At 42.8% G+C, this 288358-nt stretch overlaps 6 protein-coding genes, 3 long non-coding RNA genes, 1 other non-coding gene and 1 pseudogene across 32 annotated transcripts; 4 read left to right on the top strand and 7 right to left on the bottom strand.

The window, feature by feature from the left end:
* Positions 1-2644: 2644 nt before the first annotated feature.
* Positions 2645-4568, bottom strand: LOC112640293 (uncharacterized). The gene is made up of 2 exons (XR_004816714.2): positions 4257-4568; positions 2645-2851 (listed from the first exon to the last, which is right to left on the bottom strand). It is a non-coding gene; the product is annotated as an uncharacterized LOC112640293 (long non-coding RNA).
* A 158-nt stretch (positions 4569-4726) lies between these two features.
* On the bottom strand, positions 4727-22346 carry LOC112640292 (transport and Golgi organization protein 1 homolog). Of its 8 annotated transcripts, none has more exons than XM_049111356.1 (15): positions 19831-20454; positions 16812-17958; positions 15508-15596; positions 15198-15273; positions 14804-14914; positions 14166-14229; positions 13850-13997; positions 11290-11391; positions 10554-10614; positions 10410-10445; positions 10263-10330; positions 10053-10147; positions 8913-8977; positions 7870-7973; positions 4727-4902 (listed from the first exon to the last, which is right to left on the bottom strand). In XM_049111356.1, exons 4-15 carry the CDS (start codon positions 15228-15230, stop codon positions 4752-4754), a joined length of 1038 nt encoding a protein of 345 aa, XP_048967313.1. In that variant the 5' UTR covers positions 15231-15273; positions 15508-15596; positions 16812-17958; positions 19831-20454; the 3' UTR covers positions 4727-4751. The 8 variants fall into 8 exon arrangements, with proteins under 8 accessions (XP_048967313.1, XP_048967314.1, XP_025272125.1 ...); XM_049111357.1 differs by having other exon boundaries at positions 15502-15596; XM_025416340.3 differs by lacking the exons at positions 16812-17958; positions 19831-20454 and adding an exon at positions 22208-22346.
* Positions 22347-23077: 731 nt separating this feature from the next.
* On the bottom strand, positions 23078-51568 carry LOC112679047 (acyl-coenzyme A synthetase ACSM1, mitochondrial-like; annotated as a pseudogene).
* Positions 51569-52013: 445 nt separating this feature from the next.
* Positions 52014-74512, top strand: LOC112640296 (uncharacterized). Of its 3 annotated transcripts, none has more exons than XR_003123960.2 (3): positions 52014-52094; positions 68015-68246; positions 74335-74512. It is a non-coding gene; the product is annotated as an uncharacterized LOC112640296 (long non-coding RNA). The 3 variants fall into 3 exon arrangements; XR_003123959.1 differs by lacking the exon at positions 52014-52094 and adding an exon at positions 66816-66881; XR_003123958.3 differs by lacking the exon at positions 52014-52094 and adding an exon at positions 66841-66978.
* A 4266-nt stretch (positions 74513-78778) lies between these two features.
* On the bottom strand, positions 78779-107785 carry LOC112640294 (acyl-coenzyme A synthetase ACSM2A, mitochondrial-like). 4 transcript variants are annotated; one of them, XM_025416346.3, is made up of 14 exons: positions 107629-107785; positions 106142-106326; positions 97808-98018; positions 94636-94843; positions 93261-93404; positions 91172-91328; positions 89131-89210; positions 88789-88912; positions 87519-87599; positions 85598-85699; positions 84583-84710; positions 84362-84461; positions 83192-83311; positions 78779-80168 (listed from the first exon to the last, which is right to left on the bottom strand). In XM_025416346.3, exons 2-14 carry the CDS (start codon positions 106316-106318, stop codon positions 80064-80066), a joined length of 1737 nt encoding a protein of 578 aa, XP_025272131.3. In that variant the 5' UTR covers positions 106319-106326; positions 107629-107785; the 3' UTR covers positions 78779-80063. The 4 variants fall into 4 exon arrangements, with proteins under 4 accessions (XP_025272131.3, XP_035574006.2, XP_035574005.2 ...); XM_035718113.2 differs by lacking the exon at positions 107629-107785 and adding an exon at positions 107298-107576 and having other exon boundaries at positions 84610-84710; XM_035718112.2 differs by lacking the exon at positions 107629-107785 and adding an exon at positions 107298-107569.
* On the bottom strand, positions 99709-99781 carry TRNAK-UUU (transfer RNA lysine (anticodon UUU)). Its single transcript has one exon. It is a non-coding gene; the product is annotated as a tRNA-Lys (tRNA).
* A 10325-nt stretch (positions 107786-118110) lies between the features above and the next one.
* ACSM5 (acyl-CoA synthetase medium chain family member 5) lies at positions 118111-155097 on the bottom strand. Of its 7 annotated transcripts, XM_025416352.3 has the most exons (16): positions 154948-155097; positions 151817-152102; positions 150410-150584; positions 149248-149464; positions 145781-145991; positions 142966-143173; positions 141938-142081; positions 138650-138803; positions 136172-136251; positions 134317-134440; positions 133661-133741; positions 133414-133515; positions 121987-122114; positions 121802-121901; positions 119847-119966; positions 118111-119426 (listed from the first exon to the last, which is right to left on the bottom strand). In XM_025416352.3, exons 4-16 carry the CDS (start codon positions 149449-149451, stop codon positions 119316-119318), a joined length of 1767 nt encoding a protein of 588 aa, XP_025272137.3. In that variant the 5' UTR covers positions 149452-149464; positions 150410-150584; positions 151817-152102; positions 154948-155097; the 3' UTR covers positions 118111-119315. The 7 variants fall into 7 exon arrangements, 6 of the variants coding, with proteins under 6 accessions (XP_025272137.3, XP_025272140.3, XP_025272136.3 ...); XM_025416355.3 differs by lacking the exon at positions 150410-150584 and having other exon boundaries at positions 118111-119410; XM_025416351.3 differs by lacking the exon at positions 150410-150584 and having other exon boundaries at positions 154948-155096.
* Positions 154330-197215, top strand: PDILT (protein disulfide isomerase like, testis expressed). Of its 5 annotated transcripts, XM_025416356.3 has the most exons (13): positions 156777-157024; positions 157410-157432; positions 162923-163131; positions 174062-174268; positions 180155-180288; positions 181184-181321; positions 184780-184890; positions 184973-185098; positions 188375-188572; positions 191567-191687; positions 193817-193995; positions 195790-195879; positions 196860-197215. In XM_025416356.3, the coding sequence occupies exons 2-13, from the start codon at positions 157422-157424 to the stop codon at positions 197094-197096; spliced, it is 1761 nt and encodes a 586-aa protein (XP_025272141.1). In that variant the 5' UTR covers positions 156777-157024; positions 157410-157421; the 3' UTR covers positions 197097-197215. The 5 variants fall into 5 exon arrangements, with proteins under 5 accessions (XP_025272145.1, XP_025272143.1, XP_025272141.1 ...); XM_025416360.3 differs by lacking the exons at positions 156777-157024; positions 157410-157432 and adding an exon at positions 154330-154608; XM_025416358.3 differs by lacking the exons at positions 156777-157024; positions 157410-157432 and adding an exon at positions 154997-155235.
* Positions 197216-202732: 5517 nt separating this feature from the next.
* Positions 202733-218258, top strand: UMOD (uromodulin). The gene is made up of 11 exons (XM_025416349.3): positions 202733-202950; positions 204612-204810; positions 205979-206755; positions 206864-206971; positions 208568-208776; positions 209733-209881; positions 211930-212175; positions 215230-215392; positions 215953-216034; positions 216758-216799; positions 217935-218258. Exons 2-11 carry the CDS (start codon positions 204717-204719, stop codon positions 217994-217996), a joined length of 1932 nt encoding a protein of 643 aa, XP_025272134.1. The 5' UTR covers positions 202733-202950; positions 204612-204716; the 3' UTR covers positions 217997-218258.
* Positions 218259-222315: 4057 nt separating this feature from the next.
* GP2 (glycoprotein 2) lies at positions 222316-238431 on the top strand. The gene is made up of 11 exons (XM_025416362.3): positions 222316-222476; positions 223691-223820; positions 226520-226906; positions 227774-227884; positions 230034-230245; positions 230727-230875; positions 232053-232298; positions 233173-233335; positions 234179-234263; positions 235505-235549; positions 237898-238431. The coding sequence occupies exons 2-11, from the start codon at positions 223718-223720 to the stop codon at positions 237954-237956; spliced, it is 1560 nt and encodes a 519-aa protein (XP_025272147.3). The 5' UTR covers positions 222316-222476; positions 223691-223717; the 3' UTR covers positions 237957-238431.
* A 31941-nt stretch (positions 238432-270372) lies between these two features.
* Positions 270373-275258, bottom strand: LOC112679071 (uncharacterized). Its single transcript, XR_003148094.3, has 3 exons — positions 274757-275258; positions 271047-271228; positions 270373-270729 (listed from the first exon to the last, which is right to left on the bottom strand). It is a non-coding gene; the product is annotated as an uncharacterized LOC112679071 (long non-coding RNA).
* Positions 275259-288358: the final 13100 nt, after the last annotated feature.

Here is a 288358-nt window from a genome sequence, read left to right on the forward strand (position 1 = left end):
CCATTTCTGGTGCTTTATTTTGTGGTGAATTCTTCCTTCTAGTCATTTTGTCCAGTGCAGAGTGGCTGTATGAGTGGGCTGAGTCAAAAATATGAACCACAACATAAGTAAAACACACCATACATGATTCCTAAGAGGTCAGAGACCAGAAAATAAAAGAAAAAAAAAAGCAGAACAAAATAAAACAAAAGGATCACTAAAGTGTAAAGCAAATTTTAACACAAAGTAGTAATAATAAAAAGGCAAAAACCAAAAACAATGAAGAAAAAGGGGAAAAATGTAAAGAAAAGTGGGAAAAGAGAAGAAATGGGGGTGGACGGGGTGGTGAAGACATCGTAGTGGAGAATGTAGTCTCCCTGAGGGTCCTAGAGGGTGATCCTCTTGTTTCTGAGTGTATTTTGTTCTGTATTTTAGAAGATGCTCAATCCCAAATTTATGTAAGCCAGCAATATTTCTAGAAAGCCTCAACATTCACCACAGAAACATAAACAAGATAAATAGAGGGGCAGAATGGGAAGGGAGAGAGAATATAATCTCACAGAATGAACCAACACAGTATTCCACTTGGTTCTGGGTGTATGCTGGTCATGTTTTAGAAGGTACTAACATCTACCGTTGTAAAACAACGTGAGGCAGAAAAAACAAAAAACAAAAACCTGTATGTCGGATATCTACCAAAATTAAACTGAACACATTGAAGGGGATCCAGAAGTGAAAAATAGATCTAAGACATTTAATTGTAGAAATATGAAAGTCAAAAAGGAAAAAACTTAAAAATGAGGAAGTGGTAAAAACCTGTAGTTAAGGTGGGAAAAGAGAAAAAATATTGGAGATTTTTAGTCTGACATAAAAACAAGTCATAATGGAAAAAGAAAAATAAAAGAATAAAAGGACCCTCTAGCTCTATATACTATTTTCTCTCAGGCCTGGAGCTTTCCAGTGCTGCTTGGTCAGTAAACTTGCTCTTCTTTTGTACTTCCAGCTGCTCTTCTGGGGGAGGGGTCTACTGTGCTGATTGTCAGGTGTCTTTGCCTGGGCAGAAATGCCCTGGCCCTTGCTAGTATGGCCCTTGCCCAGCTCAGTATGAGCTGTTTATCCTGTGAGGCCTTTTTTCCATAGAGGCCCTGCCTCTCCCAGGCACAAGGTGAAATAAAGTGGGAAAACAACAATGGCGGCAGCCAGATTTCCAGCTCTGGAGTCAATCTCCCTGCGAATAACTAACCAAAGTCTCCCAGTCCATGCTGGCCTAAATGCTTATGTGGGCAGGAGCAGGTGCACTGATCTGCACAGCTTGTGGGGCACCCAGCAGCAGGAGAGTTCTTGCTTTCTTGTGACCTCCCCAAAGTATGAAATTTTTGCATATTCAATTCAGAAATGGAAATAATTTGCCTATTAAATTAAGCTTGTTGCTGAGAAAGATGCAAGTGGAGGCTCCTTAGTGGCTAGTCTGTTAAACATCTATCTTTTGGCTCAGGTCATGGTCCCACGGTATGGGATCAAACCTCATGTTCTGGGCTCCCTGCTCAGTGGGGAATTTACTTCTCCCTCTGCTACTCTCCCTCCTAGTGCTGTCTCACTCTCATGCTCTCTCTCAAAATCTAAAAAAAAATTCATACTTAGGAAATATGCTTTTCTTAAAGTCAACTTGAGAGATATTTTCATGTTTTAGATATATACATAAAACATCAAATGAAGAAATACACTATCATGAAATGAAATCATATTGATGCACATACATTACTTTTTTAATCTAATTTTTCAAGGTGGGATGAATTTTCAAATGGGTAGGAAAAGTTAATGATGAGCTACAACAACAAATCCTGAAGTATAGAAAGCTGCATGCTCATCATAAGGTCTTTTTTTTTTTTTTTTTAACAAGGAACAGAAAGAAACCTTGAATGTACAAGTGATGAATATAAAACTCAGGAAGATATATGAATCTGTCTGAATCAGAAATAACAAAGGAAAACTTTGAGGAGGTGGAATTGCATAAATCAGTGGATGTAAGCATCAATTCTAATATATTAAAAAATACCACCACACTTTTTCTTCAAACAGGGATTTATAAAGTTCGTTTTGTACAATCTTTTGCATATGTAGAAGTGGTCTTGACACTTTCTTTGAACAGAAGTAGTCACTGTGGGATTCTGTGAATGAGCTTTTTATAAATTGCAAGAAACTTAAAACAATTGAAGATTGTCATGAGTTCATGAGAAATTATAAAATAAAGCAAATCTCAATTGGAAAGGAGATAACCTGGGGCACCCTGGGTCGCTCAGTAGGTTAAGCATCTGCCTCAGGTCATAATCTCGGGGTCTTGGAATGGAGACCCTTGTGGGGTGTCCGTGCTCAGCAGGGAGGCTGCCCTCCTGTCCCACTGACCCTCCCGGCGTCTCATGGTCACTCTGTCTCGCAAATAATTAAATGAAATCTTAAAAAAAGGAAGAGAAGGATATAAGGTGAAGATTACATTTTAAAGATATTATTGAGTGTAGGATGAAGACACAAAAGGGTAATTACAACAAATTCTCTTTCAAGTGTAAATATTTAACTGTTAAATAATGCAAGGTTTATGACACCAGGTACCTGTCAGGTTTTCAGTTGTTCCGAGTACTACAACGTTGTTTGAAAAAAACAAACAATAAAAAAGTAATACAAGCATGTTTAAGTGGACAGCAGTTTGTGCTTTCACCTCAGGCTCCGGTTCCAGGAGGACACAGAAAGTGGGACCCCAGCTCCCCATTCTCGGAGGAGCTGAGAGTCAGCAGTTCCTGTATTTACGTCGCCGCTGAGTGTGGCTCCAGTTCCTCTGATTTGGGGTCAGGATTTCTCCCCAGAAACAAGCCTGCATCTGTAATAAACCAACCACAGCATCTCTGACGTGGCGTCGAGGGGCCCCCCAATCCACGGATCCCTGAGTAAAATACTTCTTGTTCAAACACCCTCAGGGAAAATGAGGACCAAACGACGGGAACAGCCCAGAAAACACAAGGGATTGTGCTGCTCACTCACTGACCAGCGTGTCCCGGGGGAAGCCCCCCAGAGGCCCCTCCTCAGCACTCGGCCCGGCAAGGCAGCCTCTGTCCCGCTCGTCCCTCAGGAGACGCCAAGTAGCTGCAAAGGCCCCAGGGTCTCCCCGGCGCGGGCGGCAGAACCTGCTGGAAACGCAGCTCTGGCTCTCTGTCCTGAGGCACCTGCAGCGCACTGGGCTGGATCCTCCTGTGGCTGCACAGGCCCTTCCCGCCCTGAGGCGCCCTGGGTCAGCGCAGCCGATGCGCGCCCTCTGCTGGCCGTGGCTGCGCACGCAGAGACCCTGCCCCTCCCTGGGGGTGGCGCGCGCGCGCCCTCTGCTGGCCGTCCTGGGAATCCCGGCAATGCTCAAGGTCCTGGCCCCTCAGCTGGAGGCAGAGAGGGCGCTCTGCTCCAGCCAAGCCATCTCTCTCTATGACAGATCCTGAGGCTGGGCCCCACAAATCCATGCAAAGGAGGTGCTCCCATCTTCCCAAGTGAAATGACCTCTGCAAAGCTCAGCCCCAGGAAGGTGGGGGCAGTGGGCTCAGGGAATCTGATGCCCAGAATTCCTGCCTCTACTGGTCCCAACACTCAGATCCCCTTCATAGACCCCTCCATCCTCGTCCATGGTTCCCCCTCTACACCCCTGGACCAGGAGCCTCCATTCCTCCTTGTAATTCCTCTTTTCTCTGCTTCTCCCTACCCTGTCTTCCTCTCTTTCTTCCTCTCACTTTCTAGGACTTGCCCCCACCACCACCTCCCCATTCACTTACTGTCTCTCTCCCTGACAGTCTCTGTCTCTCCTCAGGCCCTCAGATCTTCTGCTCTGTGTAGCCCTGTCTAGGACAACAGGGAACCACATCTCCTCTCTTTCCTGGTCTCCTGCCATGTTTCAGTCCACAGCCTGCTCCCAGGCTGCTTAGGCTGACCTTGGCTGCAGCAGTGAGGTCACCAGTCACCCCTGGACAGCATGTGGACAGACAGACCTTAACACCTTTGTGGCCCAACCATCACCCCAAAGCTGCTGGAGGATGGCTGCCTCCACAGCCTGGAAAGGAGGGCTCCGCAGGATCATGGAGCTCTGGTGCAGAATGGATTGGCCTGGAGGACCTAAAAAGATCCAGAAGCACACACCCAACTTCCCCATCTTCTCCTGCATGGTGGGGGAACAATGGGTCTCCCATCATTGACCTGTTCCCTGCCCATTACTTCATAGGAAACTGTGGGAAGATTGTGGGTCTTACCAGGAAAACTGCCACTGTCAGCTCCCTCAGAGCTCACCTAGATTTGTTCTGTTGGGCGCAGCTGGTATGGGGAAGCCAGTGCACAAAACTTGCCTTAATGCAGGGCCTCCTCACCGGGTTTCCAGGGCCACTCCTGACCCTTTGTTCAATTCTCACCATCACAATAGACCACTTGCTTGGGGACAGACACTTGTCCTGCTGATCACTTCATACCCACTAAACCAGCAGGAGACATGTGCTCAAGAGCATCTACCAACAGTAAATAAAACAACCAACAGATCTAAATACTAGATGAGTCCACCTCCCCCGAAGTTTTCCTGGGCCTTTTTCAGTAAAGATCCCACAAAGGGTAATCTTGTGGCCATCCCCCATCACCACCATTTCTGCCAGTTTGTTTACTGTGTATGCAGGATTCACATTATGCCCTCAAGGGGAGGGATGGTAGGTCCTGGTGAAAGCAGACGCTGACATGGAGAAGGAACCATGAAAGGTTTATTAGGAGGATAACAGGAGTGACAAAGCACAGGGGACAGGATTGGAAGGGGAAACACTCTGACCCTTAGGCAGATCTGACATCTTTTCTAAATATGCTCTCTGCACAGCCAGGTTGTTACTGTTCCAGGAAGTCTTCAAATCTGAAACAATCCTGTAAGGCAAAGAGGTTTGGGGTTATTTCAATGGGATCTTCTGTTTTGCTATATGCATTTTGCCTTTACAGTATATGTGAGGCCTTAAATGAACAATTGAGGATATGGCTGCCTCTGTGAATCTATATTATAGAAAATAACTTTCATCACAGCTCTGATATAAATCTCTGAATGTACGTATTCTCATGAATACCCTTTACTATCTTCTTGGCTAGGACCTGTAAGTTAATAGAAAAAAAGAGGGTTTTTGCCTTATCTTTGAAATGAGGATTGCCAATCTCTGGGCTGAGGTGTTATACCCTTAGTGGTAGTTTCAGGGACTTAATGAACATTTTTTGATGATTATCTGCATGGATCTATTTTCATGTAAACAGTGAGAAGGGAGAGTGGCCAACAGCCCAATTATTTTGCATAATCTTTTTTTTTTCTTTGAGAGAGAGAGAAAGAAAGAGAAAGGGCGGGCAAACTTGTGAGAAAACAGGGAAGGGGTAGAGAGAGAATCCCAAGCAGGCTCCACACTCAGTGCTGAGCCCAATGTGGGGCTTGATCTCAGAACCTTGAGACCATGACCTAAGCAGAAATCAAGAGTCAGATGCTTAGCTGACTGACCCACCCAGGTGCACATTCTTTATGTACCTCAACCCCTATTCCTCTAATGACCTCAGAAACCAATATGGTCTCCATTTCATAGATAACAATGCTGTGGCTCTGAGTAAGCCCCACTGAGAGCTGGTACTAGGGCCAAGACAGAGGCAGAGCCACAGGATATTGTGATGGAAGTTCAGGGAGATGCAAAGCTGCAGACAGGGTGGTGACAGCCGATGCAGAGGTGCAGTGACAGGGCTCAAGCTAGTGTGGCTCCTGGTCAACCCTGAATCCCCCACTAAGGGTGTGACTCAAGCTGAAGGCCAATCAGTCACTCAGCTGATCTAGGTCCAATCCTCACATTTTCTCACTAGGACACACAAATTAGGGCAGATAAGACTCCCAAAAGACCCAATTCAACTTCCCAAATCTCCATGACATTCCTTCACACAGTTCAGTACCTTCAGAAATTCAGGGCAAACAACAGTCTTTATCGATTATAAATTAGCTATGGCAACAATGACATTTCGATACAAATAATAGCATTATCCACTCTGTGTGATGGAACAGACTGGGTTTGTATCTCATGATGACTTCACACTCACTTCTCAAGATGCTGGCTTGCCAGAAAGGGCTGCTCCTCTAGCTGAAGGCGGCCAATCCACACCCCTGAGCACCTCCATTCTTCTTATCCACAACCTCCTATTTCTGTGGGATCCAGGGCACCCTCACTTGTCCTTCAGATATGTTGCTGATGCTTCCATCATGTGTAACACAACAACTCTGATGTTTAATTAATGTGTACCTCCCTTCTATCAGACACCTTAAATTCCTAAAGTTGAGAGTGGGCCTTGTCCCTCCCAGAGTACAGAATATTGTCTCTGTACAATGTGCACACCCCGACCTGCTGTGCCCAACACTCAGTAAAGAGCAGCTCTCCTTCCCCAGAAAGGCACCTGCCAACCATCTCAGTGTGACTAAAAGACAAAGTCTTCACATACTGTATCTCCTGAGCAATTGAAGAAAGTTGCAATGTCTTTAGCAACATTCCCATAATTCCCATAACACGTGAGGCCAGCATGGGTCCTGCTATTCCTTACAGATGATGCACCTGCATCTATATCTGAACAACACCATAGAAAAGTCGGAAGTTTATCCAATTGGAAGTGACTGAGAAACATTCACACAGGCCCTCCATACTTGCCTCCTGTATGTGCCACTGTTTCTCATTCTCACTTCCCTTGTGGGACAAGTGGGTTTCCCACAAGTACCGACTGACTGCCGAGGACAATGGGGAGACCCCTACTCTAATGATTAATGAGGGGACCACAGCTCTGCTTCAAGGGTTTATAACTAATCAAATGACAGATTAAACTCAACATGCTGAACATGAAGTGAGAGATGTGTTTCATCCATTCTAGAACAACAAATGTGGACTCTGGACATGACTATAATGAATGTGTCTGCCATTCAGCAAGAGAGACACTTCCTGCCTGACCCAGTTCCACCGAACTCTTCAGTGTGTGGAAATAGCTAAGTACAACCCATGAATATCCTGAGAAACTCTAGAATGTTACAATGTCCTCAGCCAGAGTTCTCCTTGCACTGTGAGGCCCTCAGCACAAACTCTGCCTTTGCTCTACCAACCTGATAAGAAAGAAGACAATACAGTTTATAAGTCAACTCATATGTTTCATATCGTCTTATCCTGGGTGTAGATTTGGGTGCAGAATAAGGACCCAGAAGCCAATGGGAGGGTGGAGGGAGATGTGTCCCAGGGCCCCAGGAAGGTGATGAAAGGGGACTTGTGGGGTACAATGTCCACATGGGCCTTATACAGCAGGAAGTGATCTTGTATCCACAAGGTTTCTGCAGAACAGAAATTAGTGGTATGTTGCTATGACAGACAGAAGCAGAACATGAAACCCAATGAAACAAGTATCAGCACCTGGACCCTTGTTCACTCTCAGCTTCAGGAGAGCAGAGCACTAGGGCCACAAAACCCTAGACCTCCACCGAATGCCACCACACAGTCCGGAGCAGCTGAAGGATGCCAAAGGAAGGAAGTTAGTGTCACCACACATCACCAACCATCTCTCAGAGGGTGGGACCTCAAGGTGTCTTGTCCTACCAGTTGAACAGTGGCCACAACAAATGACTCATAAAAAGCATGTCACAGACAGGCAGGCAGGCAAGTGTGGCCAGGCCTACTTCACTCTCTTCATTCCTTGAGGCCTCAGAGGCTTATTATGTATATACTCAGTAAGAATGAATACAATGAGAAGCAATGAGAAGCCCAATGTTCAAATATGGAAATACAGCCCCTTAAGGGTCAAAGCGCTATCCACCAGCCCCTGCCTGACCCCGCTCTGTTTCCCTACCTGACAAGGGGTCTTCTATTGCTACAAGGGCTGTCCATGGCAACAGACACCACTGAGGAGATGGGAGTTTCTGGGGTCCAGCAGGAGATGTGGAAAAGTGCTTTCTGAGAGGAACACGACTACAAGTTAGTGGGAACCAGCTCTATGGATCTACGTCACTGTTGATCAGAATGCTCCTTAGCTTAGGTACAGAGCAAGTGCAGAGTCCTTCAGTGCCAAGGACCACCGAGGAGCTGACTCTACATCACTGGATGCAAACAAATGTGTCTGGAGAGTAGGTGTGAAACTCCCATGGTAGGTCAGGGGAGACCCTGTCAGCCAGCACAGCCACCCAAACCACATGACCACCCGTTCACAGGCACACAACAGAAAACATGGGTGAGGGGTTGAGCCTGCATGTCGTCACTGGTATCCCTTCTTCACGGCTGCTGGTCCTGTGGATGTTTTCTACTACACCTATGTCACCTGGCAGAGTTCATAATAATCTCACCCAGGGGTCACCTGAAGGAATACTGGGTTGTATCCTTACCCAATGGATGGAATGCACATGAGGTAGCAAACCCACCTTCTCTATACACACTCAAATCTGCCCAAAGCACGTAGCACAGAGTGCCAGGGAGGGCATGGTTTTTCCCATTTTCCACCTGTGGGGATTACCCCAGACATTGCCCCACATTAGTCTCCTAACCCCAAAACTAGCAACCTACCACTTCCACATGAAAGCAAACAACAAAGAGACAGCCAGATGGCATATCAGGATAGAGTGAGATGTCATCTACCTTGACTTATTTACACACACACACACACACACACACACACACACACACGGTATGCATCCTGCGGTCATACATCTCTAAGCATCTGTAGCTTTTGGAGGTACCACCTAAGGTGAGGATCTCTAATGGAGAAGCCTATAGGCTCTTTGGTAAACAGCTTGCATTTTGGAAGGCGAACATGCCTTAGACAGATCACAGGACACAACGAACAGACAAGGCCAAGACATCTTTCAGAAATGGCTACAACTGAAAACCAACAGCATTTACCTTAGCCATCTCTGGGTTCTTTTTAGGGATGGTGCTGCTGTTCTTCTCGGGAACTGGTCTAGATTCTGAAATTGACAAAGAATGGAGGCTTATTGTGGTTTGCGTACCCTCTATGCCTTCCTCCCCCATCTTGCTCTCTTTCTTACACTCAGTCCCTTATCAGAATAGACAGCTTCCCACATGACTCAAGTGACTCCTTTTTTTAATAATAAATTTATTTTTCATTGTGTTCAATTTGCCAACATACAGAATAACACCCCGTGCACAAGTGACTCCTTTGCTAAAGGAGATACCATAACCTGATGTGAGAGAGACACTACAGAGCCCTGGTTCCCATGTTTTCATAATGAATCAACCAACAGAGGACAGCACAGGGTACAACTGGCTGGAAATCAACACTGAAATTCGGTGAGCAAGCCACATCAAAGAAAATCATGTTTTCTTCATAGATTATTAATTGAACTGAGAATAGCCATGGGTGGGTGATATCAATGCACCCTCCAAATGAATGGCATGCATTCTCTTCTCAGGCCACAGGTTGATGGTTCAGTATTTCAGTCTACAGATGAGGCCTAGCATATGTGACTGGCCACTATAGAAATACTTGAGGAATGTACTTAGACAATCATATAGTCATGAGCAAAGAAAAAATAGGTGGATTAAGCAGTAAAGCTATCGTATTCTACTGATAACATTAAAGGAATAAAATTATATGAATTGATGAATGAAGTACTGTAGATTCCAAAATGAAATAAACTCCATAAAGAGTGGATAAATGTCTTTTAAAAATATTCCTTTTTTTCCACAAAAAAAGTTTTCATCACTAGGTCAAAGTGGGAAAGAAGCTCAGGACCATCACCCCTCCAGGTACATTTCCTCAGGTTGGGGTGAGGGAGACGGTGGGAGGGTCTTCAGTCAGGGGAGGGGCAGGAGCTCCAACTGTCATGGGGACAGGTGCCCTGCTCCCTGGGGGCACCTGAGGAAAATATTCTCCTGTTACCCCTTCAGATAACCTGCTGTCCTTAGGTAGCGCTTGTGATTCTCTTCAGGACACACAGCGATCACCCACAGAACCTGGAAGGATGCCATGTGGTTTCATAGCAGCAATTGGGCTGCTGCACTTCACAAAGTGCCCCTTACCTCTCCTTTGAGGGATCTGCATCTCAGGTCTTCCCGGAATCAGTTCCTGCCTCCTGTGTCTCTCAGGCAGCATCTTTCCTTCTAGTATGGCTAGTCTTGAACAGATAATGGATATCTATAAGAATCACAACACCACCACCTCTCCTGACACTAAACAGCACAGCTGTCCTCCCGCAAACACCCGTGACAATGTCCATCAATCTCCCCTACCTGTGTTTCAAGTAGGCTTTCTCCCTGCTTTGCTGCGCTATCTCCCACTCCCAAATCTGAGCCTTGACCTGGGGGAGAAAAACGCTTCCACCTTCAATTGTGCCAGACTGTGCACCAAACAAAAAGGATGAAAAAGCAAACACTTACCCAGTTGTCTTGAGCATTCTTCTCATGAATTGCTATCTGAAAAAGCCAGCACACCAAAAGCCCGTGGTTAGGGACTCGATGAGCCACTGCTGTCTCCTGCAGGAGGTGCCAAGGGTTCAGCACAGTGGGCAGAGCTCAGGTTACCTGGAGTCTGAAGGTCAGTTCTGACTCCTGCAGCTGTTCTTGCATTTCTTGGACTTGTTGCCTGTGAGTTACAATAGCTTTCATTAGATAAAGCCCATTATTGGGTAGGATTTTAAATAACTGGCCCATGTGGCCATCCTCCTCTTATCTGTCCCCTCATCCAATTTATCCTGACACAGGAAAACACTTATCACATGATTATAAATGTACAGTTGGATCAAAGCTATTGTTACATCCTTCCCTTACTCACTTTCCCACACCTGCAGGGTTCAGAGTTGATATAATTTCCTTACCTGTCTTCAGTCATTCCCTAATTTATCCTGTGGCAAGTGTCTTTTGTCGTAAAGCTCTTCTCTCCTTTAAGTTCTATCCTTACCATGTTTCCCAGGGTGGCAAAGACCAGGGCCGTCAGATGGCATTACTGTGTTTTGGGTATGATTTAACCTACAACAAACGCTTTCCTAAAATGAGGACAATTTACACCACCCCCAGGGACACTGGTGTGGATGTAGTTTCCACAGCATCAGGCCAGTGCTGGGGATCAGGATATGTTTAGTAACATAATTGTATTGTTCTTTCTAAAACTTCTGTTTTTACGTCTGTTATTCTCTCTGGATATGTCTTCTGAATTTTTGTTTCTATTACTTGTTAATTGAGTCTAAACATTGTACAGAGGTTTAAAACAAAATGGGAACAGAGTCTTCAGGTGGCCCTAGTATTTAATACCTGAACTCACTTGTATCTGTCTATTTCTTCTGTGGCTACTTTAAAAAATTCTTCTTTAGTTGAGAATTGATTCTTCTTTGCCACCAGTTCATAGTGTGTCTTTTCCAGTTTCCTAAGATGGGAAAGGTATTTACATAGTCCAGTAGCCAAGACCCACAAGTTCTGCAGTTTTTCCTCCCAGCACTCTTGATGGCCTAGATTTGAATGTCCCTTCTTCCCTCCCCCATAAAGACACAGACTGACAGCACAATCAGAAATGAATTGAAAGCCCCATTTAGGGTTAAAGAAAACCAAACTCTGGCTGCTGCCAAGTCCCCTGCAATCAGAGCTGTCTTTATATTCTCTATTTCAATTCATTCATCATTAAGTCTTCAAATAAAATTACACTTTGTGCCCTCTCAGAGTTGGTCTTTTGTTTGAGACGGTAAAGGCTCATTTCAATTCAAAGTGAAAAGCCATGTCTGACCAACTATACCCTTTAGGATAAAGCAGGGGATCATCATTAGTCCTATACCTCCTTGGGGAGCCCTGATTCTCAGGCCAAGGATGTGCCTGGACAATCAGCCCAAAAGAAAGCCTTCCAGAATATGGCTTCATTAGTATTGAAGCTCACTCCCAGTCATCTATAGGGTTTAGAAGTACAACATCTGCCTCCTCTTTGAACATCCCAGTGGAGGAAAAAGCCTATCTTAGTGCTGGCAATATGTACTGAAGTATAAAATTATGTGAACTGTCACATGGTCAGGGTGTTAACTCCAGGAAACAGATTTCAGGTAGAAAACTATCAACCACATGGAGTCAACCTACTTTCAGAAGACTGAGTTCATTGATAGTGAAGGTAGCAAAGGGCAATGCTTAGAAAGGCTGATTGGCTGTGTTGTGCTCATATTCTAACACTTGATTGACTCAAGAATCACATGCAAAAAGTCTCTTAGAAACTGAGACTAAAGCTCTAGACACAGAAAGACACTTGAATTTGTGTCTGGTCTCTCAGGCAATCATGCAGCAAATGTTTTCTGGAAGGGCTGTATTGTAACGGCTCAGTTGTAAGGTGTTGAAGAGAGAAAGGTGGTCAAAGCACTGTCTCCCCCCCCCAAAAAAAGAATATTGTGATAGCATATGTACTGAAGTATAAGATTATGTGAGCTGTCATATAGTCAGGGTGTTAATTCCTGGAAACAGATTTCAGGTGGAAAAGTATCAACTGCATGGAGTCAACCTACTTTCAGTAGACTGAGTTCATTAATAGTGAAGGTAGCAAAGGGCATTGCCTAGAAAGCCTGGTTGGCTTGTTGCTCTCACATTCTTTCGTTCATTGTGTTGATTTTTAAAGAGTTTCAACCTAACACTTGATTGACTCAAGAATCACATGCAAAAAGACTCTTAGAAACTCAGACAAAAGCTCTACACAGAAAAATACAAATGCATTTGCGTCTCTCAAGCAATCCTTCAGCCAAAGTTTTATGGGGGGGGCTGTATTGTAGTGGCTCAGTTGTAAGGTGCTGAAGAAAGAAGGTGGTCAAGGCACTGTACCTTCCTCTCAAAAAACTTACCAATGAACAAAAATAAGATGCCAGTGAGTCAGAGCAGCCGCCACCCCAGATGTGTGAAGGAATAACACAAAGCTGAGTCTCCAGTGAAGAGAAGGAATAGTTTTATTTTTCAACAATCATGAGGGACTCTAAGGTCTTGATATCCTTGAGAAAAAAAGGAAACTGGAGGAGAATGGATAAAAGAGGAACCAGACAAGAGAGGACGTTCAGGAGTGAACGCACCAAATTTCTAACTAGCACATGAAGAAACAGGAGAACAAGATGGAGAAGAAGGCAGCCTAAAAGAAAGCCAGCCTGGCAGGTGGAACCAATCTCTCCAGGACTCATCAGTAAATTCTGGGAACAGGCAAGTGAACTGCAAAGAAGCTGAACAACTTTATGGGCACAGGCTTAGGAGGAAACAAGTTAAGTTCAGGGTCAGCCAACAAAGGTAAGCCCTGGTGAAACTGCAGGCTTGGTTGGGACCTAGGAGTGTGACACCTACAAAATCAGGTGGACGGGAATACCCCAGCCTTCTTAGGGATTGAGCCTGCAATGAATGATCTCTACCGTACACTGGATGAAGCAATCCAGTACTGCCGGTGTCCCAACCTACTTTCCGGAAAGAAACCTCCGCTGTTTCTGCAGAGAATTCCATTTTTTTCCAACAGATTCTTGAACCAAGTCTCATACTGAACAAGAAAAATGACTTAATTCACAGTTGATAAGAACTTGTAATGAGACTGAAACCTAAAGGGCAATGTAGACAGACCCAGAGGGGATCCAGGTATCAAAGGGATTAATGCTGATATTTTCCCTCTTCTATCCCAAACAACGTGTGACAAGCAGTTTGAAGAGAAAGGAAAATGCGGGTTCCAGAAATCAAGGTAGGAAGGGCAGACAATTCTACTTAGCAGTAGAATTTGATTTGGCAAAAATACTCTAGATCCTATTCTAAAAGAAAGACAGTTTTCTATATTGGCCACCACACAAATTCATACAACAGTATTTGTGACAATTAGCATAGGAATATCTTACTCTGCTGCAGCCATTCTTTTTTGTTCATAGAATTCAACCATTTCAACCAAGGTATCTACTTTCTTCTTCAGCTGTTTCAATTCTGCTTCCTTCATTGTTTTCACAGAACTCAATGCATTGCACTTGTCTTCCAGGACCTTTTTACTTTCTGTAAATAATGGTATTCTTCTCTGTGTGTGCACATGACCTGAGAACTTGCTTGTGATGGGGAAGAAGAATTCTGGGCAAGGACCTTGAGGGCAGGAAAGTATTCTTTCCCTTCCTAATGCACACTCATTGCCACCACATGGGGATTTCTTCCCACAAAACAACATACCTTCCAGATCACATTTCTTGGACCTCAAAACTCTCAGTTCTGGATCCTCGAATACATCTTGCAACTTTAAGACAGATATAAGAAAAGACATTCAAGCAATCATGATCACAGAACAATATGAGTGCATCTAATAGAAACAGGATCATGCAGTGCAACAAAGTCCTTGAAGCATAAATAGAATATGGAGAAAGTAAGGAAGGTGGAAAATAGTGTAAATCAAAGGACTCACAAATGACTTCCTTAACGGGTGTGTGTCTTCCCCTATTCACTGTGAAAATTCTCTCTTCAGCATTAAGAGAGGAAGCGACCATACAATTGGGCTAGCTGTCGCCCTCATTGCTCAAATATCTTGTGGGATTTTCTACGTATCTCAGAGGGCAGGGCTGAATATGATAATTACCTAGCTGTGAAAATAAACCATACTTCCTAGTCCTTGAAATAGCAAAACTCATCATTGTGGTCTTAAGGGAAATTCCAGCTCACTGTTCAGAGGGAATTTCAGTACCCAGATGTCCACTCTCAACCATGATAAACAGCAAGTGAATATACTGCACTCACCTCACCCAATGAACAAAAAGCTTCCTAAGCCACATTATGATAAGACTCAATAGCTGACTATTAGACTAACAGACTCTTACCTTGTCCTGATTCTTGACATTCTTCTTTTTCTCAGATTGCATGTTAGTATGTGCACACTGATGGGTGTCATTTAAATTTTCACTAAGCTGTTCAACTGTTTTGATGTTCTCCTTCAACAAAACATATTGAATCAGTAATAATAATTCATTACTTGGGGCACCTGGGTGGCACAGTTGTTGAGAGTCTGACTCATTGTTTTGGCTCAAATCCTGATCTCAGGCGCCTGCACACTCAGCCTGGAGTCTGCTTGGGATTCTCTCTCTCTTCTCCCTCTGTCCTCCTCCACTGTTTCTCTCTCATATAAACAAATCTTTAAAATAATATTAGTAATAATAATTTATTACTTTTATTTCTGTTGTTAGAACACAATTCAGGCAAAGAAGGGATTCTTACCTTTAATTTAGGATCTTCATCAGAGAGAAACATATTTCCTCTCAGTTTCTGGAAGATGTTTCTTTGTTTCCCTGATCTGTAAAACATATGAAAAAGGAATCAGAATTCAAAAATAGGTTTGTCTAGCACTATATATTATCTTCAAATGTATGACTCCTTCCACAAATAAAGAGGCAGTGTTCTATATTTTTGAAGCTTATCTTGAATTGGGACTGTTTTTGGATCACCTGAAATAGGTCAATAGGGCAAATATCAGAGGTGGAAGTAACTGAAATGAAATCACAAAAAATATCTGAAAAAATACCTATACCTTCTTTTCCCAAATGGATATTCCTTCAGCAAGTTTCCTGTTTTCTTTCTTAAACCAAATGATCTTCTCAGTTATTTGCTGTAAATTAACTAAATGGAGAGAAAACAATTTTTAAGATTATTAGGAAAACCAGTGTGAGTAATTCTAGTGTATTAGCAGCAGCGATACATTATCTGACACTTGGGTGTAACTAACTTTTTAGCATTCCCATTGTGGCTGAAGAAAGCAAGTTTTTATGGCATTTGAAACTTAAGAAGACCTTATTTCAGTGAGGTTATTACTTAAAATATTTTTTTTAAATGAAGAAATACAAAAAAAAGGCCTTCTAATTTTTCTCCCATCTGTAAACCCATTCTTGGAAAATTTAATCACTGTGAATCCTTATGTCATCACCAGAGATGTAAGAGAAAAATCAAGTATCCTACCAACTTACATTTCTCTCCTCCAATGATTAAGGTACATAAATAGGTTTCTGGAAACAACCCAAAATGAACAAAATCATCCTTGACTCCTGCTTTGTGTCACATCCACTTTCAGGTGCTACTTGGAATTCCACACAAGGATCAAATGCAAAAAACAGAGGTCACCTTGTTAACCATGTGAAACATCCCCAGTCATGGACAAGCTTGGTATATCTGACAGCTGTCTGGATGCTTATATCAGTGGCTGATGTTTAACTAGATTATATACAATGGGGCCAATAACACTAGGCTCTCAGAGACCATGGCCACGTACAGATGGAGGTGGGAAATGCAAGACAAGTTAGTTTGTGCAAGAGCTCAGAGACGAGGGAGGGAGGGAAAACTGAGCTGATCTAGGAGATGCAGCCCAGGGATGGGAATAATTCAGTAAAGTCTACTGAGGAATTTCCTCCATTGAAGACTCAAAAGAGATAGAATAGAGTCTGTTTTGACTGGAGGTATTCATATGGGATGATTCTGCCTCAATACAAGGGTTGTTCCTGACTACTGGGACTTTCCAGAGCCTTCTCTAAGAATCTAGTGGATGCCAATTTATAGAAGTCTACTGATTTCTTTTTTTTTAATTTATTTTTTATTGGTGTTCAATTTACCAACATACAGAATAACCCCCAGTGCCCGTCACCCATTCACTCCCACCCCCGCCCTCCCCCCTTTCTACCACCCCTAGTTCGTTTCCCAGAGTTAGCAGTCTTTATGTTCTGCCTCCCTTTCTGATATTTCCCACACATTTCTTCTCCCTTCCCTTCTATTCCCTTTCACTATTATTTATATTCCCCAAATGAATGAGAACATATAATGTTTGTCCTTCTCCGACTGACTTACTTTACTCAGCATAATACCCTCCAGTTCCATCCACGTTGAAGCAAATGGTGGGTATTTGTCATTTCTAATAGCTGAGTAATATTCCATTGTATATATAAACCACATCTTTATCCATTCATCTTTCGATGGACACCGAGGCTCCTTCCACAGTTTGGCTATTGTGGCCATTGCTGCTATAAACATCGGGGTGCAGGTGTCCCGGCGTTTCATTGCATCTGTATCTTTGGGGTAAATCCCCAACAGTGCAATTGCTGGGTCGTAGGCAGGTCTATTTTTAACTCTTTGAGGAACCTCCACACAGTTTTCCAGAGTGGCTGCACCAGTTTACATTCCCACCAACAGTGTAAGAGGGTTCCCTTTTCTCCGCATCCTCTCCAACATTTGTGGTTTCCTGCCTTGTTAATTTTCCCCATTCTCACTGGTGTGAGGTGGTATCTCATTGTGGTTTGGATTTGTATTTCCCTGATGGCAAGTGATGCGGAGCATTTTCTCATGTGCATGTTGGCCATGTCTATGTCTTCCTCTGTGAGATTTCTGTTCATCTCTTTTGCCCATTTCATGATTGGATTGTTTGTTTCTTGGGTGTTGAGCTTAATAAGTTCTTTATAGATCTTGGAAACTAGCCCTTTATCTGATATGTCATTAGCAAATATCTTCTCCCATTCTGTAGGTTGTCTTTTAGTTTTGTTGACTGTATCCTTTGCTGTGCAAAAGCTTCTTATCTTGATGAAGTCCCAATAGTTCACTTTTGCTTTTGTTTCTTTTGCCTTCGTGGATGTATCTTGCAAGAAGTTACTGTGGCCGAGTTCAAAAAGGGTGTTGCCTGTGTTCTTCTCTAGGATTTTGATGGAATCTTGTCTCACATTTAGATCTTTCATCCATTTTGAGTTTATCTTTGTGTATGGTGAAAGGGAGTGGTCTAGTTTCATTCTTCTGCATGTGGATGTCCAATTTTCCAGCACCATTTATTGAAGAGACTGTCTTTCTTCCAATGTATAGTCTTTCCTCCTTTATCGAATATTAGTTGACCATAAAGCTCAGGGTCCACTTCTGGGTTCTCTATTCTGTTCCATTGATCTATGTGTCTGTTTTTGTGCCAGTACCACACTGTCTTGATGACCACAGCTTTGTACTGGGAGCCTTTCCCCTAAGATCAGGAACAAGACAGGGATGTCCACTCTCACCACTGCTATTCAACATAGTACTGGAAGTCCTAACCTCAGCAATCAGACAACAAAAAGACATTAAAGGCATTCAAATTGGCAAAGAAGAAGTCAAACTCTCCCTCTTCGCCGATGACATGATACTCTACATAGAAAACCCAAAAGGCTCCACCCCAAGATTGCTAGAACTCATACAGCAATTCGGTAGCGTGGCAGGATACAAAATCAATGCCCAGAAGTCAGTGGCATTTCTATACACTAACAATGAGACTGAAGAAAGAGAAATTAAGGAGTCAATCCCATTTACAATTGCACCCAAAAGCATAAGATACCTAGGAATAAACCTAACCAAAGATGTAAAGGATCTATACCCTCAAAACTATAGAACACTTCTGAAAGAAATTGAGGAAGACACAAAGAGATGGAAAAATATTCCATGCTCATGGATTGGCAGAATTAATATTGTGAAAATGTCAATGTTACCCAGGGCAATTTACACGTTTAATGCAATCCCTATCAAAATACCATGGACTTTCTTCAGAGAGTTAGAACAAATTATTTTAAGATTTGTGTGGAATCAGAAAAGACCCCGAATAGCCAGGGGAATTATAAAAAAGAAAACCATATCTGGGGGCATCACAATGCCAGATTTCAGTCTACTGATTTCTATGGGTGTTCCCTGTCTGTCTCTTTCTCTCTCTCCTGGAGGGTACCAGTTTTGCTTTTTAATGACAGAGTGACATATTCACACTGGGAACCAGATATTTCTTCATATTCGGATACTCCTAAGAACAGTCAGGTCCTTTTTGCTTGGGTAAATCAACACTCTGCACACACTTGGCCAAAGAAAGGACAATGCCTCATTCATTTCCTGATCACATAATTCCTACTGATTTTCCTATGACAAGTGTCACAGCAGGATGTGGCCACTTAGTGTCTGCTGGGCTTTCTAGGGCTCCCCATGATCCAGGTGGGACACAGAGTTTCTTGGGGGTAGCCTCCAAGAACAGAAGGAAAGGGCTGAATGCAGAGTTATGAGAAGTCAACCACCCAGGAAGCATAGAGCACAAAGGACATTTCACTTTTTAACTCGAGTACCTACACTGATGCTTAAGTTATCACTGTTCCCCAGGCTGCCAAAGTTCACAAATATGAGCAATGTGCTGATGGGAATGCAAACTACATATAAGATGGACCCTAAACTTACAAGACTTGAAGGAGGATCTTGACTGGGCTTCCAGGAGTCAGTCTAATATCTATAGCTCCTATAAATTAGAGTTCTTGAAATTTTTTAAAGACAATTTTAATGAAATATAATTTACATACCAGACAAGCTCCCTATTTAAGACATAATGGTCAGTGGCTTTTGTATCTTGGCAAATCCTTCCCTCTTGACACAATAAACCTAGTATTTTCAGGTTTGCATTATGCCAACATGGCTCTTTTTGGGCCAAGCAGCACAGACAGGACCCAGAACTTGATGTGGACAGCTGTGGCCACAACCCCTTCAGGCTGACCAGAAAACCTGCCCTTCAATATCTTCAGGAAGAACTAAAGTTCTCCTTAAGTTCCCATCAAGGAGACTGAAAAAGCTGTTATTTAATCAGTGTGAAAGAACCCAGCAGGATGGAAGACATCACCAGCAGCTTCTGGGCAGTTAAGTCTTGGTTTGGATCAAGTCATGATCCCATGGTTCTGAGATTGATCCCCTCTTTGGGTTCTCTGCACATCATGTTTGGGATTCTCTATCTCCTTCCCCCTCTACCCTTCCCCTAGCACCTGTGCCCCGCCCTCCCTCAAATATATAAATCTTAAAAAAAAAAGGAAGACACTACTGATGTGCCATGTTTACTCACATTTGGGTTTGGGCAACTAGGACACAGGAATAAGAGGAGCCAGAGGGCAGCCTCGCGGCGCAGCGGTTTAGCACCGCCTGCAGCCCGGGGTGTGATCCTGGAGACCTGGGATCAAGTCCCAAGTCGGGCTTCCTGCATGGAGCCTGCTTCTTCCTCTGCCTGTGTCTCTGCCCCTCTCTCTCTGAATAAATAAATATTAAAAAAAAAAAAGAAGAGGAACCAGAAAGCAGACTCTACACCTCCATATCCTGGTTCTTTCAAGGGGCACTGGGGCACGGGGGAGGAGGTGGAGATAGGCAGGAGCAGGTGGGGGTGGGATGAGTGCGGAGGAGTGGGAAAGGGGACAAGTTGGTAATTAGGGATGGGAGAGGATGCGAACAGAGGATAGGACTGGGGAAGGTGTTTGTTACAAGAAAGGATGGGACAGTGCCACCGTCAGATTAAATACTTGAGGGGAGGGAGGAGGTTTCAGAAAGGGTAGTAGATCAGCAGGTTAGGAAATCATTAGGTCAGCAGGACACAGTAGCAAGTTAAGTGAACTCTCAGGAATTGGAGTGGAGAAGGATCCATCTTCCTCCAAGCCTTCCCCTGGTTGAACATTTCCTTAGCAACCCAGAGCCCAGAGCCTTTATACTCTCAACCAATCAGCTGCCTTTGCCCTTGGTAGATCAGCATGGAAACCCCTTGTGACCTCATTTTTTAAAAAGCCCCTTTCTACCTGGTGCCCCACCACACACCATCTCAATGACAGGTCCCTCTGCAACCTTGGCAGACCATCCGGCTTCTACTCCCTCCCAACCCAGGTCCTTGTTTCCTCTTCTGGGTGCTCTCTCCTTCCTTTCTCAACTCCGTCCCATGGCCATTGGCTGAACAACATATAAAGAAAAGGAGGACAGAACTGAAGCAACAATCGAATACACAAGCAGAGTGGGAGGTTTCAACCCTCTCTCAGCACCTTAAAGCAGACAAAACACCCATAAATGGTATATCTTGGTATTGAACCATCTGAATCCCACAGCTATATATCTGTGTGTTACATATCTGTCCACATCCACATAACACTGTGCAGGACACATTAACTGTAGGCACATAGGATACACTTACTAAAATTTATTTTGGCCCTAAGGGAAATTTCAATATATTTCAGTGACATGAAATCACACAGAGCTTGTTTTGGTAATATAATGTGCTAGAGATCACTGAGAAAAAGCTAACTAGAAATTCCCATATGTTTAGAAATTGAGAAGTATCTCCATAAGTAAAATATGGGTAAAGAAATCTCAAAGAAAAAGAGCTATAATGGAACTAAAGGCTAAGAGCATTGATAAGATTGAAATAAAAAATGTCTGCTGGGCTGGAATATCCTGGAATACTGGTGTGAGAAGACTGTATGGTCTCAAAATCATCCCTAACCAACGAAGACATTTTACTACTTCAAACAGTGGTAACTCTGTCACAGGTCTATGTGACCCTCCTGCCCATTAGCTTGGGCTTTACTTTGTGAACCTCACAGGGGAAATAATCCAAGCTCACTCTCAGGGGATCTCCTGGGACCTCCAGGAATGAGAGCATTTGAAGAGAGAAAGCTCATCATCTTCTCTCCTTGGGGATCCAGGGACGATCCAGAGAATTGGCAGCGCCAGGTGCGCTGGGCCAGGAGAGCGAAGCAGGTGGGCAGGGGCCAGGGACCCTGGTAATGAGACAACCCCCCTATGATCATCTCTCCTAAACTGTTTCTCTATAAGACTAACAATGTTTCCCCAACACATTCAGCCCCAAGGCAGCTGAAAATCAGTGCTCCACATACCACCACTTTATTATTATGTAGATTTCTTATAAACAGGAACCATTTTAGCACTGCTGAAATAGGGGATAATGTCTTTAACATAAATATATATAAAAAAACATAAAAAGTGAACTAAAACAAAAAAACTAAGTTAACAAAATTGAACAGTGTTCAATTCTGTCTAGATGCTGCTGCCTGCCTCAAGAGTCCCAGAGTGTGGCTGTCCTGGTTAAGGAAGGAGACACCAGCTACAGAAGGGGTGAAGTCAGACTAGCCCAAAAGTGAATGGGAGAGAGGCCCAGTCTATAAGGGAGACTAGGGAAGTCCAGGAAGGGTGGCCAGGGTCACCCTGATTATAACTGGAGCAGGGGCAGGGAAAGAAATAGCAGTGAACAGAGTTTGGGGCCTCCGATCAGGTGAGATCACTCAAGGGTGAGAAGTGTCCCCAAAGCTAGTGTCAGCCTCCCAACTAGGCAACCCTTCATGGCCCTGGAGACAGGACCAGGAGCCTAGAGTTTGAGATCCAGCTGTGCTGCTTACAGCTGTGTGACCCTGGGCTGGTTTCTTTCTGTAAAATGGGAGTGTCCATACCTGTGTCATAGGCAACTGTGCTAAAGACAAGAGGAAGCCACATGCTGAGCACCTATGGACAATAGCATCATCATCTTCATGGGGCAAGTGTCTTCCTAGATCCAGTGCCTTAAAAGTGTCACAGCTGTTAATGACAACACTGGTGCCAAGCCAGGTCACTCCTGTGTCAGGCCTGTGTTAAGCCTTGGCCTTTGTAGAAATCATCTCTTAGGCTCCAGATGGCAGGAGGAGGTCATAAGGTGTGGGGAGGGCTCTGGGCCCCTGGCAAGGCTGAGGCATTCCTGGGCCCTGGGAAGGGTGAGTGAGTGAGGACCCCTAGGGAGTACTGGGGAATGGAGCTCCTGGGCTCCTTGGAAGGAATGGGGGATTGGGCATCCCTGGAAAGGGCTGGAGAAGTCTTGCAGGATTCCTGGGTTCCCAAAGGGCAGATCCTTCCCACACCTATGCTGGTGCAGGCTGGGACCTGGAAGCAGCAGCAACAGTAGCAGCAGCAACAGCAGCATTCAGAGGCAGCAGAGGCAGATCCGTGGGGCGGTGGATGGACCAGTGAAGAATGCTCTGGCAGGCAAGTGGTATCACCAGGCTGGGCTGCCCTTGGCCCCTTTCCCCTTCCCCAGCCACCTCACTAGCTCTGGCCCTGACCTCACCCTCCAGCAGGGCATGAGAAAGCCAGGCAGAGGTGGACCCCTGGGGCCAAGGAAGGGTCCCTCCCCAGACCTCTGTGTCCTGTTGGTTGAATGGGCCCCTGGAATCAGGAGACAGACTCTGGCCCCAGAGTCCTATCTGATGGGGCTCAGGGAGAATCATGGAGGGACAGCACGTAGCACCAGTTCATTCAAAGAATAAAAGCACAACACAAGGTCCCCTTGGATGCTGATGTCAGTTTATTACCCCAGCCACATTCTGAGCACTCCTCGGGGACATGGAAGCAGGAGTGTAGCTGACATCAATTTGAAAGAACAAAGATGCTGGAACGTGGGCACTCCTGATGCTCTTACAAATCAATGCCCAACACTGCCCTCCTCACCGTTCTCAGAGTGGGGAAATTGAGGCAATCAGGGATTTGGCCAAGATGACACAGTGGTTTCTGAGGGTTTTGCTGATTACATCTGACCATATCCCTTTTTTCTGAAGGTCACTTCTTTTAATCTTGCAGTGATGGTTTTGGGCAGCTCTGGGACAAATTCCACCTGGTGAGGATAAAGCAAACCCTTCCTGACTTAGTCCTACTGTCATTTCCTACCGATGCCCCATGCCCCTCCTCTGCCCCTGTGCAGTTCCATGGACGGGCTGGAACCATGTGGTAGCCTCAGTAGGCTCCACCAAGCATGTCAGGGTGTCCTCTGACGAGGGAAGTTGGATGCAGCCCTGTGATGCGCTCTGACCGGTGAAATGTGAGTGCGAGTGAGGTGTGCCACCTGGAACAGAACAATGGAGTCTGGCCACCTCCTTTGGCCATCTCTCCCGGCTCCTGGAAGCTACCTATGGTGGGTTCTCTTTTATCCTGGTCCCAGGAAGACCATGTAGACATGTGGCAGGACAAGAAAGATACCTCCCTTATTAGAAGCTCCTAGGACATGGGACTACTGGTTACTCACTGTAACATCCAGTCCATCCTAACTGGTATGCATCCTCTGTTCTGCTCTCTATGAAGCAGCACAGCTTAACATTCGAGCGTGAACTCTGTTGTCAGATACACATGGGTTTGAGTTCTAGCCCTGCCCTTTGATTCGCTCCAACCTCAGGCAATTTGGTTTGAGTCTTTGAGCCTCCATTTCTACTCTGTAAAATAGGTGGTTGTACGATCTCAGGTTGGGAGGGGATTAAATGAAATAACAATACATGGAGATCTTTGAGTCCAGAGCTTGGAACACACACTAAATGTTCAATAAATATTCGCTGTATACATTTATGTCTCGATTATAAACTTCATAAAACACAGTAATATAGTATTACCAAAGAAGGACATGTTAACTTTTTTTTACAGGTATCCTGTCAAATGTCTTTTTCAGCACATCAAATAATATTATATATATTTATTCACAGTCTGCTTTGTCTCTTAATAAGATATTTTTGTGATGTTTTATGTTACAAATAAAAGATCTGCATCATCTTTTTAAATCATAGGACAGCATTAAATACCATGAATAATTTAATCATTTCTCTATTGTGGAACATTTTCATAGGTCACACGTGGCATTGAAAACAAATGAGGTAGAATAATAACTATCAGAAAGTATTTTATGCTAGAATAAGTATTATTCTGTTAGCTTTTGTTTTTTTATGTATCAACATACGTATTGGGTTGCAATTTAGTATATATTTCTTAATACAAATAGTGTTTTTATTTATTTTTTTAAGCTTTATTTAATCATCCATGAGAGACACAGAGAGAGAGGCAGAGACACAGGCAGAAGGAGAAGAAATCTTCCTGCAGGGAGCCCGATGCAGGACTTGATCCTGGAACCCAGGATCATGCCCTGAACTGAAGGCAGACGTTCAACTGCTGAGCCACCCAGGCGTCCCCAAATAATGTTTTTAAAAAGTGTGGGAGTTGTTGACTTGAATTTCCTTTTCAAATTATGCAAGATTACAAATAACCTTCCCAGATATTTTTAGGCTCTTGACTGATTTTTTTTCTTTAGGTTGACATACCAACCATGGATTCTTTTTGTTTTCTGACACAGAATAGAGGTTCCATCTGATTAACCCCTAACTTGAATCCGGTAGAAAAAATGCTCATTCCTTGGCTACATAAGCTCTGCCCAGCCACCTTATGGATCTGGGACAGCAGAGTCCCAGGGCCCAGTGGAGGGGACCAGATCCCATCCCTCTGCCCTCACTCACCTTCCTGGGGTACTTAATACGGGGCTGTTACTGACTTCACGTGCTGCAGCTCCTTGATGAGCTGGTCCTGGTCATGCAACAGGAAATCTGGCACCAGGACGATAAATGCCTTTACCACCTGCAGTGGAGAACCAGAGTGGAGGCTCAGCAGGAGTGACAACCAAGTGTGTAGTTTAAAAAGTAAATGTTTATGAAATAAATGGAAAAACAACTTGACAGCTGAACCTCTGGAAAATAACAGGACCAGTTTTCCATGCTTCCAATTTCTACTCTTTGCCTTGGAAAATTATTTCACCTCTCTGGCCCTCCATTTCCTTCTCTGTGATGTGGGAACAGACAGCTTCATTCCTCAGAGCATGTATGTCAAGATCCATTGAGATTGGGGCATCTGGGTGGCTCAGTTGGTTAAGCATGTGCCTTCAGCTCAGGTCATGATCCAGGGGTCCTGGGAATGAGTGCCACCCCACCCCACAAGTCGGGCTCCCTGCTCAGTGGGGAGCCTGCACTCCCTCTCCTTGCTTGTGCGCTCTGTCTCTCTCTCTCTCTCTCTCAAATAAATAAATATTTAAAAAAGATTCATTGAGATAATTCATATAAAACATGAAACTAGTTTAAATTTATTTTTATTCCTATCATTATCAGCACCATTTTTACTATTATTGTAGGCAGAATTCTGTGGGCATTAAATAAATGTTGGTAATTATTTTTGTGTTATTTATGTTCCTACTACAGGGCACAGGCCCTTGTAAACAGTAGGAATTCAGCACACAGTAGTTGAATGCATGAGTACATGCTCTGGAGCCAGACAGCTCAGATTCCCATTCCAGCTCCACCACTTAATAGCTTTGTGATCAGGCAAGTTATTTAATCTCCTTATGCTTGTTTATGTCTAAAATAGGGTATCGGAGCCCTTAATTAATTAGGTTACTGTGAGGGAGAGATGAGCTGGCAGGTAAGAAGGGCTCAGTAAACAGGAGGTTGGCAGCAGCAGCCCCAGCAGCAAGCCACATTCTCAAGCATCAGTTTCTGTCATACACAGTTGAGGCCACACTGTCCTCTGGTGACCACACAGTGTAAATGCATATGCACACCGCCTGGGCCCTCCCTCCACCCTAGGTGCAAGGCAGGGGAGATGAGACCTCTTGGAAGGTTCCCCTACACGTGTCCTCCAGGACCCACACACAGACACGATGACCTCTGTGTCCTCCTTCTTACCTCCCTTCGAATCAGGTCCGGGCTGCTCACCACAGCTGATTGAGCCACTGCTGGCTGTTCAGCCAGGGCATTCTCCACCTCTGCGGGCCGGATGCAGTACCTGGAGGGTCAATGGTTCCTTCTGGGTTTCTGAGCAGGTGCCAGGGCCTGGTAACCCATACCCTCAAGTCTCATGTTTTGGAGGGTCACATCCTCCCTTGGCATGCAGGATAAGTGTCACGGGGAGCCAGATATCTGTCGCCTGGCTTTGTCATGGGCCCCACACATGAAGAATGGGCACCCTGCCCTGAGAAATACAACCCTCACCGACTACCCAGAGTTTCTCACCTCACTGCTTTTGGTCAGGTGAATGTTTAGTCCTCTCTGAGCTCAGGGACTTGGCTCAAGCAACCACCCTTGGCATGAAACCTAGTGGAGCCTTAACCTTTATCTTAAACAGTCATGCAAATTCTGCATGCTGTTCCCCATTATTTTAGCATGTTTTAGAAATTTTAAAAGTAAACAAATTCAATTTCCCTGAAATATCCAAGGGAACTTGTTACTCTGGTGCAATGTATAATTTTTAATTTTCTTTCTAAATCACGTAACATTTAGGGACAACTGACATGGAAACAGACAACGTTGGTAAATCTGGGTTGTACCCAGTACTCTTTGAAACTTTAGGGAACTTTCTTCACAGTCAGCATTTCAGCTCCTCATCTATCAATGGGCAAAATTGCATCTATCTTCTAGCATTGAGAAGTGGGTTGTATAAGGCACTGCAGAGCATGCTTTCCCATGGTAAGTGCCCCATAAAGGTTTCTGTGTTGCTATTATTTTTTTCAACGTTGTGTTGTGTCCCATTAGAGGAGCTAAACATAGAGTAAGCTTCCTTAGCCAATGGGGCCTAAGTAAAGTCTTCTGTCTAAATCCTTCAAATTGCATAATGTCTTATTATGGTTCCTCTTGCAGACCATCTTGAGCTACATTTTGATTGATTTTTCTGGATGCAGAGGTGGGGGGAGGTGCACAGATATCCCTAGAAAAGGGCCCTGAGACAGAGCTCTGTTCAGAGTTAGCCTGAGAGTCCCATCACCACGCATGGTTGAATGTTGGGACAAGCTAGATTCTATGAGGCAAATGAGGGTGAATCCTCCTAGTTCAGGTCAGCCACACCTACGTAGAGGCTTTGATGAAGTCATCGTTCCTCCCCAGGAACCACAGGTAGCCCTCTTCTTTTTTTTTTTTTTTTTTTTTTTGGTAGCCCTCTTCATCCATAGTTGCTCTATCTCCAGAGTTATAAAAGTCCCCACACTCTATTTCAGCTGTCTTTACTGGATTTTCCTGCAAAGAGAACACCACTCCTTTGTTGAAGGCAATGAGTTTAGAGATGATGAGCCACAATCTGGTGCTCAGATCTGGGTTTGGATCCTGCCCTTGGCTCCATGTGGCACCTGGGCAAGTTTTGTAATCTCTTTGAGTCTATTTTCATTATATCCAAGTACCCAATTAACACTACTTGTCAATTAGTGGACAATACTGAGCCAATTTTAAGGATAGTTTTCTAAAGCACTAACTCACTTTTGTGTGGTACTCTAGAAGGACAAACATTATATGTTCTCATTCATTTGGGGAATATAAATAATAGTGAAAGGGAATATAAGGGAAGGGAGAAGAAATGTGTGGGAAATATCAGAAAGGGAGACAGAACGTAAAGACTGCTAACTCTGGGAAACGAACTAGGGGTGGTAGAAGGGGAGGAGGGCGGGGGGTGGGAGTGAATGTGTGACGGGCACTGCGGGTTATTCTGTATGTTAGTAAATTGAACACCAATAAAAAATAAATTAAAAAAAAGAATAAACTTTCCATTAGACACAGGCCTTGTTTATTTTATTTATTGTACTCAGCTTAGCATTCACATAGTGCCTGGACAAATGAGAGGTGTCAATAAACTTTTGTTCAATGAATTTCCTTCCCAAAATACTACCTCATCTGATCCTTCTGGAAACCTATAGGGCTTTTATTTGTCTAATTAAACTGTTTATTTTAAGATCATTGTATGTTTGCAGAGTATCTGTGTGGCTCAGTTGGCCGGGCAGATGACTCTTGATTTTGGCTCAGGTCATGATCTCAGGGTTGTGAGATCGAGCCCCGTGTAAGGCTCTACACTCAGCATGGCGTTAGCTAGAATTCAAGAAGAATTGTCTATTTGCATTATAGTTACGGTTATAATTGCCTTCTGTTTTTGGAAAATGATACTGTCCCTCTTGTGATACCAAATCAACTTAAAAAAAAAACAGATGTTTTAAAGTAAAATAATGGTTATTATGTGCACTTGTTTTAACCTATCTGGGAGCTGCTTGAAGGACAGTTATAAGGTACTCATTTTCTATAACTCAGAACACACATGGAAAAAAAGCAGCAGGCGCTGCTTATAGAAGTTACTGGGCAGACTACAAAAGTGAAGGCACCTGAGGTAAGAGATTATGGGTGGAGATATACAATAGACCTTCAAGATCTGAGGGAAGTGCTGGGGTGAGATTTTTCTTTTTTTGAAATTAGGATATTCAAGACAGCTATGTACATGAGGGAATTTAGGCAGCCATGAACCTGCTTGGGCAAGATGCATGCTCAGCAAAGTCCTGAGAAGACCTTAAGCTTTCATCTCAGGCTGATCCCTAGGTTCAGAGCAGGTCCAGCTAAGTGGTGAAGTTGTGTTCCAACCCTGAGCTGGTCTGCACAGTGGTTGTTTTCTCTCTTTTTTGGTTGGTGATGTTTTACTCTGTTCATTTGAGCTCCTGCCACTCAAGGAAATCTCTGTCAAAACATTAACTGAAGATGAACTAAGGGATCATAAACTTCAGTGATCACACATGACAAACAACACTCTTTAAAGAGTTTGCAAAAGTACCACAACAAAGGACTACTATAGCCTTCAACAGTCCAAAACCAAAACCAAAACAATAACAAAATGCCAGCAACCTCAACCCCTAGGAAAGTGGGAGAATCTGATTTCTAGAGTTCAAGAAACAAATGTGGAATTTAAGAAAAAAACCTAAACATGGAGGGAATAAAGAAAGGAAAACTAAGAAATGGACTCTTAACTGTAGAGAACAAAGTGATTGTTACCAGAGAGGAGGGGTGAGGTTGGGGGGTGGTGAAGCCAGCGAACAGGTGAAATAGGTGATGCAGATTAAGGAGGGTACCTGTTATGATGAGCACTGGCTGTTGTATGTAAGTGATGAATCACTAAATTCTACTCCTGAAATTAATATTTCAGCGTATGGTAAATAACTGGAATTTAAATAAAAACTTAGAAGGAAAAATAATAAGTCAAATATGTTTAATGTGATCAAAAACTAATGGAAAAAATGAACAAAGAACTAAAAACCAGAAGATATTATATATAGCCCAAAGAAATTAAGAAAACTCTTCTATTTAGAGTAGCATCAAAAAGAATATAAAACTAAGAATAAATTTAGTCAAGAAAGTGAAAAGCTCCATCCATCAATGAATGGAAAGATTTACTGTATTGCTTGGAAACTTAAAATTATTAAGATGACAATATTACCCAAAGCTATCTACAGATTCAGTACAATACCTATCAAAATCTCAATGTTATAGAAACACTCATCCTAAAAAAAAAAAAAAAAAAAAAGAAACACTCATCCTAAAATTCTTTTTTTAAGTAATAAATTTATTTTTTTAACGGTGTTCAATTTGCCAACATACAGAATAACACCCAGTGCTCATCCCGTCAAGTACTCCCCTCAGTGCCCGTCACCCATTCACCCCCACCCCCCACCCTCCTCCCCTTCCACCACCCCTAGTTCATTTCCCAGAGTTAGGAGTCTTTATGTTTTGTCTCCCTTTCTGATATTTCCTACCCATTTCTTCTCCCTTCCATTCTATTCCCTTTCACTATTATTTATATTCTCCAAATGAATGAGAAATCATATGCAATCTTGAGGGATTCTAAATAGCTAAGACAATCTTTGAAAGGGAGAAGAAAGTTGAAGAGCTTGCATTCTTGATTTTTTTAAAAAATATTTTATTTATTTATTCGATGGGAGACATAATGAGAGAGGCAGAGACATAGGCAGAGGGAGAAGCAGGCTCCCTCTGGGAAGCCTGACGTGTGACTGAATCCTAGGACCTCAGGATCATGACCTGAAGCAAAGGCAGATGCTCAACCACTGAGCTACCCAGGTGCCCCTCATTCCTGGTTTTTAAATTTACTGCAAAATTACAGTAATCAAAACAGTGTGACACTGGCATAAAAAAAAGACACAAAAATGATTGGAATAGAATAGAGAACCCATAAGGAAGCATTCACATATATTGTCAATAGATTTTAGATGAGAATGCCAAGACCATTCAGTAGGAAAACTCAATCTTTTCAACAAATGGTACTGTGAAGCTTGGATGTTCAGATGCAAATGAACATTTGTTACCTTATACTATATACACAAAATGAATAAAAAACCTAAACATGAGAGGTAAAATTCTGAAACTCTTAGAAGAAAACATAGGAGGAAATCTTCATGAATTTGGATTTGGCAATTATTGACTATGACACCCACAGCACAAGAAAGAAAAGGAGAAAATAGATAAAATGTTCCTCATCAAATTTTAAAAATTTCACATGAAAGGACACTTCAAAAGAGTAAAAAGGCAATGTAGTGAATGGGAGAAAATATTTGCAAATCATATATCTGATAAGAGACTCATATCCAGAATATACAAAGAACTCTTACAAATCAATAACAAAACAATCCAATTTAGAAAATAGGCAAAGACTTGAATAGACAATTCTCCAGAGAAGATACACAAATGGCCAATAAGCACATGAAAAGATGCTCAACATCACTAGTCATTAGGGAGATGCAAATCAACCACAATGAGATACCATTTCTCACCCATTAGAATGATTTTTATACACACAAAAAAGAAACAAATCTGAAAATAATAAGGAGTAGCAAGGATATGGAGAAACTAGAATATTTGTGCATTGCTGATAGAAATACGAAATGATGCATCCACTGTAGAAAACATTTGGCAGTTCCTCAAAAAGCTAAATATATAATTATCATATAAGAATTTCATTTTTGGGTATATATTCAATAGAAGTAAAAGCAGAAACTCAAATAGATACTTGCAAACCAGTATTCATTGCAGCATTATTCACAGTAGTGAAAAGGTGGAAATAATCTAAATGTCTATTAAGAAATTAATGGATAGACAAAATATGGTACACCCATATAATACCATTCGGCCTTTAGAAAATGACATTTGGTCACATGCTATAACATGGATGAACCTTGAAAACATGTGCTGAGATAAGCCAGACCCAAAATGACAAATGTACAATTTCGCTTAATAGAGGTACCTAAAATAGGCAAATTCTTAAAGCCAAAAAGTATATTAAAGGTTACCAAATGCTGGGGATACAAGGAGGAGTGGGGCAGTTATTGTTTAACGGGCACAGAGTTTCTGTTGGGGATGGAAAAAATTTCTGTAGATGCATGGTGGTAATGGCATTTACTCAATGCCACCAATCTCTATGCTTAAAAATGGTGAAAAGAGTAGATTTTATATGTTTTACATCAGTAAAAGGAAAAAAGCAAACAAATCTCAGTGGAAGAGGGAGAACATATTATAATCATGAGAGCATGTGAAATGGGATATATATGTATTTAGGTGTGGTGGGCATAGATGAGGACATCTTTGTAAAATAAAATATTTGCAATCTAAAAAAATGCCATTGCTCTGAAACATTCCAGTTTAATTTAACCAGAATCTCTGTGGTTGGAATCAAGAATTATTTGTTTTTAATCTCCTCAAATGATTCTAACATATAGGCAGAGTTGAGAACTACTGATCTATATAAATGTTACTCTGTGTTTATTTTTTCTTTTATCCAAGCTTAAAATTGTGCTACTGTGAATTAAGGCTAGGGCCTGTATATTTGCTTTTGGGCAATAATATCACAAAAGGAGCAGCACCATGACCATAGAGTGAGGACAACAGTGATACCAATGGCTGTTCCTGCGGAGAAAGGAGATGGGTCTGATATCAATTTCAAGATCTGCCCCTGACCAAATTTGGAAGCTGAGAATTTGCTTGGTCAAGAGTTTCAGGTTTCCTTAGAGCCTATCACAGTTTTATGTAATCCCTGGATTTCTTATGTAGGGTTTGGAAATCCTAGACTGCCCACCCCCACACAGGGGAAGACAAACAAAACTTCCAATGGACTCTTTCTTCCTCTGTGAAGTGGGGACAATGGTGCATCCTGGAGGCTCAGCGAGGTTAAGAGATTTGCACACACCCTGTTGGTGAGTGGGACTGTAGGATTTGAAGCCAGTCAAAGGTTCTTGTACACTCAAGCTCAAGAAATCATTGGAAACAAGTCTGGTGCTTCTGAAGCCAGGCTTCTTTCCACCCTATCAGCACTTAAATGCCAGATGGCTTAGGACAGGAAAGGATCTGGGAACACACACACTATGAGCTTACTTAGAGATTAATTAGAAGAGGCTTTGTTGAGTTGGAGTGAACGAAGGGAGGTGTGTAGAAGGCTCATGACACAGAGTTGAATCCACCCCCCTTAGCACCCATATAGCTCCCTGAAGGGATTTGGGGGGCCTGGAGGGGGGAGGTGAGGATTACCACTTACATCATAGCCCATGAAGAGCCCAGTGGGCTTTGTGGGTTTCATACTGATGCCAATGTAGCCTTCAGTGTTGAGTGGCAGGCTATTTCCCTTGTCGTCAATGATCTGGAGCAAGGGGCCTATGAATCCCACCCTGCAGGGCCACCCTAGCACACCTCCCTCACCCAAACATTACCTACTTGTGTGACACCAGTGAGAATAAATGTGGGGAGGAGCCCTATCAGAAAAAAGATTAAAACTGTAGGAAGTCTCTGAAATCAGAAAATGGTGAAACCCAAGTTATGAGTCTATTTGTTTGATGATGTACAGATATGACAAGGTGTGTCTTCAAGCTTCAAGATCAGGAAAATCTAGAAGCACCAGCTGATGGAGAGAGCTGCCAGAGCTCCCTCCAGGTGCTCTGATCCCATCTGTTGTGTGTGAGGCTTCAGGCTTCCCGACTGAGCAGTATTCATGCCCAGGATACTGCAGTTATCAACTGAAGCTGCCTCAAGAAATCCAGGGGAAATAGGAAGAGAGGAGGAAGGACGATGTCTAGGGTTGGGGGTGGGGTGGGTGTCACACAATTGTCCAATCCCAGCTAATCCTTAAATGCTCCCACCAAATGCCTTCAGGACCAGACTTGGATGTCAAAGGGGGGATGGCTTTCTCCAGGGAACCCCGCTTGATCTTCATTCCCTGGGAAGTACCACAACTTATTTCCTATTAACAAAAGAGAATGGGTTTGGTCAAAGAGTCCAGGCTGATTACAAAGCATCAGGAAGCACACACAGCATCCTCACTCATCTATGTCATTTAATGCTGTGCAAAGAGTCCTAGTGGGGAAGTGAGAAGGTCCAGATTCTAGGCTCAGGGCATTGACCCAACTCTGGTCAGCAGATAGTCACTGAACTGGACATGGGCTAAGCCTGGGCAAGTTCCTAGGGGCTACTAGGTCCAGCTGGAGGGGCCAACAAATGGCAGCAAATAGGTGAGCCTGGGGCTGTCGGTATGTAATGTGAGGTGTGGAGTGCCCACTGTATGTAAGACATGTGTTGGTTTGCTTGAGGAAGGCCATGAAGCCATTTAACATTTACTCAGGCTGTTAAACAGTGATAGGAACCCTGTCTCAACTACTTGAAAATGTGTTGAGAGTACTCAGATTGTGTTGTCCCCTCTACTAGGGAACTACCCTACCCTCATTTCTCTTCCTGATGAACTTTATTCCTCCTTTACGGTAGGAATAAGGACGCTAAAATATCATGCTTTCTAAAACTAAGTCAGCCCGGGATTTGAGTCTTGACTCCAGCCATGTGCCAATTAATCCCCCTAGATCTACTCCTCTATAAAAGGGGGGGGGGTAATTATGACACTTATCTTATACTTATCTGTTTCTCTCAGTGGATAACAAGCATCCTGAGAATAAAGATTGCCCCATTCATGTCTACTATCCTAGCATCTAGCACAATACTTACTTGGAAACGAGTAACTGCAAGGTAAGCATATACAAGGAGTTGGGAATTTAGCCAGAGCTTTATATACATCATTTCATTTCTCTTATCACAACCCAGCAAGACTGGATTATATTTTCATTTTGGAAACAGAGAAGCAGAGACTCTGGAAGGTTCAATACTATGCCTGTCGCCTTGAAGCCTATAATGGAGGAGGGAGCAGAGACTGTTATTGGCAATGAAGCCTGTAATTGGCAAGCTGAGATTTGAACCAGGTTCTGAGTTTCTGAGAGGGAAAGCTCTTTCCCCTTTGCTATGTTGCTGCTTACAGTGCAGGCATGTAGGAAATAGAGTGAGTCAGTAGCTATGAAAGTAGCTATGAGGGAGTATAAGGGAGTATCCTGTTGCTGCAAATAGTTGATGCAAAGGGACCTGGGTTATGGGTGTATTATAGTTCACATCCACCCTCCTCCTTGTCCAAATATAAACTATGAACCATACAAGGACAAACCTAGAGTCTTAATATTTCTTAGGCGTGGAAGCCTAAGACCAATTAACTGATTATTTAAAATAATTATTTTTGCACAAGAAGTCAGACAGGTATATGAATTGAGACTAAAATAGCTATTTTTCTATAGCTCCCAAGATGGCAGTCATCCCCCTGTCAGCTACAGGAATAACAGAGTTGGGGTAAGTGGCTCTGTCCAGCAACAGAAATGTCTTGAGAATGTGTTGGAAGAAATGTACTGTCATTGATAACGTTTTTGTGTTTCAAGACATGCATAATACTCTGAATGTCTTGCCACCTGGCTGAGTGATGCCTTTGAGAGCCACACTCGTTTGTGTGTGTTTGTGTGTGTGTGTGTGTGTGTGTGTGTGTGTGTTTGGTATACTCAGAAAGTCTCTGCTCCCTCCTCCACTCCAGCTACTGTTCAACAATCACACCTATGTGCTGTCCATATAAACACCCAGAAATGAACCTCTGGGGCCAGCTCCTGATTGCCTGTGGTTACCACCCTAGGAAGGGATGGGTAAGTGAGCAGGACTTGCAGGTGGCCTTCATGTTACTGGAGAGAGCCTCTCATCCCACCACCCCTCCTGGGCTCCCTAGAGCTAATAATCACAAGGACGGTAGCACCATGTTCTTAGACCTCTTTCAAAGTTTTGTCTAAAAGTTTTCAGTACATTAGTCTCTTGACAAATTGATGAACTATGAATTGTCTTCATGCACACTGATTTGCAGCAAACTAGCCTAAAATTCTGAAACCTTGCATTGGCTTCAGGCAATGCTGTGAGCAGAGTGGGACCTCTGCACACACATGCTTCAGCTCATCTACTGGGCTCAGTGGCTAAGCACATCCTGACTGACCCAGAAAGGACCATTTACCTACTGTCTGTAGCCCTCATAGAGCAGAAGACCTGTCCGTCTTCTCCATTCCTCTTGCTCTTCTGGCAGCAGAGCCTCCCCACCAGTAGTGCAGTACTTCAGGGTAGGAAACTTGAGACTTAAAGGAAAGTGAAGTGACAATAGAACTTGTGGTCAAGCCTTGGGTGCTCTGCCCCAGGCCCAGAGTGCTAAGAACTCAGAGCCTTGTCATCTGGATCATTTGCGCTTCTGCTTACTCACATTCTTACTTGCCTATTGGGCAATTTGCTGGTGGTCAAAGCCAAGCCAAGTGGTCACTCACTTTCTGTCAGTTCATGTTAATTCTTCTGACAAGGGGTGGTGGTGGTGGTGAGGCTAATGGGTTTGGATCAGAGGTTTGGGTCAAAATTGGAAGTTGACATAAAATGTTGGCAAAGACTTTTTTTTTATCAGACCTTGCCTTCACATTCTCTATGGCTAAGAGGGGTATTTAATAAACCATAATGTGGTGGGGGTTAAGGCCTCAAGAGCATGTTGGGATGATAACAGAACTGCACCGTCACCTATGAAGAGTAGGGTCATGTGCTTTGAAGGGCTTTTGTATTTCGGAGAAGAGAATGCAAGTTACAGGGTGGAAATGAATTGCTTAGGACATCAAAGAAGACTGAGATGAGTGTGGGAAAAGAGAGAAGAGTTGCAGACAGTGGCCCCAAGAGAAGAAATTTCAGGGAGAGCAGAAAAGTCAGCCATGAACATTTGTAGTAGGTACATTGTATGATGCAAATCCTCTTCTTCATTTTTCCTCATAACATTTTCTGTAACTAATAAAAAAAAACACAAAATAATGATGGGTTCCCTGAAGGACATGGGAAAAGTGATTAAGGTCTGAGTACCAGGTGGCCTGGGGCTGAGCCAGGTGAGCTCTTGAGGATAAGAGAGGTAGCAGACGTCTGGTTCACCTTCTTATCCTTGTCACCCTGTCCTGTTACATACAGAGTCAGAATCAGGGACGGGAGGGATGGTTTCACTGAGGGTATCTTCCTCATTCTTCTGCTGCTTTATCCAAAGTAGATAAAATGGGGAGAGTCTCTGATGAAGTAATTAGGTATGCTTTGGTCAGATTTTTACTGAGCTTGGAGAGAGATAATCAACTGGGGAATGTTTCAAAAAGTAGCCTAACATGATCTTTGAAATACAGATGGAAACAGAATCCAACCAGCTTGAGGCTTTATGAATAAAATCAAGTTGTGTTTCAGAGTTAGCTTCTTAAGTGTAGTCACAGAATCCTTAATATTTTAATTCTATATTTAAGATATGTTACTCTGAATTTTTTTTTCACTTTTTAAACTTTTTATTTTGAGATTATTGTAGGTACATATGCAATTTTATGCAGTAATTACAGACATTCCATACATTCATCATCTAGTTTCCCTTACTAATGACATTTTGCATAGCTATAGTGTAGTATCACAGGTAGGAAGCTGACAAAGATATAATCCATCAACTTTATTCAGATTTCACCAGTTTTACATTCATGTGTGTGTGTGTGTTTAATTTAAGCATTTATCAATGTAGATTTGTGTGAACACCACTATGGCCAAGTTACAGAATTTCGTCGCAAGGATCCTCCTGCTACCCCTATATATTCACAGCCACCTCTTTCCTCTGCCTCTCCCTAACTCCTGAAAACCACAAATCTGTTCTCCATTTCTGTAATTTTGTCATTTAAAAAAATGTTTTATAAATGGAACCACAGTACGAAGTCTTCCGAAACTGGCTTTTTTCCACTCCATGTAATTTCCTTGAGATCCCTCCAAGTATGTGTCAATGGTCCATTCCTTTCTATTGCTGAGTAATATTCCATGGTGTGGATGACTGAGTTTACTTTTTTTTTTTTTTGACTCATTAATGCCACCATCATTTACTCAGATTTGTTATTATTTTAATGATGGTGATTTTGTTTATTTTGTTTTTTTTTAATTTATTTTTTATTGGTGTTCAATTTACTAACATACAGAATAACACCCAGTGCCCGTCACCCATTCACTCCCACCCCCCGCCCTCCTCCCCTTCTACCACCCCTAGTTCGTTTCCCAGAGTTAGCAGTCTTTACGTTCTGTCTCACTTTCTGATATTTCCCACTCATTTCTTCTCCCTTCCCTTATATTCCCTTTCACTATTATTTATATTCCCCAAATGAATGAGAACATATAATGTTTGTCCTTCTCCGACTGACTTACTTCACTCAGCATAATACCCTTCAGTTCCATCCACGTTGAAGCAAATGGTGGGTATTTGTCATTTCTAATAGCTGAGTAATATTCCATTGTATACATAAACCACATCTTCTTTATCCATTCATCTTTCGTTGGACACCGAGGCTCCTTCCACAGTTTGGCTATTGTGGCCATTGCTGCTATAAACATCGGGGTGCAGGTGTCCCGGCGTTTCATTGCATTTGTATCTTTGGGGTAATTCCCCAACAGTGCAATTGCTGGGTCGTAGGGCAGGTATATTTTTAACTGTTTGAGGAACCTCCACACAGTTTTCCAGAGTGGCTGCACCAGTTCACATTCCCACCAACAGTGTAAGAGGGTTCCCTTTTCTCCGCATCCTCCCCAACATTTGTTGTTTCCTGCCTTGTTAATTTTCCCCATTCTCACTGGTGTGAGGTGGTATCTCATTGTAGTTTTGATTTGTATTTCCCTGATGGCAAGTGATGCAGAGCATTTTCTCATATGCATGTTGGCCATGTCTATGTCTTCCTCTGTGAGATTTCTGTTCATGTCTTTTGCCCATTTCATGATTGGATTGTTTGTTTCTTTGGTGTTGAGTTTAATAAGTTCTTTATAGATCTTGGAAACTAGCCCTTTATCTGATATGTCATTTGCAAATATCTTCTCCCATTCTGTAGGTTGTCTTTGAGTTTTGTTGACTGTATCCTTTGCTGTGCAAAAGCTTCTTATCTTGATGAAGTCCCAATAGTTCATTTTTGCTTTTGTTTCTTTTGCCTTCGTGGATGTATCTTGCAAGAAGTTACTGTGGCCGAGTTCAAAAAGGGTGTTGCCTGTGTTCTTCTCTAGGATTTTGATGGAATCTTGTCTCACATTTAGATCTTTCATCCATTTTGAGTTTATCTTTGTGTATGGTGAAAGAGAGTGGTCTAGTTTCATTCTTCTGCATGTGGATGTCCAATTTTCCCAGCACCATTTATTGAAGAGACTGTCTTTCTTCCAATGGATAGTCTTTCCTCCTTTATCGAATATTAGTTGCCCATAAAGTTCAGGGTCCACTTCTGGATTCTCTATTCTGTTCCACTGATCTATGTGTCTGTTTTTGTGCCAGTACCACACTGTCTTGATGACCACAGCTTTGTAGTACAACCTGAAATCTGGCATTGTGATGCCCCCAGATATGGTTTTATTTTTTAAAATTCCCCTGGCTATTCGGGGTCTTTTCTGATTCCACACAAATCTTAAAATAATTTGTTCTAACTCTCTGAAGAAAGTCCATGGTATTTTGATAGGGATTGCATTAAACGTGTATATTGCCCTGGGTAACATTGACATTTTCACAATATTAATTCTGCCAATCCATGAGCATGGAATATTTTTCCATCTCTTTGTGTCTTCCTCAATTTCTTTCAGAAGTGTTCTATAGTTTTGAGGGTATAGATCCTTTACATCTTTGGTTAGGTTTATTCCTAGGTATCTTATGCTTTTGGGTGAAATTGTAAATGGGATTGACTCCTTAATTTCTCTTTCTTCAGTCTCATTGTTAGTGTATAGAAATGCCACTGACTTCTGGGCATTGATTTTGTATCCTGCCACGCTACCGAATTGCTGTATGAGTTCTAGCAATCTTGGGGTGGAGACTTTTGGGTTTTCTATGTAGAGTATCATGTCATCGGCGAAGAGGGAGAGTTTGACTTCTTCTTTGCCAATTTGAATGCCTTTAATGTCTTTTTGTTGTCTGATTGCTGAGGCTAGGACTTCCAGTACTATGCTGAACAGCAGTGGTGAGAGTGGACATCCCTGTCTTGTTCCTGATCTTAGGGGAAAGGCTCCTAGTGCTTCCCCATTGAGAATGATATTTGCTGTGGGTTTTTCGTAGATGGCTTTTAAGATGTCGAGGAATGTTCCCTCTATCCCTACACTCTGAAGAGTTTTGATCAGGAATGGATGCTGTATTTTGTCAAATGCTTTCTCTGCATCCAATGAGAGGATCATATGGTTCTTGGTTTTTCTCTTGCTGATATGATGAATCACATTGATTGTTTTACAGGTGTTGAACCAGCCTTGTGTCCCGGGAATAAATCCTACTCGGTCATGGTGAATAATTTTCTTAATGTACTGTTGGATTCTATTGGCCAGTATCTTGTTGAGAATTTTTGCATCCATGTTCATCAGGGATATTGGTCTGTAATTCTCCTTTTTGGTGGGGTCTTTGTCTGGCTTTGGAATTAAGGTGATGCTGGCTTCATAGAACGAATTTGGAAGTACTCCATCTCTTTCTATCTTTCCAAACAGCTTTAGGAGAATAGGTATGGTTTCTTCTTTAAACGTTTGATAAAATTCCCCTGGGAAGCCATCTGGCCCTGGACTCTTGTGTCTTGGGAGGTTTTTGATGACTGCTTCAATTTCCTCCCTGGTTATTGGCCTGTTCAGATTTTCTATTTCTTCCTGTTCCAGTTTTGGTAGTTTGTGGCTTTCCAGGAATGCGTCCATTTCTACTAGATTGCCTAATTTATTGGCATATAGCTGTTCATAATATGTTTTTAAAATCGTTTGTATTTCCTTGGTGTTGGTAGTGATCTCTCCTTTCTCATTCATGATTTTATTAATTTGTTACTCTGAATTTTGAAGTACTTATTTTAATCTGAGACTCTTTAAAAGATACATAAATGCCCATAAGTTTCAAAGAGTAGCTATCCATTTGGCTAAAATTAACTCGAAAATATTGGGAAATGTAAAAATAAAACTATATAGTAAGGTAACACTCTGCATCTTTCAGATTGACCAGAATTAAACACTATGACAATAACAAATATTAGCAATGTTTGGAACAATGGGAATTCTCCTACTTTGCTAGTGGGAGCACAGACTGATTCAATACTTTGAGAATCACACGGTAAAATGTAGTGTCAGTGTGAACTAGCAATTCCTCTTCCAGAAAAAATGCTACAGAAATGCATGTTTATATATACCAGAGTACACATGCAAGAATTCAATGCAGCATTAATCACTAAAGTCCCCCAATGAAAACTTTCCAAGTGTCCATTGATGGTAGAACTGATTAAAACATGCCATTTTTTCATACAATGGGATATTACACAGCAATGAAAATTAACTATAGCAACATGTAACAACACAGACATATCTTAAAAACATAATGCTGATACTGCAGAATGGTATATGATTACATATATAAAGTTCAAAGGCAAGTAAAATATAATAGTTTGTATAGGGAAATTTCCTTAAGCTATAAGGGAAAATGAGGAAATAAAACACCATAAAAGTCAAGACAGTAAATTCCTTTAGAGGAGATAGAGAGCCACGAAGAGATCTCTGGGGTGTGGGCAATATTCTACTTTTGTGACTCAGGTGAGTGGTGGCACAGTTTTATTTTCAATAATTCATTAATCTATACATTTACATCTTATGCATTTTCCTGTATATTCATCTTTTCATAAGAAAAGATATTTTAAAAAGAATAAACTGCAATGTTGCAAGGCTCACTGAGTGTTTCATTTGGATCTCAGTCTTGCTTTAATGAGCTAATTACCAACACTTCTCTCTCTCTTTCTCTCTCTTTCTCTCTCTCTCTCACACACACATGCACACAAAGAACCCCAGTTAAAAATCGATGATGGTACATTGGATTCCTTAAATTCCTACCCAAAGATTGTTTTGACCAGCCACCACCACTTTTACTATACCTGGTAGAAGTGTGCTATAGAATCATTCGATATGCGGCTGGTGCAGCAAGGCACTGGGTGATGGGGTATTTGAACAACATCTAGAAAATGAAGGGAAGGAACTTTACTTTTATAGTCAAGATGTAAAATATAACATAGGAGTGCATATATCCTTTTGAAATAGTGTTTTCATGTTATTTGGCTAAATAGGAGTGCAATTACTGAATCATATGGTAGTTTTATTTCTAATTTTTTGCAGAACCGCCATACTGTGTTCCTCAGTGGCTGCACCAGCTTGCATTCCCACCAGACAGTGTACCAGATTTCCTTTTTATCTATATCCTCACCAACACTCGTTGTTTCTTCTGTTCTTGATTTTAGCCATTCTGACAAGGGTGAGGTGATGTCTCATTGTGGTTTTGATTTGTATTTCCCTGATGATGAGTGATAAGCATCTTTTTGTGTGTCTGTTGGCTATCTGTATGTCTTCTTTAGAAAAATGTCTGCTCATGTCTTCTGCCAATTTTCAATTGGATTATTTGGAGGGGTTTTTTTGTGTTGAATTATATGGAGAGTACGTTTTTAATTTAACATTCTTTGTTTTAATCAGTATCTCTCATCCTCAATAAGAGAAATTGAAGCTAAAAGTGTTATTGTTAAAACTTCAGAAAGGTAACAAGTGAAAAATAAATCAAAATAAACTTCCAAATGCTGGTGTGTATGTGTGTAAATTTGTAGAATTAATACTTTGAAATCATTCAAGCTTAAAACACACTGAGACTTTGGGGACACTCATGGAGTGGAGGTGAGGAGGGGAAAGGTGGATTGGATTCAGTGTTCCTTGTGCAGCTTTAACCCTCAGGGACTGGCAGATTGTGTACAGTAAATAATGATGGAGAGGTAGATGTTGACATGAGGCAGGGAAGGAGAAATGGGAAATATAATCTGACATGCTGGAGGGATCATCAGATGGACTTGAGGGAGATAAATGAGGGGAAATTTGCATGGAAGGAGAAGACTAGACTTAAGGCATAGTTTTGAGAGCCCCCCAAATGGATGTGCATGCAGGTGAAATGGAAGTAGAGGAGATTGTTTAGAAGGAAGAGGAAAGGTGAGGGCAGACCCTTGGAGGACTGAAGTATTCAGAAGTAAGCTGGGTGAAGAGGATGTGGCTGCAGTAAGCAGAAAATGTTCTATAGAGGAGTTTGATACTAAGGGAGGAACAATAGGGTTAGTCCAGTGTGCACCAGAGTGCAAGGAAGGTATTTTTTAGGATGGGGAATGTTGAATGTGTTTACAGACTAAGGGAGCAGAGTTAGTGAAGAGTAAGAGGTTGAAAATATGGGAGAAAATATTTAATAGATTAAAGATTAATGAAGAGGGGCAAAGTGAGAGATTAAAAATATGGGAGAAAAGGTTTAATGGATAAAAGATTAATGAGAACAGCTCCTAACAGAAGGACAGAGAAAAAGAATAGGCTCTCCAGACTAAACATTGAAAGGTAGAGGGGCAGGTCTGCCTCTGAGATGGAAAACAAAGGTGTGCATAGAGATCCAAAGAGCATTTTCAGGTGAAGGGAAAGTACAGGAAGGGGGTTCACGTGGGTGACTTATCACCAAGCACCACTGCTTGCTGGATGCCTCCTGTATGCCATCTCAGAGCTAAGATCTTCACACACTTCATCTATACCATCTTATTTTATATTCCAACAACTTTGTGATGTGCTAATTATTAAAACTCCCATTTTACAGATGAAGAACGTGAGGCTCAGAGTAGCAAGGAAACCACAAATAAATGTTAAACATGGGATAAGAAACTAGATGTGTCATTTTCCAAGGGCTCTGTTTTTAAACATTTCATTAAATTGAGCAATATCACCATCACACACACACACACACACACACACACACACACACACACTACACACCAGCTACCTAGCTCTGGCAGATTCAGGATCCAGGGTACGTGACCTTGCTCTGATTTCTTTAATTTCTTAAAATGTGTTGTCAGGGTCCCAAGTCCACAAAATCTGATGCATAGGTGTGGGGAAGGACTTGGAATCTGTATTTTCTTCAAAGTTTCATCCAATGTGATTCTGATACAGTGAAGAATTCAGTGCTCTATACTTTGAGAAAACCAGAACCAGGTTTATATAATGCTTATAGGACCTTTTGTTAAATAAAATATTTCTCAGCAGGGCCCAGCTTTTGAGTTTGAAACACGAGTTTCTTCTAAGAGTTTGTTGATACCAGAAGGTTGGTCTTCTTACCTGTTCAATGATCTTGGGGTCAAACTGGGACAGATGATGGCTGAAGATTGTAGCCGCTGCTGTCCATGGTTCCAGCACACAACCCCAGACAGCCAAAACCCAGCCTGAGTCCGAAAAGCACCAGAAGATATCAAATGTCTTGAGTTGCAGTAATTTCCTGCTAACTCCAAAATACAGTAGTCTCAGCTATGAGAGGATGTGATCAAGGGCTGGGGACTCTGGTTTTCAGGTGGTGACCCACCGCTCATTCTCAGCACATGTGGTTTGAGTGGGTCTCCAGACACACTCCCATGCTAGGTCCCTAGAGTATGCCAAATCCTATTTCGTGATCATGTGTGCCTTCATCTGGTATAGTTATAATGCTCCTTAAGGCTGGGAATATGGGGACAAAATCTGTAGCTTCTTTCTTGGATTTGACTCTGTTACTGATATAGTCCTAAGTAATGCTGGCAGCCATTTGGGGATAACAAGAGATTAGCCTTTCTGAGAAGAGCATCAAAAGATATCAGAAACAGAGCTGACAGGTGGAGAGACAAAAACTGAATCCAGAGACTCTGTAGCTATGTCTGAAGCCAAACCCTGGAGTTTCCTGCCTCGTGATTCAATAAATTCCTTTATTTACTTTTTAGCTTAAAGAAGTTTAGATTGGGATGTCTGTCATTTGTGATGGAGAAAGAGAAAGAGAAAGAAAGAGAAAATGAAAGAGAAAGGGAGAGACAGGGAGATAGGGAGAGGTAGAGAGAGGGAGAGAGAGGGAGAAGACTTAATTTTTTTGTCAGTTAACATATTTTATTTATTTATTTTTAATAATAAATTTATTTTTGTGTTCAATTTGCAAACATAAGGAATAACATCCAGTGTTCATCCTGTCAAGTGCCTACCTCAGTGCCCACCACCCAGTCACCCCTACCCCCCGCCCTCCTCCCCTTCCACCACCCCTAGTTAGTTTCCCAGAGTTAATTTTTAATTCCCCAACTTGGCAAGGACCAGAAACAAGTAGACAATAGGCAAAAATTGGAAGGTGGAGTGGATAAGGGTTTTCATTTCTCTACCCTACCTTACTGCTTCTGTAGGACCTCTGTGTGTATAACTCCTTAAGAAAACACAACCCTCCCATTAGCAGGCCATGGCTTTAAAGAACTTTACTATTAATACGAAAGGGATTTGAAAAACAACCCAATCTCCCTTATCCCAGCTCTCTTAGGATTGTGGCTCACCCACAAGACATGACTAGCTAGGAGGATCTCAGCTTCAGACCCAACTACCCACTGAACATCTCTTCTGGAGTATCCCTGAGGCACTTCAAACCCAGCAGATCCTAATCTTTCCTAATTCCCGTGGACTAACTCTCCTCCAGTGCTCTTTGTATTTCAGTGAATGCCATTACTGTCCATGAAACTGTCCAAGCCCAAAATCTGAGAGTTGGCCTTGCCCCTCTCTTATCTTCCACATCTAGACAACAGATCCTGTCCATTTTATCTCCTAAAATCTCAAATATTTAAACTTCTTTAATGTTTCTGGCACCTTTTCCAAGCCACCACCATTTTGAATTATTCTAAGACCTTCTAGCTGGCCATTCTATCTTTTTCCAACACATTCTCTATCTTGCAGCCACATAATCTTTTCCTTTTAAAAAATAATTTTTTGAGAGAGAGAGAGAGAGAGAGTGTGTGTGTGTGTGTGTGTGTTTGTATGTGTAGGGGCAGGGGGCGGGAGAAGCAGAGGCTGAGGGACAGAATCTCAAGCAGAATGCTCAATGCAGAGCCCACAATGGGGCTCTATCTCAGGACCCCAGATTGTGACCCGAGCCGAAATCAAGAGTCAGACACAGAACAGACTAAGCCACCCAGGTACCTCCACAGTGATCTTTTCAAAACACAATCTGATTAGGGCTTTCCTTTGCTATTACTCCAATACCTCCCCTCTTTCAAAGATACCCTCCAATCTCTATACCAAGGCCCACAAGATCCTGCATGATCTGGGTCCTGCTCACTTTCCCAACTCTTGTCTATCCCTTACCCTATACCCTGAGAACCAGCTATCCTTGTCTCTATAGTTTGATAAATGCTACTTTTTATGTCTTTGTGCCTTTGCTCTTGCTATTCAGACTGCACAGAAAGCCTCCCTCTTCTTCCCACCCCCATTCCTCCAGGGTCTTGCTATTCAGTTGTTATCATTGTATAACTTTGCATCATCACAGATAACCGTGGTCCACCAAAAACCTTGACTTCCCTCTGGTCTGGTTAATAAGTTAGAAAACTTATTAACAAAACTTGTTCTTGTCTGAATATTACTATCTGGGGATGGGGCAGAGGGGAGAAAATAGGCTTAGTTTAAATTTGATTAAGAGATTAACCCAAGGCTACAGCTTCAGCCTCTAAGATTGTTTTAGGTTAGGGGCAATGGCTTGGTGTGTCTTGGTTCTAGGTATTATTTTCCCTAACAGTTCATGATGGGGTAACTCTAAATTTCACTTGTCCATATTGGGGAGAGGAAAGGATCTGTCACTTCAAGTGAAATTGTTAAAACATTCTGTCTTTCCTCACCAAACTCTGAGTCCACTGACATGGACACAATGACTTTCTTACATACCTCCTGTCAAGGTGCAGGACCTAAATGTCCCCTCTTTGTCATCAGAGCCTCTGTCAGCAAAAAGTAAGGATTCCCAGCATTTAACTCTCAGACTCTCATCAGACTGAACCAAATAGCACAAAAGGGAGAAACAAGATGGAGTCAATTCTGCTTAGAGCTCTTTTCCCAACCCACATGTACACACACACACACACACACACACACACACTGCCCCAGATATGTGTCCCAGCCCATAAATCAATGCTTTCATTCCTACCTTGAAGGGAAAGAGGATTGCAAGGCAAGTCCATGATTGTGTTTCACCATCTTGGGTAAGCCTGTGGTCTCACTGGTGAAGAAGATGGCCCTTAGGTCCAGTGTCTTTGACTTAATACAGGTGTAATTTGGGGATGTTGATATGCCAAGGGATTCAATACAAAAGGAGAGAAGTCATATTTACTGCTTTTCCATCCCCGGAGAAGCAAAAGAAACAATATGGGGCTTGGAGTCAGAAAACTGGAGGTTTCTAATACTGGAGGGAAAACTGGTTCTCCCACAATGAGGAATCAAACAGAGTTTGAAAGTGAGTTGGATAAGTAGATTGACATTTCTTCATTTAAAAAAGGGGTGGAGGAATAAAGTGGGTTATTTTACATGTAACAAGCACTGAAATAGTACTTCCAGGCAATACTCCAAATGATTTACAAATAAGAACTCATTCAACATTCAAAGCAACCCTAATAGGCGAATACTGCTCTTATTGTTCACATTATGTGGATGAGAAAATTGAGGCTCAGAAGACATGTATTCATTAAATGGTCCAGCCAGTATTCAAATTCACTCAGTCTGATCCTCAGACTGTGCTCATAATCACACTGTTAAGCTTTTTTTCTACAGGAACCAGTTTTATAGGAATTTCACCCCATAACCTTGGCAATGAAGGGTAGGGAAGAGAAAATGAGGATGCACATTTGCCCCTGTGTAAGCTTGAGATGGTAGGTAGAATCTGTAGGGTCCCCCAGTGTGCCTAATTCTTGGAGGCTTCTCCTAGACTGGGAGTCTCTCGAGCCTATACCTATTATAAATGCAAGTTCCCTATGGTGTTTGATCAGCAAATGATCCCAAGGCTGCAGGACACACTGGCTCTTGCTGTAAAATGATATCGTATTGACTTTTTGGCAATTTGAGGGAGTTTTAGAGAATACTCTTTATTTACACCATTTTCTTCTAATTGACTTTAAAATCCAGTGTAAGATATGACTTCAGTATGATATTTGCCTTTTGAGGCTGAAGTAAAGGACTTTAAAAACTGAGGGGTTACTTTAAGAAAAGAAACCCGGTGTGGTTTGTGGGTTATATGATTTTCATATATCTGAAGGCTTACCGAATCAGAATTTCGGAGGTGGAAGTGGTCTTTCTTACCTTCAATACTCTAAAGGTATGCAGTCCCTAAAAGATGGAAAGTGTTTTCTCCCCCAAGCTGCCTGCCAGCAACAGGCTCAATTTTCTTGCAGTATCAGGTTTTCCCTTAAAAATTCAACCCTTAATCTTTCATTCAACCTCTTCATATATTTACTTTTTATATAAGCATAATATTTCAGTTTCCCTACCTACAAGAAAGACACAACACAACAACTCTCTGACTTTATACATCTCCTTTGCATAGGGGTGATTATACTTTAGTGACAGAGGTGTGGAAGTTCAGTACCCTCATTTTACAAATAAAGCAATTGCACTCAAGAAAGGGGAAGGAACTGATTTGGAACACACCAAATCAGTAGCATAACTGGGAAAAGGTTTCTGGGACACCTGGGTGGCTCAGTGGTTGAGCAGCTGCTTTTGGCTCAGGGCGTGATCCCATGGTCTCGGGATCGAGTCCCACATTGGGCTCCCTGCAGGGAGCCTGCTTCTCCCTCTGCCTATGTTGCTGCCTGCCTCTCTCTGTGTGTCTCTCATGCATAAATATATAAAATCTTTAAAAAAGGTTTCTGCCATCAGACCTGGTGAGCCGCCTCCCACTAATTGTCTACCAGCACTTGGGAGCAAATGGCCTTCTCCTGCCTTTCCTTGGAAAGCATATTCATCAGAACAGAAACTCACTTCATCTATGATCGTAAGTCCAGCCACCCTTAATGGCTATGGTCAGACCCTGGGAGCTTTGTTTTCAGAGCAGACACTCAGAAGCTAGAGAATCCACCTCTGGGGCAAAGGTATCTATGGTCACAATGCCCTTGGCTTTAGACACTTGTAATTGGTAGAGAATGTCCTTGGCCTTTATCTGGGTGGTTCCTGGTATGAAGATTATTCCTGGGAATGAAAAAGGAACTTTTGGGTTTCAGGCCTGGCTTATCTACATAGAAATCCACTAGCCTCTTGCCGTGCAAAGTATGGTCCATGGACCAGCATCATTAGTACACAAAATCTCATGCCCCATCCCAAGCCTACCAAGTCAGAATCTTCCCTTGAACATGATGGCCAACGGATTCCTATGCACATTGAAATTTGAAAAGCCTGCCCTAATATTTTCTACTCTATATGGATCTAGCCAGTAGACAGGTGGATCCTAGTTTATACAGGATCTGGGACTATGGACAGTGTCCCTGACATCAGGATTAGCTACATCCCTGTCTCCATTTTTCTCCTCTCATTTCCTTCTCTGTCTGGGCCTTATATAATCTTGAATCGTCTCTCTTTCCCTCACTTTTCATATCTAAATTTAACTACATTATCTTTTGAACTTCGTACTACCCCTTCCATTTTCAATCACCTGCTTTCCCTTCTTCCATCTTCTATCACCAACAATTAGTTCAAGTCTTCATATGGCCCTATTAGGTTCTAATCTCTCCACCAGATGCCTTATCCTGAGTCTTCCTCCTACCCAACTTCCATATTATTTTCTGTTCAGGTTCTATAGAACCCGACTTTTCCCCTTCCACTTTTCTTCTCTTTACCAGCACCTTTACCTTCCCAGGAAAACATCATACTTTCCACCCAACACTGAAGGCACTGCCCACCCTCCATCTTTCTCTCCTGAAAATCTATTCTCTTTTTCAAGATAGCTATTCTTCATAAAGCTTCTCCTGACTCTTAAGTCTTTGCGTGTGCTATGCCCATTCTTGCAATTCCCTTCCTTTGCTTCTATCCTTTAATTCTGCCTCTCCCAGAGGGCTCAGCTCATGTCTTGAGTTTCCCATGGGCCATCTCTTAGCTCTAAGAGGACATGGCTTCTCTATACTCTCTATACTTGCCATTGCTGTTAATTCTTGATTCCACATGACCTTGACGGATTAATCTAGTATTTTATTAGTGAGAGAATATATGAACACGCATTACAAAGTAATTCAAAAAACAGCCCATAAGTCCCACACCAATTCTAAATTATACAGATAAATAGATTGGCAATTAAAAAGGGAAGGAAAATATCTATAGGAGGATACTTTTTTTATTTTTTTTATTTTTTTATAGGAGAATACTAATAAATATAGAAAGAATAATAGAAGTAGAAAATTTTTACATAAAACCACCATAATAATATTCAATTCCACCAAGAATCATCAATGGATTCTCAAGTCACAGGGTAAAAGACAGTTGGGGAACAGGATATTCACATAATCTCATAAGTATTACAGCATAGATTACTTACTAATTACAAAGGGAAAAGGTAAAAAAGCAAAACAAAACAAAGGGAAAAGGTGCCTTACAAAGGTAAATATCACTGATGGTAGGACAAACCAACTTGATGTATCTCCTGATATAAAGCATGAGATAAGCAAATTGTCCTTTTAGTACTCCAACTAAAAGTGTTTAACTGAATATAATCCTGAGGAAAGAGTCAGAAATACAAATATTGTGGCACCTTCTGCGAAACAACTGGCTTAGACATTTCCAAAACTTGTTCATGCAGAAAAGTCTAGATTGAACGAGACTGAGGAGGTGTGACAACTTAACACAATGCATGATCCTCTATTGGATTTTGGATTCAAATAAAAAAAGACACTACTGGGACAATTAAAGAATTTTGACTATGGATGTATCAGTGATAGATGTCTTGTATGACAACTCTGTTGTGGTTAGGTCAGGAGAATGTCTTGGATCAATGCAGATGCATACTCCAGTGTTTATGGATGGTTTTCTGGTGTTTATGAATGTCTCAATGTCTGCAACCGATACTTAAATGATTAAGTGTAGGAGAGATTCAAAATGTTAACAACTGATAGATCTTTTTCTTTCTTTCTTTCTTTACTTAAATTCAATTAATTAACATATAATGTATTATTAGTTTCAGAATATAATTATTCTCCTATAAAATTTCAGAGGTAGAATTCAGTGATTCATTAGTCATATATAACACCCAGTGCTCATTACCTGATGGATCTTTAAAAACAAGGAATGAGACTGTGCAGGAGAAAGTGTGTGTGTGTGTGTGGATGAATTAGAGAGTTATGACATTGTGTTTGAAGGTGTGTAAATATGAGAGAGAGAGAGAGAGAGAAGGGGAGAGAGAGAAGGAGTAAAAGAGTATTTGAGAGAATCTGAGAAAGACAAAGACTGTGCAGAATTTAAAAACATGGTAGGGAATATTAATATTTCAGGACCAATGAACTCTAGACCCGACCTAAATCTATTGGGGTCTCTTTGAGTCACTGACCTTCTCAGGTACACCCTATGGTCACTAGCCACCACTCACGCACACGGGGCAGGATCAAGGCTAGATGGTCTCCCTGATGTAGGCCACAGGTCTGGGTAAGAACGTTGGCTGCACAGTGGGATAAGTCTGCTTTCTCTCTGAAACTCCACTTCAGTTTATCCCCTTGGTTATTCACACACCACAGGGCTGGGTTTGGACCTCTCTTGCCCTCCTGGTCAAGATCATATACCAAGTGTTACTTTCTACTTTAAAGAAAAGGGCCACTTACCTCACCAATCTACTACCATAGACACATTTCAGTGAAAGTGTAGCTCAAGGACTGAGATCCCATTTTAATGCATTTATAGAACCATAAGAAGTTGGGGATAGAGTGTATGATCCAGTCAACTTCTTCTGGTCTACCGTCACCACCTCCTCTTAAGTCACATAAAATCATGAATAGCCTTCATGGTACCTATTAACGCCTTAAAATTTCATTCCCCCATGTGTCTGTCTCAGTTTCATATGGACAATAGGTTCTCCTCTGTGCCTGTTTTCTCATCTATGAAATGGGTACATCTCTCACCTATGAAATGGGTGCAATACTTCTTAGAAAGCAGTAAAGTTTAAATTCATTATTTAAAGAGATAAAGTGTACATATACATACACATATCACATACACTTTACCTCTTTAAATAATGAATGCCTGGCACATAGTAGGTACTCAATAAAATTACCATTATTGTTAGTATTATTATTATTACAACAAAACAAGAGACTAATTCTTGAATATTTGAGGAAATTTATTTTTAAAATTATGGTATATCTAGAGGTGAAATAAGCAAGAAGGCAGACCTGGAAGTTCCAAGGTAACCTTTGTTCCCTCACAGAAATGTAAACAATAGACTAAAATAGCTTTGTAGGAACTTTAGGAGCAGTCAAGGATCTGCAGCAACCAACAAATGTCCAAACATTAAAAATCCATACTCAAAATGGTAAGAAATTTTATGTTGTTTTTGCTTACCCTTGCCCCATCCCCTCTCTGGTGTTGTGTGAAATAGGAGGAAGCCATCCAATTCCTAGCCTCTCCCTTGGGACAGAGGAAAAGACTGGAATTTGTTTCAATATTCTGGCTTATCATGACTGGTTTCTGCTTTATCCAACTTGGAGCTCAGATAAGAATGGTGCCATACAGGATGGCTGGGTGGCTCAGCGGTTGAGCATCTGCCTTTGGCTCAGGACATGATGCCAGAGTTCCGGGATCGAGTCCCACATTGGGATCCCTGTGGGGAACCTGCTTCTCCCTCTGCCTTTGTCTCTGCCTCTCTCTCTCTGTGGGTGTGTCTCTCATGAATAAATAAATAAAATCTTTAAAAAATCATATCTTTATTTTAAAAAAAGATTGGTGCCATGGTTTGAGTATCAGGTTGGAGGTATCTAAAAGCAGTGGCAGATGCCACAGTGAGTGGAAACTGTAGACCGTGGCCACCTTGGGGGAAGACTACAGACAGAAGAAGAACAATAAAACATCTAGAGCCCCAAGACGAGGTAGGTGTGAGACTTTTAAAGAAATTAAAACATGCAAAAGCAGCAACATATTTGGGAAAGTTGAGGAAAAAAGCATGTGCACAGGCCTAGGAAGGACACATGCCCAAGACCTTAAGTTTTCATATTGGTCAGATTACTGAAGGCCTTTCTTTGCAAGGATCCAGCTGCAAAGACAGAGTCTGGCTGCATTTTTTTTCAAATATCCAATATTCAACAACAGATCACAAGGCCATGTTCCCCTTTAGAAGGAACAAAATGAATTTCCAGAAACTGACCCTAAAGAGACACAGGTTTCCATTACTAGACAAAGACTTCATTCTTTTTAAAAGATTTTATTTACTTATTTGACAGAGAGAGAGAGAGAAAGACATAGGCAGAAGGAGAAGCAGGCTCCATGCAGGGAGCCTGAGGTGAGACTCGATCCCAGGTCCCTGGCAGGTGCTAAACCACTGAGCCACCCAGGCTGCCCACCATGGCCTCTAGTCTCCTGGAGTCATTAATAGGGCAAACGTTAGGCTGATCTCAGTAAAGGGTGGGAGTGCACACCCTACGGGGCATCTGGGAGAAGCCGTTCGGTCAGGCAGGCAGCTCTGGTCGGAGGTGTCTGCGCCCTGCTGCCTTCGAGAGGCTCAGCCCCAGGAGCGCGATTCCAGCAGAGTGGACACAACCCAGGATCCTGCACTCCCCCCAGGACAGGCGGAGATGGGGAGGGCACAAGACAGTGAGGACTCTTCTGCCGCTGGGCACCCCCAAGCTGTGCAGATCAGGGCCCCTGCCAACCTGGGAGCATCTAGGCCAGTGCAGACTGTGAGACTGCATTACTTACTGCGGGGAGCTGACTCCAGAGCTGGAGACCTGGCGCCACCAGTGTGGTTGTTCCTCCTTGTGTCACCGTGTGCCTGGGAGAGGCGGGGCCACCAGGGAGCAGGGGCCTCATGGGGTAAACAGCTCCCACTGAGCCCCACACGTGGTGAGGGGGCGCATCACACCAGGTACACACACCTGAGCATCAGCACAGCAGACCCTCCCCCAGAAGAACTGCTGGAAGAACAGGGAAGAGCAAGATCTTGACCAAGCTGCGGGATTTATAGTATACAGAACTAAAGGGTGCTCCTCCTATACTTTTCCTTCCTTTTTCCAGTACAACTCATTTTTATATCAGACTGTAAATTTCCAATATTTTTTTCTCTTTTCCCACCTTAACTACAATATTTTACCACCTCTTCATTTTTAAGTTTCTGTCTTTTTGACTTTCATATTTCTACAATTACAGATCCTAGATATATTTTCCACTTCTAGATTCCCTTCAACATACTCAATTTAATTTTGGGAGATACACAAGATTTGTTTTTTTGGGTTGTTTTGTGTTTTTTTTGTTTTCACTGCCTCATTTTGTTCTACAATTATGGAAGTTAATACCTTCTAAAACATGACCAGAATGCACCCAGAACCAAGTGGTATACAGTGCTGGTTCATTCTGTGAGATTCCCTTTTTTCTAAGATTTTATTTATTTATTCATGAGAGACACAGAGAGAGAAAGAGGCAGAGACACAGGCAGAGGGAGAAGCAGGCTCCAAGCAGGGATCCCAATGTGGGACTCCATCCCAGAATTCCAGGATAACGCCCTGGGCCAAAGGCAGGCACTAAACTACTGAGCCACCCAGGGATCCCCTGTGAGATTCCTCATTCCCATTCTGCCCCCCTCTTTAATCTCATTGATGTTTTGATGTTCAATGGTGGGGGTCCCTAAAACTATTCCTGGTTTAAATAAATTTGGGACTGAGAATCTTCTAACATACAAAACTTAATACACTCAGGACCAAGAGGATCATGCTCTAGGACCCCTCAAGTAGACTACATTCTCCCTCCACTACAACTTAATTACCACCACCATTTCCCAGTTACCCACCCTTTTTTTTCCTCCTTTTTTTTCTTTTTTCTTTCTGTTCTCTCTTTTGTTTTTTTCCCTCTTCTTTGTTTTTCCTTTTCTTTTTCTCTTCTTCTTTGGGAGTTTTGGCCTTTTATTTTTTACAACTTTGTTTTAAAATTTGTTTTCCACTCTAGTGATCCTCTTGTTTTATTTCGTCCCAATCATTGTTTTCATTTTTGGGTCTCTGACCATGTCAGAATCATATAGGGTGAAATTTACTTAGGTCATGGTTTATAATTTTGACTCAGCCCACTCATACACCACTCCTTGCTGAGCAAAATGACTAGAAGGAAGAATTCACCACAAAAGAAAGAAGCAGAAACAGTACTACTGTCACAGAATTATAGAATATGGATTACAATTCAATGTCAGAAAGCCAAATCAGAAGCACAATTATAAAGCTACTGGTGGTTCTGGAAAAAAGCATAAAGTATTCTAGAGACTTCATGACTGCATGATTTGGATCTAATCAGGCTGAAATTAAAAATCAATGAAAAGAGATGCAATCCAAACTGGAGGTCCTAACCACAAGGGTTAATGAGGTGGAAGAAAGAGTGAGTGGCATAGAAGACAAGTTGATTGCAAGGAAGGAAGCTGAGGAAAAAAGAGACAAACAATTATAAGACACCATGAGGAATGTTTAAGGGAAATAAATGAAGCCTCAGAAGGAAAAATCTATGTATAATTGGGGTTCCAGAAAACGCAGAGAGGGACAGAGGAACAGAGTATATTTGAACAATCATAGCTGAGAATTTCCCTAATTTGGTGAGGGAAACAGGCATTCAGATTCAGGAATAGAGAGGAATCCCCCCCAGAATCAATAAAAACCATTTAACACCTCGACATTTTATAGTGAAACTTGCAAATTCCAAAGAAAAAGAAAAAATCCTTAAAGCAATAAGAGAAAAGAGATTCCTAACTTATATGGGGAGAAATATTAGATTAACAGCAGACCTCTCCACAGAGACCTGGCAGGCCAGAAAGGGCTGGCAGGATATATTCAGGGTCCTAAATGAGAAGAACATGCAGCCAAGAATACTTTATCCAGCAAGGCTCTCATTCAGAATAGAAGGAGAGATAAAGAGCTTCCAAAATAGGCAGAAACTGAAAGAATATGTGACCACCAAACTGGAGCTCCAAGAAATATTAAGGGGGACTCTGTAAAAGAAAGAGGAAGTCCAAGGAAACAACCCACAAAAACAGGGACTGGATAGGTATCATGATGAGACTCAATTCATATCTTTCAATAGTAACTCTGAATGTGAATGGGCTAAATGATCCCATCAAAAGATGCAGGGATTCAGACTGGATAAAAAAAAAACAAGATCCATCTATTTGCTGTCTACAGGAGACTCATTTTAGATCTAGAGGCATCTCCAGCCTGAAAATGAAAGGTTGGAGAAACATTTACCATTCAAATGGTCCTAAAAAAAAAAAAACTGGCATAACAATCCTCGTATCAGATAAATTAACGTTTATGTCAAAGACTGTGGTAAGACATGAAGAGGGACACTATATCATACTTCAAGGGTCTATCCAACAAGAAGACCTAACAATCATGAATATTTATGTCCCTAATGTGGTGACTGCCAAGTATATCAATCAATTAATAACCAAAATAAAGACATACCTACATAATAATACACTAATAGGAGGAGAGTTCAACATGGCACTTTCAGCAAATGACAGATTTCCTCACCACAACATCACTAAAGAAACCAGAGCCTTAAATGATACACAGGACCAAATGGATTTCATAGATATATACAGAACTTTACATCTGAAAACAGCTGAATACACATTCTTCTCAAGTGCACATGGAACTTTCTTCAGAATAGACCACATACTGGGTCACAAATCAGGTCTCAAGTGATACCAAAAGATTGGGATTATGCCCTGCATATCTTCAGACCACAAAGCTTTGAAACTAGAACTCAATCACAAGAGAAAAATTGGAAGAAACTCAAACACGTGGGGGTAAAAGAGCATCCTGCTAAAAGATGAATGGGTCAACCAGTAAATTAGAGTAGAATTTAAAAGATTCATGGAAATTAATGAAAATGAGGGTACAGCAGTTCAAAATCCTTGGGATACAGCAAAAGCAGTACTGAGAAGGAAACACATCACAATACAATCCTCCCTCAAAAAAATGGAAAAAACTCAAATACACAAGCTAACTCACACCTAAAGAAAATGGAGAAAGAACAGCAAATAAAACCTACACCAGAAGAAAGGAGAGTTAATAAAGATTGGAGCAGAACTCAATGAAATAGAGACCAGAAGAACTGTAGAAAAGAACAACAAAACTAGGAGTTGGTTTTTTGAAAGAAACTTTTGCACAGCAAAAGAAACAGTCAACAAAACTCAAAGACAAACTACAGAATGGGTGAAGATATTTGCAAATGACATATTAGATAAAGGGCTAGTATCCAAGATCTATAAAGAACTTATGAAAATCAACAGCAAAGAAACAAACAATCCAATCATGAAGTGGGCAACAGACCTGACCAGAAATCTCACAGAGGAAGACATAGACATGGCCAACATGCACATGAGAAAATGCTCCGCATCACTTGCCATCAGGGAAATACAAATCAAAACCACAATGAGATACCACCTCACACCAGTGAGAATGGGGAAAGTTAACAAGGCAGGAAACAATAAATGTTGGAAAGGATGTGGAGAAAGAGGAACCCTCTTACACTGTTGGTGGGAGTGTGAACTGGTGCAGCCATTCTGGAAAACTGTGTGGAGGTTCCTCAAAGAGTTAAAAATAGACCTGCCCTACGACCCAGCAATTGCCCTGCTGGGGATTTACCCAAAAGATACAGATGCAGTGAAATGCCAGGACACCTGCTCCCCAATGTTTATAGCAGCGATGTCCAAACTGTGGAAGGAGCCTCGGTGTCCATCGAAAGATGAATGGATAAAGATGATGTGGTCTATGTATACAATGGAATATAACTCAGCCATTAGAAATGACAAATACCCACCATTTGTTTCTATGTGTATGGAACTGGAGATGATAATACCTTATGCTGAGTGAAATAAGTCAATCAGAGAAGGACAAACATTATATGGTCTCATTCATTTGGGGTATATAAAAAATAGTGAAAGGGAATAAACGGGAAAGGAGAAAAAATGAGTGGGAAATAGCAGAAAGGGAGACAGAACATGAAAGACTCCTAACTCTGGGAAACGAACTAGGGGTGGTAGAAAGGGAGGTGGGCGGGGGTGGGGGTGACTGGGTGATGGGCACTGAGAGGGGCACTTGATGTTATGCTATATGTTGGCAAATTGAACCCCAAATTAAAAATATGTAAAAAAAACCATTAGCCAGCCTTATTAAAAAGAAAAGACTCAAATTAATAAAGTCATGAATGAAAGAGGAGACATCACAACCAATACTAAGGAAATACAAAAGATTTTAAAAGCGTATTGTGAGCAGCAGCTCTATGCCAATAAATTAGGCAATCTAGAAGAAATGGACACATTTCTGGAAAATCACAAATTATCAAAACTGAAACAGGAAGAAATAAAAAACCTGAACAGGCCAATAACCAGGGAGGAAATTGAAGCTGTCATCAAAATCCTCCCAAGACACAAAAGTCCAGGGCCAGATGGCTTTCCCGGGGAATTCTATCAGACGTTTAAAGCAGAAACAATGCTTATTCTACTAAAGCTGTTCTGAAAGAAAGGGAAAGAATACTTCCAAACTCATTTTATGAGGCCAGCATCATCTTAATTCCAAAACCAAAGACCCCACCAAAATGGAGAATTATAGACCAATATCCCTGATAAACAGAGATGCAAAAATTCTCAACAAGATACTAGCCAATAAGATCCAACAGTACATAAAGAAGATTATTCACTATGACCAAGTGGGATTTATCCCCGGGATGCAAGGCTGGTTCAACACTTATAAAACAATCAATGTGATAGGTCATATCAACAAGAGAAAAAACAAGAACCATATAATCCTCTCAATAGATGAAGAGGAATCATTTGAAAAATACAGCATCCATTCCTGATCAAAACTCTTCAGAGTGTAGGGATAGAGGGACCATTTCTCAGCATCTTAAAAGCCATCTATGAAAAGCCCACAGCAAATATCATTCTCAATGGGTAAACACTGAGAACCTTTCTCTTAAGATCAGGAACACGATAGGGATGTCCAGTCTCACCACTGCTATTCAACATAGTACTAGAAGTCCTGGCCTCAGCAATCAGGCAACAAAAAGAAAAAGAAATGAAAGGCATTCAAAATGGCAAATAAGTCAAACTCTCCCTCTTCACAGATTATATGATACTGTACATAGAAACCCCAATAGACTCTATCCCTAGATTGTTGGAATTCATACAACAATTGGGAAATGTGGCAGGATACAAAATCAATGCCCAGAAGTCAGTGGCATTTCAATACACTAAGAGTGAAGAAAAAGAAATTAAGGAGTCAATCCCATTTTCGACTGCACCCAAAAGCATAAGATACCTAGGAATAAACCTAACCAAAGAGTTAAATGATCTGTACCCTAAAAACTCTAGAACACCCCTGAAAGAAATTGAAGGAGACACAAAGAGATGGAAAGACATTCCATGCTCATGGATTGGAAGAATTAATATTGTGAAAATGTCTATGCTACCCAGGGCAATTTACACATTCAATGCAATCCCTATCAAAACACCATGGGCCTTCTTCACAGAGTTGGAACAAATCATCTTAAGATTTCTGTGGAATCAGAAAAGACCCCGAATACCCAGAGGAACATTGAAAAAGAAAACCAGAGCCAGGGACATCACAATGACAGATTTCAAGTTGTACTACAAAACTGTGATCATCAAGACAGTGTGATACTGGCACAAAAACAGACACACAGATCAATGGAACAGAATAGAGAACCCAGAAATGAGTCCTCAGCTGTATGGTCAACTAATATTCGACGAAGCGGGAAAGAGTATCCACTGGGAAAAAGACAGTCTCTTCAATAAATGGTGCTGGGAAAATTGGACAGTCACATGCAGAAGAATAAAACTAGGCCATTCTCTTACACCATACACAAAGATAAACTCAAAACAGATGAAAGATCTAAATGTGAGACAAGAATCCATCAAAATCCTAGAGTAGAACATAAGCAACTCCCTTTTTGAACTTGGGCACAGCAACTTCTTGCAAGATACATCTATGAAGGCAAGGGAAACCTAAGCAAAAATGAATTATTGGGACTTAAGATAAAAAGCTTCTGCACAGCAAAGGAAACAGTCAAAAAAACTAAAAGACAGCCTACAGAATGGGAGAAGATATTTGCAAATGACCAATGAAGACATAGACATGGCCAACAAATACATGAGAAAATGCTCTACATCACTTGCCATCAAGGACATAAAAATCAAATCCACAATGAGATACCACGTCAAACCAGTGAGAATGGGCAAAATTAACAAGACAGGCAAAAAATGTTGGAGAGGATGTGGACTGCACTGTTGGTGGGAATGTGAACTGCTATAGGCGCTGTGGAAAACTCTGGAGTTTCCTCAAAATGCTAAAAATAGATCTACCGTATGACCCAGCAATTGCACTACTGGGGATTTACCCCAAAGATCCAGATGCAGTGAAAAACTGAGACACCAGCACCCCGATGTTTATAGCAGCAATGTCCACAATAGTCAAACTGTGGAAGGAGCCTTGGTGTCCATCGAAAGATGAATGGATAAAGAAGATGTGGTCTATGTATACAGTGGAATATTACTCAGCCATTAAAAACAAGGAATACCCACCATTTGCTTCAACGTGGATGGAACTGGAATATATTGTGCTGAGTGAAGTAAGTCAATCGGAGGAGGACAATCATTATATGGTTTCATTTATTTGGGGAACATAAAGGATGGTGTAAGGGATTGGAGGGAAAGGGAGAGAAAATGAGTGGGAAATATCAGAGAGGATAACAGAACATGAGAGACTCCTAACTCTGGGAAACGAACAAGGGGTAGTGGAAGGGGAGGTGGGCAGGGGGATGGGGTGTCTGGGTGTTGGGCACTAAGGGGGGCACTTAATGGGTGATCAATGAGTGTTATACTATATTTTGGCAAATCGAACTCCAATTTAAAAAAATATAAAAAAAAAAAAGATTCCTGCAACAGAGCTCTGATTTCATAAGTCTTTGAACTGAAACAGCTATTTATTTTATGAAACAACATATTTAGGGGATATTGGAGTTACACAGTCAAACTTGGTTCCACTGCCTACAGGCTGAGGGATCGTGGCCTCTGTTTATGTCTCTGAACCTGAAAACACACCAGTAATATCTACCACCTAGCTTCCCATGGGATTAGTGAGATAATCTATATAAATTATGTTGCCAGCAGTTGTGTCTAATATACAAAAAGAGCTCAATAAATATTGAAGTGCTCTCGAACTCCCAGCAAATTCTGAAGCCAAACCCCTCCAGTTAGATACCTTTTTTAAAAAGCATTTAAAAAAAAATGAAAGCCATTCACTTTATATAATATGAACCAACTTCTGCATTGCAGAATTTTCTTTCAAGTATTAACTTTCTGGGTCTTTCTTACTCCCCTCTGTAACCTCCTCCACAGCCTACCACATTAAATAGATCGGCTTCTATATGCCTTCTATGTGCTAGCATATCACATATGTATTCTCATTTATTCTTCTCATTCAATATCACCATCCTCATTTTGTATTGTGGAAGTGAAGTGTCGACCAAATTACCTAGATAACTTTCAAATCATCCTGAAAACCTACGAATTTGGCCTGAGATTTGAAGAGAGAACAGCTGGAACGCTACAGTGAGAAGAGTTCGCACTTCTATGAAGGTAGGAAGATGGAAAAAAATTGAAATAAAAAAGCATCCAAAGGGGAGGGGCCCCCACCAGGAGCCTGGCTAAGGCCGCAGGGCGAGTGCCTCCAGGACAGGAAAGCCCAGGCCCGGAGAAGCAGGAGCTTCACCAATCTTCCTGGAGGGAAAGGCGCTCGCAGGAGCACGGGCAGGACCCCAGGATGGGCAGTGATGCCCTCAGGCTCCCAGGGTCACTAACAGAGCACCTGCGCTCCAGGGAGAGCGGCGCCACACCCCGCCATCGAGCTCCCTAAGGGTCTGCAGCGCTGCCCGGCTGGACCCGGGAGCAGCTGGGAGGCAGCTCTGGCGGTGGCCCCGGGAGGAGGGGGCTGCGCAGCCCGGGAGAGTGATTCCAGCAGCGCAGGCCCTGGAGCCAAGGGCACCGCGGAACACAGCCGAGGATCCGGCGCTACCCCCCAGGACAGGCAGAGGCCCGGGGGACACTGGACAGCGAGGACGCTCCTGCCACCGGGCACCCCTGAGCTGTGCAGATCAGCGCCCCCCCGCCCCCGGAGCATCCAGATCCCTGCAGACTGGGAGCTGCAGTAGTGACTGCAGGAGCTGAATCCAGGGCTGGAGTGCTGGCCGCTGCCACTGTTGTTGTTCCTCCTCGTGTCACCTTGTGCCTGGGACTGAGCAGGGCCGCCAGCGAGCAGGGGCCTCACAGGATAAACAGCTCCCACTGAGCCGTGCACCTGGCAGGGGGGTGGGGCAGCTCCCCCAGATGCACTCACCTGAGAGCACAGCAGGCCCCTCCCCCAGAAGGCCAGCTGGAAGGACAGGGGAAGAGCAAATTATTGACCAAGCAGCGCTGGAAAGTGCCAGGGGAAGTCGAGGGATTTACAGTATATAGAATCAGAGGATACTCCCCCTTGTTTTTTGGTTTCTGTTTGTCCCCGCCCCCCCCCCCCGATTTTTTTCGTTTTTCTCTCTTTTTCTCCTTTTTCCAGTACAACTTGCTGTTGGCCACTCTGCACCGAAGAAAATGACTAGAAGGAAAAACTCACCACAAAAGAATCAGAAACAGTCCTCTCTCCCACAGAGTTACAAAATTTGGATTACAATTCAATGTCAGAAAGCCAGTTCAGAAGCACAATTATAAAGCTACTGGTGGCTCTAGGAAAAAGCATAAAGGATTCAAGAGACTTCATGATTGCAGAATTTAGATCTAATCAGGTTGAAATTAAAAATCAATGAAATGAGATGCAATCCAACCTGGAGGTCCTAACGACGAAGGTTAATGACGTAGAAGAATGAGTGAGGGACAAGAACAACTTGTCATAGAAGACAAGTTGATGGCAAGGAAGGAAGCTGAGGAAAAAAGGACAAACCATTAAAAGATCATGAGGATAGGTTAAAGGAAATAAATGACAGCCTCAGAAGGAAAAATCTACATTTCATTGGGGTTCCAGAGGGCGCCAAAAGGGACAGAGGCCCAGAAAGTGTATTTGAACAAATCATAGCTGAGAACTTCCCTAACTTGGGAAGGGAAACAGGCATCCAGATCCAGGAGATAGAGAAATACCCCCACTAAAATCAATAAAAACCGCTCAACACCTCGACATTTAATAGTGAAACTTGCAAATTCCAAAGATAAAGAGAACATCCTTAAAGCAGCAAGAGACAAGAGATCCCTAACATTTATGGGGAGAAGTATTAGGTTAACAGCAGACCTGTCCACAGAGACCTGGCAGGCCAGAAAGGGCTGGCAGGATATATTTAGGGTCCTAAATGAGAAGAACCTGCAGCAAAGAATACTTTATCCAGCAAGGCTCTCATTCAGAATAGAAGGAGAGATAAAGAGCTTCCAAGATAGGCAGAAGCTGAAAGACTATGTGACCACCAAACCAGCTCTGCAAGAAATATGAAGGGGGACTCTGTAAAAGAAAGAGGAAGCCCAAAGAAATAATACACAAAAACAGAGACTGAAAAGGTATCATGATGACACTCAATTCACATCTTTCAATAGTAACTCTGAACGTGAATGGGCTTAATGACCCCATCAAAGGCGCAGGGTTTCAGAGTGGATAAAAAAGCAAGACCCATCTATTTGCTGTCTACAAGAGACTCATTTTAGATGTAAGTACACCTGCAGCCTGAAAATAAGAGGTTGGAGAACCATTTACCATTCAAATGGTCCTCAAAGGAAAGCAGGGGTAGCCATCCTTATATCAGATAAAATAAAGTTTATCCCAAACACTGTAGTAAGAGATGAAGAGAGACACTATATCATACTTATACGATCTATCCAACAAGAGGACCTAACAATAATGAATATTTATGCCCCTAATGTGGTGACTGCCAAGTATTTCAATGAATTAATAACCAAAGTTAAGACATACTTAGACAATAATACACTTATTTTTTTAAATTTTTATTTATTTATGATAGTCACAGAGAGAGAAAGAGAGGCAGAGACACAGGCAGAGGGAGAAGCAGGCTCCATGCACCAGGAGCCCGATGTGGGACTCGATCCCGGGTCTCCAGGATCACGCCCTGAGCCAAAGGCAGGTGCCAAACCGCTGCGCCACCCAGGGATCCCCAATAATACACTTATACTTGGAGACTTGAACACAACGCTTTCTACAATCGATAGATATTCTAAGCACAACATCTCCAAAGAAACGAGAGCTTTAAATGATACACTGGACCAGATGGATTTCACAGATATTTACAGAACTTTACATCCAAATGCAACTGAATACACATTCTTCTTAAGTGCACATGGAACTTTCTCCAGAATAGACCACATACTGGGTCACAAATCAGGTCTTAACCGATACCAAAAGATTTGGATCGTACCCTGCATATTTTCAGACCAGAATGCTTTGAAACTAGAACTAAACCATAAGAAGTTTGGAAGGATTTAAAACACATGGAGGTTAAGGACCATCCTGCTAAAAGATGAAAGGGGTCTATCATAAATAAATAAGTAAATAAATAAATAAATATTTAAAAGATGAAAGGGGCAACCAGGAAATTACTGAAGAATTAAAAAGATTCATGGAAACTAATGAGAATGAAGATACAACTGTTCAAAATCTTTGGGATACAGCAAAAGCAGTCCTGAGGGGATACATCACAAAACAAGTATCTATCAAAAAACTGGAAAGAACTCAAATACAAAAGCTAACCTTGCAGGAACTGGAGAAAAAAAAACAAATAGATCCTACACCCAGTAGAAGAAGAGAGTTAATAAAGATTCGAGCAGAACTCAATGAAATAGAGACGAGAATAACTGTGGAACAGATCAACAAAACCAGGAGTTGGTTCTTTGAAAGATTAATAAGTTAGATAAACCATTAGCCAGCCTTAATAAAAAGAAGAGAGAAAAACTCAAATTAATAAAATCATGAATGAGAAAGGAGAGATCACCACCAATACCAAGGAAGTGAAGTGTCAAAAGTAGTTAACAGCCTTGCCCAAAGTCAACCAGTTTTTAAGTGACATTGTCAGAACTTGAAATTGAGCCTTTGGATTTTAAGTTCAGGGCTCTGTAAATATTTCACTGCCCTATGACAGATGGGTGCATTGACACACACACACACTCACACACCTCACCAAGAAGCTGTCATTTACCTCTGTCTTACCTAGTATTGTCTAGGAAACAGCTGGGCTTCATCTTGGAGTGGTATAGAAATGGGGACTTTATATATTCAGTTGTCTCTGATCAGGAAAGTTCCTAGGACTGTGCAAGCAAAAAGAACTGCCCATCTCTATGGAGGAGAACTTGGCACGAATTGGATGATCCTGAAGTGGGAGTAGATGCCCAGATAGAACAACACAGAAAACAATCACACCCCTCTATGGACAGACAGTTGGAAAAATAAACTATATGAAGTCATTCCAGTTCTTGTGGGATGGTATATGATGTGAATGAACAAATAAAGTGAAATGGAGGATTCTCACTAACTCTGGCTAACCTGCTCTCTTTCCCAGCCCCATACTTCCAATGTTCACATTTAAATGACAGCCAGTCAAGTGGCAGAATAGCCTAGTGGTTAAAGCCTGTGTTCTGGAAGCAGAAAGATCTGAGTTTAAGATTACAGTCTGCCACCTACAATCTTGTTGACTTTCACTCACCTCCTTTCTCTACCCTTGCTCCCTTACATGTTAAAATGAGAATGATAATAGTGACACCTGTTTCTTATGATTGTCTTGTTCACTACTGCATTCTTAGGATTAGATGGAATAATTCATGATGATCACATAACACAGTGCTTGGCCTGCATAATCAATATTGGCTGTTTTTATAAATTTGGGATTTGGGGAAGTCTGGGTGGCTCAGTAGGTTAAGCATCTGCCTTTGGCTCAGGGTGCTGGAATCAAGCTCCCTGCTTCTCCCTCTCTCCTGCTTGTGCTTATGTGTGCTCTCTCTCTCTCAAATAAAATAAAACCTTAAAAAATTGGGACTTTGAGAAACAATTTGGTGTACTAACAAAATTCAGGGTTTTTTGAATCCCCAGGTCTTGGGCTTAAATCCAGGCTCACCAACTTACAAAATGGCTTACAAACTATTTGCCTCTTCTAACAAAAAAAAAAAGATTGTTAATAAGATTTGTTCCTTGAGACCTTTGAAAGAGTTGCACCAGATAAAGTCTGTACAGCACTTGGCTCATGCATGTAAGTGTTGAGTTGATATTGATGTTGCCGTGAGTAAGTCTGGATTGCTGCATGAAGTGGCTTGTATTGTTAGTTTTCTACTAGAGGCATTTGGGGGTGTTTTTGGGGTATGGGGATATTTAGGACTCTGGCCCAACTTTCCCAGCACCTTTACACTCCCACCTCCCAATGAACCAGGGACAAAAGTACCTCTACTTGAAGTCACCACAAAGATTGCTGGAAACATCTAGAACATTCCCACTGGGGCTGAGGGGGAAGCCTCACTTCTGAGAGATAGATTGTCCTCCTCCCGGACAATTCATTCATGATCTGTTTTCAGCTCAAGACAGGCTTTTTGTGGAGAGGAGCGAGTGAGAAGGCAATGGTAGTTGACCAGCCATAGTAAGTAAAGATTAAACAGCCAAAGTGTCAAAGTATAAAAGACCCTGCTACTCAAGCAGAAGAGGCAGTCACTTTGGGGAGGGAAATGGGGATAGGTGGAAAAGTCTACAAGACACACTGTGGATCTCAGTGGATCTCCTGTATGGTACTGTAACACTGGTGCTGTGGGCAAAGAAGACCAACTCTGGGGAAGGCAGTCTGGATTCAGTCTAGCTTTCACCAGTTACCAGCTCTGTAACATTGAACAGGTTTCTTATCTCCTTGTGCCTTAGTTTGGTCATCTGTAACAACTGGTCTATGGTAAAGATGGTGGAATTCTCTGAAGATTCCATTCTCTTTTCATTTTCATGACTCTCTTTAGTTAGAATGAGGTCACTGAATTCCAGGTCTGGACAGTGAACACTAGGCAAACAAGTCATATCTGGTCTAAGGCATTTAAGATCAGGTATGAGTCCTCGATCTCTCTTCCCCTGACTCAGTAGTCCTGGAAACTGTGTGGAGATAGTAACATCAAAATATGTCAGAGACCTGCATGTATGCAGGTGGGCTAAAGAAAATTATTTGTGAGACTAGTGCTATATAAGTGACCTTGGAACATGGTTAGTTGACATTAGCTGGCCTCACAGATCAGAATTGGCCCTTCTGGTGTGAAATGCAAAGAGCTATAAATTTTTCCTTGCATGTCTTCTGGCTCCAGGCTAGCCTTCCCCCACTCCCTGCCCACGAGAATGGAATCTGGAGGGGAGGGGAGGGGAGGCAAGTACACCTAGCCCAGTCTCCTTGAATATGTAAAGACATGATGATATAGAAATTCAGATTACTCCAAAGTGCCCATAGGCAAACAAATATTAAACTTCAGCCCCCATCATTTACCCTATAAATATGGCCATTATGGAGATGGTCTCTCAGAAGTCTCACCTGAAGGGAGAATGCTCTGCCCTGGCCTCTCAATCCAGATTCCACCCTGGATCTCTCCATGGGGCTTTCCAACCTAATGAGGTTGGATGTTTTAAGTACCTGATTTGATTTAACTTTGATATAACTTTGTCTTATTCTTTTTTTAAAAAAAGATTTAATTTGAGAGGAGAGAGAGAGAAAGAGAGAGAGAAAGAGAGAAAGGGAGGATCTGAAGCAGACTCTGCACTGAGCAGGGCCTGACACAGGGCAGGATCCCATAGCCCTGAGATCATGATCTGAGCTAAAAACAAGAGTTGGATACTCAGCCTACTGAGCCTCCTAGTTGCCTTGCGTTCATCTTATTCTCCTTTACTGCTTACTATTGCCTTCATCTATGCATAGATTTTCCCTTCTCTTTTTTTCTATTTCCATTCGATTTTTATTATATCAATAAAGCATTTTCCCCCTTTGAAACAGAGTAGGGCTGCTGTGAATCTTTCGTTTAGAACATCTGTAAGGCCCATTCTGCATTATAGCTGTCAGATACCATATTGTCTCATATCTCTGCACGGTTTGCTTGGATATCTGGATCTCCCAAACTAATTGTGGGATAGGCTCCTTATCCAGATCACAGCCTCAGGGGTGTCTGTTTCTATTAATCAAGGATGCTTTTCTTTTCAGAGTACCTAGACCATAGAGGGACATAGGAGATGGAATGACACCCATGAGCAGATAGAAAAGAATGGCCAGACAAACAACAACAACAACCATGACTGCATCCACAAGCTGGATCTTAGTTTCTGCAAATACTCCTGCTCTTCTGAGCCAATGCCCCCTTCCTGCTCACTCTTCCCCTCTATCCCTCCTTCTGTAGCGGACTGGATCTCTTGGAAGACTAAATGTTTAGTGAAAGGTAAATAACATTAAGAGGTTACTTCTTTCTTTTTTCCCAAAATTTGGCTGAGCTTTACATTTCTTTTTTTTATTCTATTTATTTTTTTATTGGAGTTCAATTTGCCAATATATAGCATAACACTCAGTGCTCATCCCATCAAGTGCTCCCCCTCAGTGCCCGTCACCCAGTCACCCCTACCCCCCGCCCACCTCCCCTTCCACCACCCCTAGTTCGTTTCCCAGAGTTAGGAGTCTCTCATGTTCTGTCTCCCTCTCTGATATTTCCCACTCATTTTTTCTCCTTTCCCCTTTATTCCCTTTCACTATTTTTTATATTCCCCAAATGAATGAGACCATATAATGTTTGTCCTTCTCTGTTGACTTATTTCACTCAGCATGATACCCTCCAGTTCCATCCACGTTGAAGCAAATGGTGGGTATTTGTCATTTCTAATAGCTGAGTAATATTCCATTGTATACATAGACCACATCTTCTTTATCCATTCATCTTTCGATGGACACCGAGGCTCGTTCCACAGTTTGGCTATTGTGGACATTGCTGCTAGAAACATCAGGGTGCAGGTGTCCGAAATTTCACTGCATCTGTATCTTTGGGGTAAATCCCCAGCAGTGCAATTGCTGGGTCATAGGGCAGGTCTATTTTTAACTCTTTGAGGACCCTCCACACAGTTTTCCAGAGTGGCTGCACCAGTTTACATTCCCACTAATAGTGCAAGAGGGTTCCCCTTTCTCCACATCCTCTCCAACATTTGTTGTTTCCTGCTTTGTTAATTTTCCCCTTTCTCACTGGTGTGAGGTGGTATCTCATTGTGGTTTGGATTTGTATTTCCCTGATGGCAAGTGATGCGGAGCATTTTCTCATGTGCTTGCTGGCCATGTCTATGTCTTCCTCTATGAGATTTCTGGTCATGTCTTTTGCCCATTTCATGATTGGAATTTTTGTTTTTTTGCTGTTGAGTTTCATAAGTTCTTTATATATCTTGGGTACTAGCCCTTTATCTGATAGGTAATTTGCAAATATCTTCTCCCATTCTGTAGGTTGTATTTGAGTTTTGTTGACTGTTTCTTTTGCTGTGCAAAAGCTTCTTATCTTGATGAAGTCTCAATAGTTCATTTTTGCTTTTGTTTTTCTTGCCTTCATGGATGTATCTTGCAAGAAGTTACTGTGGCCAAGTTCAAAAAGGGTGTTGCCTGTGTTCTCCTCTAGGATTTTGATGGAATCTTGTCTCACATTAAGAACATTCATCCATTTGGAATTTATCTTTGTGTATGGTGTAAGAGAATGGTCTAGTTTCATTCTTCTGCATGTGGCTGTCCAATTTTCCCATCACCATTTATTGAAGAGATTGTCCTTTTCCAGTGGATAGTCTCACCTGCTTTGTCGAATATTAGTTGACCATAAAGTTGAGGATCCATTTCGGGACTCTGGATTCTGTTCCATTGATCTATGTGTCTGTTTTTGTGCCAGCACCACACTGTCTTGATGACCACACTTTGTCATACAACCTGAAATCTGGCATTGTGATGCCCCCAGCTATGGTTTTCTTTTTTAATATTCCCCTGACTAGCCCATAGGATCCAACAATACGTTAAGAAGATTATTCACCACGACCAAGTGGGATTTATCCCCGGGATGCAAGGCTGGTTCAACACTCATAAAGCAATCATTGTGATTGATCATATCAGCAAGAGAAAAAAACAAGAACCATATGATCCTCTCAATAGATGCAGAGAAAGCATTTGACAAAATACAGCACCCATTCCTGATCAAAACTCTTCAGAGTGTAGGGATAGAGGGAACATTCCTCATCATCTTAAAAGCCATCTACAAAAATCCCACAGCAAATATCTTTCTCAATGAGGAAACACTGGAATCGTTTCCCCTAAGATCAGGAACAAGACAGGGATGTCCACTCTCACCACTGCTATTCAGCATATTACTAGAAGTCCTAGCCTCAACAATCAGACAACAAAAGGAAATAAAAGGCATTCATATTGGCAAAGAAGAATTCAAACTCTCCCTCTTTGCAGATGACATGATACTGTACATAGAAAACCCAAAAACTCCACCCCAAGATTGCTAGAACTCATACAGCAATTGGGCAGTGTGGCAGGATACAAAATCAATGCCCAGAAGTCAGTGGCATTTCTATACACTAACAATGAGACTGAAGAAAGAGAAATTAAGGAGTCAATCCCATTTACAATTGCACCCAAAAGTAGAAGATACCTAGAAATAACCTAACCAAAGTAGCAAAGGATCTATAACCTAAAAACTACAGAACACTTCTGGAAGAAATTGAGGAAAACACAAAGAGATGGAAAAATATTCCATGCTCATGGATTGGCAGAATTAATATTGTGAAAATGTCCATGTTACCCAGGGCAATTTACACATTTAATGCAATCCCTATCAAAATACCAAGGACTTTCTTCAGAGAGTTGGAACAAATTATCTTAAGATTTGTGTGAAATCAGTATATTCTTTAAGTAGGAAAAAAAAAAATTGGCTCCTTTCACCATGGATCCTCTTAGATACTTTCTTTTGGGTTATGATGACACTACTTGCCTTTTCTTTTAGGTTTCCAATCTGGTTCCATCTGGAATTTTGTCCTCTTCTTACTGTTTCTCAAACTTAGCCATACCTCACCTTCTTTTCTTTTCCCTTCTTTCATTCTTTCTTGCTTTGTTTCTTTCCTTCTTTTCCGCCCTCCCTTCCTTCTCTCCTTTCTTTTTTGTTATAACCATGCATGATTACCTCTATTGTTATTTATTCAATATTCTCTTTTACATGAATTTCCTTTAAATATTAAATAAACAGGAAAACCCCCCATAGCAATCCAAATGAAACTCTGTACCACTACTATAATTAAGTAATTATTTTACTTACTACAGGGAAGAAACTAAAAATGAATACAGTGAAAGCAAAAATTGTTTCTGTTATTAAACCCTGTTTCCAGTAGAGTACCCTGCCAAATATGTGAGACCAGCCTTGTTATCTTTTTGTTAAAAAAGGAAATTAAGGTTCCTCAGTTATTTATTGCTATGATAATATTGCATAACAAACAGTGTGCACATTTATTTAACACACAATTCCTTCTCACAAATCTCAGACTAGTGGCTCTTTCCACAGTAGACATAAAATCAAGACAAACACCATAAAGACATTTAAAACTTCTATTTGCATCATGTCTATTAACATTCTATTGGCCAAAGCAAGCCACAGACCAAGTGCAACTCAACAAACAGAGAACCATATTCCTCCCTGCATCAGATGTGTAAGGGGGAAGGGGTGAGTAGAGGATGAGTATTTGCTGGAAAACAAATCTATCATACCACAAAGGAGCAGAAGACATAGAAGTCACAAACTGAGACTTTCTAATTGACTTAATGGAAGAGAAATGGAAAGGGTGAGCTCACTCTGGTTTTGGACAAAATCAGGGTTCTTTTAGCAGAACCTGGTAAAAAAGCTGGTATAGAGGTGATTGTGGGGAAGGTCATTGAATGGGTGTATTAGTCTGCTAGGGCTGTGCAACAAAACTGTACACACTGGGTGTTTTAAACAACAGACATTTATTTTCTTATAGTTCTGGAGGCTGGAAGTCCAAGATTATGGTGCTGGCAGGGTTGGTATCCTCTTCGCTTGCAGATAACCATTCTCTTGCTGCCTCTTCACTTGGTCATCTGTCTCTGCATGCACCCCTGGTATTTTTCTGTGTGTCCTAATCTGTTCTCGTTTTAATGATGCCAGTCAGATTGGATGAGGATGCCACTCTAATAACCTCATTTTAACTTAATTTCCTCTTTAAACACCTTATCTCCAAATACAGTCACATTCTGAGGTACTGGAGGTTAGGGTGTCAACATATGAAATTTGGGGGACACAATTCAGGCCATAACAACAGGAGAAAAGCAATATTCACCACACTGGCTCAAGTCCTTCCTTCCTTGAAAGTTGCTTCTTTGATTATGTATCTTTTCTTTTGTTTCTTCCCCTTCCAATTAATGTTTATTGGACAGAGTAGACTGCGTTAGCTGTTATCATCTTTTTTATTTGTCATAATCCACAGCTAATTTTTCTTCCCTTATTTACTCATTGAAACTGTTGTTTCTTTGTTTCTGGAAACAAGTTCTCTAATGTTCTTGCTGTCAGATAAATGGATCCTTTTCAGTTCTCACTCTTGGTCATTCTGGGCAATGTCAATGAACTCTTTAATTGCTCTCTTCTTTCTGTTATCACATCCTGCCTTTTCTGAGTCTTCTCTCTCAATATTGTCCATGAGATCCTCTTTCTTCTCTTTAGATAGCCTTGTTCTCCAAGGACCTATCTTCAGTGAATAGTTCCTCTTGTTCTCTAGGAACTTTCTATTTCATTCTTTCTCTTTCTCTGGATAATTTCCTAAACTACATTTAAAATCATGACCTCTCCCTTGAGTTCAAAATTAAATATCCAACTGATTACTAAATACATACCAGCCCTGTATTAACATGACCATGACAGAATTCAATGTTCCCACCTCAAACCTGTTTCTCTCAGAAAGTATTATAATCACCTACTAATTGTAACTAATCAAAAACCTAGACATAATACTTAAGTGCCTCTTTTACCTTAACCCCACTTGCCTTATTTAGTCACTAAGTCACCAAGTTCCAAGAAGAAATTCTTCTAAGAATTTCTCAAATTTGGGGCACTTGGCTGGCTTCATCACAAGAGCATATGACTCTCGATCTTGGGGGAATGAGTTTGATCCCCATGTTAGGTATAAAGATTATGTAAATAAATAAATATTAAAGGGAAAAACAATTTCTCAAATTTACCTCTAATGTATTCACTTTTCAGCTACCAAGATAATAATTTAGAAATGCATTGTTGACTGAGCTCATTACCATCCAGATGAAGTCCAAACCATTTATGCATGTATTATAATGATCTTCCTTTTATCATTCAGAACTTGAACTTGATGTTGAAATACTGAGTGTACTTTCCCTAAGCTAAGTTCCTCCTTATATCTACAAATAATGGCAATAAGCCTAGGACACCTTATGCCATCAACACACACACACACACACACACACACACACAAACAAACACACAGATTGGTTAGTCTGGGATCCCCCTAGAGCTAATAATTGCCCAGGGAAGTTATATACATCTCATATCGGACCGCTGGGACTTGGAAACCCTTACCTCTTTGTTCTTAGAGTTACTGGGATATCTTACAGGCTTTTATTAAATAAGAATAGGAAGGATGAGGTGGTCTATCTTTATCTCATCCTGAAAAAGACTATATTCAGTGATTTCATTATAGTCACAGGAAGCCAATCTTTGTGAAAAGGACTGGAGAAATATTATGATTACTTTATACAAGCTGTATAACCTTCCCATCATCAATCATTTATGAACCTAGAGAAGATAAGGAGACTGTGAGTGTGTGGTCAGTGGGAGACATGATTAAAAATGATAAATAGTACTGAAAATGTCAAAATGAGCAATTTGTTAGATTTTAAATTTTTGGAAGCTGTCAATTAAATGATGCTCCTCTAAATGTAGATAAATTCAGACAGAGAAAGACATAGTTTTGCTATTTGGTTAGCAGACTGTGTTTCTCTGCTAGGATGAACATAAAACTCTGGTGTCATCCAGAGCCCCATATACTACCCAGGAGAAGTATATCACAGGATGTACACATTCTAGTGGGCATTTTAAGATGGCTTCAAGAGAAGTGCTTTGTCAGGGGCTGGAAGAGAAGGCAAGCAAGAGGAAAGGATACATAGGTGTTGTAGGCAAATGGGTCTAGATTTTGAACCTGTAAATGTCATTTACCAGCTACATGGCTTTGGGTAGTATCACTTAATGTCTCCAAGTCTTTGCGTTCTCTTCTGGAAAATGGAAAAAAATAATACTACCAGAATCAAGGGGTGACTATGAACATTAACCACCATATGTATTTGTTTGGCATAGTGCCTGACACTTGGTAAGGACTTGATAAGTGATTGATATTCTTAATACTGTTGTTGCTATTATTACAAAGTATTCTGACAGAGAAGAGCCTAGACCCTCAGAGATCCTTTGCTTTCTTCTCCAGCTCACTTGTACCTGCTAGGAAGGTTCATCCTCCATCCCTTCATTGGAAATGAAGCCCAAAGCCCTCAGGAACGGATTCTGTGATTCATCATTCAATGCCACTCCCCACTTCTTTACTTTCTCCAAACACAATCCCCATGCTCTTGACTTAAAAATGATTTTATTACTGTCAGGTTTAATCCGATTGGTAGTGAAATGAAATAGGCCAAGCAAACGTTGGTTGAGGCAAGCTATTAATGGGACGCGCTCTTGGGGGAGGTTCTGTGGCCCACAGGGGAGGGAGAGAGCGGGGAGTCGTGGGCCAGGGAATTCATACCCAAAGGGAGTACATGTGAGCTTTTAAGGGGGAGGGGTAAGGGGTTGTGTCTGTATGGGGTGATAACTGCTTATGCCCTTATATGGGGTTTGGGTAAGGTGTGGTTCAGGTTTCTTGCATAGGTCCTGTCTCCACCTGATGATGTGTCCTTGGGCGGTCTGCTGGTGGTGGGAAAGTTCTGAGGGGAGGGTAACAAGATGGAGGGTCTGCCGCCATTTTGTTGGTGCCTTCTGATCTCCCTTGATCCCACCGGTCCAACATTCCAATCCTTTTGTGGTTATAGGGCATTGGTTCAGATCTGGCTACTTCCTGCTGAGTAGGGGGCATCCTGGGGTCCCTCAGAAGTGGGCAAGTGGGAGTACGGGTGTAGGAGGAGTTGATTGACAGATACTCGAGACATTTCTCAAACTCGTTCCTGGATAAATCGGAGAACACAAGGGGCCACTGTTAATAATATGCTGATGATTAGGAATGGGCTTAGGAGGGGGAGGAGCCATGCAGTTAGTGGGGTCTGCCACCATTGGGGTGTAGTTGGACCGCCCCGGTGGTACCGGGTTTGAGAGACTCACGAACTTTGGCAAGGGTGTGGAGATTGGCCTCAATTACACCTGTTTCACTGATGTAGTAACAGCATTCTTCGTTGAGAAACATGCAGGTTCCGCCCTTGTCTGTGGTGAGGAGGTCCAAGGCTGTCAGTTTTGGAGCTCAACTTGAGCCACTGATGTTACCTGGTGTTGTAGGGAAGCCGGAGACTCTGCCGAGGCCTCGATGGCCATTTGAAGCCTTTCAGATAGGTCCCTGGTGGAATATACAGAGTGGAGTAAGGCCCTCGTCCCCAGTCCGTGGCCACCAGGGTTTAGGCCAGGGAGACCCCGATAACTAGTGGGAAAAAGACCACTCGTTTCTGCTTTTGGGGGCCCTGGCAAGGAGGGCTAATTCTGCCTGACTATAGATAGTTAATCATGGAACCAAGGAGACAGGCAAACAGAGAGAGGCAGAGGTATTGAGAGACTTAGAAAGGGTGCCATTGCACCTAAGCAACTGCCAATAGGGGCGTGATGAGAGGTAACATTTGAAAGGGTGACATTGCAGAGGGAAGAGTTAGGGGTGGAATAACAGAAAGGAAATTGGTGGTTGAGAGGGTCGGTGAATAAGGAAATGTTGTGGAGAGAGGGAGAAGGTCCCGGAGGTGTGGGTGTGGGGTTGGTGCAGTTAAATGATTAGGGAGCAGAACAGCTACCGGGGGCTTTGCCCAAGGCAGCACAGCTAAAGCAGTGGGACAAATTAATAGGTTTAAGACCCCGTTGGTGAGTTTCCAAAATTGGAAATTGGGGATGAGAAGGAAAGGAGGTTTGATCTTTTTTTTTTTAATTTATTTATTTATGATAGTCACACACAGAGCGAGAGAGAGGCAGATACATAGGCAGAGGGAGAAGCAGGCTCCATGCACCGGAAGCCCGACGAGGGATTCGATCCCGGGTCTCCAGGATCGCACCCTGGGCCAAAGGCAGGCGCCAAACCGCTGCGCCACCCAGGGATTCCGGAGGTTTGATCTTTTAACTGGATTTTTACTGGGGGGGGGGTCATGAGTGGCCACAATTGGTTTAGAGGTTTCCCAGACTTGGGGGTTAACGTGTAAAGGGAGATGGGGTGGTGGGGAGGGATCAGGAGAGATTAAGGGTAAGATGAGGTGAGCAGAAACGGTGAGGGAGAAAGATGAATGGTGGACTTGAGTTTGTGTAGGATATCCTGGCTGGCCGAGGAGAGGAGCGGGGCAGGAAGGAATTATAAGGAAGGAATGTGAGAAGGGGAACTCATCCAGGCTGCAAGAGAGGAGTGGGGTAGTTTGTGGAACGGAGGAGGTGCCATCAATTCCCACCGCCGCTATTGGAGAGGGGAAACTGGCACCCGAGTAGGAAGGCAAGATAGAGTAGGTCACCCCGTGTCCAACAGGAAAAAGATGGACTTACCCACTACCTGGAGCATGACCCTGGGCTTAGCCTGGGTTAGGGGAGGTGTCCGAGTCTGGGCCCCGTCAGTCATCATCCAATCTGAGTAGTTGGAAGACTGGACTTACCGGCTCAGGGTTTCCACCTCGTGGAGGTGCCGAGGATCCTCCAAGACTGGGGCAGTCGGATTTCCAGTGGCCCATCATCTTGCATTGAGGGCATGGCCATGTTGGCTCCTTGGGATTGGGAGATTGATGGGCCCAGTGTCCCTCAGTTCCGCATTTGAAGCAAGCCCCAGGCGGGGTGTAGTTGATTTCCCCTTTCTGTTGGCTTCCAGAGCCCAAGGGCTGGGCTGCTACCAAGGCGGCTTGGGTTTGGAGTTGGACCTTTTGCTGGAGTCTAGCCTGCCTCTTAAGTTCAACAGCTTCCTCTCGGGTGTTAAAGACTTTAAATGTGTGGGAAATATCAGAAAGGGAGACAGAACGTAAAGACTGCTAACTCTGGGAAACGAACTAGGGGTGGTGGAAGGGGAGGAGGGCGGGGGGTGGGAGTGAATGGGTGACGGGCACTGGGGGTTATTCTGTATGTTAGTAAATTGGACACCAATAAAAAATAAATTAAAAAAAATAAATGCCATTTTCACCAGGTCAGAAATGGGAGTTCGAGGACCCTCCTTGACCTTTAAAATTTTTTTATGATATCAGGGGAGGACTGAGAGATAAAAATGGGTCGCCAAGACAGTAGCCCCAGCTAGGGAGGAAAAAGACTGCTCATTTCTGCTTTTCTGGGGAGGCTGGGTCCAGGCCAGTGTACTGGGTTGAGGCCTCAGTGAGCTTATTAAGGAAAACTGCAGGGTTTTCATCTGGGTTCTGAGCAACTTCCCAGAGTTTATCATAGTTGATAGCCTTGTTAGAGGCCGCCCACATGCCAGCAATAAGAAAATGGATCATGCGGTGGCGGCGGCAGTGGTCATCTTGGCCAGTCTGATAATCCCATCCAGGATCCCCAGCAGGAACTGCCTGAGCACCCACCGGCTAGTGGCATTGGTCAAATGGACCTGGTCTGAGTGTTCTTGGACAACAGCCTGAATATGTTCCCTCTCCTCTGTTGTAAGGCTGGTGGTCTGGACAACATGCAAATCATGCCAAGTCAAGCCATATGCCTGGGCCAAATATTGGAATTCCTTGATATAGTTTCCTGGGTTAACAGAGTAAGAACCCAGCTGTTTCTAGATTTGGGAAAGATCTTGGAGTGAAAATGGGACGTGAACACGTACAATGCCCTCTGCACCCGCCACCTCTGGTAAGGGACAGAGTAGGTCAGGGGAGGAAGAGACCCTGTGAGATCTTGTATGGGTAGAGCCTGGAGGGGAGGCAAGAAGTGAAGGTTGAGGGTCAGGGATAGGTAAGGGTGTTTGGGATGCAGAGGGAAAGGGAGGGGGGGCAGAAGGTTTCGAGTAGGGAGGAGGAGGGGTAGGGATTCCCCTGACTGGGGGACGAGTGAGACCCTTAAGAGGTTCCAAGAGGGGGGAAGGAAGATAGGAATCAGGGGCTTTTGTTTTGGGGGTAGAAGAAGGTGGCGCCCATGCCAGAAGGATTTGTGCAGTGGAACAGAGGGAAGGGCGAGAGCAGAGGTTCCAAAAAGCCTGAATGTAAGGGACCTGAGGCCATTTACCCTGGCGTTGACAAAGGTTGTTCAGATCTGTAAGGGTCTGGTAAGTCAGCATTTTCTGAGTTCCTGTGAGAACTCCAGAGTTTCAAAATTGGCCAGTAGACAACCCAAGGTAGTTTTGGGGGTCAAATTTGGATTGGGCAGTTCCCACGATTCCTGCCAGTTAACCCAGACACTGAAAACAGGTGTCCCCATTTGCAGCTCAGGGTCACGGATAGAAACAGGTCACTGTGAGGATGTCTCCTGATCTCTAGGGACCAATGGAAAGCCACCCGGTGGCTCAGTGGAGTTGCCCTGGTGTGGCTGTGGCTTCAGGCAGTACCACCTGGACAGGGGCACAGAATTGGGGGAACGGCCCAATCCAAGGCATTGGGTTCAGACAAGGTCCTGGTGAGAGAGGAGAGAGGTTCCCCACCAGAGTGCGGCCTTGATCTCCTCCTGGGTTTCGGCACCAAATGTCAGGTTTAATCCAATTGGTAGTGAAATGAAATAGAGAGGCCAGGCAAAAGTTGGTTGAGGCAAGCTTTTAATGAGACGTGCTCTCAGGCAAGGTTCCATGGCCCACAGGAGAGGGAGAGAGTGGGGAGTCATGGGCCAGGGAAGGCGCGCCCAAAGGGAGTACATGTGAGCTTTTAAGGGGAGAGGGGTAGGGAGTTGTGTCTGTATGGGGTGATAACTGCTTATGCCCTTATATGGGGTTTGGGTAAGGTGTGGTTCAGGTTTCCTGCATAGGTCCTGTCTCCACCTGATGATGTGTCCTTGGGCGGTCTGCCGGTGGTGGGAAAGTTCTGAGGGGAGGGTAACAAGATGGAGGGTCTGCCGCCATTTAGTTGGTGCCTCCTGATCCCCCTTGATCCCACTGGCCCAACAATTACTTGATTCTAGGAAGAGTAGATACTACCACAAACATGAGCCATGGGGAAGGGACACTTTTTTGAGGTTCCTATAGTGTTCTCACACCTATGTGCCAAAGTTTGTAGATGCCACACAGAGGTAAAACATGATAGTATTTATAAAATGCTTAGGACAGTGTCTGGCATATGGAAATTACTCAATAGTGGATATTCCCCTCCTCTGGTCATGTGTGTCCTGAGGTTTGAGGTGACCTGAGGAGGCCTCCAATGTCCTAACCACAGGCGCAAGCCTGTCTGTAAGGAGGTCTGTCCAGGGGTAAGATGAAGTGCGTTGACTTTTCATTTTCTTCCTAAGATCTAGGATTCTGCTGGACTCTGCCACTGTCCATCTACCTGTGAGAATAATTATTAGTTGCCCTCACTTCTCCGTGAGATAAATCATTTTTATCAGTCTCTTACTATTTTTTTTAGCCAATCTTGAGTTATATTTCAGCATTATATAAAGGACACTAGGTTATTTGTCAAAATCTTGGGGTTTTTTTCTCTCTCTTACTATTTTTATCAAGCTTTTTTATTTCCTCCCTTCTTCCCTCCCTTCCTTCTTCTCTTTCTCTGCCTTCCTCCAATTCTCTTTCCTCTATCCCACCATCCCCCTCTTCCTGCCTTCCCTCTTTTTCTTTCCTAATTGCTTTCTTTTGCTGTTTCATTCTTTCTCTAATTTTTCTTTCCTTTTTCTCTCTTCCTCTCTTTTTTCCTCTCTTTTATTCCCCCTCCCCTTTCTTCTTTCAACATCTAATACAGTAAGATTTTGTGCTTTCCAGGGAAAGACAGAAATAAGTTGTCTTGTCATAAGGAATCTTCTATCCCTAGAGGAAAACAGAAAGTCCAAAGGGAAATGGAAGTAAGAAGTGTAGGGCCCAAAGGGATGCCCATGTAGGTCTCACTGGGCCTCAGGTTGCCTGGATGTCTTCCACTCTTTGTCTCGAAGCTTCTTCCGCTGGATTTTCCCTGTGTTAGTCTTGGGCAGCTCAGAAACAAACTCCACCTGTTGGGAAAAGTTAGCCTAGTGTGGGCCATCTGTGACCCGAGTAGGGGTAGATTTTTCAGAAGAACTGCTATAGGGTGAGAAGAAGCTCTTGAGGCTGGAGGCTCCAGGTGAGTGAAGACTGAGATTGGAACACTCCCAGGGCAGCCCCTGAGCAATAAGAAGCTTCAGAAAGTGTTCTGGGACAAAGGCAAGAAGACAATGGCTGGAATGGTACATAAAGGTCCAGCCAATGGTGTCTAACATACCCTAGGACAGAAGAGAAGCAGCACAGCAAATGTGACACTATGCAGTCCTCAAACACCTGAGCTTTGACATCACCATAGGAAAGGCCTATGGTCTTTCCTCTACTGCCTCCCTGGCTTTGGACAGGTCACTTGACTTTCCTGAGACAATTTTCCCACTGAGTTAACTGTAGGATAGTAACAACTTTGTTGGGTTATTGTGAGGAAAAAATGAAATTAGGCAAGCTAAGTTTTTGGCATGGGTAAACACTCAAAATATTAGCTGTGGTTATTAACCTGGACTACAGACAGTAAATATTTAAGAGCTAGGAGACTTGACTTTGAATTCCAGCTCAGTCATTTCCTGTTGGCAGAACTATAAGATCTCTCCAATCTCATTTTTTATATCTGTGGGGAAAAAATGTTTGAAGTCGAGGACCCCTCCATCTCTAATATTCCTGAATCCTAAGATATGGATGATGAAGACAGTTCACAGAGACTTCCTTATTACAAGGCTCAGCTTGCCAGGGCATTGGTCCAGGAGTCAGATGGTTGTGAGTTTGATAAAAGTAATAAAAATAGGGATACCAATACTAATATGGAAAAAGTTATCTTCTTAAAAGTTGATGTGGGGGTCTTACATAGGCAAGACTGACTTTGTTGAGGGAGGGGTTTGGTAAAATCACAATGGGATGGAGCAGGGATTCATAGACTATAGCCTGAGGGCAAAATCCAGCCCTCCTCCTATGTTTGTAAATGAGGTTTTATTGAAACACAGCTACACCTATTCATTTCTTGTGGTCTCTGGATGCTTTAGCACTATAAGGCAGAACTGGGTAGAAGGTAAAGGCTATAGATGCAGGGTAAAGAGAAGCCACAGGGGAGATCTAGGAAGGGTTTGGTCCTAGGAAGGAGGGAAGAGATCAAAGAATCCTGCCCAAAGCATTTTAGAGAAGAGACTTTTAAAAAGAGACACATCTACTGAGTAATATAACATTATATTGTGGATCCACTGGATCCTCCAAAATATTCAGTTACAATTCAAAATTCATAATATATTGGGTGTTATTAGATTTCTAATTCCCCTTAAAAATACTTATTAAATGCTTATTATGCGCTAATTTTCTGAGTGCCTATGTCTTACAAATATTAATTCTTCTTATTAACAACCTGGAAAGGAGTAACACTATTGTCCCCATTTCACAGACAAGGAAAACGAAGCATAGAGAGATTGTTGAGTAAGTAAGTGATAGAGATCAATTTTGAATGCAACTGCCTTATTCTATAGATTGTGCTGTACTGACTGCCTTACTATGAGTTTGAGGCTGAAAGTCTATGTGGTGGAATCTTTGATGGGCTGCTAGATTCCCCTGCAAGAATGATTTAACCCTCCCAGCTCTCACTGCCAGATCTCCCTGGGGACTGCTGCAGCCAAAGGAGAGCTGCCTCTCCCAGGGCCACATCCCCATTCCAGCACAGCCTACATCCACTCCTGATCTACATGGAACTATACAGCACTCTCCCAACCTCACCTGCAGCTCCGGATCTCAGAAAGGTTGTTCTGCCTGCAGAACTCCCCATGGGGTTGCCTGAGGCCCTCAGTGACATAATAATATCACAGTGCATCTTCACCTTCTGCCCAATCCTGCACCCTTCTCTTCCCTTCTCTTTCTTTCTCCAGACATTGATCCAGAAGAACTCCCTAACAAACCTCTTATATGTTAATCTAGTCTGTTTCTTGGAAAATCCACTTGCAACAATTAACCTATGCTGACAAAGCATTGGTGAGCTTCTACGTTAGGTATACATCTCAGTAGCTTTAAATTTAATATAGTTGCTCTCATCTCTACCAGAGACTCAAAAACATTTTTTTCTCTTTTCCCTGGGGCAAGCTCCTACCTACCTCCAAAAACTGGGTCCCCCTTCAGTGTCCACTCCCATGCCTTAGTTCCCTGTCTCAGAATGAAAACAGGTACAGTGGATTATATACTTTCTGCCTTTTCTGGTAAGAGCACTTCCATATTCCTATGGGAAGCCACCCTTCTCTCCCTCCATCCATATCATGGGTATAGCAGTTTTCTCTCCATCATTCCTGAACTTGTTTCAGAGGTGATCACATGACCCAGAACTGGCCAATCAAAGTGTTCCCTCACCCTAGTTATAGGGATTATTTAATGATGGGCCCATGACCTAAATTGGTCCAATGAGCATCAACCTGAAGACTTGCTGATGCCTTGCGGGGAAAGATGCTCTTTTATAACTGTGATTTGCTAAACTGCTAAAAACCTATGTTTGGAGCTGCTGGTAGCCAGTACAAAGGAGGAAAATTTTAAGAAATGAAGCCAGTACAGAAAGAAAGAGAGTCAAGAGGTGAAAGAACCATCCCTGATTATATCATTTGAATGTCTGGTACCAGCCACAACTAAAGATGCCCCCGTCCCTGCACTTTTCAATTGTGTGAGCGATACAGTTCATGTTGGATTTCTGTTTCTGACAAGTGAAAGAATCCTGAACAAACAGCAAGACCCCAGTGCAGAGAGTAGGAATTTGATGGGGTATTGGCCAGAACTTGTTCCCATGGGAGCCCTCAACTTTCAATTCAAAGCAAGCTCAGCAAGCCTGAGGCCAATTTTCACGCATCTAAACAGCTATTGGATGGTCTTTTGGGACTTGCTTGGTTACAGTCAGGCAGAACTTTGGCATTATAGGCATTACCCACAGCCTGAAAAAGATAAATACAAGAAGAGAAATATCTCTTGTTCCTCAAGTGAGGGGAGCATGGGAGCTCGGAGGCCTCACCTTCCTTGGGTACTTGTATGGGGCTGTTACTGACTTCACATGCTGCTGTAGCTCCTTGGTGAGCTGGTCCAGGTTGTGGAACAGAAACTGTGGGGCCAGAACTACAAATGCCTTCACCACCTACCGGGAGGATGAGGGCCAAGAGAGAAAGGATCAGTGTGTTGCCATATCCTGGAATAATACAGAAGTAGAGTTAAGGCTTCCTACCAAATCTACCACCTTTATATCCCCTCAACTGTGCCTCCAGATATTTGAGCAAAGGAAAGGGAACAAATAGGGTTAACAATACCTAAGGTTCCAGTTCTCTTTCAAGTGGCTTATTGGATGGATAGGCAGGACTATAAATTAAAAAGTACCCTCACTTCATAACCTAGGGATAACAGAGTGACAGGGAGAAACTTCTTAGAAGAGCAAAAAACAAAGACTGTAGTTTGTACCTCTATTAAAGGATAACCCAATTGTCATAATTAATTCATGGGAAATAAAATGAAATCATATATAGCAAGCCATAGCTCAGTGCTTGGCACAGAGGGATTTTCAGTAGAGGATCCCGTTTGGGCTTCCCTTGTCTAGTGGCTCCTATGATTTCCATGGGTGATATGACACATATCTGCCAGAGATATGATGTTCAACTTGTACCCTATCAAAATGGACTTGGACATTGACCCCCCCCACCTCTGTACCTTACTTTTCTCTACACATATACCAAGTCTGTTAGACTCCATCTGGGCCTGTTTCTATAACCGTAACATCAAAGGGGTCTTCTTCCTTATGTTCTCGTAAACCCCATGGCTTAGGGGCTCTATCCCTTGGCTCAAATCCCTCCTCTGTTCTAGTCAGGAATAAAATTGGGATTCAAATGGCAACCAGCAGAATGAAATAGCTGTGGCCTCATAATAATAGTCCTTATATGGTGCGCCAGGCTTTGTTGCAAGCACTTTACAAATATTAACACATTTCATTCTCACAATAACACTTCATCTTACAGATGGAAACTGAGGCTCAAAAAGGCTGAGTAACTTGCCCAAGGTCACACAGGTAGTAAGTGGTAGGGCTTTCCAGCCCATAGATTTCATCAAATCTTAACCACCAAGCCATGTGCCCACGTCTCCAAAAGTTGCACACCCCACCTCCTACCCCTGCAGCCATAGGCTAGTGCTCCCATGTCACCTCTTTTCGGACAGGGTCTGGGCTGCTGATTACAGCTGTCTCAATTACAGCAGGATGCTCCATCAGTGCATTCTCCACCTCTGAGGGCCCAATCCGATACCTGTAGAAGAGCCTGTCTTTCAGAGAACACTAGACACTCAACTTCTTGGCCAGCCCAAAAGTTCAGAACCATCCAGAATAAAGATCCAGATTACCCTTTCCAGCCCAGAAACAAAGCTCACCCACTGGAGTTAATGATATCATCTGACCGGCCTATGAACCGGAAATAGCCGTCTTGATCCTTGATTGCCCGATCTCCAAGTATCCAAAAATCCCCTCGAATGCTGGCTGCTGTCTTCTCAGGACTGTCCTGGTAACCACAGAGAGCCATAGTCACTATAACTGCAAAGCCTAAATCCTCTGCCCCAGGGCTGGCATGAACAGATTTGTAGATTGAACAACTACACATGACGGTCTTGCCCTCAGCCCTCAGATGGACCTGGAACTTTCCCTTTTATTTCAATTATTGTACTTAGTGTCTCTTAACTACTCTCCAGGGTCCAGTCTGATGGATACTATTGATTCATTTATTCATCTATGCTCTTGGGCATTATGTTGTAGTGAGCACACAATAAATGGCAGCAACTATTAGCATTGGATTTATTTAAGTGATTATTTCATCATCTTGGTATCAGAAGGTGTGTGTTTGAGGTCTCCGCTGCCCATTTTTTCAATAGCAGTGGTCTTGGTTGACTCTTGTAATCTCTGACTTCACTATCCATCCTCATCTGTATAGCAAGCCAGTCAGGCTTGAGGATCATCTATTTCTAATGTTCCAAAGTCTGAAGATAGGGAAGTTTCCATCTATATGGTAAGGTCTCAGTGTCATGTCTAGGATGGCTCTAAAGTATATCAATGGGGGACAGATACTTGGAGAGGGGCAGGGTTGCCTTGGGAGAGTACTGCTTTATGTAGTTTGGGGATAATAAACTTTTTGACATGGAACATTTTTTGGGGGGTGGAAAAGGGTAATAGGAGAAAGATAATTCTTCAAGAATAGAATTTGGGGTAGGTTAAGGATGGCAGGGGTGAATACCCAGTTTTTTTTCTCTCCACAAAGTTCCTATTCTTGGACACTGGACCTGTCCCATGTCCTGTCATGGTTTACCTCTTGGGAGGTACATAACTTTGCCCCCCCCATCCCTCTCAGAGTCCACTATCTTCATAGAGAACAGAGGGGAGGAGTTGGTTCCTCACCACATAACCAGAGAAGATGCCTATAGGCCTGATAGGCTTTACTCTGATGCCAATGTCTCCCTCGATGCCAGGGGGCAAGACATTGCCCTTGTCATCCAAGACCTGAAGGAGGAAGCAGATAGAAAGTAGATTCTATGTGGCTGGAGCAGCACCATGGAAGAGCTGATCTGGTCTGATGGAAGACCCTCTTGCTCTAGTGGTGATTGAAAACAAGAACCAGAAACAAAGAGGAGCAAAGAATTTTACATCCCAACCTCTAATCCATCTACCTGGTATGGTTGAGGTAAACCCCCTTATTGAGACTGCACCAGATGACCTTGGGAAGAGAACCTCCTGTCTGTGGGAGCTTAGTAAATAGAATAGCTTCCCATGATCTTTGTAGGCCATGAACTTGGACATCAGACAGATCAAAACTCAAATTATGGCTCTTTACTACTTGACTTTGAGCTGCCTAAGTTCTATGTTTCACTGCCTTCATTTGTATGACAGAGATAATAACAGCTTATGTCACAGGATTATATGAGAATGAAGAAAAATATTTTTAAAAGGATATTAAAAATGATTATCAGGGCACCTGGGTGTCTCAGTCAGTTAAGCATATGCCTTCAGCTCAGTTCATGATCCCAGGTTCCTGGGATGGAGCCTCATGTCGGGCTTCCTGCTCAGCGGAGAGCCTGCTTTCCCCTCTCCTTTTCTCCTCCCTCTCCCCTACTGATGCTCTGTCTCTTTCATAAATAAATAAATAAATAAACAAAATCTTTAAGAAATGATTACACACCGAGTGTCATACACAATTGATGATTATTGAAATCTATACCTGAAACTAATGATGTACTACTATATGTTGGATAATTGGATTTAAAATTTAAAACTTATGATCATAGTCAGGGGGAGGGAGAAGTAGGCAATTACAAATAACACTGAATAGAGTGTAAGTTGTTATACATTTTAGATACATATATCTATGCATGTAACCATAGACACAAATTCTATTTCTTGGAATTTAGCCCAAAGAAATAATAAGGGAAAAGAGCAAAATTTTAGGTAAAGCACCTTGTTTAATGTTTTTACTAGTGAAAATTTTGGAAATCATCCATTGACCAACGAAAGGCATAAAGAGTAGTGGAACCATACTATCTACTACTAGGTAGTCATTAAAACCCATGCTATAAGTAGATATTATTTGACCTGGAAAGATGGTCACTCAAGTTTGCTCAAGGATAAAAGTGAGTTACAAAATGATATTAAAGTCTATTTTAAACTTAGGAGTGAATTTTAAGTTTTATAGATAAGTAGTATCTAGCAAATATATTTGTATCAGAGTGCATATTTTTGCTAGCTTTGACAAAAAATATCTACATTTGAACTGGATAAAAATGCTTCCCTTTTAAAAAAAATGATATGTCAAGACTGACTCTTATTTTTTTAAAAAGTGTGTATATTTATGTAAATAGCTAGTTACTTAATTTGCTATTCAAAGTGGTTTTCTCTGGATTATATAAATATGATTAATTTTCTTTTGTCTTTCCTTTCTCCCTTCCTCCCTTTCTTTCTTCTTCCCTCCCTTCCTTCTTTTCTTTTTTTTTAATTTTTATTTATTATTTATGATAGTCACACACAGAGAGAGAGAGAGAGGCAGAGACACAGGCAGAGGGAGAAGCAGGCTCCATGCACCGGGAGCCCGACGTGGGATTCGATCCCGGGTCTCCAGGATTGCGCCCTGGGCCAAAGGCAGGCGCTAAACCGCTGCGCCACCCAGGGATCCCCCTTCCTTCTTTTCATTGTTACTCTTCCTTTTTAAATATGATTTAAATATGTTTAATTTCAATTATTTTTCCTCAGTGAACAATGTAATAAATAAATTACTGAAAAATTAGTGCATTCCCTATTTTTCCCTCCCTTCTTAGAGCCCCTAACAAACCTGCACATCGTAATGAGGAATAGCAGTTCCCAGGTAACCAGGTTTGATTTTCATGTTCTTGGAAACTCTGCAAGTTATTCCCTGCAGAAAGTGGTAGATGGATTGGCAAACCTCAGGAGGAGTCATGTGGTCACAGAAAAAAACAAAGATTTAGTAGAACAGAGCAGATCCTAACACAGTCATGAAGTGGCCTTTTCTTTGGTAGCTCCCTCTGTCCCTTTTCTTGGTTCCTCCCCCAACCCTTGACTGGAACCCCCATCCTCAGGGGTTGCACTACATTGTTGGGAAAGCAATCTGACTGATCCCTCCCCAGGGAAAAGGAACTGCCAGCCACATCATAATCTATTTAGAGGGAACTATACTATAATAAGGATGATGGACAACAAAAATCCTTTAAAACAGTATGGGATTAAATTACCTCTCATAAGAGAGCTAGCCCTGCTTGAATCCTAAAATGAATCTGACAGAGATGCTGGTATTGAAAGGAACATTCCCTAAACATTTCAGCTGGAAGTCCTTGCCACATAGCCATTGTCCTCACCCACATTTGCAAAGTTCTTCTACATCATATCACTCTCTTCCACAAGCTATCTCAGGAATCCTGCCAGGGAAACCTATTAGCCACAGAGGGGTGTGGGATAAAAGAGTGGAGAGGAGGAGGCCAGAGGTACTGAGAGTCACAAGAGGCATTGGAAAAGTTGCTGGGGAAACTATGCCTCAGGGTTTTTTTGATAAGCGGTGTGGTACAGAGCAATATGAATTCACCTCATGCTCAAGGGGCCCAAGAGTTCCAAGAAGACATCTCAGCAGGTAAGGTGGGGGTCTTAGCGGGTTCTTCTCCCCATTCCTCACTTTAGTCTGAGCAGCTTAGTACAGAGGATAACATGCTTGATAAATTCAGGTCTCTGCTGAAATGTTACCTCATTAAAGAGGACTTCCCTGATATCCATATTTGAAATACCAGTTCCTCAGCCTATCTCACCCCATCTCACCTGCTTTACTTTTTTCCATAAAATGTCTCACTGTCTGCCATGTTATATATCTATTAGTTTATGTCTCAACACCCCCATTTCCACTGGAATGTAATGTCCAGGACAGTAGGAGCTTTGGCTGCTTTGTTGATGCTAAAACAGTACCTATTCCATAGTAGTTGCAAAATAAATATTTATTGAATAAGTGCATGATAAGTAGTGGCTCATATTTTTATTATCATAGAGCCTTTGGAAGCCCACCAGGTTCACCAGCACATGGTTCCCCTAGGAGTAGGTACCGTTTCAGTCTGGCCATACAATTCTCGGATGTCCAATCCTGTCCGGGCCCTCCAGTTCTCCAAAATGTCTGGAAGGAGAGCGTCCCCTCCACTGTAGCAGTTCTGTAGATGTGGGAACTTGTAGCTGAAGGAGAGAAGAGAGGTAAATATTCACCCTGAGCCTCCCTAGAACCAACTCTGTCCAGGCCTAGAGAGGATTCTAGGTACTTTAATGATGAGGTAGGCTTCACAGGGCAACCCATGCTTAACAAGTCAGAGAGATGAGCATATGTGTATGTGGTGGACACAGGAGGATGGGCCAATAAACCCACAGGCTCTTACCAACCCCCAAAGCCTCATCACCTAGGAAAATCCTGTTGTATCAACATCTGGTAAATGATGGGTGCTCCTACAAAGTTGTTGATTGGGTAGCTGGACAGCACCTGGAGGGAGAGAGCCGACTGACACTAAGCACCAGGTTAGGTACAGAACTTACCAGCATGCATAGTGGTTGCAAGCATGGGTCCTGGAGTTGGGCTCTGGAAATCTTACTTTCTTTATTCTATTTCAGACCAAATTCTTAAGTCAAAAATAATAGAAAAATAACCACCTAACATTTTAAAGGAAGGGTCCAGGACTAATTTGGAATATTTTTGTCAAATTCTGGCTCACTATTCCTGCCAATTTAATGACCAGCCCCCATTAACACACCCCCTAGTCACCAAGGGAAGGAGCTCAGTTACTGTTGCAAATCAGACATATTGTCTTGGTTAAGTTACTTAACCTTACAGGACTAGCTTTGTTAACAGATGAATTCCAGCCCTATTTTCCTGAAGATATTTTTGGGACATAATTCAGGTAGAAAAGTGTTTTGAAAAGTTAAAAGCACTGGGGTGCCTTGGCGGCTTAGTCAGTCAAGCGGCCAACTCTTGGTTTTGGCCTGGGTCATAATCTAGCCTCTTGTTGGGCTCTATGCTCAACAAGGAATCTGGTTGAGGATTCTCTCTCCCTCTCCCTCTCCCTCTCCCTCTCCCTCTCCCTCTCCCTCTCCCTCTCCCTCTCCCTCTCCCTCTCCCTCTCCCTCTCCCTCTCCCCTCCCCCTTCTCATGCTCTCTATCTAAAGTAAATAAATATTTTTTTTAAAAAAGAAAAATTATAAGTGCCTATAGACAATTCAGTAGAAATGTTACTAAAAATAGCTAGAACTGAATACTTGCCAGCCCCTGTGCTATCTCATTGAATTCTCACAATAACCTCATGGAGTATGTATTATCAGTCCCATTTTAAGAAGGGAAAACTAGGAGGTTTAATTAAGTAATTTGCCCAAGGTCATACAACCAGCAGTGAGTGGAACCAGCATTACTGGCCTGTACTTTTAACTGTTATGCAACACCAACTCCATCCCATGTTTTGCTTCACACATACTTTATTACAGAGTGGTTCAGGCAAAAATGTCTAGAAAAAAAATACTAACATTAGCACCTCACACAGTTATTTCCTCTGAGTGTTCTTGATGAACTGGTATAAGTGATGAAAATTTTCTCATTTTCCTTATTGCTTTGCCTTGCAGGAAGCCCAACATGCAATCAGCTACTTATTTGCTATACTTCTCCTTACTTTTCTTAATTCCACCCTCTCAACCCACTGAAATCCCCATCCTATATTTTCCTAATATGCTTTACAACTTTACATCTGTTTTCTATTTTTGACACTTAACACAAGCCACTTCAAATCCTTTCAGAAGGAGGCAGTTACTGTTTAAATTTGTTTAAAATAGAGAGTAATGGAACCATCTGTAAAGAATCTCTTGAGAGAACCTAGACCATGCTTGACCTTTGATCTTTAAGTATGCCATCCATGTCTCAGTTTGCTCCCAGGGTCTCTATTGCTGGCCAAACAGAAATCTGAGTGAGCCATTAATCACTTCAGAGACCCGAAGGCCTCAGAACATCAAGGGTCCAATTCTCCATCACAAGTAGAATCTAAAATAGTGTATGACTTTGCAAGCAAAATAAACCCATTTCCATGGCTTTGATGGTACAGGGTCATGTAATATATAAATATTATTTAATGGCTGACCCATGAATTTCCATAGGAAAAACTCTACCTAATATTCAACACCAAAAAGCAAGAGCCCATTAAATATGTTTTGGGTAATGAATGGCCTATGATGACTGCCTCCTAAACATATTTCTTTTATCTGTGTATGGGTCTCTCTGCTTTCTTGGATCAGGAGCTCAATGAGGGCAGGGACCTTTCCATCTCACTTACTGAATACTGTCCATCCATGTGGCAAGACTTAGTAAAAAAAAAAAATGCCGAGTTGAAAGAAACCATAATAAATTGGAATGTGCAAACCTTGAACTTCTTCTGACCATCTGGTGCAAACTGGATCCTATCTTACCTTTAGAATGATGACTGGGTCAAACTTTGGCAAGAGATGGATAAATGAGCATGCTCCTACTGCCCAAGGTTCCAGAAATGAAGCCAAGATATTCAATATCCAAGCTGTGTCTGATATGACCCATATTATGTCAGAAGGCTGCATGTCTGTCCATACACTGAGAATATAGAAGAAATACATTTGTATATACATGAGTGCATGATGGGATAGGTGGAGAATGAGTGTGTGGTGGGGGGAGGGGAAGGTGTGTTTGCATAAGTGTATGGATATCTAAGTGTCTGTGTGTGTGTGTGTTTGTGTATTTGTAGCACTGTGCATAACTATAAGGAGGCAGGCAGAAGGGGATTTGTTCTATCCACACACCCCTATTTCAAGAAGAAGCGAGTATTCAGAAGGTGTGATCCCAGTAGACTTGACTTAACAGATAACTAGGTCTCATTCTCATTTTATCCCCAGAACTTAGTAATTTGGGGCATGAGGTAACTACCCAGAAAATGTTTACTAACAAAAGACATAGAAGTGAATATTCTAAAAAAAGTGGCCTTGCTAAGTTCAAGTTTGACCAGATAGACCTTTGGTTTTCTTAAAGAATCATGAATTGCCTATCACAGTGGAAGGTATTATACAGGATGAAATGTGTCTCTCTCTTCAGACCAGAATAAAAGTTGTTAGCCCTGTCTTAGAGCAAAATGATTCAGGCTAGACACAAAGAACTTCCCTGTGCCTGGGAATCATCACAGTCTCTTACTGAAGATGATTAATATTTTCAGCTCTGTAGGGGAAATTGTGTCCTATTGGGACCAAATTTTGAGGTGAGGGGTGGAAATTTAATATCTTACATTTAAGTGATTTATCACTCCACCTTTTGGAAACTGCATTTTTACTATAGCTCTTCTATTAACTAATTTAATCTTCTGGCACTACAGGTTCATAGATGGGACATTTAAGTTTTTGAGATTTTTTTTTGCATTAAAATATTTTTCCAGTTCTAATAATAGACTTAACATGATAAGCAGGATATCCTGAAAAAAGAAAAGAAGACTCTTAATATCTCTTAGTATTATTGCATGACAACCTTGGCACAATATTTTCTGATTCCTTTGATGAGGTTGATATATAGCAAAAGGTAATTTTGAATTATAGAATCTCACATCACCTCATTACAGTTGATGCTTGAACAGTGTGGGTTTCAACTGCATGGGTCCACTTACATGCAGATTTTTTTCAATAGAGTACATGTACAATAGTGTAAATGTATTTTCTCTACCTTATGACTTTCTTAATAAAATGTTCGTTTCTCATGCTTACTTTATTGTAAGAATAGAGTATATAATGCATATAACATACAAAATATGTTTACTATTTATGTTATTAATAAGGCTTCTGGTCAACAGTAGCCTATTAGTAGTTAAGTTTTGGACTCCTAACTCTGGGAAATGAACTAGGGGTGGTGGAAGGGGAGGAGGGCGGGGGGTGGGGGTGACTGGTTGGCGGGCACTGAGGGGGGCACTTGGCAGGATGAACACTGGGTGTTATTCTGTATGTTAGCAAATTGAACACCAATAAAAAATAAATTTATTATTAAAAAAAAAGTTTTGGAGTAGTCAAAAGTTATCCCTGGATTTTCAGCTACACAGGGGCCAATGCCCCTAACCCTTGTATTACTCAAGGGTATACTATAATCCAATTATAGCTTCTACCTCAACAGATTTGAAAAGTAATTTGATGCTGATATCCAAAATGCCCTCCTGGAATGTGGGTGGCATCAAAACGAAACCAGCATTCCAAGAACAAGATATAGATTGGACTGGAGGGGGGAAATGCATATACCCTGTGGTAATCCCATTAGACATATGGCTTAAAGTACTCAAAGCACTGAGTACTTGGAGATATCAAGTTATCCAAAACAAAAATGTCCCACCAAAGGTCACTAGATACTCAGCTTGCTAAGTTATGCTCCCTCTTGCCCCACTTCTCGACTGTCTTTCTCAGAAGCACCAGATGGTAGCCCATTCAAAGAGAACTGTATTTGAGCTTGGTTAATTCTCAAGCCCTGTAGTTCTCTGTAGAGAGAAAGGTTTTCTCTTACCCAATATCCATTTTGGCCTTCATGCCCAGGCTTGAGTGGGAATGTTCTGCCATCTTGGGAAGGCCAGTAGTCCCACTGGTGAAGTAGATGGCAGCTGCTTCTTGGCTTCCAGTCTCTACACAGCAATGAGTGGTAGATGCTTCTCTGACAAAGACACAGATTGTCACATTCTCAGATGCTCTCTGGACACCAGATGTCCTGGCAACTCATCTCTTCTCACATTCCCCCATACTGGCAAGGGCAAGTCAGCCAACGCACTTCAGAAGGTGTGCTTATGAATGGTTAAGATCAAGGGATTCTGAGTCAGTCACACTTGGACTCAAATGCCACTGAAATGTGGCACTTTAACTATGTGACTTTGGACTATTTCACTTCTCTGAGTTTCACTTTCTATATCTGTGAAATATCATCAATAATACCCATCTCATAGAGTTACTGAGAAAACTAACTCTAACACAAAGAAAATGTGTTATTCAGCAAAAACTCAATAAATGTTAATCTGATTGTTGTTAGGAGCGCTTGCATGATACCAGGTAAATAGTAGGTGCTCATTTAGTTTTAGCTTTTGCAATACAACCTCTTCTGTTCCCTTGACCTCCCTCTCCTCTAGTGTCCCAATTTCAAGTCATTAAAAGCTGGTTGCATGTTGTCTCCTTCTCTGACAGTTATCGTTAAAATAATGATGTTAGAAAAAGCTTTTGTTCTCCCTAAGGGTTTCCTAAGATCTATGTCTCTAATGGAGGGAGTCCAGACATGTAACAGGGAAACTCATTCTTCCAGCCAAGCTTGCCATACGCTGTTGGAAGGACTCAGAGTTCTCTGCTTTAGAAACCTAGCTGAGATATGCAGAGGGTGAGAGAGGATATTCAGTATATCAGCCTCCTTTCTATTTTACCTCATATGCTATTGGCCTCACCTCTGATTCCTGCCAGGTTTGCAGTAAACAGCGCTGAACATTTCAATCCACTTGCTGGTGCTTCTGGTGTGGACTATGGGTGATTCACTTTGTGCCCTAGGATTTCTGTGTTGCCATCATGGCATGAGACTCCAGGCCTGCTCTGTATGCATGCATGTGGGATGATACCCCCATCCCCTGTACAACTCTCTACCAATGGGGTTAGGTGCTAATGGCTCAATTTTTGTCAGCCCTTCATTGGATAATCCTGGGAGGCATTCTGTGAGGTTCCTGCAGATCAAGCCCACTTATCCCATGCAGTGACTTGATAATAAACTCTTAAATTAGCTTTTCCTTCTTCACTGCTTCACACTCCCCAGTCCCATGGTCTGTTCCCTGGACCTCCCAAATAAAGCACCTGCTCATAAGTTCAGTTTCTACCTTTGGTGAAAAGGTAGGCTGAGACATATAAATACTCACCGTAGTAGTGTCCTAAAGTCTAGCCACCCATCTCGGCTTTTCTCAGACACCAGAAGCTTCGTTTTCAGAGAAGGGCAGTCAGAGGCTATGGTGTCCACTAACTGGGCCACTTCATCCCCAGCCACGATGGCCCTGGCTTTAGACACCTGCAGTCTATAGAGAATGTCCTTGGTTCTCATTTGGATAGTCCCGGGAATGAAGACGAGGCCTAGAGAAGCCAAATGTCTTAGAGAGAACTGGAAAGGAGGGTTATTTTCTGCCCTAGAAAAGCCTGATGTAAACAACCAGTGGGGAACAAATGGGGAAAGAGAGGTTGGAGAAGGGGTGACCAATGGGTGATATCAATAACAAGGCATCCAAGGTCAGAGAGATTTGAACACATATTTCCGGGGGTGTTAGAACTATAAGGGGTCTACCAGGATTACAGAAACTGAGTTGCCCGATATGCAACACACACACGTACACACACAATGCCCTAAAGGAGTTTCCTGTTTCAAAAGACTTTCACACAGTAATTAAACTAAGGAAAGGCACTTGAAATTTCTCTATCCTGCAATGCAGGTCCTGTTCTAGGGCCTGCTTACTTCTCCAAAACCTGGAACCCACTGAATTTTCTTGGGGAAGACAGCTCTTGGTTTTCTGTTTTTGTTACCTATCTTGATGAGACTCAGGTAATTTTGTTTATTCTTTGGACAATAACTAGACTTACAGTTCACCATTCACAGAGCTGATTTCACACGTTCCTCCTGATGGAACAGCTTTTACCCCTGGTTCACTTTCTTCCCATTCTTAACACTTCAGGATCCATATTGCAGATCTGTTAACCATCTCTGGTGTATCTCCAGCATGATGACCATGTTGAGTCAGGGACACAGAATAACCTCTCCCTCACTGACTTCTCCTTCCCATAATCTCTTAGTGCATCATCTTCCTTGTGGGGCCTCAAAGGCCTAAAAGGCCTACAGTTGTTTCTACTTCCTCTGATTACTCCTACGTCTTGATCATACTTACATCTTCCACCTTATTGATGAGAATACCTGTTATGTGTGAGGGAGGCCAGGATGGGTAGGGTGAGAATGAGGGTAGGTTGTAGAGGAGTTTCTGTGACTCTTGCTTACACCTCCTCTCTTTCATATCTAAAGGTTGATGATTCTTGAATTACTGGCTCCATCTCAGATGTTGTGCCCTTCAATGCAACTTCTCACTTCCCATCCCTTTTCTTTTTGTCATACATATTTTTGATTGAGATATAATTGAAATATAACAGTGTACTAGTTTAGGGGTACCATAATAATAATTTGATATAATTGATATATGGATATATTAATGAAATGATTACCATTCTAAGTTAACATCTATCACCACACATAATTACATTTTTTTTTTCTGGCGACAACAACTTTTAAGATCTACTCTCTTATGGGGAAAATTAACAAGGCAGGAAACCACAAATGTTGGAGAGGATGCAGAGAAAAGGGAACCCTCTTACACTGAGTTAAAAATAGACCTGCCCTACGACCCAGCAATTGCACTGGAGAAGGACAACCATTATATGGTCTTATTCATTTGGGGAATATAAATGATAGTGAAAGGAATAGAAGGGAAGGGAGAAGAAATGGGTGGGAAATATCAGAAAGGGAGACAGAACATGAAGACTCCTAACTCTGGGAAACGAACTAGGGGTGGTGGAAGGGGAGGAGGGCGGGGGGTGGGGGTGAATGGGTGACGGGCGCTGAGGGGTCACTTGACGGGATGAGCACTGGGTGTTATTCTGTATGTTGGCAAATTGAACACCAATAAAAAATAAATTTATTATTTAAAAAACTACTCTCTTAGCGACTTTCGAATACACAATACAGTTCCCATGCTGTACATTACATTCTCCGGATGTTATGTTATAACTGGAACTTCTCATCCCTTCTTGAAAACCACATGGATACCTCATAACTCAATAGTTACCAAACTGAACCTTCCATCTTACCCTGACAGCCCCATACCTACTTTTCCCTGTGGTTCTCACTTCAGTGAAGCCCACGTCACCCACCCAGTACCAGAGTATCTATGACTTCCCCATCTCTCTGGCTTTATTCCTCTATCATATGCCATTCATCAAAAAATGGTGTTCTCAGTTTCCTCCTAATTACCTCTTAAATCCATCCAATTACCTCCATCTCCAAAACCCTATCCAAGGTTGAAGCCATCATCATTCCTTATTTCCTGTCTGGGTTTCCCACACCTGCTCTTGCCCTCCTTCATCCTATCAATATGCACCATCCAGAGTGACCCCTAAGGAACAAAGTATGATCATGTCACTCAATCCATCCATGCTTTTCCATTCCTCACTAGATAAGGATGCAAACCCCTCACCATGGCCCCCAGGACACTGCCCATCTTTCCAGGGTCACTTGCCACTACTTTATCCTTGCTGCCTCTAAACACGCAGATACCCTTTAAGTTTTTTGCATAACTTGCAAGGTTTCTTCCTCTCTGTGCTGTTCTCTCTGCTTGGGGCATTCCTCTCCGCATCTTCTTCTGGCTGAATCCCACTTATCCTTCAGATCCTAGCCCAAATATCACTCCACTGAGACTTCAGTGGCCCCCTCAGATTTTATAATAGCGGTTGGCAAAATTTTTCTGCAAAGAGTCGAACAGTAGGTATTTTAGGCCTTGTGGGCCAGATGCTCTCTGTCCTAACCACTCAATCTTCCATTGTAGGGCAAAATCAGCTACAGACAATACATAAACAGGACATGGCTGTGTTAAAAAAAAACAACCCTCTATTTGCAAAAACAAGCTGCAGACCAGATTTGGTCTATAGGTCATAGTTTGCCAACTTTTTTCTTCTAATAGCTTCTTATGAAATTCTTGTGCCACTTATCAAAATTGTGATTAAATAATTATGTGTGCAATTAATAGTTTAAAGTTATCTCTCTCCAAATCTCTTTAAGCCCCATGAATTTATATTCCATGTTTTGTTTACTGTATTAGCAACCTCTAGCACAGTGCTTGGTGCAGTTTACTTAAATAATTGGAAGAAGGGTGGTATTTCCATATGAGGAGAGACAGCATGCTAAGTAGAGGGGGCATCTTTTGGGAGGGGCAGGTGGTGGAATTTCTTTGCCATCAGCTTCACCAGGGAAATAGTAATCAGGCCAGGTGGTCATTTACCAACCTGCTCGCATGCAGCCCAGGGTCACTAGCCACCACTCAGGCACTCGGGGCAGCACCATCATCACACGGTCCCCACGCTGCAGGCTACATGCCCCTGAAAGGACATTGGCTGCCTGCTGGCTGAGTTCACTCAGTTGGCTGAAGTTCCACACTAGTTCATTTCCATCACCACTCACCCACCATAGGGCTGGGCCTGGAGGTCGCTTGCCCGCCTGAAGAAAGAGAACACCTGCTGATCAGGGTGGGCTGGCTCACAGGCATGTAGAATAAATCCTGTCTTGGAATTGTCACATCAATGCTTAGTAAACTTTTTGATCTCAGGACCGTTATACACTCCAAAGAGCTTTTATTTATATGGCTTTTATCTATCCATATTTACTATATTAGAAATTGAGAAATTTTACAAATGTGTACTTTTACAAATAACAGTAACAAGCCATTATATCTTACCACAAATATGTTTCAATGAAGAGTGTGTACTTTCTAAAACAAAAGAAAGTGACTTTGTTTCACATTTTTTCAAGCCTCTTTAACACTTTTAGCACCTTCCTTAATAGAAGACAGTTGGATTCTGGTATCTGTTTCTATCACTTTCTTTCTTTCTTTTCACCTGCTATGTATATATTCTCTGGAAAATACCACTGTGTACTTGTCAGAGTATGACAGCAAAAAAGGCAAATGTTATTTATCTTAGATTTATTTGCTTGCTATCCTCCCTCTATTTACGTATATATTTTTGTTTTTCAATTATGGTCAAATATACATACCATAAAATCTACCATTTCAATCATTTTTAAGTGTACTGTTCAGTGGTAATAAGTGTATTTGTATTACTGTGCAATTATCACCACCATCCATCTTTCTCATCTTTCTGGATGGAAACTCTGTCCCTATTATACAAGAAATCCCCAGTTCACCCTCCTCCCAGCCCCTGGCAACCAGCATTCTACTTTCTGTCTCTATGAATTTGACTGTTCTAGGAACCTCATATAAATGGAACCATACTTTTGTCCTCTGACTGGTTTATTTCACTTAACCTAAAATCTTCAAGGTTCATCCTTGTAGCATACAATGGAAATTTAATTTTTTAAAAGACTGAACAATATTTCATTATATGGATGTGCCACATTCTGTTGAATGGACAAATTCATTCATTTACTGACCCTACCTTTTGGCTATTGTGAATAATCCTGCTATGAACATAGGTGTACAAATATCTTTCCAAGACCTTTTCAAGACCCTGCTTTTCATTTTCATCCATTTCCATGTATTTTTTTGTTTCTTCTTTGATCTCCTGGTTGACCCATTCATTGTTTAGTAGCATATTGTTTAACATCCATGTATTTGTGGTCTTTCCCATTTTTTTTCTCGTGGTTGAATTCAAGTTTCACAGTGTTGTGGTGAGAACATAGGCATGGTATGATCTGTCTTCTTGAGGAGCTGCCCCACTGTTTTACATGGAAACCATACCATTTTACAAACCCACTGGTAATGCACAAGGATTCCAATTTATCTTAGCTTTGTTCTGAAATAGTTTTGATTTCACAGATTACCCTGAAAGAATCTCAGGTATCCTCTGGGATTCCATACCATAGTTTGAGGTCAGAACTACAAAGTCAAAGATAAAATTTAATAGTAATCGTGTTAGATATTTCAAAATTCCTCATAGTTGCATCATTTTGCACTTTGACAAGTAAGTGTAAAAGTGTCATTTTTCTCATAGTCCTGTCAACAGAGCATGTTGTCAAATTTCTGTATTTAACTAAATGGTAGGTAAAAATATTATTTCAGTAAAATTTTATATCACTCTTATTATGAGTGGGGTTAATTATTTTTTCTTATATTTAAGGGCCATTTGAGTTCACATTTTTTATAAAGATTTTATTTTTAAATTAATCTCTATGCCCAATATGGGGCTTGAACTCACAACCCCAAGATCAAAAGTCACATGCTCTACCAACTGAGCCAGCCAGGCACCCCTGGATTCACTTTTCTGTAAACTGTCCATTCATACACCTTGCCCACTTGTACATTTGGTTGTATCTCTTTATTTTGATTTCTAGGAGCTCTTTTTGTGTTGGGAATATTAACTCTTATGGTGTCATAGGAGTTGAATATCTTCCCCTGATTGTCAATCATTTATTTTATTTATGGTATTGCTTGTCAATGTAGTGGTTTTTTTATATTTATGTAGCTAATTTATTAAATCATTTCTTTTATGGATTCAGAATTCTGAATCATGGTAGCAAAGACCTTCTTCATTATTCTAAGGAGATATAACTTTTAAAGAAAAGCCAGAAACCAAGATTTTTATCTGAAAAATTTCAATTTTAAAATGTTGACTTAGGGGGCAGGGCACGATGGCAGAGGAGTAGGGTCCTCAACTCACCTGGTCCCACCAACTTACCTAGATAACTTTCAAAACATCCTGAACACCTACGAATTCGACCTGATATTTAAAGAGAGAACAGCTGGAACGTTACAGAGAGAAGGGTTTTCACGTCTAGCAAGGTAGGAGGGCGGAAAAAAATAAAATAAAGAAGAATCAAGTGGGGGAAGGGCACTGCGAGATGCCCAGCTAAGGCCAGGTAGTGAGAGCCTCTGGGACAGGAAAGCCCAGCCCCGGAGAAGCAGAAACTTAAAAATCCACACCGATTCTTCCCAGAAGGAAAAGTGCTCAGCAGGGAAATTGGGCAGAATCACAGGGGGGCAGTGAAGCCTACAGTTTCCCAGAGTCGCTAATAGAGGAAGTGCGCCCAGGGGAGCGCGCACCACAAACCATGGGCTGATTTTGGTAAAGGGCTGGAGTGCACCTGGCGGGGTATCTGGGAGAAGTCCATCGGTTAGGCGGGCTGCTCTGGATGGAGGGGTCTGCGCTCTGATGCCTTCGGGAGATGCGGGCCCCAAAAGCGCTTTTCCAGCAGCGCAGGGTCCTGGATTCCAGGGCGCTGGGGGACACAGCCCACGATTCCTCACCCCGCAGGACAGGCGGAGATGGGGAAGGCACAGGACAGTGAGGACTCTCCTGCTGGGCGCCCCCAAGCTGTGCAGATCAAGGCCCCCCACCAGCCCGGGAGCTTCTAGGCCAGTGCGGACTGGGAGACTGCCTTAGTTACTGTAGGGGGCGGACTCCAGAGCTGGAGACCTGGCTGCAGCCACTGTCGTTGCTCCTCCTTATTTCACCATGTGCCTGGGAGAGGCGGGGCCACCAGAGAGCAGGGGCCTCACAGGATAAACAGCTCCCACTGAGCCCAGCACCAGAAGGGGGGGCATCTCCCCCAGGTACACACACCTGAGAATCAGCACAGCAGTCCCCTCCCCCAGGAGAACTGCTGGAAGAACAGGGGAAGAGCAAGTTCTTGACCAAGCAGTGCTGGAAAGCTCCCGGGAAAGTCAAGGGATTTAGTATATAGAACTAGAGGGCACCCTCCCTGACCCTCCTTTTACCAGTACAACTCATTTTTATATCAGACTAAAAATTTTCAATATATTTTCTCTTTTCCCACCTTAACTACAATATTTTACCACCTCTTCATTTTTAAGTTTCTGTCTTTTTGACTTTCATATTTCTACAATTACACGTCCTAGATATATTTTCCACTACTAGATTTCCTTCAACATAATCAATTCAATTTGGGGAGAGAAAGGAGATTTGTGTGTGTGTGTGTGTGTGTGTGTGTGTGTGTGTGTTTTGTTTTTTCTGCCTCATTTTGTCCTACAATGGCAAAAGTTAATGCCTTCTAAAACATAACCAGCATGCACCCAGCACCAAGTGATATACCATACTGGTTCATTCTGTGAGATTATATTCTCTCTTCATTCCCATTTTGCCCCCCTCTTTTGTCTCATTTATCTTTTGGTGGTCAATGTTGGGGATTTCTACCGTATTGCTGGTTTATATAAATTTAGGACAGAGCCTCTTCTAACCCACAGAATGTAATACACTCCAAACCAAGAGATAACCTTCTAGAATCCCTCAGGTAGACTACATTCTCCCTCCACTACAACTTCTTCACCATCTCCCAGTTCCCCACCCTTTTTTCTTTCTTCTCTTTTTTTCCCTCTTTACTTTTGCTTTTTTATCTTCTTTTTTTTTCTTTTTCTTTGGGATTCTTGGCCTTGTATATTTTACTACTTTGCTTTAAAATTTGTTTTTCACTTTAGTGGTCCTTTTGTTGTATTTCTTTCTGATCTTTGTTTTCATTTTCTGGTCTCTGACCTCATCAGAATCATCTAAGGTGAAATTTGCTTAGGGTAATACATGTGCTTAGGCTGTGGTTGATATTCTAGACTCAGCCCACTCATAGACCACTCCTCACTGAACAAAATGACTAGAAGGAAGAATTCACCACAAAAGAAAGCAGAAACAGTACTACTGTCACAGAATTAAGAATATGGATTACAATTTGATGTCAGAAAGCCAATTCAGAAGCACAATTATAAAGCTACTGATGGTTCTGGAAAAAAGCATAAAGGATTCTAGAGACTTCATGACTGCAGAATTTAGATCTAATCAGGCTGAAATAAAAAAATCAATGAAATGAGATGCAATCCAAACTGGAGGTTCTAACCACGAGGGTTAATGAGGTGGAAGAAAGAGTGAGTGGCATAGAAGTCAAGTAGATTGCAAGGAAGGAAGCTGAGGAAAAAGGAGAAAAACAATTCTGAGACACCATGAGGAAAGGTTAAGGGAAATAAATGATAGCTTCAAAAGAAAGAATCTACGTATAATTGGGAAAATGCAGAGAGGGACAGAGGGACAGAAAGCATATTTGAACAAATCATAGCTGAGAATTTCCCTAATTTGGGGAGGGAAACAGGCATTCAGATTCAGGAGATAGAGAGTCTCCCCCCCCCCCCCCGCCCAGAATCAGTAAAACCGTTCAACACCTCAACATATAATAGTGAAACTTGCAAATTCCAAAGATAAAGAGAAAATCCATAAAGCAATGAGAGACTAGAGATCCCTAACTTATATGGGGAGAAATATTAGATTAACAGCAGAGCTCTCCACAGAGACCTGGCAGGCCAGAAAGGGCTGGCAGGATATATTCAGGGTCCTAAATGAGAAGAACCTGCAGCCAAGAATACTTTATCCAGCAAAGCTCTCATTCAGAATAGACGGAGAGATAAAGAGCTTCCAAGATAGGGAGAAACTGAAAGAATATGTGACGAGCAAATCAGCTCTGCAAAAAATATTAAAAGGGACCCTGAAAGAGAAAGAGGAAGCCCAAAGAAATAATCCACAAAAACAGGGACTGAATAGGTATTATGATTAAACTAAATTCATATCTTTTTTGGGGGAGGGGGAGTTACATTTAAAAAAACCCAAAGTTACATGATTTCATGCTCCATAAGCACAAAGAGGTAACACTGCTATAATTATAAACTGAGAATATACTTACACTTAACTTTCAGGGCAAGTTTTGCAGGGTATTACCCATACATGTCCATGGGATGAATCATAATTAGAAGTCTGATGTGGGTGAATGGTGGCATAAAACTGAACTTGTTGGCTTTCTCACCACTACTTATTGACCTAATTATTCACAAAAGCTCCCAAACTTATGAAAATTTAATAGGAAAAATCCTACTCATCCTGCCTCTATAAGCTTAACTGTCATTTGCCACTTTTTAAATCCACAATAATTTAAAATATACCCTGGCCTCACACCCTTGATATATGACTTAATTAAATTAAGCATACTTAAGTAGTGATATTCTTTTTTTATTGGAGTTCAATTTGCCAACATATAGCATATAACCCAGTGCTCATCCTGTCAAGTGCCCCCCTCAGTGCCTGTCACCCAGTCACCCCAACCCCCTGCCCACCTTCCTTTCCACTACCCCTTGTTCATCTCCTAGAGTTAGGTATCTCTCATGTTCTGTCACCCTCACTGATATTTTCACTCATTTCTCTCTTTTCCCCTTTATTCCTCTTTGAATAGTAACTGTGAATGTGAATGGACTAAATGATCCCATCAAAAGATGCAGGGTTTCAAACTGGATAAAAAAGAAAGATCCATCTATTTGCTGTCTACAAGAGACTCATTTTAGATCAAGGACATCTCCATCCTGAAAATGAAAGGTTGGAGAACCATTTACCACTCAAATGGTCCTCAAAAGAGTATTATACTGAGTGAAATAAATCAATCAGAGAAGGACAAACATTATATGGTCTCATTCATTTGGGGGAATATAAAAAATAGTGAAAGGGAATAAAGGGGAAAGGAGAAAAGAACAGTGGGAAATATCAGAAAGGGAGACAGAACATGAGAGACTCCTAACTCTGGGAAATGAACAAGAGGTGGGTGAAAGGGAGGAGGGCAGGGGGTGGGGGTGACCTGGTGATGGGCACTGAGGGGGGCACTTGGCAGGATGAGCACTGGGTGTTATGCTATATGTTGGCAAATTGAACTCCAATAAAAATTTTTAAAAAGAACAAATGGTCCTCAAAAGAAAGCTGGGGTAGCCATCCTCATATCAGATAAATTAACATTTATGCCAAAGACTATGGTAATTTTTGTGGTAATATTTGCAAATGACATATCAGATAAAGGGCTAGTTTCCAAGATCTATAAAGAACTTATTAAACTTATTAAACTTATTAAACTCAACACCCAAGAAACAAACAATCCAATCATGAAATGGGCAAAAGACATGAACAGAAATCTCACAGAGGAAGACATAGACATGGCCAACAAGCACATGATAAAATGCTCTGCATCACTTGTCATCAGGGAAATACAAATCCAAACCACAATGAGATACCACCTCACACCAGTGAAAATGGGGAAAATTAACAAGGCAAGAAACCACAAATGTTGGAGAGGATGTGGAGAAAGGGGAACCCTCTTGCACTGTTGGTGGGAATGTGAACTGGTGCAGCCACTCTGGAAAACTGTGTGGAGGTTCCTCAAAGAGTTAAAAATAGATCTGCCCTACCACGCAGCAATTGCCCTGCTGGGGATTTACCCCAAAGATACAGATGCAGTGAAAAACTGAGACACCAGCACCCCAATGTTTATAGCAGCAATGTCCACAATAGCCAAACTGTGGAGGGAGCCTCGGTGTCCATCGAAAGATGAATGGATAAAGAAGATGTGGTCTATATATACAATGGAATATTACTCAGCCATTAGAAACAAGGAATACCCACCATTTGCTTCAACATGGATGGAACTGGAATGTATTTTGCTGAGTGAAGTAAGTCAATCGGAGAAGGATAATCATTATACGGTTTCACTCATACAGAGAACATAAAAAATAGTGAAAGGGATTATAGGGGAAGGAGAGAAAATGAGTGGGAAAAGTCAGAGAGGGCAACAAAATGTGAGATACTCTTAAATCTGGGAAATGACCACGGCGTAGGGGTCGGGTAGGTGGGTGGGGGGATGGGTTGACTGGGTGTCGGGCACTGAGGGGGGCATATGATGGGATGAGCATTGGTTGTTATATATTGGCAAATTGAACTCCAATAAAAATATACAAAAACAAATGAAAAGGAAAAAAAATGTTGACTTATTACTACTAATTTTTTCAGCGTTCCCTGCACCATGGGCCATCTTCCTCTAGAGGTCCAGCATTTGTGATCTGCACATCAAGGCTATGTCATGGGACCTCAAGCCAACATCATGGTATGACTTCCTTTGAGTGCCATGTTCCACCTCTTCCCTTATAATAGCCAGGAATTCATCTTCCATGCTCCAGAAAGGTGCACAGAATGTCAGGTGAAGGCAGTAGCAGGATTGGCAATGAATGGGGTGGAATTCTAGAAGTCCAGGGAGGGAAAGGAAACAAAAATTTCCACATTGCTTTGTTTCTCTGATATCTCGTGATGGAGCCCTTTGAACAATCTCTGCCTATTGGCCACCCTGCTTACACACCCCTAATGACAAGAACCCATACTTTTCTGAGAAGACTGACTCAACCTTTGGTCAGTGCTGATTTTGTCTTACTAAACTCAAATCTACTTTCTCTATGATGACAGCCCCCTTCTCCTGTTTTACCCTGGGAGGTTACAACAGATCATGTATGTACTGGCAAACTGTGTGTTGGCTGTCCGGGGCAGGGTGGGGATGTGTTCCAGATTGATCTACTCAGGCCAAGGTGGGGACGTGTTCCAGATTGATCTACCTGGTACCAGCCCCCAGGAGCTCTTTTCTGCCAACCCCATACTCTCTTGCTCCTACTTATGCTGCCTTCATGTAAAATGGACAAATTGTTCATAGCTCATCATAGTACTTGACATATAAGTACTCAATGAATATTTATGGAATGGGTAGATGAATCAATGAACTTTGTTCAGTTTTGTGCCCTTTTTCTACCCCATTACCTTCTCCATGCTAGCCCAGTGATCGATCATATCACTAGCAAAGTTAAACTTGGGAGGGACCTCCTGGTGACCCCACTGCAGGGATGCCAGTTGCTTGGTATGGAGGCGGACAGTACGACTAGAGATCTGGGTCCTCCATAGGATACAGAGCCCCTGGAGTTTCCGCAGCCAATACATGGTCACACCTGTGAAGCAAAAAGGTCACAGTGGTGAATCTTTCTGGTATAGACTGCTCTAGGTCAGCTGCTTAATGAGATTCATCACAACCTTACAGGCTTCTTCCAGAAAAGATTTTGTGTTGATTATGAGTAAATTGGCACTCAGCATTCAGTTCTGTTTCCCTCTGGTGTGCCATTCTCCAAAAGCACAATGCCCAGTCCAAATCCTGCCTCTTTAACCCATCTGATAATTCTATAAACACCTAATTTCATGCAATAAATACCTCTGTGTTTAAAATAGTGTGGTGTGGTGGAATGAATTTTTTCCCCAACAATTGCCTGTTCCCTACAGTAGGATTTCATGTCCCCATTCATTTTTATATGACTTGCACAGTGCATGCTGGGAAAGAGATTGTATCTACCTCTCATTGACTTTGGCTTATTCATGGGATGTGCTTTGGTCAATGAGATGTGAGTAGATGAGACTGTGCAGCTGGTCAGGAACTCTTGCATTTCTGTTTTCTATTATAAGAATAGCATATCCCAGTAGCATATCTGGATGATAGCGCATGTAGAGCTGAACTGAAACCTAACAGCCACAGCTAACACACAAGCCCATGCAAAATAATATGTATGAGTATAAGCTCCTGGATGTTTTTTACTACAGTAAATACTAATACAGGTAGCATCTATTTCCTTCAACTGAATCTTGACTGAGATAGCTCCTTTTTTCCAGGCATACCTCAAAGCAATAAAAAAACTTTATTAATAGTGTAAAAGATCTGTTATTTATTCTACTTATTAACAATAAGCAATTCTCTATGATCCATTAGTCTCTCAGGTAGTGATCTAAACCACCAATGGCTGGATCCATCCTTCATTGTCTAGGCAGCAGGAGCCAGAATGTTCAGGTCTCTGAACATTTGTGTCTCCTCTCCTATTTTCTACACAAACATGTAAAGATATTCTACCAGCTCCTAGGTGGGCATATTTGTTACCTTTGTACCTTCTGGTTCCTCTCTCTTTCCATGGGTGTCTCTTGCTCATTCTTCTGGCCTCACCTCCTCAGGCAGGCTTCCTTCCCTGACTACTATACAATTCTCACCCCCTTTGACTGTCCTTCTCCCAGCCACTCCAGTCCTTCTCTTTGCTATGCTAAAGATACTTTTCCTTTGCCCAGTGCTGCATCCTCACTAAGACTTGACCCTTTCAAGGTCCCTAGGGTTGCAGATTGCTTTTTCCTGGAGATTTTTACTCTCCTCCCTAGCCCTGACATCTAGAGATCATTTAGTGACCCATTAGGTCACCATTACTGACAATGGTGCTCACCTGCAAAGTCCTTTGGGCAGTTTCTCCATGGATTTCTTGGTCCACCCTCCTCCTGAGCAGATAGCTCCCGGAATCCCCGGAATCCCCGCAGTCTTCATGGAGAGCACAGCTAATCATTAACTATGGATAACCCAAGACTTAGTTGGGGTGATGGCAGTCCTCCTGCTGTGCTTATGCAATGCACAACCCCAGAGCTTGGGGATCAGCAGGGACAGTTCTTTTAATCCAGGGGACAAAGAGCAGATTTATGCCCAGGACTGACAGCAAGTTCTAGCTCCAACCAGGAAGAGAGAAACAGAGTTCCCATAGGCTTGATGTACTTTCTTTCACCTCCTTTCTTCACTTTCTCTTTTGATGATTCTGACGCATCTCCTATGTCCACACTCACTCCATACAAGCTCTCACTCGATATGGTAGCTTGAACCCCAACTTCCTTGCTGATGACCCTCACACATGTCTCCAGCCTGGATCTCTCTGTTGCAACCCAATCTGCTTGACTTCTTCTCTTGGATATCTATCATGCATGTCAAACATACTTTGCCCAGATATTAAGAGAACTTAATATTCTCTGTCTCTGCAAATTATCCCACTCAACCTGCTGTCCTGTCCAACTCAATTAGTATTAGCTCTTCTGTAGCTCTGTTTGAGTCATTGGGTCAGAAAAACAAAGACCTTCCCAGGTCATTGAGGGGATAAGATGAAAACCCTGAGTGGAACAATACTTCCTTAAAGTCACACAGCAAGTCAATCTCAGACTCAGGCCTAGAACACTAACTTCCCAGTAGAATGGATCTCACCTGCCCACGCTGCTGACTGGCAGTGGATCCTCAGACCCCAAGATAAGAGCTGAAAAGCAGGGATGCCTGGGTGGCTCAGCAGTTGAGCACCTGCCTTCAGCCCAGGGAGTGATCCTGGAGTCCTGGGATCGAGTTCCGCATTGGGATCCTTGTGGGGAGCCTGCTTCTCTCTCTGCCTCTCTCTCTGTGTGTGTCTCTCATGAATAAATAAATACAAATCTTAAAGAAAAAAAGCTGAAAAGCAGAGGGCTCTCAGCTTCTGAGACAAGCTGTTTTCCAGAAATACTCACCAAAGAGAAAAATTTTGCAGTTGAATAAGGGATTTTTGACATTACAGGTCACCACAGATCCTATGTCCTCCCAGATGGAAAAAGTGCCCCAATGCATAGAGATTGCCTGTCTGCTCTCACTCTAGCTATTCCTCACCCCAAAGGTCCACTCTTCAAGAGTTAGTCTGTTGGGATGCTGACCAGCCATGGTTAATACACTAAAAGTGCCCTCATGACCAGCAGGGATTGGGGCTCCCTAAATGCAGAGGTCTCTGTTGGAGACATGAACTTTGGAAATGGAGATTCACAAGCCAGGGACAAAATAAGCGTGCCAGTTACTTGTCAATGAAGGCATGGTGACAGAGACCCACATCAGAAGACTTTTGAGGAAGCCAGAGGGCTTACAGACTGTAGAAGCCAGGATCCAAGGTGGGAGTCTGGGGAGACACACTTAGACAGAATACTAGAAGCAATTTGGTTCCTTTTTATGCTTTTCTCTGGGCAACCTAGAAACAGTATGGCTTGAAAAACCTGCTTATGTTGAGCAGCAGTCCTGTCCTGGGAAGAATTCCTCACCTACCCTGGGAAAATTCATAGGCTTCTACCAACCACCTAGCCCCTCTGTCCCTGAAGGTATCTGTCCTTTCTTAAATATCCCTGAAATAAGTAGTGCTAAATACCTCAGAATCACACAGTCATAAGTCTCTTGATTCTCTGCCAAGAAGTTCTCCCTAGTGTCTGCCCTAAATGCCTCTTGCTGTTGCTATTCTGTGCCCTCTTGTCACCTACCTACAATGGGGCTTCAGAGTACCGGGAACAGGAAATCACCTGGACAACTCTCTCCCTTCTGTCCAGTGATTTCTTTTATCTTGATCACTTTGCCACAGAGGGGAGGGAAAACAGGACCCCAGCACATAGAAGCCTAAATCCTGCAGAATTAGGTAACGAGTTGCTGTCCCTTTCTAAGACTCTGTTAAAGGACTTTAAGAAATAGTTGTATCTACTTGGGAAAGGGAGATGATATTTTCTGAAGGAATTTGGTGGCATGAAATAAGAAGTTACCTCCTGGTGGGTTCCTAGGAATCTCAGGCTCTCTCCTGGTCTATGAGGAGTCCCAGAGGATCAGCTATTCTTCCTGTTGTGTTCTTTATTGGGTGCCTAGTTGAGACATCCAAGCTGTTTACCTCTGCCTCATTTACTTCCCTGTCCTGGGGAGGGGCTACTGATTTTACCCCATCCCATCCATTTTTGCACAGCGCTAGTCTCCTTGCCTTACATATCTCTCTTCTGATGTCTGGATTTGTGCTTTCTCCTGCACCAGTAACCCCCTCTTCCCTGTTTAAAGACCCTCGGGTTCTTTAGCTCCAGTGTTTAGCTACCTCTTTATCCATTATACAGTACAGCTATATAGAAGCTATAGAAGTTCGTGAGGACCAATAACCCAAAGTCTATTTGGATTTGAATTTGGCTTCCTCTGGTACTGAGCTGTGTGCTTTTAAAGTTGTTACTCCTGTCCCAAATCTCAGTCTTCTAATTTGAAAATGGGGGATGGTCCTAGGAGACCATTTAGACATGTGAGGATTAAACTTGATAGTAGGCATCAAGCTGTTTAGGATACTTCCCGTAGGAGGCACTAGAAACTGCTCGTCTCAGCTGCTTCTGGAGAGAGGAAGTAGTTGGACTTTGAAACAGATCAAAGTGGGCTTTTCTATTAAGTCACTCCAATTAAATTTTTATTTATGAAAGAGGACTTCAACCACTTACCTCTACTTTAACCTCCAACTGTACCTTCTAATGTCTAAATTCTTCGTTCCAGCTTACTTTTTAACTCAGGCAAAAGACCTTGTGGGCAAAGTATCCCCTGACTCAACTGAAGCTACTCCCTCAAGCACTAAGGACTGCCCTGGTTTAGCAGGACCCACAGGACTGACTCCAAGGCAATGATCCACCTGACCTTTACCTCCCCCTTGCCCAAACCCACCGACCTTTGGCCCACATTTTCCATATTTAAGCCTGGAAATATTTTCCACTTTGGAGATGGCCTTTAAGATGATAGTCTGCTGTCTTCCTGGTGTTGGCCTCACTGAAATAAATTCTTTCACATTCACCACCATTCCTCTCTCTGCCTTTGGAATGTGTCAGCAGTGAGTGGCCAAACACCAGTGGTCTGTTTGAGACCCTTGGGGCCATGAGCTCTTGTACCCCTTAATCTCAGCTACATTTACTTGTTCAAAAAGAAATTAAAAGTTTTTTCTTAAAAAAATGCATTCTCATATAGTAAAACATTCAGCAAATTATAGCAAGACGAGAATGGGAGACTTGGAAAATAGGCTCTGGACTCCACACACCTGGGATTCACTGACCATTCCTATTGAAAGAGGAGTGTGGTTCTGGAATTGTAATTAGGATCCCACAGGTGGAAGGAAGCTCAAGAAAAAGTAATTTATCCTCTTAGAAATAGGGGCTAAAGAACCAACAGACCTGGTTGGTTTAGAAGTTCTGGAGCCAAGTACTACCCTTAGATAAGCCATGGAATATCATCTCCCCTGGAAATAGCTGGTTTTGCCAATTAGTCAACAGACACTTATTGACTGCTGCTTTCAGCTGGACACAAAGGTGACTGAAACAGATCTCTCCCAGTTTAGAGGTGAGATAGCTACTAACACAGAAGACGATTATGTTCATTTTAGATGCTGCTAAGGTTAGGTCACAGGTGAAATCATGTCAAACCTCTTCTCAGTACTCACCAACGAATTCCAGTTTCATGCCCAAGTGTTCACCACATTATCCAAGTTCCTGCATGGTCTTCACACAGGCTCCTGTCCTCTCTGGCTTGATGTTCTGTCCATTTACCGTGCCCTCCCAGACCCACTGGCACACCCTGCCTCAGTATTATTGCACCTGCTGTTTCTCCTCAGACCACTCTCTCCCAGGTATCTATAGATAACCCTCTCTCCTCCTTCAAATCTTTGCCAAAGATTTTTCTCACCTTCTCAGCGAAGCTAACCTTCACCACCTACTTCAAATGGCAATCTGTCTCTGAAGTGGTTCTCCCTCCCCCACCCTTATGCAGTATTACTTTTTCTGGAATACTCATCACTTTTTAACATATTATAAAATTTACTTATTCATTATTTCTTGCCTCTGTCTCCTCCCATTAGAATATAAAATGCACGAGGAAGGAGATCTTTGCCTGTTTTGGAAGTGATTTAGCTCGAGAACTTAGAACTGTTTCTAGCATACAGTAGGTACTCAGGAAGCATTACAGTGAATGAGTAATGGCTACAAAGAAAAACATAGACTGCAGGTGTATGAAAAAAAAAACCCACACCCTGAGTGAGTCTGGGCTGCAGAAGAGGAGCCATGTCTAAGCTGGATTTAAGTTTGGACTAAACATTTTAATGCCTGAAAACGAGGCATGAGAAGGAATAAAGAGATAAGGGATCTGTCCAAGGGTATACAGTCCTTTAGGTGAAGAAGAGAGAGAGTGGACATAGTGGTCTGAATATCAGTGGCTTGTAGGAAAAAAACAGAAAGCTATTGTCAACTATAGGCCATGAATCCCAGCCTACTCAGCATCTCCATTATTTCTGCCACCAAATGGTTAAGTAGGGTAAACTGGGATCCCCAAAAAGATCCCTAAAATGGATGGCAGGGAAAGATTTGCAAGTGACTTAAAAGCTGAGCCTTAGTACCATTGAGACCTCAGGCCCACAAGGCAAAGTGGGTGAACAAAGGAAACACTTCCTTACCCTACACACAAAAATAAAATTAATTAAGACCTAAATGTGAAACCTGAAGCCATAAAAATCCTAGAAGAGGAAACAGGTAGTAACCTCTTTGATATCAGCTGTTGCAACTTTTTCTACATATATCACTGAAGGCAAGGGAAACAAAATCAAAAGTAACCTATTGGGATTACATCAAAATAAAAAGCTTCTGGACAGCAAAGGAAAAAATCAACGAAACTAAAAAAGAACCTACTGAATGGGAGAAGATATTTGCGAATGACATGCCAAAAAAGGGTTATTATAAAAAATATATAAAGGACTTTTAAAAATCAATACCTAAAATCAAATAATCCAATTGAAAATAGGCAGAAGACATGAGCAGATGTTTCTCCAAAGAAGACACCTAGTGGCCAACAGACACATGAAAAGATGCTCATCATCACTTACCATCAGGGAAAGACAAATCAAAACTACAATGAGATATCCCTCACACCTGTCAGAATGGCTAAAATCAACAACACAAGAAACAGCAGGTGTTGGCAAGGATGTGGAGAAAAAGGAAGCGGAACCCTCCTGCACTGTTGGTGGGAAAGCAAATTGGTGCAGCCACCACTATGGAAAACAGTATGAAGTTTCCTCAAAAAATTAAAAATAGGGGGCAGCTCCGGTGGTGCAGTGGTTTAGTGCCACCTGCAGCCGGGGCTGTGATCCTGGAGACCCGGGATCGAGTCCCACGTCGGGCTCCCTGCATAGAGCCTCCTTCTCCCCCTGCCTGTGTCTCTGACTCTCTCTCAGTCTCTGAATAAATAAATAAAATCTTTTAAAAGAAATAAAAAATAGGACTACCTTAGGAACAAACAGTTGCACTACTGGGTATTACCTAAAGAATAAAACAACACTAATTCAAAGGGATACATGCACCCCTATGTTTATAGCTTCATTATTTACAATAGCCAAGATGTGGAAGCAGCCCTAGTGTCCACAGCTAGATGAATGGATAAAGAAGATGTGGTGTGTGTGTGTGTGTGTGTGTGTGTATTACTCTTTTATATATACATACATATAAAAAGGATGAATTTTGCCATTTGCAATGACATAGATAGAGCCAGATGAAATGGTAAGTGAAATAAGTCAATCAGAGAAAGACCAATACCACATGATTTCACTTAGATGTGGAATTTAAGAAACAAGCCAAAGAAGTAAAGGAAAAAAGAGAGGGGTGGGAGAGAGAGAAACTGAGAAACACATTCTTTTTTATATGTATATTTTTATTTTTTTAGTTTATTTTTTTGTAATAATAAATTTATTTTTTATTGGTGTTCAATTTGCCAACATACAGAATAACACCCAGTGCTCATCCCGTCACGTGCCCCCCTCAGTGCCTGCCACCCAGTCACCCCCACCTCCCGCCCTCCTCCCCGTCCACCACCCCTAGTTCATTTCCCAGAGTTAGGAGTCTTCCATGTTCTGTCTCCCTTTCTGATGTTTCCTACCCATTTCTTCTCCCTTCCCCTCTATTCCCTTTCACTATTATTTATATTCCCCAAATAAATGAGACCATATAGTGTTTGTCCTTCTCCGATTGACTTATTTCACTCAGCATAATACCCTCCAGTTCCATCCACGTCGAAGCAAATGGTGGGTATTTGTCATTTCTAATGGCTGAGTAATATTCCATTGTATACATAAACCACATCTTCCTTATCCATTCATCTTTTGATGGACACCGAGGCTCCCTCCACAGTTTGGCTATTGTGGACATTGCTGCTATAAACATTGGGGTGCTGGTGTCTCAGTTTTTCACTGCATCTGTATCTTTGGGGTAAATCGCCGGCAGGGCAATTGCTGCGTGGTAGGGCACGTCTATCTTTAACTCTTTGAGGAACCTCCACAGAGTTTTCCAGAGTGGCTGTACCTGTTCACATTCCCACCAACAGTGCAAGAAGGTTCCCTTTTCTCCGCATCCTCTCCAACACTTGTGGTTTCCTGCCTTGTAAATTTTCCCCTTTCTCACTGGTGTGAGGTGGTATCTCATTGTGGTTTGGATTTGTATTTCCCTGATGGCAAGTGATGCAGAGCATTTTCTCATGTGCTTGTTGGCCATGTCTATGTCTTCCTCTGTGAGATTTCTGTTCATGTCTTTTGCGCGTTTCATGATTGGATTGTTTGTTTCTTGGGTGTTGAGTTTAATAAGTTCTTTATAGATCTTGGAAACTAGCCCTTTATCTGATACGTCATTTGCAAATATCTTCTCCCATTCTGTAGGTTGTCTTTTAGCTTTGTTGACTGTATCCTTTGCTGTGCAAAAGCTTCTTATCTTGATGAAGTCCCAATAGTTCACTTTTGCTTTTGTTTCTTTCGCCTTCGTGGAAGTATCTTGCAAGTTACTGTGGCCGAGTTCAAAAAGGGTGTTGCCTGTGTTCTCCTCTAGGATTTTGATGGAATCTTGTCTCACATTTAAATTGGAATTCGATTTGCCAACATATAGTATAACACCCAGTGCTTACCCCGTCAAGGGCCCCCCTCCGTGCCCAAAACCCAGGCACCCCATCCCCCCGCCCATCTCCCCTTCCACACTACCCCTTGTTCATTTCCCAGAGTTGGGAGTCTGTCATGTTTTGTCACCCTCTCTGATTTTTCCCACTCATTTTTCTCTCCTTTCCCCTATAATCCCTTTCACTATTTGAAAAACACATTCCTAACTACAGAGAACAAACTGATGGTTGCCAGATGGGAGGTGGGGGTGGGGTGGGGATGAGTGAAGCTGGTGATGGGCATTAAGGAGTGCACTTGTGGTGATGAACACCGGGTGTCATATGCAAGTGTTGAATCACTATATTGTACACCTAAAATGAATACAACACTAAAAAGGAAAAGGAATGGGGTAAAGAGTGTGAGAAGGAGGAAGAGGTGGGAATCTGAAGAAGATGGGCAGGGGTCTTGGAGAGGGATGGAGACCCAGGGAGGGACTGCTAGGCAAAATGTCCCCAGCTTCAGTCTTTCCATCTGTTAAATGGAGATTCTAATGCTTTCTTTTCAGGATTTGAGTGAAAAATTGATTGGATCCATTTTTCCCCAAAATGAGTTTTGCAAGGTGATTTTCATTGGACAGCATTCTCGTTCATGGTTCTTTTGGTGTGCATTAGGAAAAAAATGAACAGAACTCCAGACTCATCCTCTAATGCATATATATATATATTGCTTAGGGTGAAGATGCTTTCTTTTAAAAGTGAGTTGATTTATAGCACAGATAGTATGTGGGAAGTGAGTGAAAGTGCAGAATAACGGAGTCAGAGGATCTAGGCAGAGCATGTAGCACAATGCCGGGTGTGGAATACAGTGTCAATAACGGGAAGGTAGCAGTTCTTGTCACTGCTAAGATTACTGATGACTTCTAGGGCTGGGGCTGCTGGTGGGGAAGTGTGGGGTGGTGGCACCTGGCTCCTGATGGTGCAGCTGGGATTTCTGTCTTTTTCCTTTCCGAGGTGAGCTGGGCTGAAGCAACGGTGGGAGAGCTGGCTGGGGTGAGGGTGTGTCAAATGCATCAGCAGGGTGAAAGGAGGAGTGGGAAGCGGGTAGGAAGAGGCTGTGGGGGGGGTGAATGGGTGGGCCTTCCATGCCCCCACCCCCACCCTTCATCATCCTTGGCTTATGCCAACTGAAGACTGTACGGAGGCCACTGGGTGGGAAGCTCTTGATTACAGCTGGGAAAGAACAGACTGGGTCAGCCCAGGGGCTTAGAGGAGGAGAGTCTGGGGTCCATCTTCCCTGCATCTGAGTCTGAGTCTGAGAGAAAGCAGCAATGTAACCACAGTGACACAGTGATGTCAGGAGCCACTTCTCCTGGGGTGGCATTTCCATCCAAGCCCCTGGCTTTCAATGTCCTGACATTTTAGGGGGCTCATTAGGAATTCCAGCAGTGTCTGATGCACGACTCCAAACCCCAGCCCAAGAGCACTAATGAACTGGCAAAGTCAGACCTGTTGGGTCTGGGGTGAATCACCAAAGCCCTCTGAATTCCCACCTTTAACATAAAGCAAATTTACCCAGCCTAGGAATGCCAAAAAAACTAAAGACTTAGAGAACAAGTAAATCACTTTGATAAGTTTTTGTTTTTGTTTTCATTTAAGGGCTATTGAAACTTCAAGAGGATCATTTCTTTGCCATAAACCTTCAGTGGCTCCCTTGTACTCTTTGAAGGCTAAAATTCTGAAACCCAGCTGTCCTGAACTGCAAATTGCTTAACCTCCTCATTCTCCCTATAAAATGAGAATGTTATCAGTACTTGTTCAATAAGAGAGTTGAGAATTAAATATTTAGAACTGTACCTGGACATAACTGGTGATGAGTGTGAGCTGTTCTTAGAAACTCCCCCTCAGGGCCTATGCACACACTATATCCTTTGTTCAGAATGTTGGGCCCCAATCTCTTTACTTAGTTTACTTCCACTTTTCTTTCAATTCCAGTTCACCAGGTACTTCCTTGTGGAAGGCTGTCCTGGTACCCTGAGCCTCCCACAGTCTTGATCATTCCCCCCATCTGTTTTCACTAAACTCTTCCTTCATGGCATTTATCATAATTGTGCATTGTCTTACTCTTTGACAAATAACATCAACCGCCCCACTCAACTTTAACTCCACAAGAGTAGTGTCATGGGCTGAATCATGTCCTTCCAAATTCATATGCTGAAGTCCTAATCCCCAGTACTGCAAAATATGGTTGTATTTGGAGATGGGGCCTTTAAAGAGGTGATTAAGTTACAAGGAGTTCATCGGGCTCTCATCCAGTCTGACTGGTGTTTTTATAAGATGAGATCAGGAATCAGGACACAGACACATATAGAAGGAAGACCATGTGAGGACACAGGAGAAGACCACCACCTACAAACCTAGGAGAAAAGCCTCAGAGTTAAACTAACCCCACTGACACCTCAATCTTGGACTTCCAGCCCCCAGAACCGAGGAAATAAATTTCTGTTGGTAAAGCCACCCAGTCTGTGGTACTTTGTCATGGCAGCACAAACAGACTAATACAGGTACTGACTGGGTTGGCTTTTGCTTATCATTGTATTCCCAGAGCTTGGCACTAAGTAGGTGCTCAATAAATACTGATTGGTGGGTGAATGGAGGTCCTGGAGTTGGGTGAGCAGCACTGAAGATGATGGTGAGTTTCCATCTGCTTCATCACCACGTGGCTGGTCTCAGAGGCCCAGAGTCACCTCTTCCTGTTTCTGCTCCTGGGGTGTAACTTCAGGTCCTAGTGTCTTTCGGGCACAACATAATACACTAATTTTTGAGGAATGATGTGTTGGAGGCAGAATGTGGTTTGGGGAGATTGTTTCTTTAAAATAATTTTTTCATTACAGTAGTTATACATGCTCACTGTGGAGGCTTGGAAAATAGAGAAATGTAGAAGAAAGGAGAAAATAAGCTTTTAACATATTGCTTTTAACAACTGTATTTCCTTTCAGGCTTTTCCCCATAGTTTTCCCTTTACCTTTCAAAGTTGTGGTTCTCCACTACACATATATTATTTTAACATATTGCTTTTAACATCTGTATTTCCTTTCAGGCTTTTCCCCATAGTTTTCCCTTTACCTTTCAAAGTTGTGGTTCTCCACTACACATATATTATTTTTATTTTGATTTAAAATGAATTTAGCTCAAGTTTGCCCCAAGACATATATATATTTTTTAAAGATTTTATTTATTTGTTTATGAGAGACACAGAGAGAGGTGGGGGGGGAGGCAGAGACACAGGCAGAGGGAGAAGCAGGCTCCATGCACAGAACCCGACGTGGGACTCAATCCCGGGTCTCCAGGATCACACTCTGGGTTGAAGGCAGCGCTAAACTGCTGAGCCACCCAGGGTGCCCCAAGACATATTTTTAAATGTCACATAATATGTTACTAAGTTAATTTACTACAATTTAGTTAATCACTGTCTTTGGACATTGGTCCCCCCTGCCTTTTTTTACACTTTTAAATAATGCTCCAGTAAATATCCTTGAATTCTTTTTTTTTTTTTTGTAGTGATTGGCAAAGATGGAATTTCTTTTTTTTTTAATTTATTTTTTATTGGTGTTCAATTTACTAACATACAGAATAACCCCCAGTGCCTGTCACCCATTCACTCCCACCCCCCGCCCTCCTCCCCTTCTACCACCCCTAGTTCGTTTCCCAGAGTTAGCAGTCTTTACGTTCTGTCTCCCTTTCTGATATTTCCCACACATTTCTTCTCTCTTCCCTTATATTCCCTTTCACTATTATTTATATTCCCCAAATGAATGAGAACATATAATGTTTGTCCTTCTCCGACTGACTTACTTCACTCAGCATAATACCCTCCAGTTCCATCCACGTTAAAGCAAATGGTGGGTATTTGTCATTTCTAATAGCTGAGTAATATTCCATTGTATACATAAACCACATCTTCTTTATCCATTCAAAAGATGGAATTTCTGAGCTAAAACGTAGAACCAATTTTTCATGGCCCTGGATATAATTACCAAATGGCTTTATCAAAAGGGTCAAGAGGTTACACCCCCACTGGCAGTGAATAAGAACACAGTGAATGAAATCATGTACTGACTTTATGGTGACCTGACCTTCAGGATGCCAGCTGGAGTAAGACCAGTGCAGTGGGCAGTTGCTGAAGATGCCTTCAGACAGGGGAGGGGGAAGTCAAGCCATGAAACATATGCTAGACTGGCAAGGACTGTGCACTCTGGGTTAGTGACATTCTTCTGCTCTCTTCCGGGGTCCTCCAATGATTCTGGAGATGCCCATTTGGAACTGAAAGCCTTTTGATGTCTGAAGGGTTGAAAGGATGATGCACCAAACAAGGACTAACCAGTGATCCGACCAGTTCCTCTTAGAAGCTTCAGAGGCTTATGGGGCTTTTTGGGGGGTGCCTCTCATCTCTCCCCACTCTTGTCTTCTCAATATATTCCTTTGGATCTTTCCAGAAGTTGTCTTGGGCAGTTCTGAAACAAAGGCCATCTAGTGACCATAAAACAAAAACATTTTGAAATCTCATTTCCTAGAAACACGTTTAACTTGAAAGTTATTACCCTCTACCACTTTATTGGAAAGCTTCCCAGATTTATAGTTTTCTCTAAATGGCAATGACCAAAACGGATAGAGCCTGGGGCACATGACCTTGGCCTATGTGATCCAGCACCACCCTGCCCCCCTCCAATCTGGTTTACATCAATTCTTAGAGTAGGAACAAAATGTGGTTTGGGGCAGGGCCAGTGAGGAAACGGAGAAAAGGCTGAAGGAGTAGCTCGGTTATTTGTGCCTTCATCCACCCCCCTCCCCCGGCACCATGTGCTTGGCTCTGAGTGAGAGCCCATGTAGTGTGTGCTCAGGTGATTTCTCAGTTCATCAAGTCCTAGAAGCCCTTCCTGGGGTGCTCACCTTCCTGGGGTATTTGTATGGAGCTGTCTCCCTTTTCACGTGCTCCTGGAGCTCCTGAGTTAGTTTCTTAGGATCTTGAGAGGAGTAAGCTGGAGAAAGGACTATAAATGCCTTTACAACCTACCAAAAGAAAACAAAAAACCCTCAAAACTTCTATAACAATATTTTTCTCCTTAACCTAGCCTTGTGAATAAGTGCTCACATTTGCCAGCCAAGCATGAAAGTCCTACCAGTGCCTTGGGCTCAGCCAGCAAAATGGGCAACACCAGATTTTTTCCTATTGCCTCCATTCCAGGACCAACTATTGGATGCACTGGCTTTTGTGGAATGATCCTAGGATCCTACCTATTTCCCAAACTGTTCCTCTTTCCTGAAATAACAGGGTGAGCAGCCAATGAGCTTCTCTTCTGACGCAAAAACTTTGGAGAAAGGATCCTCATAAATTCCTCAGGGTCCATTACTTCTAGTCTTTCTAGCCAGAAAGATAGCTGGCAGAGGCTTGGATAGGCAGGATTGGGAATAATGCAGACCACTTCCAAGGGGTGGTGAGTCTTTCTGAGTCTGCATTTGCAACCAGCAAACATTTTGCTCACCTCTTCCGTGCCAGATGTCCCAAGGGACATTCTGAACCTTGGTTGTTTCTGCCTTAGCCTTTCTTTGCAGGCTGCCTCCCACCAAGGAGGAGGAGTCTTGAACTCAGGCACAACAGAACATGGTTTCTGACAGGAATGGAAGAGTCCAAAGGCCAATAGGTTGCTTACTCACCCAAGCATATAGCTCTCTCAACAACATCCTGTTAGGTAGGGGTTCACCATCCTTGCATGCTTCCCAAAGGTGGGCATCTCACTACATTTCATGTTCAGACAGATCTGGTTATTATGAAAGGCTCTCTCTGTTAAAGCTACTAAACATTTATTGAGTACTTTCTATGTGCCAGGCTCTATTCTGAGTACTATACGCAGATTAACAGCACACACAGCCATCTGTCACAGCCCTAGCTAATTTGTCATATACAAAACTAGGTATTGTTTTCCAGGTATGATTTCTTTAGCACATACATGGGGCTCCCACCTCTCTTATTCTAAATCATTGGCCTCAAAGTTTAATGGGCATCAGAAACACTTAGACAAGGGCTTCTGGTCAAAATGAAGAAGGCTTGGTCTGCATCCTCAATCACTCTGATTCAGCAAGGCTAACCTGAGGTCTAGAAATATGTATTTTAAACAAGAATCCCAGTGATGCAGCCACCAGTAGTCCAGGGTCCAGACCTTGAGAACCACTCCACTGGCCCTTGTGCTTCTGAGAACACAGCTTGATGCTTTACTAACTTTCATAAGTTAACTACACTATACTGTAGGATTATGTTGGATTTATAGCCAGTGAAAAGCACATAGGTCTCCCTATGAGCTTAATTTTTCTGATTCTATCTATTCCTCTGGGACCCATGGGAAGGAATTTGCATTTCTCATGAGAAAGCTCAGCTTATTAAATCCAGCCCATCTTTCTGATATATCAGGGTCACTTTGGATACTTATCCTGTCATCCCTTAAGTTGGATATTCCTCCCAGTTTAGAACCATCAGCAGCCATGTCTGGTGTGCTTGCTATATATTCATCTGCAAATGGGAAAGGACTCTTTATTGGCCAGGATGGATAACAGAGCCTGCACCCACTGCCAAGATCTTCTGTCCAACAGTCCATCTCTTTTGGACTCAGTTCTGTGTCCACTTGACATGAAAGTGTTGGTATCTCCTCATTGTATTCCTCTCCAGAGTATGTCTCTAAAGACATGAGGGTAATGCTTAACCAAAAGGAATGTGTGCCTCATGGTGGTATTTCAGACTTTGTAGTACCTGGGTGGAGTGAAATATGGGATAATCTGGGTCTTTCAGCTTACTCTGCTTGGTGCTAACAGGTACAGAACCAGGAGGCAATGTTCTGGGCTGGACTAGTTACCTCCCCTCTGATGGGGTCTGGGCTGCTGACCACAGCAGCTTCCAGGACAGCAGGGTGTTCAGCAAGGGCATTTTCCACTTCAACAGGCCCAATCCGGTAGCTGGAAGAGAAAAACAAACTCTTCCAAGTGACCTCCCCTCCCCCAGGAGGCTTCAAAGGGAGAAGGACAGAGTAGACAACTTGACCTTGAAGAATTGATCACATCGTCATTTCTTCCTGTGAACCAAAAGTAGCCATCTTTGTCCTTGTGGGCTTGGTCTCCTGTGATGTAAAAGTCCCCTCGTTCTGTTGCCTTTGTCTTCTCAGGATTGTCCTGGAAGATAAAGTAAGCCCATGAAAGGCCATCCTGGCACATCAACTCAAGAAAGCTATGGTCTTCAAAGGCCCATACAGGAGGCTGGGGACCCCTAATTGGAAGTCCAGGAGTTCTCAAAGACCATCTGGGCCAGACTTTCTCACTGGACAAAGAGCTGTAAAGCTGTGCATTTTCTCTCTTTTAAATGGAAGGAAATGCCAGGGAATGATTAAGGACAGCCACTCACAACCATCCCTTGGAAGGGTCCAAGGAAGCATAGTTAATGTAGGAGAGTGGACAAAGGCCATTGGCTCTGTTTTTTTTTTTTTTTAGGATAAAAGAGCACACTGATACTCTGTGTGCTCAGGAATCACTGAAGGTAGAAAGTGAGCAGTTGGCCAAAAGGCAAGGGTAGAAGAAAGGGGAAAAATGAATCAAACTCTGATTCTCGCTTTCCTTCCACGTGATTGTTGAGAACTCTGAAGCAAACAAGTGGTGAATACAATTTGGAGAGGACTTGGGGGAGAATATGTAACGAATTTTCTCAACCTATAATAGCATCTGATTCAGCTGTAGAAATTGACAATGAAAGTGATAATTCTTCTGGTAGCAGCTTATTTAAGACTCAGTGTGTCCCTTACTCACCAAAACAGGGGCAAAGAAACCCTATTAGAAAGTTTGTTCATTCATCTGGAGATGTTGAAGCAAGGGATTCATCTAGTGACTCCTCTTTTGAACCAAGACCACTGACTTTAAAAGCTATTTTTGAAAGATTAAAAAAAAAAAAAAAAGAAAGAAAGAAACGTAAAAAGAGGAAATATAAGCCAAAAGGAAGACTAAGGGGAAGACCAAAAGGAAGAAAAACCACTAGATGCTCCCAAATAAATAAGAAACAAGTTAGGGATCCCTGGGTGGTGCAGCGGTTTAGCGCCTGCCTTTGGCCCAGGGCGCGATCCTGGAGTCTCGGGATCAAATCCCACATCGGGCTCCTGGTGCATGGAGCCTGCTTCTCCCTCTGCCTATGTCTCTGCCTCTCTCTCTCTCTCTCTCTCTGTGTGACTATCATACATAAATAAAAATTTAAAAAAAAAGAAACAAGTTAAAGACAAAGGATCTGGGTTCCCATTTTTAGAATCTGAGAATGTAAAAAAGCCATTACCATGGAGAAAGATTTTAACCTTTGAGCAAGCAGTGGCATGAGGATTTTTCAACTACCTTGAAAAATTGAAGTATTAATACTATCTCAAGGAATCCTTGAAACAAATGAATGTTGGTGAAGATTTAGAAGGGGAAGATTTTGACAGTCGTAGATACAAATACTTGGATGATGATGGATCTCTCTCTCCTATCGAAGAGTCAGAAACAGTGGAAGAGGCTGTAACAACTTTAACATGATGATGGATGTGATATCAAATTGGTGGACAATAATTATTTCATAGTAAGTTCTGAAATACCAAAGAAAATGAATCTGTATTTAGGACAAGAGGAATATCCTGAAGAAGCTGCTTCATCTAAAAAGAGAGCATCAAAATCCAAAAACATGGGACAGAGGATAGAATGGTCCGAAAAGGAAGATAGGAATATGAATATTAAGGCTTTTTCACTTGAAAACAGTGTCTGGACTTAAAGGATGTTTGAGAACCAGGGAGATCATTTATCTAATTAGACCCTAAATGGGGCTCTAAAGAAATTGGACCTCAAAGATTACAGGACAGTGACAGCTATGGATTGAACAAAAGTTTGTTTTAAAAGTGCTATTTTTAAGATCATCACTCTGGCTTTGGTGGAACTATGGTGATTGGCGGCAGACGGAATCACATGTCAAATATCTTAAATAAAAATTTATTAACCTTGTCAAAAATCTTAAATAAAAATTTATTAACTTTAAAAAAAATTCTGTTTCTCAAAGCTTTCAAGAAGCTGCTACTCAACAAGAAGCAAATTACTGCACTGTGCAACTATCTCGGTGCATCTCAAAACCATTATGCTGAGTAAATGAAACCAGATGGGGAGTTAAGATGGCGGATAATTCGAGGAACCCTAAGCTTGTCTCATCCCTTCAATACAGCTAGTTATTAAATCATTCTGAACACCTGAGACATCAATATGAGCTCTGAGAGAACAAAAGCTGCAAGTCTACAAGTAGAAAAGTGACTACCTTTTGGAAGGTAGGAGGTGCAGAGACATGAATTTGGAGAGATACAGCTGCGGATAAAGCATTAGGGAGAGAGCCCGGGGGGTGGAGACTACAGCAAAGTATTATAAACAGCAGAGCACAGAATTGGAACTTTTAGAGGTCTGCTACCATAGGTATGTGCCTGGCTTAAAGGTGCTCAGGTGGTGAAACAGGTAAGAACCTAAGTGTGACACCATGGTCTCAGGATCCCCTGGGCCACAAAAGAATGGATGGTACCTAAATGCTGCATTGTTCCCAGGCATAGGAGGGTGGGAGGTAGTTGAGAACAGCCAGTCTAGGTGCTGGCTTTCTGCTCTTTTTTGCCATAAATTGTGAATCATTCCTAGGTCCAGTGACTGCTTTCCTGGGACAGGTCTGGCAAAGAGCAGAAGCTAGGGAGAACCCTCCCAACAACCTATGCCCCCAAACCTGGGAAGAACAGCACATTCTGACCACAAATTTTAGGACTTCCTAAAATTTGGAGTTTTGAAATTCAGTTGTGTGCCTGAGATAAAAATCTCAGACACAGGCAGGGTGAATACAGGGTTGTGATGGAAACTGGGGACAGAAGAATGATTGACTGCTCTTCTGTGAGGGCTTACTGAAGAGTGGGTGGCATGAACTTTCAACTGCGGGAGTTGGGGGGCTGCCATATTCACCTCCTGCCCCACCACCATCAGCACTGAAAGCCTTCAGGGAGCAGAACAGTACCACCTTAGTGGAGGCTGGAGCAGCTTACACCAAGCCCTGCCAACTGAGACCCATTTCCACTAAGCCAATTTCACCAATTCACCTGAGAATTAGTGCAACAGGCCCTTCCCCCAGAAAACCAGTACAAACAACTCACTCACACCGTCTACTGACATAGAGGGCTGCAAAGCTTCAGCTCTAGGGGAAAATAGCATCTAGCCTCCTTGGTACTTTTATTCTTTATTTTTATTTTTGTCATTTATTTTCTTATTTTTCTCAATTCTTTAAAAAATTTATTAATTAAAAATTTTTTAGATATATTTTAAATTTTTTGGTGTACTTTCACTGTATTTTCTTTTTTAAAGATTTTATTTGTTTATTGATGAGAGACACACAGAGAGAGGCAAAGACACAGGCAGAGGGAGAAGCAGACTCCCTGTGGGGAGCCTGATGTGGGAATGGATCTCAGAACCCCAACATCACAACCTGAGCCAAAGGCAGATGCTCAACCACTGAGCCACCCAGGAGGCTATTTTTATTTTTATTTTTTCTGTTTTTGGGATCTAGATCCTTTTAATAAGCAGATTAAGATGCATCCAGGATCTAGTTTTTGTTTTGTTTTGTTGCTGTTGTTTTGTTTTTTTTCTTTCTTTTCTTTTCTGGACAAAATGATGAGATGGAGAAATTTCCCCCAAAAGAAAGAGTAGGAAGTAGAATTCATGGCCAGGGATTTAATCCATACAGAAATAAGTAAGATGTCTGAACTAGAATTTAAAACAATTAAAAGGGTACTAGCTGGGTATGAAAAAAGCATGCGAGACACTAGAGAATCTCTTACTGCAGAGACAAAAAAATTAAAATCTAGTCAGGCCAAAATTTTGAATGTTATAATTGAGATGCACTTCCAGATGGAGGCCATCAAAATGTGGATGGATGAATCAGAGTAGTGAATCAGTGATACTGAAGATAAAATTATGGAAAATAATGAAGTTAAAAAGAAGAGGGAAAGAAAGGTGATGAACCATGATGATAGAGTTAGAGAACTCAGCAACTTATTAAAACATAGTAACATTCATATCATGGGAGTCCCAGAAGATGAAGAGAGAGAAAAAGCGGCAGAATGTTTATTCAAATAAATTAGAGCTGAAAATTTCCCTAAGCTGGGGAAGGACACAGGCATTAAAATCCAAGAAGCACAGAAAACTCCCATTCAATTCAAAAAGTTGACCATTGCCAAGGCACTTCACAGTCAGATTCACAAAATATAAAGATGAGGAAAGAGTCCTGACAGCAGCAAGGGGAAAGGGATTCTTAACCTACAAGGGAAGACAGATCAGTTCGCAGCAGATCTGACCACCAAAACATGGCAGGCCAAAAGAAGTGGAAGGAAATATTCACTGTGCTGAATGGGAAAAATATGCAGCCAGCAATTCTTTATCCAACAAAGCTGTCATTCATAATAGAAGGTGAGATAGAGTATCCCAGACAAACAAAAACTAAAGGAGTTTGTGACCACTAAGCCAACCCTGCAAGAGATTTTGAGGAGGACTCTGCATAGAGAAAAAAAGACCAAAAGCAACAAAGACTAGAAAAAATCAGAACATCACCAGAAACACAACTCTACAAGTAACACAGTGGAACTAAGTTGATATCTTTTAATAATCACTCTGAATATAAATGGAGTAAATGTTCTAATCAAAAGACATAGGGTATCAGAAAGGCTTTAAAAACAAGATCTAGAGGGATCCCTGGTTGGCTCAGCAGTTTAGCGCTGCCTTCAGCCCAGGGCTGATTCTGGAGTCCCAGGATTGAGTCCGCAATGGGCTCCCTGCGTGAAGCCTGCTTCTCCCTCTGCCTGTGTCTCTGCCTCTCTCTCTCTCTGTGTCTCTCATGAATAAATAATAAAATCTTAAAAAACAAAACAAAACAATATCCATCTGTATGCTGCCTATAAGAGATTCATTTTAGACCTAAGGACCTGCAGATTGAAAGTGAAGGAATAGAGAACTATTTATCATGCTAATGTATGCTAAAAGAAAGCCAGAGTAGCCATACTTCTATCAGACAAACTAGATTTTTAAAAAAGATTTTATTTATTTGAGAGAGAGAACACAAGCAAGGAGGAGAGACAGAGAGAGAAGCAGACTCCCCACTGAGCAGAGAGCCCAATGCAGGGCTTGATCCAAGGACCCTGGGATCATGACCTGAGCTGAAGGCAGCTGCTTAACTAAGACATCCAGGCACCCTAGCAAACTAGATTTTAAAGAAAGACTATAATAAGAGATAAATAAGGGCATTATATCATAATTGAGGGGTCTATCCCACAGGATGATTTAACAAATGTGAATATTTGTGTCCCCAACTTGGGAGAACCCAAATATATAAGTCAAATAATATCAAACATAAAAACGCTCATTAATAATAATACAGTAATAGCAGGGGACTTTAAACACCCCAATTACAGCAGTGGACAACAGATCATCAAAGCAGAAAACCAAAAAGGAAACAAAGGCTTTGAATTACACACTGGACCAAATGGACTTAACACATATATTCAGAACATCTCATCCTAAAGCAGCAGAATACACATTTTTTTGAGGGCACATGGGACATTCTCCAGAATAGATCATATACTATGTCACAAATCAGCCGTCAACAAATACAAAAAGACTGAGATAATACTATGCATATTTTCAGAGTATAATGCTTTGAAACTTGAAATCAACCACAAGAAAAAATTTGGAAAGACCACAAGTACATGAAGGTTAAAGAACATCGTACTAAAGAATGAATGCATTAACCAGGAAATTAAAGAAGAACTAAAAAAAGACATGGAAGCAATAAAACGAAAACATGATAATCCAAAATCTTTGGGATGCAGCAAAGGCAATCCAAGAGGGAAGCATATTACAACACAGGCCCACCTCAAGAAGCAAGAAAAGTCTCAAATACACAACCTAAACTTACACCTAAAAGAGCTAGAAAGGGAATAGTAAATAAAGCCTAAAACCAGCAGGAAAAGGGAAATAATAAAGATTAGAGCAGAAATAAGTGATATAGAAACAAACAAAAAACCCCAATAGAATGGATTAATAAAACTAAGCTGGTTTATCAAATAAATTAATAAAATTGATAAGCCCCTACCCAGGCTTATCAAAAAGAAAAGAGAAAGGACCCAAATAGATAAAACCACAAATAAAAGAGAAGAGATCACAACCAACACTACAGAAATACAAACAATTATATGTGAATACTATGAAAAATTATATGCCAACAAACTGGGCAACCCGAAAGAAATGTACAAATTCCTACAAACCTACAAACTATCAAAACTGAAACAGGAAGAAATAGAAAATTTGAATGGATCCATAACCAGCAAAGAAACTGAATCAATAATAAAAAATCTCAACAACCAAAAGTCTAGGGCCAGATGGCTTTCCTGGGAGAATTCTACCAGACACTTAAAGAAGAGTTAGTAAATATTCTCCTCAAACTGTTCCAAAAAAAAAAAAAAAGAAAGAAAGAAATGGAAAGAAAACGTTTGAATTCATTCTACAAAGCCAGCATTCCAAAACCAGACAAATACCTCACTCAAAAGGAGAATTACAGGCCAGTATCCCTGATGAACACGGATGCAAAAATTATCAATAAAATACTAGCAAATCAAATTCTACAGTACATTAAAATAACTATTCACCATGATCCAGTGGCATTTATTCCTGAGTTGCAGGGTGGTTCAATAATCACAAATCAATCAACATGATACACCACGTTAATAAAACAAAGAATAGAAGCCATATGATAATCTTGGTAGATGCAGAAAAAGCATTTGATCAAATACAGAATCTTTTCGTGATAAAAACCCTTAACAAAGTAGGGATAGATGGAATAGACCTCAGCATCATACAGGCCATAACTGAAATACCCACAAGCTAATATCATCCTCAGTGAAGAAAAATGGACAACCTTTCCCCTATGGTCAAGAACAAGACAAGGATGTCTACTCTCACCATTACTACTTAACATAGTACTGGAAGTCTTAGCCTCAGAAATCAGACAACAAAAAGATATAAAAAGCATCCAAATTAGCAAGGATAAAGTGAAACTTTCACTATTTGCAGATGACATGATACAATAAGTAGAAAACATGAAAGACTCCACCAAAAAAATTACTAGAACTCATACATGAATTCAGCAAAGTTGCAGGATATAAAATCAACGTCCAGAAAATTTGCATTTCTATATACCAATAATGCAGGAGCAGAAAAATAAATCAAGGAATCAACCCCATTTACAATTTTTTAAATTTTATTTATTTATTCATGAGAGAGAGAGAGAGAGAGAAAGGCAGAGACACAGGCAGAGGGAGAAGCAGGCTCCATGCAGGGAGTGGGATGTGGGACTCGATCCTGGATCTCCAGGATCATGCCCTGGGCTGAAGGCGGCGCTAAACTGCTGAGCTACCGGGGCTGCTCCCCATTTACAATTGTACCAAAAATAAGATACCTAGGAATAAACCTAACTAAAGGGGGGGGGGGAGAAATCTGTACTCTGAAAATTCTAGGACACTTATGAAAGAAATTGAAGAGGACACACAGAAATGGAAACAGCATTCCATGCTCATGGATTAGAAGAACATTGTTAAAATGTCTATTTTATCCAAAGCAATCTACATACTTAATGCATACGCTATCAAAATACCAACAGTATTTGTCACAGAGCTAGAACAAACAATCCTAAAATTTGTATGAACCCACGAAACACTGTACATAGACAAAGTAACCTGAAAAAGAAAAAAAAAAACTGGAGACATCATGATTCCAGATTAGAAGCTATACTAGAAAGCTGTAGTCATCAAGACAGTATGGTACTGGCACAAAAACAGACACATAGATCAATGGAACAGAATAGAGAGCCCAGAAATGGACCCTCCACCGTATGGTCAACCAATCTTTGACAAAGCAGGAACGAATTTCCAAAATGGATGAAAGACCTCAATGTGACACAGGAAACCATCAAAATCCTAGAAAAGAACATAAGCAGAAACCTCTTTGACTTGGCCATAACAACTTCTTATTAGACATGTCACCAGGAAGGGAAACAAAAGAAAAAATGAACTACTGGGACTTCATCAAGATAAAATGTTTCTGTACAACAAAGGAAACAATCAACAAAACTAAAAGCTAGCCTACAGAATGGGAGAAGGTAATGGCAAATGACATATCTGATAAAGGGTTAGTATCCAAAGTCTATAAAGAACTTACCAAACTCAACATCCCAAAAACAAATAATCCAGTTAAGAAATGGGCAGAAGACATGAACAGACACTTTTCCAAAGAAGCATTCAGTTGGGTAACAGACACATGAAAAGATGTTCAACATCACTTGTCATCAGGGAAATACAAATCAAAATCACAAGGAGATACCACACATCTGTCAGAATGGCCAAAATTAACAACACAGCACAGGTGTTGGTGAGAATGTGGAGAAAGGGGAATCTTCTTGCACTGTTGGTGGGAATGCAAACTGGTACAACCACCCTGGAGAACAATATGGAGATTCCTCAAAAAATTAAAAATAGAACTACCCTATGATCCAGCAATTGCACTACTAAGTATTTACCCAAAGGATCAAAAATACAGATTCAAAGGGTTACAAGTACCCTGTTGTTTATAGCAGCATTATCTACAATAGCCAAACTATGGTAAGAGCCCAAGTGTCTATCAACTGATGGATAGATAAAGAAGAAGTGATATAGATATAGAAAAATAAAAAGAATATTACTCAGACATCAAAAAATGAAATCTTGCCATTGACCATGATGTTGGTGGCACTAGTGTGTATTATGCTAAGTGAAGTAAGTCAGTCAGAGAAAGGCAAATAACATATGATCTCACTTAATTTAAGACAGAAACCAGATGGATATAAGGGAAGGGGGAAGGCAAAGGGAAAAAGGGAGAAAAGAAAAAAAGGAGAAAGGCAAACAAGCCATTTAAGTGACTTTTAAGGATACAGAACAAACTGAGGGTTGATGGAGGGAGGTGGGTGGGAGATGGGCTAGAGGGTGATAGGGATTAAGGAGGGCACTTGTTGCAATGAGCACTTAGTATTGAACAGAAGTGATGAATCACTGTATTCTACTCCAGAAACCAATGTTGCACTGTATGTTAACTAAGTAAAATTTAAGTAAAATAAGTGAATTTTTAAAAATCAGCCCATATAAATGAATACTTTATGATTCCATTTATATAAAGTTCTTTTAAAAAGGCAAAAGTATTCTATTAGTAACAACAAACAATTTAGTAATTGCTAATAGCTTGGGAATTGACTGCTAGCAGGCACAAGGGACTTTTTGGGGTGATAAGAATGCTCTAGATCTTGATTGTGGTAGTGGTCACACAAGTGTACACATGGGTCAAATGTCACTGACCTATATACATGTAACATAGGTATGCTTCTTGTATGTAACTTGTGCCCCAATTTAAAAACTGTATTCTAAGAAAAAAGAAAAAAGCTGTCAATACCTGAAAATAAATCTCACACAAAATATGAGAGAAATATAAAGAGAAAACTTAAATCTCCACAAAATGGTAGATATAAATAAATGGAAGGATAGAAAGGCTTACTGTCATAAATATGTTCATTCTCCCCAAATTGATCTATAGACTTAGGGACACTCATTAAAATACTAATAAACACTTCCCATGGAATTTGACAAGTTGATTCTAAAACGTACATGAGAGAATAGAGAGCTGATAGTAGCTAAAACATTTCTAAAGAAGTTGAGGAAGGAGAGGCTTGCTCTAGTAGATATTAAGACTTAGGAGAATGTTTTCCTGGATGAGGCTCTATGTTATCAGTACAGGGATAAAATAAATGACCAACTAAATAGAAGAAACTGCCGAAACTTAGCTACGTATGAATATATCAAACTTTTATTTCGGACCAAACTGACGTGACAGATGGCTTTTATCTCACTGAGGTTTAATGGTTTTTTTTCTTAGTTAAAAATGACCCAAGAAAAAAACTAACAGCTAGTGCTAGAATGAAAAAGTTGAAACAAGTAAAGGTTCTTGTCCAGGAAATAACTCTACAAATTATTGGACTTGCCCATCGGAATGATCACAGACCCAGAAAGGTCCTGTATGTGAGCTCTGTGAGAACCAGGGTTTTGTCTTTTCTGCCCATTGCTGTAGACTTGTGGCATCAAGTAGCGACTCGATAAATAATGAATGAATACATTATTCAGAAAAGTCAAGGATTTGCTATTGCTTGCAAAAATGATTAGAAAGAAATGCATTAAAATTTTAAAATGATCTCTTCTTGGTGTATTACTATGTTGTTGTTTGGTTTTGGTTTTTGTTTTTGGCTTTTTCTGGTAGGTAAGCTTTTGTGACTTTAAATGAAATATCATGAAAGACTGTCTCTCTTATAGTCACAGAGAAGCCACTAAAATACATATCCATCATTCTAAAAACAAATGGACTGATTTTTATCTGTTCCTTCCAGTGTTATAGCTGATTGATGGCATCATATGCACAACAGATGGAGTTCCTAATAAAGCCATGGTTCTCAACCTTGGCTGTACTTTTGAATCACCAGAGGAACTGATCCACATCATTAGGAAGGTTGATCTCATCAGGCAGAACTTTAGTATCCATCATATTTTGAAGCTTCCAAGGTATTTCTAATGTGCAACCAAAACCAGGTCAGTAGAGCTTTATAGAGAAGAGTCTGCCAAAAAGAAAGTCTACAGCAAACACCAGCCAAAGTGGGCCCAAGGGAGAGGTCATTACTGGATAATCACAGAAACTTAAGACTAGAATCCTTTGGACACAAGCCCTCCCAGCAGACCCCTCTCCACACAAGACTCAAGACAAAAAAGAATTCTGAAAACTAGACTCTGATACAAATTGCATTTGACTTTTGTGAAGTCCCTTCTCTTCTCTGAGCTGCATTTTTCCCATCATTAAAACGATGGGCTGACCCCTACATTATAAATTTGCACTCTCAGACATACCCATGCTTAAATCCATGTCCTGCACATACTACTTGCTTGACATTGGATAAGTCAATCTTTCTCACTTCCTTATCGATTATAGCACCTTATCAATAATAGTGCTGGGTCAGCATGACTGTGCAACTTTCTGCGTATCCCATTGGCCACTGGCCCCTATAAAGTTGCTAAGCCTCTTAGTCTCGGGGTCCAAGTCCCTGCTCCGCTGCGTCAGGTACACTTGGACCCAGGCTCGAACTTGTAAATAAACCCTTGTGTGTTTGCATCGGTGTAGGCCCCCTGGCGGTATCTCGGATTTGCCATCTTGGGCACAACAGTGCCAACCTAACTCATGCAGTAATTACAAGGGTTAAACAAAGAAGTATTTATAAATTGCAGAAGGCAAAGCTCATCACACAGAAATCACTGTGAAAATGGCCATTCCTTCCACTTACCAAATAGCAACTGAAGAAACAGAAGGGCTGGGTGGGCTTGACTCGGACAGCAATATTCCCTTGTTCTCCTGGAGGCAGGATGTTGCCCTCATCATCCACGACCTGGCAGGGAGATCATAGAGCCACGTCTGGATATCTACACAGCCAGACCACTCCACAAGTTGAGCCTGCTGTTGCTAACCTAGGACATGCACTTTGTTCTCCTCTTTAAACTGAGCCTCAATAGCAGTTGGGGCAGGCTGCCTACCTGCACATCATAAGGTGGGAATGCTTTCCCCATGGATCCAGCCTTGATTTTCATGCCTTTTAGATTGGCACAGATTAAAACCTGGAGAGAAAGCAGATCCGGTAAGGTGGAGATGTATCCCCATAGCCTCCTTCCTGGTGCCTGTCTTTTCTCTTACTCAGCCTTCTACCTCTCCATCCCTCTCTCCTCTCCTATCCTCTCTTGCTGTCTTCTTCCTTCTTTCCATAGTCAACAAACATTTATTGAATACCCTACTGGACACTGACACATAAAGAACCTAATGTGTTGCTAAGCCAAAAGACTTGGTTGACCACCAAATTTCTGCTGCCCAGATGGCTGTGGGGAATACTGTGTAAGATCTTGTGCTCTGACCAGAGACAGATACAGGCTGTTCTGGTGGAGATAAGCAGCACCCGTGGCCATAAGAGTTGGTTTGCTGGCTATGGTGTCTTAGTGAAATCACTTTATCTTTAAACCAAAAAAGAGAAAAGCTGATGGGTTTTTGTTATCAGTTTTCCCCAGGGGGCAGGGTAGTCCCTGACAGGTGTCACAGCTGGAAAGGCAAGAAGCTCTGTGGAACGGCCATCTCCACCAAGTGGCTGAGGGCTCAGGTGGAGGTGACCTGTGGCAGGGACCCGGGACCCAGTAGCACTCACTGTTTCAGACTGGCCATAGCCTTCATGCAGCTCCAGGCCCACCTGGCTCTTCCACTTCTCTCTCACATCAGGATTCAGTGCCTCTCCTCCTGTCACACAGTGTCTCAGGCTCTGAAATTGGTACCTTTCTCCATTGGAAGACAAGGTCACCTGGTCAGGATCTCTCCATCCCCCACCTCACCCTCCAGCACTGTTGCTCAGGTCTAAACATCTAAAGCCACTGGAGGCTAAAGTCCAGGTTCTATAATCTGTTCCAAGTGCCCTGTCCTCTGGCTTTGCAGGCATATTCCTCATGGGCAGATACATTTTTTAAAAAATCAATCCTATCTGATTTTGAAATAAAATCAGAACATCACAGAGTAGGTTTGGGCATAACGTAGTGAATTCCAGGTAAATTGGCCAAAATAACTTGGTTGAAAACAAACTCCTAATCAATTGGTTAGGACAGCTACCTGTTTAAAAAAGATAAATCGAGGGCAGCCCTGGTGGCTCAGTGGTTTAGCGCTGCCTTCAGTCCAGGGTGTGATCCTGAAGATCGAGTCCCATGTCAGGCTCCCTGCATGGAGCCTGCTTTTCCCTCTGCCTGTGTCTCTGCCTCTCTCCCCCTCTCTCTGTGTCTCTCATGAATAAATAAGCAAAATCTTAAAAAAAAAAAAGATAAATTGATTACAAATTAAAATGTGAAAAGTAGCCCTCTAGAAATCTGACAATTCTGATGAATAGGCCAAAAATTCCTACAGATATTAAATATGTTGTAAAACTACTCCCCTATGCAACAAATTACTCAAAATGTAAAAAATGGGTGGTTGCAAATACATTTCAACCATTTTTTTCCCTTTGGATAAACTTGGTTTGACTATTAATTAGTGTTACCTAATGCCTTTTAGCCAAATTGTTTTTGAGCAAATTATTCAAAGTCTGCTTGCTGTTAAAATCATGAGTTCATTTTTGTGAGGCATCTGCAAAGGATATAGATGTATATGTGTATGGTTGAATATGTGTGAGGTATACACAACAGATCAATGAATGAGATAAATTCTTACACTAGAGAGGAATTCACCAGGAGAATCATGTAAGAACTCTCTCTTAGGTGCTTCATGGACAGATACATGGAATGAGAGGAGAGAATAGAATAGAATAGACAAAGATAAGAGTCAGGAAGTTACTGAAGGGTCACAGGTCTCCAAACACTCCAGCAACTAGACTTGTCCTGCTAGCAGATGTTGCTTTGGGTTCACCCTGGATGGGAGCCATGCACACACAGTGTCTTGTTGTCTTCTGTGGGATGCCCAATGGCATTCACTCAGCATGGCTGAATGGAGTTAGTCTTCAGATGAAGGATGGCACATCTATTGTGGTAGGCTTGCTAGTCCCACCAGACCTAAGGCTCTGACCACAAATCCCATTACAAAGGTGGCCAACAATTTCTCCAACCTCACAGAAGTAGCCGACACTGCTGAGAGAATGGCCTATGGGTAGACAGTCTACTTCAAGTGCTAAATTTCAGGCTATCTTAAATCTATCCAATTCCATCTGAATGGAAATTCCTGGGCAGGGGGTGGTGGTGCAGTTTATTTTTGTGAGGCATCTGCAAAGGAATAGGTGTATATGTGTATGGTTGAATGTGTGTGTGTGTGTGTGTGTACGTGTGTGAGATAGAGAAACACAGATATATCTATATTCCAAATATGTATTCTATACATAAAGAATCACAGACGTGTGTGTATACACAGAGAGAGAGAGAGAGAGAGAGAGACTGAGACAGAGTTGATATGAGAGGGTGAGTGTCAATGTGTATATATACTGCTGTATATTTACATATTAGGTCCCCAAATCACCAACAGATGGGCTGTACCTGGTCAGATCCTCTTGTACCAGCAGCCGGAAGATGGTAGGAACACAACAGAAGGTGGTAATCGGGAACCTGGAGAGAGTCTAAACAAAAACAAAGGGTAGAAGATCTTCTTAGAGGTACTGGGGTGGGACTTTGTGAAGATGGAGCAGTGAACTGGGTCTTCATATTCTCATTAACAGAGAGTGGGTAAAAACTGTGTGTGGCATCCAGCCTCCAAGATGGCCCTGAATGATGTCATTTCCTGATATTTGCATTCTTGTGGGATCCATTCCCATATTGAACCAAGTTTGGTCTGTGTGACCAATAGCATACCTCAGAGGTGACAGATGCCACTTTCAAGATTATATAAAGTTTATATAAAGGTTATATAAAGACTAGAGCTTCTGTCTTCTGTTTTGTCCCTCTCTCTCCCTATCTTGAGTCACTTGCTCTGGGGAAAAGAGGCCACCATGATGTGAATATACTGGAATGTATATAGCAAAAAACTGAAACCCTTGGCCAATAGTCCATGAGAAACTAAAGTCTTTTAAAAATCACATGAGTGGGTTTTTAAAATATTCTGTAGTCCCAGTCAAGCCTTAAGATAATTGTGATCCTGACAGGCATCTTTTTTTTTATTATTATGGTAAAACACACACCACATAGGGGTACCTGGGTGGCTCAGTGGTTGAGCATCAACTTTGGCTCAGGTCATGATTTCAGTGTCCTGGGATCAAGTCCTGCATCAGGCTCCCCACAGGAAGCCCACTTCTCCCTCTACCTATGTCTCTGCCTCTCTGTGTCTCTCATGAGTAAATAAATAAAATCCTACAAAAAATACACACCACATAAAATTTACCATTTTAACCATTTAAAAATTTACAGTCTAATGGTATTAAATACATTTACATTGTTGTGATCATTGAATGGTTACCATCACCACTATCCATCTCCAGAACTTTAAAAAAATCTTCCCAAAATGAAACTCTGTGCTCATTACATGCTGACACCCCATTTCCTCTTTCCCTCAGCTCCTGACCATTCTACTGTCTGTCTCTATTATTTTAACCTGTCTAGATACATCATATAAATGAACTATATACTATCTGCCCTTTTGTGGCTGTTTTGGTTCACTTAATGTAATGTCTTCAAGATTCATCCATGATATAGCATGTGCCATTTCTTCTTTTTAAAGGCTGAATAACATTCCATTGTATGTATGTATCATATTTTTTTTAAAAATTTTTATTTATTTATGATAGTCACACAGAGAGAGGGAGAGAGAGGCAGAGACACAGGCAGAGGGAGAAGCAGGCTCCACGCAGGGAGCCCGACGTGGGATTCGATCCTGAGTCTCCAGGATCGTGCCCTGGGCCAAAGGCAGGCGCCAAACCACTGTGCCACCCAGGGATCCCTGTATGTATCATATTTTGTTTATTTGTTTATCGCCCATAAGACTTGCATTGCTTCCACACCTTTGGGCCATTAGGCATAATGCTGCTCTAAACATGGACATACCGGGCTGAAATCTCATGATTCAGAACTAGCTGTTAGGCTTCTCCCAGACTCCTGACCACCAGAAACTGAGATTAAAAATGTTTGTTTTAAGCTGCTAAGTTTTGGGCTAACTCACTACAGTAGATAACTAACACTATGGAAGTAAGGGCTATGGGCAGTAGAGGGACAAGGCACACATTGGCTGGTCAAGCCCATAGTGAATAATGATGATGGTAAGCTTGATCGTGGCAATAATAATCAATATGTGCTGGGCCCTATGCCTAGTTTCATTCTCCATAGAACATAGAATTATCCCTTTCTTCCTACAGATGATGATGAGGAAATTGAGGCTCAGGGAAATTCAGTGACTTCCCCAAGGACACACAGCTAGCAAATGGAAGACGCAGGATCAGAAACCAGGTCTGAGTGATGGTACAGCCTATGCTATTAGCCACCAGGTGACAGCTTACCTCCATGCAAAGGGCACAGGCAGATGGTGCCTCAGATGTTTTAAGGAATGGCGATTAGAATGTGGAGGGCAGAAGAAAGGTGCCCCATGTCTTCACTGGGCTCAATAATTATGAGAAAATCCTGGGAGGTTGGAGTCCAGAGTCACCAGGACTCCAGTGTTGGATAAAACACACTAAGCCCCAGGGATGGTAGCACATGGAATTGAGAAGTAGACTATGATTTTTCTCAAAGTGTTGGAAAATAATTAGGGTTTTAACAGGAGCATAAAGAAGAAGGTGATGGAGGGAGAGCTACCTCATGCAGATAAAATAGAATATGCAAATGTTTAGAGACATGAAATGGTCTTATGACTAGGGATCTAGTTAGAGGATAGGCAATAATTGAAGATAGGCAAATGAGCAGAAATCAGATATGGAAGGAGGCCACCAAAGAAGCCTTACTGTCACTTATTCATGCCTTTTCTCCTGCAAATTCAAAACCTATATTCCACTCATTTACATGCAACTCATAAGTCATGTTTTTGTTCCTTACATTCAGAATAACCTTGACATCAACTCGGGGCAGCTCATGTACAAAAATACAAGATCCATTAGACCAGGCAGAGAAGAGGGTCCAAGCTGCCTTTACCCAGCCAGTGTCAGACGTGTTCCAGAAGATGTCCGATTTGGTCAAATCCACCCACTGCCTGCCAAAAATTAAAGAAAGTCAGAACTCTCAGCAATGATTCTACCTTTAAAAAGGATTATATTATCCATGTAACCTTATGTGGAGCCTTGCCCACAGTGGATACTCACTTATAGTTATCAAATCTGTACAAGAACCATAAAGTCAATCTTTGTCTCAACAAGCTTTTATTGAGTATATTCTATGTATTTATTCCCTAGGTGAAGGATATAGAATTAAAAAGACAGATCCCTGGGTGGCGCAGCGGTTTGGCGCCTGCCTTTGGCCCAGGGCGCGATCCTGGAGACCCGGGATCGAGTCCCACGTCGGGCTCTCGGTGCATGGAGCCTGCTTCTCCCTCTGCCTGTGTCTCTGCCTCTCTCTCTCTCCTCTCTGTGTATTCTCATGAATAAATAAATAAAATCTTAAAAAAAAAAAAAAGATCCCATGTCTTTAAGAGCTCACTGTCTAGTGGAGTGATATATAAGGGAACACATAATCTCAGTACAATGTGATGAGGGCATTTTCTTTAACACTTACTCAGGACTTGGCATTAGCGTGTAGGAAAGAATGATTAGTCTTGCTTTGAGGGATGATAGGTCCCTCCGGGAGGCCCCTGTAGAGTGAGCTTTCATAGAGTTAAACACAGAGCCTTATGCAATTACAGAGAATGGGCACCCAACCCAGATAAAGGATGGAGATGGAATCTGAGAAATGTTTCCCCAAGAGGTGAGACCTGAGTGAGATGCAAATGATGCATAGGAGCTACACAGGGGAGTCAGAGAAGGAAGCACAACCAAGAAGGGAAAGCAGTGCCTGCGAGCAAAGAAAAGTGATCATGTTCAGCACTTGATTCTGGAATACATGGTCTCCTGGTCCTCAACCTACTCAATGGCTGCTCCTGATTTATTATTTATTTATTTATTTATTTATTTATTTATTTATTTATTTAATTTTAATAATAAATTTATTTTTTATTGGTGTTCAATTTGCCAACATACAGAATAACACCCAGTGCTCATCCCGTCAAGTGCCCCGCTCAGTGCCCACCAACCAGTCACCCCCACCCACTACCCTCCTCCCCTTCCACCACCCCTAGTTCGTTTCCCAGAGTTAGGAGTCTTCCATGTTCTGTCCCCCTTTCTGATATTTCCTACTCATTTCTTCTCCCTTCCCCTCTATTCCCTTTCACTATTATTTATATTCCCCAAATGAATGAGAGAGACCATATAATGTTTGTCCTTCTCCGATTGACTTATTTCACTCAGCATAATTCCCTCTAGTTCCAGCCACGTCGAAGCAAATGGTGGGTAGTTGTCATTTCTAATGGCTGAGTAATATTCCATTGTATACATAAACCACATCTTCTTTATCCATTCATCTTTCCATGGACACTGAGGCTCCTTCCACAGTTTGGCTATTGTAGACATTGCTGCTAGAAACACCGGGGTGCAGGTGTCCCGGCGTTTCATTGCATCTGTATCTTTGGGGTAAATCCCCAGCAGTGCAATTGCTGGGTCGTAGGGCAGATCTATTTTTAACTCTTTGAGGAACCTCCACAGAGTTTTCCAGAGTGGCTGCACCATTTCACATTCCCACCAACAGTGTAAGAGGGTTCCCTTTTCTCCGCATCTTCTCCAACATTTGTGGATTTCCTGCCTTGTTAATTTTCCTCATTCTCACTGGTGTGAGGTGGTATCTCATTGTGGTTTTGATTTGTATTTCCCTGATGGCAAGTGATCCTTCTTAGTCTCCTCTGAGTTTTCCTTGCTTATCCCTTCATTGTGGAAAGGCCTCAGACATTTGGTGCTCATTCACTGACAATGAACTGACATTCTCAGTGTTCATTACTCTTTGCTGATCTCATCCAATCTCAAGGCATTAAGTACCACTTTCTTGATAATTCCAGCATGAATCTTTCCTACTAACTCTACACATGTATCCTCAGTGTCTCCATCCTTAACTCAGGATATGGAGATGTCTACTAAGCATCTCAAACTTAGAATGCTGAAAACGGACTGCTCACGTTCTTCCCACCAGACAGCTCATCCTAGTCTTCCCACTATCAGTTAATGCTTCTGGTTGCTAGGCCATAAAACTTGGCATCATCCCTGACTCATCTCTCTCACTTCATGTCAAACCTGTCAAGTAATCTTATTAGGCTTATGCTCAAAATACATTCAGAATCTTAGTTCTTCTCACTCCCTCTGGAAAGCCTCTACTTTTGCCTCTTTATGCACTGGTCTCTGAAGTGGACCTCTGCTTCACCCCTTGTCCCTCTTATGGTTTATTCTCAACCCAAACTCCTGAGAGATCCTTTAAAAAAACAAATCAGATCCACATCACTCTTCTGCTCAGAATACTCCAATGTTCCTCAGAAAATTAAACATAGAATCACTATATCATTCAGCAATTCCACTTCTGGGTATAAACCCCAAGGAATTAAAGGCAGAGTTTTGAATAGATGCTATGTACCCATGTTAAAAGCAGCACTAGTCACAACAGCCAAAAAGTTGGGAAGCAACCTGTGTCCATCCATGGGTGACTGGATAAGCAACATTGGGATGTTATTTATATATATCGGAATATTATTGAGCCTTAATAAGGAAGGAAATTCTGACACATGCTACAACATGGATGAAACTTGAGGATGTTATGCCAAATGCAATGAGTCAGACATGAAAGGAAAAATACTGTATGATTACTTACAGGCAGTTTCCAGAGAAGTCAAATTCATAGAGATAGAAAGTAGAATGGTGGTTGTCAGAGCAGAGGGGAGAGGGAATAGGGAATTATTGTGTAACATGTCTTGTGTAATGTGAATTCAGATTTGCAGAATGGAGAAGTTCCAGAGATAGATGGTGGGGATGATTGCACAACAATGTGAATGTCCTTAATGACACTGAAGTCTATACTTTAAAAAATGGTTAAAATGGTAAATTTTATGTTAAGTATCTTTTACCACAATTCAAAAATGAAAACAAAATCCTCTGATGGCTTCTCACTTTGCTCAAAGTTAAAGCAAGCCAAAAGCCTTCAGATTCTACCCAATTTGCCACTGTTAGCTCTCTTGTCACTATGCCTCTTACTCATATTCCTCCAGCTCACTCCCTACTTTCTGTTCCCAGGACCCAGCAAATGAACTTTCCCTGGTACCTTCCACTGGCCACAAAACCCAGTCCATAGCTAGCCTGGGAGTGCTCGACCATCTTGGGAGCTCCAGTAGTGCCACTTGTAAAGTAGATAGCCATAGGGTTTTGACTCTTGGTCCTCACACAGTTGTGCTCTGTCGATGCCTCACTGTAAAATATAAAAATCTTAGGTAATATTATAAGTAGTAAAAATTAGTCCTAACAACAGTAATATTTATAACAACAATATTGACCACCATTTTAATAAATGTTACATGAGGGGCACCTGGGTGGCCCAGTTGGTTAAGCATCTGCCTTCTGCTCAGGTCATGATCCTGGAATCCAGGGATGGAGCCCCCTGTCAGGCTCCCTGCTCAGTGGGGAGTATGCTTCTCCTTCTGCCTCTCATCCCGCTCCTGCACTTTCTCATACTCTCTCTCTCAAATAGATAAATAAAACCCTTAAAAATACATACTTTTATACTGTGCTGGAAGCTCCAGCTTGCATACCTGAGTCCTACAATGACCTCCTGGGGTAGGTACTATCATTAGAACCCTTTGTAAATAAGGAAATGGAGGTTCAAAAATGATGCTGTGACTCACTTAAACACAATGCTTATCACAAAACAGATGTTCCTTACACCTTTGGTGTATGAATGAAATGTAGGTAAATGCTTGCCTAGTATACACTAAGCACTCATTGCATGGTAGCTATTATTATATTGCTAATTGATCACCTACTATGTCCTAAATGCATCATATGGGTTATCTTGTTTACTCTGGTGAATAGCTCTGTAACCACTACCACCACTGCAGAAGCAAATGGCACCCAAAAAGGCTAATGACAATTCTAGTACTGCTTAAGCAAGTGACTTTGAAGGATCTTAAGGTGGTCACCAGGATTTGGTCTTAGCCCATGTGGCCTCCACAGTGAGTGCTCCTTTCTGGTTCGCTTTCTTCCTGTATAATCAGCACTGTATTCCGTCTCCTAGTACTTAAAGGAGAAAAGCCTTGGCCTTATCTTTATCCTGTTCTCTAGAGAACCCCAACTTACCGAAGGAGTTCCCTGAAGTTCATCCAGCCTGGCCGACTGCTGTTGGACACCAGTAGCTTGGACTGGAGGGAGGGACAGTCAGCACTAATGGCATCCACCCGCGGAGCCAGAGAGTCACTAGTGATAATGGACTTGGCTCTGGATGCCTGCAGCCGATATTTGAGGTCCTTCTCCGTCAGCTGAGAGACACCTGGTATCATAACAGCCCCTGGTACCACACAGAGAGGGGATATTGATTGGGCAGCTGGGGAAGACCCCTGCGAAGAGGTCCAGACCAGATAGCCCCAAGAGATAGGAAAGGAAGGGACTAGTAAGGGTTGGAATGCTTGAACTGGGAAAGGTAACAATAATGATAATAATGAAATCTAGAATATGTTTATGGAGCACTTACATGTTCTAAGACCTATATATGCATTATTTCATTTAATTCTCACAACCCTGGAGAGTAGGTGCTATTATGCATTTTGCAGATTAAACAACAATAACTAAGACTCAGACCCTTATACCTTAATTAAATGGAATAACTTGCCCAGGATCACGTGGCTAACACATTATAGAGCTGGGATAGTGAATCCAGGAGGTAGTAAACCTAGGAGTCCATGATCTTGAATGTTATATTATACTACCTTAGAGATAACCTAGCTCAATGATTTTCCATGCCTGCAAACAAAAAGCTACAACAAATCCTAGTGTTGAGGGTGGATCTCTTGGGGTGGGTGGTGGGAGGGCAGGTTTAGTAGGTGGGAGCTCCAGGACTCATATAAGACCAAAGCCATTCTGAAGGTAGCTGAGTCTGTCTCTTCCCAAGGGGAAGGGATGAGGAAGCAGAAAGCAGGGACAAATTTTAATCAGACACCTGAAAAGACACCTGAGTATCTCAGAACAGGTTGTAAACACTCCATTGAAGCCAGCACTCTCATTTCACAGATGAGGAGGGGGGGAGAGAGAGCTCCTAAAGGAACTGGTTATCCTGCCATGGCCAGTGAGTATGGACAGTAGACAGAAGAAGTGGTCAATCCCAAATGCTATGGGAGCCACACCAGAGTTCCCGTTACACTTTGCTTTATCTCCTGAACTTTTATTGGATTTAAACCCTAACCTGAACACTTTTGAAGCTGAACAGTGTTTCCTCAGTTCATCTCTCTGTTTTAGCGATTCCCAGAATAAGTCTGTCCCACCTTGAGTTGTGTGTGGTGTGCTTTGGGGGCCCAGTCAGAGAGTGGACAGCTGGGCTGTCAGCAAGAGAAATGAGTCCAACACCACAGGCTGGAAGAGAGGTGATCAGTGCACATCAGGAAAACATGGGAATGTGAGAATGTGAGGGCATCCACCTTGGATATCCTCTAAGATGTTGGAGAGGATGTTGGGCTTGACATAGTCATGTGTGATGTCGCCTTGAGTTATTTTATTTGGACATCAAAGAAATGGATGAATTTGCATGATTGGAGAAACTGGAGACATTTAGGTAACAGGGAAAATAATTAAAATCATACCCCAAAAGGAAGTTTTGATCTATCAAAGTACGCAACACAGTGCATGGCACATAGTAGGTCCTTAAGAAAAGTCCAAGGGCTCCCTTACCTTGGCCTTCGTTTAAATAAGCCTTATATGTCATGGCTGAATATGGAGAACTCCTCAAACCTGTGTGCCTGTTTCTTTTCCTCTAGCTGTAGACATTAGAATGGTGTTCATTTCTATATACTGTGCAAAAATATATAAAAATAAAATGAAAGTTCCTGCCTCCTTTTTTTTTTTTTTTTGACAATCCATTCAAAAAATGGTTGACTCAACTTGTTCATATAGCAACCTAATTGTTTGGTGTGAGTTTATATCCCTCTATTTTGCAAACATTATTTGTAAAAGCATCTGTATTTCAGGCAGATTGTTCTATGGACAGGATTGGGAGGGGGTCGGAAACATTCTAAGTGATGGAAAGTTTCCAGAGGATGGAGGAATCAGCTCTCCATTAAAAGTAGTTCTCTTGCTTTTGTAAAATCAGCAAAAAACAAAAACAAAAACAAAAAACCCTCCAGTCCTTTCAATAAGACAGGATCAGCAGAGGCCCTGTGAGTTCTATGGACTGTGTCCTTTTGCCTCCTCTGCTCCTCTGCTGGAGGAATCATCTCAGGAAGATCAATGGTCCACTGCTTTGGCCATTCATTACAGCAGGAGGAGGAACCCTCAGGGGCTTATCTTATTGCTTTGATTATTTTGTCCCCTCTTCTTCCCCTTGGAAGCTGGTAGATGCTGTGGTGGTGAGAGCCATAAAGTCTAAGAGTGAAACTAATGTGGATTGATTATGAAGGTCTCTTATCTGTAATTGCATTACTCTCCACACACTAGCACCTCCCAAGCTACAACCAGCCAAAGATATGTTTGGTTTGTCCCACTCAGAATTTTTTAAAAGTTTATTTAGTTCTCAACATTAAAAGATAAGAAGCTTTTTTTTTTCTTCCTCATAAAAATCCAGAGTTTTCTATTACAAAGTCTAAAGTGCTGGAAACATTGGCCCTCCTTCACACATGGAAACATCTGGTTGGAGGGAGAGAAGCACTTGTCCCTGTGTGATGAGGCATGTGACGTCCAGTTTAGTAAAGCCCCCAGGGCTTCTAATTGCCTCACACTGACCCACTTTCATCAATTACATTACTATCTGACCCCTGGGCTCAGTCAAGTGCGTGATTGTGGAGCAAAGGGGAAGTAAACAAAACCCCACATAGGGTTCACTTTGCTGCATCTCCCAAAACATGTGGATTCTGCAAAGTTCTGGCAGGTGTGTCCACCCCAACTGGTAGCCTCAGCCCTGCTCACTGACCTGTCCGTATACATGCCACACTGACCAGCCACCACTCTGGGAGCCGTGGGAGCACCAGCATTATCCTGTCCCCAGGCTGAAGGCCACACATGCCTTGGAGCACATTAGCTGCCTTCCTGGATTGCTTCCCCAGCTCCTCAAAGCTCCATTTGATCTCTTCTCCCATGCCATTGACCCACCAGAATGCAGGGATCTGTTGCCGGTGCCCAGCCTAGACAGCAGCATAGGCAGAAAAGAAATAGAAAACATTTGTTTAGGAATTTTGTTTGCTTGATTTTTTAAATTTAATTTTATTTTTTATAGTGTTATAGTCACAGGGTTCAAATTCAAAACAATGAAAAGATGCATTGAGAAGGCTTACTCCCATCTTGTGCCCATCTACCCTGTTCCCCATTTCACCTGCTTCAATGTGTAACAAATATTACTAGTTTCTTGCATATCTGTTCAGTGTTTCTTTAGGGAAATGTTAAGTATATTCTGTTTTCTGTACCATCTTTTTAATGCAATAGGTAGCATATGATTCACACTGTTCTGTGTCTTCTTCTTTTTTTTAAGATATAATTCTCATACCATAAAATTTACTATTCTGGAGTGCACAATTCAATGGTTTTTGGTATATTCATGAAACGGTGTAATCATTGCCACTATCTAATTCCAGAACATTTTCATTATCCTAAAAAGAAATACGGTACAGATTAGCAGGCACTCCCTAATCCCCCTTTTTCCCCAGCCCTTGGCAACCACTCACTAATCTACATTTTCTCTATGGATTTGGCTATTCTGGATATTTCATATGAATGGAATCATACAATATGTGCCAGCACTACAAGTTGGGAAGACAATTCTTTCCCCCTTGAATTTATTAGCAACTTTGTTTAAAATCAACTGACCATAGATTTATGGGTTTATTTCTGGACTCTCAATTCTATCCTATTCATCCATATCTATCTTTTTACCAGCGCCACACTGTCTTTCTTTTTTTCACACAGTTTATTACTGTCACTTAGTAATAGGTTTTGAAATAGGGAAGTGTGAATCCTGTTCTGTTTCTTTATCAAGACTGTTGTGGTAGGATGCCTGGGTGGCTCAGTGGTTGAGTATCTGCCTTTGGCTCAGGTTGTGATCCTGGGGTCCTGGGATGGAGTCGGGGAGCCTGCTTCTCTCTCTGCCTATGTCTCTGCCTCTCTCTGTGTCTCTCATGAATTAAAAAAAATCTTAAAAAAAGAGAGACTGTTTTGGTTATTATGGGTCCCTTGCCTTTCTACATAAATTTTTGGACAAGATCATTTATTTCTGCAAAGAAGTCTACTGGGATTTTAATAAAGATTATATTGAGTGTCTAGATCAATTTGGGATGTGTTATCATTGTTTTGCAACTTTATAATTTCTGCTTTGATGGCAATCAAGTTTAAAAAATGTACAGTTCAACTTTATCAAAGGCAGACTTCAGCATACAAAATGTTGAGACTAATATTTTCTGGTGGTCCTTGTTTCTGAAAGTTGAAATTCATCAGATGTGTTTTAAACTTTTCCCAAAATTGTTATGAGGGATATGTTATTTTTGCATAATGAGGCAATATCTCAGGGGCATTCTGAGATTCACCCAAATCTTTAATGAGTGCTTAATAAACACTCCCTGAGCTATTCCAGCCTTTGGTTAGTTTCCAGTTTTAAGAAGTAGATTCTGGCAATTTTTCCAAGTTTTTTTTTTTTAATTTTTGTTGTTTTTATAGAGGATAACATTTTAGAAAGCCCTTATTCCACCATTTTTGCAGATGTAACCCTGTTTGTATTTATCATTATGAGAAACTCTCTAAGAACGATCTCAGTGTGGAAAAAGAGCTCAGACTTTGTAGACAGGAATGGGGTGTCTCAGCTCCATCTCCTATATGCTTCTTATTTTATTCTCACAACAACTCTAGGTTGTGAGCAGATGGTATGGCTTCCAATTTATAGATGAGAAAACTGAGATCCAAAGAGCTTAGGGCATTTGTCCAAGGTCACATTTCAAGTGGATGAACCATTTCTTTTTTTTTTTTTTTAAGATTTTATTTATTTATTCATGAGAGACACAGAGAGAGAGAGAGGTACAGACATAGGCAAAGGGAGAAGCTGTCCTCCAGGGGCACCCATATTGCGACAGAATTTCAGTGTTTATGACTGAGATAATATGCCACTGCATGTAAATGCCATATTTTCTCTATCTATTCATCCATCAGTGAATACTCAGGTTGCTCCCCTGACCTTGGCTATTATGAGTAATGGCCCAACAAGCACAGGAGTGCGGACTGCTCTTCAGGATGGTGGTTTTCTTTCCTTTGCATGTATAGCCAGAAGTGGGATAGCGGGATCATACGGTAGTTCTATTTTTATTTTTTTAAGATTTTATTTATTTATTCATGAGAGACACGGAGAGGCAGAGGGAGAAGCAGGCCCCATGCAGGGAGCCCGATGTGGGACTCGATCCCTGTACTCCAGGATCACGCCCTGAGCCAAAGGCAGACGCTCAACCGCTGAGCCACCCAGGTGTCCCAGGGATGCACCATTTCTAGCTGACTGCAAAGCTGCCTTCATACTTCACTATATCCACTAACAGCATACTTCTATTGAGTCTACTATTAGTATTAGTTTCCTCACCATTTTTCCTTACACAAGCTCTTCTTAAAATTAACATAAGTAAATTGCTTTGAGATAAAGTTTATACTCTCCTACTATAAAATAAAAAGCATCTTTAGCATAAATAAAAAGTGACTATAAAATACAGCAAGAGACACAACAGACAGCTAAGGAAGAGAAAATTAAAGAAGGAAGTACATGCTCAGACACACACAAAGAAATCAAGATAATCTTAATTTAATCCTACATATCTGCTGTGATCTGTGAAAAGCTTTGAGCCTCAACCATGCTTTCTCCTTATTTAAAAGGAAGTAAGTTCAGGAAGCATCCAACTCTTTATTTTGGCTCAGGTCGTGATCTCAGTGTCATGAGATCGAGCCCCCTGTGGACTCCACACAGAGTGTGGAGCCTGCGTAAGATTCTCTCTCCCTCTCCCTCTGCTCCTCCACCTCTGCACTCTCTCTCTCAAAAGAGAGAGAGAGAGAGAGAAAGTAGGGGGGAGAACGCAATAGTGAGAGAAATACTAACAACAGAAAAGAATCAAAACCAAACTTTCTCTTTCACTTGATCAGAATGATGGGAAGAGAATCAAAGTGGGCACAACTGTCTCAACTATGTGATTTGTGTTCAAGAATATGAGATGCATCAGGGATTGGGCTAAGTGTCTAAAGCTCATGAAACTTGGTCATAATTCTTTTTCCCTTAAGGCTTAAATGCTAACAGTTTAAGTTTTAGGACTTGCAAAATTACCAGGTCAAATGTCCACCTGTGTTATAGCCTTGAGTCACATTGGGGTAATTGAGAGCAGCCTCTGAGGCCCAAGACAGACACTAGGACACAGCGGGCCTCACCTTTTCCAGCTGACTCCACATGTCCAGCACATCATGGGCAAAGTTGAAGTACTCAGGTACTGGCTGCCTCCCCAGGCTGATGGCTTCCCAGGTGGCCACAAGCTTCTGAGGGTCTGGTAGAGGGGCTTGTTGCCCACGAAGCCCACAGAATCCCCGGGCATTCCTCAGCACCCAGAGTACCCGTCCTCTTAGCCATGGCATCATGTTATTGTGTAGCCTGTCACCAAAGGGAAGAGAAATAACACAATCCTGAATTCTGGGCTTTGTGGAGAAATCTGTGGCAGCCATGATGGTGACTATAGTACACACTGATTTGTAAACACAGTCTTGGGCATTAGTCTTAATTCTATCATGTGATTTTAGTCATTCCATCTCCCTGAGCCTGAGATCCATCACTTCAACCTCTCACTCCCTGTGGATCTCTGTGGGTCTGAGGTCAGTAACTCAAGAGCCAACTTCTCAAGTCTTCCCAATAATATAATGTAAGCCACACCCATAATGTACAATTTTTCTAGTAGCTTCATTCAAAAAAAAAAAGGTGAAATGAATTATAATATTATTTTACTTAACTAGTATGAAAGGTGAAATAAAATGGGGTCATGCATGTCAAGGGGTTTTAAAATGAGCCTGGAGGGGGCGCCTGGGTGGCTCAGTCCGTTAAACACCTGCCTTCAGCTCAAGTCATGATCCCAGGACCCTGAGATCCAGTCTCACGTTGGGTTCCCCACTTATTGGGGAGTCTGTTTCTCTCTCTTCCTCTCCCTCTACCCCTAACCCTGTTCATGCTGTTTCAACCTCTCTCTCTCTCTCAAATAAATAAAATCTAAAAATATAAAATATTAAATTTTAAAATGAACCTGGAGGCCATCCATGAAGGTGGTGGGCCTTATGCACGTCCTCACTGGTAGAACCATGAGCTTTTAAACTGAGCCAAACCACAAATATTCCAAGGATTCAGCCTGAGTACCTGCAACTTTCTACAGTATGATTTCAGCTCAGGTCATGATCTTAGGGTCGTGAGATCGAGCCCTGCCTTGAGCCCTGCCTTTGGCCCCACAGTGGCCCTGCAGTGGCTCTGTGCTGAACATAGAGCCTCGTAAAGATTCTCCCTCTCTTTCTCCCACTGCCCACCTCCCTTCTCTCTTAAAAAAGAAAAACTTACCAAAAAAAACTTGGTTTTTGTTCCCTGGAGTAGGGGTGGTGGTGGTGGGTGGTAGTGGCATTATTTGGATTGCTGCCCAAATCTGTGTTTTCTGAATCACAATTCTGAGACCCCAAATAAATGTTTCCTTTTTATTTCAGCTTTGCCTTTCTTCTCGGTTAGCACTGGCTAACTCCTATAATTTCAACATATTATCAAGGTAAAAAGAAATTACCTAAGAGATATTTTACATTCTTTTTATTTTTTATCTTTTTGGTTCTAAGTCCCCACAATCCAACATGTATTTTACCCTTATAAGCATACCTCAGTTTGGACTAGCCACATTTCAAAGGCTCAACAGGTGGCTGGTGGCTACCATATTGGACAGGGCAGTTTCAATGTCTTGCTATTCAAAGTCAGGTCTATGGTACAGCAAGCAGCATTAGCATCACTTGGGAGCTTGTGTTGACTGCAGAACCTCAAACCCCGCCCTAGACCTGTGGAATTAGACCTTGCACTTCCACAGGAGCCAAGAGAAGCAGTCTACAGGCTGCACCCATAGATGCAAGTTCTTTCTACCAAATTCCTCTTGGTCATAATAATAACAACAGAATATGGTAATGTAACTGCCAGAGATTAAAGACTTTGAACTTCCCTCGGATTCTTTTTAAATCCTAACCCCCGCTGTGATTATAGCAGGAGGTGGGGGCCTTTGGGAGGTAATCAGATCCTGAGACCTCAGAGAGCTCCCTTGCCCCTTCCGCCTGGTGAGGACAAAGCAAAAAGACGGACATCTGTGAACCAGAAGCGGGTTCTCAGCAAACACAGAATCTGCCTGCTGCAATTTGACCTTGGACTTTGCAATCTCTGGAACTGTGAGATATAAATGTTGTTTAAACCACAGCTGCCCAAACGGACTAAGACAATAACCAACAATAAGAATGTGTCACAATAACAAGATAAACAATAATAATTGCCATTCACAGAAGGCTTAATACTGTGTACCAAGCATTTGGAAGGTACCTTGCAGATGTTATTTCCTTTAATCCTTATGACAACTCTATGATATAACTGCTATTGTTTCTGTTTTACAGATACACAAAAAGTCAGGTTTGAAGAGGACAAATGACTTAAGGACTCACCTACCAGAAAGGCCTAGGCCCCAGCCTCTGTCGTAGCTCCCAGCCCTGTGGCCTCAGACTCCCCTTCTCTGACCCTCTCCCTACTCTCCCCTCCCCCCTTCTGCTCTGCCCCAAGCCTTTTCCTCTGCCTCCCTCCCTTGGATTCCTCTACCCCTTGACAGCTGATAATTAGAATCCCCTGGCATCCCTTCCAAACCCAGGCCATTTTAGGCATGCCCCTTCTTGGTTGAAGTAGCAAGGGCCTCAGAGGCAGCTGACACCTGTCCTTGAAAGATTTCTGTCTTACCTTGTTCTTGAACCCAAGAAATGTGAAAGGGCTCCAACGTTGTTTCAACTAAACACAGGGCTTAAACCTTTAGGTACCTCCAGGACACTGGAGAAGGCAATTTGCTGATTCAGCCTCCCACAGGGAGCTTTGACCCAAAATGCAACTAAGAGAGAGCAGAGCCCGAAGCCAGCAGCGGACACAGCGGTTTCAACTGGCCAGCTCATTTTGAGCCAGTGAGAGTGGCCCTCTCACAGCTCCCAGTGGCTCTGGATGTCTTCCCAGAAAATTCAGGTCGCCACCTCATCTAAAAAGAAAACAGGAACTTCATTATGTTTTAGCAGATAGGATACAATAGTAACAATAATATTAGTTAACCATGTTCCTTTTCTGCACCAAACCCTCCAATGCATAGAGATCTAAAGTAGATTAGAAGTTAGTTGCCTGGAGCTGGGTATGTAAACAAGGAATGGCTGCATATGGGCACAACGGATCTCTTTGAGGGGATAGAAATGTTTTAAATCTGGACTGTGATCATGGCTGCACAAATCTGTAAATGCATTACTACTACTACTGTTGCTACTAATAATAATGACATACTCGAATGAATTTGTGGTATGTAAAATTAAAACTAAATACAGCTTTTTTTTGAGAGGCGAGGTAAGCCTGCTATGGCTCCCTGCATGGCTCAGAATCCAAGCCAAAGCTCCAAGAGCAATCTGCAAGGCCCCACATGATTTCCTGGCTCTCTACTCCTACCCCTCGCTAGCTCTGCTCCAGCCACACTGGTCCACCTGCTGTTTGTTCTCTCTGCCACTTGGCAAGCTGAATCCCTGAGAACAATAGCTTTTTAAAAAAGATCCTGTTTCGCAGTATTTGCCAATATCTGCGGTTAAATGTTCCCATGGTGGCATGGCCAATTTCAAGCAACCAGAGTTTTAACACTGATTTGTTATTATTATTGGTTTTCACCTGATTATGAATTGTCCTTGGTGCCCATGTGCGCTGGCCCCAGTCAGTGCCGCTTCAAGCCTTTGTGCTCCTTGGTTTCTCTGCCAAGAAGTTGCTGCAACTTAGGCAGTTCACTGCCTTACATCACCACTCACACACAGGCCCTGCTCACTGCGCCTTGGGCCACAGCGCTAACCCCAACTAGAATCCTCTCTCATCTGACACTTCCCACCCTCCCTTCTCTACTTGATTTTCCTCCTTAGAGTTCATCACTTCCTAACATTCAATGTATTTTGTAAATATATATTTTTATCCAATATTATTGTGGTATGATTGGCAGATAAAATTCAATACATTTGGGGCACCTGGGTGGCTCACTCGGTTAAGCATCTGCCTTTGGCTCAGGTCATGATCTCAGGGTCCTGGGATTGAGCCCCTCATTGGACTCCCTGCCCAGAGGGGAGCCTGCTTCTCCCTCTCCCTCTGCCTGCCGCTCCCCCTGCTTATGCTCTCTCTGTCAAATAAATAAAAATAAAATCTTAAAAAAAAATAAAATCCTATATATTTAAGGTATACAATTTGTATATTACATAAATGGCTACGGCAGTTAATTAATACAACCATCACCTCTCAAACTTGTGGTTCAATATTTTCTATTTATTCACTGTGTCACCTGTCACCTCCCTTACGACACACGTACACTAGAAAATAAACTCCACAAGGATAGAGACTTTAGATTTTTCGGTACAGCTGTATAAAACAGTACCCTGCCATGTAGTAAGAGTTCAGTAAATATTTGTTAAGCCAAGGACGAGTAAATGAGAACTAATATTTAGTGAACATTTTCTATCTGCCAGATGTTGCTATGTGTAGCAAGTAAAAATTAACCGCAGGCGTTTTTGGTAAAAGTTTGTTTTTTTTGTTTTTTTCCCAGAATCACATCCAAGCTGGTATAAGTTCCCAGTATCTACGGGAACTCCAGGCTCACTTACTCTTCAGAGCACCTTCCTTACCCACCCCTGGAACTGGATTCTAGGGATGGAGGAAGTGCTCTGGGTGCCTCTGGGAGTAGGTGCTGACATGCCAGCTACCTGGCTTTGCGGTAGCTAGCATCACACAGGGTGTTGATCCTCCACTGTGTTTTATTCTCCTGTGGCTCAGGCTCATTTTCTGACCAGGCCAGGGTGGCCTATTTCCGTGGAGGCAGCTCCTCTCCCTCCCTGCCAAGCGTGGCCAGAGAATCATCTCCTTGGCCTTCAAATACCATTTCCTCAGACCTCTACTGGGTCGCGGGCAATCATTCTCATCTGTAAATCTGCAGCCAAATCCAAAGATACAATCTCTACTCTGAGGGAGGCGGATGGACAGAGGGCCTGCTCTTCAGGCAACCTGATCTCAACATCACTGCTATCCATCAATGATAAGAATCAGGCAGCACAAAACTGGGGGGCTGCAACCTGACAAAAATGATGATGATGCAAATAATGACAATAACTGCCTTTTATTTAGTCATTCAACAAATGTTTTGGAGTACCTGTTACCTGCTATGCAAAGTAAATTATAGGAAATTTAGAAGGTGATTAGTCCTGGGAAGAAAAGAAGGCCTAGAAAGAGTACCTGAGAGTGGGTTGGGGGAAGTTAATGAATGGTTTTAAACAGAGTGATCTGAAAGACCCAGGTTGAGGAGGAGGTGTTTGAGCAAAGACTTGCAGGAGATAAGAGAGAACCTGAATACAGCCGAGTGAAGTGCTGTCAGCAGAAGAAACTACAAATGCCCCTGAGATGAGAATGTGATTGTCATATTGGAGGAATGACAAGAAGGCCAGTGTGGCTAGAACAGGAAGTGGGACAGACGCTAGGAGGTAGGATGAGGACCAGCTTTCTGCCCTCCGGGTACCTTGCAGCTCACTTTGCTCAGGTCAGCTTATCTAACCCTTTAATAGCCCTGCGAGTTCTATGACATTTTACATGTGAGAAAACCGAGCCTCAGAAACGGTGAGTGACATGCCCAAGGCCACACAGCTATTTAGGGATAGAGCTGGGATTCAAATTCCAATGTTTAGGCACTGAGTTCAGGCCCCCCATGTGCCACTCTTGGCATCCCAGGGTGTGTTTTATTTCTGGTGCTCCCTGTGAACCCCAACCCCGCCCCTGTCCATGGGCATGCTCCTCTCAGCAAGGGCAGGGCAAGGTCTTCTTACCCAACAATGGCCATTCTTCTCCAAGGTCATCCTGGTCCTCCAGAACCCCAGAACTTGGAACACTGCTGCTCAGGCTGGTACAGTCCCAGTGTGTCCAGGAAGGGACTTTATTTCTGCCTCTGGATTTCTTTAGAACACTCAGCAGCCTGCAAGTCATAAACTACTCTGTCACAAAGGGAAGCCAGGAGCCTGTTCTCCAGGCCACAACCTGACTTCCTGCCACAAGTGCCCTGGAGTTTGCTGCCCAGCTTGGCCCCAGCAGGCTGAGCATAACCAGGCTTCCTGCAGGTATGGGCTTGAAACTGGCAATTCTGACCACCGGGCCCTGCCCTGGCCACCTTCCTTCTGCCAAGGCTGTTACAAATTTAAGTGTGCTTCACTGCGTAGATGGCTACACATTAGTGTTATTACCAAAGGGGCCTCAAAAAAAAGATGCCCAGACTCAGACAGATGAATGAAATTAGAATCTAGTGTGTTTGGGTTTCAGCGTCAATTTTTCTGAGGTTCCCCAAGAGATCTTAATGTGCAGTCACAGTTGAGAATCACTGAAATGGATTAGGGGGTTTGTGTGAGAATTAAATTCAGCTGTTTGTTCATTCATTAATTCAAAAACATTCACTGAGCTCTAGATCCGGACCATGTACTGTTCTAGGAGTCGGGGAAACAGCTGTGAACAAAGGCAGGTGCATGAAGAAGTTTAGAAATAGAAACAACGTACACTCAGAAATAATAATACAGGATTTGAAGCAAACAAGAGTGATGGGGCCAAGAGTGCTGGAGGCAGAGGTGGTAGTGGGGAGACAAAGCAGCCTGGGAAGACACTTCCTTGGAGGAGCTGGTGTTTATGCCAGGACCTGAATGACCAAGAAAGGCTGCATATCAGGGTCAGGGTGTTCCAGACAGAAGCAGAGGTCCCAGGCAGGGTGTGCCTGATGAAAGGGAAGGAACCAGCATGGATGACATGCTGTGAATGGGAGGGAGAGCAGAGAGCTAAGGTCAGAAGATGAGGATGAGGGGGTGTGGAGCTGCCAGTGCACTATATGTGATGGCAGGCCCCTGGACTTTCCCACAAGAGAGTGATGTGATCTAAGCTATGTTTCAGAAGGAAATCTCTAAATTATGTGTGAAGAATGAACTGGAGGAAGGAAAAAATAAGCAGAGAGGAGGGGCACCTGGGTGGCTCAGTCAGTTAAGTGTCCACCTTTGGCTCAGGTCCTGGGATCCAACGCCTTTCTCTGCTGTTCCTCCTGCCTGTACTCTGTGGCTCTCTCTGTTAAACAAATAAATGCAACCTTTAAAAATAAATAAATAAAAAAGAATAAGCAGAGAGGAGGCTAATGCTCCTCTGACCAGACCAGAGACAACAGTGGCTGGGACCTGAGGCTCTGGGTTGTGGAAACCCAGGGCATTTAGTGCTCAGAGCAGTGGCAGCTGGTAGCAAGCCCATCTGTATTGGCTGCTCTTATTCTTATTTATTCTTATTCATAGAAGTTTCCTATCATGGCACTCCTACCTATGTGGGGATTGGGAATAGAGAGACTGGAACCAGGCTTGAAATTTGTGTGGAAGGGCTGACAGTTCCCCAGAGGGACACAGAGGGGTCGCTGAGGTTGTGAGGCCAGAGGGGTGGGTGCTGGGAGAAGTGGGATCCCTGGGCAGGGGGCTGAGGGCACAATGTCAGGGATTGAATCAGAAGGGGGTCCAGAGTTTGAGGGGGAGCGCTGTGATGAAATAAGGCTGAGCTGTGGCCAGTGAGGGTCTCAGAGGAGAGAACAAGGATTTGCATGTCAAAAGGGGGAGCTGGAGGGAGAGAGAGGGGGGTGGGCAGAGAGAGAACAACTTGTGCCCTGCTACCCTTTTCCTGGAAATGCATATAGTTCACGTTTTTGCTCCCTCAGTCTGTTAAACAAAATAAATGTTAAAGACCTTATTGGCTTTATTCAATGATTCATGAATCAGGCGACATCCTATCCAGCAGATAGAAAGGAGCTCTGAGATGCTCTACAAGTGAAAGACCTTCATAGGCTGAAGGGAGCAAGAACAAGGCAACAAGGAAATTCTACTACACAAAAAGCTGGTTGGTAATTACAGGGTTGCTTTCCTTTAGCGGGTGGCAGATAATCTATCTAATGCTGATCAGGTTAACTACTGATTGAGTGGCTTAATATTCCATTTCTGGGAGAGCCAAAGACTGTAATTAAGTTACGCCTCCATTTGGTGACACGGGACCTGCCACAAGTGACTCCATTTGGAGCCTGTTGTCTTGTTTTTAACAAGTCAAACAGAAACTTCTGAGTGAAGCTTCTCATGGTTACCCTATTTAAAAATGTCAGTGTGCCTCCCTTCACCTTCTTCCTTTCAAATCTTTCCTGATGGACATTTCTCCTTAGCACTCATCAGCGTCTGACATACAGTCATAGAATCTATTTCTTGATCTCATTCACTGTATCCCTCTCTTGTAGAGGGTAAGCTCCATGAACACAAGGTATGTTGTCTATTTTGTTCGGTTCTCTATCTCCAGTACCTCGAATGGTACTCGGCATATATTTATTAAGACCTCAAGACATATTTGAGCTTGTTATATATATGAATGAATGAATGAATGAATGAATGAATGAATGAGTGAATGAATGGGAGTTATTACCAGGGTCCACAGAAGTCTGACCATGGAGGGATTTGTCCACCAGTTGCTGGGGCTTGGTCTCTATCTTGTGAAGCCTAAGCACTAGAAACCTTTTAGGCTTATACTCAAACCTGCCCCAGGTTAGCAGGAAACCTCCTACCTCCCTCTCTGGGTCTCCCATTGCCCCATCTCCATAAATTGATCAGGAACTTCTGAGAATGCTTTTTGTTTGTTTTTTAAATAAGTATTCCTCAGCTTTGGTATTTATACATTATTTTTATTAAAGTATAATTAACACAGTATTATATTGGTTTCTGGTATACAATATGATTCAACATTTCTATACCTTACTCAGTGCTCATCATGATAAGTGTACTGCTAATCCCTGTTTCACTCATCCTCCCACCAACTTCCCCTCTGGGAACTATCTGTTTGATCTCTGTCTGGTTTTTTTGTTTGTTTGTTTGTTTTTTGTCTGTTCTTTTTCTTTGTTTATTCATTTGTTTTTTCTCTTAGATTGCACCTATGAATGAAATCATATGGTATTTGTCTTTGTCTGATTTATTTCACTTAGCATTATATCCTCTAGGTCCATCCATGTTTGTTGCAAATGGCAAGATTTCATTCTTTTTATGGCTAATATTCCATGCAAATATATACCCCACATCATCTTTATCCATTCCTCTCTGGATGGACACTTGGGCTGCTTCCAGATCTTGGCTATCATAAATAATGTTTCAATAAACATAGGGTTGCATTATCTTTTCAAATTAGTGTTTTCATTTTCTTTGGGTAAACACCCAGTAGTGGAATTACTGGATCATAGAATGATTCTGGTTTTAACTTTTTGAGAAACCTCCATAGTGTTTTCCATAGTGGCTATACCAGTTTGCACTCCCACCAACAGTGCATGAGGGTTCTTTTTGTTCCACATCCTCACCAACATCTGTTTTTTCTTGTCTTTTTTAGCACATTTTCCTATGTCTGTTGGCCATTTGTGTATGGGAATACTCTTGTCAAAGGCGTATGAGGGGAGAATGGGAAGGGGAGCCACAATAGCCCTGACTGGCCTGGCTAGTACTCAGATGCTTTACTGTCCATTCCAGCTGGATGACTTGCCTTGGTTGATTTCATTTGTATGGTTCTCAGCCTACAGACTGCAAGACAGGGTTAATTAACTAAGGTTTTCAATGACAATACATGGATCTCATTTGGATCCTGATTCAAACAAACTTTAAATTCTGAGATAACTAGAGTAATTCTCACACTGTCTGAATATTTGATAAGAAGTTATCTTTCATTTTGTTAAGTAGGACAATAGTATTGTGGTTATGTTTTATTTAAAAAGAAACCTCTATCTTTTAGAAATTCATAATGGATTATTTATGGATGAGCTAATGTAATACATGGGACTGGCTTCACAGGGCAGGGAGTGGTGAGAGTAAGATTGGTGGTGACAAGTACTCAAGTTGAGTGACAGGTACATTGGGGCACACAAGCCATTTTCTCTGTTTTTGCATTCAAAATTTTTCAAATAGAAAGTTTAAAAAATAGAATCATTTGGGGAGCTTTTAAAACATACACATATCTGGACTGCACCCTGAGTGATTCTGAATTCATTGATCTGGGTTGAGTCTAGCATCAGTACTGTTAAAAAACTCCCAATGGAATTTTAATGTGTAACCTGGGATAAGAAATGCTAATGGAGTACAAGTTCTTTATCATATCCTTGAAACTACCCTGGGATGGGCACTATTCACCCATTCTACAGATGAAGACACTAAGCTCTAATAGTGGACTCACAAATTTGAGGAATCCAAGATTTGAGGGGTGAGCGAGGGCTCGTGGGCAGTGTGGTATGGCCATTTAGACCTGAGGTTTGCAAACTTTTCCTGTAGAGGGCCAGATAATAAATATTTTTGTCATTGCTGGCCACATATGGTCTCTGTTGCAACTATTTAACTTGGCCATTATAGTAAAAGTCGCCAGACAATAGCAAAAGAACGGGCGTGACTATGAGCCAGTAACACTGTATTTGTGAGAACAGGCAATGGGCCAGTTTCCTGAACCCCAGTTTAGACCACAGACATTGGGCTTAGGTGTACCCGAGCCCATGTGCTCCTTCATCTACCTGCTAGCTGGTCTTATAGCAGTCTCCACCTTCATGAAGGCGGCATCATAATTGTACCTAGGAAATGTAGGAAATGTTGGGGTTTGGAACCAACAGCCAAGAAAGAATTCTTGAGATGTCTTTGATGCAAAAAGGTGTTTTTATTAAAGCATGGGGACATGACCTGTGGGGCAGAAAGAGCTGCACTGGGGTCAGGAGGGATGGTCAATTATATACTTTTTAAGTTGGGAGAAGGTTAGGGACAACCTATGTCTCTAAGGAATCTTGGAAGCAAGGTCCCCAGGACCTTGAGGGGGCTAGCTACTGTTAGGAAAAGATCATTTATTACTGTCTAGTAAAGCCTCAGTCATGAGACCCTTTAGATGTATATTGGTAACTCATATGCTAGGGAGATGATTGCTAATATATGCTAAGATATATCTTGGTGGGGGTAGAGATAAAAGAAGTTTCCAAAGGAAACAGGAGTGCCTGGTCCCTGCTATCAGTTTCAAAAACCTGTTTTGCAACCCCTAATCAAAAATCTGATTCTGTTCTCTGTTGCAGCCTCACCCGACCCCTCCTGAGGCAGGACTCAATTGGACGATGGAGAGTAGAGGGTATCAGGGTGGAGGGTGGGGAGGAGCTCTGCTAATGTCTCAAAATATTGTTCACAGCATCCATTTTTTAAAAGAATGTTTTATTTATTTATTTTAGAGAGCTCTCACATGAGAGCAGGGGGAGGGGTTGGGGGTAGGGGCAAAGGGAAAGAGAAAGGGACAAGCAGACTCTGCACTGAGTTTGGAGCCCATGTGGGACTCAGTCTCCTGACACATGAGATCATGACCTGAGCTAAAACCAACACTCAGACGCTTAACCGATTTTGCAACCCAGGCGCCCCTGTTCACTGCATCCGTTTTGCAGTGGGCACTAGATAGGCACTACATCATTGTGGTTAGGGGCATGGATTCTGTAACTAGGTTGCTTGTCCCCAAATGTGGGGCGATGATCGGGTGGAAGCTGGTGGCCCAGGCGTTGAAAGGATTCACCCAAGGCAGAACAAAGGAGACACTGAACTCTAGGAAACAAACTGAGGGTTGCTAGAGGGAAGAGAAGTGAGGGATGGGATAACTGGGTGATGGGCATAAAGAGGGCATGTGATGCAATGAGCATTGGGTGTTATATGCAACTGATGAATCACTAAATTCTACCTCCAAAACTATAAAACACTATATGTTAACTAAATTGAGCTCAAATAAAGAGTTTTATAAATAAATAAATAAATAAATAAAGCCTCTATACCTATTAGCTGTGTGACGCTGGGCATATGATTTAACCTCTCAGTGCCTTATTTTATACTCATTAAATGAGGGGTACAATAGTACTATTCCTACCTCATAATTTGTCATAAGAGATGTGATGGTATGAAAAACACTAGACCAGTGCCTGGCACATGAGAAGCACGTTTAGCTATAAGTACTTATAAATTTTAGTGCCAGAATTGGTCACAATTCTCTATATTTTAGGCAAAAAAAATTTACATTAGGTCAATTTTTAGAAACTTCAGGTAGTTTGACAAACATATTTGGCAAATACCAAGTGTTTATTCATTCCTTCATGTATTTATTTGTGTCACTCATTCATTTTCTTACCATAAATGCCAAGTGCTAGGACTACAGCAGTCAACAAAGAAGTTAAGATCCCTATAAATTTAATCTGAAGGTGTGACCTAGAATATACTGCTATTGGTCTTCTTATTTAAGACACTCATATAGTCTATGCCACACAGAGAAACAGCTCTATGCCTCAGGAGTACTTATGAAGATCTGAGGATGTGATTCTATGCTCTAAATTGTTAAAGAAGGCATAATTAGGGAAAGTGGAGCTTACAGAAGGGCAGCTTCTGACCCAGACCATTCTAACAATTAAAAATAGTAAAAAAAAAAAAAAAAAAAAAAAGAAAAGAAAAGAAAAAGAAAGAGAGAAAGAAAGAAAGACAAAAAAGAGAGAAAGGAAGGAAGAAAAAAAGGAAAGAATTAGGAAAGGAAATCATGCCATAGATCTAAAATATATTTTTATATTTTTATAGGATATATGTGATATATTTCATATTATTAAGAAAATCAGGGATCCCTGGGTGGCGCAGCGGTTTGGCGCCTGCCTTTGGCCCAGGGCGCGATCCTGGAGACCCAGGATCGAATCCCACATCGGGCTCCCAGTGCATGGAGCCTGCTTCTCCCTCTGCCTGTGTCTCTGCCTCTCTCTCTCTCTCTCTCTCTGTGACTATCATAAATAAATAAAAAAATAAAAAAAATAAAAAAAATAAAAAATTTGTTAAAAAAAAAGAAAATCAGAACACTGAACAGTATGCATTAGCTGACTCCATTTATGCTTAAAATTGTACGTTTGAATGTGCATATATAGGAATTTTCAATATGTATAAGAATTCATTTCAAACTGTTAATAGTAGCTTCTTCAGAAAGAGGATTATGAGAGATTTTATTTTGTACTTAACATATTTTTATTATATTGTTTGGAATTTTTACAAATGTTACTTATAAGTTTTTTTGTTTTGTTTTTTTTTTTATGATAGTCACAGAGAGAGAGAGGCAGAGACATAGGCAGAGGGAGAAGCAGGCTCCATGCACTGGGAGCCCGATGTGGGATTCGATCCCGGGTCTCCAGGATCGTGCCCTGGGCCAAAGGCAGGCGTCAAATCGCTGCGCCACCCAGGGATCCCTACTTATAAGTTTTAAAAGAAATATTTACTGTTGAGAAAATTTTTTCAAGTATCAAATGGGGATGTGAATGGGAAGTGAGTGTCCCATCATAAGGGGCATTCAAGCAGGAGCTGGAGGACCATGAAGCAGAGGCTGTGATGGAGAAGTGGACCAGTTATCTCTGAGGCCCAAAGGCTCACCCTAGGACTTTGGATTGGGACTCATCTCTGCAAAAGTCTCACCTATTGTCTGGGGGAGCCCGTGGGCTCAAGTGGCTGGCCTGTGAATAGGATTCTTGTTGCTCTGAGTGGGGCCCTGCTTTGAGCTATCCCTGTGCAGTTTACACAGGGGCTGAGGGTAAGCTAACACTTTGCCTCTTCCAGTGCCCTGCCAAGCTGTGGGCACTGCTCAGGCCATGTTCTCTGTACATAAACTGGCTGGGCAGGGAAGGGTGGGGAATGGAGTAATAACATGGTGCCCTGCCACCGGTGTTGATAAGGGCTCCTGTTCTTTGTACCCCTGAAGGACAGCCATGAAGCTGCTATGGATGGCCCTGCTGCTAGTGGCCATTTGCGTCTCCACTGTCCAGGGCTTGCCAGAGGAGGATTTTAGGGAAGCCAGCATCAACATATCCCAGCCCTTGCATATCGTGGAGGAAGGCAACCTGTTAGTGCTAACACCTCCTGGCCTAATCCAGATGCTGAACCAGACTCGTTTCCTCATGGTGCTTTTCCGTGAGTATCCCTGACTCCTGGGTGGCGGCTGATGGGGAGGGGACAATATCTGCCTCCTTGCTCCTGGTAGCCAGAAGAGTTTTATATATTGCTAACCACACAAGAACACATGTTATTAAGATACTTAAAAATAATATGTATATACTATCATTCCCAATTTCCAGATGAGAATCCTGAGGTTCAGGGAGGTTAAACAATTTGCAAGATACTACGTTTCCACTTTAGTCTTGATTTATATGTTGCTCCTCAATCTCACTGAAGGTAAAAAGCCAAGATTTATTCTTTGGTATCTTTACATTCTGAAACTCAACTTTCCTCTTTGTAAAATGGGCATGAGCATCATGACCATACTGGATTGTTGTAAAGGTTAGATGAGATATTATGTCAAGCAGCTGGAACACAACCAGAGAACAATAAATGATGGCAGGTACAGGCAAGCTCTTGGGCAAAGATTTACAGATCACCATGTGTATCTGAAACCTCTCACAAGTGGGAACCACAGACCCTGTGCTATACCTGCTCCCACTTGGAAGGATTGCAAGGGTGCAGAAGGCAGATGAGAACACCAGATTCTAGAATCCTGTGGAGCCTTTTCTGGGAAGTGTCTGGCTATGTCAGTCCCCAAGACCTGCTTCCAGGATGTACCTGACCTGACTAGCAGGCCTGGAGGCCAAGCAAGGCCTGAGCTTCCAGAGCTAGGCAAGGCAGGGCAGGGTGGGTGCGGCCCCTTCTTGGTTTCTGCCCCTTTCCATGCACCCCTCCCCTCGCATTCTCCTCCCTTCTTCTTGGTTGCTGCTCTGGTGGCCTTTTCTCCCCTCTGTCAGTTTTCTCTCCTTGAACCCTGACCCCTCACGGGCTTCCTATTCTCTCCAGTCTGACCAATGCATTTACTGGGATGAAGTTCAGCTTTAGAGGTTCATGGCCCTTGGCTCAAATGCTGGGCTCTGTCACTTATTGGCCATGTGGCCTTGAGCAGGTGACCTTGATCACTCTGAGCTTCTCTTTACTTGGATGTGAAATGGAGAATTTGATAATACGATATAATTCCTGGGGTGCTTAGAACAGTGCCTGGTGCATGATAAGAGCTTAAGAAAGTATTGGCTGTCATTCTCTTTATCATCATCATTAGATTCCCCCCATCTGCACAAAAGCATTAATGATTTTTCCCTTGCAGGTTGTTGTGATGATGAAAATGGGCTCAAATATGCAGTCATTAGTGCCTAGGGAGCATTCATTGGGCTGAAACTGTTATGATTGCATCCTGATTCACCCCACTTTTACTCAGCTCTGCTCAGTGCCAGGCCTTGGACGGACCCTATGGGAGCCCCAGAAAACAGGGGCTTTGGTTTCCGTTCTCAAAGACTTTGTAGTGAAAGCCAGGAATGTCACAAAATATGAGAAACTCTTTACAACAATATTCATGCCATTAGGATAGTCTAAATTGTATACATTGGGGGCCTTATGGAAAGTGATAGCTTGGACTTGTCCTTAGAAATGGTTCTTCTGGCGGCAAACCAGCTGAGAAGCCTCCTCGGGCTTGGATCCTGCATCTTTGTATCCAAGAATGCGCACAGGTCTCCATGCCAATGCAAATGCATCTTGAACCTTGAAGTTTGGCCTGAATTGAGAGAAATCTTTGCTATTTGGCCACCCAGTGACACCCAGTGATGGGCAATCTTTAGCCAGAGCAGTGGAGTAAGCACTCTGGAAATCTATCATTGTTGATATCAATAATTATCAAAGACCACATGCCAAGTGCTGGTAAATCCTAAAGTATTTTTTTAAATTTGAATCACCCACACACTTTTAAAGTCTGTAAATGATGTCAAAGTTTGGGGTAAAGTCCATGGGTTTGGGAGCCAGGCAAGCCTGAGTGTGACACCCAATACTGCTATGACCTAGACTTGTGGCTTTGGGTCTTTGTGTCTCACTTTCATCTCCAGAGTAGGAATAAGATAAGTGGTGGAGTCATAATGGGGATTGACTGAGAGTATCTATGAAGGATCTGGCACTTGGACTGAGTAAATGAGTCCTGATCCTCCTGTGGCCCTGGGGCACAAAACCGATCATAAACTTTCTATCAATTAGGACTGAGTTCAACTTTAAGGAATAAAGAATCTGCTAATCATGACTTAAATCCAAGATTTATCTCCTGTACTCATATGTAGACCAGGGATAGGCAGTCAATGGCTGTCCAAGCAGCTTTATGGTGTCAAGGACACAGGCTCCTTCTGTCTTCTTGCTTCATAACACCTGACATGTTGTAGCTCATGGTCACAAGATGGCTGGGCACCTCTTGCATTGTATTGTACATTTTTCTAGGGAAAAGGAGGGACAGGCAAATAGTAAAAGGACAAAATATGTGTCAGCCAAGTATATATCCCTTGAAAAAAACCAAAACTTTTCCAGAAGCCCCACCAGTGACTTCTGTTCTGTGTTAGAGAACATTCCATGGCTAGAATGAGGCCATGGCTGTTCCCAACGGAGGCATCTGAAATGGTGAATGTTTCAGATCTCTATCTCTATGGTCCAGGGGGCAAAGAGGTTGAGAATGGTTGATTCATAGCATTTGCCACAAGATTCAAGGTTGTAGGCTAACTTAAAGGTGCCAAATATCTTATTGGTTTTTTGCATATTATAGTTCTATTTTTAATGGTAGATGAATGAAGTCCCATAATGAAATAAATTCAAAGATTGATTGTCCACTTTTGCACCCAAATGCTTTCATTGTTCTGATTTTTAAAAAAAATATATGTAGGGCAGCCCCGGTGGCGCAGCGGTTCGGCGCCGCCTGCAGCCTGGGGTGTGATCCTGGAGGCCCCGGGATCGAGTCCCGCGTCGGGCTCCCTGCATGGAGCCTGCTTCTCCCTCTCCCTCTGTCTCTCTCTCTCTCTGTCTATAAATAAATAAAATCTTTAAAATATATATATATATATATATATATAAATTATATATATATATATATATATATAGAGAGAGAGAGAGAGAGAGAGAGAGAGAGAGCATGAGCAAGCAGGAGGAGGGGCAGAAGGAGATAGAAAATCCTAGGCAGATTCCATGCCCAGCATGTAGCTCAAGGTGGGGCTTAGCCTCAGGATTCTGAGATCATGACCTGAACCGAAATCAAGAGTCAGACATTTAACCAACTGAGCCACCTGGGTGCCCTTCATCATTCTGATTTTGATTATATATATTTTTTTATTTTTTTATTACATATTTTAAAGATCACTGTGTTAGGGGAAGTAAGTGCTATACAAACTCCCCAATCTAAGTTTGTAAAGGTTGATTTCTTAAATCTTAGTCTCAGGCAGGTCTGCAGAGGAGCTTTGCTCCTTATAGTCATTCAGGCACCCAGTCTCCTTTCATCAAGTGATTCAAGCATTCCTTAAGGCCTAGAGTACTCCACTGAGTCCTCTGCCTCCAGCCAGCAAATAGATTGAAAGATAGAGGGCATGCTTCTGGGCCAGGCCAGCCCTGGGAATGGTGCAATCACATCAGTGTTACCTGAAGTGTGGTCTGTGGACCAGCAGTGCCAGCATCACTTAAAAGCTCATTGGGATTGCAAAATACCAGGCCTTGCTCTAGACCTACTGGGTAAGAGTCACAGTTGAGTCACATGGACATTATAGGGTGAGAAGCATGTGTGACACCACTTCTGCCCATGTTTCATTGGCCACAGCTCTATAAGAGAGGCTGGGAAATGAAGTACAGCAGTGTAAATGAAGAGGAAAAAGAAACAGGGTTTGGGGAACACATGGCATTATCTGCCTTAATCACACTGTACCTCATAGAAGCCTTGAAACAGCCTTTGATTCTAACACAACCTGAAGCTGAGGTGGCTGAGAGGCAGCCAGGTGGTGTGAGCTCTTCCAGACACTGAGCCAACAGAAATAGGTTTCTTTTCTGGGCAGGAATGTCAACAATTGTTTCCTGCAATGGGTTGACTTTATGGACTATTTGCTAAGGTTAATGTTCCAAGGACACTAGGTTCCCAAATCCAATAGGCACTTGTCAGTCCTCACCTTCCTTGATCTCTCTGCACGCCCAACCTGAGACCCTCTGCCCATTCTCGTCTGGTTTCCTTTGATCTCTCTGGCTCACTTCTCAGTTCTTTATGCTTCCTCTTCTTTCCCATAACACTGAAATCAAGGATGTAATAGGCAGTCCATGGATTGAAGATGGCCAGCAGGTGGGTTATGTTTGGGCCACACAGTGTTTTAAAAATGGAAACATTTCACAGTTAAAGGGGAATTTACATCTGCTTTTGAAGAAACAGAAGATCTAGAGGCACAGGCCCACATTCTTGCAACGTAACAACTGGCTGGAACTGAGTCATGATTTTCCCTTTTGACCTGAAAACATTCTGTCAGTTTGTCACATCCCTGCCCAGCCAACCCCACACAGTCACACTCCTTGCCTCACCACTGCAGCATGAGTCTGTGTCCCCTTGTCTGAAAATCAGGTCTTCAACAATGTGGTTGCCCTGGGTCCCAGAGCCTCCTCAGCTGGCTTGTACAGTCACTTCATACAACATGAAACAAAAACATTCTTTTTGTGCCTTTAACCTTGATAGTTCCCAGAAGGGAAAATCCGATTGGGTCATTTTTGCTTCCATCCAATATAGAGCATGCCTGATACATAAAACTCCATCAAAATAGTTCCAAGCTTCTGATCTCCATCTAGCCCAGTCTGTTAATGGTTTCTTTCATTGTACCAGGGTGCATGCTGGATTTGCCTTCAAGCCTATGAAACAAGACCTTGTGTGTGTGTGTGGGGGGGTGATCTGGTTTGGGACATTCTCTTTACATAAGCCTGTGAGCAGGGCAGGTGTTTCTACTTTGCTGATTGACTCCTCTAGCTGATTCTACATGTCCCTCATCCACGCTAGGACAGGGGCCACCACTTACGAATCTGTTTCATGGTTTCTTCGGGGAAGAGCTGAGAATCCTGCAGCTCTACTCTGCCTGCTATAGAATCTTAAGATAGGACAGCCCAGGTGGCAGTGCGGTTTAGTGCTGCCTGTAGCCCAGGGTGTGATCCTGGAGACTCGCGATCAAGTCCCACATCAGGCTCCCTGCATGGAGCCTGCTTCTCCGCCTGCCTGTGTCTCTGCCTCTCTCTCTCTCTCTCTCTCTCTCTCCTTCTCTCTCTCTCTCTCAAGTGTGTGTGTGTCTCTCATGAATAAATAAATAAAATCTTTTAAAAAATTAAAAACAAAAAAAAAGAATAGTAAGCTAATGGTTTGCCCAGGTCAGACATCCAAGAAGGATATCCATCTTCTCTTTTTTGCTGTGGTCCTAATCTCTGATCCTGGACCCTCAATGTTGAAGGAATTAGAGCCACACACTTTGCATGACACAACGCACATTTACCCTTCCAAAAATGATGCAGCAGGTAGACAAGAAGGAAGAACCTATCCTCCCCACATGAGAATGCAAATCTCTGCCCAGTGACTGCTCTGTTTTAATTAGGGCAAAAGGGGGGAAATCCATGGCTCTTTGGGGCTTTAACTGACATCTTATAACTCAGGGATTGACACTGAACCTGGGGCTACAGAGAGATCCAATCAATTTTACATTCTTTTTTTTTTTCAAGATTTTATTTATTTATTTATTTATTTATTTATTTATTTATTTATTTGAGAGAGAGAGGGAGAGAGAGAGACACACACACACACACAGAGACAGAGACACTGGCAGAGAGAGAAGCAGGCTCCATGCAGGGAGCCTGACATGGGACTTGATGCTGGAGCTCCAGGATCAGGCCCTGGGCTGGAGGCGGCGCTAAACCACTGAGCCATCAGGGCTGCCCTCAATTTTACATTCTTTAATGACATTCAATGACAACCAATTTGAATACTTAAAATTTAAAGCATTCCCACTAGCCCGTATTTCAACACTAAGCACCAACAGAGATTTTGTTATCTAAAGGAGACACTCAGGCTCATTACATTTGAATATCTGATTTCTTCTAATACACAACTGAAATCAAAATGAGTTCTCAAAAACTGGCAGGCCTTCTAAAGTGACCTTTGGAAAAACTAATCAGTTGGGGAAAGCGTTATAAACATTTTTCTCCCCCCTCCCCCCAGGAATAAATAGGCTCTTTACAAAAAACTATTTTTCCAATATTGTCCCAAGGACATGCTGCATAGTACCTCTCTCAAATCCTTAGCTGCTGCCCACTTTCTTAGCTCTCTGAGGGCTCCAGGCTCAAGAGTCAATGACCAGTAGGACTTTTCTCTTGCATGTTCCTGACTTGGCATGTCTCAAATGCCACATGTATTTTAAACAGCACTCAGCACTTTTAGTTTGCTCCCTACAACTTGCTTTTTCTCATGCCCTGCCTTAGCTGACAGCACTTCTCTCTACCCAGTGTCAAAATCAGAAATCTCAAGATCATTCTTGACTCTCTGTTCTCCCATCCAACTCATCACCAGGTTCTGTTGACACCACCTCCTTAAGCCCTCTGCAATCCTCAGTTTTCCCACCCCCTTACCACTACCTTTGTTCTGGCCAGTGTTCCCTACCTGAAATACTATAGCACCCCCTAGAGCATCTGCCCACTTCCTCTGATGCTGTCCCTATAGTGCACCCAGAGATATTTTTTTCTAAAATGCCAAGTCTGATCAGGTTACTTCCTGATTAAAAATCCTCAGTGATTCTCTAAGACCCCAAACTCCTTAACATGGCTACAGTGTCCTCCACTGGGTCTAGCTTCAGCCAACTTCCCCACTTTATTTGAGAGCTATGCTTTAGCTCCTGAGTAGTTTGTGGTTGTGATAGGCCACACTGGCTTCAGCCTCAGGGCCTTTGCTCTTAAAATTTCCTCTGCCCATAGTGTCCTTCCTACACTTCCTCACCTGGATTGTGAGGTTTAAACTTATGAAGCCACTTTGTCAGGAGGCTGTGTCCACCCTTACTCCCACTTGCACTAGCTAGCAGGTCCTCCCATGCTAACGCAACCCTCTGTACACTTCCGTTCATCAGTTCATCACACTGTATTGAAACTGCTTTCAAATTTGTGGGCTCCATGGAGGGGGACCAGGGCCAAATCTCATTCATCTCTTGATTACTAATATCTGGCATTGTGCTTAGTAGGCCTGCATGAGATGCTGAAAGAATGAATGACTGAAATGAGCCCATAATGTTGTGCATGAGTGAGGCAAGGAGAAAAGGGTAAGCTACCTTTAATGGGGAGAAGTCAAAGTGAGGTTTATCAAGAGCTGTCTCTAGGGTCATTTAAGAAGTACCTCTAAAGCAGAGAGGCAAGAATTCTGGGAGCAGGTTAGATGACGATTTCAGGGCAAGATTAAGGGTTCTCCACCTATATCATCATAATGGTTAATATTTTGGGGGCACTTCTGTGCCAGAACTTTGCACATCTTAGGACCCACAGATGGCTGTCCTCGCAGGAGCTCTCAGCCTCCCAGAAGAGGACTCCCTGCCCATCCACAGCCCACTGGGCTCCACTCTGCCCAAGCAACAATGTACATCAGAATTGTTCCCATACCCCAATCAAGCTGGCATTTCCAGTTGGCCAGAGCAGGACGTAGGTACCAAGACCTCAGAGGTGTATACATTCATTCCACCTTTACAGACTTGGTTTGCAGAGCCCCAGAGTTAAAACCGATTTGTAAGTTTTAAAAAGAAACCAGAAAGCAGGACTGAAAATCATAAAGAATGGATTTGTCTCTACAGATTCTCCCGATTCTGATGGAAACCACCCAGAGCAGGGGAGATGGAAAACCCACCCCATCTCTCCCCTCCAGGAAAAAAGGAAACTTTTTTAGACCAACTTACCCACATGGTCCATCAGAGCCTGAATCTGGGGGTCAGACAGCCTTGGAATTGAGTCTTAGCCTAACCACATACTAGCTGTAAGACCTCTGGCTTCTGTTTCTTTTTCTTTAAGATTTTATTTATTTATTTGAGAGAGAGATAGCAAGAGAGCATGAGTGGGGGGCGGAGAGAGGGAGAAGCAGATTCCCCACTGAGCAGAGAACCCAACATGGGGCTCAATCCCAGGACCCCGGCATCGTGACCTGAGCCAAAGGCAAATGCTTAACGACTGAGCCACCCAGGTGTCCTGGGCTTCTGTTTCTTGTCTGTAACATTCCTCACCTGGAATGATAGGTAACTCAGAGGTTGTTTCAAGGATTAACCAGGATAATACAGGTAACACTTCACAACATGGTTGGCACAGTAAGTGCTCAATAAGTTGTCATTGTTGTTACCTTGTATCATTACTGTCACCATCACCATCATCACCTTCATCATCATCATCAGCCAACTGGCTGCTTTGGTCAAAATCTCAGTCATCCTTGACTCCTCTCATTCACTCATACTTCACATCTAATCTATCATCTCCTCCCATCTATCCAATCTATCACCTTTCATCTCCTCCAAAATCCCTCAGACTCTGACCACTTCCCACTCCTTCCACTGCCAGTACCCCGGCTGAAGGCAGTACTGTCTATCACCTGGATTATTACAGAGGCCTCCAACTGGTCTCCCTGGATCCACTCTTTTTCCCTTTTACTCTAGTGTTCATATAACATTAAGTACAGTCCAGGTACAAAGTAAGTAGGGTCATATCTAATTCTGCCCCAAACCCTCCAGTATCTTTTCACAACCCTCAGAGAGAGGAGCCAAAATCTATTAGTGGCCAGTAAGGCCCTATATTGTCTGACCCCCAGGTCCCTCATTCTGCTTGAGGCCAAATGGACTTCTTGTCATTCCTCAAACATGCTGCACATACTCCCACCTCAGGGCCTTTACACTTATGGGAACCGTAAGTGCCTGGAAACTCTCTCCCCCCAGATATCCACATAGCCTCTGTCCCTCCATCTCCCTCACCTCCTTCAGTCTTTATTAAAATGTTTCTTCTCCGTGAGGCCTCCTTTGGCCTCCCTACTTAAACTCAATCCTCCTAACACTCCTAACCTCCAGCTCTGCTTCTTTTGTCTCCATAGCACTTAGCATCTTATATAGTATATATTTTACTTATTTATTTTCTGCCTTCTCCAACAATAGCAGGGATGTTGATCTGTTGATTGTTAAATCCCCAGTACCTAGAATAGTGTCTGGCACATGGTAGATTCCAGAAAAGATTTGTTGAATGAATTATGAATGATTGGATGGATGGATGGATGGATGGATGGATAAATCTCAATTCCTGTTATTGTTAGATCCTATCCAGCTAGCTTTAGGATCCCAGCATTCCCGTTATCACAGCCTATTTCTCTCACTTTCATTCTAGCTACTCAGGAGCACTGGATTGTGTGTGGAAGCTCTAAAAGTTCCACCATTTGGACGATTATTCCATGTGTTTTTCTTGCTCTCAGCTGCTTGCCTTAGGGACTCTGCTTTGGACACACTGTCAACCAGCAACCCTGAGCCAGGCAGGACTAAATCCACAAGGAAGCCAAGGGATGAGGCCTGAGGGCTAGAGCAGCTGGCAATAGGCCAGCGCCTGCTGGTGATGATGGATGGGGGGTATCAAAGACAATGATGGTGACAAAGCAGGCAGTGGAGAGGCAAAAGTAGCATTCCCTATGCATTGATTGGGAATTTAATGAAAACAATCATTCACTTTCGTGTTCCATCGCAGGAACAGGTGTGCTGACTGACTGGTGGGGCATGTGCCAGTTGTCCTGGAGCTGGCTCTCTGGGTTTTGCTTTACAAAAGCCCTCTCTGTTGGACTTGGAAGTTGCCCAGGCAGTGGAGGTGATTTGCACTTTCTCCAAGTGTGCTCCAGATGGACAGAGGAGAAGGGTGGGGACTGACACAATGCATTCTGGCTTGAGAGGGAATCAATGACCCCTTGCCCTGGCTCAGTCCACCTGCCGCAGACATCAAGGCAGGGAGGGTCCTGCAATCTCTCAGGGTTATCAGGAGAAAGGAAGGCAAACGTAAGCACCTTTTAGTGCTCTCTCATTTAGGCCAGGAAGGCCTGCTTGGGGCCAGAATTCCATGCCAGCTCCCTAAGGTTTTCCAGAAAGAGGCTCCCTACTCCTAACCCCCACCCTGCAGCCCAGGAATAGGAGGGGCCAAGGAATCCTAATCCAGAGTGTGAGGTCTCTTAGACACCACTTACCCCAAGAGGAAGACTCTGAGAAGGTGGGGGAGCATTGTAACCTCTTCTCACACCTGACTTCCTTATTTGAGACTAAGAGTCCCTGATGTATTACAAGCAACCACAGGGCAATTGGAAGGGCTCAATGTGGCCTGTAACTCCAGGACTTTCCACCAGATGGCACGCATGCTCCCTCATTCTTTTCTCCTCTAACTTCTGACCACAGAAATTGTACAATAATAATAATAACAGCGGCCCTTATCATGTGCCAGGCACTATGCTGAGGGTTTGACACACCCAGTGTTGGTTAGAGAGGCGATTGAGTACTTCCAGATCCTGGCTATATGTCTCACTGCCACATAGCCCTGGGCAAGTAGGACATTTTACTTCCCATCAGTTTTCTCATCTATGGAATTGAGATAATAACCACACCTACCCTATAGGAATGCTGAGAAGATTAGATGGCTCAATGCACGGAAAGCTCTTAGAAATTGATAAGCACTGTATAACTGATTGTTAAGTACGTCTTACTTGGCTGAGAACTCTATGGGGTAGTTGATAAAATTTTTCTCATTTTACCCATGAAGAAAGTGAGACTCGCAGATTTGGAACGAGTTCCCCAAAGTTGTATTACTTCCAGTGTTGCTGAGCCCAGAGTTCCCTGAAGTGCCTCCAAAATGGCCAATTTCATGAAATATGTGCCTTGCATCCTGTCACATTGCTGAAAAATTACCTACTGTAGCAGGGCCTGAGGAAGGCCCAGGAGCTAAGTGGGAGAAACCCAGCCTCCTCCTTGGGAGATGGGGAGTGGGAGAGGCTCTAGCAAGTTCTGATTTATACTGACTCTTTCAGACAACCCATCCTCCAAACAATCCAGGAACCTGGCTAAGGAGTTGGGCAAAGCCGTGGAAGTCATGGGCAAAGGCAAGAATGGGCTCGGCTTTGGCAAAGTGGACATTACAGTCGAGAAGGAACTTCAGAAGGAGTTTGATGTTAAGAAGGCCCCAGAGTTGAAGCTGTTCTTTGAAGGCAACAGGTCGGAACCCATCAGTTGCAAAGGTAATTAATGCTTGTGTGTCAATCAAGGTAGTGCTAGCTATGGAAACACAAACACCAGCATTTCAGTGGCATAATATCAAGGACCCAGGTTCCTTCCAGCTTGCAGCTTTGACTTCCCTTAGGGCTTCTGAGCTCCCTGCCATTTTCTGTATCTAGCCAGTAGCTGGGGCAGGAAGGCAGAGGGTTGCCACTGATGTTCATGACCCAGGCTTGGGAGTGGCAAACCTCACATCTCTTTCCATTGACCAAAATTCTAAGTGGACCCACTCAACTGAATGGCTGAGCAATATGGCCCTGATCTGTGTCCATAAGGAAAAATTTAGTGAATACATAGCTGCCTCCACCACAGCTTGCATCTTAGTTGATGAGCCGTAGAAGCACCATGAGGTGGGAGATAGTGAGATGCATGGTTCGTAAGCTGCCAGAGACCAGAGAGTGAGTTCCTAACCCCACATCCCATCTCCCACCCCAATCTTCTACTTTAGAATGATTTTAGCAGGGTCCTAGGCCAAGAAAGGAGAGAGTAGGAGATGATGAAACAAGACAGATTTGGGACAGGGTGACTACCAAACACTTTAGCTTCTATCATCCACTTCATTCGTTAACTTGTTCATTCATTTATTCAACACTCTTTTATTGAGAAACTACCATGCCTCAAGCCCTACCTTGGTGTCAAGGATGCTTGAAGAATTATGTGACTCAGTGCGGCACATGGTAGTCCTAGTTTTTAAAAATGCTAAATACATAAATGCATAAATGTGTACAAAATTGATGGATGGATAAAATGAAACTGACAAATGCCAATGTGCCCAGCACAGCCTGTACTATGCTAGTAGAAAGTTCCTAATACATGTGTGAATGATTGAATCAGGAAACTGAGATAGTTTTTTGCAGGGTCTGACATTTAGCAAGTCTGAAATAAGCCTGTTGCAGAAACCAAGAGTGCCACCATCTGCAGGTGCCACAGGATGCCTTGCAGTTCCCTGAGCGGACACAAGGGGGCATGAGACACAGGCCAGACTTGCCAGCGAAAAGCGCCAGCCTCAGGGTGGATTACAAACAAGACCAGGCAGTGCAATGGCTCCCTGGAGGTTTGTGGGACAATGGGGGAGGGGGGTTGACAGTAGTGAAGAGGGGGCCCCTCCGAGGTGAGGTCGGGCTCCTCTTGAATAAAGGTGACAATGTGGCAACTTCCAGACTGTCTGAGCCCCTTTAGGTAGGAGCTGGTGCCTGGGACCTCCTCTATTCATGCAAGAAGCTGCAACACTGCCTCCCCTAAGAAGTCTCCTTTGACTGCCCAGATCAGGGTGCCTGCCCTCCTCTGGAGTCCCAAAGCACCTGTGCTTCCACCTCAAGGCCCTCATTTCACAGAACCATATCTGTTCTTCAATGTCTAGAAAGAGCACAAGGGCAAGAGTTGATCTCATTTCTTTTCCTGGGTGCTCTAAAGAGGTTGCCACAACTGGCAGACCCCAGCTGGCTTTAAATCCTTGCCGTGTGCCTGAAGAACAGTTCCTCCCTCTTGTCACATTGTATTTTCCTCGTCTGTAAAATGGGGATGGTGGCAGTATCTACCTCCTAGGGTCACAGATTAGGTGAAACAAATTTGTAAGGGACAAGCCCCGACACATATCTGAACCCTTTACTGTGCTCTAGCACTATTCTGGCCCCTTTTACCTATGTCACAACTACTCAGTGTAGCAGGTACTTTTACAGATCGGGAATTGGAGGCATAGAGAAGTAGAACAACTTCCTCCAGGATCCCCAGCTAATAAGCATTGCAGCCCACAAATGTTTTCTGCAAAGGACCAGATAATATTTTAGGCCTTTCAAGCCAGACTATCTCTTTTAGCAGCTACTAAACTCTGCTGATGCAATAGAAAAGCAGTCCTACGTAAACAAATGGGTGTGACTGGGTTCCAATAAAACTTTATTTATAAAGTCAACTACAGGTCAGATTTGGCCCTTGGGCTGTCATTTTTTTTTTTTAGATGTTTATTTATTTATGATAGTCACAGAGAGAGAAAGAGAGAGAGGCAGAGACACAGGCAGAGGGAGAAGCAGGCTCCATGCACCAGAAGCCCGATGTGGGATTCGATCCCGGGTCTCCAGGATCGCGCCCTGGGCCAAAGGCAGGCGCCAAACCGCTGCGCCACCCAGGGATCCCTTTTTTTTTTTTTTTTTTTAAATGCCTTGGGCTGTCATTGACCAATCTCTGCTCTACGTTGTGCTGCACTCAAAGTAAATGGCAGATGTGGTTCTTATTGTTATCAAACTGTTAGTTTCCAGACCCTTGTGCAGTGCCTGGAACACTTCCTGAGTAGTTTTTGAGTTTGAGTGGGATAGAATTGCAAGGGCTCACTGCAGGCAGTCTTGGGGTAAGGAGTCAGCCCATATTTCTATCTTGCTCATCCCTCTTTGTCTTCAGTATTATCCCCAACCAGGGAAAGAGGCAGTGGGATGCTGGGAGGGAGCCAGGGCCTGGATTTAGAACAAACACTAGTTATAAGAATTTGAGCCATGGCAGCCCAGGTGGCTCAGCGATTTAGCACCTGCCTTCAGCCCAGGGCCTGATCCTAGAGACCCGGGATCGATTCCCATATCAGGCTCTCTGCATGGAGCCTGCTTCTTCCTCTGCCTGTGTCTCTGCCTCTCTCTCTCTGTGTCTCTCATGAATAAATAAATAAATAATCTTGAAAAAAAGAAAAAAAGAATTTGAGCCAGTCTTCCAATTTCTCATTTCCTAAAGAGTTCTGCCAACTTGACAGGGCTTCCCTGAGCTAAGAGGGGCAACAGAGCTTTACTAGTCTCCTGTACGAGCTTTTCTGAAAATTTTTCCAGGAGACATGTGGGGCTTAGTCCTTGCTGGGTCAAAGCCATAGTTCTGGTTCTCCTCTAGTCTCCCAAGGATTGATGGTGGGAGATTCCCTGGAGGGAGGGGAACTCAGTTTAGCTTCAGGGCCTCAGTTAATGATGCATTCACAGCTTGTGTCTGGAAATATGCAGTGGGGCCACAGCCCCAGTCAATCATTGACATAGTGTTCACACCTCAGTTATTACCATGTCCTCTGGTTCAGAGCCAAGTGCCAGGGAGACACCTGCCCAATAGAGGCAGTGACTGATCTGCAAGTAAACAAACTATTTGCCAGATTCAAACCTACCTTGGTCCCATGGGTTCAGAGGGGCAAACAGAGCTCAGATATCCCAGAGAAGATGGCTCAAGATCAAGTTCCTTCAAGCCAGCTTATGTTATGATTTATTCACCTCATTTATTCATCCTATAATTATTTCCTGAGCACCTAGTACGAGCCAGACATTACAGGAGCTAGTGAGCAAGCTAACCAAAAATCACAATTTCAGAAAAAGACTGACTCGATGAATTAAATGCAACAGGTCATAAACTAGAGAATGATATGATTGATGGGGTTGGGGGTGGTAAGAAACACCCAAACCTCAAACTAAATAAGCCAGAAGAGTTACCCTGACTGCTGAGGAGAAAGCGGCCCAGGCAGAGGGACTGGCAGATGGCAAAGTCTGGTGTGCTGGAGGATAGGGTACGAATGCCGTGTGGACCACAGGAGACAGTGGCACAAAATGAGATAGGAGCGATGGTTCTGATGACCTGAAAATCAAATGCATTTGGAGGGTTTTTGCTCACCTTTTTTCAGTATCCTCACAACTTTGAAACCTGTCCCTTCCAGAGCACTTAAAACATAATTTTTTTCAGACAAATGCTTATAAGGGAAACTTTCCATGATATGTGCCTGTTCCTGAAAGATCGCTTGGAATGTTGAAAATAGAAATTCAGCTTTGGGGCTGAATCCAGGAGAGAGAGGGGCACTGCAGCAGGGTGGAGTGCTGTGGTCTGAGGGTGGCACGGAGTGTCCCCCACAACCCTTCTCTGTCCCTTGAGGCCAGCACATCGTCCTTCTATGAACTTCTATTGGCCTGACTCACTGTGGCTTTTAAAATGGCCTAATCGGTATCTGCTAATGCTGAACACGGCATCCCCTATGACCAGAAGTTCTACTCCTGGGCATGTACTCAACAGAAGTGCATGCAACGTGCCCCCAGAGACATGCACGAAAATTAATTCTTAATAGTCCCAAACTGGAAACAACCCAAATGTGCACCAATAGAGGATGGATAAATAAATTATAGAACATTCACGCAACAGAATGCTACACAGAACATGCAACAATATGGATGAATCTCAGGTAACAAAGCCAGATTCCAAAACAGGCACTGTGTGATTCCATTTGTGTGAAGTTCAAGAGTAGGCAGACTAACTCATGCTATTAGAGTAGCAGTTACCCTCAGGTAGGGGTGGGTTAGGGGCTGGGAGAAGGCACAAGTGGTCTTTGGAGGGCCTGGTAATGGTCTATCTCTTGATCTGAGTGGTATTCAGGTGTGTTCATTTTGTAAAAATTCATCAAACTATACATTATAATTTGTACACCTTTCTGCATGGAAATATATGTCCTTGTAAGTTTTTAAAATGGCCTTATGTTCTCAGGAAATGTAAGCAAAGATGCTGAAAATAGAGTCCTTTCCAGTCGATTTACCAATTCAACATGCATTCATCAAGCCCCATGTTGCAATTTGTCCTGCACAGGCTGCTTGCTCTGCCCAAAAGCTTTTCCCTCTCCTTCCTTGTCCAGTTCTGTTCTTCTTGTTCCTACTTCCTTATTAACTCCTAATGTGTCCTTCAGTTTTCAGTTCATAAGTGATCTCCTCTGGGAAGCCCCCCTTGACTTCACAGTCTAGGACATGTATCCTTGCTACAGGCTCATAGAACTTTGTTTGTGAATACCTACTTAGGCTCTGATTATATACTTGTGTAATTATTTGACAATTGTCCTACTCAACAGAATGAGAGCTGCAAAGCAGTGAATGTGTTTGTTTCTGCTCACCATTATATCCCTGGGACCAAGCACAACACAATAATAGGTACTCAGCACATATTTGTCAAATGAATGAATGAGTGAAGGAATGAATGGTGAGTAAAAGAATAAAGGCCTATAGATAATAGTCCAAAGCTACTCACAGCAAACATTGCATTATCTCAAAAACTCAGTTTAAATGTTCCATTTTATAGCAGTCTTTGATAGAAAATAATACTCTATATTATCTACTATCATGTAGAATTGATGATCCTAAAAAACGCATGTCCACCTGTAGCCTAACGTACTTTCTAGCACAATGTTTCATCTCCCCAGATATGGTATATGTGTCTCAATTTTAGAAGCTAAGATTTTTGTGTGCTTGGCAACCCCCTCTATGATAGCTGAGAAATAGAAGTCAGGCTCTATGACCTTAGGGGACATCTGTGCTTCCGCTAAGGAAGTGGAAGCACAGACAATAATGGAGTTTTCCCAGAGTCATAGAGCTAACTGGTATTTTTATTACATTTCATTCATTTACATTTTTTTTAAAGTAAATTAATTTTCTTGTCACTTTGGAAGGTAGGTAAGAAAAGAAGACTGGGCATGCTTCCTCCTGGGTTTGATTCTCAGGTTCACTAGTAATAGGTAGCCACTGGCATGTCTAACCTCAATTTCCTCATCTTTAAAACGGGGAGAGGAAGAATATCTATCCCATAGGGTAGGGTGGTTGTGGGGATGTAATACATGCAAATTGCTCAGCTCAGTGCCTTGTCCTTAGAAAGTGCTCCATGAAGTTTAACTGCTGCTATAAATGTTCATGCTTTGAGGCTGAGGCTGGAAGGAGTGAAAGGACTGACCTTGGCCTTCAGTGGGTGGGAGCTCAAGACCAGATATTTCTGTTCATTGAACTTGAAGAAAATAGGCCTTGCTCCAGTTCAGGAGGAAAGTGCTATGGGATCCATTTCACGCTCTCTCTCTCTCTCTCTCTCTCTCTCTCTAGGAGTGGTTGAATCTGCTGCCTTGGTCGTTTGGTTGAGAAGACAAATTAGCCAGAAAGCATTTTTGTTCAATAACACCCAGCAAGTGTTAGAGTTTGTGAAATCTAGGCCCTTGGTCATTGTTGGCTTCTTCCAGGTACTGGGGTCAAGGGGTGGGAGGCGGCTTTTCAATTGGTGAGGATTCCTGTGTCTGGGAGGGGATGAGGGTGGGGAGAGGTCTTTCATTTGGATTAATGCCATACCCATTCTTCCTTTTCCAATGAGCTGGTTTTCTGGGTAACTGCAGTGTTAAAATGAAGAAGGAAAGAACAGAGGCTGACCAGAAAGGTGGATAGGAATGCAGAGAGAGGGGAGATTAACATTTTTAAAAATGGTTTTGATATCATAACTGATCTTGTGGAGGTCTATTTAGAATATCACTGGATAACGAATAATTTGCAAATTGCTTTTCCTTGTGGAGAATGAGTTTCTTATATGTCTTTACTCATTTCCTGGAACTTGGATTGCTCCTCCCTTCCCCCCAGTGGAAGTCAGAACTTTGGCATTATATTTTTACTTGGGGAGAGTATGTACCTTTCTGTCTCATCTCACTTTTTGACAGTGTTTCTAGCCCTGATTTTCTTGAAGTTCTAGAATGAAGGTTGTGACTACAGCCATATCTTGATTTCAAGTTTATATTTGGTGATCTATGTGGTCAAATCATTTGCCGCCTCTGAAAGCAATTAAAGGAATAAAATGCTTAAAAGTTTCAACCTGTGTGTTAGAACAGCCTCACTCCAAGAACTTGGAAAAAGTTGAACTTCTCTGTTCTTTTCATTAATTTCTGTGGATTTGCCTATTTTGGCCTTAGTCATAGCCATAGAAGTATCCTGAGTATGAAACATTCATGAAAGGGGACTTAGGGAACCCAAGAAAACCCCAGAACTTGGAAAGGTGAGGAGATGAATTGGTCACCATTTCCACCTTGACCTTAAATAAGCCAGATGTTTTGCTTTCTACCAAAGCCTCACCAACCATCCTTTCCCAAACAGGATTTAGAGGAAGAAGTGGCAGAGTTGTTCTTTGATATGATCAAAGACTTCCCAGAACTAACATTTGGAGTAATATCAATTAGCAATGCCATTGGGCGTTTCCATGTCACCCTTGACAGTCTTCTGGTATTCAAAAAGGTAAGACTTGCATTCTTTTGCTAGTTAAGGGTCTCCAGCTCAAAATAGTGGACTATGAATGTATCTATAGGCTTTGAGTACAAATTCTGGTTCTGCCACTTGTGAGCTAAGTGGCATTGGACTAGGCAGCTTTTGTGAGATCACAGTCTCCCAGAGTTTCTCTGGCCTTTCTAGACATCTTCCATTGTAAGTTCCTCCTCCTTTTTTTAACCAGTAAATGCCATTCATGAAGGCTCAGTCCTTTGCCCTGTGTTTTCTTGTAGTCCATGCTCTCCCACCCACCCTCCATCAGCAATTGCCACCCATACACCCATGACTTACAAATCTCCATTTCCAGCCAGACTTCTCTATCTCCAGACTTTCATATCCAACACCAGATTTCTCAACATGACCAAGCCTAACTTCATAATCTCCCCTCCAAATCCTCTTTCAGTGTTTTTTTTTTCCTCTCTCAATGAATTGCATCACCATTTCTCCAATCTCCCATCTGAGCAAAGCTGTAATACCCAGGCATTATTCTAACCCTTCCCTCTTCTCCACTCTTCATAACCAGTCCATCACCCCAAACCGACCAATTTTAAGTTCAAAATATCCCTTGAGCACTGAGGGGGGCACTTGACGGGATGAGCACTGGGTGTTATTCTGTATGTTGGCAAATTGAACACCAATAAAAAATAAACTTTTTATTAAAAAAAATATCCCTTGAGTTTATCTATTTCTCTCTATTGCTACCGTCCTAAGTCAAGTGACCATCATATCCCATAGCCTAATGCAATATCCACCCCACTGGCCTGCCACATTCTCTTTTATCCTCTGAAGAGTAATCTTTCCATAACTCAGTGTGATGGCCACCTGCCTGCTTCCCACCAAAAGCACTTTAAGGCTTCCTATTATTCTTAGGATAAAGACTCAAGTCCCTAATAAGGCCCACAAGGCTTTCCATAGTCTAGCCTCTTTACACATCTTCCTCTTTTCCCTCCCTGATCTGAGATTAGATCATCTGAGCTGTCTGATATGGCAGCTGCTAGTCCCATGTGACTATTTACATTAAAATTAATTAATATTTTAGTTCCTCTATCAAAATAGCTACATGTGGATAGTGGCATCTATTGGACAACATAGATATACAGAGCATTTCTGTCATCACAGAAAGTTTATTGAACTGTGTTACTCTAGACACTGTAGTCTGGTTCCTGGAACATGCCTTACTCCCTCCCCACAGAAAGCCAAATCCTTAAAATAATCATGTTATTTATAGATATGGCTTAGATTGGGTTACTTGCCCAAAGCCACATAGGAGATAGGTAAACTGATCTGCTTAAGACTGTGAGTCACTACATTTTCATTTGGGCTCTTAAAAGTTATTACAAGGTTTTAAGTTGGAGAATAAAATAACGTGATTTGTGTCTTTGAATGAGAAAACAGAATCCAAAAATAGATCCAAATATATATGGAAATCTAGTATATGATAAAGATATTTTAGATCAATAGGGAAAATATATTATTTAATGACTAGAGTTGAGAGAATTGGGTAGCCATTTAGAAAAAAAAATAAAGCTAAATCTATATATCCTCCTTCCACTGAATTAAATTGCAGATTGATTTCTGATTTAAAAATATAACAAAGAAACCATGGAAAGACTAGAAGATGCCATGGCGGGGCGGGGGGTTGCTTTCTAAACTTGGAGTTGGAAAGCCCTTTTATAAAGCATGATAGAAACCCCAGAAACTATGAAAAGAAATACTGATAAGTTTGGACCACATAGGGATCCCTGGGTGGCGCAGCGGTTTGGCGCCTGCCTTTGGCCCAGGGCGCGATCCTGGAGACCCAGGATCGAATCCCACATCGGGCTTCCGGTGCATGGAGCCTGCTTCTCCCTCTGCCTATGTCTCTGCCTCTCTCTTTCTCTCTCTGTGACTATCATAAATAAATAAAAATTAAAAAAAAAAAAAAAAAAAAGGTTTGGACCACATAAAATTTTTAAAATTCCACAGAATAAACCTCAGCACAATATCAAAAGCCAAAGATCAAATTTGAAAAATGCACTTAGGACAGAGTCAGTCTATTTTAATGGATAAAAGCATGAGCTCTAGAGTCAGACTGCTGGTTGGGATCACTAGGTAAGCAACCTTGGGCAAGTCACTTCACTTTTCACCATATGTTCTCAACTGTACAATGGGAGAAATAATGATTCATAGCTCAGTGAGATGTTATGAGGATTAAATGAATTCTTGCATATAATGTATTTAGGATTATGGCTGGGACAATATGAGCTCTCAATAATTCTGATTAGCATTATCAGACTATTGTCATGACCAGAAAAGAGTTTCAGCTTTGTTCAAAAGACAGCAGGGGTGTACCTCATTGTGGTTTTGATGGCAAATGATGAGGAACATGTTCTCATGTGCTTGTTGGCCATGTGTATGTCTTCTTTGGTGAAATTTCTGTTCAGGGGTAATGGAAGGGGAGGTGGGCGGGGGGATGGGGTGACTAGGTGATGGGCACTGAGGGGGGCACTTGATGGGATGAGCACTGGGTGTTATACTATATGTTGGCAAATCAAATTCCAGTAAAAAAAAAAAAAAAAAAAGGACAACGGGCTGTGACGTATTTGAAAAAGAGAATGACATGAGTTGTTTTTCTAAGAGCATCACTCTGGCTAAAGGTGAGGGGAGAAAAACAAGGGGAGAAATTGGAAGATTATTAGGTAGCTTTAGTAGGAATTCAGGAAAGAGGTTTGGACTAGAGAGTAGGCTCAGTGAAGGCAAAGAGTTGGGAAGAGACAGAGTTGGGAGAAATCAGCCAGAGAGAGCCAAGTCTTTGTTCTCCATCCCCCAAAGATTTTGATCTCGGGCCACAGAGAATTATTTCTTTCCTTGTGTTAATCCTGGTCCTTCTGAGAAGCAGTCGTCAAGCAGGATTAGGCATGCAAAATATTGGAGAAAATGCCTATGAAGGGAAACGGAGGGAGCTGGAGGAGACACATCAGGCCATGATGTTGGTGTGACCCTTTGGAAAGAAGGAAGGTCCCCTGACTGTAGTGAAGTTCTAAGAAAGCTGGTCAATGTCACCTACCAGAGAAGTCCCGCATCTCCCAGAAATGAGCTTGCCTTAGTATCCCTGACACAGTGTCATTGGTTAGGAGCAGTGGGTAAGAAACTGCTCAGCATTAGCACAGCTATTTGGATGGATTTCAAAATGAAACAACTCACTGACCATTGACTATACTCCCTGCTTTGTAGATTGGAAATTTTAACAACCGCCACAGACCCATATTCCACTCACAGGTTAATAATCTGCCAGGCCGTTCATATTTACCAAATACCTAGATTATGGATTACACTTGTCATTATGGTGTTCTCCTTTTGTCCATGGGAAAAATTATGCTATTTATATTTATTAAGTGTCTACATTATGGAAGCTACTGCCCTCCAATGCTTTCTTCTTTTTGTCCAAGGGAAAAATTGTGAAACGCGAGGAGCTTATTAATGACATTACCAACAAACAAGTCATCAATCAAGTCATAAAACAGCACCTCACAGATTTTGTTATTGAATACAACACTGAGGTTAGTAAGCCAAAGGGTCCCTGGGAGAAGGGTGGGTGGGGCAGCTGTGTGCATGGATGAACTGTTTTCCTGGTAATTTCAGAACAAGGACCTGATTTATGAATTGCATATCCTGAATCACATGCTGCTCTTCGCCTCCAAAAGCTCAGAATCATTTGGTATGATAATGAAGCATTATAAGTTGGCATCAAAGGAATTTACAAACAAGGTTTGTGGAAAGTACTATTGCCCTTGTTGGATGAGTATCCAGGACCCATAGACACTAATGCCCTTTGCCTGCCCTTCTTATTGTAAATTTTAAGAGTGATTTGCATATCCATCTGCATACAACTGTCCTTATTTACATATGGATACTACATATTATTTCCTACTTAAACCAGCTTCCTACCTTCTTCCTGCCCAGTATCTCTTCCTTTCTTGCCATACCTATGCTTCTTCTTCCCTCATCTTTATGAAAGTCTACTTGGGAACATGATGGTTTGGCTGCTTTTTCGATGAACCAAGCTCTAGCAAAAGAGAGTGCAGGTGGTCTTTGACCTAGAAGTGAGGGGGAGGAGAGATTACTTCTGCCTGAGGTCAGGGATTAGGAACAGGCTGAAGGTGTGAAGCAGCACAGATTGTCTGATAAGTGACTGCTGAGACTCAAAGCTTTAGCATTGCAGACCTGGGTTCAAATTCTCTTCCTCTTAGAAGCAATTTTGTCATGAGTTTCTTAGCCACTTAGTTTCAGTCACCTTATGTAAAATGGAGAACTGCATGAAAGAATTAGAGGTGCCACAGGTAAAGCAATGAGCAAATGTTCAGTGATGGTGCTATTATTATTATTGCTATCATTGTTAGAAACAAATCTGTTTTTCTCAAGCACTATACCTATATGTACCACCACTTGAACTATGGGGGCCATTTACTTCACTTATCTCTTATTTTTTATAAGAAGTATGGTAATGGGGATCCCTGGGTGGCTCAGCGGTTTGGCGCCTGCCTTTGGCCCAGGGCGTGATCCTGGAGTCCCGGGATCGAGTCCCGCGTCGGGCTCCCTGCATGGAGCCTGCTTCTCCCTCTGCCTGTGTCTCTGCCTCTGCCTCTGTCTCTCTGTGTCTATCATAAATAAATAAATCTTAAAAAAAAATAAAGTATGGTAATGGCAGATTATTTTCCTTTTGAGGAAAATTACTCTAAAATTCAAATGAAATAATTAAACACACAGTAAAGCCATTAGGGCATGAACATATTTAATGTTCATGCTACATCCTGCCACACTATTCTCCAGGAAGTTTATTCCAATTACAGAAATACTTCTTGTAAATATATTTCCTGGTGTATTCAATTATAAATTTTTGAAGTAATTCAGCTGATCACAATCTGATTGCTTCCCTGTACTTATGTTATACTAGTCAATATGTAGCCATATTTCTTCCAGATTTTTTTTAACTCTTTAATCTAGGTGAAGTTTGTGTTGGCATATATTGTGAGATAAGTTTCTAAATGGCCTTTACACTCCACCTATCTAGCTTCCTGAATGCCCTTTACTGATAGTGATCCATTTTAGAGTCAAAAATAAATGGATGATATTATAAGAGGTCATTCCCCCATATCTTATCTTGTTCACAGCTAGTCAATATTTGTTGAAAGTATGCCAGGATGGTTTTAATCTGTTGCTTTGTTTTCAACTCCTCAGCAGAGAGAAGGGTGTCAGGCACATAATAGGGCTCTTAGTACTTTGATGGATGAATGACCTGAGCGTATCAGCATTTGCTGTGGTGTCCCTGCTTCCACTCTTGCTATTTACTTCTCTGCAACCAGAGTCATCTTTTAAAAATTATTAACATGGTACTTTCTGGTTCTCACTATTCTTTAGTAGCCTTCTATCTTATTCAGATAAAAGCCAGTGTCTTTACTGGAGCTCTGATCTCATCTCTGATACATCTCTAACTTTGTCTCCTGTGACTCTCTTCCCTCATAGTGCCAAAGCCACACTGGCTTTTCCTTTCTATTCTAGAACATTCTAAGCTGCTCCCTGACCCCAGGCCTTTCCACTAACAGTGGTTTCCAGTGCCTGATTCAATGTTCCTCTGACTTGTTATCTCATCACCCAGGTTCCAGTTAGAATGTCACCTTCTCAGATACTCCTCCTGACCTTCCTACCTAACACTGAGCTCTGACCTCACTCCACCTGTATGGTCATTCTCTATCATGGTGCTCTGTTTTACTGTCTAACTGGCACTCATTGCTATCTGAATTTGTTAATTTGTTTATTCCTTTGTTGTCTGTCTTTTTCATTAGAACATAAATGCCATAAACACAGATCTTGTCTGCCTTGGGCTGTTTATAACCCTAATGCTTAGCAAAATACCTATTAGGCACTCCGTGAATATTTGTTGAATGATGAGTGCATGAAGTCATGAATTTCCTTGACAGAAGAATAATCTAGAATAATAATGAGTGGACATGTATTGAGCATTTTTACCTCCCAGTTATTGAACCAAGTCTTTATACACATTGTCCTTTTCTTTTTTTATTATTTTCTTTTTTATTTTTTTTAAGTTTTTTTCTGTCACATTTTATTTTATTATTATTATTTTTTAATAATAAATTTATTTTTTATTGGTGTTCAATTTGCCAACATACAGAATAACACCCAGTGCTCATCCCGTCAAGTGCCCCCCTCAGTGTCTGCCAACCAGTCACCCCCACCCCCTGCCCTCCTCCCCTTCCACCACCCCTAGTTTGTTTCCCAGAGTTAGGAGTCTTCCATGTTCTGTCTCCCTTTCTGATGTTTCCTACCCATTTCTTCTCCCTTCCCCTCTATTCCCTTTCACTATTATTTATATTCCCCAAATGAATGAGAACATATAATGTTTGTCCTTCTCCGATTGACTTATTTCACTCAGCATAATACCCTCCAGTTCCAGCCACATTGAAGCAAATGGTGGGTATTTGTCATTTCTAATGGCTGAGTAATATTCCATTGTATACATAAACCACATCATCTTTATCTATTCATCTTTCGATGGACATGGAGGCTCCTTCCACAGTTTGGTTATTATACACATTGTCCTATCTAATTCTCTCAACAACCCTATAAGGTGGGTACTCTTTTAATCACCACTTTATAGGTAAGGAAACCAAAGCACAGAGAGGGTTAGTTACTGTATTGCCCAAGGACCTGGATGAAAGCTCAGGACCTCCTGACTTCCTATGATTGTGTGGGTAGTATCCTATATAAGGACTGTGAAACCAGGCTGGTGGCCAGAAGCCTGTCTGAGCCCTGAAGCCCAGAGCTGCCCTTGCCAGTTGGAAGGGAGCTTTGTTCTGTCTTTCAGGTGGAAATAGCCAGAAATCCTACTATTTATACTCTCTTAGTGCTCTCTCAAGGCTTCCCAATTTTCTCTCCCTTAGTAAGGGATTCCTTAGCCAATTTCAATTTTTACCCTTTTCATGACCTCCAATCCCAGAAAGATTCAGGTTTTATTTGATTTGGCAGATCCTTTTCATCCTTGTGGATGCAGATGAACCCAGAAACGGACACATCTTCAAATATTTCAGGATCACAGAGGTTAATATCCCATGTGTCCAAATCTTAAACTTAAGTTCTGATGCGAGGTACAAAATGCCTTCTGAGGAGATAACCTATGAAAATCTCAAGAAATTTGGCCGCAGCTTCCTGAATAGAAGTGCCAAGGTAAGTTTGTTCTTTGACAAGGTTTACTCAAAATTTCATAATTTGCTGGCTTTGGTCATCTGAATAGAGAGAAGCAGGATCTCATGGTTCATTGTTGGGAAATAACTATATCTCTCCATCTTCAATCTTTTCAACTTTGACCTATCTGACCCTATGATTCCACATTAATTCTTTATTTTTGAAAGGCATTTCCTTTGTAGGAACTCCCAACTGAAGTGCAGGGAGCTCCCATGGCCAACATTCTCTGTGAGGTGACCCTTTTCCTCTCAGACTCTTATGGGAAAGATTTAAGGATAGATGGATTTTTTGGATGAGGAGACAGGATGGGGATGTATTAAGCAATTAGGATTTATCCTCAAATGTTAGAAAGGAGTCTGTTTTGCTAAAAGGAAGGAGAGACCGTAAAAGGATCATACACAACACATATCTCTGATGTTTATGTAGCACTTGAAATGTCCCCCAGCCACCCTGCTGAAATAGATGACCATATTTTTTTATTTTTCAAATGGGAACACTATTGAGAGTAATGCAGGAGTTGAGAGGTACAGAATACTTTTAAATATTTCTTTAAAAGTATCCTGGAATAAAAGGAATAAATTGGAACTTTCCAGAAAACCAGAATGTTTGGTCACCTTCCCTCTGAGGGTTCCCATTACCTTTCTGTCAATTCCTGCACAGACACTTCTTCTCAAATGAAAGCCATTTTTTCTCTGACACAAATAATCACAGGCCAAGCGGTGAGGCTCCTCATCTCCTCCATGCCATTTCTCCTCCTTCTACCTTCAAAACCCCAGAGCCCATGCATTTGGACTTTAGATTGCCTGCTTCCACCCTCCACTGCTGTCCCCTGGGCATGTCCCTTTCACTGTCTGAGGACTTAAGCTCCTTATTTCAGACTTCCCTCTCTCCCTTCTCTGCTATCATTTCCAGAGATGCCAGTATCCAAAATCCCGATCTCTCTTTTCTCTCATAATTGGTGTGTCTGTGCCATCCCAGACATCTACTCTGTAGCCACACTCTAGAGATGGCAGCCCTTCCAAAAACCTGATTTCAAGCTTCTCGTCCTATTATACTTCCATTTCTAGTATCCATGTTGCTATAATTCCTTACCTTTCTCATGGTCTCCAATTTCCTGATTCCATTTCACGATCTGTTTACTGTCTTTCCTCATGAATTTGGTTGGATTTGATGGTTCATAGCGATGATTCCCTTAAAGGGATAAAGATCTCTTTATTCTTTTATCCACCTTCTACCTTCTTTATACCCTATAGAATTTATGAGGCAAAAATCACAACCCTGGTTCAACCCACTTAATATCTCTATTTCTTCCAGACCAATGCTGGAGAAAAAAATACCGCCATGAGTCAGGGTGGCCTCATGGAATCACAAACCTCTTATAAGCTCTGGAATGTCCTGACATCTCTATATAAATTTCTCTTAGTGTGTTCACTCTCTGAATCTCTGAGTCTCTTTGTCTCCATATTCCTACTTCCAATATCAGCTGAGTACAAGCCCATATATCATTAAGACAGGGGCCCCTCATTTTCTATCACCATATCTACAAACCTATCTGGAGCTCTACTCACTCTCTCTCTCTTCCCTCCAGTTTACCTTAGTAGGTGTCTGTCTCCTCCTCAAGGGCCAATATATCCTCTCATGCTCTTACAATAGAGATGAGTATCCTTCACATGACTTATGAGATGTCATATGCCTGATCTGGCCCATTTCTAATTTCCATCTTTTTCATCATTTCCCATTTTCCACACCCAGCCTCTACCCCCTTTATGCTCCCTTGGAAGGAATCTTCAATCCTTTCCAGAGACTGATATAGAGATGAGAGAAGTATTGTAGGAATTGGAGAGCCAGGCAAAAGCCAGACAGCTACACATATTAAGGATTTGAGTATTAAGAGAAATGGAAAGCCAAATTTGTATGGTGAAAATAGAACCCTGTTGGTAGAATCAAGAGGTGGAGAAGGCTAGGAGATGCAGAGAGAATTATGTGAGGCCATTACAGTGATGAAGGTAAAAGATGAATGTTATTTGGGCGAGGGTAGCAGCAGTGCTGATGGAGAGAGGTGCATGGATTCAAGAAATTGCAGGAACCAATGGTTGTAGAGAAAAGCATATGTTCTGAGATTTCTATTACATCCTTCAAAAAGAAGCAGAGCTAGGTCCATTCCTTCACAAAATATTTACTGAGGACCTACAACGTACCAGGCTGTGGAAACTCAGTGATAAAGAAAGAAAAATCCCTTGTGACATTCTGTCTAGTGTTGTAGAGACACCATTAATCAAATAACCAGAAAAGTAAGATATAAATGATAAACTTGAATAAGTGATACAAGGAAAAATACCAAACATTATGAAAATTTATGGTAGCACAATCTGACCTAGTCTGGGGAGAGTTAGGGAAGCCTTCCCTTGAGATCACTTTGAAGGATAAATCTGAGTTGATTGGATGAAGAACAGAGAGCAGTAATGAGGAGTAGGGAAGGCCCTGCAGGCAGAGGAATGGCATGAACAAAGGTCTGAGGTGGAAGAAGGATAGCCCTTTGGGTAAATAGAAGACCAATATGGTTGAAGAAAGCAAAGAAAGAATGGTAATGAGCTTGATGAGGCTGGCAGGAGTATAGGTCATGTAAATTATCTTGGTTTTGATTCTGGGAGTAATTGGAAACAGCTGAATTTTGCGGGGAGGGAGGGACAAACTAGTTAAGATGTTGAAGACATGAACCCTATTCACATCTAAGAATCTCAAGAATCATATATTTGGTGCTAGAATTCATCCCAGTTTGAAGACCTGCCTCCTCCCCAGCCCTCTGATCTCACTTTGCCCTGCATAATCTAGTCTAGACATCAGGCATTTCAAATTCTTTCCCAAGGCGGTTGTAAGAACAAGAGAAAACTTTCTGTTGTTTCCCATCAGGGGAGGGAGCCCCAACTACCAACCCCTTTCTGGAGACTGTTAGACCATTTCAAATTTGCTTCCTAGAAACATCAATCCAGTGAAGACATTCCAAAATATTGGGACCAGGGGCCAGTTAAGCAGCTCGTTGGGAAGAACTTCAACGTGGTGGTCTTTGACAAGGAAAGGGATGTATTTGTGATGTTCTGTAAGTATCTCTGCAGAAGCCATAGAAGGCAATGGCCCAGACATTACTTTTCAAGTGTTGCTCCTGAATTCTTGAGCCCCCAAATCCCCAAAATCTATCAAAGCACCATGCCAAGGATGTTCTTCAAACAACCAAAGAGTTTGGATCAAGATGCTATCTCCACTGCAATGCAACTATCCTCGAAAATCTAATTCTTGGAACATGTGGAGTATCTTCCATATAATCCAGTCCTGTGGCTTTTATAGCAATAATAATGCTGATGGCTAACATTGATTTGATGCTATGGCATGCCAGGCCTTTTGCTATATGTTATCTCACTTAATCCTCACAAGGAGCTACTATTATTGCTCCCACTTTGCATAGGACTAAACAGAGTCTTGGGGAGGTGAAGCAAGTGCTGGAACTGGGATTGGAGCCTGGGCATTCTGACCCCAGTGGCTGGTCACTGCTATACAGAATGGCAGTTCTGGAATTATGTAACTTAACAGATGGCCTGTATTTAACCTACCTGAGTTGGTATGACCAAACTGGAGACTCAAATCATGCAGGTAAGGGGCTTAGCAGTGTGTGGCATATTGCAAATCCTTGGTAAAGGACAGCTATTGTTATTCCTATTGTTGTAATTATTTCCTTGCCTACCTAAAGACTATTGCTCTCTCTCTCTCTGCTCTTTCTGATTTGCACATGAGAGCCATAAGCCAGGGATCTCCCTCCCACCCTGAGACACAGAGAAGGATGACACTGAAGTTACATCAGACGTCTCTTGTATTTTACCATTTATTGAGCACCTACAATGAGCCTGGCATGAGTTGGCTATCTACACACCTGCTTTTATTTCCTCCTCAAAACAAGCCTCTTAGAAAGGTCCAGTGGATTTCCTCATGATACAAATGAGGGAACTAAGCCTCAGAAAGATTAATTACCTTACCTCAAATTGCACAGTAAATATATTGCAGGGCAAAAAGTTCAAATCAAACTCTGATGCCATTCTTTCCTGAAGGCTGCATTGCATCATGCAAGCCTTTTAAAATCACACTGAAATGGACTCTCATCCACAGGGCTAGAAGTTTAAGGTCCATGTGGTTGAATAACCATGATCTGTTGCCTTTATGTGAGAGGTGGGCAGCTTTTGTATACTTAACTGACACCAGAGTTAGGAGAATGCCCATTTGGTTCTGGTAAAAGGTAAAAGCAGCCTCATTTTCTTGGAAGCAGGCCTATCAGATTGGCCCCCTGGGACTGCAACCATTATGCTCTCCTCCTCTTCCAATCCAGGTCCATCCGGCTCCAGGGGAGATGCGGGGAGAACAGATGGTCAGGGAGCACTTGGTTTGTAAATGGAGGGATAATCATCCAAATGTAGAGTGTCGGGGCCCTTGAGGCCACCCCTCCCACAGAGCCAGAAACTTTAATGGGATGATGAGCAGAGAAGGTTAGAGCTGGTCTCTGATTCTCTTCAGAGGGCTAGGTGCCCGGGCCAGACTCAGAGCTAAAGGAACTGTCCCTAAGGAAGTCTGCTGTCCCCTTTTCAGGGGTCATTGTCCTTGTCATAACCTCCTGTTCACTTCTTGGATGTATTATCCTCCACGGGACTAAAAGTCACTGTGGTATAATGGTCACAAGTTAAAGCAACCTGACTTCAAATCCCACTTCCTCTGCTTAATTACCTGGGTGACCTTGGGCCGTGACTTAACCTCTGTTGGAAAACTCTTGTGCTTTCTCTTCTCTCTCTCTCACTCTCTCTCTCTCTCACACACACACACACACACACACATACATACACGATTTCTAGCAGAACATGAGTAATCGTCTGGTATAAATATTTTTCTTTTTTTTTTCTTCTTCAACTGGAGTGGAAAGCAATGTTGAACGAAAAACAAAGAATAGGAGAAAATGTCCCAGCATGCTCAAAATGGTAACATCTGGGTAGAGGGGACTAGATCAACTTTTTTCTAGTTTATTTTGCAGTGACCAAGCACTGTGGTTGAAATGTAAAATAAGGTAATATGCTATTCAAAGACATTTGCATAATAGCAGAACGACTAGTAGAACACGGTGACGTTTCTGGGGCAGTGTTGGATTTCCATCTTTATTATGTGTGAGCTTGCACAACAGCTCTTCTCTTCCAGATGCACCCTGGTCAGAAAAGTGTAAGGCGTTGTTCCCAGTGTTGGAGGAGTTGGGCAGAAAGTATCAAAACCACTCGACAGTCACCATTGCCAAGATTGACATCACGGCAAATGAAATTCAGCTAATGTACCTAGACCGGTACCCCTTTTTCAACCTGTTCCCCACCGACACTCAACAAGTAAGGGGCTCTTGGGACCCACATATGTGATTATCACAGACCTAGTTTCTCCTGATCGCCAGCTCTGCCTTCTACCAAATCAGCTACATTCTCAGCTCCATCTCTCATTATCCTCTCATGTTCAATTTGAAGAGTGTTCTCCATTAGCTTCCCCAGAAGTCCCAAGACTTGCTAAAATTGTATCCACCTTGAGTCAGCTGTTCTGTCTTGACCCAGTCAATGACCCCAATGATGTGGGGTCTTGATTAGCCAGGCCCACTTCCTTCTGGTATTGGGGCAGAGCTCTACTCAGATGATAAGGAACATGGTAGGGGTAATCTCCATGTGAATATTGGGGCTAGGGTACTACAAGAAGAAGGAAGAACACATGATAGAAAAACAGTCAATGTCTTTTACACACCAATATCACAATCACCAAGCATTGTCAGTGTCATGGAACATACCCTCCATGCTGCTTTAGCACATGGGCAAAGGTGCCCATCAAAGCACTGCAAGTGAAGGTTCCTGCCCATTGAGTGTGGGAAAGAGGTCATGATATGGATCTACCTCCACATGCAATTGGAATTAAGGGGACAGATTCTGGAGGGCAGTTATTCCATGCAGACATGGGATTTTAAAGAATGCTGAGGATTTTTTTTTTAAGATTTTATTTGTTTATTTGACAGAGAGAGAAAATATAAGCAGGGAGAGCAGATGGCAGAGGAAGAAGGAGAAGCAATCTCCTCAATGAATAGGGAGCCCAATGTGGGGCTTGACCCCAGGACCCCAAGATCATGACCTGAGCCAAAGGCAGATGCTTTACCAACTGAGCCACCTAGGTGCCCTAAGAATGCTGAGGATTTAAGTCAGATTAGAAGAGGGGTGTGAACTATTGGCAGGAAGTATAATAGGCATGAGGAAGTAGGCAGAAGTGTGGCCACAGTGCTGAAGGAGAAGCCATCTTGGTACAGAACATGCATTTGGGGCAGTTGTGGGAAATGAGGCTGGGTTGAGAGGGTGGAGCTGTCCCAGATCTTCCATTATCCAAAAAAGAGTGTAGATAACCAGTGGGCAGTAAGCAGCTTCATAATCTTCTTAAAGACTGAAAGAGGAAAGGGACGTAGGGGTGGCCGAGCAACAATCATGCATCAGATGCTTTGTAAAATGATAACTAATCTTATTCTCCTTCTTATAATAATAGCAACCATCTACCATGCTCACTATGAGGCAGGTATTGTTATTTTTTAAAGATTTATTTATTTTAGAGAGAGAGAGAGAGCAAGCAGTGGGGAGGAGCAGAGGGAAGGGGAGAGAGAATATCTCAAGCAGACTATACACTGAGCATGGAGCCCAATGTGGGTTTCAATCTCATAACCCTGAGATCATGACCTGAGCCAAAACCAAGAGTCAGCTGCTTAACCAAATAAGCCACCCAGATGCCCCAAGTCAGGTACTGTTTTAAGTGCTTTTCATCTAGTAACTCATTAAATTCTCCTAACAACTTATGTGGTAGATACTGTTATCATCATCACATTACAGAGAGGGAAACTGAGTCATAGTAAGGTTACACAGGGTTTGAGCCCTGAGAGGGTGGCTTCGAGGTCCATGCTCTGAAGCATCACATTATAGCATATGATGGAGGAATTTTTATTACCCCTATCTTAGAGCCATGATAACAGGCTCAGAAAGGCTAAGGAACAAGCTCACTGTACTCAGATTGTTAGGAATTTGGCCTTGGATTTATTTTATGTAGCAATCCCTGACTATTTTGCAGGAAGAGGCTACCATTTTAACCTTGTTCTGTTTTCTTTCTAGGCTATAATGTATACAGGAGAACATACCATGAAGGGCTTTTCTGACTTCCTGGAAAGTCAAATCAAGACCAGGATTGAGGATGAGGATGAGGTAAGGCAAAACGGTAGTACCTGCAATTATTCTGTTCCATACAGAATCATCAAGAACTCAAACAACTAGGAAGGAGTGTGCCAAAAGTCCCATAATCTTGTGCTCTCTAGAGAGTGTTGGCAACGGGAGAACAACTACCTAGACTGGATGACTTTATTTCAAGGGCACTTACTACAAGGAAGCAGAGATGGCAGGCTTTAGAAGCAGAGAGAAAGGTTGTGACGTCTCCTAAGGCTGCTTCCCTGGGTCCACTGTTCCTGAGTTGGTAACCAGATGTCTTGACAGGATCCAGTGCTCTGGCATTATTTTCTTGATGGGTGGAATAACCATCCCCATTCTCTCCAAATCTCAAATTCCATTTACACCTCAATGAGGCCAGCTGCAGGAAAGTGCCCTCTGTACTAGTTAGGACCCTTTCAGTTAGAAATGTCAGAAATACTACTCTTTAGTTGAAGCAACAATGGGAGTTTAATCTATATAACTGGTAGGACATTAGGCATAGGTGGATTCAGGAGTCCAAACTCATTTTCTGTCTCCCCATCTCTGCTTTCCTCTATGTTAGCTTTATTCCCAAGCAGTCATTTCCCCATGGAAGGTCAAAGATTGCCCCACAGCTTTAAGCTAATATCCTCCCAGCTTAGAAAGTAAGCACCTAATTCTTAGTAGTCCTAGCAAAGTCCTGGATAGGAATTTCATGATTGGCCTGGGTCATGTGCCCAGCCCTGGGCAGCCAAGCCTGTGGCCTTTGAGTAGAGGAATGGGATTCCCCAAAGGCCCTATTTCTGGAGGGCAAACCATGTTGGGAATTTCCTCACCTAAGCCAAATGGGCCTTTGTATCTATGAGGATCCTCCAAGAGCCTCTCTCTGGGCATTACCAGCAAAAGAAGGCTTGGTAATTACAATCACAATTATCACATATTTGTTGCCTTTTTATTTCTTTATCCTATTTCTTCCCTCCTTCTTCTCTTTTCTTGATTAGCTGTTGTCTATTGAGGAAAGTGAATTGACAGAAGAGGAGGCATTAGCTGAAGAAAAGAAGTTACCTTTTATCAAGGAAGAGTTAACTGAACAGAAGGTGCTTGAGCTGGAGAATGTGACAAAGCTGGAAGAGCCAGCTGGGCAGAAGGAAACAGCCAAGGAGGAGAAAGAAAAGGTGGCTAAGCCAAAGGGACCTCCAAAACAAGAGAAGAAACCAAAAGTGAAGGAAGAACTGTAGTTTCTCCAAAGCCAAGAGCCATTTCCCAGGTCCTGGCATCATTTTCTAAATGGATATAGTCCAAAAAAATTATATATAATGGTGGGAGTGGAGGCTGGACAATTAAAAAGTGCTGAATATCTTTGGCTCTGTTCTACTTATTGCCTCTTTTTCCTGGTTGTTGCTGTCTTAGAAAAGCTGTTTGGCCCAGAATTCAGACAGCATTGCAAGCCAAGCCATAACTGCAACATTTAATGAGCATTTACAACATGCTGCTCAGTCATGCAATTCTCACAATGTCCCTTTCATTATCCCCATTTTACACATGGGGAAACTGAGGCAAAGAGAGGTTAAACAACCAGTCAGGATCACACAGTTAGGAAGCCCTTGAGATATGATCCCAGGCACTCTCACTCCAGGTATTGCATTTAATTACTATGCAGACACTGCTTCCACTAGGTTGGAGTCCCCAGAGTGGGGATTGATTTGCTTATGCTGCATTTTGACAGAAAGAGATTTGGCCCCAAACGTGTCTCCAGTCTTCTATATCTCAGTAAGTGATCCACTTTCTTAAGCAGCAACGTGTTAGAATAATGCTCAACTCCCTTTGTTTACTACCCTAAAAATAATTCCACCAGTCTGTGTGACTCCACCCACTTGCACTGACCCGCACCTACTTCTATCCACTGACACAGGCCTCACTTATCTTTACAGGACTCTACCCACTTCCCTCCATGTGACTCCACCCACTTTGCTCCACTTCCTCCCACCATTCTCAGCCCTGGAAGTGTCCTGAATGGTGTGCTTCTACTGCCATTCTGTACCTCTGTGCTCACTCCCCCATCCATATTCCATAAAATTGCTGAAATGATCTTTTAAAAAGCCATTGTCTTGAAGGCTTACAACACTACCTTGTTCCAACTCAGAATCCTTATCACCTTTAGAATAAGATCCAGTCTGCTTACCACACCTTTAAGGCCTAGAAAGTTCTGGCCTCACAGATCTCTTCTGCTTTTTCCACCCTCCCTCTCATTTTCTAGCCTCCAGCCATGCTTCCAGTCTATTCTTTAGTTCAAGTTCTCTCTCTCCTCATGGCTATTTCTTCTGCCTAAAAGCACACACGATACACTCCCAAGGATCTTCATGCAGATGTGTCTTTTTCATCCTTCAAACCTCAGTTCAGATGTTACCACCTCAAAGAGGCCTTTCTAGATACCAATATTTGACTGCATCTTAATTTGCTGTGCACTAATATATTGCTTGCTTCCCCCACTGCAAACTCTGTATTAGTTTCCTATTATTGCTCTGACAAATTCCCACAAATTTAGTGGCTTGAAAAAGTACCAACTTACTATCTACAGATTTGAAGGCCAGAAATCAGAAGTCAATTACACTTAACTGAAGTCAGGGTGTCATCAGGGTTTGTCCCCTCTGGAGGAGTACCCTGACTTGTCTTTTTTAGCTTCTGGAGACAGCCTGCATTCCTTAGCTGGTAGGCCTGCCCAGGTAAGGTCACATTAAGATCCTGAACTTCCCTTTTGCCATGTAAGGTACCATTGACAGCTGCTGGGGATTAGGACATAGATGTATTGGGAAGTCATCACTCAGCTGACTACTGATTCATGCTGCTGATTCATGATAATCCTTTTGGCCAAGTGATAAGAGAGCTCCTCTTAGAAAAAGGAGGCATATTATCTTACAGACCAAGGTCTTTACAAATCCTCTGGGCCTTTCCACTTCTCACCTGTCATGTAAGAGAAAGGCTGTTTGTACTCTTTCAGGCCTCCTGATCCAGTTCCTAAGCCTACCTCTCCCACCTCTAAATCTGGCCTGTCCACATCCAGATGGAGCAGGGAACAGCCTGAGGCCCTAAAACTCACCTGAGCCAGACTGCCCTGACAGGAGCAGGTGTTAGTATTCAGGACGTGGTGTAAGGTTCACCTGCCTCAGCCCTAAGGCTATATGGCTCCTGGTCATAGGAGGGGTTCATGGAGGCTGCTAGGAGTAAATCATGCAGAATGGAGTCCCCAATTGGCCAGCAGCCAGAGAATGCATGTACTACCTGCAGGTCCACCAAATGCAAATGCATCTGGGGCTTTAGGAAGTGGGGGCTCAGGTTGGGATAAGCAGTTATAGGTAAGTAAGGCTGGTGATGACCCTCTGTTGGGAGGATCTTCTCCCTTGGTTCAGTTTCTACCCCGTATAACACACACTACTCTCACATAAATCCTTTCTATTCTGTTTGATCCGTTTTTCAAATCTCTCCACACCTTAGCTTCATTCTTTCAAAAAAAGACCTGAAACCACTTATCCCTCATGACTGAGCATGGAATATTTTTTTATCTCAAGGAGTGCAATGCATCATATGAGTAATCTGAATAAGATAAGGACTGTAGGGACAGCTGGGTGGCTTAGTGGTTGAGCATCTGCCTTTGGCTCAGGTTGTGACCCTAGGATTCTGGGATCGAGTCCCACATTGGGCTCCCTGCAGGGAACCTGCTTCTACCCCTGCCCGTGTCTCTGCCCTCCCCCCGTGTCTCTCATGAATAAATAAAGTATTTTCTAAAAAAAAAAGATACAGGCTGTAGTATGGATTTAACATGGGCTAGTTGCATAATCTCAGGGAAGCAACTCAATATTTCTGAACTACAGTCTTCTTGGTAATGTGTTGCTGCACCTCATTGTATGAGACACTAAATGTGAAAGCATTCAATATAGTCTCTGACCCGAGAGAGAGACTCTCAGTAAGGTGACAGCTGTCAAGAGTATTAAGATCAAATTTCTTACCCATGTTTAAAAGTTCAGAGAAGAGCATTCCAAGAAGATGGGAACTTCTGATAAGCTGAATAAGGTTTGTTCAGAGATTTTTATTACTTTTCTGGAAGTAAGATAAAGGATAAAAAGGTCAAATTTGGTGATCTTGATGAGCAATGTCAATGAGCTGGCAGTTCAGGAAGTGTATCAGTGTGAATTTGAGTGGAAAGTGTGCAGATAAATCTTTTGTGAAGTTTGGCTATGATAGGATGGAAAGTAGGATGGTGGTTGGAGGGAGTGTGGGGTCAAAGGAAAGTTTCTATAGAAGGGACTAGCAGAAAGAATAAATAAATAAAAATTAAAAAAAAAAAGAAGGAACTAGCAGATGAGAATACTCCAAGAAGCTATGAGAAGAGAAAGTCACAGGAGGTAGGGATAAATGAAGGTAAGTCAGAAAGGCTATGAGCCCAGGAAGAAGGATGATGCCCCCATCATGGCAGGAGAGGAGATATGAAAGATGAGTCCAGAGACAGGAAGATGAGAAGATGAGGGAAGCAATGCTTAGTGACTCCAATAGAGAAGATCATGATGTCATTAAATGTGTGGGGATGGGAGACAGTAGGAATTTCGAAGAGTGGAAAAACAACCAACTAGAAAAATACCACAGGACGATCCAGCTGTGTTGAGTGTGGGGGAGGCACAAATGTAGGTTTTATTATTTAGGTAGGTTTTTATTATTATTTTCTCAGATATAGCAAGGCTCACAGATGAGAAGGTGAATGCCATTGAGAACACGGTTGATTATATTCACAGATCCTAAGGAGGGGGTGCACAGGAAGAGGCACCAGGGTCAATCAGGAGGCCAAGGGAGAGGGGAGATATGAGCAACAGCCTTTCTTGTGGTTGCCATGGGAAGGAACAGGAGAGACAGGGTAAGCAGGTTTAGGATTGGATAGTGTGAATAATTTCCACAGGCCCTGGGATGAGGGAACTGTCCCAGGTTGTCTGGTGCCTGGCCCTGGGGTGATTAGGGTAGGGGAATAGTGGCCCAGAGTGTGAGAGTCCCCAGCAAAGGAGGGCTCTGGGTAGTTGGTTTGCATATGAAAGGCAGATCTCAGGTCATCTGTTTGCTATCACTATTTCTAGGAATTAGTTAGACTGGGAGGGGCAGTCCCTATAGAGTCACCAAAGCCCCAAGATGTACAAGCAACAAATATAGAAACTAGAAAAATGAAAAATGTGGTTATTAGACTGATGAATAATCTCCAACACAAATGCCCCACTTTCCTGTCTGTAGCCTTTGCCCAGACAATTCCAGGAGCTACCTGGAGCCTCCATTTAATCTTTTAAGGACACCCTGACTCGGGTTTAGACAGGGCCTCATAGGCACCAACCAGAAATGATATTCACCATCCAAAATGGAGAAAAAGAATATTAAGAACACTTATTTTCTTCTCAAGCAGTAGGGCGGGGAGGAGGAGGAAGGACACATTCCTATAGGAGGGAAAAAAGGACATGGCCAGTTGAGAAAAAAATAACACACAAATGGAGAGATAATGATTTCTCTTTTCATTGAAGAACTGAAAAAGTAAACAATGAGATTTCTCACTTATTTTTTTGAGAAAGGTGAAGGACAAAGATGAAGCAAAAATGCTCAGGCTTGGTACTATGGTGGGATTATAAACTATTTATTTTTTAAAGATTTTATTTATTTATTTGAGAGAGCAAGCTAGCGCACAAACAGGGGGAGGGGGAAAGGGAGAGGGAGAAGCATCGCTGAGCAGGGGGCCCAATGCAGGGCTCAATCCCAGAACCTCAAGATCACAACCCAAGCCAGTCAGATGCTTAACCAGTTGAGGCAACCAGGTGCCCCTAAACTAGTTTATTTTGAAAAACCTCTCTCTGGAGTGCTGTTTGGGAAGTATCAAAATTCTTAAAATGGCATCATTCTTTGACCCAGAAGTTTCACTCCTACAAAATTATCCTGAGGAGTATATTGCACAGTGCTTGATGGTTACCCTACCACTAAATGAGGCAGGATAAGAAAGATGCTGAAAAAATAAATGCAGTGGGTCATTGTTCTATTTCCTGCTCAGCCCAAGTCTACACACATTCAGTTTTTCTCAGTGGGATTGACTCTTAGACTGGACTGCCATCTGGGAATAGGTCAGGAGCCATGGGATTGAACCCATGCTCTACCATTTCAACTCCTGTGACTGTACATCAGCAAAGCAGCATTGAAGTGACTTCCACAGATAGAGTCATTACTATACCTCTGTCCTCACATCCTCTCCTTTAACCACCATAACAACTCTAAGAGATGGATACTTTCCATTTACAGACAATAAAAATGACCTCAGGAAGATTAAGAAATGAGCCATCTGGCACACAATAAATGGCTGATCTGGAGCCAGGCACACTGACTCAAAAGCCAGTCTACTAGGTCAAGAAAGTTATCCACCTCCCAAAGGGGCCTATCCTCCTTTTTTTACAAACTGGGTCTGGTCCGGTAATGTCTGAATTATTTTCTCACTTTGACCTTCAACTATTTTCACTTCCTCTCCTGCTCATGTTTGGATGGTAGAGGAGTTTGCTGAGCCCATGAGGACAGAGTATGCTTCAGCAGAGTGCCCACCCCAGGACAGGGAACCCAAATGGCCACAGGTGCATGTCTTAATGGTGCTAACAAATACCGCTTTTTCCCCAGCACAGCCTGGCTTCAGATACTGGCCTCTGCCTGGCTCCTTGGGTCTACCTTGTCCTTCTCAGTAACCAAGAAAAAGCCTAGTACCCTGGCACTGCTTTTTCAGTTAATTTCTAACTAAGGAATCTCTTTATGCCAAAAGGTGCAAAACAGAGGCCTTATATTTGCAGGCACAAGTTTGACCCCCCAATGTCAGTCCCTTGGGGTGTCCACATATTAGGAAAAAGAACAACAACAATCTGACAGCCTAGGAAAGGAAAACACTGTGCCCAAAGGGGAAAATATTCCACCCTCAAGAAAACAATCTCAAGAAACAAAACCAGAGAATAATTGGAGGAGAGATTGCCAGCCAGGGGTAGATGTATATATAGGAGGCACACACCTGTAAACAGACTAATTCTACTTTTCTGGCTTCAGGTAAGGCTATCAATGGCTCTCTCTTCTCCTAGCCACTTCTCCCCCCACCTAGTTGCCTACTAATTCCCATTCCATTTGGGAGAGGCAGAAAGGAAATGAAGAGATTGGACACTTGGGTCAGACCTAGATTGGGTCATTCTTCTGTTGACTATTGGCTTCATTATCTTTGTTGGTCAATCTCCCTATCTTTGAGGCTATGCTTTTCTAATAATAATGACTACTATTTCTTCACTTATTCGACAAATATTAGTAAAGTGCCTACTATGTACCAGGCACTGGGGTACGGCAGTGAACAATAGCATTTGCTATGTGTCAGATCCTGCTTTGCTTATATCATCTTAGTTAATCTCCATGACAACATGGAGTCAGTTATCATCTGCCACAGTGTTTTCAAAGTATAGGTCATGACCCATTAGTAAATCATGAAATCACTTGTGGATTATATCCAAAATTTTCTTTTCTTTCTTTCTTTCTTTCTTTCTTTCTTTCTTTCTTTCTTTCTTTCTTTCTTTCTTTCTTTCTTTCTTTCTTCTTTCTTTCTTTCTTTCTTTCTTTCTTTCTTTCTTTCTTTCTTTCTTTCTTTCTTTCTTTCTTTCTTTTTATGATAGTCGCACAGAGAGAGAGAGAGAGGCAGAGACACAGGCAGAGGGAGAAGCAGGCTTCATGCACCGGGAGCCTGACGTGGGATTCGATCGCAGGTCTCCAGGACCGCGCCCTGGGCCAAAGGCAGGCGCTAAACTGCTGTGCCACCCAGGGATCCCCCAAAATTTTCTTTTAATTAAATTTTATAGACTCTGTCAGCAAGCAATGCAAACAGTAATGATAAGGGTTTTTTGTTTTTTTTTTTTTTTTTAGAAAACGTATTATATTGTGTGTGTGTGTGTGTGTGTGTGTACCCATGTACATACACAAGCAACAGCACCAGGTTATGGCAAAAAATATTTTCCTTATAGCAGATTGTGGTTACAAAGGCTTGGAAAACACAGCTCCAGAACACAAGTTCTTTGATCACAGGGATTTCAAACTGAGCCTGGCACATCACAGCCACTCAGTTTGTAAAAACAATAATCCCTATTCATAGATGAGGAAACTAATTCTTAGCGAATTGAAATACCTTTCCCAGTGTTACATTGTTAGCAATTAGTGAAATACAGATTTGGATCCTGGTTGCAGGCTCCAGGTCCCACACATTTAACCACTATACTACTCTAGTTTGCAGCTATAAAAATTGAGGCAATAGTAATACTCACCTAGGATTATTTCACCAACTGAGTGAAATAATAAGTGACCGCTCTGGAAACACTAAAACCTTTTGTGAAGGTTCATCATCTCTTGAGTTACTTATCTTAAGCAAAGCTACCTCCAAAAAAGATGGTGAGTCCAGAACGTGCTACCCTACCTTGCTGCTTCCTGTTTCAAAAGAGACTCACTTCTTCCAGATGCACTGAGATTGGGGAAGCAGAGGCTAATATGCGGGTGGGAGTAAGAGTTGGGTAACAGATGGGAAAACTACCAAAGCAAGGGTCACAATACTGCACATATTTTGTCATTCATATAAATGGCATCTTCTGGAGTTGTGCAGTGCACAACCAAAGCACTCCTCTCAACTGTGGAGAAGTGAGTTCAATCATGTATTTATCCCACCCATCTCTGTTCCACAGGACTCCAGGCATCACAGACAGGGAGGAAACGCCAAGGGGTCAACCTGTCCTTGCCTTTGGGCAGGTCTTCTCCAGACCAGAAGTAACTGTGAAGAGCAGAAAAAAATGGGGCAGCTTTCCTCTCTGACCTCGGTGTGGATGGTAGTGGTGGTAACCTCTTGGGTCATCATAGCTGCAAACATTGATACTGTGGAAGCAAGTAAGTGGTGTGTGTGTGTGTGTGTGTAGGGAACAATGCTGCTGTTAACAGAGCAGGTCTGGCTCCATCTCCTATAATGCTTAGAATTTGATTTATTCAAAATCCATTTTTTACACTTTAATGTATATAGGACTCAGATGAGAATTTTGCTGAAATGCAGATTCCGATTCAGTAGGCCTTAGGTAGGGTCTGAAATTCTGCATTTCTGACAAGCTCTCAGGTAATTCTGATGCTGTCTATGGTCCTTGGATCATACATTGAGAGGCAAGAGTCTAGAATACCACTAAGATCCCCTGGCACTTTACTGGAAGGTCAGGAACATATTCAACCACACAGGAGATTGGAACACACCTAAGTGGTTTCCAAACACCTTCCCTTGCACTCTTAAGGGGTCATTCCATTGGATTTTGCATTATCCTCATCTAGCTTTCAGCTTCTCCTGGAGAAGGGAGCCGAATATCTCCCCTGAGCTGGAGCACTTTGGGGAACAGTAAATGCCATTTCAGGGTCATAGTTAAGAGGTTAAGAGCGTATACTCTGTGGTCCTGCCGCCTGTGTTTGTGTCTTGGTTCTGCTGCTTACTAACAGAGTAAGTGGCTTAAACCCTCTGAATCTCAGTTTGCTCAGGGTAAATACAAAAGCAATCCCACAGGGCCACTAGGGAGGATTCAATGAGATAATGAGTGAAAAGCCTAGTGTCCGGCATATAGTAAGTGCTTAATAAACGATAGCTCAATATCTTTATTGTTTTCATTGTCGTGGAGGATGTCAAAGTGTGACTTTGACACACAAAGTGTGACTGCCCCTATCAGGGAGAGTTGGGGAAGTCTTCAGAGGAAAGGCAGGGAAGATCTGTTAAATGTTCAAAGGGTGTGTGTGTGTGTGTGTGACATGGACACCTAAATCTTACCAAAGTGTCAAGAACTCTGCATTATTCCTCTGCATGTGGAAACATGGATATTTTAAAAGAAGACACAGTTTGAAAGTAATGCTTAACAGAGAAGAATGCACAGTGGAATCATCAGGGGAGTTCTGTTTAGTTGTTTTGGAGGGAGTCATCCAGGGACCACATCTTAAAAAAAACATGGTACCCTAAGGGATGCGGAGGACTCTGGGTGACCACTGGCCCAGCTGCTCCCACTCTGAGGCTGGGCTCTTTTGTCCACAGGAAGCTGCTCTGAATGTCACAGCAATGCCACCTGCATGGAGGATGGGATGGTCACAACATGTTCCTGCCTGGTGGGTTTCACTGGCAACGGCTTTGAGTGCGTGGACCTGGATGAATGTGCCATTCCTGGTGCCCACAACTGCTCGGAGGGGAGCAGCTGTATGAATACGCTGGGCTCCTACCTCTGCACCTGCCCCGACGGCTTCCGTCTGACACCGGGGCTGGGCTGCATCGACGTGGATGAGTGCTCGGAGCCGGGGCTCAGCCGCTGCCATGCCCTGGCCACCTGCATCAACAACAAGGGCAATTACTCGTGCGTGTGCCCAGCGGGCTACCGAGGGGACGGGCAGCACTGTGAGTGCTCCCCGGGCTCCTGCGGCCCGGGCTTGGACTGCGTGCCCGTGGGCGACGCGCTGGTGTGCGCGGACCCGTGCCAGGAGCATCGCATCCTGGATGAGTACTGGCGCAGCACCGAGTACGGGGCAGGTTACACCTGCGACGTGGGCCTGAACGGCTGGTACCGCTTCACAGGGCCAGGTGGGGTGCGCCTGGCGGAGACCTGCGTGCCAGTCCTGCACTGCAACACGGCCGCGCCCATGTGGCTCAATGGCACACACCCGACCAGAGACCAGGGCATCGTGAACCGCACAGCCTGTGCGCACTGGAGGGGCCACTGCTGCCTGTGGGATGCGTCCATCCAGGTGAAGGCCTGCGCCGGCGGCTACTATGTCTACAACCTCACGGAGACCCCTGAGTGCTACCTGGCCTACTGCACAGGTGAGCGGGCGCCTCCCCCCCCCCTCCACCCCCTATTCCGGGCCTGGGTGGGCACCACGGGAGACCCCGGAGCATCCCTGTTGACTGTCTGTGTCTGTGATCCTGCAGACCCCACCTCTGTGTTGGGGACATGTGAGGAGTGCAGTGTAGAAGAGGACTGCAAATCCCATGATGGCATGTGGAGCTGCCAGTGCAAACAGGACTTCAATGTCACTGGTGAGGCCAGTGGGAGGAGGGTGATGCGTTGAGAAATGGCAGCAACTGGGGGAGGGATACATGGCTGTGTGTGAGTTGGGGACATGTGGGGATGATGCAGGGATGCATATCATCCCATGTGAATGAAAAGTGGATCCAGTAATATCTGTCAAAACCAGGAGAAGCTTGAGGTGCCTGGATGGCTTGGTGGTTGAGCATCTGCCTTCGGCTCAGGGCATAATCCTGGGGTACTGGGATCAAGTTCCACATCCAGCTCCCTGTGAGGAGCCTGCTTCTCCCACTGCCTATGTCTCTGCCTCTCTCTCTATGTGTGTCTTCATGGATAAATAAAATCTTTTTTAAAAACTCAAAACAAAAAAGAACCCCCCAAACAGGAGAAGCTCTCTGGGCTCCTAGGCTCCCTTTAGTTGACCCCAAAGCTCCGAGAGCTTGGGGGACCCCATTACCCCCAGCCTCCTTTCTGAGGCTCCCACATCACAGCACAGGTGGCTGCCACATGTTGTCCAAAGGCTGCCTAGGCCATATTTCTGCAGCTCAAGAACAGAGGAGTAGTGACCAGCCTGTGGTTTGGAGGGCTGGGTCCTCCACTGACCAGCAGAGGATCCTAAGCAGACCTCCGTGGGCCTCAGTTTCCCCATATGTACAATGATTGAAGCAGGAGAGTATCTCCCAAACTTTAGTCATGATTTTAGTCACATCCAAGTACCAATTTTATAATTTTGTATTATCCAAGTACTACCTAGACTATGATTTTTATTATTAACTTGTTCTTTAAATTGATTGAATCCTTCTTTTATATAAACTTGGGACATTTATGGCCACTGCTACATCTATCTGTGGCAAGTAACACCTTAGAAGGTAACAGTAAAAATAAATACAGTGAAAGAGAATTCTTAAATTCCAGCAGCAATTTAATTGAAGTATTACAGCTGGAATACTTCAAAAAAATCCAGCTGGATGTCATTGTGTGCCCCAAACACTTAGCCTGATGTCTGCACTCTGTTGTTTTAAAAGAGAAATTAGCAAATGTATACTTTAAAAACTTCAGTAGCTAGTGTGGACTACCTCTCTGATATAGAAAGGATGGAAAGATAATTGTAATTAATATGTTAGTTTGTTGTTTTGTTTTACTGAGATTAAGTGTATTTTTTTAAAGATTTTATTTATTTAATCATGAGAGACAGAGAGTGAGGCAGAGACAAAAGGCGTAGGCAGAGGGAGAAGCAGGCTCCCTGCAGGGAGCCCAATGTGGGACTTGATTCTGAGACTCCAGGATCATGACCTGAGTCAAAGGCAGACGCTCAACCACCAAGCTACTCGGGTGCCCCAAGATTCAATGTATTTAGTTCTGGGGGGTGGATTACACAAAAATAATATTGCTTTTTGTATACAATGCACACTTAGGGCAACATGGAGCTGATGGTTGGCCACCTGGATCCATCTAGTGGTGTTCAGAATCCAATCTTGTGTCTCTGTCTCTCTGAGAGGAGACCACAAAAAGAGACAGAAACTAATCTGAATGCTTTCAGCTGGTGGCCAGCTGGGCCCTGAATTGTGGTCACAGGTTTCCAATCCTGCCTTCTCTGCCTATTTCAGATCTCTCCCTCCTGGACCGCAGGCTGGAGTGTAGGCCCAATGATATCAAGGTGTCCCTGAGCAAGTGTCAGCTGAAGAGCCTGGGCTTTGAGAAGGTTTTCATGTACCTGCGTGACAGCCAGTGCTCAGGCTTCAATGAGAGGGGCGACCGGGACTGGGTATCTGTGGTGACCCCAGCCAGGGATGGTCCCTGTGGAACAGTGATGATGGTATGTCCTGGCCATTGTGGGACAGGGTTGGAGCACTGCCTGGTCCAAGTCCCGGCTTTATCATTTCCTAGTTGTATAAGCCTGCCTGTGCCTCAGTTTCCTCAATGTAAAATGGAGTATGGTAATAGTACCTACTTCACAGGGTTGTTAAGAGGATTAAATGAGCTAATATGTAGGAATTGATTGGGACAGTGACTGGCACAGTGTAAGTGCTCAATAAATGCTAGCTTTAAATAAAGAGAATGATCCATGGTGACAGCTCCCCATCTTACAGATGGGAACAGAAAGGCCCAGAGAGGGCAGTGATTCTTCTCAGCCAGAGGTATTAGCACAGGGCTAGGAAGCAGGTCTGTCTGTCTTGGGTGGTGCTGAGAGGGGCAAGGTCTGCATCACTGGTGTTCAGAACCAGGCCTTCACCTCCAGAAACCTCCTCAAAAGTGACCCAGAGGTCAATGTTTGAGTGGAACACAGGCTTCTCCAACTCCATCATCCCCCCAAAAGAAAAGGAAAGAAGTCAAAAGAAAGGAAGAAAAGAATTGTTATTTGCTTAGCACAGTGTTTGAAATTCCAGCATTAATAATGAGTCTGGACATAGTTTTTAGTGTTTTTACTGTTTGAGAGGAAGTGTGGCCTAATTCGAAGAGCCCAGGCTTATTAGATCCCATGTACTGTGAGAGAGTTACTCAAGAGTTACTCCAATTCTATGAACCCCCGTCTCCACATCATGAGGCAGGAGGCTAGTAGCCCTGCCTCTTAGGGTCATTGGAGGGGTTAATGCAGTGGTGCAGCAGGAGGAGTGGTTAGCCCAGGGCCCAGCTCATAAATGGCTGCTGTCATTGTAACTTTGGATCATGACAGCTGGGAGGGTAGCTCACAGGTGGCCAGAGAAACCCGTTTGGTTTTGAATCCTACTCAGATTCTCATGGCCCTTTCCTCTCTCCAACCCCTCAATACAGAGGAATGAAACTCATGCCACATACAGCAACACTCTTTACCTGGCAGATGAGATCATCATCCGTGACCGCAACATCAAAATCAACTTTGAGTGTTCCTACCCCCTGGATATGAAAGTGAGCTTGGAGACCTCCCTGCAGCCGATAGTCAGGTACGGCCAGAAAGGGTCTCCAGTACCCCTGACCATCTCTACACTGCAACCCCTTACTCACCAGGTCCTCAGCTTTCCTGTTAACTATCAGCCATTAAGAGCTGGGTGGGGGGACTGGGAGGCAGTATTTCCAGTGGAGGAGCCCAACTAGGAAGCCTGGAGTCCAGACTCCAGTCTAGGCTCATACTAACCAGACGGCTTTGGAAATTGATATAGCCCCACTCTGGGTGTCAGTATTCTCACCTGTGAAATTGATTTAGTGGTACTTGTACTACCTTTCTTAGAAGCACAACAGTGCTTGGCATATGTGGATTAAATATTAGGGCCTCTGGCTTATAAGAGGGACAGGGTGGTTGGACCAGATGGAAGAAGGGAGGGCTCTTGGTCCAGACCTGCTATGTATGATATATCCATCATATGCCATATTTGGAGCTTAGTTTCCTTCCTTATCTATAAATAGGAATTTGATTAAAGAGATGTTTATAAATTATGCCTCTTAGAGTTGAGGGTCTTTAAGGAAGTATGCTTGGGGATGCCTGCAGGGTGAACCAGAGAAGTTTCACCCATATTAGTGCTACAAGAAGTTTTATTATTACAATAAATAAATAAACAAATAGACAGTGTTGCTAAATAAAATTGAAAATCTCTGAGTGGGATGAATCATAGGCCAATGATGCTGATGTTGGAAAAAAATTACAGTTGTAATTATAACAAGTATTTATGAAGAATTGACTATGTGTCAGGCATTGTGTTAAGTGCTCTATAGGAAACATCTTATTGAAATCTTAGAACACTAGGGCACCCGGGTGGCTCAGCAGTCGAGCATCTGCATTTGGCTCAGGTCATGATCCTGGGGTCCCGGAATGGAGTCCTGCATTGGGCTCTCTGCAGAGAGCCTGCTTCTCCCTCTGCTTATGTCTCTGCCCCTCTCTCTGTGTCTCTCATGAATAAATAAATAAATAAAATCTTTAAAAAAAGAAATTTTAGAACACCTTAAGAGGTGTAGCCATTACTATTATTCTTATTCCCATTATACAGGTGTGGAAAATGAGGCTCAGAGAAGATTGAGTAACTTGTTCAAAGTTAGAGTCTAATAAATGGCAGAGCTAGGATTTAAATCAAGGCCTCCAAGCCCAGAGCCCCGACTCTACCATGACCTTCACTATGAAGCTCATCCATGGTTACACGTTCTTTGGGAAGGGCACTAGGCACTGATGAGTGTGCATGGCTGACTTGAGGGAAGAAGGTTGCTCATTGTCGGCCTTTGGCCAGAGCATCGTCTGGCCAAGTAGTGTCCTGGAGCAATGGGGCCATGTCACAGGACTGATGGACTTCAGGGAGCAACACATCTGTATGCAGATGTCTTTCTGGTTTGAGCTAGATATCTTGCCCTAGTCCAAACCAATAGCGCAACTCTCACCTGCAAAATGGACTTCCACATTACTGAGTTTTTATCATGTGCCTTATTTCCCAGCATATCAGTCCTATGATGTCCTTTTTTGGCTCATCCTGTGAAATCTAAACCAGTGTAGCTGTTTTCAATGTGGTTAAAAACAATCTATTTACAAAATCTCTATCTTCTACTGTAGGTGGAACCAGAACTCTGACTTAGGCCTGTAGGACTCATAGCCATCCCTTTTAACTGTTCCAGGTTGAGACCAAAGAAGGAATGTGTGTGTGACTCCCTTGAGAATTTGTTTATTGGACTTCTTAAAGGCAAGGGCCACCAAGTGAGGGGGGCGGACATGTTACAAATATGTGGTCTATGGATCAGCAGCATCAGCATCACATGGGAGCTTGTTGAAAATGCAGAACATGAGCTCCACCTGAACCTACCAAACCAGAACCTGCATTTCAACAAGATCCTGAGGTGACCCATGTCTGTCCATTGCAGTTTGCAACCATTACAGTGGTTGGTGGGTTCCAGTCCTACTGCTAGATAAACAGGCAGAGAGCTGCCAGGGACTGCCTAGGACTACAGACAAGAAAGCGTGGCCTATCTGTTGTTCTCAGCTCTGGTTTTCTCACCAACCCCTTTCCCCCTGCAGCTCTCTAAACATCAGCGTGGGCGGGACAGGCATGTTCACCGTGCGGATGGCACTCTTCCAGACTCCTGACTACACACAGCCCTACCAAGGCTCCTCTGTGACCCTGACCACAGAGGCCTTTCTCTATGTGGGCACCATGCTGGATGGGGGTGATTTGTCCCGGTTTGCACTGCTGATGACTAACTGTTATGCCACACCCAGCAGCAACGCCACAGACCCCTTGAAGTACTTCATCATCCAGGACAGGTAAGGCCCATGGAAGGAATTCTGGGGCAGGAGAGGGCAGCCTTTGGATTTGGATTTGGGGGAAAAAGTACATCTTTATATTCATTAACCTCTAGCTGAAATTTAGCATCACCATCCATTATGAACATAGGCAACAAACCACAGAAGTATTAGCAGGACAGGTAAAAACATTTACCTATGTCAGTACTTTTTAGTTACTAGAGTATTAGAGTTTCTACTAGAAATTATTATTAATGCATTATAAAATATATCCTTGTAAATACATGTATTTATATATAATACATAAGTAAATATATAATGCATACATCAAATGCTGTAATATTTTGAGAACTGTACTTCAATTGAGCTGGTTTCCTTTATAAGCTTAGGTACTTTATGCACTTAAAATAGTATTTTGGGGGATCCCTGGGTGGCGCAGCAGTTTAGCGCCTGCCTTTGGCCCAGGGCATGATCCTGGAGACCCGGGATCGAATCCCATGTTGGGCTCCCAGTGCATGGAGCCTGTTTCTCCCTCTGCCTGTGTCTCTGCCTCTCTCTCTCTCTCTCTGTGTGTGACTATCATAAATAAATAAAAATTTAAAAAAGAATAGTATTTTGGAAGAGGGATGCACAGGCTTCACCAGAAAGCTGGAGGTATCCAGGACTCAAGAAAAGGTTAAGAAACCTGACTGAAAGGTGCGCCCATCCAGGGTAGGAGGCAAGCTGACACTTGGGTGGGAGGAGTGAGATGGAGACACAGTTAACCAAGGACCAATTGTAAAAGGGAAGACACAAGCGTGCTGCTTTTGGAGAACACTGGACCACACTGTGAGGAGATAATGCACACTGTCATTCAAAACAGAATAGGTGTTTTTGGAAACTTACTGTGTGCCAGGCTCTGTGGATGGCACAGTGAATAGAGGGGACAAAACTCTCTGCCCCTACATACAGCTGATATTCTAAGAGGGCGAGACCAATAATTAAACAAGATGGAATCAATAGCATGTTAGTGGTGATGGGGCTAAAGGAAAAATCCAAAGCAGGAAAAGGGGAGGGGCATATGCTATTTCATAGCATAGGCAGAAAAAGCATCTGTGAGACACAGTGACCTATTCTGTTTCGGTTCTTAGAATCTGCTTGGTTCCATCAAAGGAAAAGCATCAGTTGGGTGCTCATCTGACGTTTATACCTCTCTGTTATTGCCTAATCCCTTTTGCAACAGAAAGTAGGCAGAAGTCTGTTTTAGAGCTTTTTGCTGTGACAGGAGCTAACTAAAATTTAATGGCAACTGGGCAGCCCCGGTGGCTCAGCGGTTTAGCGCCGCCTGCAGCCCAGGGCATGATCCTGGAGTCCGGGGATCGAGTCCCACGTCAGGCTCTCTGCATGGAGCCTGCTTCTCCCTCTGCCTGTGTCTCTGCCTCTCTCTCTCTTTCTCTGAATCTCTATGAATAAATAAATAAAATTAAAAAAAAAAATTTAATGGCAACTGTTTTACTTTATATTTATCTATAAATGATCGTGTTTTGCTTATGACAAGTAATGCTGGTTTGCTGTTTGTGGTCAGGATCTAAAGATTCTCCTAAAAAATAGCTGTATTCCAATAAAAAGATACATATACTTAGGGCAAATAGCCAGTAAATAAAAATAAAACAGGTGTTGGGAAACACAGGAAAACACACATGAAGGTGGTTTCTAGGTAAGGCAAAGATTTGCAAAGAGGCATTGATGGAGATTGGAGATTCATGGAGATTTGGGTTCACATCTTGGCTTTGTTATTTCTTAGTCCAGAGACACAAGTCATCTCATCTCTTTGAGATTCATGTTTTCATATGTGAAATGGGCATAAATAATACCTACAGTGCAGGGATTTGTAAACTTTTTTTTCCCCAGAGTAAAACGATTGAGCATGTACATCATGGAACACTTAGAAGTTTTGCAAAAGAAGCAGAAAGAAATGCGGGGTGTGCCTGTGTTTTCCTGTCTAGGCATGTGTGGGAGCTGGGTCAGGGAGTGCCAGTTCAGGGGGGCTGCCAAACATCTCAGAACATATAAGGAAGAGCCAGTTGGGGAGAGAGTAGGAGGGGTGGGAGGGGACCCTTGGATGCCCTGTTCAGGTTATGTCCATGGGGCTTTCAGGGGGTGGTCCCATTAACCTCAAGGCATTTATTTGGTCAAGTGGAGTTTGCACTTTTGCAAACAGATCTGAATTGTTTGAACAAAGCATAGTTCCCTTTTTGGTTCTTCCTCTTTGCAGTCAGCATTCAGCCCCTCTCCTAAATCAATTTCAAGCAAGTCATGTAAAATAACTGAGAAAATACCCAATTTGCCTACCCTTGTATCCTGATCCAGCCCAGCACACACATGAGTCTCTGCAGGTGCAGTTTTGAGTTTTGGTGCAATTGTGTATGTCTATGCATGGGAGCATGTGTGCGCGCGCACACATACACAAACACACACACTCTCTCTCATCTGGTCACTGCCCCTCAGGACTTAGAAGCATCCACTGTTATAATTAGAAGCTGGAACATAGGAGATAGCTGACAAATGGTAGCTAATGAACCTGAATGCCATTTCCTGGGGAACCAAAGTACTGACTTTATAGCATAATTTCAACCCTGTGCTGATGACATTTTTATGTCAGCAGATTTTATATATATCAGAAAAGTTAACTCGTTTAATCTTCACAGCTACCTGGGATGCCTAGGTAGTTCAGTGGTTGAGCGCCTGCCTTCGGCCCAGGACATAATCCCGGGGTCCTGGGATCGAGTCCCAGTCGGGCTCCTTGCATGGAGCCTGCTTCTCCCTCTGCCTGTGTCTTTGCCTCTCTGTCTCTGCCTTGTCTCTGTGTCTCTCATGAATAAATAAATATAATCTTTAAAAAGAATCTTCACAGCTATCTTATGATATGGATCACCAATAATAATTGCTGTATACAGATGGGGAAACTGAGGCACAAAGAAATTAAGTTGCTCAAGGACACACAGCTGATAGGTGGTGGAGTGAGATTTGAACCCAGGAAGTTTGGCTCCAGAGCACTTGCTTCACCACCCGCATTATGTGACTTAACCCCCTCAGATGTCCACGCACTACGGACTCAACCATCCAGGTGGTGGAGAATGGGGAGTCCCCTCAGGGCCGATTTTCTGTACAGATGTTCCGTTTTGCCGGGAACTACGACCTGGTCTACCTGCACTGTGAAGTGTATCTCTGCGACATCATTAATGAAAAATGCAAACCTGTGAGTTGCCTCTTCTCCCTCAGGCTCCTCCCCATCTCCCATAACCAAAGACATTTGGCCACAAGGTCCAGAAGAAAACAAACATTTCTGCTGTTTCCCTTTTAGTCCAGGAAGAGAATGAGCAGTAGGAGGGGTTGGACATAGCCATGTGAGAGACCAAAACTGTTGGGAAATCAGGCAGGATCAGTGCAGTGTGACAGGCTGGTAAATGCTCTGGCTTATCTGCAAGCTTGTGTTCTGATAACAGACACGGATATTTTAAAGCAGCAGGTGCACCTTATCTATGTTAACTTTTTAATGCTTCACAAGTAACTAGAGATGAGGCATGTTATTAGTTCTCTATATGGCAAGAGCAGCTCAGAGAACTTAAGTGACTTTCCTAAGATCATGTGGGGCATAAACCCAAATGTACAGATCTCCTGACAACTCCTGCCTCGACCATCCTCAAGCCCCAGCCTGAGGCAGGAGGATGCCCCTGAGGGAGGGCAGCCCATTCCCCATGGCAGGACCACATCTAGTCTCCCTCATGCAATGATTTCTTTGTTGCCCTCTTCCTGCAGACCTGCTCTGGGACCAGATTCCGCAGTGGAGGCATCATAGACCAAAGCCGCGTCCTGAACTTGGGTCCCATCACACGGAAAAGTAAGAGAACCACTCCCTCCCCCATGTTTCTGGTGGGGAATATTCTCTGGAGATGAGGAAGGATGCCAGAACCTGGCACGTGGATGTTACTGGATTCTGAAGAACTGGAGAAAGTGGATTCTGTGGACTTCAAGCTGCCTTCCTTTTACCGGTTCCTCGTCATTGATTCATTCCATTGCACAAATTTATTCTTGTACCTCTTCTGTGCTAGATCCTGTGCTAGTAGTTGGGGATCTTGTAAGCAGACACAGACCCGGATCACATGGAGCTTAGAGACCAGTGGAGAAGGCATTATTCAGATTGAGGAGGGATTAACCAAGAGAGGTCAGGGAAAGTGGGTGAGGGGAAGGGAATCCCAGGCAGAGGGCACAGCATGGGCAAAGGGCCTGTGGTGGTAGGGGGATGGTGGAGGCAGTGGGTAGCCCAACCTGCTAGAGGAACTGAGTAAAGGGCAGGCTGGTAAGAGGACATTGGTATGGGATGAGCTGATACAGGTGGCTCAGACCATGTGGGGACTTAAAGTTGCTAAGGTTTTGGGTCTTTCTCTCAAAAGTAGTGGGGAACCCCTGAAGGGTCCAAAGCAGGGAAGTGACATGATCAGATCCGGGTTTCAAAAAGACCACTCTAACTGCAAGGAGAAGGGCAAATTGAAGGGATATCTCTCAGGTTTCTTGCCAACTGCATGCCTTCTCTTTGCACTGATCCTTCTCTTTCCCTTTATAGATGTCCAGGCAGTGGTCTCAAGGGCTGCTTCCAGCAGCTTGGGTAAGTTCAGGTCCTCTTTTCAGGGGGACCTCCACTAGAACCTTCCTCTGGGGCTTTTATCTGTGGCCCAGGATGTGCTGGAGTGCCTGGCCTGCTTGGCTTGAGCTCTAAAGAGGGGACTGCATCTGTGGAAATGCCTGGTACTGGGGCTGCACATATACCTGTGCTGTCTCACAGTAGTGCATATGTGCACACAGACACAGGGGTGCATAGACAGGCACACAGAGTGTTCATCACCCAGACATGTTTGTGTGCACACACACACTAGATCATATGCATGTGTTCATATTTACACACACAGATGCAGAGATGGCTAGAGTTGCATGCATGTATATTTACAGGTACAGACATACACATACTTCCACAAATTTATACCCAGTAGACCTGCATACACTAGATCTAGACCTTGGGCACTTCCTGAAGCTTTGTGATTCATCTCTAACACCTTTTGCAGGGTTCACTCAACAGGTGACAAATATATGTGGAGTGCTACTACATGCCAAGGACCATGCTTAGTTCCGGGATGAACACGTTAGATAAACAAGAAACCCTCTTTCTCTGCCTCTCTGACCACAAAGGCCAGGGACAGGTGGCATTTTATGGCCTTTGATTTCAGACACACTGATTTGTCTGAAAATCTGGATGAAAAATGAATTGATGTAACTTGTTGCCCTTCTTGGCTTCTGACACCTCAATCTGAAAGAAGTGTTACACCAACCTAGTGTTTTATCTGATCTAGACCAACCCTGCACCAGGAAGCTTGGAGCTGAAGATTCAAGGTGTTCCTAAAAGGCTTGTCCTCTGTGAATATCAGAGGTCACTAAGGATGGTTGAGTAGTTTGGGCACTGCACATGAGTGTCCTTTTGAGGAGCTACCAATCCCAGTGCTAGAGGAAAGGCTGTCTTCTCCAATTTGGTTCATCTGGGAGGGCCCCTTTTTCTATTTTTCCACCCCAACTAGCACCTTTTTCTAACTGGTTTTCAGGGCAGATAAGAGAAAGCTTCCTTTCTCTAACTGACCAGCCCAGAGAGGGTGTTCTTTCCTAATCGATCAGTCTAAAGGGGGCATCTTACATTAGTTTTGCACAAAGGCACGTCAGTGCTTGCAGCAGCCCTGTAATTGCTTTCTTTTCAGGGTTCCTGAAGGTCTGCCTGCCTCTGCTTCTATCGGCCACCCTGACCCTGATGTTTCAGTGATTGGCAGCTGGAAACCCTGTGCTCTGTGGCTTCATTTCCTGCTGGCTGGGGATGATGCCGCTTAGTGCTCCAGCCACAGAAAAGGGAACTCACACTTCAGTCACCTGCTCCTCTTTCCCCACCTTTAATCCTCATTATCACAAAATATCTTAATATCTTTAAATTCTGCCTTCTTTCAAAATGGGACTTGTGACATGTGTGCACATGAGGCCCCATGTCTCCTTAAAGATTGTGGCAAAATAATAATAATTTTAAAAGCTCAGTCGTTGAAGTCATTCATTCATTCAATAAGTATTTATTGAGCACCAACTATCCAAGGTAGGAACTTATCATAGTGCTGAGGATCCTGTGGTGAGAACAACCAGGCAATGTCCCCACATTCATGGAGTTCACATTCTAGTCGGAGAGACTGGGTTCAATTAGTTCTGCTGTGTAACCTTAGATAAAAACCACAATGTCTCCATGTCAGCTGGATGTCGAGCTTCATCCACCCATGCTTTCATTCATCCACTCATCCATTTATTCAAGAAGTATTTCCATCTCCTATATGTCAGGCACTGTGTTAGGGAATACAGAAGAAAACAAGCCAAACGCAAAGCCTTCTCTCCTGGAGCTTATAGTATGGCAGGAAAGGGAGAACTTGAATGGTGATGACAAGTGTGGCAGGCATGGCAGAAATGGAAGGTGTAACTGGAGGCCACTGGTGCTGTATAATGGGGATAATAAGGATGCTTTCACAGGATCCATTGAACTTTGCAGAAACATTTATGTGAGCACCTAGTACATGCCAGGTACTGTGATAGGTGCTGGAGAGACACTAGTGAAATAGACAGATGCACTCCCTGTTTTCAGAAGTCTCACAATCTTTAGAGGGGATATACTGACACATCCTAAGGACCTCCTCCCTCCATTGCACCCGTCCCTCTGCATCCAGAAGATGTAGGCCTGTGTACAGAGCCACAGCAGCAGCAGCAGTGGAGAGCAGACCCACTACCCTCTTTGGGCAGGGTTGCTTCAAAGGGTCCTCCAGGAGGCTCACTGAAGGCACAATCAGAAACTAAGATATTCCAGGTTGCCAGACATCTGTGTCAAGGCCAGTGGAAGCCAACACTGATGGGAAATTTCTGCCCTGACACCAGCTGCTTTCCAGGACTCCAGCTGTGGCTTTCCAGGACAGACCAAGGCCCTGTTGCATTATTAGAGCCTTCTGACCTCAGGGAAAACCACACGTGTGTATCAGCAAACAGGGATTATGGGGATGTGTATCTTGAGTTAAGGGACCTCACATGCAGACATATGGACATGCACCAAATCCCTATACCTGCTGCCTTTACATAAGAGCTTTATATAGGAGGACTTTGGGGTAGAGCCCAGGCCTGTCTATGGTCAATCCATGGTCAGTGGAGACTGGCTGAATTGTGTGCAGATTCACTTTGACTCAGGTACAACAGAACATGAAGAAAAAGAAAAGAAAAGAAAAATAAAAACGGGGCCAAAGGCAAGAGCCAGGGAAAAGAAAACACATTAGAATTAATCCCTTTATTCCTCTGTTCTTTTTCCTTTTCTTTAGTTTCTTGGTTTTTTATCAGGTATTAAGCTCAATATTCAATAGATATTTTAAGCATAAATTCAATGCTGAATAGGCACCAGGGAAATAGCAAGTAATCAAAACAGTGTCCTTGCTGGTAAAGAGCTTATGTTTAAAAGGGGGAAAACATTTAAACAATAATTATGTGAAATGTCAGGCACAAGCACTTTGGGGGGAAAAAATAAGGAACAGAGAATAGAGCTATGGGGATGTTATTTTATATAGGACAGTCAGGAAAAGTCTTTCTGATAAAAAGAAACTGAGAGAAGTAAGAGAACAAAGCAGGAGGATATCTGAGGAAGAGCATTACAGTTAAGTGTAAAGGCTCTGAGGCAGGATCTTGTGTCTTCCCCAAAAGGTTTCATTAAGACTTGGACAGCCATAAGTTTTGAAGCATTACTCACAGGAGAGGCTCTGAAGCATGTATGTTATGTTTTTTCCTCCTTTGATTTACCCAACAAGCACTTACTAGGTGCTGGTTAGAACTGCAAAGACAGGATCCCTGTCCATAAAGGTCTTACAGCCTTCAGAGGGAGACAGATAATAGTGGTAATTGAGTGGGATTGGAATCAGCCCATAGAGGCATAGGAGAAGAGAAAAGAAGCACCAGAAAGCCTACAGTGCTCAGGAAAGTCTTCCTGGGAGAGATGGACCTAAATATGTAGGAGGCCAGGCATAGTATGATTTAGGCAGAAGGAATAGCAAACATGTAAAAGTCAGGAGGTGGGGAAGAGTTCAGAGAGCCACAGATTGGCTGGAATATAGAATCTGGTGGGGAGAATCTATAGATGACGTAGGAGCTGTGGCCAGTGGTCAGATCCCAGGAGTGGGGGGTAATGCTGAGAGGTGATGTTATGGCATCTGGCTGCAGGAGAGGTAACAGAATCAAAGGAGGCAAGAATGAAAGCAAGGAGCTCCACTAGGCACCCGTTAAAGCCACCCTCATAAGGTGAAGGTGGCCTGAACTAGGGTTTGGGAAATGGGGCTAAAGAAGGAAAGATAGATTCAAGAAATATTTGAAAAGTGAGTAACAAGTTGTGGTGATTACTGGAAGTGTGAGGGAAGAAGGAGCCACATTTCCAGCTTGGGCGACCAGGTACATACCAGTACCATAGGTTAAGATAGACGATGCTATTTAAAGGGGAGAGATTTAGGGAATGGATGAGTTCAGATTTGGGTCTGCTGCATCTTGGCCCAAGAAGACAGGTCCAGCAGGCAGTCGGGCAGATGGATCTGATATTCAAGGGGGGTGGTCAGGGATAAAGATACAGATTTGAAACTCACCAGCCTGTAAAGGATACTAGAAACCAGGAGATAACTTGACACCTTCCAGTGACAGTATATGGAATGATAAGAAAAATAGGACCTACTAGCATTCTTAAGGACATCTGAAAGAAGAGGATAATGACAGAGCAAGAGTGTCCAAATCAAGGAAACATTGGCACAGCAGAGACAGGGAGATGCAGAGTGCCTGGAGGACGTAGCAAAAAATGTACTAAGGGGCCAGAAAAAAATACCTTAAGATCTGGCCTTAACAGGGCAGCTCTAGTGGCATGGTTCAGATTGGAATGGAGTAGTTGGAAGAGGGATGGAGGAACTGTTTTGTGGGACCAGATGAATTATGGAATCCTGCATTTTCGGTGGTTATAAGTTCCACATTTAGGGGATTTTTCTCCAAATGTACTAGGAGTAGAGAAGGTGGCTTGTAGCACCTTTTCTTTGCCCGGGTTGGGGTTTTGCTGGGAGGTGTGACCAATGCCAAGACCTCTGTGCTCCCTGCCTTCAGTAGCCTCAGCTCCTTAAAGAGTCTCACAGAAACACAGAACAGGCAGTGACCACTTGTTCTGCAAAAGCTTCGACTTCTTTATTGATGTCCAGATACCATGCTACGGAAGCCAGGTCTAAGCCTGACAGTTCTTTTTTTTTTTTTTTTTTTTTTATTTATTTTTTTATTGGTGTTCAATTTACTAACATACAGAATAACACCCAGTGCCCGTCACCCATTCACTCCCACCCCCCGCCCTCCTCCCCTTCTACCACCCCTAGTTCGTTTCCCAGAGTTAGCAGGCTTTACGTTCTGTCTCCCTTTCTGATATTTCCCACACATTTCTTCTCCCTTCCCTTATTTTCCCTTTCACTATTATTTATATTCCCCAAATGAATGAGAACATATAATGTTTGTCCTTCTCCGACTGACTTACTTCACTCAGCATAAGCCTGACAGTTCTAAGTCCAAGATTTATGGCTTCCTCTCTGTTCCATACCTTCCAATCTCTAGGGTAGCCCACATATTAGGAGGGATTGGAGGAGAGGTGATGCTGACTCTTAGTTTGTCTGTCCTCTGGTATAACTCCATGATTCACCAAGCTGGCCCTTCCCAGACTCCTCAACACTGAGTATCTGAAGGTGGGTAGAGTCTATGGGTCAAATATAGGAAACACCATCCCCCGCTTCTTTATTTATTCCCTTGCTCTAACTAGCCGCAAGTGGAGTGGCATCCAGACAGAAGCAGAAGTGTTCTAAGGTGATTAGCTAAGAACACAAGGTACAATTGGAAATCTATTGTGCAAACAAGTGCCTGTTTGATTTCTTTCACTTCCCTTTGGGTATTAAGCTCCCTTTTGATCAGTGTTTGGTTTCTGGTAATAAATATGGCACCAGTTTCATTGGTTTGTGGAAGGAGACATTCTTCTGCTATTTTCTGTAGTAAATCACTTATCTTACCTACGCCCAACAAGACCAATGTATACCTACCTGGAAGATTAATTCCAGTCCTACCTGGGCACCAATCATGGAGAGCCACGTAGGTGGGAAATTGCAATAAAAGTATGGTACACAGCAGGCTTTCCCATGGCTGACCAGAGGAGGACAGCTCTGTGTTTGTACCCCCAGGTAAGTCCTACTTCAAGCCCCAGCAGACTTTCTTCCGATCTTGGGGGGCTCCCCCACCACCCTTGACTCACTGGATGTGCTAGGGTTGTTTGTTTCTGGAAACTTTCAGAAGAGCTTTCAGCCCGGTCAGGTGCTCTAGATGTCGTCTGTGCCCAGCTTAACCATGGTTCCAACTACCTGCTGGCTATTCCAGGTCTAAAGATCCCCCCTCAGCCTGTCCCTCCTCCAGGAACGTAGGCCCCTACTTGGGATCTCATCCCTAGGAATTACCAGTCCTGGGTGCTCTCTAGTAACATATTCATGATATCCGCTCCAGAAACATATAGATCTCTAGCTTCAACCTGAGTCTTCCAGAGGCTTTAAGAAGTCATCAAAGATCTGCTCATTGGAGGAAAGTTTCCCTGAAGAGGGAGTGTTACTAATTAGTGTTGACAGGCTCTTCATAGCTCCTTGTTTCTGTCTACCCCACCTCCCATGTACTTACTCATTTATTGCTCAGACCTTTATTGAGCACCCCATATGTGCCAAACGCCATGCTAGGAGCAAGCAATGTGGACTAGCCTGACATGGTCCTACCCTTACAGGAAATCTGTATGCATTATAGGCATTTCAGGAGTCTCTTAAGGCAGTGCCCAAGACACCGGAACTAAGAAAGCAGCTGTTACTTTTGTCTGTAGATACTCATAGCATTCCATCCAGTCTCCCAGAGCCTCTACCTATGCTTGAGTAGGAGCCAACCTGAGGCCTTCTAGGATGTTCTTCAGTACCAACTTTGCCTTTGGTTTTCTTGCTATCAACCTCATCCCCTTGGCAAGCCTCCTACTGTCGTTATCCCACCTCCTCTCTGCAAGTCACACCTGCTTTAAAACTATATGGCCCTTCATGGAAGAAGTCATGGGTCTGCTTCTGGGAACATGGGCTTGTGGCCTTAAGCAAGCTGTTTCACTTCCAGCATAGTGCCTGCATGTAGGAGGAGCTCAGTAAATATTTCTGGGATTAATATGCTCTGAGTCCAATATCCTTCTTCATCCATAAATGGGAGCAAGAATGGTACCTTCCCTGGTGGGTGGTTCAGAGCCTTAAATGAGCTAACATATGCGAGGGGTTGAGTATAAATCATGGTGCTGAATTGATGTGAATTCCCATCTTAGCCTTATACCCAGAGAAATAACCTCTGTCACCCTGATGGTATTTGAGTCTTTCTCTTCCCCTAGCTGCATGGAGAATCTGCACGCTGCTGAATGACCTGCATGCCTCAACTTATGGAAAAGATGGTGGGCTCTTATGTCTTGTGGCTGGCCTTGGCTTCCTGCATTCTGACCCTGGCATCTCCAGAACAGCAAGGTGTGTGCTCTGCTCACCTGGCATCTCAGATGCTCTGTAATACCTGGGGAGAGGGGGAGCACAGGGAAGGTAGTTCAGGGTCAGTGAAGGGGACAGGGACATGTCTAAAGCAAAGACTCAGCAGCTAGAAGTCAAGAGGAGCAAGATGAGGGAAAATAGAATGCAGCCATAATCTCTTAAAGAACCAAATCAGAAATCTCCCCCCTCAAGGACCATGGAACCAGTTAACATAACTTCCCATGCCCAGATATGTGGAGCTCAGAGAGCCCAGATTCATGGAGACATGAATCACCTAGTCACTCTGTGCCCTTGCTTTGTCAAGCACCTTCTCCTTCCTCTGAATGTTTGCTTATCTATAAAAAGAAAGGACTAGAGGTAGTGATCTCTTGGTGGTCCTTTCAAAGATCTGTGGACAGGGCATCTCAGATGCTTGTAGAAAGGGTCTTCAGGCTCAACACCAGGCTGAAATTTCTGCCTAAGTCACCTGTGGAGGGGGTGGTGGGGCGGGGAAGGATGGTATGTGGGAAGTAATCCAAGAACAGCAGTGACTCCTTTTCTTAAAACAAGCATATAGATAAGCAAGGCTTGAAAATCTCCTTTTCTAAAAAGTCCCTCTGACGTGTATTACAAGAATGTGATCCTGTGTCTATATTTGTCCATAATTCAGGCTCTTACACTGAGAGCCTGAATTCAGTAAATCAAAACTGGAGAAGAGAATCAGCCCGAACTCCTACTAGGCCTCAGATGCTGTGTTTTGCATTTTACACTTATTATCTCATTTAATCCTCTAGCAATGCCTTAGGACTTTATGTCCCCAAAATGTGGGACACCTCCTGAGAGGACTACAGTGGTGTATGACAAGCTCTTAAAGAATTTTTTGATGGCTGTGCATATTTTTTTCATGTATATTAAGAGTATCTAACTAGTACATCGTACCTATGGTATCACAGATATTATTCCATAAGATGAAACAAATTTATAGAGAATCATTGAAAGAAACATATTAAGTAGATAATTGGAGAGGGGGACACAGATATGGCAAACATTGTGACTCAAGGCATAGGAAAGGAGTTTAGAAACCACCAGCCTGCAGGTGTTATGTTGCAGATGAATCTCAGGGGAGTTGAACCACCTGTCAAGGTCATCCAGCCAGCAGGTGTGGAGCTGGATTTAAACTCTGACTGGCCAGCCCACCCCTTGACCTCTCAGCCTCCTCACACAACATAGTTCCTGAATCTGTTAGAAACCATGAGATCAGGACACCTGAATGGCTCAGTTGGTTGCACATCTGCCTTCCCAGGTCCTGGGATCAAGGCCTGAGCTGGGCTCTCTGCTCAGCGGAGAGTCTGCTTCTCCCTCTCCCTCTATCCTCCCCTTAACTCATGCCCTCTATTTCTCTTCCAAATAAATAAATAAAATCTTAAAAAAGAAAGAAAGAAAGAAAAAAAGCCCATGAGATCAAGGGCTCCTAGGTGGCTTAGTCAGTTAAGGTTGAATTCTTTATTTCAGCTCAGGTCATGATCTCAGAGTGGTGGGACTGAACCCCACATCAGGCTCTGTGCTCAGCAGGGAGTCTGCTTGGGATTCTCTCCTTTTCTCTCTCCCTCTGTCCCTCTCCTCTCTCTGTCTAAAAAATAAATAAATAAACCTAAAAAACAAAAACATGAGATCAGCAAATTAGAAATTGTCCTGTTAGAGCAGTGGTTCTCCATTGGAGGTGATTTGGACAATGTCTGGAGACAACTTCCAGGAGGAAGGAACTACTGGAATCTAGCAAGAAGAGTCCAGGAAAGCTACATCCAACAATGCACAGGACAGTCCCCCATAACACAGAATCATCCAACGCCAAACATCAGTAGTGCTGAGCTTGAGGAATCTTGTGTTAGATCTATATCTATTAATAATGGAAAAATGTCTATGATATAGTAAGTAAAATATGTAAATGGGGAAAAAAGCTGTACAGCTTTAAACCCACTTTAAAAACCCTATATTTTAAACATATGCATAGAAAGTCTGAAGACTGTACAGCAAATTTATGGTTACTTCTGGAAATAGAATGGGCTTATGACAACTTTCATTTCTACTTTATTCATTTTAATGACATTTGAAGTTTTTCCAGTGAGCCCATATTACATTTATAATACATTGGTCAGAGAGGACCACAGTGTACAGTTGCACAGGGGAGCACCGCACAACTCTAGAGCCAGGGAGAGGGCACCAAGCTCAATAAGGATGCCCCTTGGAATTGTGCAGCGTGAAGACCTTGGTGTTCTTAATGCCTATAAAATACCATAAAAAGTCCTCATATTATTCTGACTCTAAGGTGATGAAGGCTGGTGATGGTTAATGAATAGGTTGTTTGCCTCATGTCCTCATTAGGGTCCTTAAGCACATTCAAAATTCAAAACAGAGAGTGTGTGTCGGTGCCTCATTGTCTCAGTCGGTTAAGTGTCTGACTCTTGATTTGGGCTCAGGTCATGATCTCAGGGTCATGAGATTGAGCCCCATGTTGGGCTCCATACTAAGCATAGAGACTGCTTGAGATTCTCTCTCCTGCCTGCTCTCCCTCTCTAAAACAAAACAAAACAAAACAAAACAAAACAAAACAAAACAAAAACAATAGAGTGTGTGTGTGGAGGGGGGGGGGATTGAAATCCCATGGACTTTGAGGATGCTCAGTAAACACTGTTGCTTTCCAGGTAACAGAAACCTCATCAACACTCGTTCCTATGACCCCTGCCAGAATTACACCCTCCTGGATGAACCCTCACGAAGCACAGAGAACACAGAAGGGAGCCAAGTGTGTGACAAGGACAAGCATGGCTGGTACCGCTTTGTGGGAGATGGAGGAGTGAGGATGCCCGAGACCTGCGTCCCAATGTACCGATGCCAGACAGATGCTCCCCTGTGGCTGAACGGGACCCACCCCACCCTTGCGGAGGGCATTGTTAACCGTACTGCTTGTGCCCACTGGAGCGGCAACTGCTGTCTCTGGAAGACTGTGGTGCAGGTGAAGGCCTGCCCGGGCGAGTTCCACGTGTACCGGCTGGAGGGCACCCCCAAGTGTAGTCTGAGGTACTGCACAGGTGAGCTGCAGAGAGCTGGAGGCAGCTGTGGGGTGGGGCTACCTGTAGTTGGGCCCAGACATCAGCAGTGAGTGGAGAGCAGACCAGGAGACTAAGCAGGACAGTCTCGATTCAGCTCCTGCCTGTTAGGGCCCAGTGGGGATGTCACCCAAGGTTGCCAGGCTTTCCAGCATTTCAAGGAAAGCCAGAAACTCAGAGTTGAGGGCCAAATCTCCTGAAAGATAGATCTTCTATGTGTAGCCTAATATGAAGAACTGAGGCTCATTCAGATTTATATTTCATTTGGGCAGCTTAATTTACCTCTCTGAGCTTTTTCTGATCTGTAAAAATGGATGACGGCAAAAGTAACAGCCAAAGCACAGTGTCCTCACTCCCATCCAAAGTGCTTTAGATTATAACTCACTTAATCTTCTCACCAGCCTCATGAGATATAGGTACAAAATAACTACACCTGATGAGAGGTCTAGCGCACCGAGAGGTTAAGCAGCTCTCCCAGTGTCACAGAGCAAGAACATGATAGAGCTGGGATTTGAACCCAGACACTCTAGTTCCACAATCTATATACTTAACCATTATGCTACCCAGTTTCATACTATTACCATGAAAATTGAATGAGCTAATTTGTGAAAGGTACTCATAATAGTGTCTGCCACATTGTAACCATTAGGATGGCAGCCTCTGGGTTCTCATTTCACTGGATTGGGAATCAGAAAATCTGAGTTTGAGGTTTGACCCTTCCATTACATACTTATTGTACATCCTTGGGCAGGACTTCTGTACCCTGGTAGAATGACAGAGTTGGCCTTAGTGGCCTCAGATCACACTGCTCTGCATTCTGATCTTCTTCCTCTGTGCTTTACTCCCCAGACGCCTCCACTGCTACAGACAAGTGTAAGAACCTCTGCCGCCCGGAAGAGGCCTGTAGCTTTCTCAATGGCACCTGGGACTGTTTCTGCAGATCGGACCTCAACAGCTCTGGTGAGTGGCTCAGTGGGACTGGACAGTAGGAACAATGCTGGTCTGAGTGGGCAAGACAGCAGAGAGGGAGTTTCAGAGGGTGAGGACAAGAGGTGGACTAGAGTCATTGGGGATAGAACTGAGGTCAGGGAATAAAGGTTCTCAAAGCCATTTGCAAGGATAGGAGAGCAGGAATGGGAAAAATTTCCAGGTCAGTCTTTGGATCACAGGTTCAGGAAGCAGCTCTGGCACGGATGAGCTTGACCATGAGGGCCAGGTGAGTACTCTGCAAATGTGGGAGCTTCATTCAAATAGCTGCAGAATCTACATGTGATGGACACGGGCAGACTCCTGTGCCAGTTCTGGATTTGTGACATAGTAGCTCTCTGGGGCCTGGGAAGACGCCTATACTCTCTGAGCCTTAATGTCCTCATCTGCAAAATGGGAATAAGATAATAGTAAAAATAACCACCATAAAGAGCAATTACAAAAATTAAATCAGAGTTGTCCAATTGGGTGGGCTGGGAAGATGATGAGGTTCTTGTTCCAGGAGGTAAGCAAGGAGTCAGGAGGCAGATGACTCATGGGTAGAGATGCCATAAACAAGCCCTAAGCCCTGGATGGGGGTTGGATGAGTTTCCCATTAAGATTATTTCATTCCCTCCTAGGAGTCTAATGAGGGCCTTTGACTCTTGTCATTGGCATAAGCATGCACAGCACACTCCCAGTCCCTGTGGAAGAGAAGGTGTCCTAGATAGTGAGCCAAGAACAAGCATATGCTTGGAAAACTGGGCTGTAGTGTCGACCAGGTAGTGCTTGGGTGTGCCTGGCAAGAGTGGAGTGGGGCAAGAAACTATAAGGAAACAACCTTGCTCTCCATGAAGGCTCTCTCTGCTCACTGAGTGAGCAAGCCCCCAGACACTCTGTTGTTTCCAAGATTTTGGGCCATCACAGAATCAGATGTTGGACTTCAAGGATGCCCTCCTTATACCTGGAGACTCCAAGGGTGTCCTTAGCAGGTCCTCTCAGCTGATTGAGTGGGCAGGTGATCTGCCTCAAGTCTTCATTGGTGGCTACTCAGCAAGTCTCCATTGCTTCTGGGCACAACCCCATTGAGATCTGGCTTTTGCTTACTTCTCCATCTCTCACACTCCACCCCCACCCATTCTAAGTTCCTATACACCTGAGCTCTGCATCTCTGTAAACACACATCCTCTCTCCCATCACCATGCTTTTGCCTCTGCTGTTCCCTTAGGCAGGGGTGCCCTCTCTTGCACCTGCAAAACTCCTTCCACTGAACCAAGTTCCAGCCCTCCGTGAATTCTTCCCTGACTTAGCTGACAGACTTAGATATGCCTTCTTGTGTTTCCCTCTGCACCTAGAATATACTTCAGTTAGTACTTTAATCATATAGCATCTTAATAAGCTACTGATATGTTGGTTCCTACACAAGACCAAGGACTCCTCATGGGTTGGGCCCATGTTTTCTTTATTTTTGTGTTGAATGTGCATTGCACATCCAGAAGGTGGTTACTAAAAGTATTTGAATGAAAGCATTCATGAATCCAATCAAATTGATATTTCTCTTAGTTTACTTAATCTCCCCTATGAGAATTTTAGCTCCATAAATAAGGGTAGGGATTGTGTCAGTTTTGACAAACACTGTATTCCCAGTACCTAGAGCAGTGAAAATTGTAAATGCCCAAGAAGTATCTGTTGAATAAATGTTGAATGAATGAATGAATGAATGAATGGAATGAATTAGTGAATGAATGAACAAATGAAATACAATGGCCCTGAACCTGGTCATATGTGCTGACTTCACAAAGCCAGAGAGTCAGAGTAGTATATATCTACCTTTGATTCTAGTCTGGAATACAGGATAGTCCTACTTCTCTAGAGACCCCAATCCCCAAAGACCCTAATCCCGGGTTCCCAAGACCTCCCCACGCCTAAACACAGGATGCTTAGAAATCTTGAACTAGGGGATTTTTTTTGCCAACCTCATCTACCACAAGCCTAAGTGTGAATCTTACATGGGTCCCAGGCCCCAACTAGTCTATCCAACTCCCCAGTGGGTATGATGGCATTTGTAAAGGGCGGAATGTGGGCTCTGCCCACTGCTTCCAAAGCCCTGTCCACTCCACCTATCTCCTTCTCAACTTTCCAGATGTCCACAGTTTGCAGCCTCGGCTGAACTGCGGGGCCAAGGAGATCCAGGTGTCACTGGACAAGTGTCAGCTGGGAGGCCTGGGTTTTGGGGACGAGGTCATCGCCTACCTGCGAGACTGGAACTGCAGCAATATGATGCAAAGAGAGGAGAGAAACTGGATATCTGTGACCAGCCCTACCCAGGCGAGGGCCTGTGGAAACATTCTGGAGGTGAATGGTGTTTATACCATTGTTGCCAAAGGGTGGGAGTTGGGCTATGAAACTCATTTAAGTAGCTGTGAGAACTTAGACAAGTCACTGACCCTCTCTGGGCTTCTAGTAGTATCTGAGATTACACATGCTGGTTCATGTAAAGAGCTTAGAACAGGTTTGCTACTTGAGCTCAATAAATGTAAGCTACCATTATGATTATTTTAATTAGGGGTGATGTGGGAGAGGTCGACATGGGAGCAAGCATGGTGGTTGCTGATTCTCTCCAAAGGCCAAAAATTATTGTTTTAATTTTTGATCTGGGATTCTCACTCCCCTTCCCATAAAGCATCAGAGCCTGACGGGTGGGGGTGCTTCCTGGAGATCAGAAGGCAGGGTGGCAGCATAATTGAGAGCATTAACCTTGCTGTCAGGCAAGCCTGAGTTCTAGATACATCTACACACACATAAACATATATGTGGTCTTGTTTTCATGCCAAAGAGAAATGGAACCCATGCCATCTACAAAAACACCCTCTCCTTGGCCAATGAATTCATCATCAGAGACACCATCCTCAACATCAATTTCCAGTGTGCCTACCCACTGGACATGAAAGTCAGCCTCCAAACTGCCCTGCATCCCATTGTAAGGTATGGCACTGATCCTTAACCTTTGATCCATAACCTTGGCACTGATCACATTCACTTCAAGCACAACTTAAGATGTCCTCAGAATGCTGCCTACCTCCTTCAGGAACTCGCACTCTTCCCATTATTCATTCTGCAAATATTTGTTGATCATAGATTAATGTTCAGCATGCGCAAGGCAGACATAGAATATTTTGTGGCTATTAAAGATTATTGTTATGAAGCAATGCAGCAACATGAAATAATGTTAATTAAATATGCTAAGGAACAAAAACATACCACGGTTTCATTTATCTTGAGGAAGAAAGGAATTAAGGAACTAATTACAACAATAATTATTTACAAGTGAGGTGAATGCAATGTGGGAGAAGCACTGGGTGCTATGGGATCGGGGAGCAAGGGTCCCTGATCTAATCTTGGTGGTGTGGGGATGGTGGGACAGGAAGGCATCCCTGCACATGGGTGATTGAAGCTGGGATCAGCTTTGACTGGATAAACAGCAGCCCCAATTCACTAGAAATAGAACCAAGTAGCAATTTGGTTGGGAGTCCACTTGGGAAGATGCTTGGTCACTGCTATCTCACTGTGCCTGGAATGAGGCCCCTGTGGAATGGGTTCCTCAGCATTCCTAGACTTGCTGGGGGACATTCTGAGGGTGTCAGAACTCCAGGGTGCCCTTCCCATCCCCTCATTGCCTCCTGGGCTCACAGAGAGGCAGGATTCTTAGGACTAGAAATTTTCTAGTTCAATGGTTTTCAGACTGTATTGTGTTCGGGCCCCAAGTTTCATAATAGATAAAAATTAAAGCCATTCCTCTTTTAAAATGGATATTTCACTGGATGATTCACTGGTGGAGTTCTGCTGCTAAAATGATGAACCCACAAGACTGATCCCATTGTACAGAGGGGAAGACAAAGGCAAGCACTAGGCAGTTATTTTTGAGTGAAGGAGATAGCAGTCCCTGTGAGGCAGGGAGAACTGGTGGAGATCCAGAGACACACTCATCTACTTATCAAGTTTAGTGCCTAAGAGATACTAAATGCTTGATTTAACTGAGTGTTTGAAGACTTCCTTTAGGAATCAAAGATATGCATGCCTTCACTTCATAGCCTCACACAAGTGCAGGGATGGATTTATTTTGTTCTCACTGGTAACACTCTTATGGCTTTCCTGTTCTCAGTTCTCTGAACATCAGTGTGGATGGGGAAGGAGAGTTCACTGTCAGGATGGCCTTGTTCCAAGACCAGAGCTACATATCTCCTTATGAAGGGGCTGCAGCTGTGCTGGCTGTCGAATCCATGCTCTATGTGGGTGCCATCTTGGAGAAAGGGGACACCTCCCGGTTTAACCTATTGTTGAGGAACTGCTATGCCACACCTACTAAAGACAAGACTGACCCTGTGAAATATTTCATCATCAGAAACAGGTAAGGGGCAACCCTGTGTTATCTTTTGGCCTGAATAAGGTTTTGCAGGGGAGAATGTTCCCTTGGCCCTGCCTGGAAGTTATGTAAATTGGCTTACCTCTTTTGGAAAATAATCTGGAATTACATATCATGACTGTACCTTTGACCTAGGAATATCACTCCTGAAATTTTAGCCTAAAGCTTTAAAGTAGGTCAGCAAGATAAAGAAATGCCAATTATTTTTCATTTCAGTATGCTTTAAAACTTTGGCAATAGGTTCATAGTTCAAAAATAGGAATCCATTAAGTAATGATGGGCTATTATATAGATATTAACAGTGACTAATCAATGTGAAAATGGCATGGCAGGTGTTATGGGACAAAATATCATTGAAATGATTAACTGGCAAAAATAAAGGAAACATACATATGTATAGATCATGATTCAAACCATGGTAACAATACTAGCTAATATTTATCATTGAGTTTAGCTATGTGTCAAGCACTGTGTCACTAAATGCTCACATCAACCCCAGGAAGTATGGATTACTGTCTGTATAGACAAGAAAAGTAATGCTCAGGCAGGTTAAGTCATCTGCTCATGATCACTTAGCTAGAAAGTGGGTCTGGCTCGAAGCAGTCAGTTTGAAGCAGTCAGTTTCACCTCAGAGTCTGTGCCCCACAAAACTGAAACCACGTGAGCTGATAAATAAATGTCTTGAATGAAACCCAGAGGAATAAAAGTCTATCTATGTCAGGATGGAGGGAATTGGGGGAACTCTTTAATTCTCTGTGATAATGTTTTTATACTGGATACAGATTAAAGATATAGCCAAGGGCCTCAGGTCCCTTGAGCTGTTCTCAAAGTTAGCCCCTTGCCCCTGTCACCTTCCCAGCTGCCCAAATCAATATGATTCCACCATCCATGTGGAGGAGAATGGGGTGTCCTCAGAAAGCCGGTTCTCAGTTCAGATGTTCATGTTTGCTGGAAATTATGACCTAGTGTTCCTGCATTGTGAGATTCATCTCTGCGATTCCCTTAATGAACAGTGCCAGCCGGTGAGTATCTCTTTGGAGTGAACTATTCAGAGCTTCACTTGGGGCCTGTTACCTGGTAGGCTCTTCATATATATTTACTGGAATTAGAGACAGATGGAAAGAAGGAACGAAGGGGAGGAAGGAGGGAAGGGTGAATGGATGGACACTCAACCTCCGAAAAGCCTGTGTGTATGCAATTGTTGTGTCCCCAGGAAGCAGATCAGATGAAGAAGCCTGCCCACTAGGTTTCCTTGGCATAAGATATATTTTGTATGATTTCATGATAGTTGACTTTTTAAGTGCTATTCCATGTCAGGAATTGCACTAAAACTTTCATATTCTTTATTTAATTAAATTCTCACAACAACCCTTTAAGTAGATTCTTTTATGACCTCATTGTACAGATGAGGAAACTGAACTTCAGAGAGATCTTTTGCCCAGGGCCAGCACAGCTAGAAAGCATCAGAGCTGAAAGGGAACTCCAGTATCCATGTTCTTAACCTCTGTTAGGTACTTCCTGCTAGTACTGGGCATTTGTTGAGTGCTTACTATGTGCCTGGGTATTGCAGACATGCACATTTTAACAGGAAGGTACCGTTTAATAGTAATAGAGAGGTTAAGTCATTAGCTCCAAATTGGACAGCTAGAAGAGGGTGGAGATGAGATTCAAACCCATGTTTGCTTGACATGATAGTGAGAATTCTCTAGATTGAGAAAACCACAGCCTCAGAGTCAAGGCCACACGGTGGGTAGGATCCCATTCTTGGGCCAGATTCTTGTCCCATTGCAGGGACAGCTGGGATAGGAACATCCCAGGGATAGGACTCTAAATTTTGATATAATGAGATTTCTCTGTCTTCACAGTCTTGCTCGAGAAGTCAACAGCGTAGTGAAATAGTGGCTATCAACCCAGCTCGGGTTCTAGATTTGGGACCCATCACTCGGAGAAGTAAGTGGCCAACTTCTGGTGAGAGGACAAGCTGGCCGGTTAAGTGCTGACAATTAACCACAGATGCCTGGGGTCACCATTGTAACAACCTAGAGCCTTTTCTGCCTCCTCACTGCAGCCCCTACAAGTGAATCTATCTTTCCATGAGGTGCTTTGGGTAATAATAATAGCATTTGCCATTTTTGCTGAGCCTCCTATGTGCTGGAGACCAGGCTAAGCTCTAAGTATCCATCAACTCACTTCATTTTGCTGACTGAGTCTGTTTTCCAGGCAAGAAACTAAAGCTCAGAGAGATTAAGTGGCTCACCCCAAAATCACTCAGCTCATGAGCAGCTGGAGTTAGAACTGAACCCAGCTCAGATTGATTCCACAGCATATGTCCTTTCCCTTACTCCTCCTGCCAGGTCTCCTTACCTCAGCCTCTTTTGGGTAAAGGGGTAAAGTCTAGGTCCTAACTCAACTTTGTTTTCTAGCGAATGACTATGTTTTTCAAAATCTAGTTACAATATTCTGGGGCATGATGTAAAGGAAACTTTCTAACTGTCCCACAATTTTTTACCCATCCTACCCATGGGCCAGCATTACTTTCTGGTTTTTGTTCCTGCTGGAATGGAGGAGTCAAAAAACCCAGAGGAATTAAAGCAATTTTTTTGTCCTAAAGAAACTGGGATGCAGTAATGTTAGTAACAACAACGACAGTAATAGTAATAACACATGTGGCTGGCACGGTACAAAAATTTATATACATCATCACATGGAATGCTCACAACATCCTAGGGAGGTAAGAACTATTTCCCAGGTGAGTAAACTGAGGCTGTCTTGTAAAGAAGGCTCTGCCTTCAGTTGTCCTACCTCTTTACTAAGCCTTCAACTTGGAGCTTCATGTGGTATCACGGGGTAATTGGAAGGTTAGGAACTTTCATTTGGAATCAGACAGATGAGGGTTCAAATCCCAGCTTTGCTATCTACAACAAGGTCAACTTGGCCTTGGTCAATTGAGCCTCAGTCTTCTCATCTGTTAAATGGACACAAATACTTTCCTCACAAATCTGCTGGAAGGACTAAATTTCAAAAGCATGAAATGTGCTTAGAGAGGAAACTGCTAAGTAACAGATGCCTCAACAGTGTGGGTGGCCAGGTCAATGACTGTGGTGGTCTGGGAGAACTTGGAGTAGCTATGACCACAGTGCCAGTCATGAGCACATGACTGAGGAAACCTTCACCTCTGCTCTTGCCCCCAGGTTCTGCATCTGTTGACATCACAGATGGAACCCCCAGCACTGCAGGTATATCATTTTCTCCTATCTCACTGCCCTCCCTCCCAACTCTCTCTTCTTCCTCAAGTCAGTGCACATTGATTTAGCCTGTGCTAGTGACTGTGGACCCTGAAATTAATCAGTCCCAAGTCTAGCTCTTGAGATGCTAATAGTCTAGTGCAGGGGCCAGTCATTTAACAACACTTATTGGGTGCCTACTGTGTGCTAGGCATTGTTTTAGATGCTGAAGATATAATAGTTAACAGGATATGCCAGGTGCCTGCCCTCATGGGGTTTATGTTATAGTGTGGGAAATAGGCAATAAAAAGCTAACAAGAAAATTTAGAAAGAAGAGTGTGATGTGATAGAAAGTTACCAGCATGAGTAATTGTGTCTAAAAACAGATAGTCATTTATTTTACTCACACATAAATGAAGTCCAGAGGCAAGAAATCCAGGTACCACAGGGTTGTCAAGAATCCAAGTTTTTTTAAGCTCTCTCCTCCACCTTCTTCATCTTCATGATCCAAGATGGCAGCCAGAGCTCCATTCTTCATATCTAGTCACCAGGTTGGAAGGAATATAGAAGAAGTTATAGAGTGTTAAGGAACATTCCTAGAAGATGACACCTTATACTTCCACTTACATCTCATTGGTCAGTGCTTAGTTACACCTGGCTACAAAGGAAGCTGGGAAATGTAATCTTTATTCTGGGTGGCCATGTCCTGAACCAATGTTTGATGGTTCTATTAATAAGATAGGAAGAAGGGCAGCCCCGGTGGCTTAGCGGTTTAGAGCTGCCTTTGGCCCAGGGTGTGATCCTGGAGACCTGGGATCGGGTCCCACGTTGGGCTCCCTGCATGGAGCCTGCTTCTCCCTCTGTCTGTGTCTCTGCCTCTGTGTGTGTGTGTGTGTGTGTGTCTTTCATGAATAAATAAATAGAATCTTAAAAAAAATAATATAGGAAGGAAAAATAAATATCAGAATGGGTCAATGGCAAGAAAAGTGTTCAGAGGAGGTGATATTTGAAAACAAAGAGAAAAAGGAGCCTATGTTTCATAATTACAAACTGATTGTCATACACTAATATTTCAGAAAATTATGATATTCTTCACTCCCTTCTAGGACATTAGCAAGTTCCTTTGAAGTTTGTGGGATGGAGAGATGTTATAACTTTGTAGTAGGGTGTGGAGGGGTGTATATACCTCTCCCAAACCCCCCTGGTACAAGGCAACTATCATTCAGAATCCACCCTTTACTATCACTGAGTATATGGTCATTTTCAGAGGAAATATGATTCCAACCCTCCCAGATCTTAGAGTCTAATTTTTCAAAACCAACATTTATATTGTGTTTACCATGTGCCAGGCACTGTTCTAAGTGCTTGATATGAATTTACTCACTTAAGCCTTACAAAAGTCCCATGAGGTAATAGCTACTTATGATATTTTAATTTTGCATACAGATAAACTCAGCCATAGTGAGGCTCAGTAACTTGTCTAGGCCTGCACAACTAGTTGTAGAGCTGGGATTCTTTTCTTCCTTTCTTTAAAATATTTATTTCAGAGAGACAGCATGAGCAAGGGGGAGGGGCAAAGGGAAAGGGAGAAGCAGACTCCCCACTGAGCAGGGAGCCAAACACTGGGCTCAATCCCAGGATCCCAGGATCATAACCTGAGGTGAAGGCAGACACTTAACCAACTGAGCCACCCAGAGGCCCCTAGAACTGGAATTCTAAACTAAGAAATCAGGACTCAGATTCTTTTTAACCTCTGTGTCGTTCTGCCTCTTTAGTATTAGTCAGCATAAGTAATGTTGGCTGCTGTGACAAACAATCCTCAACTTTCTGTGTTTTTACACAATAGTTTATTTCCCACTAAATCACTGGGGGATACAGTTCTGTGCTTTGCAGTCATTAGGAACTCAGGTTCTTACCTTCTGGTAACTTCTGGCAATTCCACTGTCCCCAGAAATTCCTCTGCTGGATCCTTGGCATCTGGTCCCTAGATGGTGGATGAAAGATCATGGAAAATCATGTAGGAGGTTTTAAGGACCAGGTCTAGAAATGGTATATGTGATTTTTTACCCACATTCCACTGGCCAGATTCAATCACATGATCTCACCTACCTGCAAAGGATGCTAGGGAAAAAATTGGTTTCCAGTGTGCCCAAAGGAATATGAAAAAGTGTTTGATGGTTAGATAGCTTTGCATCTACCACATGACCCCTTTGTCACTTCCTAGGGGCTGTAACCTAGCACAGATATTAGGGGTATATTACTTTTCTTGTCCTTGTAAGTCAGAGGATAGAGAGGCTAGCTAGCATTGGCTGCTGAGTTCCAAAGCCCAACACTTGACAGGCATCTTTCTTGCATTTCAGGGTTCCTGGTGGCCTGGCCCATGCTTCTCCTGCCTATCCTCCTGGCTGAGCTGTTTTGAGACCTCAGCTGGGCATCTGGCCTTGAAGCTTGCATTCTTCCCTTTGGTGATGGCTTCCAGTCACCCATCGGCAATGCCAGTTCTCTCTCCAAATCATGGAAACCATCTTGGTGTTCATAGACTCCGGGCCAGGCTAGGTTTGGGGAAAGGGAAGAGCTTTGCCTTGTTCAACACACTCTGTGCTTTTATATTCCTCTTTCTTTCATGGTGGGGGGCCCTGTTGGCCTGTCTTGGCCTGACTTCTTCATTTATTACCAGGATCCTGGGGTCAGACTTGTTCCGTGCCTCTGTAGCTCCAGCCTTTACCAGAAATGTAGCATGTGTTATGTCTGTAATTCCAGGGAAGAGCGGCTGTGTCACTGGGTGGGGGAGGAGAAGGGGGATGAGCTTGTAAAAAAGGCACCTCCCATGCTTCCTTCCCAGGTACCCCTTGCTCTTACTCCTGATGAATTGAACAGACTGATCCTTGCTTTTACTTGTGTCCTCTGATGTATTTCCATCATGGTCTCAATAGTCACCATGGGAATAAGTTGTAAAGGGTCCACTTTTGGAAACTCTACTCCAGGGAAGACCGGTTCCCACTGTTCCCCTGTCCCCCTCCATACCATAGACATGCTTTGATATGCCTAGGACTAGGCCAAAACCTGCTGGAGGAACTGCTTGATTTGGATGCAGAGACACTGTCACTCTGGAGCACACCTCTAGCCATGAATAGAGTGGTGTGCTTGCTTGGAGTAAGCAAAAAGTCCCAGCAAAAAATGCTGTGTTGATCCTGCCATGGGGATCTAACAGCAGCACCTGGGGGATAAGTGAAGTCTCTTTCTGGAAACCCCTGATGGGCCCTCACAAAAAAACTCCACAAACATGCCATAAAGAGAGAATGCTTCTCCTTCCCATAGCTATACACAGGCCTCTCCAAGCTGGCCTTGGGGAAAATGATCAGATTAGGGCCAGGCCACAGGGGAGTGGAGCCTGTTTATCTGCCAGAAGGAAACGACTTTCCAAAGTGCTCTCATGTTCAGAGATAGCATGGTTGCAAGAAATAAAAACCCATTCCAATTAAATCAGGCAAAAGGATAATTAATTATAAGGATATAGGAGCAAAAAAAAAAAAATCCAAGAACAGAAGATACAACCTGGCTGTATGAGGAAAACCACCAGAAACCAAGGTTTGTCTGTTTTTCATATGTTGGTCGTCTTGAAACCACACAGCCTTTATATCTGCTTATTTTGGTGTGTCTTCTTTATTCTGAAACTAGCTCTTCCTCTTCACTCATCATGTCTTAATTAAATATGGATATTGCAGCTTCACCTCACTTTCTAATTCAGGGACCACAGAGACCAACTAGCACTTAGTATCCTACATCCAAATTGTACAAGAGGGAATGTGATTTCCCTGTTTGGGTCAAAGTGCTTCCCTTGCTGCAAATATCTGAGGCCAGGTGAGTGGTCTCATCTAGTGCAAACATAGCCAATGGGCCAACCTGAATTGGCAGGTTTTAAACACATGACAGTGTTTCTTGGACAGATACCCCAAAAGTCTACTATAATAGTGGTGTCTTAAGAAGAGAATTTCTTGGGAGAAATTGCTTCTTTTATCCCAGTAAGTCAGAGGATTCAGAGGTACTACATTTTTAAGGAAGAAGGTACACTGACATTGCACCTGAAAGAGAAGTCAGTGGCCCTAACATTTCCCTTCTTTGAGGCTTATCTTCTCCCTTCTATAGAATAAAGGAACTGGACTAGAACAAGATTTTCTAACATTTACAGTGGAGCCCTTTCTTTAAATATAATTCTATATGAATACCCAATATGTGGACATTAAATGTAAATAGACTCTTGTTGATGTCAGATAGGGGGCTTAGCTCTCCCCTCTGTGACTCCCTCATCCTCTGGCCTTCAAAGAAACCAATGATAACCCATTCGGTTACCAAGAGCAAAGTTCTAGAACTCCCTGGGATATATCACATCTAATATCTCTTCCAGTGTAAAGTACATGGGATTCTACTCAACCAGAGCCAACCCTGCCTATCTATGTATGTAGGTATATACCTACCTACCTACCTATCATCTATCCATCACAAACTCTCCTACTCTACTTACCTGCCGCCTTGTTTTCTCCATCTATCTACCTATATATCTATAATCTACTTAGCTAGTTACAGCTTTTTTGTTTTCCGCAGATGGGCATGCTAAATGAATAACAATCTCTGAATGTCCAGTCCACCTCATTCATTTGGTCAACACTAATCTGGCTGAGCAATTGTTACATCCTATACCTAAGGGCCTAGGTATAATAATGAATGAAACACAGTCTAGTCCCTGCCTTTAGAGGTTCACAATCCTGTGGAGCACAAACACACACAGAGGCACTCACAGGCAGGTCACACTCAAACATGCATACCCCCTGACCCTCAGACATAGGATTCATACATACATACTAACCTCATGTATGTACCCAAAGACACATTTCTATACACAGAGATCCTCACCAGGGCTTTCAAGCCCAGTCACTTACATATTTATTGCCATGAATGACTTAGTAACAGCTAACGTTTTTAGCAGGTCCTATGTACCAGGCATTATTTTAAGCACATTATGGACATTGCATCGATCTGCCCTCTCCTTGGATATTGAAGGTAGGAACTATTTTTGTTCCCAGTTTAGAGATGAGTAACCAAGGCGTAAAGAGGGCAATTACTCACTCAAGGACTTATAGCTTTTAAATGCTGAATTAAGGACTTGGGCCTAGATATCCTGAATTTGGAGAATATGCTTTAATAGACACTGTATCCTGCCTCTGTTTATACACAAAGCACCCCCTACACACAAGAGGCGCTCATTTTCATACATGTTTCACCGTACATAAATGCATCCACTTGCATACAGGCACCTGGGAACATATACATATGCAGTGACATGTGTGGACATTCACACATTTGCCAACATAGAAGCCCTCATACAGACATAGTCATAGACATTCATGGATGTACAGATGCCAACATGCACACTAACTTATGTACGGTCATTTAAATGCAGACACATATACCTTAGTACAGAAAAAAACACATCCTATGCTATACACACACACACACACACACACATACACACTCAGATACATAAACATATGCATAGATACCTACAAGACACAGGACCTGGATCCCACTCCCCCCCAAGGCCAAGACTCTTGTCATGTCTCCTCTCCCATTAGATTTCCTCTCCTCCTTCCCCTAGTCCTGCCCAGCTGGGCCCTGGGACAAGAAGTCCAAACCAGAGGCAGAGTGAAAACAGGCTCTGGACCCAGCGTCTGAGAGTTCTGGACTAGAAAGATGATGGAGACAGTGAGAAAGGACCTGACACACATTCAGGGAAACTGGCATCTCTGTTCTTGGGGAGCACCTAGAAGCAGCAGGTGGAGGATGCAAGGAGGGTAGGAAAGCCTTACTCTCCGGAAGCTTAAGGTCTGTTTGGGAAACCAGAGCATACAAATTCTAGGCAGCCAAAGCTAAACAGTGTGAGACCAAGACAGACATTGCTGCAAGATCCAGAAAAGGGTGAACTCCACTCTTCCCTTGGGAGAACAGGGAAAGACCTGTTTCACAGAGTTTAATCCCTTCAGTTTCCAGATGGAAGCTGAGGTCCAGAAAAGAGAAGTAGTATGTCCATTCTCAATCCTATAAAAGACCCTATAAGATGTTCTGTTACCAGCTGGGCATGAGAAGGCAGGGTGAAAGGAGATTCCTAAAAGCTGGTCATCTAAAGAAAATTTGGAATGAGGACCCTACAGGATAAGTTCTACCCAACCTAATAATCTTTCCTCACCCCTTCTTCTTCTCCAAACTCTTCCTCCTATAAAAGGTTAGACATCACCCTTTTGCTTTCCTTCCTCATTATACTAGATTCTCCCTTCTAAAACTCTACTACATCCATCTATTTTTCTTCAATCCCATTGACCCTGACCATCTCTAAGCTAATGTCCATTATAATAGCTTCCCAGGTGGGCTTTCTCCAGTCTCACCACCCCCAATCCATTCTCTACCCAGAAGCTGCTGAGCATTTACAGCGAGCTTACTTCTCCCTTTACATCACTCCAGCAGCTCTTTACATTCTATCAGATGAGGTTGGCCTGCTAGTGGGCAGACAAAATCTTCCACCCTCTGAGCCCTGACTGTCTCCTCGGCTTCAGATCTTATACTTAATTATCCCTTTCATGCCTCATGTTTCAGGTGCCCTGAATTTCTCACAATGCCCTGACTGGTCCTATTTCACATTGCTCTGCCTTTGCACGTACTCTGCTTACTGTCTGGAAGACCCTAACCCCCAGGAATGACACCCTTAAACAGCTTCTAGGGTCATTTCTCCTGTGAAGCCATCCTGATCCTCCTCCCTGGCCTAGATCTGATCACACTCTTCTTTGTGACCACTTCTCTACAGAACCTTATTATCACAAGCATCATCTGCATCTGAAATGATCTATTTTTACATCTGCCTCCCAGCCCCCATCCTTGACTGTTAGTTCTTTGAGGTCAGGGCTTTGCCATATTCAAATATTACTGACTGAATAAATGAAGACATAAGCTATACCCTTTCTTCTTTATTTCTTTACTTCCAGCATAATCACACTCTCATCTATCAGGAGAGAAAGGAACCACTTAATTTCAGAAACGAAAGAGACTTTCTCACTTGGATAATTATGATGAAAGGATCAAATCAGAACATGAGACAAGATTTCTGAGCTTTCGCCCAGACTCACCCCATCCCATTGTCAGCTGATTTTATAAAGGGTTACTTTCCTTCCCCCCTTTAATTCCCATCTTCCTTGGCTTCAGGGGGTGGCTGACTGAAAGTTTGGGTGCTTTTTCTTATTTTTTTCATTGAGGAGCTGATGGAGTGGTTATTAGTGGGGAATAAATTGAAAGAACTAGAGAGTAATCACTACTTAACAGCAGGGGAAAAAAACAAAAAAGCAAAACAGAACCTGTCAGGAGCTTGGGAGACTGTTGACCTTAAAAGTAAAACAGCTAGTTATTTACCAGCAAAATGGGCTGATTTGGGAATAGCAGAGGAATTGCAATTCGGGACATGCAAGTTATGGCAAACCATAGGCAAGATGGGAAATGAAAGGAGAGGAAATAAGAAAAAGAGGACATTAGGAGAGGCTGCTTTGAAAGGAAGTACATTACAGGAAAGTCAGAATTCAGGGTGGTGATGGTTTCTCATTGGCTGAGCTTATTGCTGGCCAGGGAGACATTCTTCCTTCCTCCTGATGGAGTATTTAAATATAGGCTTCTTCTTATACTCTAGGAATGAAAGATATATCTCTTCCTGTTAGGGTCACAATTGAGGACAATGGTAGCACATTAGAGCTCCCCCTTCTAGTCTGTTGACTCCACTTAAAATGAGGTGTCCTTTACTCAGTTTCACAAGACTAAGTCCAGAACTTAATATATGTCACAGCTGCAGGGAAAGAAACATAATTTTCCCTCTATACTTCTAGGTTCTTAGCTGAGACAATTTTCAATTAAAAAAAAAAAGATTAACAGGAGAAAGATAAACAGAATTTTAATAACAAGTCTATTTCCCATATATATGGGAGATACCCAGGAAAACTGAGTAATTATCTTATTTGGCCCATCACTTTTTTTTTTTAGATTTATTTATTTATTTGAGAGAGAGAATGTGTGGGGTGTGAGTAGTGGGGAAGGTTGAGGGAATGGGAGAGAGAGAGAGGCAGATTCTCTGCTGACCAAGCACAGACACCACCACCACCACCACCCCACCCCACCCTCGCCAATGCAGGGCTAGATCTCATGACCTGAGATCACGAATTGAGCTGAAATCAAGTCAGATGCTCAACTGACTAAGCCACTCAGACACCCCCAAACCATCACTTTTTTGTTTTATTTTATTTTATTTTATTTTATTTTATTTTATTTTATTTTATTTTATTTTTTGCAAACCATCACTTTAAATATCACCTTGAGCTAAAGACAAAATAACATGTTAAGGTAAGGAGTCAGGGAAGTTACCAAGAAAAGTGCAGTAAACAAGAGTAAGATTGTTTTGGGGATTAAACTATTTGCCATTTCTGTTGATAAGAGTTTCTGTAGATTTAGAGTCATTCTCTTTTTGACACAGAGAGAGAGAAACCTATTCAAATGGAGATTTCCCTTATAAGTGTTAATGTCTTACAAAAAGGGTAACTTCTACTCAGTTTTTAGAGCCGCTTCTTTGTCTACATTTTTTATCTTTTTTTTTTTTTAATTAGCTTAAAATAATCCTTATGCCAAAGAGGCATATTGTGCGGTGGCAAAATCTGCTCCCCTCATAACCAATCAGCAATCGAATCTTAGAAAGCCACAGAGAAGGACTTTCAAGCATCAAAAGCATTTGTTGTGGATTCCTTCTTACCCTTTCTCTGAGAGAGGAATTCCTTTTGTTCCATGGAATATTTTTATATGGTGATTTGGATTTGCAGGGAAAGGGATGGGTCTGGTCATACACATTTCATTCAGTGCCTAAATCTGGCTCCAAATTCATTGAGAAGAGCTACAGTTTTAAAGACCAGAACCCTTTGGTTCTGGGCCCCAAACTACCCATGAAAACACTCCCACTTCTTATATTTCACGATGGGAGTAGTAGGTTGCTAGAGAAATAAAAGCGATAAAGGATGTGAAGTCACTTTGCAATGCATGAAGTATCATACAGATGATAACTGCAGTATTATTATCATCATTATCATCATCACCTACTGTTTTTCCCATTGTAATGAATTAAGCTGCTTCTCACATCTCTTTATTTGCCCCCCCCCCTTTTTTTTAGAAAGGGAGGAAGGTGAGGGATGGAGGGAGAGATTCTGAAGCAGGGCTCTATCTCAAGACCCTGAGATCATGACCTGGGCTGAAATCAAGTTCAATGTTTAACCAACTAAGCCACCCAGGCAACCCCTCTTTATCTCCCTTCTTAACTCCTAGATGTGACCAAAAGGGGGCTATTTTTTAGAATCTTTGTATTTGCCAGAAACAGGACTCCTGGGAGCACGTAGGAGGGACCATCCCCTTTCTCAGCACATGGAATACTTTATGAACACTTAATATGTACAAACCAGTGCACCAAACACTTTCCATTTATTATCTAATTTAATCCCCACAATAATTCTTCAAGATAGGTGATGTTCCCACTTTACGGAGGAAAAAACTGAGGCATAAAGGGGTTTAAGACACTCTTCAACATCACATAGACAGCAAATGCTTGTCATTTACTCAGTGCATATAGATGAGTCAGCACTTCCAGTTTCACATTTTACAGATGAAGAAGGTGTGATTAAGGAACATTACATAACTTGCTCAAGGTTGCACAGTGAGGAGGTGATAGACTTGGCGACTGGGACTCAGATTTGCTTAAATTTAAAATACGTGCTCTTTTTTCTAAGGGACAAACTTCCCTGCATGATGCCTAATCTCTGACAACTAAAAACCTACCTCAGAATCATAGCAAGACCTATGCATGTGTATTTACATGTGTGTGTGCATGTATGTTGTGTGTGTGTATATGTGTGTGTACCACTAATTAACTATGGCAAGGCTAAAGGACTATAAAAAACACTCTTCCTGTGACATCCTGAGACATCCTCAAGCTCCTTTCACCCTCAATAGGAACTCCAAAGAGTCATAAAACCTAGGAGATCTAGAGAAGATTTACAGATGATCTAATCCTACTCCGTTTTGTGTCCATGAGAAAACTGGCACCCAGAGGGCACTGAACCAGGAATCAAGAAATTCATATTTCAGTCTGACTTCTGCTGATGTATGAGCTTAAGAATGCCACTTAACTTCCCTCAGGCCATCTGTAAATTAAGATAATAACATCCCCTTCACTGTACTTAATGGTCTATGACTCTGTCATTGACCGGCTGTGGCTGTCAAACCTTCTGGCCCCAGCATGGCCCTCTTTAATCCAGCCTGGGGCTGTCTCAAGGCAGATTCCCATTGATAAATTTAGCTGAAAACTCTCAAGTTGTTCAGGACCCAGGAGAGCACCACTCTAGTTCTGAAATGCCAGGCAGAGAGGCAGCCAGGAACTTAAGAGATGACTTGGGGGCAAACTCTCCCTCCCTTGTTCCTTCAAGCATTTTCTGAAGAGCCTTGTGTGCCAGACCATTTTCAGTCTTTTTTCACTCTTCGGGACCTCAGTGGAACTGGTTACCTTGTTAAGGGTTCTCCTTTGGTTGCAATTTCTCAGGTGGAAGAGTAGCACTTAGGGCCTTGTCCTCAAAATATTCGTGGCTGTGTTGCTCCTGCTGATGGTGACAGTAATGTGATTGTGATGAAAAAGGCAATGTCACTTTGTAGCCACATAGTGCTTTTACTATATTTTATTGGTGCATCATGAACATATCTCATGTACACAACTTAATGAATTTTAACAAAATGAACACATGCAACCAGTGCCCAGTTTGAGAAATAGAGCAGTACTCACTCCCCAAGGAGCCTGCTTCTTGCCCCTCCAGTTACAAAACCTCCCAAAGGCAACCACTATCCCAGCTACGAGCACCATGGAGTAGATTTGTCTTTTTTTTTTAATTTTACATAAAAGGATTCATATGATATCAATTTTTGAGCCTGTTTCTTATGTTCAATATTATCTTTGTGAACTTGACCCATGTCGTTGTGTTTAATTACAGTTTGATGATTCTAACTGCTGACATTAGTCTATTGGAAGAATATGACCTAATTTATTGATCCTTTCCCTTGCTGACGGGTAGATGGGTTTTTCCAGTATTCAGCTATCGTGAGATATGCTGCTTTCTTGTGTATGCCTTTCAGTGAGTATGCCTTCCATTTCTGTGAAGTATGTATATTCAGCTTTAGCAGGTACTGACAAACGATTGTCCAAGATGGTTGTACTTTTACCAGACATGTTTTTAATATTCCAAGATGCTTTGGCCTCCAGTATCTAGTCTCTATTGACTGAACTTCTTTTGGATCTTTGAATTCTCCTTCAGGGACTTTGCACATGCTTTTTTCTTGCTGTCATAATCTTTGCCCAATTAAAGGATGGGCAAGCACTCATCCTTTGGGCCTCAGTGCAGATGTTGCCTCTTTCAAGCAGGCCCTGTGCCTGTCATACTCACCACTTTACGCACAGCATCTAGCCCATGCCTGGTAAATGATTAGCACCAAACAAATGTTAGCTAAGGTTGTTGTTGCAATAAATAGCCTTCAGGTTTCCAAGGTTCTGTGATTGTAAGAAGTCAGATTTCCTGGCTCTTATCCTGGTGTGCTGATTCCTATATGCCCCCAAATCTTCTAAATCCTCCACAGGGAAAAAAGAGTTAGCAGGCCTGGTTTCCCCAGGCTCTAAATAGTGAGCATCTGTCTTCTCGAGGGTGTACCGTCCCTTCTCTACTGAATGACCAACAGAGGGCACTGTGGGAACATGTCTGCAGAAGGAAGGAGGTATTGGTTAGAATTAGAAAGAGCCGGAAGGGAACTTCATTTTGAGGACCCAAACCTTCATTTTACAGATGAGCAAACAGATGCTTAGATAGAAGACGTGACTTGCCCAAGGTCACCCAGCTACTGCTTGGAAGGCAGAGATGACTCTTAGCCCTTTGGCATTCTCCACTCTGCGGGGGAGTGGCCAAGCACTAAATGAGAGTTGTCTGCGGATGCTGTAGCACTGAGCCTGCCAAGGCCCATTTGCCAAGCTCCTCACTTCCCCAAATTGTCTTCCTCCCTCCTATTCCATGACAAAGGATCTGGATTTTGGAGGTGGGACAAAGCATGCTGCTTCTTTGATTCCACAATGACCTTTGAGGAAGCATTTTACTTTTCTTAATAATAGATGCCAATTATTGGGCACTTCCTAGATGCCAAATATGCTATGTGCATCGTATGCATTACAAGATTTAATCCTCAAGCCAGAATAGTGTGAGGGTTCAATGTTTCCCTCTCTTCTGAGAGTCCTTTCCTCATCACTCCATTGAGAGAGACCTCTTCACCCATTTCCTCTGAATGGTATCACCCAGGATATTTAACAGCTCTTAACAATTATGTTTATAATAACTCTGCTTATATACTCGTCTACATATTATTGTCTGCTTCAACTCTTCCACTCCTCCCAGCAAGACTCTGATCTTAGTGAAAGAAGGATTCTAGAGCTCAACAGTTCTGAGTTCAAGTCCCAATTTGTCCATTTACTTTCATTAGTCACTTAAACTCTGTTTCTCCCTTTGTAAAATAGAGATTCGTGCATGTACTTTACAAGTATATAGAGGACTGTGCCAGCCATCTGTTGATTAGATCTCTTCAACATTGCCACCATGTGGTTATCCATCTTATATTTGATTACCCTCAGTGATATGAAACTCACTACTAAGCAGCTCAGAGAAGACAGCATATCTGAAAACTCCAAGCTTGGTCAGTCATAAATTATATGCCTACAGGAATATCCAAACTTTCATGAGCCTTAATTTCTTATTCTTTAAAGTAGAGATAAGTGATGATAATACCCATCTCACAGGGTTGCTATTGTTAACCATAAAAATAAGTTATTTTACCAGCAAAAATGGTTTATTTGGGAATAGCAGAAAATTGCAATTTGGGGCATAGAAACTATAGCAAAACCATAGACAAGTTCAACAAACAAAGGAGAGAAAGCATTATTTTATGGAGAAGAAGGATGAAGTTGGGAGGGGTTATTTTAAGCAAAGTACCTTGGAGAAAAGCCGGAGTTCAAGGTTATGAGGGTTTCTCATTGGCTAACTTGCAGGGGTAGTCAATTTCTAGTAGGAGACATATTTCTTTTCCTGTTGGGGCTTGCAATTGATTATTCTTTCCTATTGAGAATTGTTCAGTTAGAGTCCATAATTGACAATTCTTCCTGTAATTGACATTGAATGGTATGGCTCCCTCTTCTAGCTTCCCACTCTACTTTAGTGAGGTTTCCCTGTATTAATTTTCACATTATGAAGATGAAGATGAAATTTGAAATTACATATGACTTAAGGGGCTTGTAGATGGTTGGTGCTTACTAAATGTTAGCACCTTGTTCTTTAGAAAGGGAAAATGACTCTAAAAAGCACATTCTTTCACATTTAATGAAACCTGAGGTAGTTACATGTTCTATACTTGATGGCATGTCATAGCTTTCTTTTATTCTTGGTGATACATTAAAAAATGGTGTGTTTTATAACCAAAGTCATCTTAGAGTCAATGAGATGTGACAGTAGGTGCAAGGGACAATATTCAAAATTCAGGTTTGCCTGACTCTCAAAGGCCATTTTTATAGGACTCATTTCTGGGAAGAGGAGTCAGGTCATGGGGAAAACAGTTGAGAAGGGAACAGACAGTAGAAGGCAGGGAGTATGTTCAAAATAAGACTTGTCTAAACACAGCTGCCCTCACTGCTCAGCTGGTAACTGAATTTGGAAATGTTTTACCATGCAGGGATGTCTGCATAAGACTCTCACTGGTAAATTGGCTCCTCCCTGGCCCCATCCTCATCCTTAACCAAACCAAGCAAAAACTTAAAAACTGCTATGGGTCATATTAGTATGCTGTGCTTATGTGCCTGGGGCAAGGAGGAGAATCTGGGATAGAATTAAACAAGGATGTTCATCATCTCCTGTTGTCAATAGATATGTCTGCACATGTGGTCATTTGAAAGGACATAGCATTTATTGAGTTTCTATTGAGTTCAAGGCATTGGGTTAGGAATTTTGACAAAGGCAAACAAATTAGCTCCTCATCACAACCTTATGAGGTAGTTATTATTACTAATAGAGCTCATTTACAGACAAGGGAAATATAGACAAGTTTAAGAAATGTGTCCAATATCACATAGTTAGAAAGAGGTAGAGAGGAATTGGAACCCAGGGTGACCTAGGCCTGGAACTTAAAGGAAATTGGTTGAAATTATTAATTATAAACCTTGAATGGGCTATCATTCCTCCTCTTGGCTCCCAGTGATCTCCAAATTCTGATATTGTTCTCTCATATACCTTGAGACATATACCTTGTATTAAAAAAAAAAACTTGACACAGGAGTGTGAACCCCAATATACAAGCATTCATTCACTTCATACTTTTCTGAGGATAGGCCACTTTGTTGGGTAGACTTTGTAGCAGAATGTATCAGCTGCACCTGCTTGGCCAAAGTTCTTCACAACTTAGAGCCCCAGTTATCAAATCTAAAGGAGGATGACAACCCTCATTTGTTAGAAAGAAGAGCCTGATAAAATGTTCTGAGGTCCAGGACTGATGGTCAAAGGAGAACACATTGGCATGCCCCAGTTGTGGAGATATGATTTTGGGCACATAGTTTTCTAGACCCAAATGCAACATAAACACAGAGGAAATTGGAAGATTTGAGCCCAGGAGGTCAGGTTCAAGAGTCCACACTCAACCACTGTTGTATGCCTTTCTGACCTTCATCGCTTCTATCTGCTCAAGTTTCTCTGATCCACTAACTATGCATCAGTCACTGAACTCAGGCTTCAACTACTTTATTCTAGGATTTCTCAAACTCAGCATTAATTTACCACGTTCAAGTTAAATCAACTGGGCTCAGAGAGGTTAAATTATCTACACACAGCTGAGCAGTTGAAACAAGTCTGACTCCTAAACCCACGCTTGTTCCACTACCATATACTTTCTACCTACTGGAGCAACAGGTAGGCAGAGTGACAGTCTTGAGAATGAGTGACAAGGCACAAGGAACAGGAAGTAAGTCATTAGGGCAACCATTCCAAGAAGATGTGGTTTATTTATTTATTTTTTAAGATTTCATTTATTTATTCATGAGAGAAGAAAGAGAGAGAAAGAGAGAGAGAGACACAGGCAGAGGGAGAAGCAGGTTCCATGCAGGGAGCCTGATGTGGGACTCAATCCTGGGTCTCCAGGATCATGCCCTGGGCCAAAGGCAGACACTAAACCGCTGAGCCACCCAGAAGATGTGGTTTAATGGAAGAAAGATAGAGATTTCTAGCTGACCCAATACAACATCTGATACCAGCACATTCCATGGTTACCCCTGGGATGCATTTCTTAGGTCCTATTCCCCTGGAAGCCAGGAAGCACATGGGTCTCACCCTGAAAGTCTGTCTACAGACCTGAAAGAAAGAACTAAGGGCAGATCTTAGATCTTATTAACAAATATGTACAGTGTCTATTATGCTGCAGGCATTAATCTAAGCATTGTATACAGTAATATTAAGTCCTTTAACCTTCACAAGGGAGGTATAATCATATTCTCCTGTAAGATGGGAAACTAAGTCACACAGGCATTCAATAACTTGCCAGTTCACATGGCTAGCATACAGTAGAGGCAGGATTAGAATCCAGGAAGCTGGGTTGCAGAAGCTGCATCCTTGACCATCATGCTATACTGTGCTGCCTGAACCCATCTGGCTTTGATCCCATACTTTCTCTGCTCCCAGATCCTTGGCATCCTAGTTTGAAGGACTTGTTTAATGCCTAAAGCAGAGATAGCCAGTCCTGCTCTGACAGCTGCTGGAGTCTAGCCAATAAATTACCAATGGGCTGTCAACACGGAGACTTCAAACTTATGCAGAAAGATCCTATAGGATAAATTCATAGGAAAGCTCAATCTGTTCTGGAGGTGTCCACTCCTAGCATCCCCTAGGATTTTTGTCTATTCCCAAGCTAAATTCCAAGGCTGTCAACTTCCCTTATCTTGCTGTTGCCCTCAAATATGTTTATTTCACTGTGGCTCAGAAAAGTCCTCACCCTTGCCAACCAGAGTTGTGAATCACACTGTGGCTTTTCACCTTCCATTGGCACTAGGCAAACAGATCACCACTGGTAAGAGTCTCTTCCCACACCTCTTGGAACTCACTGCTATAATGGCCTGTGCTGAACTGTGATGATTTGTTTATGTGTCTCTACCTTTCTAACTTGTGAACTCCTAGAGAGAATAAACCATATTATTCACCCAACACATTTAGCAAGAACCTGGCACTTAAAGACACTTTATAAGTGTTTCTTGAATGAGTAGGTGGGTGGGTGGGTAGATGGGTGAATGTATGAATAGGATGGATGGATGGATGGACAAGTGGATTGATACATGGATGGATGAGTAGGTGGCTGGGTGAATATACCAGATAACTCTCAATAAGACTACTTTTCCTCACCATCCCCATCCAAGCCCTGTTCAATTCCTATTCAGATAGATGCAATAGCCTTCTAAAGGGTTCTTCACTTCCAATCTACCCTCCAAATCTTTTATTCATACAGCATCCATAGGTTCCATAAAGATGTAAATTTGATTATACCAGCCTTGTCCCACCTCTGCTTAAAACACACTAATGACTTCCCACTGTCCTTAGAATAAAATCCAAATTCCTTCCCAGAGCCTACAGGAGCTACGCCTGTGGTATCTACTGACCATTCCATCCTCATTCCACATCAGCTTCCTCCTCATTGATGACATTTGGACACCCTGGCTATCTTTCATTTCCTAGAATAAGCCCAGCTCTTCTGCCTTAGGGCCTACGTCTGAACTTGCTGTTCTCTGTGTCTGGAATGTACTTCCTTTGACTTTTTGCATAACTCACTCCTTCTCCTTCCAGTCTCAGCTTCAAAATAAAGTCTTGGGAGATTTTCTCTGTTTCCTCCATCTAAATTTTACCCCCGCATCTTCTTTATAGCACTCATGTAGCAATCCACTTTCATAGAGCACTTTATTGAACACTTGCAGCATTATTTGTTAATATCTGTCTTCTAGCCAAACTGTAAGCTCTAAGAGGGCAAGAAGAGCAGGAAAAACATATCTGTCCTATTCATAGCTGTATCCTTCATACTTCGCAGATAACAGGTACTCAAAAATATTTGTAATAAGTGTCTAGGTGAATGAGTGGACAGGCTAAGATAGTTTCTGACATTTCATAAAAGTGAGGATACCTGGGGTACCATCTGAAAGTAATATCCAGGCCTCTTTCACTTTCCTTGAATGTCACTGATAAATAAGTTTAGGTATAGAGTCATAAAATCTGACAACCTTGGAGATGAGTGGGATCTCTTTGATCATTAAGTCCAACTTCATTTTATATTTGGAGAGATGGGAGCCCAAGGGTGGAAGTCACTTGCCCAGGATAACTGTGTTAGGGACTGCTAGTTATCTGCACAATAGACATTTTCTTACTCATCCTTACAAGCAGAACCCAGATTTAGTTGGTGATGATGATGAACAGTTTTAAAAAGACAAAAACAAAACTTTATTTTCCCAGCTTCCCCTCCCTTTTAGGGAGGCAAGGTCATGTGACTGTGTTCTGACTAATAAAATGTAAGTGGAAGTTGTTAGGTACGGCTTCTAAAAAGTCTTCTTAAAAGAGGATTTGACTTAGGCATACTCTTTGCCTTTTACCCTTTTCTTCTTCTGGAACACAAGCATGAAAGCTAGGGCTCTGGTGGATATTTTGTGTTCATGAGGCAAACTCACAAATTAAAGAGAATAGAGCAGAAAGTTAGGAGTCTGGAATATTGATGGCATCAAGGACCCACCACATTAGCCCTCGGTTACCTACCTCTGCATTTCATGTCATATGAGACCAAAATAAGCCCTTATTTTGTCTAAGTCATTGTTATTTGGGTTTTTCATTATAAGCAGCTAACTCAGTCCATAGCAAATGTGGTCACTAATGGAGCTAGTGGAACATCCAGGTTTTGAACCCAGGGACTTGACTCTATACTGACTGCCTCTTTCATTAAGAGAACAAGTAAGGCAGTGCATCTAACCATAATGGGCATGGCTAAGGAAATGCTGTCCTGGAGTTGTTACTATAATATAGCCATTCTCAAACTGTGGTTCCCAGACCAGCAACATCAGCATCATGGGAAGTTTTTAGAAATACAAATTCTCAGGCCCTCCCCAAACCTACTAACTCAGAAACTCTGGGATGAGGCCTAGCAATCTGTATTTTCACAAGCCTTCTAGAAGATTCTATTAATAATCTCTTATAATGCTTAAGTTGACAGATATAATGCTTAAGTTGAGAACCATACTGAAGTAATACTATAGTGTCACTTAAGGGAAGAACAAATAAAACCGGTCATTTCTGAAGCATGGGGAGGCCTCTACAGGGTGTAGAGGTATGGAAGTCACTCAAAGGGCATAAAGAAGAGAGCTCTCTCAAAGTTCAAACACACATGGGCTCCCACAGATAGAATTGTATTTTTTTCACTTGCTACTCAAATCAGCAGAGTAACTGCTGGGAGCTACTGGGAATTTGTTGGAAGTGCAGAATCTCCAGGCCCATCCCAGACCTACTGAATCAGAATCTGCATTTTAATAAGATCCTTTCTGTGATGGTTCATACATATGTTCAATCTTGAGTGCACATCTCAGGGAAGACTAGGGCTAGGGACAACAGCCTAGGTCCTGACCCCCAGAAGCACAGGCAGGAGATATTTGTAGAAGATGGCATCCATGCCTAGGGCCACAGGAGTTGGGATCACAAAGCTGACAACAGAGTAGCTGCCCAAATGGCATCTATTACCCACCCACCCACCATCCTTCCCATCTTGCTATCTCCAATTTATTCCTTAACACCCTCTTCTCCATCCTCAGCATAGTGGTTAAGAGGGTCCTGGAGTCAGATCTGCCTTAATTCAACCTTATGGCTTTTTTTTTTTTTTGACAAGTTATTTAACCTCTCTGAGCCTTGGTACCAACTTCTAGAGTTGTCATGGAAATTAGATGATTTAATATTTCAAAACACATAGACTAAAGCTTTGCCATCCAAGATTCATATTTGCATCACCAAAGGAGCTGATGGTGGGGCCACCCCAGACCAATTAAATAAGAATCTCTGGGGATAGGGTCCAGCATTCTTATTGAAACAGATCAAACACAAAGCTCCATAGGTTTTTTTTTTTTTTTTTTTTTTTTTTTAACATTCCTCCAGGAGAGTGAACCACTGACCTCAAGCGATGCCAGGCACAGAGTAAATATTCCATAAATGCTGCTACTGCTATTCACGCTGTGCACTCTTAAACACACACACACACACACACACACACACACACACACACACTAGTCTGCCTCACGCCTTCGCTCCAGATGAATCCTTTGCCTTAGATAACCTGCCCCTCCTGGATTGCCTGGCCAAGAGCCATCCCTCCAAGATTGTGCAAGAGCCTCACCACCTTCATGTAGCCTTTCCTGATTTCTCCAGAGTGCTGACCACTTCCTCCTCTCGGTTCTAATGTAACTGAGCTGCTAATAAAAATACCGATTTTGGGGGCACCTGGGTGGCTCAGTGGTTGAGCATCTGCCTTTGGGTCAGGTCATGGTCCTGGGTCCGAGTACCGCATCAGGTTCCCCACAAGGAGCCTGCTTCTCCCTCTGCCTGTCTCTGTCTCTCTCTGTGTGTCTCTCATGAATAAATAAAAGAAAATCTAAAAAAGAAAATATTGACTTTGCCCTTTAATGGAGGATTTAGTCTATTTTGTGGATTGTCCTGGGTCATGTGTATATTTTCTTTTTAGGTCTTCACGACACCTCTGTAAGGTAGGTTCCATTCAAAACCTAATTGTATAGATGAGGAGATAAGGATCCAGAAAGGTATAGTGATATACCTAAGACTATTCAGCTGGTACCCTGGGCAGGTGATATTTGTACTCAGACTTAGTGGCTCCAGAGCCTGGGTTCAAACCCCTATACCACACTGCCAGTATCTGCCTGACTGTCTCCTGCTACAGCCTTTTAAGCCTTTCAAGGACAAAGATTGTGTGTAATTTATCATTGTACTTCTAACACCCAGGACATGTTAGGCACATAACAAATGATTTAATTAATTAACTGTCAGAATAGTGTGTGATAAATATCCACCACCTACTGTGTGCCAGGCAATCTGCTTGCCACTTTCCTAATATGGGGAGAGAGAAAGGATAGAGTTCGAACCCAAGAACCTTGGTTTCATTCTCACTGGGACCAAAGACTGCCCACAGAACTCCAGGGCTGGTGGCCTCTGGTGAGTTACATGGTCTTTCTAAGCTTTAGCTCTTCATTTGTAACTGGGGACAGCAAATGTGGCTATTTCACAGGATTGAGTGACACACATATGGTGCCTAGCACAGTGCCTAGTACATAGCCAGGGCTCAGTAAATATGGGCTGCTATTGGCCTCTCATTTTATCCTCATGACAACCCACTGTTGTTACCATACTGTTATTTTCTTCTTTAGCTGAGGAAAATGAATCTCTCAGCAGTTGCAAAGCTAGTAAGTAGCAGAGCAGGGCCTAGAACCCAGGATGGTCCTATAGTAAGTCTAAGCTCTTTTCTCTCTGGGTCCTCTCAGGCAGACATAGTGTTTTAGTGACCTTGCCTGCTCCCCTTGAGAAGGCTGCCTACTGGGGAGCAGTGGGGAGGACTGCCTGCGGGAAACAAGAGGCTGCCTTGAGCATCCAGGCTCAGAGGGAGATTCTATCTTTTCCCATTCCCTGAATCTATGTGTGCCCAGGAGAGAGGTGGCTCTAAAGCCTGCAGAAGTGATGGCAGGCAAGCAGAGCACAGGGAGACAAGAGGTGTGTGTGGGGGGCACAAGGAAGAGTGGCAGAGTGGCGGTGGAGGATGATGGAGGGGAGAGGGGTGGTGGATGGACAGGATGATTGTCCAGAGAAGACAGAAAGGTGACTAGGACTATTTGGGGCAGGTTGCTAGGGGGCTGAGGAGAGGGAAGGGTGGTCTGGGAAGGGGAGGGGGCTGAGAAGGTCTCCTCATGGTAGTGAGCCATCTCTCCCTGAGTGGAAGAGCTGTTGCCATGACAACACCCAGAGCCAGATCGATGCTTGGCATTGGATGGAGTTCTCAGTCACTGCCATTTCCCTCCCCCTGTCTCTCTCCCCTGAAGTGGGAAGCATGTGAGGGAGTGTGGGGGGAGGGTGGGGGATCATCCCAGTCTCCCCGAATCATGACACAGGTCCCCAGAGCCCCCAACCTAGTACCTGAGAACGGGCCTGGTGGGGGACAGGAGGGAGTCCTCCTGCTTCCCTCCCAGCTCCTTTGAAGATGGGGTGAGGAGGGAGGGCAGGGTTCCCCTGAGAGCTGGAGGACTTCCTGGCTGCTTTCACTGGGGCACAAGGGTACAGAAGCCAAGTGTCATCTTTTTACTTCAAGTCATACAGAGAGACCTGCAGAGGGGATCACAAGGCATGGGTCCAAATTCCTTTCAAGGCCTCTACTTCATCATGTAGAAAGAGCCAGCAAGGAATGGATTTTCTCTGAGGTTCCTTCCAGCTCTAAAAGCAACTTTTATTTTTCCAGTTAGCTTTATAAGGCCAGGCTACCCTTAGGACTGGCCCCCCATGATAGGACTGTAGGACTGTAGAACCCCCTATGGAATGCCTTTCTGCCTCAGTGTTGGTCTTCTCACTAGCCAGTTAAGAAGATCTGAAAGGACCAGGGACTACTTTTTTGAGCTTCTTGTAAAGAAGCAAATACCACAGGGCAGGATAGCGTGTTGGCATATTATCAGGGGACAGGCCAGATGCTCTGGAGCCCTGACACCTTGACTGGAATGCTGAACCCGACACTGACTGGCTTATTGATGCTGGCAAGTTATACAACTTCTCTGAGACTTAGTTTCCTCCTCTGAAATGTAGGCTTTCGAGGAATATTAACACGGGGCAGGTACTGCTACAGCAGGCATTAAATGAGATGAAAGAAATGAAAGCACATTTAAAAGTAGCAATCATTATGTAGATATTTTAAATTATCAACAGTCATACTTGAGTGACTGTCCATCAGCCCTGATAGAAAAGATGGCTTAATGAGCATGGTAACTGTGAGAACAAACCCTGAACACCTATTAGATGCCAGGCACTTTAGTATCCCATTTGATCTCAACAACTCCGGGAGGCCTATTATTCCCATCTGTCAGTTGAAGAAACAGTCTCAGAGAGGTTAAGTGTATTTCCAAGGTCACAGCAAAGGTCAGGGACCAGTCTAGGATGTGAACTCAGGTCTCTCTGACTCCAAACTCCTCAGTGGAAAGATAGTTCTTGAGCTGAATCTCCTGTCCAAGGGGAGGGGGGAAGCAGCTTGGGGACTGTTTTGGCATAAAGATGAAAGCTTTGGCAAGAAAGGCAGTGGGGAGCAGGTTGGTGAGAGAGTGAAGTTCAATTTATCCAGATCTCCTGCAGGAGGATTTCTGAGTGAGTCCTAGTTCACGGGGATCTATCAAGGATGAGCAGTTTATCACTGATTTCATCTCAGGGAGGAAGAAAGGGAGGAAGGAGAAAGGGAGGGAAAAAGAAAGAGGAAGGAGAGGTAAAAGGAGAAGGAGAAAGAGAAGAAGGAATGGTGAACAAGAAATCCTAGTTGCAAAACAATGAACCTCTCCTTTTTCTAGTCTAAAGGCCACAGGATTTTGCCAAGGTCCCACCCAGAGGATCTGGAGAAGCCTGACCACATCACCCCCACTTTCCCTCAAAGTGGCTTCACGGTAGTGCATGAATAAGGTGGGGGGAAGCATTTCAGAGCAAAGCAAGAAGTTGACAGAGTTGGGCTTTCCTGGAGGGCAGCATGAACCACACAAGTGGCCCTTGAAGCCAAGAGATTTCAAGAAATTCCAAGCCAGCGAAAGCCCAGCAGTGGCTCCCCAGCATCCAGACTGGAGCTGTTAGTGTCCAGGAGGCTGTGGGTGTGAGCTGGCCCGAAGGATGGGGAAGGGACTGGGGAGAGGGCTGGCACTGAGAAGGCAGCAAGTTCTGCTCACTAACATCGCTGTGGATGCCAGCCTCCTGCTGTCTGCTTTGGTTTGGAAAATGAATACTTTTTTTCCCAAAGGAGTGAGTTTTGCTCTTACTTTGAAAATGAGCAGATTTGCTGGCACACAGTGGTCATTTTGCCTGTTAAGAGCATAATTTCTGCAGCGAGATGATCCTGGATTCTGTTCTTGGTCCAGCCTCTTGTTAGCAGTACAACCCCCGAGTATCAGTGTCTCCCTCTGAAAATGGGGTAGGGGTTATCTACCTTGGAGTGCCGGTATAGGGATTAAAGGAGATGATGTGTGAATGTTAGCTTAAAACAGCTGTCTTCTAACTTCGGATACGTATAGTGGCTGAGGGAAATTTCTTCTAGAATCTCTAGGTCCAGCGGGGAGGGAGGTGCCGGAATGGTCCCTGAGGGGCCATAGGAAGACACATCACTGGAGCTGTGAGGAGGCCAGTGTGTGAGATAACAGGGATGGACATGGGGCCATGTAGTAACAGAGTATTTCCTTTCTGTGGGGTGAGATACCATCAGCCCCATTTTACAGATGAGGAGCTGAGGCGCAAGGAAGAGTTGATATTTAATTGAGTTCACCTAGTCACCAAGTCCCACCAAGTAATGGAACCAGAATGCAAGTCCAGGTGTTTCTGCTTTCAAAGCTGAGGGCTTTTCCATACGCTCCTCAGAGCAGCACTTGAAGGCAGGTAGTATTGGCACCCACTCAGGCAGGGGACTTTGCCTCTTTAAGCCTCAGTTGCCAATCTATAAAGTAAGGGTTAGATATGCTAATGAATATAAAAGAATCTAGCAATGGGAAAGTATATGAGGACGTTGTTTTTCTAAGATCCAAGAATTCTGGGCTCTCGTCTTACCTCTGCCTCATTGTGCTGTGTGACCTTGGGCAAATCACAACCTCTCTGGGCTTTAGAGCATTAGAATTTCCAAGGCAACTTTAAATGCATGAGTGACTCAGCCTCCCCTCTAGAGATTCTGATTCAGTTGAGTCTGGGAGGAAGTCTACATATCTGGGGTCTTTTAAGTCCCCCAGGTGTTTTAGATGAGCAAACAGGGTCCAGATGACAACACAGGTCCTCAGATGTACTCCCTGGACCAGCAACATGAGCATCACCTGGGAACTTATTAGGAATGCAAAATCTCAGGCCTCACAGGGACCTACTGAATCAGAAACTTGAGTGATTTGTTTTTACAAGCCCCCTCCAACCTCCCTTGGCGATTCTAATGTATGTTCAAGTTTGAGAGCCTCTGGGCTACAGGATTCAAGCCAACAAGCTGTGCATCAGAGGAACAAGGTGAAAAAACTGGATAAGAGCAGGAGAAAGTATGCGCAAAATTGGGGGAAAAAAAGAGGGATGGGAGAAAAGACCCAAAGAATCCAGAGGCAACTTTGACTTTGTCCCTAGGTGAGTTGGCATCACAGCTATGAAATGTGCTAAAAAATTTAAAAGGTCTCCAAAGACATGCTTCTCAAAACAGGGCATGCAGTGGGGGTGGTTGGAGACACAGAATGAAGATGGTGTGTCTTCCTGGAAAGTCAATTTACCAGAACATGTTTTAGGGGAAAAAGTTAAATTATTTCATCAATGAGTAATTGAAAACATGACTGTTAGATTAAAGCAAATAGATCTATGGTGCCACAGAATACCACCTGCTTGTATACTTCTTAGATAAAAGGAAAGCCTCAAAGACATTTTATACTTGCATTCAAGAGCTTTAGACAACAGCCTCAGACCCCTGGGGGCCAGTTCTCTTTTCCTTGCCCTTTGGTGAAAAATATAGTCATTAATGAATGAATTAACGGATTGACTGATTAGGTAAATGATTGAGTCCTACCTTGTGCCAAACACTCCGCTGGACACCGGGAATGTACCAGTAACAAAAATAAGCAGAGTCTCTACTCTAGAAAAGCTATAGTGTAATAGGGGGGTGGTGAGCAGGCTCAGGCAGTAATCCAATTAGCATACAAATAAATACATAATTACAGGGGGAATTACAGGGGCGCCTGGGTGGCTCAGTCTGATAAGCATCTACCTTCGGCTGAGGTCATGATCTCAGGGTCCTGGGATAGAGCCCTGCATCAGGCTCCCTGCTCAGGGGGCAGTCTGCTTCTCCCTCTCCCTCTCCCTTGCCCCTGCCGTCCACTCATGTTCTCCCTCTTTTAATTAAATAAATAAATAAATAAATAAATAAATAAATAAATAAATAAATATTTTTTTTAAAAAGCTTTTAAAAAATATATAATTACAGACTGTGATAGGTATTCTGAGCAAAAAAAAAAAAAAAAAGGCAAAGAGAGATAGATCCAAGAGGATAAAATAGGGGGCCAGATAGATCTGGAGTGAGGTCAAGAGAGGCTTCTCTGAAGAAGGGACACTGAAACCCAGAGGGAAAGACTGGTGTGGGAAGCTTGTTCCTGGGAGGTCTGGAGAGAGCATGCCATGTCTCTGGCTTCCCAACCTGAAGCTTTTCCCTTCTGCTCTTTCATCCCTAGATCACACACAGCCCCCTCCAGGAAATGCTTCCTGACCCACTTTGGCCACTCTGACCATCCTCTGAATTTCCACATCTCATTCTTCCAGCACCTCTGGAATCACGACTCACTCTTATGTTCTTTCTGGTGCCACCTTCATGACGTTTTCTATACCCAAGGAATACCAACGCTAGAGTTGACTTCATCTTTTACCCAATACTATTATAAGAAAACCATGAATAAATAATGCCATAAATATGCCAGAGAAAAAGATATAAAGGGATAAGGTATAAAGGTATAATTCTCCCTTTGTTATGAAGGGAGATTCGAAAATGTTAGGAGGGTGTTCAAGGCAAATCGGCACTAACTGGGATATTCTCCTTGAGACCTTAGAAAGACCAAAGAAGATATGAGAAGGGAAATGCAGGCATTTTGTGCTCTGATCGTTGTCTGTGTAGTTCCCAAAATAACTTCATGAGTTCCACTTCATGACTACACAGCATTGCTTATTTTTTTCTTGCATGTTTCATGTTTTGTTTTCAGGAGGATGTTAGGGCTCTGTAACAAAATTGTGAAATCTGGAGGGATAAAGGCTCTTTACATATTCCATAGCACCTATGGTAAGTGTTCAAATGTTTCTTGATCCAGAGGGTGTTTTCTGATGAGCCATGACCCACACAAGAGCTGAGGTATGTTACATCCTTAATCTCTTCCTTGAACTGTGCTAAACCTTTTGCATGTTTCACCTTTTTCTTTTCTTACAATATCTCTAGGACAGAGGTAGTATTGTCATCTCAACTCTACAGAGAAGAAACTGAGGCTCAAGAGATGGAAGGAAATGACTTGGTTGTGCTCATCCAGGAAGTAAGAGGCTGGACCAGGTCCGACACTGAAGTGCTCAGGGTCATTGAAGCCAGTGGCTCACACCACTTGGACACAGCAGGGCTGGTCCAGGTCTGAGTCACAGACACATATTCTGATTAATGGTGCTTACTTTTGTAGAGGGGTTCCAGCAGATAAGATTCTTATGGAAGCATAAGATACATAGATATGAAACTGGGTGGAATGAACATAGATATGAAAGGGGTAGAATGAAAGAAATGAAGCCAAGTATTGCACACAACTGATTAACTCAGTAAAACCCATTATGAAACTGTCCTCAGCCATTGAACATCTGCCTTCGGCTCAGGGGGTGATCCTGGGGTCCTGGGATAGAGTTCTGCATTGGGCTTCTGGCAGGGGAGCCTGCTTCTCCCTCTGCCTGTGTCTCTGCCTCTCTAAAGTCTCTCATGAATAAATAAAATCTTAAAAAAAAAAAAGAAAAGAAACTGTCTTCACCTATTCAGCCCTTCTGTAACTCCTCACTGCCTCCATATGGGTCTCAGATACCTGACTTGCATATTTTGCCATAATGATCTTCACTATACATATGACCTGGGTGCGTTAATATTAAGCAAATAAGCTTTATTTTGAATGCACTTATATGGTTCAAAATGCAAAACTTATAAAAGGGTACATAGCAAAAACTCTCTCACCTTCCCCTTTCACGCAGATCCTCTTCCCAGAGACAACCACCATTGCTATGGTATGAATGTATGTGTTCCCCTCCCCCCAATTTCACATGTTGGAATCCTAGCCCCCAAGTGATGGTGTTAGAAGGTGGGGTCTTTGGGAGGCAGTTAGGTCCTGACGGTAGAACCTCCATGAATGGGATTGGTGTCCTGATAAAAGAGGCTCCAGCGACATCCCTGACATCCCTAGCCCCTCCCACCATGTGAGGACACACCACAGCGAGAAGACACAAGCTGCAAACCAGGAAGAGGGCCTTCACCAGAACCCACAATGGCTACTACTACAACCCAGTCTCCAGAACTGTGAGAAATAAATTTCTGTTCCTTATAAGCCATGCTGCCTATGGTATTTTGTTACAGCAGACTGAGCAAACAAAGACAACTGGTATCAGTTTCTTGTCTGTCTTTCCAGAGGAAAAGACTACTAATGTCTACTAATATATAAGTAAATAGATGCACACATACAAACACACATGCACACACACATAAACCCTTTTTATTTTTTACAAAGATTTTACTTATTTATTTATTTATTTGAGAGAGAGAGAGACAATGCAGGGATAAGCAGGGGGAGTGGCAGAGGAAGAGGGAGAAGTAGACTCCCTACTGAGCAGGGAGCCCAAAATGGGGCTCGATTATAGGACCTCGGGATTATATCCTGAGCCAAAGGCAGACGTTTAACTGACTGAGCCACCCAGGTGCCCCATATACACCCTTTATAAACAAAAATGAAGCATATAGGACATAATGTTCTTTCAGTTGCTTTTATGACTTAACAATGCACCTCAGAGCTTGTTTTATTATCAGAATATAAAAAGCTTCCTTATTTTTTAGGGCTGCTTTGTGTTCACTTGCCCCATTCTTCAACCAGTCTTCAACTGATGAGCAATTAGGTGGCTTCTGATCTTTTGATACAGCAAACAATACAGCATGAATAATCTTTCAATTATACTATTCATGACATAGCATCCTCCTTTCAATCAACTGTTTCCAAAAACTTCTCTCCTGTCCTAAGCAATATCTATGAAGGCATAGATTTGATGAGCTCATGATATATTTTTCTAATTCATATTAACATGAATAGATAAGAAATTCACAACCATTTAAATCAAGGTGCTTGCCTGTATATCACCTGTAACCATTTTGCTTAGCACATGTGCCATGCATCCATTATTAAAGGAAACACTGGCCACCCGGACATTCCCAACTACTTGAGGATCTGCCCTCTGCCTCCCTCTCCAAATTCATTTCCCCGGTCTCCTACACTCCAACTTTGTGGAATCATAGGCCGTTTTAAGTTCATGCCAAATTGGATCGTGCCCCAGAAACTTTGCACATGTCCTCCCCTGCCTGAAACAGCATCTGCACCTTGTCCCCTGGAAAGGGAAAGCTCCTATTCTTTCCTCAAGTCACAGTCTAAGGTCTCCCCCTCCAGGAAGCCCTCTCTGCCTTCTCCATCCAAACCTGCACCTACCTACCCCCCTGGTTCCTGCTTGCTTCTATTTTAACCTTCAGCACACAGAGTCAGTACAGCACAGTGGTTACAAGAGTAAGGTCTGAGTTAGGCTGCCTGGGTTCAAACCCAACTCCACCACTTACTAGAAGCTTGACCTTGGGCAAATTGTTTACTCTCCTGGGGGTGTCATTTTTCCCATTTGTAGAATGGTGATGATTATAACATCTACCTCATAGTGAGGATCAAAAAGATGTGTTTAGCAGAGTAAATGCTCTACAACTGTGCATTATAGCGATTATCTTTACAGCTCTGTTTCCCGTGCTACATTATTAGCTCATTTTAGCCTCCAAGCTCTCCAGTTTCTAATCCTGTCAGGCCTACCTTCCAAATAGATCTCATTTCTGAGCACATCTCACCCCGACCACACTGCCAGCTGAACATGAGCCACTGTCCTCTCCCGTCAGAGCATCAGCCTCCTAACGGCCTCTGTGTCCCATGTCCAATTTCTTCAGTCTATGCCTTACAGCAGTCAGAGGATCAGAGTCCCCTTTAAGATAGAAGTCAGATGAGGTCATATTCTGCTCTGAACCATCCAGAAGTTTCTATTCTTTTTTTTTTTTTTCTTAAAGGCTTTCTTATTTTTAAAATAAAACCCAAATTCCTTACTATGGCAAAAGAGGCCCACACCATCTGGCCCCTGCCTCCCTCTATGGGTGCTCCCTCTTCTCCAGGCACACTGGCCTCCCTGCCATTTTTGCCCATCAGGCACACAGAGGGAGTCTCCACCTCACTCCTCAGCCTGTTCTTCCACACACTCCCGCCCAACACTTGCTCCATTCAGGCTCTGACTCCTATCCAGAATGACCATTGACTATCCCTCTCCAGTCCTTCTCTGTTCAAAACACTCATGGCTTCCCAAAATGATGTTTATATGTGTCTATGTGTCCCACTGGAATGCTCCATAAAGACAGGGACTTCGTTTTATTTACTACTGTCTCCTCAATCCTCAACGGTGCCTGGCACAAAGTATATGCTCAATAAATATTTGCTGAGTGACTGGACGCATGAGTGATGGCAGTGCCCAGCACAGGGACAATAACATTTCTGAGGTTTAGCAAATGTCTGGAGAGGAATGGAGAGCTAGGGAAACAGAAGAATCAAGCACAGAGGAAGGAAGGAGAGAAGGAAGCCCAGAGGATTTTGGGTTTTAGCTGTCATGTCTCTTTATTGAGATATAATTTACATATCATGGGGGCACCTGGGTGTCTCGATCAGTTAAGCAGCTGCCTTCAGCTCAGGTCATGATCTCAGGGTCCTGGGATGGAGCCCTACAGCGGGCTGCTCAGCGTGGAGTCCGCTTCTTCTTCTCCCTCTGCCTCTCCTTCTGCTCATCTGTTCTCTCTCACTCAAATAAATAAAATCTTTTAAAAAATTTACATATCATGAAAAGTACCCATTGCAACTGTACAAATCAGTACATTTCAGTAAATTTCCATAGTGAGGAAACCATCACCACCACCCAGTTGTAGAAAGATCCCTTATTCTTCTGGCCTTTGCTCTTATCCTGCTCACAGCTCCCGTCCCAAACCACCACCAATCAGTTCTGTACTCTCTAATTTTGCCTTTTCTAGAAACTTCATATAAATGGAATCATACATTATGTAGTCTTTTCTGTCTGGCTTTTTCTGCAACGTTTCATAATTATTTTTAGGTTCACCCATGTCAGGCATGCACCAGTAGCTTGTTCTTTCTTATTCCTGAGTAGCATTCCATCGTATAGATACACCACATTTTGTTTATCCATTTTCCAGTTGATGGATATTTGTGGGGTTTCTTGTCTTTAGACTATTATGAAGAATGTTGTCATGATTTTTTAGGTACATGTGTTTCCAAATGTCTGGCCTGGGGTAGATACGTAGCAGTGAAATTGCTGGGCCATATGATAAGTATATGTATGAGTCCAGAAGATTTTGATGCCCTAAGACTTTTGGAAGCTCCACTGAGGCTTATACAAAAATACTCCAAATGTTGTAGAGGAAAACACACGTAAAACTCAGTATGAGCTGCAAGCTCAGCTCCAAGTCCTAAGTACGTGGCCAATTCATTATGCCTGTGTTTGAAGCCCATTTGCAGTTGTATTTGATGTATTGTCTGTGGGGAGACGGTGAAATTTGCCAGCCTTCAGACTAACAACTGAGCCTAATTTTTCACCCAGTGATTCTAAAGAAGTTTCTTCTTGGCAGAGGTTTGGGCAAGGAACAGTTGAAATTGATTGTGGCAAATGGTGTGGGAAGAAGTGATACAGTCTTTACCACCAAAAAACACAAGTGAAAGGTGAAGTGAACATAATCATGTGGAAGAGTCCCTGGCCCCTTGTGAGATTTTGGTCCCTGCCAAGCATTCTGGACCCCCCATCATCATTCCCAACTGCAGAGGCCTTGAAACCTAAGCCTTCCAGCATGCACAATCTCAGATCCTGCCAGGTGCATCTCAACAAAGCCTTGCTTCAGGTTTTAAACATTGTTATTATGATTTGGGGAATCATGATGAGCCAAAGCTTACTTGGGCTGTGATGGCATTTACAGAAAGCTTCCAGGCTTTCATCTCCTGCTTTGCCACCCCCCCCATCCCCCCGCTCTGCTCTGCTTTGCTTTAGCTTCAAAGACTTCACCCAGTGAGGGAATTGACCTTCCAGTGAAAGCTTCAAGGGCTGAACCCTCTTGGCCTCCATCCCTATCCTACTGCATGAGAAAATGAAATACTCATCACAGCTCTCCTTAGAGATCTTCTGTAGCATAAAATCAGAATTGGTCCTAAGATTTAATTTTGGCTTCAAAAGTCAATCCGACATTCCCAACTGAACAATGCCCACTTGAAAAAGGTAAATAAATAAGATTTTCTTAAAGCAGCATTCTCAGAGCTTTGGGTAAATATTCTCTCTGATGGGTTCCAGCCTCCCTGTAAAGAGAGAGGACGCTGGGAAAATGATTGGTCAAGTGAGCAGATTTCATAGGAGTTCTTATTGCTGTTGTTTGTTTGATGTAATGGGGGTTCCATCTGAGAAGAAGGGGTTTCAGGCCATCTTTCAGGATCACCTGGAGGTGATCCATGTGGAAGAGTTGATTGACATGGGTGGAGATGGGAGAAAGAAGTGAGGTCACCATTGGTCTCAAGGCTAGGGTCTGAACCCTGGGGTGAAATGCTGAAGGAGCATCTGTGCATCTCAGGGAGCCCCTGTCAATACTTTGAGGGCCAGTGGACAAAGTGGGGTACGTGCAGAGCCAGGCAGATTTGACTCACTCCAGCACAAGCACACAGTGTGGCTTCTGCTCTGGAAAGAAGTTGAGAATGCAGGACCCACACATGGGGCAGGTTGCAGGCAATGGGCTGGAGGATCTGGGTTCAAAACCTTACTTTGCTTCTTCCTAACTGACTTTGGACAAGTCCCCTCACCTGTCCGTGCCTCAGTTTTCTTGTCTGTAAGCCAGATATATTAATAATGACCACCTCCTAAGTTTGCTATGAGGAATAAGTGAGTTAATACACAGAGAGGGCTTATCTGGGTATATAGGAAGTGTTTGCTAAATGTGTTGCATTCTTGCTGCTGTTATAGGTTTCCAGCTTTGAGGAGCCACTGGGTGACACCATCTATCATATACATTAATGTCAAAGTTATTCCAGCAAGAGCCACTGAAAAGCAACCTAGAGCAAACATACCCTGAAAGAGTCATTTGAGAGCTGATATGAAACCTCCTTGGGACTCCCAGCAGAACCTGGGTGACACTTTGGTGGAATGGGGTGGGAGGGAGCAAAAAGGCCTTTATTATACAGATAAGGGTGCCTGTCAGTGGAGTAGATATGACCACTGTTAATCATGACCTTGTTAGACTCAGCTTTGGGAGCCTGGGAATATCTGAGTTACCCAAACAAGAGACTGGCAGAAACATAGACGACACAGCTGCTGAACGGTTTAGCACATTCATACTCCCCAGGTTCAAATCCCAGATCTGCCACTTCCTAGCCATGTGTTTTGAGTGAATTAATGAAATCTCCCTGTGCCACAGTTTGACTCAATTGTAAAAATAAAAATAATAGTCCATACTTCATAAAGTGAATGTTGGGTTTGCAAAAGATCATTAAAGAATATCCTTAACATGAGTGCACAATAAACATCAAAGAGCCAAACTAGCAGATTAGGAACAAGAGGTTCTCATGTGCAAAGGCTTAGAGGTGGAGAGAGAGCAGAGGCGCAGGGATCAGTGAGGCAAGGTGTGAGGTTGTAGCTGCTCTGGGACCCACAGGCCTGTCCTGGGCTCATGGGACTTCTTTTACACAAATAGAGTGATGATGAGCAGGAAAGGGATGTCTGGGATCCTGATAAATGACCGTGATTGTATCTATGTCACATGAGCTAAATTGTAAGCCTTTTGAGAGCTGGAACCTTGTTTTTCCTACACATAGCACCTGCCGCTATCCCCAGCACAGAACAAGTGCTCAGTTGGTGGTTATGAGATGTTAAAAGCACTGAACAAAGCTCCAGATTGGGAATTTGGTCCAGCCTTGGCCTTTACTGATTCTCTCTAGGACCATGACCAAGTCATGCCATTGATGCCCAGCTTTTGTTGGACCAACAGAAATTATGGAAGGGACTTCAGAGACGAAGAAACAGAGGTCCAGAGGATAGGAAGAACACAGTTAATGTCAAACATTAAGTTAGAAATAGAGTAAGGGCTAGAAACCATTCCCTCTGCTAAGCCCAGTTCCCATTCCCACCTGATTTCTCACAGGGAAGATGAATGATTTTTGCTGTAGAGTTCAAGATCATATTCTCTGTCAAGCTTGCATATTTATTTTCAATGAGTTGGTAAATTCATCTCAAGACTGCATTCTTCCAGGGGCGCCTGGGTAGGTCAGTGGTTGAGCATCTGCCTTGGGCTCAGGTCGTGATCCTGGGGTCCTGGGATCAAGTCCCACCTCAGGCTCCGCACAGGGAGGCTGCTTCTCCCTCTGCCTATGTCTCTGCCTCTCTCTCTCTCTCTCTCTCTCTCTCTCTCTCTCTCTCTCCCTCTCTCTGAGTCTCTCATGAATAAATAAAATATTTTTTTAAATTAAAAAAAGACTGTATTCTTCCAAACCAACTTGGAGAATAATAATAAGCAGTGATATGAAGAAGATAGCAATCCTATATTACAAATGAGGAAACCCAGCCTCAAAAAAGCTGAATTCACTTGCCCAAGTTCACACACCTGGTAGGGAAGCTGCAGAGTAGGAATCCAAACTCAGAACTTCCTGAATCCAAAAGCCGTGTGCTTTTCTCTCTACTGAAAGTGGATTCTGAGTGGTAGTTAGGGCACTTTGCCTGGAGCACAGGCTTCTGTTGGAGGTCTGGAATCCTGCCCTCACAGAAAGACCACTAAGACAGAAGACTATAGTCTGGGCTGATAGCTCCACCATTCTGAAGGTTTGAGGCCATCTTAGTGAGCATGGCTACTTGGGAAAACCCATGAAAATCTGAAATTCTTCCTTCATGCTCTCCCCCTCTCCTTCTCTGAAGGGCAGTGGGCCTGTAAGAACAACCTTAGCTCTCACCACACCCCTCACTGATTTGGATAAACAGAAGTTAAACAGAAACGCAGCTTCATGGATTCATAACTTAGAAAACTGAGGGAAACTAGGGCAAGCTCTGGGCTGTGACAGCAGATGCAGCACAGGGGTTGCTGATCACCCTCAAGTTAAACGGCCTCCAGAGACTCTCCACAATTCTTTCCTCCCAGCCCCAATCCTTTTCAAGAAAATCAATGCTTTCATTTTGCTGGAACTGAAATTCACATTTAAATCCCCATTACATCATAAAATATGTCTCGTGCATCCGCACACATTTACCAAATGTATTACTGTCTTTTGCATTTTTTTCCATAAAGATCTATCTTAATCCAATATTGCTCCATCTCCATTAAGGCAACTCCTTTAAAGGCTATTCCTGTATGAATACTCCTGAAGTGCCTGCAATTTTGCTCCCTGTCAGCTAGAGAACTCTAGAAATAAATGGTAGCTACAATTTAGTGAGCGCCTACTATGTGATATGTATCTTATAAATGGTAAATTATGTTATTTAGGCTGTAAGTTTGGTTACTAAAATAGACAGACCCACATTACAGCAGTCAAATGATACTGAATTTTATTTCTCTCTTATTTAGCTGACTAGGAGTAAGCTGTCTAAGGTGAGTGAGGGCTCCAAGCTGTCAGAAATCCCAGGTTCCTTCTATCTTGTTGCTCTGCCATCTTTGGGTATTGCCATCATTCACCTTTTCCAAGATGGTGTGTTGCTACCTTTCAGCCAGCTAGTAAGAGGAACGTAGGAAAGAAATTCCCCCTTTCCTTTAAAGTCATGAACTTATTGGTGGCATAGCTGCACATTTCTCATTAGCCAGGACTTAGTCAAAGAGTATGACCAGCTGCAAAGGAGGCTGGAAATTATAGTCTTTAATTCAGATGTCATGCACCCAGTTGGAAGTGAGAGGCTCTATTAGTATAGAAGAAGAAGATAATAGATATTAGGATAACACAAGCAATATGTGCCACATAAGGTGATCCTAAATGAGACTAGACCGCAAGATTTTTGAACCTGTGATAAGTACAGGCTAAAAATTAGATGTTGTAATAGAGGAACAGCCTCATCTAGACTGGGATGCCCATGCCCCATTTCCAACATTACTTACTATGAAATAACCTAAAATATGGGATGTAGGATTGTTCTATCTGTGTGGTAGGACCAAATTACAACACTGTGAGTGGGGATGGAGTTTCCTCTGAAAAGAAGGAATGTTCCCATAGTCAAACCTCTTTAAGAGTGGTCAATCCTGAAGAAAGAAATGAGGATTCTGAAAATAGGTTTTAAGTGAGAGGAATGGACTTCTCTCCAAACCGGGGGTCAGTTCGGCCTGGACTCCACAGTATAGAGATGCCTAGAATATTTCTGGTGAAGGAAGGAGGGAACTCAGGACCAGGCATGGAAACACAGGCTGAAAGAGAGAACAAAGCCAGGCAGTTAAGGGAAGCTGAGGACAGCTGGACCTGTTCAGTTATTGTAAATAATTTCCTGTTTTGCTTCTTTTCAACTAGTCCCAAATTGTCAGTAAAAGCTTGTTAATAGCTACATCTTGGTGTCTGTTCTAATGTGGAGAATAAAGGCAAAGTATCTGCCCCACACTTAGGATGAAGTAGACCTACCACTCTGGCCTTTCTTCAACTCCTCAAAAATGCCACATTTATTCCCACCTCAGGGCCTTTGCACACACCTATCTGCTTGGAATGCCTGCCCCCAGCACCCTTGCCTATACGCTCCTGCTCACCCTGAGCTATCATCTAGGATGTCACTTCAAGAAAGCCCTGCCACGCTCTCCTAATCCTTACTTACCCCTGCTCCCCTGCCCCAAGACTCAGTAAGTTTTCCCTGATACTCTCTATTTATCATATTTTTATTTGTAATAATGTATTTACTCATGGCATTGTTTCATCAGTGTCCTTATTCTCTACTATATTATAAATATCACAGGGATCAGGAACTACGTCCAGTTTTTCTCACTTCTGAATGTCTAGCACCTAGGACACTACCTGGCACATGGTAGGTACTCAATTAACATGTGTTGAATGAATGAATGAGAACAGTGCCCCACTCCTGAGGCCATAGTAACTCTGGGTTCATCAGCAGAGGACAGCTTTGGCCACCAGAGTGTTGACCCTCATAGGGCTTTGACAAGGAGGCAGCACTATGCTGGCATGCGGAAGAGACTGGGATGGAATCATTGGTGGTTCAGAAGGGCCCTTAAAAAACCTCTCAGAAATACTTGAGGAGACACACTGGGGCATATGTGGCTGAAGCCAGTGGTTCTCATGTTCTCATCATTTGGATTACACACATGGAAGTAATATCATCTAATTCTCTATCCATACTATGAGAGGGATTTTATTTTTATCTCCAATTAGCAGATATGAAAACTGAGGTTCAGAAATGTTTGGAAACATTTGTTTAGAAATATCTGGAAACCCAAGGTCACACAGTGAGTAAATGGAGTCTGGGTTCAAACCCAGGTCTGCCCATCTCCAAAGACTATCATCATTCCCCATGCTACCCAGAGGGGGAAAAAGGATATGGGAAAAGCCTCACAAAAGTCAATTCACAGTAATGACTCCACTGATAAATTTTTCCAGCTGATGGCTTCTCCATGATGACTTTTCTTCTGCATGAACGTCTCCTTGGCTGACTGCTCCCAGACCACTCTCTGAGAGCCTCCACCATTTAAACTTAACACTGATTACTTTTCATGAAGTTTGGTTTCTGCTAGGCTCTTTGCCTTCTGCAATCAGAGTCTCAGGTTTCCAAATCTGAAGGCTGTTATTGGGGTTCCCCTGAACTGCCTCTCTCTCAGCCTAAATGGGATTTTTTTCTCTCATAACAAGTGTGCTTTTGGGTTCTGTCCTCTGAAACATAGCACTTTATCCATGCCCCTCAAGGGTTAGCATCCCAAAAGGAACATGCTAAAATGGACCCAGTTTTTCCAAAGGGCAGTTTGTGTCTCTAAAGCTTCTAAAATGTGCGTCTATTTTACCCAATTACGAGAGTTTATCTCAAGAACAAATCAGACAGATGTGCAAAGATGCCAGATTATGGACTTTTTATCAGCAGAAAAGTTTGCAATAGTAAAAATATGGAAACAACGAAATATCCAATAATAGGAGATTGGTAAAATAAATGGAGATACAATCATATGCAATGCAGCCATTAAAAAGGACAATGTAGGGATCCCTGGGTGGTGCAGCGGTTTAGCGCCTGCCTTTGGCCCAGGGCGCGATCCTGGAGACCCGGGATCGAATCCCACGTCGGGCTCCCGGTGCATGGACCCTGCTTCTCCCTCTGCCTGTGTCTCTGCCTCTCTCTCTCTCTCTCTCTGTGACTATCATAAATAAATAAAAATTTTAAAAAAAAGGACAATGTAGACTTTTACTAATGGTGAACAATATTCACAGAGAAAAAGTAGGTTCAGAAGCTAATTGTAGAATATGATTTCATTTCTGTTAAGATACAGATTTATTTGTTCATACAATAAAAATATATCGAGCAGTTGCTGTTTAACAGGTGCTATGCTAAGAGCTATGGGTATAGGCAATGAACAAAATAAAAGGTGTCTATCAGGAGATTAACAATCCACTGAGCATTCTCTTCTGGTGATCACTAACGACAGTGGCTCAAAAAAAAAAAAAAAAAAAAAAGGACAGTGGCTCAAACTCTCTGAGCCTCAGTCTCCACATTAATCAAAAAAGGATAATAACATTTACCTACAGCAATGTAGGAAGATCAAATATGTATGAATATAAGGGTTCAATAAATGTAAGGTATACACTATTTATCATGCCAAAATCAACTACTTCCTACTATTCCCACTCTACTAGGGGTTACTGTGATTTTTATGTAAAGACCCTAAGACTACATCTCAAATTCTAGTCTCAACGTAATCATCAAATATCTCTGTAACCCAGGGTAAATGATTGCATTCAGTCACTTCAGTCAGTCAATAATTCAACAAACCCTTATGAGCACCTACTATTGTCTTAGCATATAGGATTCTGTGCTCTCTGGCCCCCTCTGCCCTCTGCTCCTATCATTGGCCTCTCAACATTGACCTCCCTGAAGTTCCTTCAACCTGTCATTTGCTCTCATTTCAGTGCTTTTGCTCTTGTTGTTTTCCTCTGCCTGAAATATTCTTCCTTCTGGATGTCATGACTGGATCTTTCTATCTTTCCAGTCTCAGCTTAAATATCTCCTCTCAGAAAAGTCCTGAGCATCCTAGGGCATCCTAGGGCATCCTAGCCCTCCTGCTCATGACTCTATTGTCTTCATAGTGTTTACCACTATCTGATAGGATAAAATTAATTTTCTTATTATCTGTCTTCTCCGCTACAATGGAAGCTCTAGGAGAGCAGACAAACATCTAGTATTTCTACTCCATTTGCTGTACCCCAGACCATAAAACTGTACCTGTCACATAGCAAATGTTTAATAAATTTTCTCAGGTGAATGAATGAATGAATGAATGAACATCCCTGGCCTCAAGCTAAGGCAAAGGATATAATAGTGAGCAACACACATATATAATCTTTTATAATCATCACCTTGCAATGCCTGATTTCTCATTCCTCTGAAAGGGAATTATTCTTGTCCCTGTCTTACCTAAGGATTCTTTATAGTTATGAAACCAGTATTCATTTAAATATGCACAACCTCCTATCAGATCCTTTCTCCAGGACTCTCCTCTGCCAGAGTGCTGAGTAATTATCCTTTAGAATCTACAATGGCTCCAAATTTTGATTAAATGCTTTTTTGGCTTTCAAAATCCTAGGCCAGACTATTAGGCTGTGCTCTGCTATGGCATTACCCAGCACAGTGATTGACTGAGACAGACTTTGTCTCCCTCTTACTTTGCAGCTATTTCCTTGAGTATTTTGATCCGGGTGAGAAGTATGACATTATTGATTTGCTCTGCTCCACTCACCAACTGCCTCATCTGCAAGAGCAGGAATCTTTATGGCTTCAATAATTTCCCAGAGTGCAAAGAACTCTTTTATATTTTTTGCTTGGCGCTTTGCAATTCTGTAAATTTTTTATGGACTCTGAGGTTAAGTTTCATCCTTTGCTCGCAGGCTCATTGTGACGTCTGCTTGTGCTCCAAGAAAAAAACCTGACCCTTTTGTATCCAGTCACGTCCCACCCTATCCTTATCTTTAGAGAGGGAGGGAAAAAAGAAGAGAAAAAACAAACAGGATTTTAGAGTTAGATCCTATAGGGTTTTTTTTTTTTTAAGATTTTATTTTTTAAGTAATCTCTACACCCAGTGTGGGACTCAAACTTACAACCCCAAGATCAAGAGTTGCATGCTCTACCAACTAAGCCAGTCAGGCACCCCGATCCTGTACTTTTTTTTAACTGAAAAGAAAAAAAAAAAAAGGAAGCTCAGAAAGGTTTAGTGACTTGCCTAAAATAACACAGCCAATAAGTGGAAAAATACTCTTCTGCTTCTGGTATGAACATTGGTTGTCACAAATATTTTGGTTCTTTTCCTCCTGAGCACAAATGAAAGGAGTCCTCCTCTCTACCCCATAAGGACATATGACTTGCAGTGGCCAATGAAATATGAGTGGAAGTGAGCTGTGCCAATTCCAGGCGGATGCCTATAAGAGCTGTTATATAATTCATCATGTCTTTCCCACCTCCAGATGGTAAAGGTTCTGTCTACCCACATCCCAAAATGAAGTCAGTGACCCAAGAACTCATACAGTATAAGCAATTAGTAAATCTTTATCATTTTAAATACTACTATTTGGAGCTGTTTGCTACTACACATAACCTACCTAGCTCATTCAATTTCAGAGCCTCCCAGATAAGATCATTTGCAAGTCTTTAGGAAATAATTTTGGCTGAATTATCTGGAATATTTGGACAAGAAGAAAACCTAGAAAATGCAGTTGTTTTAACATCGTGGATTTCCCTTCTATAGTTTTGTTCAGCTCAAGGGTTGGCAAAGCTATGAAACAAGGAAAAGTCAAATTCATAGGAAAATATTTATATCCCTTCATAACTTGACCCTATGCCTACTTTCCAAATCTCCCCTCTAGATAACCATCTAGCTATTCATTCAAATATCTATTGGGTTTTCAGTATGTTCAAAACATGTTACAGACTTTGGTGTATCAAAGCATCACATATACTTCTCGTTCTTTGAATGTCCTTGCCACAGATCTCCAGGCTTTCTTTTTAATACAGTGAACTTTATTCATGCTTCAAGATCACATCAAAATCCTCTCTACTAGGAAGACTTGTCTGACACCATTTTTCCTAAAGTCTTTTTCTGTGTCTACGATATTTTGTATATATCCTCCTGGGCATGTGGTATTATAATTGCCAGTTCACATATTTATCTCCATCACTGGACTGTGAACTCTTTGAAGGTAGGGATCATCGTTGAAGCTCTAATGCCTGGCTTATTGTCTATGCTCAATAAATATTTAGTGAATGAATGGAAAAACAGTGTGACTCAATTTTGCTTTTCTTTCTGATTTAGCTTCCAACATCCCAGCATCTTGGCTTTCTATAAGGTAAAATGGCATCCAGAGTCCCAGACACTGGGCTGAGCTGGAAGTTTGGGTGGGTGCTTAATTTATTTTATTTTTTTAAAGACTTTATCTATTTATTTGAGAGAGAGAGGGAGACAGAGAGCATGAGGATGGGGGGAGGGGCAGAAGGAGAGGGAGAGAAGCAGACTTCCCACCAAGCAAGATGCTGGGCACAGGGTTCATCCCAGGACCCCGGGATCCTGACCTGAGGTGAAGGCAGATAGTTAACTGAAGGAGCCGCCCAGGAGTCCCAAGGGTGCTTAAGTTATAAACATACCTGGTGAGAATGGGAAGCTATTTAGCATCTTTATGCCTGCCTGCCCTGGAGAAAGCAGACTCCATGGATGTGTTAATATGTCTGTATGATAGACAGCTACCAAGACTGGCTTGCTTAGGAAACCAAATGTCACTAAATGAACAGGAATCACCCTTTTAGAGGCCCCAGAACATAATTATGCCAGTGGGGATGTCCTCCTTCTTTGCTTGCATTTCAAACACAATAAATCCTGTGCTACCCTCATGAGCCCAATGCTTGGATCTCAATGATGGAGCTTAATAAGACTGTGTAGCAAGACTTGCCATTTCTGCAACATCATCAACACCATTGATCTGTGGAAGTAACCCCAAATCAACTGAACCTTCAGATGGCCATCTCCCCTCCTTGGTTACCCTCCTCCCCGTGCCTGTGTCCGCACAGAGCCTGGGCTTTCTGTGTTAGTTTCCTCAACCACATCTGCATATTCCTCAACCACATCTGACATAATCCATATTTTCCACTTTAAATATTTATAGCCAACTTGGAGGGAAAATATTCTCTTTTCAACAGGCCTCTAATTTCATTTAACAGTGAAGGTCAGAGCAATGAATTGCTCTGCAAAGGAATTTCTCTCCTGATTTTCAGCCCATAGCAACTAGAATTGAGGGCAGGAAACCTAGAATCCTTTTACCCAGTTTCATCCTCCATGCTCTTTACTATCTGTCACCTGAATGCCCCTATTCAGGGGAAAAACAGCTGAGAAATTACTTCTTAATAGATTTATAGTATTTTTCTGATTATGAAAATGCACATCCCTTACAATAAATTCAGGATACATATAAAAGTAAGTAGAAGAAAATAAGGTCACCTTTACTCCACCACCCAGGAAAAAATGATTATTAACAATTTATGTCTAATCTTAGATCTTTCTTCCAAAAAAGGATTATATTATTTCTTACTAAAATGGATTGTATTATGCATACCATTTTGCAACATCCTTTTTTTCTAATTATAATTATAGTGTGGAGATCTTTCTTGTGTGGGAATATATATGTTTGCCTAACATAATTTTTAATGCTGCGTAATATCACAGGACATTTAGGCTGTTTCCACTTGTTATTACTTAAAACATAATTTCAAGATATTATGACTATCCCTCTACAGACAGAAGAGTGCTCTTCTTTTACTATTTTTTTCATATCAATTTCCTGATGTGGAATTACTGTTCCAAAGGATACAAGTCTTTTAAAGTCCTTTTTTTGAAAAAAATTTCAGAATATTTTCATGTATCTATTCTTCCAGATGAATTTTAGTATTTTGTCAAGGAATAAAGAAAATTCTGCTAATATTTTAATTAATATTGTATAATATTTATATACTTTGGGATAAATTGACATGTATCTGAAAACATAGGTTTCACTTATTTACCTCTTACAGCCTTTGATAAAGATTTGTAATACTGTACAATACAACATCTATACATTTCTCATCAAGTTTATATCCAGATATGTTACATTTCTACTGTGATAAATTTTATTCTGTATTTATTTTATTATTGATTTTTACTGACCTGTAGGAAAGCTATTGGGGATTTTCGGTGTAAATTTTTTACCTGCAATTGTTTTTAAAGCTGATTATTTGGTGGCTAAAGCCATTTCATTGTACTTCATGGTTTCGGTTGTATTACAAACAGGCATAAATCATGCAAACTCATTTGGAAACCCCATGAGTATAAGAGTGGCTGTGTCATAACTATCACCAAGGATAGTTATATTAATCATGTTCTTTATTTTCTGATGCTTTGAAATCTTGAGGCCTTGCTAACCTGGGAAAGACTGCCCCCCAGGGCTAGCTAATTCCTAGAGAGAGCAAACTACTACTTTACTGGCAAGCACAGCTTTCATATGCAAACCAACTAATCCAAAACCCATGCCCCCACCAACAACTTTCTTTACTATAAAGCCCCACTGACTCCCTCATCTTAATCTCCCCAAGCCCTGGTATAAAACAATTTAGGACAATCCCCAAATCGCAGAGCCCAATGTAAGTATTCAAACTATCTAATCCTAAATCTGCTTACCATGCTTCACCTGTTTCCTCCCATGGAAACCATAATAAAGACCATGACCATACTTTCCTCCTGCTCCTCTGCCACCTGACCAAGCCTAGTGCTTCCCCAATGTGGCCCTGCATGATTTGGTGCAACTCCTCCTCTTGGGAACTGAGTGACAAACTATCTTTTCAATGGCAGCTTGTGCCATGAATGACCTATTGGTCTCACCATCGTTGACTAATAATAAAATCTACATTTTAAAACAATAGTCTTAATAAACTGTCAGAAAGTCTGATATAGGAACAACAGACTGAGCTTTAGAGTCAGACCATCACGGGGTTGAATTAAACTGCTTGGCTTATTGCTGTGTGACCTTAGACAAGTATCTCACTCCTTTGATACTCCATTTCTCTCTGCAGGGTGGAGTTCTGAGACACAGAATGACTCACTGAAGTTCACCCAGGCAATGGGTGGTTGAACTACGATTCAAATCCACATGAGTCTGAATCCAGACCTGTGCCCTTGTCACTAAATCACATTGTACTTGTTATCTCACTGTGATGTGCAAGGGTCCTGCAGGGCTGCAGCCACAATTTTGAGACCCTGATATCATCATCCGGGTCTGCAACCAGAATCTAAGATAGAGAAGAGAAGGAAAGTCAGGGGCTTCTTTCCACTGTCTGGAAGCTACCATTTGCATTAAGTGAGCATCTTGATAAGTTGGACTCCTGTTGGTTGGTGGGGCTACTCTGAAGCCACGAAATGCTTTCCATACTCAGTGCATCATTGGACACAACAGTAGCCTCTTGAAGAAGCAGGGGAGCAACAGCAAGAGTGCTACCTGGATTAAAATGCACCTTTTGTGATTCACAAGCAACTCCAAGGGCCCACGGCCTCCCCTCAGCCCTTGTGAGATGTGCACAAAGGAAAGAACTATGCAGGCCCTTCTTTATATATATGCACTTCCCACTTACTGAGAGCTTACTTTCTGCAAAGACTACACTGAAGAATTCATACTCACAAATTCATGTAAACCTCACAACAGTCCTATGAGAAAAAACAATGATCTCCATGTTACAGATTAGGAAACTAGGATTGTGAGAATAGTCTAACTCAAGGCCATATATCTAAGAAGGGGCAGAGTCAGGATTTAAACCTAAGCTTAGCTGATTTTTTAATCACTTTGCTCTACTGTCTCCCTTTTGGTATTCTTGGGGCTCATTCACATCATGACATTGATGTTGTTCTGATCGGCTGTTGGTGGGTGATTTTATTGGTCCAATAACAAGTCACTAATGAACATCTCTAACAGTGCAGGTGGCATGATCAGTAGTACTGCAGAAACTTCATGTTGCCCATGTGTTTTATTACTATTACTGTCAGTTGTTCTCCTGCTTGTTCAAGGACACACTGCTAGTGTGTCTCATGATGCACTGGGTATACAAAGTACAAAGCACAAAGCACATCTTGGCCTCATGACAGCGCCACCCCAATATGTAAGAGTTGATGTTGCTTTTAAGAAGACTTCTAACAATGCCCAACACAATGGGTTGTGCAGATGAAGCGTTCCCACATGCACATATTCCCTATAAATTAACAGAGAGGACACCCATTGGATGTTGGCCAGTGGAATAAAAACATACTTGTGCAGAAACATGTTGGTATACAACCCATAGTTGGGTGTTTCTCAATCAATGGTATTTAGGCAGTAGATGTTCCTTGGGACTGAACTGAGCCCTTTCACAGGAGAAGCTAGCTCAGTGCTGCCCCCATCTGCACACTGGTACCCATTGTCTCTAGGAGGCTCTGGGGTCAAAAGAGCTGTTGAAGGTCATTATTTCCAAATGCCAGCCCCAGGGATCTCCAAGGCTCTGAGTTGGCTGCCCCTATATGTCTAGAGCACAACATCCTCCCCGGGAGGTTGCAGGAGCAGCAGTGGAGTGAGCAGGAACAGAAAATCCCTCATCTGAAATGTTATGCATTAATGTGAGAACAACATCTGGCCCAGAAGCCAAGGACCCCAAAGCATTTGATTTGTGACCTCAGCGAGCCCAAGGCTGCCTAGGGAGGGGTGAGCCTTACTCATCACAGACACTGCCACAGAATCACATCCCAAAGGACATTGGTCTATGCTAAGGACACCAGGTCGCAGAGCCCATGGAGCATATGGTGAAGCCGATTAAGAGGGCAAGAGAGATTTCCTGTGCCAAGGCATCAGTCTCATTTACATGGATTACCACCTATGGCTGAAGTCACTTCCTCTCAGTCAAAGGCTGAGGAGCTTGGAGACCAAAGTAAGGACCAGAGCAAGATGTCAGGAGAAGGGTGAGTCATGTCTTATGACTTCTCTGGTTTGGAGCTTTCTGATGAGCAAAAACCCATTTGTTCTGAGAGTCCCAGAGAGAAAGGGATGTCAGTCTGTGAGTGTGGCATCTGGTAGCCACCATTTAGCTGTGGTTTGGACTTGACCATAGGGATTATTCTGGCAAAGCCTCAAAAGCACTGATTTCTTCATTACTAGTAACAGCACAGAGCAGGCATCTCTGTGCCTCATCTCAGATCCTGACCCCATCCGTGAGTTCCCCACCGTGCACCCTCACCATGCTAAGGGGCTTTGGTGTACTGGTCTCACTCAATCCTGAAAACCACCTATGAGGGGCAGCCTAGAGTAACCAACACAGCACAGTGGGTAAGGGTATAGACTCAGCCAGGTCATCCTGCCACCTACTTCTTGTGTCATCCATAAAATGGGATGCAGTGGGCTGAGTGGTGACTCCTAAAGATGTCAGGTCCTCTTCTTTGGAACTTTGACTATTGCCTCATATGGTAGAGCTTTTGCAGATGTGATTAAATCAAGGATCTTGAGATAAGGAAATATCTTGGATTATCTGGATGGGCCCTGAAGGCCATCAAAGATGTCCTTGTAAATGAGGGGCAGCGATATTTGACACACAAAAGAGGAGAAGGCAATGTGACCACAGGAGCAGAGACTGGAGTGACATGACCACAAGTCACAGGATGCCAGTAGCCAGCAAAGTTAGAAGAGAAAAGGAAGAGATTCCCACCTGGAGCCTCTGGCAGGAGCACAGACCTAACGACACCTTGATTTCAGACTCTGGTCTCTAGAACCACAAGAAAATACGTTTCTGTTGTTTTAAGCCATAAAACTTGTGGTCATTTGTCATAGCAGCCTCAGAAACTAATACATGAGGATTATATTTGCTATCTCTTAGGGTGTTTTAAGAATTAAGTGATTTAGTAGGTCTATACTATTTGTAATAGTGCCTGGTACACGTTAAGTGCTATAAACAGCATTTACCAAGTAGGTATCAGCACCGTAATTATTTTTTTTCAATTTTCTACTTAATAAATTCATACCCCCTTCACCTATTTTTCCCATCTCCATCCCTCTGCCGCTGATAACCATCAATCTGTTCTCTGTATCTATGTTCATTGAAGCTTTATTTGCAATAGCCAAAATATGGAAACAACCTCAGTGTCCACTGATGGATGAATGGCTAAAGAAATTATATATACATATATAATGGAATATTATTTAGACATAATGAAGAATGAAATCTTGCCCTTTGCTACATGTGGATGGACCTCAAGGGCATTATGCTAAGTGAAATAAATCAGACAGAGAAAGGCAAATACTATCTGACCGCTCTTATATGTGGAGTCTTTAAAAAAAATCAGCACAATCATTTGTAAATGGAAGGAGAAACTGAGTCTTAGGGAGGCCAATGGGACACAAATGCCTCTGTGCTAAACCACAACATCACTACATTGTTTCTCTAGATTAAGCTCAAGTTGTAGAGCACTAAACCCCAGTAGGAGGCTGAGAAGATTTCAAAAGCCAAGGGTCAAATTAAAATCACATGGTGAGACTCAACTCAAAGCCAGGCTGGAAGTCTGGGGCATGGAGCCTAGCCCCAACCCCCTGCTCCTGTGTCATTGGTCCACGCATGTGAGCCAGACCAATGACAGGGACTTTTCTCTCCTTTAGATTGCCTACATCCTGCCATTTGCTCTGGTTATATCCAAGCTGTGCCCCACTGAGGCCATAATACGAATACAAATAACAACTATCATCATTTATTTTTACGTACAGTGTGTCAGGCTTTGATCTAAATGAAGTATCTTAGATATTTTATAATGCTTAATCCTTAATTACTGTACCCACCTCACAGATAAGAAATATGAATTTCAGATGCATCAAATGTCATCCCCAAGGTCAAATGAAATTCAAATCCAGGTCCATCTGTCCCCCGAATTTTGGTTCTAGCAATCTTCCTCATCATGATAACAGCTTAATATGTGGCAGACATTTTGCTAGGGCTTCCATGTACACTTTCCCTGAGTCCTGTTAGGATCCTTTTTTCACAGGTAGAGAAACAGATGTGCTATCAGGGCAAGCTGCCCAAGGTCACCCAGAGAGCAAGCAGCTGAATGAGGACTTGAACTTCAATCTCTTGACTCTAGAGCCCCAGCTCAGCCTCTGCCTGCCTTCTTCCTCCTCCATATGGCTTAGACTCACATGCAGACACCAGCAACTCAAAATTACAGAAGACATTAAATGCCCTCTCTACCTACCTTCTTCTATGAAACTGGAGAGGAGGCCAGCTAGTAGGAAGCCATAAACCTGGGTGTGCACAGAGTATTTCTAACATATATGGACATTTACTAAGTCCTTGAAATGCACAGGGTTATGCCATCTGCTGGAAAACCAGGACAGGCTTTACAGTAACCAGCAATGATGGGTTTTCCCAGTGCTGGGTGGTACAACGAGATGAGGATTTCCTTTTGTTGCAATCACAGTGGCAGTTAGTGATGATTGTCTCTATAGGAAACAGTCCCCACAGTTCCCTTCCAACACCTCTAAGCCCAACTGCTATAGGGTGCCCTCCACAGGAAGATTGTCTCCCCTGGGCTTAAGATATGTGGCTTCTCTTCTCTGCAGCCCTGAATTTCTGCTTCTGATAGAAGCTTCTCTCTTTTTTTGTATATTTTTTTTTATTGGAGTTCGATTTGCCAACATATACTATAACACCCAGTGCTCATCCCATCAAGTGCCCCCTCAGTGCCTGTCATCCAGTCACTGCATCCCCCCACCAACCTCCCCTTCCACTACCCCTTGTTAGTTTTCCAGAGTTAGGAGTCTTTCATGTTTGGTCACCCTCTCTGATTTTTCCCACTCATTATCTCTCCTTCCCCTATAATCCTTTTCACTATTTTTTATATTCCCTGTATGAGTGAAACCATGTGATGATTGTCCTTCTCTGACTGACTTACTTCATTCAGCATTATACCCTCCAGTTCCATCCATGTCAAAGCAAATGGTGGGTATTTGTCATTTCTAATGGCTGAGCAATACTCCATTGAATACATAGACCACATCTTCTTTATCCATTCATCTTTCGATGGACACCGAGGCTCCTTCCACAGTTTGGCTATTGTGGACATTGCTGCTATGAACATTGGGGTTCAGGAGAACATTGGGGTGCATGTGTCCCAGCATTTCACTGCATCTGTATCTTTGGGGTAAATCCCCAGCAGTGCAATTGCTGGGTCGTAGGGCAGATCTATTTTTACCTCTTTGAGGAACCTCCACACAGTTTTCCAGAGTGGCTGCACCAGTTCACATTTCCACCAACGGTGCAAGAGGGTTCCCCTTTCTCCACATCCTCACCAACATTTGTTGTTTCCTGTCTTGTTAATTTTCCCCATTCTCACTGGTGTGAGGTGGTATCTGGTATCTCATTGTGGTTTGATGGCAAGTGATGCAGAGCATTTTCTCATGTGCTTGTTGGCCATGTCTAGGTCTTCTCTGGTGAAATTTGTTCATGTCATTTGCCTGTTTGATTGAAGCTTCTCTTAATCTCTCCCACACTTCTGTCTTCCCTAAGACTTGAACAGTCTAAGGGCATGCCCTGGGTCCCTCCCCTCTTCTTTTAATAGCAGGAAGGGGCTTATAGAAGTAACTAGGAGAGGAGAGCTGATAAGAGCTTGCGGAGTCACCTGCAGGGTCACTGAGTAATCACTATATACTAAGCACAGCCTAAGGTATTCTGCATACATTTTCTCTCTTTACTCTCAAAAAACCCCTGTGAAGTAGGTCTTATATCTATTTTACAACTTCAGACCTTTTCAATGTTGCTGAAGATGATGATGATACTAAAAATAATGCCATTTGGGACCAGCCCCTGACTCTAAGGCAGAGCTCTTCATGATTTAACTAATTTATCTTCACAACAACTTTGTAAGGTATTACAACTATGACAATTATTACCAGGTATCATTCCCATTTTACGGATGAGGAAACTGAGGCACAGGGGTTAAATTATATCACACAACTCATAACTGGAAAAGGCTAGAGTCAGATTCAGGAATTTATTGCAGAGATTGACTAATTATTGCATGGCTGGCTGGTTGCCTGTTTTTGTAAATAAAGTTTATTGGAACACATGCCCATTTTTATTTACTTATTGTCTACTGCTACTTTCCTGTTACAATTGCAGAACTGAATAGCTGGAACAGAGATCATATGGCCTGCAAAACTTAAAATATTTACTATCTGGATTTTTTACAGAAAAAGTTTATCAAACCCTGGTCTAGCACCTGAAGGAGGTGGCATGTGGCATGCTGTGAGAAAGCCAAATGTCACCCCCTCAGCATGTCTTCCCAAGCACAAAGTGGTGGAGTACTGGAGAATACCAAAGCTTCAAAATCAGATACTGAAATCTCACATTGATATAGTGTCTCTTTACAGCACCTTGAGTTCTGCATCTATAAATTTAAGGATAAGTGTTTCTTTCCTGGGAGGCTTTGTTTGAGGAACATTGTAAAACATACCATATGTAAAGTGGCAAGCAAACAGAAAGTATGCAACAGGTGCTCAGAAATCTTCAAAGGCACAGGTGAAGTGGGAGACTCCCTTCACCTCCCCTGCATCCCAACGGAAGAGAAGTCAGTTCCATCCTCCACCATCCATGGAGAAATAACACCTGTTATCCTACTGAAGTGCAAAACACTCCCCATCTATTTCACATTCACAGGCCAACATCAATATGCTGCTTCAGCTTGGCAGATGCAAAGAGAATCGCCAATCTCCAGCACAGCCAGTTGCCTCCCTGGTGGGCAAGGAGGAAGGAGAGGAGGGAAGAAGGAAGAAGGAAGAGACAGGATCAGGACGGGGACAAAAAGGAGTAAGAGGAGGGAAAGGGGAGGGAGAAGAGGAGGAGGAGAGGTGAGAACGGGAGTGGGGCCAAGGCCCAGTACCTTCCCAGACAATGGGAGGGGCCTCCACCACTTCACTGGCCCTCCTCAGTGTCCAAGAGACCCCCACCTTCAAGTTGGACAAAGGGCCTTTTAGAACCTGAAAGTGGAATTCTCAGAATCCCAGGAGCTGCTTGCTTCTACAGAATGCTTTAATAATGGAAGCTTTGTATAGGACAAAAAGACCTGGAATCTGTCTGCAGGAGCCAACACCCACCCATCTCATCCCTGGAGCTGCTGGAGTGAGAAACAACTGGAGGTGCTTTATCAGACTGGCTTCCCTGAATAGCTTCCAGCCACCACCAATAATAAGAGCCACATCCATTGCGCCCCTACCATTTAACACTCACGATAACCCAGTGAAGAAAATACTATAATCTCTATTTTACAAGTGAGCATACTGAGGCAGAGAAAGGAAGATCCAGGACCATGAGAGAATAAATTTGTGTTAAAGTCACTTAGTTTGTGTCAATTTGTTACAGCAGTCATAGGAAACTAATACAAGGGCTTTGCACATGTATTGGCACGTGGTAGTCAAGGAGATCATTAGATCTCACACTCAACTAACACAGATCAAGCAGTAATGCCTGGCCTCCTTGAGAAAGACAAGAGTGATTGATGAGTGATGTCTGCCATGGCTAAGGAAACCGGTGTAGACACAAATACTATTTGTATTTCCTATAACAATGTTCAATAAAAAGCTATGAAAGTAATCAACGAATGAAACTTCCACAAAGAGTGTCCTCTTGAGATAGAGTATCTGCGATTGTCTAAGTGGCTAGAAGTCTCTAAACCAGCTCTGTCTCCAACTGTTCCAAGAACCTGGAAAGCTCCCACAGAGTTAGGAGCTCAGTGCCCTCCTTCCCCACAGCTTCTTGTGGGGAAAGGGAAAGAGACCAGCATATTTCTCAAATCTAGGTCTTTCTTTCCTCACTGTCCCTACAGTCACCATCTCAGCCCCTGTCCTCCTCACCTCATACTCACATTATGTCATCAGCCCTGCCCACACCTCCTTCTCCCAGCTGTCCCCACCAGCATCTCCCTTGCAAAGCTGCAGCTCATCTATGTGAAATACCACTTCCCTGCTCTTACTCTGCTCATAATCTCTTTAGGGCTGTTCCTTGCCTCCAGTACAAAATCTAAACTTTTCTGCTTGACAATAAATATCGTCTTTTTCCCTTTTCCCCAGTTCATCTCCACTTCAGACAAGCTGAGCTGACAAAATGAATGTCTTGGGTAAAAGAATCCAGATCTTTGGCCAAGGAAAGCCCTGGGGTGCCCAGTAGTTTTTCTTTGTGTGTATTTGGGAAAATGCCAATTATGATGATCTCAGCTGCAAGTAGCAGAATTCAGGACTCTAACTGGCTTCAGTGGCTGGGAAACTCTCCTTTCACCTACAGTTATCCCAAAGACAGTGGGCTTCAGGAGTGGTTGATTCAGCCACTCAGCAGTTATCAAGGACCCAGGTTCTTTTCAGTTCTCCTCTCAGTTATCCTAGGGTCTAGTGTCCTCAGGTTGGGGCTACTTTATTTTCAGATGATAAATATCTAAAACAAAAAAGAGAGGCCACTTCCTCCCATTTCTCTCCTTTAGGAGCCATAAGCTTTTCCTAGAAGTCCCTAGCAAATTTACTGCCATTTCCTATTGGCTGCTTTGGGGACATATGTTCATTCTGAACCATTCTCTGATTAGAGATATCAAATTACCCTTGAACTAAATTCACTCCTTGTGCTGAGGCTGGGTTCAGCTTCCCCTGACACTCATTCCTGGGTCAGGGAGGGGAAGCTAATAAAAAACAGGGATCTGTTTGAAAGAGATAAATAGATGCTGATAGGGATGGGAGGTGGAGGTGGGCGGCAGCCAATGTCACCCATTACATAAGAGTTAAAGACACGACCTTAGAGAAATTATCAGAGCCTTACAGGCTAAGATGTCCCATCTCAGCCACTGCCACCCTAATTCAAGGCACCATAATTTCTTGAAATGGCTACTACAAGAGCTTTGTCTGTTTCCCCCACATCTTCTCTTGACCTCCCCCCCACCCCATTCTTCACTGACATATAGAGTCACTTTTTAAAAATGTGCATCTGATCTTGCCTAAAAGCCCTCCATGGCTTCCCCTTGCTCTTAAGAGAGAACAAACAAACAAATAAACAAACAAAACTCTTAATATTGACTTAGATGGCCCTGCAGGATCTGAACACTGTCAACCCCCAAACATCACCTTGGGTCACTTTCTTCCCTCCATCACTTGCCATAACTTTAGCTTTGAATTTTGCTCTCTCAACTTCTTTGAACCTTGAATGAGCTCCTTCCCTTCTTAGGGACGTTATATAGGCTGTTTCTTCTTCCAGTTTGCTGTCTTTGCTTGACAGACTCACTGAATGCAATTTTTTA

Source organism: Canis lupus, chromosome 6 (assembly GCF_003254725.2).
Source record: "Canis lupus dingo isolate Sandy chromosome 6, ASM325472v2, whole genome shotgun sequence".
NCBI lineage: Eukaryota > Metazoa > Chordata > Mammalia > Carnivora > Canidae > Canis > Canis lupus.

Excerpts from the sequence above, each read along its gene's own strand:
- ACSM5 (XM_025416352.3), bottom strand. The coding sequence starts at position 149,451 with ATGATGCCATGGCTAAGAGGACGGGTACTCTGGGTGCTGAGGAATGCC. Across the intron at positions 122,115-133,413 it reads GTTTCTTCAGTTGCTATTTG|GACAATCCTGAGAAGACAAA; the intron begins GTAAGTGGAAGG and ends TTTATCTTCCAG. Across the intron at positions 121,902-121,986 it reads GATGTGATCAATTCTTCAAG|CTACCGGATTGGGCCTGTTG; the intron begins GTCAAGTTGTCT and ends TTTCTCTTCCAG.
- PDILT (XM_025416356.3), top strand. Across the intron at positions 180,289-181,183 it reads TCATTGTTGGCTTCTTCCAG|GATTTAGAGGAAGAAGTGGC; the intron begins GTACTGGGGTCA and ends TTTCCCAAACAG. Across the intron at positions 195,880-196,859 it reads GGATTGAGGATGAGGATGAG|CTGTTGTCTATTGAGGAAAG; the intron begins GTAAGGCAAAAC and ends TTTCTTGATTAG.
- UMOD (XM_025416349.3), top strand. The coding sequence starts at position 204,717 with ATGGGGCAGCTTTCCTCTCTGACCTCGGTGTGGATGGTAGTGGTGGTA. Across the intron at positions 206,972-208,567 it reads ACAGGACTTCAATGTCACTG|ATCTCTCCCTCCTGGACCGC; the intron begins GTGAGGCCAGTG and ends TGCCTATTTCAG. Across the intron at positions 209,882-211,929 it reads TCCCTGCAGCCGATAGTCAG|CTCTCTAAACATCAGCGTGG; the intron begins GTACGGCCAGAA and ends TTCCCCCTGCAG.
- LOC112640292 (XM_025416340.3), bottom strand. The coding sequence starts at position 15,230 with ATGTTTCTCTCTGATGAAGATCCTAAATTAAAG. Across the intron at positions 10,331-10,409 it reads AGAATGCTCAAGACAACTGG|GTCAAGGCTCAGATTTGGGA; the intron begins GTAAGTGTTTGC and ends TTTCTCCCCCAG. Across the intron at positions 10,148-10,262 it reads AAAGCCTACTTGAAACACAG|ACTAGCCATACTAGAAGGAA; the intron begins GTAGGGGAGATT and ends TATCTGTTCAAG.
- LOC112640294 (XM_035718112.2), bottom strand. The coding sequence starts at position 107,346 with ATGAGCAAGAGACACCCATGGAAAGAGAGAGGAACCAGAAGGTACAAA. Across the intron at positions 94,844-97,807 it reads CCTGGGCTGCATGCGAGCAG|GCCTCGTCTTCATTCCCGGG; the intron begins GTTGGTAAATGA and ends TGGCTTCTCTAG. Across the intron at positions 91,329-93,260 it reads AAGGCCAAAATGGATATTGG|TGTATGGACAGACATGCAGC; the intron begins GTAAGAGAAAAC and ends CTATATTCTCAG.
- GP2 (XM_025416362.3), top strand. The coding sequence starts at position 223,718 with ATGACCTGCATGCCTCAACTTATGGAAAAGATGGTGGGCTCTTATGTC. Across the intron at positions 232,299-233,172 it reads TATTTCATCATCAGAAACAG|CTGCCCAAATCAATATGATT; the intron begins GTAAGGGGCAAC and ends TCACCTTCCCAG. Across the intron at positions 234,264-235,504 it reads GGGACCCATCACTCGGAGAA|GTTCTGCATCTGTTGACATC; the intron begins GTAAGTGGCCAA and ends TCTTGCCCCCAG.